This window comes from Hermetia illucens, chromosome 1 (genome assembly GCF_905115235.1).
Source record: "Hermetia illucens chromosome 1, iHerIll2.2.curated.20191125, whole genome shotgun sequence".
Taxonomy (NCBI): domain Eukaryota; kingdom Metazoa; phylum Arthropoda; class Insecta; order Diptera; family Stratiomyidae; genus Hermetia; species Hermetia illucens.
In genome coordinates, this window is record NC_051849.1 from 138,675,881 (window position 1) to 138,919,541 (window position 243,661).

The 243,661-nt window shown below is 40.4% G+C and overlaps 3 protein-coding genes and 1 long non-coding RNA gene across 11 annotated transcripts; 1 reads left to right on the forward strand and 3 right to left on the reverse strand.

Moving 5' to 3' along the window:
- The first annotated feature begins 6,434 nt into the window (after positions 1–6,434).
- On the forward strand, positions 6,435–16,409 carry LOC119660985 (N-alpha-acetyltransferase 15, NatA auxiliary subunit). Its single transcript, XM_038070073.1, has 8 exons — positions 6,435–6,777; positions 13,304–13,792; positions 13,851–14,156; positions 14,238–14,719; positions 14,776–15,139; positions 15,201–15,264; positions 15,317–15,966; positions 16,024–16,409. The coding sequence occupies exons 1-8, from the start codon at positions 6,721–6,723 to the stop codon at positions 16,201–16,203; spliced, it is 2,592 nt and encodes an 863-aa protein (XP_037926001.1). The 5' UTR covers positions 6,435–6,720; the 3' UTR covers positions 16,204–16,409.
- Positions 16,410–34,871: 18,462 nt separating this feature from the next.
- Positions 34,872–35,322, reverse strand: LOC119647255. Its single transcript, XR_005248826.1, has 3 exons — positions 35,196–35,322; positions 35,022–35,132; positions 34,872–34,959 (listed from the first exon to the last, which is right to left on the reverse strand). It is a non-coding gene; the product is annotated as an uncharacterized LOC119647255 (long non-coding RNA).
- Positions 35,323–38,289: 2,967 nt separating this feature from the next.
- Positions 38,290–227,672, reverse strand: LOC119646569 (GTPase-activating protein skywalker). 8 transcript variants are annotated; one of them, XM_038047055.1, is made up of 12 exons: positions 227,198–227,672; positions 162,025–162,484; positions 82,113–82,315; positions 65,179–65,383; positions 59,254–59,378; positions 58,818–59,149; positions 58,582–58,750; positions 53,447–53,476; positions 52,397–52,483; positions 44,858–45,016; positions 44,575–44,795; positions 38,290–39,489 (listed from the first exon to the last, which is right to left on the reverse strand). In XM_038047055.1, the coding sequence occupies exons 2-12, from the start codon at positions 162,155–162,157 to the stop codon at positions 39,348–39,350; spliced, it is 1,806 nt and encodes a 601-aa protein (XP_037902983.1). In that variant the 5' UTR covers positions 162,158–162,484; positions 227,198–227,672; the 3' UTR covers positions 38,290–39,347. The 8 variants fall into 8 exon arrangements, with proteins under 8 accessions (XP_037902983.1, XP_037902984.1, XP_037902982.1 ...); XM_038047056.1 differs by having other exon boundaries at positions 226,762–227,672; XM_038047054.1 differs by lacking the exons at positions 162,025–162,484; positions 227,198–227,672 and adding exons at positions 101,540–101,791; positions 122,551–122,805.
- On the reverse strand, positions 216,940–230,190 carry LOC119646130 (vicilin-like seed storage protein At2g18540). The gene is made up of 2 exons (XM_038046483.1): positions 229,539–230,190; positions 216,940–217,058 (listed from the first exon to the last, which is right to left on the reverse strand). The coding sequence occupies exons 1-2, from the start codon at positions 230,188–230,190 to the stop codon at positions 216,940–216,942; spliced, it is 771 nt and encodes a 256-aa protein (XP_037902411.1).
- Between the last annotated feature and the right edge of the window lie 13,471 nt (positions 230,191–243,661).

Sequence of the window (243,661 nt, forward strand, 5' to 3'; positions counted from 1 at the left end):
AAATAAGCCTAATTCAGATCATATTATTTACAATATTTAAATATTGACTTATTTTTATCTGTTTGCAGGTATTTCCATCCTTAAAGAAGAGTATAAAATTCCCCATTATATTCACGTCGACGGAGTTTGTGAGATTGTGTGTAGCATACCCTTCTTTGATTTCTAATGAAAATTAATACATTCGCGTTCTAAATTGTAAATTTGCCATTTCGGACATACATATCTAATTTGCTCATATGGTAAAACACTTATTAAAAAATCGTAATTTTCATCATTTCTATGTTTAATATCTTCCTTGTCAAGGAATCTTCAATTTCTCTTTTTCAAATTCGAAAAAGACGGTTCCGTTATCCTGTTTGCTTTTCCTTTTATTGCGATTTTTATTCAAATTAATTAGAAATTAGAGGGGCGCAAAGCATCATCTTAGTAGCCAATGTGATGCCTTATCACTTCTTGAAAAAGGTGATATTACAAAGTAATATCACAAATATCAACTTTCATTATCTTCGTGGTACAAATGATGTTGTATCATCAGCGGCAGCCCATAGTGTCAAATATTACTTATTACTAGAATAATTTGGCCTCTATTTATTACATTTAAAATGCAAAGTACATGAAAGTGCCAAATAACTATCAATGGTGAAGAAATGAATGCAAGAAAAGAAAAAAAAACGAAACATCCCATACGGATATAAGATAATAGATAGTGCAATATTTTCACATGCAGAGGACAGGGGATCATGATGTTTGCGAACGAGCATTCTTTCACTTAGGTGTTATCTTTAAAGTTTGTCTATCACGCACGAAATCACCGTTTAACATCAAAGTCGGCTGAGAGAACAGATTCGAAACCAAAAGTCGGAATCAGCATTTGATAGTCCGCCTCGGTTGCTTTTATTATCAACGGCGCAACAACCGTTCTAGGCCTGCCTTGATAAGGAACTCCAGACATCCCGGTTTTATACCGAGGTCCATCAATTCGATATCCCTAAAAGCTGTCTGGCGTCCTGACCTACGCCATCGCTCCATCTCAGGCAGGGTCTGCCTCGTCTTCTTTTTCTACCAAAGATATTGCCCTTATAGACTTCCCGGGGTGGATCATCCTCATCCATACTGATCACGTGACTCGCCCACTGTAACCTATTGAGTCGGATTTTATCCACAACCTGACCGTCATGATATCGCTCGTTATGTAGGCTACGGAAACGTCTATCCTCATGTAGGGGGCAAACAATTCTTCGGAGGGTTCTTCTTTCAAACGCGGCCAAAAGTTCGCAATTTTAATTGCTAAGAACCCAAGTCTCTGAGGAGTACATGAGGATAGCCAAGATCATTGTCTTGTACAGTAAGAGCTTTGACCCTATGGTGAGACGTTTCGAGCGGAACAGTTTTTTTTTAAACTGAAATAGGCTCTATTGGCTGTCAACAATTGTCGCAGCTGTTATCGGTTGTGATTTTCTATCCTAGATAGGAGAAATTATCAACGGTCCCAAAGTTGTAGTCTCCTATCTTGATTCTTCCCGTTTGACCAGTGCGGTTTGATGTTGTTGGTTGGTTGGGTTTTGATGCTGACGTTGCCACCATATACTTTGTTTTGCCTTCATTGATGTGCAGCCCAAGATCTCGAGCCGTGTGCTCGATTTGGATGAAGGCAGTTTGTAGGTCTCGGGTCGTTCTTCCCATGATGTTTATGTTGTCAGCATAGGCCAGTAGTTGGGTGGACTTAAGGAGGATCGTACATCTTGCATTTACCTCAGCATCACGGATCATTTTCTCGAGGGCCAGGTTAAAGAGGACGCATGATAGGGCACCCCCTCCCCTTAGACCGTTGTTGATGTCGATTGGTCTTAAGAGTGATCCTGCTGCTTTTATCTGGCCTCGCACATTGGCGAGGAATTCTCTAATGGCCGTGTACAGTTTTACCCTGGCTATGCTATCATAGGCGGCTTTAAAGTCGATGAAGAGATAGTGCAACTGATGTCCGTATTCCAACAGTTTTTCCATCGCTTGCCGCAGAGAGAAAATCTGATCTGTTGCTGATTTGCCTGGAGTGAAGCCTCTTTGGTATGGGCCAATGGTGTTCTGGGCGTATGGGGCTATCCGGCCTAGCAAGATAGCGGAGAAAATCTTATAGATGGTACTCAGCAACGTGATACCTCTATAATTGCTGCACTGTGTGATATCTCCCTTTTTGTGTATGAGACAGATAATGTCTCTTTGCCAGCCGTCAGGCATTGATTCGCTGTCCCACACCTTGAGGACCAATTGATGAACCACTTGGTGTAATTGTTCGCCTCCATATGTAATCAATTCGGCTATAGTTCCATCGGCTCCTGGCGACTTATGATTTTTAAGCCGATGAATTGCACGGACTGTTCCTCCTATACTTGGTGGTGGCAGTATTTGTCCGTCGTCTTCAGTTTACGGGACCTCCAACTCGCCGGTTGTTGAGTAGTTCATCAAAATAATCAACCCATCGTTCCAATATGCCCATTCTGTCGGAAATCAGATTTCCCTCTTTGTCTCGGCAGGATGAGCATCGAGGTGTATAAGACTTCATCCTGCTGACTTGTTGGTAAAACTTCCGCACCTGGTTACTCCCTGTACTTTTCGAGTTCACAGACCTGTTGGTTCTCCTCGGCTTCCTTTTTCCGTCTGTCAAGTCACTTCTCCGCTCGCCGGAGTTCATGATAAGTCTCCGCGCGTGCCCGCGTCCTTTGAGAATGCAACATTACTCGGTATGCGGCATTCTTGCGTTCCGTTGCTAGCTTACATTCATCATCAAACCAGCGGTTCCGACTCTTTTTGCGGCTGGGGCCAATTATGTTTGTGGCCGTATTTATAATAACATTCTTCAGGTGATTGTGAAGATCATTTGTTGATGCTTCATCTCCAGGGTCTCTGTTAACTGCGGTTATTGCGCATCCATTTCCCTCTTATAGGTGTTGTGAATGGATTCAGTGTTGACTCTAAGTGTTATTGTTATTCAAGCTCGGAGCAACATGCCAACGAGATAGTGGTCTGAGCCTAAATTGAGCCCCCTATATGTTCTGACATTCAGCAAGGCTGAGAGGTGGCGGCGTTCGATCAACACGTGGTCAATTTGGTTGAATGTGGTCTCGTCTGGAGAGGCCCAAGTATGTTTGTGGACCGCTTTCCGCGCAAACCAGGTATTTCCAACAACCATTTCGTTGGACACTGCTAATTGAATAAACCGCAGTCCGTTATAATTTGTATTTTGATGTAAGCTATGGGTTCAAATCTCGCTGGCGGCAGTGGGATTTGTATAGTGATTTGACGTCGAATACTAGTCGACTCAGTTGTGAATGAGTACCTGAGTCAAATCAGGGTAATAATCTCGGGCGAGCGTAATGCTGACCAAATTGCCTCCTACAGTGTTCTGTAGTGTAATGTGATATCTCACCCTAAGGTGATATCACTTTCGTAATAATATACACATCACCTACCAATCTTTACTAGAAATATTCTTTGATGTGCTGTCTTGAATATATTCACCTCGGCAACATTGGAGTTTTGTGCAAAACATGCTGTAGCAAAAGTCCAGCACATACAAATTCACATAATGTATTACTGATTTCAGGGAGTCTTTACTTTAATTATTAACACATTTTTGTAGTGTTGCAGGGAGTAGCGAATGCGCATATCGCAGTAGGATAGAAAAGAAAGAATTGATAGAACACTCTCACTAAAAGTTGAAGATACGGACTCTGAAAATGTACAATCTGCAGAAGTGTTTCAAACAATCCTACCTGCATAAGAAATGTTTCTGAAGAATACTTTTTGTCGCAATGCAAATTAAAATGTACTAAAAATAAAAATATTAATTTTTAGTATCAGTGCTCATTGGTGTAGAGACATCATCCCAGGTCCCGTTTGCTACACTTATTTTGGAATCACAAGGCATGGAAAATGCATATCTGCTCATGCGTCTCATCCGAAACAATTCATACCACACGGTACTTGTTTCTACACCATATTCCACGAACGCGAAGAAGTACATAGTCTTAACCGCGCCCTACCATAAATTGAGTGGAAACCTTTTAAGTTCATCCTAGAACCATACAATTTTAATATATTATAGGCTAAAGCATGATAGCACCAAGTTTGGTGACATTCTAAATGTATTTATATTACGAACTACGTGCAAAATATTCATATACACTCGCTAGAAAAAATGTGCGTACACTAAGCAGTTCCTGGTTATTCGTTAGTAAAACACACGAATAAATTAGTTTTTTAAAAACATTTTATTGTTTGCATATTGCTTGTGGTCTTGTTGCTTTGATAAGGCCACTTTTACGAAATTAGAATTCAAGGAAACTGAAATAAAAAAGGGAAATAAGAAAAGTCACAAATGTTCAGTAGAAAAAGTCTGCGTACAGCCACATAATTATGTAGGTGATTCCCCGAAATATAAATCCTTGCCATTTGGAGTAAATTGATTGTGAGTTATTGGTTTATGGCTGTGTTTGAAGTGTGAAAAATAAGGACGTTTTTTCGTTATTTTGTGTGTATAATTGTTATTATGGAATTGAAGCGAAAAGAGATTTGTGTAAGTGAAAGAAAAGTTATAATAAAATTATGGGAAGAAGGAAAAAGTTTCCGCGAAATAGCCATGATAGTAGGAAGGCGACTTTCATCTGTTCAAAGGGTAGTTAACAACTTTAAATCGACGGGAATAATAACATCGAAGCCACGATTTGGTCGCCCATCGAAGTTGTCGATTAGGGAAAGGCGAAGTATTATAGGTTCGGTGAAAAAGAATCCACGAATAACTGCACCACAAATCGCGAAAGATATTGAACTTAAGTTCAACAAAAAAATTTGTGCTGATACTGCACGGAAAATACTCAAGAGAGCTGGTTACCATGGGCGAGTTGCACGTAAAAAACGATTTATTTCATTAACTAATAGGCGAAAACGAATAAAATTTGCGAATAAGTACGTAAACCAATCAAATGAATTCTGGGAAAATGTGCTTTTCTCAGATGAAAGTAAATACTGCATTTTTGGAATAAAAGGAAGAAAAATAGTATGGAGAAAAGCATGTACAGCATTGAATAAAGAAAATTTGATGCCAACGGTAAAGCATGGTGGTGGCGGAATAATGATTTGGGGGTGTATGGCAAGTGGCGGCGTAGGAAATCTGCAATTTATAGAGTCTACCATGGACAAATATGACTACCTAAATATTTTAAAACGTAATTTAAAACAAAGTGCTGAAAATTTACGCCTGGGTGACGAATTTTATTTTATGCATGACAACGACCCTAAGCATACGGCTGAGGTTAATAAGCTGTGGCTATTATATAATGTTCCCAAACAGTTACATACACCCCCACAATCGCCAGATTTAAATCCCATAGAACATCTGTGGGATTTATTAGAACGCAGAATTCGCCAATACGATATAACTTCAAAGGATATGCTGAAAAATGTATTACAAGAAGAATGGAATAAAATAAGTGTTGAAGAAACATCTAAACTTGTATCTTCTATGCCGAAAAGATTAAAAGAGGTCATAAAAAGAAAAGGGTATCCTACAAGCTACTGATTTGCTTTTCATATTTACTCAAATATAATTTTTTTTAAATATTTGTTTACTGTACGCAGACTTTTTCTACTGAATTATTGCGATTCTTTTAATTTTTGGCTTTATAACCTGGTTTTTGTAAGACTTATAACTTAGTGAATTAAATACACTAAAACTACGGAACTATTTGTAATGTTTGGATAATAAATTCGCCACAAAAATTAGCTTAATTTTTTTGTTTTACTAAGGAAAAGTATCATACTACTGAGTGTACGCACACTTTTTCTACCTAGTGTATATAAGAAATACACAAAGCCGTTCATACCTGAAGCGTGGAGCTTCCGATTTTCGACTAGTTTAGGTTGTGCTAATACTTCGTGCGATTCCTGTTATATTTTCGTTCTGTTGTGAGAAATTCACAGATTCTCCTCTGCGATTTTATTTTACTTTCAAGATTATTGTTTCCAAATTCTCTCTGATCTCTTCAGTGAAATCTAAATGCAGATTTCCCGGAAGGAAACTGTTGAAAAGATCGTTTTGTTTCGTACTTCCCATGAACATAAACCTTACGAAAAAAAAGACAATTATTTTTAGGCAGATATGTATTTCTTGCCACTTACGTTAATTGTACGAGAGACCATAATTTCAGTGGATTCGTAGATCATCTGAAATTTTCAAATTGCGGCTCTTTTCACACGCACTGATCTCACTGTAAAACTAGACACCTCGGGACATGTGGTTTGCATCCTAGATATCCTCCGTAATTCAGTTCTTCGATGACGTTTGCACACTTTTAGATGCTCTGATTGATTCTGTACTAGATTCCACACACCTTTCGCCTAGATGGAATAATTTCAGTTCATAGGAAAAAACACAATGACAGCGATTGTCACGCTGTGTCCCTTACGAGAAAACTTCAAGTTGTTTGCTCGTGGTCGATTTTCCGGCGAATTAAATTAGACTTTTTGTCTTGAAATCAATTCCGGCCGGTATTCATAACATAGGGAAAGCTGAGGTCCGTTCGTTCTGCCTCAATCAATACAATTGGTCAAGTTTTACTGACCAAAAGTTGGGATCTACTTGGGGTGCAGTGTGAAATTTCCGGGTGTACGTGCGCTATTTTATTATTTTAATCATATTGTGATTCTGACGGAAAAATCGACAAGATGCCTTCCAGCGAGCGTTTGCCACCGAAGGAGAGTGCCCTGTTTCGAAAGTTATTGGTATGTTATCTAACTTAATAATTTTTATAGGTTAAGCACCAAGCAGACAACTTGCAGATTTTCGTTACCGGGCAGTATCGGCGGCTCGGCAAGCGGGCACAGGCCGCGCTGCAGTGCAAGGGGTTGTGTACGTGTCGATGCATTAGTTCGGACGCTTGTATGAACTCGTTGCTGTTATCAATTGAATCTAATTGCCTCAGGCCCGAAGCGTAAGAAAATCTGGCCCTAGCTATTGGTTATGGGGCAGATCGTTATCATCGCGCCAACGCCTGGAGTAGAATCACCCGAAGGCTTCCTAATTCTTATGTATGCTTAATTAGAGCACCATGACTGTTAACTACGGCGGTGCAAGAAAGGCGAAAGTGCCACTGAAGGGATAATAATTGTTTTCCAGCTTCAGAACTGTTTGGGTAATGCATGACCCCCGTCCTTTTCAGTAAACGCCTCCTCGTCATCATATCTTAAAGAGAAAGAATTCCTCCTTTATTTTGAATTGAACCTCAACTGAACACATTGACTCGTAGATAGGATTTACGTGAAGATTATCCTTCGAGTTAGGTGCATGATTAATTTGGAAGCTTCTACATGGGGCGGTGCTTAATCCCCTCTTTAACTGCTGAGATGATCGTAGCTGTTTCTGTTGCGGAGATTCACCACAATTTATAGACCCAATTCACACCGCCGAAACTCCCAAGATTCTTTTTTCCTCGAAAGAGCAGAAATGTTAGATATCGTTTTGAGTTTTTTGTCAACTTCTAGTGAAAGGCCAGCCTCTTTAAGAGTTCAGTGTAGTCATTTGAAACTTGAAGTATTCACAATTCCCATCGTTTCGTCGGCGCAAACCGCAAGCAACATTTCGATACACTTGCAATAAGGAATTAAATCCTTGTTATCGATAATGGCTTGGAGGGGAGCGACATGAATTTCTTAGTGCTATGAGGATGGCATTTCATGTTATGTAGGTATTTGGAACCGGTATGAATTAAGGCAAGGTTGCAACACAGATCGAAGAGCAACTTTCGTTTATGGAAGCAACATTTTTAATAAGCCCAGCATTGTGGAAACTTTGTCCTTGTATTTTTGGGAACAGAAGGAAGCCTGCCGCGGCCGGATGTGGTGAGGGGAGTGGAGCAGGGATCTCTAGGGAATCACTGTTATGGTTTTTCTGGTAAAAATCGCGAATGAGAGGCGAAGATTTATACCTGGATTTCTACTGGTCGCAGAAAGGTGCGAGTGGGTCATTGTGGTGACTAGAAATTCCTTGCAGGTTGTGTCCATATCTCCACGCTTCATCTCCAGTAATAACGGTATTCAAGAAGTTTTCATTGTGGTTTTCACTTCCACTTTGAAGTTTCCCAATGCCTGTACAGTTCTTCTTTTGCATTTTGCTACATTCCTCTGCCATTCTCCGAATAGTAAGTCAATGATTAGAACGCACGAAGTCATTTACTGGGCCAAAGTCATTATCGTCCGTCGAATCTAATGTGCTTCCTGAACAAAGGTCGTCATCATTAACGGCGTAACAACGGGCATCTGGTCTAGGCCTGACTTAGTAAAGAACTACAGACATTCCAGTTTTACAGTTATCATTTGACCAATGGTATTTGGTCATTTTGCTTCTTTGGTTTTTGGTGCTGACGTTGCCACCATGAGCTTCGTCTTGCTTTCGTTAATGCTCAGCCCAATATCTGGATGACGGACGATTGTACATCTACATCTTCTTCCCACAATGCCAATATCGTCAGCACAGGCTAGTAGTTGGGTGGACTTGAAGAGGATAGTGCCCTTCGCGCTAACATAAAAATCGCGGATCATCTTTTCCAGGGCCAGGGTAAAAAGGATGCATGATAGAGCATCCCAATGTCCTACACCGTTGTCGACGATCATTGGTCTGGAGAGTGATTTTACTGCCGATTTGGCTTTGCACACGATATGTAAAAAGGTGAAAATCAGACTCCAAGTTTGTGGAGGAAGGGTGATAACATCTGACCCAACTAATAACCGATCAATAGATCTGTAGAACATTATGCAACTGCAATCAATCTCCTAACTTAAGAAACAGGATGAAAAGATGATCTGTGAATCTGTGAATGCGGTGTTGAAGAAATTATTGTTCATTCAGATGTTTGCTGGTCAGAGAGCCAAAAATCAAGTCATTAGCGTAGTCGATGAATTTTATTACTTCAAGGGATGTAGGAGGCTTCGGAGGCCACCCTATTTGATCCTTCTTCTACACTACATAAAATATTGTGGGTTAGCCAGAATATTGGCGATCAAACTGATTATTTTAATTTGGGAATTATAACAACGGGTAAACTATGCAAGGTGACCCAAATAACCAATCAAGTCCTCGCTCACAGCAAAAAAACCGCTTGTCAGTGCTGCAGGGAAACTAAATGGTGCTATATCCCAGCAATACCTTTAAGCCAACTTCAGACGCTATTTTCAAGTCCACTAAACGTGCTTAGCTCCAAGCAGAAACTGAATCATACTTGATTGTATTGGAAATGGGAGTAAACGCGGTAATTGAAGTGAACACATGGTAAAGGAAAAATGATCCTGAAGAAACTCAAAGTCTGATTGAAGGGAATTGGAAGTCAGATCAGCATAATGTTATATTATTTAAAGGAAGAATTAATGATGATCGACAATCGCGAACTCATGTCGTTTCAGTGAACCTTTTTTTTCAGTGGGAATAGCGATATCTAATGAAATTTTTATCGCGAGCCTATGGGCGAGATCTTCAACACAAGCAGCGATCGCCAAAATGATGAGTATCGCCAAAATCATGCGCATACGTAACTTTGAAGAAAACAAAATCCGTCCGGGCTCATGTCTTTCGTCTGCTTGAAGCATGAAAGAATAAGCGGATAAGGAGATACTACAGCTCTCAAAGCATTAAAAAGAGTTTGGGAGGAACAGTAACCCGCAAAAAATGCACACGTAAAAATCAGTGAAGACATGATAGTTCGGATGACGAAGACGGCAGATTCTAAGAATTTTGGGGTTTAATTTTTTTTTGTGTCAGGTGGAGGCTATTCAATAAAATAACGAGTTTTATAGAAATATTCTCTTTATAGTTTTGTATGTTACGGTCGGCTGGTTTGCGCCGACTTAAGCCATACTATAGGTGGCCGGTACCTTTCTTCAGAAAAATCGCATAAGAAGAAGGCAGCAGATGGCTTCCGAAGAACGTATAGAGTTATAAATTGTCCAGCAAGCAAGACTATCGTGTTGTTGAATTTCGTCTTCTGGATGGATCCAATGTCTGTCCACGAAGATTGCAATTTAATAAAAGCGAGGTTACATGGAGGTTGACTATGGTAGGTTTTGATGTGAGAATATGCTTCATCGGGACACTCTGTTGGGCCTCATTATTGGTTATAGGTGGACGTATCTAACTTACTGTTGCTTCACTGTTTGTCTGTGGAAACTAGCTTTCACTATTTATAGTACCTGATGCCAAGAACTTTCAAGGTTGAGTTCAGTGTCGCCGTGAGTCCTCACCCGCCCGGACCTTAATAATAGTTTTCCGTTTCTTTTGTTCCCTTTCGTAAAGTTAATGTAGTCTTTTTCTATTTCGCGGGCATCTTCCATTGGTCCCAAACGTATGCTTGCCCTTTCTTGTGTTACTTTTGCGGGTTGTAGAAAAGTCGAACAAAGGAAGCTGAGTACTTCAGATATGAAAGATTTTACGTTTCCTAATCATAAAACTTTCGATGTACTTTCTCCTCCTTTGCATATGTTTGCATTGTAAAATAAATTTGTCTTAGGTTTCATCGTTTCACCTGCAGCAGTTTTCGAATAGTGCAAGTTGAAAGTGGAATAAGCTTTGTCCTTTTTAGTCACGTAACGAAATGTTATCGGGGAATAGAAAAAGCGTCCTGTTCTTTGGAGGGTAGACGCATTGTTTATTGGACCATATGGTGCCAGCAAATACAAGTCGTTTTGTTGCATTTAATGTTCTGGATAAGTTAGCAGCAATAATTTAGTGGCGCTGTGAGTGTATCGATCTGAAAATTGGACCCCCGTACATTTTCACTTTGATTTTTTTCACGCTTTTGTTCTTCTAGTAGGCCTGTCTTTAAAGATATTTGGATTTAGAATCACACACCTACTATAGTTTGATTCCACACATTGCTGATTTCGATGGAATGTATTGCGTCCTGCCACAATATGTAAACAATCTGCCCATCAACAGTGACATTTTCATAAGAATTTCAATTTTGTCCAAAATGTTCATTCAAAAACATCAATCCCTCGTGAATTGGTTTATGAAATGCCTTAGTTGAGTAAGAAATTCCTTATGAGACGCAGCTGCTCGAAATATTGGGAAGGGCATGAAACTCCAGTAGGCCGAAAGTATACCATCAGATGGGTCTAATTCAGGGCTAGTAAGCTCTTACAAAACTCAGTGTTTGTTTAACAGCAAAACACCGGCCGTGGAGGTATTACTCGTCGGTTAATCACTTACTCTTGTCGAGGTTTGTCGGGCGCCGCCAGTGGGAGCGTCCGCACGTCGCTGCTTGAAGCCCGCTTGAATGACACAAGCATTTGATGGAACAATTAGGAACCAAGAGCCTCAAAGTAAATATTAAGAACAGGTAAATGGATTTGCCACTTGTACAAGGAGTAAAAAATGTAAATAAAGTAATAATAATATATATTGAGATAAAAGTAAACCTTACAGCAAAAATACAATGATTAGAAGAACTTTTCCTACCAGAATTAAGAATCGAACAAAGTGCTTTGGTGAAAATTGGCTCCAGTGATCGTTTTGGTTTTCGCTTTGTATCTGTTTATAGGTAGTGGTCATGAGCAGCCTAGAGGAGTTTTATACTATTCTTATATATTTTCTAACACGACAAATAATATATAAATGTACATACAAGTAAGGTAGCATTTAAGCTATTTAATGAGTTCATCAGTTGAGTTTGTTTAGATGACAGCCTTGGTGACGCAACGCCTTACTCTCATCTTAACAAAGGTTGAAAATATATCAGATTTCGTATATTCCCATATGAAAAATATGTAGGGGCCTAGCCAGATCACATGCGCTGAACCAAAGTATATGAAAAACAGATGTGCATGTAACTACCTTGTATGGCAGACATCCTTCTAATTTTTTGTAGATTGAAAGCGGAAAAATTTTAGAAAAAATCGAGGAGTTTTAAGTATTTATTTCAATCTAAAGTATATATATAAAAAATACAGTTTAAATCGCAAAAGGTCTAGCTGTATTAAAGCGTCAAACGGAGGGTTAAGATCCTTTTGATCATTGTGGAATAGTGTGCGGAGTCTAGACCTCTGTTTGACTTACTAGCCAGGGGAAGAAACTAATTGTTGTAATCACAGAAAAATGTTTGCATCGAGGTAGAGTCTGTATTGTTGTATAAAGTTGACATTGCTGCCAGATGCGGAAACAACAAAACAACAAAGTGGTAATTTACTAATCAATCAGACAGCATAAGAATATTTTGTTTTTGTAACCTTGTTTGTGGAGGACGTGCCAATTTACTTTATAGAATGTCTTGTTTCTAAAATATCGAACACTCCAACTTCTCAAGCTCTCTATCTTTTTTATCACTTTTCCCTATAATTCGAAATATCCCCTGTTGTAATTGATGACCTTCTGAGGGATTGTTGAATAGTAAAATAGTAGATAACGATTATGAATTGTTTCTTATCGGTCAGTTTTTGCACATTTGTTTAACTATATTGGATTCTTGTCTTTTGATGTCAATTTAAATATTTTAGCCTTATATTTGCTTTAACTATAATATGTGTTTGGATGCTATCAATATGTGTAAAAAATGTCCAAATCCATAAGTTAATATGTATGTTAACTAGATTCATATTACTACTAGTTGCCCCGGTGAAATTCGTATCGCCTTAAATCCGCCGAATTAAATTCTGTTTGTAGCTTTTATACTTAGTGGGAAAATCCTTCTGGCTGGTGAGGTAGTACAAAAACAATGTGAACAGTTGGGCCGTACGCTCAAGGTCACCCTCCTCTGTGTTCTCGGTTATTGGAACATAAAGAGGAGGGGCCGGGCTGCCAGATTGGGCAGGCGGGTGTTTGCTCGTGGAAGTCCCTCAGTGGGCATATGTGTCCCGCTGACGACTCGCACTATTTACCAGCTGGGGACTTCAGATGGCGAAGGCTCACCACCTGAGCCAAGTCAAGGATGATCTGGGTCGCCAACAACAAGACCTGATTACAAAAGCTCTCGTTTCAGACCCGTACAAATGCATACAAGATTACTGCGGCATATGGGGATCATTTCGCCAGATACGGAATATCCTAGAATTAGCATTGCCAACACTGCACAGAAGAGAGAGAGACTGAAGGCGGGGTGCCCTCATCCATTGTGGAATTGAATAAGAACGAATTATTATCCAAAGTCAATCTGCTTTAATTAAATTGCCCCTAATCAGCAATAATTTCCACGAGTTCTCCTTATTCTTTGTGAGGTTTTCTCAGTTAAAAGATTCAGTAAAATGCAAATAATGATTTTTTTTTCAGAAATGCTACGAAATGAAACAATACAAGAACGGCTTGAAATTAGCAAAACAAATCCTGTCGAATCCGAAATTCACAGAGCATGGGGAGACACTAGCGATGAAAGGACTCACATTGAACGGACTAGGTCGTCGCGAAGAGGCATATCAATATGTTCGACGTGGGTTAAGAAATGACCTCAAGTCGCATGTGTGTTGGCATGTCTACGGTCTTTTACAAAGATCAGATAAAAAATATGACGAGGCCATAAAGTGCTATCGAAACGCATTAAAATGGGAAAAGGATAACTTGCAAATCCTAAAGGACTTGTCCCTATTGCAAATACAGATGCGCGATTTGGAAGGTTATCGTGAAACTCGTCATCAACTATTCAAACTACGACCATCGCAGCAAGCTTCCTGGATAGGATTTACAATGAGTTACCACTTGTTGGGTGACTATGAAACGGCCAATATTATTTTGGAGACTTTCAGACAATCGCAAGCTTTAGTTGTAAGTGGTTGGAAGACTACTCCCGAAGGTGTTGCTACTAATCTCTGGTATTTCACAGGAAAACTACGATTACAGAAACAGCGAATTGCTGCTTTATCAAAATCAGATTCTCATAGAATCGGGAAATTACGAAAAAGCGCTTGAACATTTGACAAAATTTTCAGCGCAGATATTTGATAAATTATCGCTTAAGGAGGCCATGGGAGACTTGCACATAAAGTTGGGCCAGCAGAGTTTAGCGGTGCCTATATACGAACAGCTGATAAAAAGGAACCCCGAGAACGTGCTGTACTACGCTAAGTACTTCGAAGCGAAGGGAATTACGGATAATGGGTCCAAATTGGCTGAATATAAGAAATTTCAGGTGAGTGCAGCATTTAGAAGAAGCTCTTCCCATTTGTTGCTAGCAACGCTTATCCAGATAATCGAATAATGGCTTTTCTAGGAATCATATCCGTATGCAATGTGTCCCAAGCGCCTGCCGTTAGATATTGCATTTGGCGATGAATTCCGAGAAATTATCGACGGATACTTGCGCCGTGGCCTACGAAAAGGTGTCCCGCCTCTGTTCGTTAACGTTCGTTCTCTTTATAAAGATCCTGAGAAAACTAGCATTATATCACAACTTGTCCATGAATATCATCAAAATTTGAATGAGAGCGGTCATTTCTCGAAGGATGATTGTGAACAAAAGAAGCCTGTGGAGCCGGCTTCCGCGCTTCTTTGGACGCTACTGTTTTTGTCGCAGCACTACGACTTTTTGCGTGACACAGATAAAGCGCTGAAATATATCAACCTAGCAATAGATCATACACCGACGTTAATAGAATTATTTGTGACGAAAGGACGCATTTACAAACACGCCGGGAATCCAGTGGAGGCGTATAAATGGCTGGACGAAGCGCAGAGCTTAGATACAGCCGATAGGTATAGTATAATGAAACGTAACGTGGGAAGTCTTGAGAATAAATTGTTGTTTGTAGATACATTAACTCAAAGTGTGCGAAATACATGCTACAGGCGAACTTGATTACGGAGGCAGAGGAGATTTGCGCTAAATTCACCAGAGAGGGCATTTCAGCGATGGAGAATTTGAATGAAATGCAGTGCATGTGGTTCCAAACGGAATGCGCTCTCGCATATCAACGTCTTGGCAAATGGGGAGACGCTCTGAAGAAATGCCACGAAGTCGATCGACATTTCGCGGAAATCATTGAGGACCAATTTGATTTTCACACGTATTGCATGCGAAAAATGACATTACGTTCTTACGTCGGACTTTTACGGCTTGAAGACGTGCTCAGAGCTCATCCGTTCTACTTTAAGGCCGCCAAATGTGCCATCGAGGTAAGTCTGTTTGCATGTGATCGATGAATAGATATAAAATAGTTGGTGGGTCTCGTTTTAGGTGTATATTAGGCTTTTTGATAAGCCTCTGGAGAGTGAAAAAACGGTTGAGGAAATCGATACAGGTAACATTGACGTTATCAAATAAAACGTATAATTTGATTTTTTGGTTCTCAGAAAACTTGCCCCCCGCGGAATTGAAAAAGTTGCGCAACAAGCAAAGAAAGGCCAAGAAAAAGGCGGAAATAGAAAGCGCGCAGGCAGCTCAGGCAGCATCCAAAAAAGAACAACATCAAAAATCAAAGCAACAAAATCCTCAGGAAGCTGATCCTGAAGCTCCGCAACTCGACGAGTTGATTCCTGAGAAGCTCGAAAGACCAGAAGATGCACTGGAGAAGGCAATAGATTTCTTGAAACCGCTGCAGACCCTGGCCAAAGATAGAATCGAAACGCATTTACTAGCATTCGAAGTGTATTCGCGAAAGAACAAAATCCTTCTCATGATCCAATCAGTGAAACGAGCGCGTAAGCTAGATTCGACAAACCCCGTGCTGCATGCGTGCATTGTGAAGTTACTCATAGCTTTAACCGAAGAAAACGTAAACAATTTTCATCCTAGCGTAAAATCAGTTGTGGAAAAGGTTCGCACCGAGCTGAGTGGGGGAAAGACAGCGAGCGCCTTGAATGACGACTTCATTCGGAAATATGAAAAGTCAGTTCCTCATTTACTCGAGGGAGCTAAGATGATGTACATATTGGACCGGAGTAAAAAGGAAGAAGCTATCAAACTGGCAACTTCGTTCGACATGGAAAACGCTTGCATTGAGGTAAGTAAACATTTAAGAGACTGCGATCGAGAGGTCACCGACACGACATCTTTGCAGGATTGTACGAAAGTGTTTGAATGTCTTCGTTGTGGGGAGTTTGGCGAGTGCGAGGAACAACTGAAAACGTTCAAGGAACGTTGCCACAAACGTTTCAAATACGCTTGTTTATTCAGTGAAGCCAAATCCGAGGAGAATCACGGGGACGAGGTTCCCGACACACAAACTGCAAACTCATAAGAATTTAAGTGTTTAGGGGAGAAAGTTGAGCGAAGGCAAATGCAAATTACAGCGACATTACTATAGAAACGAACTAACTCCTATCTACGGTTACAATTACAACGTCAAAAGGAAATTTGGATAACTTTGGAAACTAATAGACATGAAATTTTGAAAATCTTCGTATTGTATTCTCAAGTGATCGTTTAAATAGAAAGTCAAAATGTGATTGTTTTGTTTATATGTTCAGGGATAGAAAAATTGCAATCGGACGTTGCGGAAAAAGAGAATTGCAGAGCGTACGAAGCATTAGGTTAAATTTCAAGATTGGTTTTGCTCTTTTTGCAGCGAAAAGGACAAACCCGAACACGAAGTTTGTATTTATCTTGACGTTTGAGTAAAATGATTATACATAAATTGTGTTCTGTCTCATTATTTGTGTGGTTAGATATCGTCATTATTGAAAAGAGACATTTTAGGGAAGTTTTCCTCATCATCGTAGTAAGGGGCGAAGTTTTTCATGGATGGAAAATAAACCAAATGCACCAAAACACCAGGATCACTTAAGAAATCTTAGTGAATGGTAGTTTTACGAAGATAATGTCCAGGTAAACTTTTTTTACTTTATCTAATTTTTTATGGATTAGATCTTTCTTTGGGTAGCATGTTTTCCTCTAGGCCCGGTGGAGCTGTTGCGTTTAAAACTACCGCCAGAGAAACTGTCGAATGTTCTTAGCGAAACTTTTTCCTCTCCGTTGCGTGTCATACATCTGCTGGAACACAAAGTATCTATTCAGCAGAGCCTTACAGACGTTGGTATGCAGTTCAAATGCTTTTTCGACTACGATATTGTATGCAATGCAATTCAAACTGAATTTTCCTTCCAGTACAACGATTCTGCGCTGTTGATGTTGCTAAACTGGAAATTATCCAAAGCTTTAATATTTTTTGCAACGTCTGCGGGCGACTAAATATTTATGAATAATGGACGATAACAATTAACCAATTGACAATATTTAATGACGATAGAAGTATTTCAGATCTGTGTCCGAGAAATTGGAAAAATTACTGGCGAATCGATATTAAAGGGCGAATATTAGATAAATGTGAACTTTTGAACTTGCTTAAAGAATCTGCAACTATAAAACGAAGCCTTTTTGGTCTAGACTTGCAGGTATTCCATTGCACCTTATTTTTTCTTTTGGGAAGACCAAACCATTAGTGCATCTTATTAGTTAAGAAATTGAACCACAACTAGCGCCATTCTGGATGCCGCAAAGTTGGGGTAAGTAGAAATATAATTTAACTATATGCACCTTCATTCTTTGAGACAAACCTATGGAGCTGGTTAAATTTAACACGTAAGAAAGCATTCAAGACCAAGGACATGCAGATAGTTTTGTTGAAATCTGGTACAATATAATAGTTGAAGAAAGATAGCCGCTCGAAAATAATAAAAAAAAGTGAATCAATGAAGGTCAAGGTTTCTTAACAGAAGTCATTTTTGGAAAGGTACAGATTCACGAGCAAAATATATGAGCAATGGTAGTAGATCTTTCAGTATATTTGAAAGATTTTCATTCTAAAAGTTCACATACCTATTACCTATTCTACGAACCTATTGGTTCTTAATTTAAGTTCTTTTGGGAGTAGGGTAGGTACATTTGTTTACGCACATAGTGTTGGACTTCCGCAACAGTACGCTGCCGGACTACTAACTAAACACCCCCTGTCATCCGAGAACTAGCCTGGAACCGTTTGACACATTACTTCGGGCCAGCAGCCCAACCCCCCCCCCCCCCCCCCCCCCCCTCTCCCGGCTTTGGGAGCGTTCAAGTCAGGGAATCACTTTCACCAACGGAAGGGGAGGAAGGGAGTTGTTAATTCAGGGAATCCCTTATCATCCGCTCCTTCCGCCGATCGAGTTCAATCTTCTTCGCAATAAGTAGAGCCCGAACGTAATGCGCAACACGATTCCAGCTGCCAGCGCTTTTCAGTATCTCTCTGACATTGTTGTCTGGAGAGAGCTTCCCTGTGTCTGCATAATGCTGCTGATGAAACCCGTCTCACCTCCCGGAAGGTGTGTTCAACATCAGAGATCTTGCCCTCCCAATCCTGTGCAGGTAAAACTGAAAACCTCCATGCCCGATTAGAAGTTCGGTAAGGAAGTAATCAATCGCATCGTGCATTCGGTTCAGTCACGGGTCTAAATTGTCGATGAGCCGCGCAGTCCATCTGCTCCTTGGCTCATTTTGCCAAGAGAGTTGCGTTGCCAAGTAAGGGTGCGTTGACGTTCTTCACGGGCAACCAAGCCTCTTAATTTTTCGTCCTTACGGCGGTAGATAGCTTTGCGCACCCTGGCAAGGAGGGCAACGCGGATCAATCCCGCAATCGCCATCACGGCCCGTTCAGAGACAGTGCGATAAGCAGACGCCACTTGCGAAAATTCAGGCCATCAGCACATACCTCCGCGCCATAGAGCAGAAATGACTATGTTGCTCCCATAAGGAGACGTCTCCTAGTAGATATAGGGCCCCCAACATTCGCCATTAGTTGACTCCAGCTGCACCCTCTCCGCTGCTGCTTTGATTGGCTCGAAAAAGCTCATCTTCGAATCAAGCAGCAAGTAGGGAGCGTTCCAGAGGTCTGTCTGGCCCTAGAATAGATGCCTGTGCTACTCGTGACGTGACTTCCATCCTCCTCTGGCCCTCTAGCGTCTCATAGAGCAGGGAGCGGTTTTTCAGATAATCCCTCAATATCCGCTAGAGATAGCTTGGCACGTTGAATGAGTTTTCTAATGTGCCTAGCATATCGGTCCATTTTACGGAATAGAAGGTATTTTTGATATCAAGCGTTATGAGGAGCGCTGTCCGTCGAGATCGGCGGCTGTGTGACCCGGCTCGATTAAACGCATCTACGACCTCCATAACAGCATCCAATGTAAATTTCCCTGTTCTGAACCCGAACTGCCTTGGGGATAAGTCCCCGGCAGCACGGACCGCTTCAGCGAGTCTACCCCTGATGGGTTTCTCGAGCACTTTTCCGGCCGTGTCAAGCATACACAGCGGTCGGTATGCAGACGGGAGCTCCGGGTTTCTTTTACCCTTGCTGATCAAAAAGCCCTCCTTCTAGCAAGCGTTGAACACCTCAAGCAGCAAATCTGGCAGTTGGCGGAACACCAGTTTGTAAACTTCCGCCGGGATACCATCAGGACCTAGCGCCTTCTTGTTTTTCATAGTGAGAACCGCTTCTTTGAGCTCTCTCATTGTGAAAACGGGACAATCCTCGACGCTTTCCGCGCTATTGACATCAACCCGTACAAGATGTTTGGAAAACAATGGTCGGTACTTAGTATGCAGGGCCCCGATTTTTCGGATGACAAACTTATTGAGCCCACGGGTCCTCATTCATCTAGTTGACAAGATTCTGCCAGCCGCGTGCTTTGTTTTTATTTATAGCGTTGCGGATTCCCCGGAGCGTCCACCAGCACGACTCTGCCTGCTTCAAGAGTTTCGACAAACTTCCCGATGTTCACCCTCGCGACATTCCACAGGAAGGGGAAGCGTCGCGTTGGTGCCCGTCGGCAAATAGCGTCAATCATTTCCAACGTGATGTATTGGTGATCACTTACCGAGAAGCCTTCTAGAACTCGTCACCCGTCCACCGATGATGCCAGAAATTCCGACGCAAAAGTGATATCAAGAATGCTTCCTTCACAGCCTGGGCGCCGAAACGTTGGCGTGGATCCGGTGTTTAAAACTACGATCCCGGTTCTCGTCGCCATTTCCAGAATCCGTCTCCCTCTGGAGTCTGACTGAGGTATGCCCCATTCAAGGGTCGTAGCATTAAAATCACCACCTATCAGGATTCGTCCCTCCGTGCTCGAAACGGCATCCTCCAGAGCATTAAGCCGGTGCCGAAAGTCCGGCATCGTCTTCTTTGGCGTCAGGTAAACGCTAAAAAACTAAATACCGGATCCAGACAAACCCATTTCCTCGACCTTCGGCAATAACACGAAGTCGAACGTCGTCCCGAACCCAGATGACAGCGGTGCTCGATAAGTGGAGATGCCATGAGGCCGGGTCCCTGTTTCGGTATTGCTTGCTAATTAGTACTAGATTAACATTTACTTCCGCAGCGAACTGTTCTAGCCGTTGGTCTCCGGTGCATGTCAATTTATAAAATATGCCATTCGCACCCTAGCCCTATCAAATTCGGCCCTGAAGATTGGATTGGAGCCCGCAGTGTGTGCGACGCTCTCACTAGACGCACCACGATCCCTGCAGAGAACGCAACTTTTGCAAGTCTTCGCTTGATGACCTACATGGTCGTATCTTCGGCATGCTGTCCTCCTGTCCGACCCTTTGCAAGTGGCCGACGTGTGTCCATAGTCCATACACCTGTAGCACTTGATGGCGACGAATTCACACTCTGCATAATATCCATCCATATTGCTCGGGGACTTCCACCACGACGAGTTTCTGGTTTCGAGCTTTACATTTATTTAGAAGTGATACCTCTCCTGTAGCGGATTTCACTAAGGACTTCCGTAAATGTCTTACCTTCCGTCGGCTTAATGAGCAGAGCCGTTTGTGTCCGAATCCATCTGCTTAGGACTAGCGATTCTGACTGGGCTTTTTTTCGGAACAGGGGCACCACCGGGTATTGGAGTATCTTCGCACGGTCAGTCGCGCCACTTGATAACGCTTTCTCTTTATTTGGGCGCCCCAGGGTCACATCGGGTAATTCAGCCCTCGCTGCCTCTTTCGCTGATCGCTGTGGTGAACGAAGCATTTTTGTGTTGCACCCGAACGCACTCAGCTCTTCCTCCTTCCCTGTTATTTCGTCGATTTTTTTTGTTGGTTTATGTGTATTCTCCATGGAAAACTCATCAGCACATCGTGTGCAACGGAGCGGGCCGCAATAGTTAGGAACGGGTCTACACTTGGAGACACAGCCCCTACCCCAGTTCCCTGAGGCCTGACCTACGTTTAGCTGATTCTGGAATTCACGGACGAATCAGCGCTCGCTCGGGGCAACGCGGTCTACTAACACCGGTTCAATGCACACTACCCGACCAGGGTCCCTAAGGGGCTGTCTGGCTGGGGCTGATATACGTGACAACTACCACCTTGGCAGAACTGGGCTCACATCACGACATCAACATCGACAGAGAGCGTGGAATTTAGTATAGCTTTAGTTTCTACACAGTATGCAACTCTTCATAAGTTAGAGAAGTGCTGCTGATGACCTCCTTCAGATGATGTTTCCCGATTTTAGTTCACCGAAATCTCGGGATCTGAGTGGGACGAAATGCTACTCGATACTTTCCTCTGAATAGTAGTGATAATGGCTTGTTTTTCTGAGCTTGACAACGGTTATTGTAGTTCTCTTAATTCATTTTTGTCTCAAGTCGTAAACTTTTACTAATTTTTTCACCTGACGGTTGTTGATGGAAAATACCTGCCTATGGTGCTGTTACTCATGAATCATTTCTTTCAAACACCTTCAGAAGAAGTGGTCTAATGGATTTAAATCGGCCGATCTTACAGGATACCGCACTGGCCCATCATGGTCTATTCACTGTTCACGATATTTTTCATTAAGGATATAACCTCCCTGAAATTATGTGGTGGTGAACCAACGTATTGAATCTACATCTTCCTCTTTCTGTTACGTGACAGATTTTCTAATAAATCGAACAAAAACCTTTCAATCGGTTTTGGGGAATATAAAGTCGTGTAAGTTGGCCGCCAATGATTCCTGCCCAAGCGTTTAAACGTCATCAGTTTGGTGATATGCTTCACAAATCAATTCACCAGTGACTATTGTGGTAATTAAAAGTCCCTTCTTGGCTTAAAAGACATTTGTCGGTAAATGCAATTTATTGGTAAGTTTTTTTCTACTAATTTAACTCTTTCTTATGAACCCCTAATAATTAAAAACCATTTCGAATGTTGTTAACCCCGCTACGCCAGGCAGGTCGTTTTAATTTAGAAGAAAAACAGAAAATGTTCATTTTGTCTATTGAAAAATAATCAAAAAATTTGAATTCGTATTCATATTCGTATCTAAAACTAAAACAATAATTATAAATACAAATCATTCAACTTATCGCGAGTTTTATCCAGGACCTGACGGTTATGGTATCGCTCATAGATTTCATCGTTATGTAGGCTACGGAATCGTCCATCCTCCTGTAGGGAGCCAAAAATTCTTCGGAGGATTCTTCTCTCGCACGCGGCCAAGAGTTCGCAATTCTTGCATGAGGACTCAATAGGTTACGGTGAGCGGGTCACTTAACTTGTATGGATGAGGATGATCCAGCCCGAAAAGTCTATAAGAGCAATATCTATGGTAGAAAAAGAAGACGAGGCAGATTCTGCCTGAGATGGAGCGATGGCGTAGGTCAGGACGCCAGGCAGCTTTTAGGGATATCCAATTGGTGGACCTCTGCGCAAAACCGGGATGTCTGGAGTTCCTTATTAAGACAGGCCTAGACCGGATACTGGTTGTTGCGTCGTTGATGATGATGATGATAGGTACAATCAAGGAATATTTCGAATAGGTGAATAGGGAATTTCTCACACAAGATGAACACAAAACCTTTATACCCGAAGCGTCCAGCTTCCGGTATTCCAACTTGTTTACAAGAAAGTTAATACATTGTGTATATCAAAGTTCGAAAAAATTGATTTAAACAGCAAAATTTTGAAACAACTTACTTTCTTTTTACAGATAAACTTTTTTCTTTTAGAGTGATGTCTTGGCAATGATTCAACTAGACTTGCGCTTCCATCCAGTGCAGAGGCAACTCATCAGACGCTGCCTCACCTCTGCCCTGGTTGCAGCGTGACCAAAGTTGCTACAAAGTAATATTTGCTCCCTTGTATAAACACGACATGTATATGAATTATATTGAGGACAAAACCGCCGAACAAAAATTCTGGCCTAAAGCCGGCCGAGGCTAAACTAAATTTTTGTTTAGGAATTGAGGGAACCCTAAGTTCGCCACCCACTTGATGGTGGGCCGGACCAGTTTGTGAAGCAAATTACTTCCATGGTTGTGCCGGACCGGACTTGTGGAAGTAAGTTGCTCTCCAGCTGGTCCCATTCGCTAACAAGTAGACGATGGACTGCATCAAATTCCTAAACAAAATCTAGTTTAGCTTCGGTCGGCTTAGGCCTGGATTTTTTTATCCGATTTTGTTGCAATTCATACACATGTCACGTTTTTGGATTTACATAAGGGAGCATATACCCAGGGTTGAGGTGAGGCAGCGTCTGATGAGTCGCCTCTGCCCTGGGCGAAACCGCAAGACTAATTTTTGCATCTTGGGTGCTTGTTCAAGACTGAGGCATCCGCGGATCACAACCGTGGAAGTAAGTTCCTCAATTTCTAAATAAGATTTATGATTCAAAGTTTTTTTAACTGCTCTAGCCATTGTAGTTTTTTGAGTTATTACACTTTCAGTGTAGTAAAGGTGTAGAAATTAAAATGCATGTCATCAAAAGGTATTTGCTTAGAATTACTTGAAGGTGAGCCTGGCAAAAGCTTACTCGATAGTTTTGAAACATTTTATTTTCCATTTAATAGCTTTTTTTAAATAAAAAGATCAAGTCAAATTTGTTCGTCAATAATTCCAATTTATTTTGTAAGTTTCGCCATTCTGCGAACGAGAATTTTAAAATTATATCCTGTGTATTTTACTAGCTAAACTCATGTGGTTCATGCTTCCAGATGGTGATCCAAAGGAGCTTTACTGTTCGCCACGGAGGAACTTTAAAAAGTCTTGTAGTGCTTATACGGTCTTACAGTCACTATTTGGTAAAAAAGTTTAATAATCAGTTTTTTCTTACTCCTAAAGAGTTGCTCAATCGTTTGGTATATTGGTTGTGGATTTTTTATAACCCCTTAATCTTAGGCTAATGCATCATCCAGTTTTATGGAGGTTTTTATGGGATAAAATTTGGATCGTGCCACGATGTTTATATCGTCTTAACAGGCTACTATTTGGAATGTTTTGTTGAGGAGGGAGCTTTTCAGCAAGCTACGTACCTCAGCAAGTTTGAACAACTTTGGGCGTTTCCATCGCTTTGTTTGACTCCTCCCCCTCTTCCTTAATATTCACCAATTGTGTTTCTGGTATAAATGATTAAATTATTTTTAACACCGCCCTGCAAGTGTGAATCAAAACTTTATTAAAATCGATTCAATATCTGTCTGTTCGTCTGTAACACGAGATTTGCCACGAAATTGCTGACGATATCGTCACAAAATTATTTTTGCTTTGGGTTTAATTTTGTTTACTTGGTACTTTTCGGGGGGAAACCCAGGGACGTGAGGACTCAAAATGTGTGCCAAACAAGTGAAACAGGTCTCGTTCTACAAGTGATAATATTAGACTTAATTCCAAAAGGTTTGAAGGCAATCCAACTATTATTAACAAAGTTATAGGAGGTTGAAGTTTGCTATTTCACGTGAATTTATTGCATTCTAAGACCTGTATGATATTATCATCATGTAGCGGTGAGGCGATTATGAACATTAAACAGTTTTTAGTTTTCCAGAGAGACATATGTATATGTATACGCTAATGAAGCTTGCGGGCAGTGTCCAAGTAAGATAGATATGTGTGATGTTGCCACCTTATGTGATGTTGCCAGTCCACTTGATAATTCGTCTTTAACTTACTTTTCTTTTTAAATGCAATGAGTTTATGGATAGTCGGAGCAGCTAAATGCCAAACTCCAGACTAACCAGCTTTGGGAGCAGCAATTGCCTGAACTCCACAGAATAAAACACGTTGTGATTATGTTTGATAGTTCTAACGAACTATATATTTTCAATTCATATTTCCTATTTTATACAAATTTTACCTATACTTAGTAGGCCTGTACATATGAATTTACAGTATTTTAGAGAAAATGTTACATAGTAGGCAATGATAAGTTATATATTATAAGCTATTGTTATTATTATTCTGTTAAGGAAAAGTCGCACCACGTCCTTGAAGAACTATTGTGCCCTTTTTAGTGGTTATAGTGTACCTTTTGATCATAGTATCTCAAGCAGGCCTATAGCCGTTAGGAACTTTAGCATGTTTCCTACTTCCAGATCTTTCAGCTTTGCATCTGGTATTAAGTGTTCCCCCAGATGCCTCGACCTACTTTGCATAAGTGTCGGACACTTGTGTTTCGTCTTCCTCCCCATAAAACCTGCAGGCAGTGTCCGTAGATATCCCTAGGTGATAGTACTACCGAAAATGACCAGTGAGAATTCCCACTATGATTCGGAGGTTCTTTTTGGTGAGGTTTAAGCAATCCTTTGTGCGTATGGGTTCGTATCCCCCAATAAGCACCCTGGACTGCTCCATCCCTGGTAGACTCGCCCAGTGTAGTTCCCTCAACCGTTCCTCTTCATTTCTTAGATTCATAGCCATGAAAGCGTTTTCGATTGCACAGAAGGCTTCTGGCCGGTGTAAAGGCATCCCTGCTCCCTTCTTGGCTAGTTCATCCACTGCCTCGTTGCCTTCCAACTCAGCATGGCCTGGAACCTAAAGTATCCAGATCTTGTTGGACGAGCCGAGTGTATTCAGTCTCTCAAGGCATTCACATACCAGTTTAGAGTTCACCTGGTTGGACGTAAGTGCCTTGATCGCTGCTTGGGTATGGGCGAGAATAGCTATGTTCTGCCCCCTATAGTTCCTTTGCAGATTAAAGGAGGCACATTTGTCTATGGCTTATATTTTCGCCTGGAATATGCTAATGTACCTGCCCATTGGCTTAAAGTACATTTTCCTTGGACCAATGACACCGGCACCCGCTCCCTCTGCTATGAGGGATCCGTCAGTGTACCAAATAATCAGTTGCTGGTTTAAGCCGTATGTCGCAGCCACGCTCTCCCAGTTTGCCTTGTTACTCCAACGTGTTTCAAATTTCTTATCGAAGTGAAACCTTGTTGTTATGTTATCCCTTGATATTAGTAATTCGGGATACCGCCTAGAAAGAAGATCAATCTTCCTTCGATTTAGGCAGTTCCCCGCCTCACTCATACTACCGGCCATCCTGAATATTGATCTCCTTGCCTGCATCTGTATGTGCAGATGGAGAGGGGTTAATCCCAGAAGGACCTCCAGGCATGCCGTTGGACATGTCCTCATTGCCCCCCTGATACACATGCAAGCCAGCCTATGGAGCTTATGTAATTTTCTGGCTTGTGTGCTGAGTTCGATTCTTTCTGCCCAGATTACCGTTCCATATTTAATCATTGGCCCTACTATTGCAGTATATATCCAAAGTAGTATCTTTGGACTGCAACCCCATTTTTTCCTGCTATGGATTTGCAAGTCATCAGAGCCCTCTCTTCCAGAGTAGTTTTTGGTCTAGCGTAATTCCCAAATATTTGACCTCTGTTTATCGTTTCACCACCATATCATGTAATATTATGGCTCTCAGCTGATCAAGCTTACGCCTCCTAGTGAATGGTACTATGGTGGTTTTTTGGCTGGGTTGATCCGCAGTCCCACCTTCCTGCACCAGGCACTAGTAATCCTTAGTCCAGTTTGGATTCTATAACATAGGGTTCTTCATATTTGCCCCTACAGATTAAAACAATGTCGTCCGCGTAACCCTGGACTTGTATTCCAGTATTTGTTAACACGTCCAGCGGCGATAGTACCCCACCCTGTGGACAGCCTTGAGTGGTGTTCATGACAATAGAATTTGTACCTGTGGGTACTTCTATCTGCCTGCTTTCTAGCATTTTGCCCATCCAGAATGCCAGGGTGTTTCCTACTCCTTTGTGGCTCAGGGCATCTTGTATCTCTGTGTGCGATGTGTTCTCGAATGCTCCTTCGATATGCAAAAACGCGCACAGTGCAATTTCTTTTGTTTCTATGGGATCCCGTAGTACCTCTGTCAGGTGACCGTCCTGCCCGGTAAGCGTGCTGACAGTGATGTAAGGGATTACGCTTTAGAACGTTAGTTCTAATATAGTTGTCTATGACCTTCTCCACCGTTTTGAGTACGAACGATGTTAGGCAAATTGGTCTGAAAGATTTAGGGTGAAAAGGATCCTTTTTACCCGCCTTCGGAATAAAGACCACTTTTGCCCGTCTCCATGCCCTTGGTATGTATCCCAGAGCTATGCTCCCTCTTACCACCCTCAGAAGAGACTCTAAGATAATTCCTGGATAAGTGCTGCTAAAATGCCATCCACTCCGGGAGATTTCAGTGGTTTAAAAGTTCCCACTGCCCATCTTAGCCTAGCTTCTGAGCATACCTCTTTTGCTAGTTTCCAGTTCTCCTTCCTTCCCCCGTTATTCGTTGTTGGGGTGTCAGGCAGAATCTTGTCGCCTGCCACCCCGGGAAGTGAGTTCTGAGAAGCAGGTGTACCCTGTCCTCCTCATTCTCGGTAAATGTCCCATCTTCCTTCTTCAAACAGACAGAGGATATTCCTCCGTCTTTGGCTATAGCCTTGTACAGCCTGGTTGCTTCTGTGATCTGTTCGATCCCTTCACAGAATTCCCTAAAGCTGTTCCGTTTCGCTTTCCTGATCGCGTTGCTATACGCAATAAGTGCATTTTTATACCTCTGCCAGCTCCCGGTTGGTTTTGCCCGGTTGAAGAGTTTTCAAGCCTCTGTTCTCATTTTGGCCAGGTGCTTGTTCCACCGCTATTATTACTTTTAGCAAACACACTGGAATTTCTTTCTTTTCAGGTGACTTATAGTTTCTCAGCACTTATAATGTCTCCTCGACTGCTTCTAGTGTGTGCTTGGGGACAGTCCCCTGTTGAGTAACTTCAAAGTTGAGAATTGTTGTTGCAGTGTTGAGTCCATCTATAATTTACTTTCTCTACGTCCGGTCTTCCGGTCTTCCTGCTGCCTTTTTACACTAAGTAGCTCCAAGTTAAATTCTTGTCGTCATACGTTTGGTGATCTGATAGGCATCAAAATTTACTACTTTTACAGTCGGTATTTGTTATAGGTGGTTGTTGAATTGTTTGCGTTTTCTCCTTCTGCATATATTGTTGCGTTTTTCCCTTGTTTGTATTTGTCACATGTGGTCCTCATTGGGCACTCTTTATATTGCTCAAAGGCTGAATTTTTTGGCAGTCTGCTTCGAACCATTCATTTCTTCTGCGACGGGTTTCGCACCCGATTCCAGTGCATTTTTCAAGTGCCTCACTTCGCGTCCATGCTGTCGATTCGTTCGTGCGCAGTATGTACTTGTGAAACTTATTGATCTAGGTCTCCGGCGTTGTTATGTGTGGCCATTCATTCACTGTGAAGCTTCTTAACATCGAATTTAGCCATTGGGAGGAGCTGCTCTGTCCTTTTGATGCAATTCTGCATCCAATGAGATACTCATCGCTCTTGGCATTTCATAGCTCGAGGATGGTAGAAGCTGCCAATTTTTCAATGAGAACGTGGCTGATTTGATTATTAGTCCTTCCATTTGGGAAAGCATAATCATAGTGGACTATCGAATTTGCGCTGCAATCAAATTTTATACGCCTCTATCGGTACGAAATCCAGGAAAATTCAATGTAGTGTGCGTAGCTAGAAAAGGGAATTTGTTGTTGACTGGTCAGGGAAGCGGAAGCTACTACAGATCGTACTAATTTCATAAGTGTATACCGCATCACGAAAGAACTTGCATGTGGTCGCAACCCGTTCGATGATCCTGTGGGAGACATCAACCCCTCGACTCATCCACGATGATGAGCAGCTGAAGAGGAGAAAGCAACATTTCTCAACGGTTCTTAACCGCATCACATCCAGTGAAGTTGCGCCTCTTATGAATGAAATGGCTAACCACCGCAACATGCGGATATGAATTACTCCTTCACATAGGAAACAAATCAATTCAATTCAGTAAAAATACTGCGCTTGACATTTTTCTCGCAGAGTTATTCATCGTTGCACCTGCAGTTTCTGTAGATTTGAGAATTCGAGACTTTTTCTCGTGAGTCGAAGATAACAACTAAAATAAATCTGGGAATGCGTCAAAGAACATTTCGATAGCTTGTTCGACAGAGAGCAGGCTGCTTCCCCCCCATGCTCTTGCATTCACCACATCAACACTCTACGCATTACTTTGAAACCGTGCCTTGGATTTCATAACAATTATCAGAGTGACATATGATCTGTGCGACACGCTTCGTGCTGGTTTGTCCGGAGGATGTTATGGAATTTTATAAACTATGGAAAGTTTCCTCAAACACCTCGACTACACTGATTGCATCTGTTTGCTCTCTTGCTGCGTCATGGACTTTGGCCAAATGGCTCTTGGTTTGGAAAGAAAAGAAAGTAGGATCGGCCTGAAGTTAAACACCAACAAAATCAAGGTTCCCATCACATGGAAAGTGACCCCCCCTGTTGCTCAAAAACTCCCAACCTGTGACCATAAGTTGGAATTGGGAATGAATAGGTCATACATTAAAGAAAGGCAAAAATTTCATTGTTGGGTAGGTCGCCCCTGTCATTAATTCTCTGTAGGTGGAAAAATTGGGACGAGTAAAATTTTGCGAGCTCCATTCCATAGGTGGTACTGTTGCTGATTGCAGTCAAGCTTTCACCACTTTTGCCTTGGATCATTATCATTCATAAACTCCCAAGGCCGTAGAGAGAAATTTCACCCCGAGGTAAAAATTATACGAGAACATGGGGTTCGAGGTGAAAATTATACGAATCTGAGTTGAGAATTATAGTGACGTATTAAGTTCTTGGTTTATTATTGTTTTAGGCCGCAATACTCTGTTGATATGACGCAGACATGAGTTGATGAAAACTTGGAGTTATCGAGTAACAGCAGTACAGAGAGAATATAGAGATTGGCAGCCTCAACTTAATATTAGTGTTGAGATAATTACATTCCCAGACTTCGAACAAAATGCCGAAAGCACTAACATAAAGTTCACCCTTTGCAGAAACAATGTTACCTATGTTAGATAACCGTTTGATGGTTTGCCCATAGTGTTTATTATAAATCGCAACGATGATAATTGGTTCATAATTTCTTCACTGTTTGGCACATGCAAAAGGCTCAACCTATTGTCATAAGTTGTGGTGGTGTGACAAGTTCGCGTGTAGGAAATAGGATGATATTGGATAGAGTTAAGGTAGAATGTGCGCAAACGCTTCTTAAAACAATCGTATGCATTTTTCTTTAAATGGACAATAATTCTGTTGGAGGCCATTCCACTTCAGTCGTCTTTGATTTTGGTATGGCTCCTATAATGACTATGATATTTAGCGATGAGCAAAAATGACCATCATAAAGGGAAAGCTATTCTATGAAGATTTCCATCGATACACACTTACGCAGCCCTATCTGACCTTGCGTAATCGAGTCGCGCTCGAGGCACGGATTTTGGAGGCCTGGAACACACGGATAAATTTGTGGAAGACAGCAATTTCTATAATTGGGGTCTGGAAGTTCGATTACGGCCGGTCTGTCCATGGCACTGTTGGATAAAATTTTTCAGAAAACGGAAGAGGAACGCTTGATAGAAGGAAACTTCAGCCACAAAGGAGAGAGGACTACAGGCTGAATTTTCCCTTTCAGAACTTTCTCTTCCGCCTCTACCAGGAAAAGCGGAAGAAATGTTGATGGGAACGCAACTTGTCTAATACTGGTCTGGAAAAGTTGCCAGTCAATGGCAGGGGAAGGTTTTTAGGAATGAGAACATAAGCGAAAAGTCGGATGACAAGAAGCAAAACTGAACAGACCAGAAGGTGGGGACAAGCTGATAATCCCGGTAAGACTTTTCTATTAACCAGAACGCAAAACTGCCTTTATCTTTTTGGTACAATATCCATGAGTTCGGTTTAACAAAATCTATGGTGATGATGAACCATTAAAGGGGCAGGAACTTAAGGTAGTCCTCAAACTGAAGTCTGGGAAAGATGACTATTTAAATCTAAAGAATTTCAGATAAATCAGCTTTAAATCATTGTTGCTAAAATATCTGAAAAGACTGATTGAGCATCACATTCACGAGAAAGCGTTAAGGTCGCTCCAGTCAAGGTTTGCTCTCCATTTCTTGGCTTCCAATATAGAGGATGTAGATCTGAAGGAGGAGTACGCGATATCGGTGTTCGTGGACATTGAAGGGAGTTTTGGCTTTTATTATTAAATTAATTATTTTATGCCACTAGAGAGCATTGTAATGATTGAATAAATTTGGCGTTGGTCATCATGTCGATGATATTTTGGTTAAGTGGAGTTATGCTGCGCTAACCTAGAGATTGCTATGTGCTGAAGTAGATACTTTCTTTTTGATTTTTGATACTTGACAGCAAAATCAACGAACGGCTGCCCACAAGGAGGTGTGCTGCCGCCAATTCTTTAGAGTATGTTGTTCAACTCATTGTTAATGCGGACGATGTAACTATACTTGATGTTAATCGAGTCCTCGGAACGGTATCTAGAATCATACAATGCGCCGTTAATTTGATTGCAACTCAACCGTCTTTGTTTTCCAGAGATGAAGGGAATGATCCTTCGGCTTTCCGAGAAAATGAAATATCTGGCAACAATCTTCGATCAGAGGTTTCTTTGGAACAAACATGTAGAGGCAAAGATGAAACGAGTTCTCTTCTCTCAAGGTAGTACAGAAGCACCTTATCTCGGCATTTGTACCTTTCCTTAACCTTTGAACTTAGACCTCATGTGAAAATGTGGATATACGTGGCTATCATTAAGGCGGTGTTCGGAAATTAAGGTGAAACAGAAGAGTTTTCGCTGTAAGCTGACTTCACTGCAAAGAACTGTATGGCTGGGTATTACCGATGGCATGGGCACGGCATCCGGCACAGCTGAAGGTGCGCTGGTCAATTTGCAGCGGTTGAATATATTCATATTTAAATATTTAAAGCAGCAATTCGGGGCTGAAATTCTCTCCAAAACCCGTCGGCACCAGTAGCGTACATGTTTTTCTGAATGCCGCGAAATGATGGAAAATCAGAGTTACGATTACAGTGGTGTTTCTTCAGTGGGTCACAGGACTGTACATTCCATCAGTAGAGAGGAAATTAGATCTTCAAAGATCTCAGCATGATGGGTTCCTCGGCTTCTTTCTTTTGACAAAAAAAACCGATCGTTTGGAAATTTGTCACAGGCTATTGGCCTGTTACGCTTAAGAACGAGAAGGTTCTCTTGGTCGTATAGGCACTTGTGATCTGTTTGGTTCATTGAAGGAAGCTCCTGGAGGTCATAGATTCAATCTCGATGAAGTCGATGAACTCTTTGTGCGCAATCAGTTAACGGCTCAGCTTTCAACTTCTTATGACGACGGAATCAGGAAACTTCCAAAATGTTCTGAAATTGTTTCGAACCCGGAAAAATCATTAAAAAAATTCCACTTTGTATTTGATTGACCCTCGTCTATTGGTGATATGTTGAAACAGGTGTTGACGAAGGCTTGTAGCTTTCGAGTAACACTGACGTTCAATTCCCATATCGTCGGTCTAATTTGCAAAACGGCTACCTCCGTTTCAACAAAATGTAAAGGAGTGACAAAAAACATAGCATTTCCGGTTAAAGTTGTCTATAAGGAACCATTCTGCTATGCTTTGTAAAGTATACTTTTCGATTTTTTTTAATAAGTTATTTATTTATTTTTTCTTTAATAGACAAATTTGCCAATATTAATACGAATATACGAAGTTAATTTAATTTTTCCAACGATTGAAAAAAAAATAAAGTATAGGTACACGCACAAATTCAGTTCAAAATTGCAGTAAATATCCAAGTAATTCAGGTCGTCTCGTCTTCATAAATTCTACTTTCACTTCCAATTTTACTTCTACTTCCAACTTTAGAAAAAAATAAATCTAAAGTTGGAAACATGGTACGGTTGGGACTCTCGTGCGTATTTACAGATATCACAGCTCAATTATAATATTTTGAGTCATGGAAAGATTTAAAAATGCATTCGCCAAAGTGACATTCCTATTTTGAGCTATACAACCATCACTGATTTTCAAGTGAAGAGACCGAAAGGATTTTGGTAATCAAAAAGTTGACTAAAGTGCTAGCGAAGCATTCAATACAGTTTGCAGATCAACCCAGAAAACAATATTATTCTCTGATTTGGCTTTGCTCTGGATGAGCCTCCTCTTTCCTTTGGATACGAGCTTATAAATTGTTATCCATATATCCAAGCTAATGAGAATGACGAAGATTACATTTATCCTTTTTCGGTCGAAATAACGCGAGGTTTTCGTTATTCATGGTATTATCGAATGTAGCTGTTAAGAATGGGGACAAATTTTGCGTTGAGCACCAATCAGAAACGTAAAATCTTTATAGAGCAACCTTAGATTCCCATTCAGGATAAAGATATTCCTTCGAGGTAGTCTGGTGACTATGGTTTGAAGGCATTTTCGGAAGAGAATATAAGAAGTGTAGTGAATACCTTTTAACTTCCTGAAAATTACTTTTACGTTTTTTTGATTCCCAGAAACCAACTGAATTTTCCGTTTCTCTTTTAATTGCGAAATTTTGTTTTGCAGCTGGCTTCCAACTTAGCATGGGTGATATTCCAAGGTATTCAGGAACATAGTTTTACATACCCGCAGCATCTTCTTATCTGCTTGGAGGTGATAGTATAAGGAACATTCTCTTCTAGACTTACCACGAGGTCGTTTTATAGGCAGCCCAGTAACTAGACTGTCAATATAAACTCGTTCTTCGGGCAGCTTCTTGGTTTTATTCTTTCTTTTTCCCTAGAAATTTTTGGCCATTGCTCTCCCACTTTCTTTTTTCCAAAATATCGCTTTTTTTAAACAATTTGCAACATTTTTTAATTGTCCCAAGCACTTCTGCCAACGTATAACATCGCTTTTGTTTCTTTGGTTTATTAGTTATATTTTTATCAATCCCATTCAAAGCAGATATATTTTCGCATACTTCTTCCTTTGAATCAGAATGATGGAAACAGGACACCATTGCACCTTTGCGGCGTCAGTGATTTGGTTAAGCGTATTTATATAATTCCATTTGATCCGCATTTTCATTAGTAGACGCTTGTTCGGAGCTTAGTGGTAGGAATGAATCAATGCGCTTACAAAAGTTGGTAGCTCGTTTGTGGGCTTCCTTCACACTAGCTTCATCATTCTCTGAGCTCGAGACGACTTATTTATCTAGAAAGAGTTGGGTGGCCTTAATCGACCTAAACGCTCAAAGTCAATCTGAAAACAGCATCTACAGGAAAAAAAAAGTTTGTACGTAATTAAAAGACATCCCTCTTTTGGAGAATAATTATATATAAATTTGACCACTAAACACTACACTACACACACACTAAATTCGCTGAGACACTATGAAAATCTAAATAAAATCGCATTAGGGAGTTAGCTCCTTTGCGTATGAATAATTGTATCGATAGCTGAATTTTGTGAGGCCGTTTAAACAGTATTTTGATAGTTATTTATCAGGTGTTTGTTGATGGTTCAATGCGTCTTTGAATTTTCTTCCATAATCATATAAAAAAGTAGAGTTAACCGGTCTGCAACTTAGGGCGACGATACGCTGGTCCCATATAACAGTACAGAGAGGAGATACGCCCGGAGCAACCTTAATTTGATGCTGGTATCAAAAAATCTATATTTCCATAATTTAGGCAACGTACGGTTCGCTATTAGGACCCTTTCCATTTTCTTATTCGGTAGGGTCAAAAAGACCTTTTCCATTCAGGCCTTTACCGCTCTTACCGTCTCTGCTGCGTAAACCTCCACACCCTGTGGTTGCTTTGCTGCAAAAACTATCTAGTGGGGAAATAAATACTGATACAACATTGAACACATCCATAATAATAGAAGAATTGAACCATTTCGTTATCACTTGGCTTATGAAATATAACCTGTAAAGGAAATGTAAGTCTGAATCGGAAATCATAAATTCTGAGTGTAATTATGAGGTGTTTCCAACGATTAATTATCTAAAATAATAAAAAACTTGTTGTCTCTTTTTCGTTGGTGTGGATATTTATTCTTGCAAATACCGATATTTCGGGAACCACTTGTTCCCTTCATCAGTGCTAACAAGTTTTTAGCTTTCACCACAGAGTGGTCAGATAACGAGAAACGTATCGTGATATTTTCAAAATATTCTGCCCGTTCGGGATCAATGTGGTAATTTTTTCCTTTACTACACTATGTTATTAATTTTGAAATTATTTTCATTTAAAATAAAATTTTATAATTATTCAATTGAACATCTCACATAAAACTTTTCCTTACGTCAAAACGATCAGGCAAGGCCTTCTTCACCTAATTTTTGACTGTGAACTAGAGCCAGTAATTTTAACCCGCCCTTTCCGGTCGATGTCACGCCTCATATTAGCCTATCCGCCCCAGTTGAAAGCTAAGGGTTTTGGCGTGAGAACCCTAGAAGAAAGACTTCAGCCTGTCCAAGGAGATCCTTTTGGGCTTACCATCGACCCGTATTCTCGAAGACCTTATAGGGCCCCTCGTATCGTGGTTGCAGCGGCTTCCGAAGGGCATCAGTTCTCACCAAACTTCGAGTTCCCTGGGGCGTGGACCGCCGACTACGTGTGACGAGATAGCACAGGTGGCTTTAATCTGGGGACGGCCTCTCGTAGTAGACGCAACAATCCGGTCTTTCCAAGGTCGTCTCTCTTGTCGAGGACCAAATCGCCCACAAGTCGAAGGTTCTCCCCGTACACCAGCTCGGCAGGGCTGCAACAAAGTCCACAGCCATAGCGATTTCCGAAAAATCAACTGCTGCTGCAATTTTGATCTCGGATCTCAACACATGTTAAATGTCCGAGTTGGCGAGGGGACGCTTTGTCAATCTTTTGCCATAGGGTATCCAATTCGACAGACGGACACTGAATCTGCTTGAGATTGGGCATGCGAGGAGCGCACAACTCGATCGTTATAAAGCAACCGAACAAAGAAGGTGAGTAATCGTGTTTTCCGCACAGTACACACTGGAACATTGGGGCACACACTCGAAACGTAGAACTTTACGCAAGCCACAGGAGCCAAGTGGGCGGAATTAAGTAAAACATTCGTTTGCGATCGTGCAAAATCTACAAGAATCGAGCGAGCCGCACTGCGAATGCGTGTTCAAGGAAACCGTCGAGTTTTCATTGGACTGAATAGATAAAATCACAATGCTTTTCGTACATAATATATAACATTCATTATTTTTAATTTTATATGCTATAAAAAAATACGTGTTAGTTCACACTAGTGTACAGCCAGGCCATTGAAAAAATTGCCCATCGTAACCTTCTCTGTGGTAAGAAGCACAAACATTCCATTATACATGACACTCCACGCAGAATCGAGCTCTGCCTTATCCCCACTATGATAATGTACTCTTTGGGACCTCATCCATACTGCATCAGAAAGTTCTCTCTGGAAGGCAACTCTTGACGTAGGCTGACCACCGTGTTTACTGCATCCAACGTCGAGTGGGCACCTCAAAATCCATACTGGCGTTGCGACAGGCTATTGTCGCTTCCGACAATGGGTATCCAACAGGCATATCCGACGACATGATACTAGATTTCCAGGTGACTTATTGGGTTTGGGGAGCAACATCAACTTATGCTTTTTTCATTGGACAAGGGAATATTTCTTCTCTTAGGCTCGCCTCGAAGGTGTTGGCGAAAAGGACGGGCCTAGCTTCCACTGCTAATTTCTAAGCTCTATTAGGAATGCCTTGGTACCACCGATCATACCACATATTTCCCAGAGCTCTTCTTCAGTATCTCCTTCAGAAGTGTCACACCCTCTTTGGCCTGGTCCACCGTTTGTCTTCTTTTCAGAACGCACGGTCAACTGTGGTGATCTTCGTAACCTTTTCATTACTACTTTGTTTCCCATACCACAAGGGTTTATATTGGCATCTCCGCACAATTGTCGCCTCCTTTAAGCGCCCCGCAGTTGTCGGCGTGCCTCCTCTCGATCGTCGCTATCGGGTTTTCGCCTAAGCCTCTAGTGAAGCCTCCTTGTTCGGCAGCATGCGGCACGCAAACTTGCGAGTTTTTTGTTTCAACAGTAGTTGAGTTGCGTATTGGGGAGCAGTCACTTTCTGGGCATAGTAGCATCGCATCCTATCACCACCTATTGGGCCCTCGAAAGCTTTGACACCCAATCTGGCAACTCAACTGGCACTCTGTGAAAGCTCCTTTTGGAGCTCGGTTCGCCCTTGATCTCCGTGCAGACTACCTGGTGCTAACTGTGGTAACTTGCCAGGCAACTCTGGTCCTCTTGCATCCTTATGTGGATGTGGCATAGATTTGGTCCATGTTAAGAATCAGGATAAACCAATCTGATCCGGAAGGTAGCTATTTAGACAGAGCTGTGAGGAATGGCATGATCTCTCTGAGCAGGGTGAAGGTGGTGACGCATACCGATGGCTTTATGGTGTTAGTGTGAAGGTTATTTCCTTTGGTTACGAGTGAAATTATGGAGAACACGTTTGGAAATATGTGCCTGTGGATTGTAAGATACGGATTTGACATCAATCCAACATCAATGGAGCTATTTACCACAAAGACAAGGGTACTCGCGATCCACGACGCGACTAAATAGATATAGGTTATCACTTTCGTCTTCCCGCAAATGTAAAGTATCTGGGTATTTATCTTGGATTCTATCTTAAAGAAGAAGAGGGCGCTTTTGCGTCTGTAAGAAGACATTCGTAAGGAAAAGGGGTCTTCGGCCGAAAATGGTTCTTTGGACATACACACTTGCGGTTCGTCTCATCCTAAAGTACGGTTCTATAGTGTGGCGGCCGCTGAGAAAGAAATGCAATAGAATTAAGCCTAGTAGGATCCAAAGAATCACATGTTCAGGTGTTCCTGGGGCTATGGAGTCCTGCCCGGCTAATGCCTTCAATGTACCTTTGACCTTCATATTAAATTAATATTAATTGGGCTCCTCGGAGCGACCACAGAAACATACAACTTCTCTACAAGGTTGCGGGTAGTACAATTTCTGATTACTGCCTTATTTTCTAGGCTCCCATCTCCGCAGAGCTTATAATGTCAGCAATTACGTGTTTTACTCTCTGCAAAAATCAAAATTCCTTACACAATTTTCAAAAAGAAACACATTCCATAACTGTTATCAATTTAGTTTTATTTATAACAAAATTTAACACAATTCAAATAAATACTGACTGCTTCATGGATTTTCGATGTTAAATATTGGAAAACTTACAATAGTGATGAAAATTCACTGTCTTCATTATAAACACTACGCGTTAATATTCATTCATCTTTGAACAATAATTATGGCATTATTTTTGGTGCTTACAGTTCGGTTATTAAACTCTCCATTCTAAGTTTACGTTTTAACCTTACATCGTTTGTTACAAGAAAACATTTCTTAATACATAATATATATAACGAATATTGTGTTTATGTATAAATGTAATTTTGGTATAACGTTATGTCACATATTCTTTATATTTACTCAACTATTTTAGGGATGAACAATACATAGAGCAACAAAGGATACTTACATCGTTAAAGGCGAACATTGCGAATCTCATCTAAGCGAAGGGTACGGTTTCACGCTAGCTACGAACATCTATTTTACGTTTGTGTTTAGACTTTCTCCGAATGAGCAACTTATGGGTGAAAAGAGTCTGTCACGTGATATCCCAAGTCGTCTCGCGCGAAACAAGTATTAATAACTTCCAATTTCGTGTCACTAATAAAAACAGCGAAGTCGGCATAAAGATTGCACATTTCGATGATTACAAATGTGAGAATAGCTTAATACAGGGTTCAAGAGGTTTATAATACATATTATAAATACAATACAATACAATATATCCAAGGATTTTGGCTGTCCGATCAGTACGGGACTTGTCAGGGGGCCTCCGTCCGATCGGCAGCTCAAGCTAATCTGTCAGAAAAACAACGTAAATACAACAAGTTCAAAGAAGTGTAACAATGGCTTACAAACGCTAAATAATACTAGATATAACGACATATTACAGACAGAAAATAGCGACTCAATTATATTTCTCTTATATATTGCGATTATTCCAAGAATATGAATTTGGTTTCGTGCATTATTTCAATCTTAATTTTGTTTGGTGCTTTGTTCAGTTTTCGTTAATGTTTCAATCTCAACTCCATTCCACTCCAATCCAAATCAGTTTAGTTTTAGGCACCAACAAACCCGTAGACTTCCAAAACTCTAATTTCGAAATCTCCCGATCGACACAACGGTGGATTGTTAAATGTTTTACAGTGGTCCGTTTTGCCATATCGTATGTTCTCGTCCATCCAAATCGCTTGCCCCTCCCTGAAACGAAACCAATGTAAGTTTGCTTCGTATTGAGGGACGCTGTTTCGATTCTCAACTTTTTTAAGCAGAAAGCATTAAACAATTCAAAAATAGGAATATATTTTAGATATAGATAAGGGTGGACTAGTTTCTATTAGGAATAGAGACGAACTCATTATAGGAGCTGCCTAATCCTCCATCAGGTGACAAGAAAACGCTCGGCGGATGCATTTCGGGTATGCACATGTACGCATCAGGAGAGCTCATGCGGAGGCCGGGAAGGTGGGAGCACTCGTAGATAAAAATTGGTCAAAGAAAGGATACCCAAAGAGCAACCCAAATATGGAGGACAAAGAACGCAGTTTTTTACGATGCAAGGCTTCGGAAACCCAGTACCGGCGGTTTTTGGCAGTGAACACGCGGGCCTCCTGCCATCGAAATCCACCAACCACAGTGTTTAGTACGATGGAACTTGGCTACTTTGGCATCTAATGCTGCAAGAAATAATAGTGGAGTGGAAATTAGGTCCACACCGGTCTTCCTAAGATCTCGAAGAAGGTCACTACCGAGAGCAACGAATTGGAATAATATTAATGGACATTACTCGGTTGTAAAAGGCGAACGTAGAAGGTAGCAAACTGGAACAGCGTTTTTTTTTTCACTGGAAAAACACATAAATGAATTCTCCAAGTCCATCAAGAAGGGGCGAAATATTCACCAAAATATCGGGGCACTAATACAGGGTATTAAGTTGTCCTACATTGATAACGTCCCAACATAAGATGGGTAAGAAAGCGGGAAAACGGAGTAGGGACGAAATTAGTAAACCCGTTGATATTCAGCAAGCGGCCAAGAAGAAAAAGGCAGACCCGCGAAAATTCCGAAGAAAGTTGGTAGTTTCTCGATGACAGTCTCATTGTTGACAAAAGGGGAATAATCAGCAGTTCGTAAGACTGAGCAATCGACAAAGGTGGACAGCAAGAAGCGGCAAAAGGAGGAAGAGAAGATCCATCTTGAAATAACCATTATATTTAAGAAAGGAGATATGTCTTAACCGATTTCTTTCAAAAAATGAAAACGAATCCAAAATTGACAGATTTGAGCCGTAGTGTGAGGCGCATCAGGCGAACGCCGAAAGGGGATCTGAGGTTGGAGCTAAATAAATATAGCGAGGAGCTAGCAGGCAACCAGGTGGAAAAAGTGCTAGATAAGCAAACAGAAGTGAAAACCACCTAAATGAGATTACATCAGGGGGGGGGGGGGGGTATCCAAGCTAAGGGAACCGTTTAATTTTATTGGAATAGAAGAAAATGTAATAAAGATGACATAAGCGGCATACAGACCGCTATTATTACCTTGCCGGTGGAATCAACGATTAAACTGATTACCGTGAGCAAGTTAAGAATAGGTTGGGTCGTGTGCCGACTTAGGCAGGAAGTATCTCTCAAGAGACCTGTTCTCGCAAACCATTCGGAAGTTGAATGCGGACGTGGCGGTAATCTGCGAACCTTATCGAAATCACGGTAGTGCTACATGGGTGAAAGGCTTATCTGGAATCGTAGCGATATGGGCATGCATTCCAGTTAGCCGACTTTGTAATGACAAAAATCAACGGGGTCCACATCTACCGCAACCACGCCTCCTTCTGATGAAAACAATAACGCAATATGGCAGGTTTTAGTCAGCTTGGTATCGTTCTATAATGATTGTGTGCGATTTCAACACGTGGGCCGAGTGACTAACATCAGGGGCCAAATCCTACTTGGAACCTTCGCGGAGGAGACATTCCTGACGGCAATAGAAGAGTAGTAGTAATAGAGGGAACGGCGAAACCATCTACTGGTGGAGCCAGGAAACTTCGTTGTTGAGATTATCGTGTCTATAAGCGCGGAGGTTTTGCCAAAGGACAAGATAGAAACCTGGGGTAATGGACAAGGAAATATTATACGAGACATCTGTGGACGAATTGCAGATAATAAGACTTCGGGATTGGAGAGATTCTGAATAAAGTCCTGAAGTTGGCTGCTAGAATCAGATCCACGTGGTTCATAAATACATTTGAATTGTGAAAGGAAAAATGATCTCTCAGTGATGTAAATGGTAAACATATTTCTTGGGTTGGTAACAAATACAATCCTACCTGAGAGAAGTTATTTTAGCGGGGGAACAAATGGGTTCAGTTATACAAGGTAAGATTCTCGGTAACCTTTAATAATAATCGTTGGCGCAACAATCCATATTGGATCAGAGCCTTGAAGTGTGTTAGAGCACTTCATTCAAGACCGTAGCGGTACACGACAGTAGACTGTAGGAGGCAATTCTAGCAGCATTGCGCTCGCCCGAGATTATTACCCTGAATTTGACTCAGGTACTCATTCACAGCTGAGTCAACTGGTATCCGACGTCAAATCACGATACAAATTCCACTGCCACCAGTGAGATTTGAACCGCGACCTTCCGTACGACAGCCTTGTGCTCTAACCACTCACCTATCCGGACACACCGGTAACCTTTAACTCGATAAAAACCAATAACCATTCTTGTCCATATCTGGATTAAGTTTTATGACACCTCCCATTGATTGTGCTAGATAGCTGGACAACCGATGTGTAGTGGACAAACGTGAGTGGCGTCACTCTAATACAAACACGGCTGAATCTGGCAACAGGTAAAATTGCATTCTCCCATATGCAATGAAACAAAACAATGGATAAAATATCCCCGATGGCAGACTAATTGAGCTGGAAAATCCACCCTCTCAGGAGGGATTCTGGGAAGGACTTTATATTGAATTTGATCAACCCGTTAGTAGGAATTCGAGCGTCACAAAGTCACCTCCATTGATTAAAAATGAATCACAAAGTACAGAAAATATCACGATTCTACTGAAAAAAGATGTTTTTTAACGAAATGGGAAAAACAATAATCAGTATCTCATTGTTTATGCTTGCGTTCGATAAATGCGAAGATCCAAACAAAATTCTCAATTTAAGAGCAATCCTTAATACGAAGGTAAAAATTTCGAAAGATGCCAGGAATTCAACCAGACAAAAAGGTATTATATTAGACATCCAAACTGTGCTCGTAACCATGAATCATTGTGAATTGTAAGGGGCAACACCCGGTTAGTTAGAGAAGCTGTAAAGCACCGATAGAACTACAGAGCTAACATGTACAAACCAATCTCGCCGATGCGGCCAGCGGGCACCTATTATTAGACCCGGAAAATTGAACGCAACGGCAAGATGCACTTACCAAAAATAATGATGATGGTAACCAAATACTGAAAACTATTTTAGATAGACTTGACATTTAAAAAAAAATACTTGACGAAAAACACTGATGCGACAAAAACACGTAACTAAGAGAATCTCAGAAGAATATATCCATGTTATCAATAATGAAAAGGTAATATCCGATCCCGGCCTGTTATGATGCTGGTCAGTGAGAAAGTGAGTCATCGATAACTAGTAATTAATTTATAGCAGATCCTAAAGCCCATATATAGCAAAGCCAACCAAAGTGGTGGAAGGTCGAGCTGGAGGTCCCGCCAACTGAAGACGACAAATCATAAGAATAAGAAGTCGCCAGGAGCCGATGGACTTTCAGCTGAACTGGTTCAATATGGAGGCGACCAACTACACTAATGACTCACGAGCCATTATCTGTCCCATACATAAAAACGAGGATACCATGCAGTACAGCAATTATAAAAGTATAAGTTGCTGAGTAACGTCTATAAAATATTCTCCGTTATTTTGCCGAAGCATTATTCTCCACAAGCCCACCGAACTGTTAGCCTATGTTGGCATGATGAAGAACAACTTGAGATGGCCAAACTGTCAGATCGGCAAGACGGTTATCGGGGCCAGATTTTAGTGGCAACCTCTGCACCAAAACCGATAACGGTTGTGATAACGAAATCCGCCGACGGTTGTTGGCAGTCAACAGTACTTATTCCAGCTTACAAAGATTGTCTCACTCGAAACGTCTCACCATAGGGTTAAAGCTCTTATTGTAATGATCTTTCCAGTCCTCCTATATGTCTTAGAAACTTAGGTTTTTAGCAAGAAAAATTGCGAAATCTTAATCGCGTTCGAGAGAAGAATCCTTTGAAGAAGTTTCGAATTAGTGAAGCTCTGCGCAAAATTGGCTTTGCGGACCCCAGTTCTTGAGCCGTTGATGTTGATAACGATGGATTGTAAATGTAGCGTGTCAAGGTTCGATTGGATACAGCTGCAACTCTATTTAATAGGCAGATCAACAGTAGAAAACAACAACCCGGGAAACCGCGTCGGGTATCAAAAGTTTTGTGTATTTCTTATATAAAAATATTGAGTGGACATTTCTACTGTCATTCAAATCTTAGAATTTGCACTGAAACGACAACTTTGACCTATCATAACTTTGTTAGCAATAGCACCATTTTTACCAAACAGGCAAGATTATGCTTTATATTGCAGTCTATGTTACTGCAAAATTTCATGATTCTAAGATGAACTTAAGGGGAGTTCTGCAGACAATTATTAAAAATCATAGTAATATACTATTATTAACTTTATTTGAACAGATATCGGTACGGAGGGTATCTCGAGGCCCAGGCACCATATATCGTCAGAGAAAAGAATCTCCAGTGGAGAAGAAACTACCACGCGTTGCATATCTGGGATTTTTTTCAATCGAAAGTACCATTTAAAAGCCCAAGCTCCAACCTGTTCGACCAATCGAAGTTTTACCGTGTTCCTCACGTGCCATTTAGGTGATCATCATTCGCCGCATTCACAACAACACACATTGGTTGGCCATAAGGTGAATTTAACAATTAAATTTGAGTTATGTGAAGATCAATTGTGCTCCCGGGGTCAAGTTTGGTGGAATCCAGTAGCGTAAAGAAGAAGCTTATTTAATGCGAATCAAAAGGAAAACATGTCGATTGGCATCCCAGGCATAATTGAAATCAGAACTTTAATCACACAAGAAAAAGGGAAGGAAGGATGCAGTCTTCCAAAGGAGAAGATTACTATATAATGATTAGGGATAATCTAAGCAACCAAATCGAATTTCAAAATTGGACGTAAGTGTAATTTTCTATTCTATGCTTACCCTCCACCAATTGTGATCATTTTCGAATCAGCAGCCATGAATAATTCGCACGCATGACCCAACTCCTTGTCACCTTCAATGCCTACCCACGGGTACTTGGCACGATCTGGATACAAAGAAAACAAAAACGTTTCTCCTGTTCCAAAATACGCTTGCCGTTGTCCTTTGTCATCTTTTAGATTCCGTTCAAACCATCGCGAAGAGCAATATGCTCCAAAGACCTGAAGGCAAAAGGTAAAGTTCAGTTGAAATCAAAAGACCAGATCAGAAACAGTTAACTTACCTCGTTGTTGCAAGTTTTAATCATCATCAACGTTGGTTCATGTTGCTCGACGCGCACATAGAAAGTTGTCAATGAGCAACCATGCTCTTCCGTCGTGTAGAGCAAAATGGGCTGATACATTGTGATTCTAACTGGCAGCCAAGACCAGAGAGTGAAAAGCTAGAAATTAAGAAATGTGAAATCGTTAACATTCAACGAACGTAGGAACCGTTTAAAATGTGAGCTCGGGTAATTTCTAGCAGGAAAAAAACTATTTATCACAAATGAGATTAGAAAAACACTAATGAAACTGCAAAAGAATGAACTCTAGACTAATTGACCACATAGGAAAACATAAGTATTCGGTAAATAAAACGTGTGATTGCGACTAAATCATTCATGTATGTACATTTATCATAGATAGTGAATATGCAAAGTGCTCCTGTTCAAGAGTTTTCAGCCCGCACAGAACGTGCTCTACGATAATACGCTGGTTGTGCCTGTCATTAGCGTCATGCTTCCAGATCAGTTAATCCTGACAAAGAAGTCAGGAAAGGTAAAAAGTGAATTTATTAAAATACAAATTGATATTCCATAAGCGTAAAATCGTGCAACAGGAATCATATTTCTGGAGAAAGAATATCAGTAAAGTACTATAAAAGGAAAAAAGAGAACATGCATAGAACAAGTCGGTTTTTTGAAAAATTGATGAATGGAAGATGCATGTAGTTATTAAAACATGCAAGGAAGCCTACTCTTTTAGCAATAAAACCTGAAAGTTAATTTTATTCTAATTTTGACTATGAAACATCTTTATTTGGTTAGAAATAAAAATTCTGTTAAATTCTAATTCTAAATAATGTTGAACAATGGATTACAATTGAGAGGATTATTTTCATTGCCAGGAGATACCAGCGCAAACCCTTCTTTCATTTTCATTTTTCTCTGACGATTGTAAGTCAATAAGTTCTCGTGTTTAAAAAGATGTTGGCTCACTATGTTTGATACTTAGCAACACGAAGAAAAAGAGACAGTTAAAACAGTAGTGAAACCTACTATACGGCAGCGGTCAAGTGAGAATAAAACAAGTCGGGAATGATTCTAGTATAAACTTAATGGGGATTACTAGTCAAGTTCTAAAAAATAAACTTAAAATAAATATGGTAATATAATTTTATTTAAACAGATATCGGTATGGATATTTCTTGACATCAGTTGCACCATCTTCTTTCGATATTTGGAATGGGTAGTTTCTGAGGACGGGTGCTGGAAGTAACTAACAATTTCCAGATTTCTCCCCACTCCTCCACTTTGCAGCATATGTCAAAACTAATGCCGGATTCGAAAAGCACTAATCGAGACTTTTAATTTGATACCCCACTTGCCTATATTCGGTGGAAAAAAATTACACCCCCTCTTTGTATGTATGGGGAACCCGGCAGCACTGAAAAGCACTAATTGAGATTTTTCATTGGATACCCCAAAGCACTAATTGAGATTTTTCATTGGATACCCCAGATTGCTACATTTGCCAGAAAAAAATTTAGTCCCCCCCACCCATGTATGGAGACCGCTCCCCTTAGGTTCCCGATAGAACGATGCAACCCACTGTACGTCCATCCAATTCGGTATCAATTGGTGCAATCGTATCTGAGAAAAATGCGTGTGACAGATAGACAGCCAAACAGACAGACGGACTATTTAGAATATTTTACAACGTCGCATGTCATTTCCATATAATGAATTCAGTTGACTGCTACGATTTTTCAGTTTTGGTTTATATCCACCTGTTAAAATGTCAAAACATGCAGTCGTTTACAATAGGCTGCCGCGCTAGTGCGGTATAGGCATGCCGCGGCGCACCAGTTGTGCTGAATGTAGGGTCGTGTCGCGTAGCGTAAATGGTAATGGTATCAGAAAAAGGTAAAAGTTTTTTTGAAAGTAAGTCGTATTTTATGATTGTTGTGTGTATGCTGAAGTACAAATTACATAATTTTATTTTAGCCTGTTCTTAGAACTTCGTTCTGGGATGGCAAGTGGTCGTTAACCTATCATAACCTTGCATTGGCTAGGAAAATGCAACTGCCAGATAGCGCAGGAGCTTGGCATTGCTCCTTCATTTAACAATTTAAATAGCTTGGTAATGAAGGCGATGGTCCTGGTAGAGAAAGAAAACACACTGTAAACACTTCTAACAACCAAAAAATCATCAAAAAGAGAGGAGAGGGAAATTCTGTGGTCTCCATGAGGAAATTTGCTCGGAAGATAGGTATCAATGGTGAATCAGTGCATCTCATAGCAAAAAATGAACTTAAGCTCAAGTCCAATAAGCTAGAAAAATGCCAGCTAATCATAGATGGAAACAAAAAAAAATCAGACTTAAAAGATGTCGCTTGCTTCAAAGGCTGCAAATATGGGTTGAACCAAAATCGTCTTCACGGATGAGAAACTTTTTACTGTTGAACAAGCTCGCAATCGTCAACACGAAGGAAATTTATCAACAGAAGCTCCAGGAACATCGTTCGTCATTGAACATCTTCAAAATCCGCAATTTATTATGGTTTGGGATGGAATTTGTAAAATATCCCTGATTTTCATAGAAAGGGGAATCAAAATTGATGAAGACTTTTGCTGCCGGGATATTATAGAACCTGTTGGTGCACTTTGGCTATGGAAATCGGACGTTTCAACAGGATTCGGTGCCGGCCCACAGAGGAAAAACTACATAACAGTGGTGCAAAGCAAATTTTATAAATTTCATAACATCACGCCCTACTTTCCCCATCTGTATCCGACGGATTACAGTGTATCGCCGATTTTGGAGTCCAAGGCCTGTGTAACACGCCCCGAAAGTTTGGAGTCCCTGAAGCGAGCGTTGCTTCGAGAGTGGGATAAAATAACCATGGAGTAACTGCGGCCCATAGCCCAGAATTTCGTAAACCGTTTGACCTTATATAATTGTGCTAAGGGCGGCCATTTTGAAATCGCCTGAATATATTAAACTTTGATATTATATAACAATTTTTTATGGTTTATTTTAAACTTATGCTAATAATAAATTTTTTTACTGGAAAATGTTGTATACACTTATGTTTTGTCACGCTGTATTATATACTTATTTGTTGAAGAACTCCACTAGACATAAGCTCATTCAACGCAAGATTGAAATCTGGGGGGGGGGGGGATGGATGGAAAGATACCGCTGTCTGTTGGCTATCGAGCCTGTCTTCTGAACCATATTAAATTGGGGCCTTGCCCTGAAGACATTTTATCCCGGTAGAAATATTGGGTTTGATCACCCCATAGCTTTTTTATTATGCTATGCAAAGCTGGCATGTTCTTGAGTTTCATTAGTAGGTAAAAGACCGAAGGAAGCAAATCGAGTGGTCGATTACATGCGGAACAATTCGAAAGTGAATATATTAAAGTATTGTCCGGGATGAATATCTAAGTATCTCGCGGTGCCTATTTTTTGCCAGGGTTGTTTTTCCTCCTTCCAAAGTAATCCTTCTGAAATATGGTGGCAAGCCACGTTTTTCGGAGCTAATTTATCGTGTTCACTCCTCATTGAACCACAAGGCCTGGATGGATTGGGGTTCAATTTCCTTGCGCTTAATTTATGACTGAAGACTGACCACCTCATAAAACCCATTGCTCTGCTGAAAAGAAGTTCAATCATGCAGCAATAGATTTACATACATTTTTACTGACACTTTGGTATCTAAATAAACAAAATGGTTAACCGTGCGGAAATTACGCTGTCTTTTTTAATAATAATATACAATATCAGATATGAAGGAAATGGTTTATGGTTTAAATTGCATGCTTTTTCAAAACAACCAAATCCATAAGCAGATGGAAGTGTAGAATTAACTACATACATGATTAAGTCTACTTGATAATGGCATAGAAATTTTGCAGCCGGTGCAGTATAAATCGATGAAAATCAATAAAAAAGCAAAAAGTGAAATTAAAATGTATCCCGGAATAAAGCTGAAGGAAAAATCGATCAAAACAATTGAAAAAATAGAATAGAATATGTTGGGGTTTAATTTGAATGAGGCTGTCTATTTCCATGTGAAATTGAAATGTGTTTATGGCTATAAAGATACGTTAATAAGTCGTGTGTGTGTGTTGGTATGCGTTAGTATATGTTAACCTTTTCCTCAAAAGTAAAAAAATTTTTTTTAAAGTTAAAATGTATCAGGCTCAAACCCTGCCTCAATTACAGGGCCCACATACGATTTGATGTAGAATCGAGATTCACGTTGATATATTTTTATAAAATTTCAAAATTTTTATCATTCTTTCACACAATAATTGCATTTCCTTTTCAATCGCTGATTGTACTGTTGAACATTGTTTTTGTCGCAAGATTTGTATGATTTTGCTTGATATTCGTATTCCTTGTACATAGTCAGGGTATTTTGTTCGAATTGCAGCCAGTTTTTTTTTATTCATTTACATATTTTTGTGTGAATAATTTAGTTTTGGCGACCATACCTCCCCTTTTGAGGTTTTCTATATGATGATTTCAATGAAATCATAAATTCACTGAACAAAATTTTCTTCGTGTATAAAATAACTTTGAAACTCTGATGAACTAATCAAAGGGTTGCATGAGAGATTATCAAAAAACGAGCTGAGTTTTTTAGGGTCTAGGCTAGATGGCCGGAATTTATTTCCCCCTGATCTTAGAATTTCTTATTTTTGACATCGTATTTGGCAGAATTATGCGACAAAAGCTTCGCTTCAGGTCTTTTTAGGAATTAAATTTATTGTGATGCAAAGGAAACACTATGAACTAGAAACTTTGACTCATGCATTTTCATTTCTATAAGTTTATGTTTTTATTTTAAAAAAAATGAAGATAAATATGAAAATGTTGAGACAGGAAGCGAAAAGTTTCACTACTTTTCGACGACATACAACTGGTAACTCAATATACAGCAAGCATAACTCAAGAAAGAGCTGATGCTGCTAGAATCTTCTATAGCAGTAGCGATGTTGAATTACAGATGACTTTAGTCACGATTTCAATATACGAGGTGTCAACGTTGTGCCCCATGATCTCCGTCGGAAATCTACAATGATTACTGAGGCAAATAAAAACGAGTCGTAACTTTAGTTACAATAAATAACAACAATGTATTTGCGATGTTGAGACAATGACCATCGATCGAAGTCTTTTTGTGCCACCGAACAAAAACGCAAAGCATTAAGCTTTGTGAACTATACTAGGAAAACGAATAATCCCAGGAAGAAAATATTTGATAAGTTGTAAAAATAGTAAAAACTAACACAAATAGCAAATTGATTCGTGCCAAGATGGAAGAAATGTTTACTTGATATTTAAAATGAAAAGACAAAAGATATCTGAAATCAAAACATTGTAATAAAGTGGATTGAACGTTTGCAGCAAGAATTCCGTGAAGTAAAGCTTTGTGGGCTAAAATACTTCTGCTGCGTTAAGTGGCAATTGTATACCAAAATTCGAAGCCCCTGCTTGACACTCTTTACTGTCTTCCAAATTCAATTTGAAACAGTTGCTGCCTTGAAAGAGTAGAATACTCAAAGGTACGACAGCAAAACTTCGTTTAAAGCAAACGTCATGTAGCGCTTAGGAAAAACATGGAAATGATTACGAGAAACAAATATTTCGGAGCAGAGCAGAATGTAAAGACATAGACTGATGTAGTTAGAATTTGCCGCGAAAGTCAAGATAGAACGTCAGGATAGCACAACAGAATTTACATGAAATACTCTGAAAAAAATTTGTTGTTGATTCTTGATTCGAAAAACAAGTACTGAAAATCACGCGATAGCATAATAAGCAGAAATGGTAAGACGTTAGCTAGCATATAAATAAAATACGCTTTGCACAAAGTTCCTTGTAAAAAATGTTGAATTGTGATGTGGAAGTCACTGCGACGCCTGGACTCTTAAAAATTATTCATTTAGAAGTTCCAAAGAAATTGTGAGAACCCTTGTCAAAAAATGACACCACTAGAAGGGATCTAAGAAAGAAAAAGCAAAGGTTGTAATTTCGAAAATAAATGTCTTACCGGCAGTCAACACGAAAATTAATCGCAATAAATGAATGAATGGTTTAAAAAGTCAAGAGTGTGCGCAAGCCGTTTCAAATCATCGATGTCTATCCGTTGAAAGTTACATTAGTAAAAAGTTGACATTGCAGAAGATATGAACGAACCAGAAAAATAGCTCAGTTTTGATGGAGCTAATAAATTCCAGGAGCAGGTAATGCAAGGGAAATTAAATTAAATAATGAAATTTTATTGGCTTGTAAACATAATCTTGGGAATTGGATTCCAGCACACTACCAGAAGCTATCATCGAATGGTTATTTTACTGGGTTACTACAAAAAAAACATACACTAAGGAACATACAATATGTTCGTTCGCTTATACACTTTATTAACTGTAAGAATAATATTATTTATTTTTCGGAATACATCTACCTTATTACTGACATCAAACAGACTTCTCTTGTCTGATATGGAAACAATATTTTGAAACTGTCACTGCCACTCTAAAGCTCCGATCTGTTTACAACTCTTGCTTTTCACAGCGTCAACCATAGAAGTACGGTCAGAAAACAGATGGATATCTCAGTTTTGTAAACTGTTTAGAAAGAAATGGCAGTTGATGGAACACAAAGGAACGACAACCTGCTGAACAATATGCTATGCTCTCCAAAAGTGTGACTCACATTCAAAATACGCGCAAAATTATTGGGGAAGATCAAGGGAAAGTTAAAATTCAAAGCCAAGGAGAGACAATAACGGTGTGTAGGCATGTTGATGCATTATACCTCACTTAGCAATCATATAAAAGGCGTCAAAAAAATCAATAAAACAAATTCTGATAGTCATGAAATTTATCCATGATTTTTTGCAATGTCCTTTGAAATCCCTGTACCTTTCCAGGTTAAATCCTATAACTCCCAAAAGCCATGTGCCATTAATATGCACAGGGCGCAGGGGAAGTATGAAAGTGATACCGGTTGTGACGCCCATTAACCCAAAGAGCTGCAAAGTAGGTAAGTAGCACTTATTTGTGCACCACTCACCAGAACGACAAGAAGATCTAGCCCTCTCTTAATTATCAACATCGGTGTAAATTGGGAGAATGTTCTCTTTTAACACTAAACAGGGAAGTTTATTAGCTGCGAGGAATGAATCTCAATGGAATTGGTTTAATTTGTACATTATTCTTCTCACGAACTAAAGAGGTTTGTACCAAAGTTGTTGAAAAATAATGAAACTAAAAAAAATTTCAGTGTTCAGCTTATAAAGGGATCAGTATATCAAGAAGCGACCATTTTCACGAAATTCTTTAAGCAAGTGAATAGCAATGTGAAACAAATAAAAACCAAGCTTCAAAAATCTAATCTTCTCGCAATATTCGAATATGGAAATCAAAAATTTTACGCGAAAGTGAAACAAAAAAAATATAGAGAGCGTGGAGAAAATCATACTAAAATTTCAAATCTATTAAAAGTGGTGCCTTATCTAAAGCAAAATTGGTTCTGGGACTTACATCATCCTGATTAGCAATAAGACTCTCTATTGCTTGGATTGGGAAAACTCCCATTGACAAAACCCTATGACCGGGCGACTGTGCTCCCTGGTATGGATTATGAGTTTGTTGTTTTCAAGCAATGGATGTGGATGTTTTAGTAAAGGCGAATTTTTATCGCATTAGTACCCGATTTAAATATGATGATGTATCGTAAGTATTAGGATGTAGATATAAAGACGATCAAATGGTACACACATCGGATGCAGGAAGCAGCAGAATAGATAAAGGGAAAGAAATTGAATTAGTCGTTATATTGGGTTAAAGTTTTAGAGGGTTTAACATGTATGGATAATACGATTCCAAGTAACGAAAAATGCATCTGTGCTTCGGTGGGATAATGGGAAAGAGTTTCGTAGAGACAATGCCATGTGCAGAGGAGAACAATATAGATTTTCATTTAAACGTGATAATATAATTAGAAAACAAAAATGATACACCTGAAATCACAAAGGAGCTGGTTAGTTGTGGACATATGTACAAAGTTATAGTTTCCCAGAAGATGAAACTATGATAATTACAAAGAGCATGTGAGAAAAGAAATCAAATTCCAGATTGGTGAAATCATAACAATTTGTACCTATCGATAATTGAACAGTAATTTGCATAAACATCCTTCATGAAAGTGTGACATTCGCACAATTCATGTCCTTCAATAGCAGTTTTACCTACAATACTCCAACGCCCCTCATAATTACCATTTAACATCACGTTTTCCAAGGGTCTTCACACAACACGAACTACTTAATAACTAATGTTATAGAACGCAAAGCCAATAGAAGCACAACCTTCCATTTGATATTGATATTAGACAAACTTTTCCTAGCATTCCAATTAAATATAATATTTTTAATTAAATTTTGATATTTGAGCGAAAAATAAAAGTTATTGAAGCGTTTATGTTTTAGTTCCGGGTACATGATATCAGTTAACTTAAAGACGTAAAAACGTAAGACAAAATCAATAAAACGGCTGACATGTCAGAAAAAAAAAACAAAAACAGCCTCATACCAGATTTCGACAGGTCTCAGATGCCACCCGCTGAAATACCATTCAATTTCTTTAAATTGTCTCGACTTTTATTGAATTACTTAATTTCGCTAAATATACGAATGTCGTGCATATGATAATCGTCGAGGCAAGAACTATGATCTTCCAAACTAAATCAGTTGTTAGAAGTTAAAGCTCGAGGTAGGACCGTGTCGTTTAATAGAGGCATTATTTTTTGGGGGAAAATGAAGCCTCAATTATGTGTAGGATTATTGGATCAGGGAAGATAGCTTTGGCAATCATTCCTAAACTAGGTATTTTCGTCCAATCAGAACCAACATCACTTCAGAAAACCAGAGCACAGATCACAGTTCTTGTTCGACGTCTAATTCCAACGGAAATAACCTGTTTTTTCTTTTATTTATTTCATTAAATGTCCCTTCAATTTCAAAAAGGAAACAATGGCAGTAGCACTCAGTTGGGACTCCTTTGTCTGAAAGTTTGTATTTGGAGAACGCATTTATAATCAAATAAGTTGAATTTTATTGGGTTGACGCAGGTTGATGCGCTTGCTGGCAACGGTAACCCAACGATGATCGTATCATTTAAAAATCAAATGTAATTAAAATTTGATTAAGTTTGATTTATTCAAATTATACACGGACACTGATTTATTCCTCCACTATCCTCTCTTCTTCCTGCATAAATAATTCTTTATCGAGCTTTGAACGAATTCACACGTTATCCATTTCATCATATCATATTGATCTATATCGCAAAAGAAGGTTGTCCTAAGAAGATTGCAAGAGGGTATAGTGTATTTATAAATGGAAGAACGAATACAATGTTTTTTCAATAATTGTGTGTAAGATAATCACTGTTGGAAGCAATCAAATCAATTGAAACTGTTTGTGGCAATACTTATATAGATAATGAATCCACTGGTGAGGGGGATGGCTTGGCAAGTGAGTGAGCACTACACCCACAGTGACCACCAGGCCATCTTCCTCCACATTGGGAACCGGGGAAGCAGTCAACGACGCTCTGGAGGTGGAAAGGCTAAGACGGTTGGCTGGTCTATCGGAGCTTTCGACGAGGAGACATTCCTAGCCGCATTGGAGGGAGCCCATGATCCGGATGGAACAGCGTTGGAAAGGGTCACACAGCTGTCTCAGCGTGTAACCGAAGCATGCGACGCTACGATGCCACGACGACGTTTGCACCACGGCAAGAGGCCAAACTACTGGTGGAACACGGAGATCGCTGCCTTGAGATCCTCTTGTCTCCGAGCGAGGAGACTTTCCCACAGGACAAGAGGAAGACCGGAGCACCAGGAGCGTGAGGAGGAATACAGGGATATGCGAAGAAACCTTAAGAAGGCCATTCGGAGAAGCAAGCGGGAATGCTACCAGAAGCTCTGCATGGAGGCTAATACGAATCCGTGGGGTACAGCCTACCAAGTTGTAATGAAAAAGATCCGCGGGCGAAAATCACTCTGGTGACATGCCCACGGCTCTTGTTGCAAATAATTACAACTCTTTTCCCGCAGCAGGAGCAGGACGAAAGAGAACCCCAACTGGCAGCTCAGCAGGACGTCTTCTCGATCCCTGATGTTACCGAAGAGGAACTTTGGGAAATCTGCAGACGTATCGGGGACAGCAAGTCTCCGGGATTGGACGGAATTCCGAACAGGGCTCTGAAGGTGGCGGTCAAGGCCAGACCAAGGTGGTTCGCAAGCACATTCGAATCGTGCATGGCGGAAGGAGTGTTTTCCGCCCAGTGGAAGAGGCAGAAACTGGTCTTGCTACCGAAGCCTCGAAAACCACCCGGCGTGCCCTCTTCATATCGCCCTATTTGTCTCTTAGACACCATGGGGAAGATGTTGGAGAGGGTGATATACAACAGGCTGCCCCCGTTCATCGAGCTTGCGGGTGGTCTTTCAGAGCGGCAATATGGGTTTCGGCGAGCCCGTTCTACGGTCGATGCAGTAGCAAAGGTCGTGGAATTGGCTCGAAATGCGATGGCAATGGGCAAATGCTGTGCTCTGGTGACGCTGGACGTCAAAAATGCTTTTAACTCAGCCAACTGGGGCTGGATTAAGGGCGTTTTGGCCAAACTGGGTGTTCCTAGCTACTTGGCTCGGCTCATCGAGAGTTACTTTTCGGATAGACTTCTCTGGTACGAGACGGACGACGGGCCGAAGGAGTACATTGTGACAGCAGGTGTGCCTCAAGGTTCTGTATTGGGACCGCTGCTGTGGAACATAATGTACAACGGAGTGTTTGGCCTTCGCGTGCCGGAGGAGACAACGCTGATTGGTTTTGCGGACGACTTGGCGGTAGTTGCAATTGCAAAGCATCCCGAGGACGTGGAGCTTTATGCAAATGAAGCCATTCATACCATCAAGTCATGGTTACGAATGGCCAAGCTGGACCTGGCGGACGAAAAGACGGAGGCGGTCCTCATTACCAACCGTAGGAAGAACAACACGGTTACCATCCGGGTTGGTAATCGTGAGGTCGTCTCAAAATCGGTTGTCAAATACCTGGGGGTGATGATCGATGCCAAGCTGAGTTTCAAGGGACACTTGGATTATGCGCGAGAAAAGGCAGCAAATGCCAGCTCATCCCTTGCAAGGATGATGCCTAACGTGGGAGGGCCGAAGTATAGTCGCAGGCTACTCATCGCGGGAGTGGTGAGGTCGATCCTGCTATACGCGGCCCCTGTCTGAGCGGGAGCGTTGAACCACGCTGTCAACCGGAGGAAGATATGTTCGGCATACCGGCCAATTGCGCTAAGGGTGTGCAGCGCATTTAGGACGGCATCGACGGAGGCAGCGTGTGTTATCGCAGGAATGATCCCTATAGATCTTCTAGCGAGCGAGGCACACTGGCTCTACGAAAAACGGAAGGCAAATCCAGCCGAGGTGAATGCGGATTTCCGAAAAGCCATCAGGAGAGAGTTGTGTGACAAGTGGCAACAACGATGGGATAACTCCGACAAGGGCAGATGGACCCATACATTGATCCCGTGCATCGAGAAATGGGTCAACCGAAAGCACGGAGAATTGAATTACCACCTGACACAGTTCCTTACGGGACACGGTGGCTATAGGAAGTACTTGCATCGCTTCGAGTTGGACGAGTCTCCCAACTGTCCTGAATGCGGTGCTACACTCGAGGACACGGAGCACGTTATGTTCTATTGTCCCAGATTTCTGCAGCAGAAAAGGAGGTTGAACAGCATCTTAGGGGCGGACATCGGGCCCTCCAACCTAGTGGAAGAGATGTTGAAGTCGGAGGAAAACTGGATGGCGGTAAATGAGGCAGTAGCCGTGGTGCAGACAAAACTCCTGGAGTGGGATCGAGCTCGGAAGGCGACGCGACGCAGACGTGACATGGACGAGCTGGTATAGCGAACCAGAGCCTCCCCCGCGAAGTAATACTTCACGGTGGTCCCGCGGGGAGGGGCGGAAGAGTGGGGGTAGTTTTAGTGGGTGTGAATCCCACACACTGCTGCAACCTGGCGCAGCAGCGTCTTTCTAAGATTTCCGCCTCCATCCATAAAAAAAAAGATAATGAATCCAGCCTGGGAAAATTGGTTAATCGTATCACAAGCGGTATTCATTCTCAAAAATGATAGAACTATTTAACTTGTTTTTAATATTTATTAAGTATTGACCATGACCATGATTTTAACATTGAATTGACTTTCCGATTTTTGAGAATTTAATACTGTGTTTTTTTCGTTTCTGAACGATGTAACAAATAACGTCAGTCAGACAAAACGCGACTGTGATTTTGAACAAGTCGTCAGTTTTGTGTACTTAGGAACAACTCTCAAAAAAGGACAACAACAAAGTGATCCAGTGAGCAGGCTGTGTAGAGCGTGTGGACGTCAGACGTCTACTGAAAGGCAACTTGAAAGGGTAACGAGCACATGGAATATCCCAAAAATATGAGAGAATTCAGTGAACATTTTATAACATCCTTTTTCTTCTGTGGAAAGAAGCAATTTTATCTTATTTGTTAATCCCTAGGGTAACCTGAATATTTTTGCATTAAATCATTTAGACAAATCAGTTCATTAACTATTAATGTTAAGTGTTATTTTATTGGATTCCTGTTCTATTCCCAGATTAACACTACTGTCTACTAGATGCGTTAGCGATCGAATCACTCCATTTCTTTCAATTGGTTTCTGGATATGTGCTTTGAAGCCAGAGGTATGGTTAAACAATAATCAGGAGAATAATCAGATAATAAGAAGTACCATAAAGGAAGCTGTATCAGAAACTGTGAAAACTCTTTGTGCGCGTTTATAACAGCACTGTAGTGGTTGAATTCTTTACGAAAAGAAGTAGGGATGGCGACAGAAAATTAGTTAGTCTAGCAGTGTTACTAGTTTTACTGCGATCATACGGAAATGATGTGGATTAAATGAATAATGCCAATGATAAATAACCACATAAGTATCCCAGCGGTTAGATTACGACCGACTGAATTTAGAAGGCAGGAAGATAGACTTTGTACATCACTTGAAAAATGAGATCAGCAGTAATACAATGAGAAAAGTGAAAACGCGAGAATCAGCTGAAAAGTAATTATGAATACAATGATTTCACTGAATCTGTAAAGGGTCAATATTTCCATGGAAAGTGTGAAGAGGTCAATATCTTTTCATGTTTGTTATAGTTCCCAAAATAGATGCTCTCAATACTATATTAATTTAGCAAAATTCGATGCGCGACTGCCCCATATAACGTTAATATAATCTTATTTTTACATATAGCAAAGTATTTACCCAAAGATACAGTAAACAAATACAACTTACAAGTTGAATGATTCGAAGAATAAACCCTGAGTGCGAATACAGTGAGAATGATGTTGTAGAATAACAACTTGTGCGTCATCATTGCCTAAAAAAATTCTCACATACCGGCATAATGCTAGATAATACGTACAACAAAAAAGTCCCAACTGCGCTTCTTCCAAAACCCTAATCTTCAAATCCTGTTGATTTATGCAAATATTACTTGGTTTCGGAAAAAATAAATTCTTATCCTTTTGCTCGTTGTTTTCAATACAACGGAGCTAAGTTTATAATTGAAATTGAATCCTTACTGGATAAATCAGTGAATAAATTAGAATTCTTACCTCTCGTATTGTTAATGTGTGTGACATCATTTGTATATTGACTTGGGATTGGCTTGTTGGCAAATTATCGCTAGAACGCGATTTAACTAATTGTTTAGTCCCACTTAAAACCGATCTACTTTTTAATAACATTTCAGTCTTAATAAATATCCTAGATATATATGTCGAACTGTAAATAAAGTAAAAAAATGAATCACATTCAAGTAACTTTGATTTAACGCAAGTAGTCAAGTCACCTGAGTCCCCTTATACTGAAGGCAGTTCTTAATAATTTTGCCGGTGATACTGGCATACGCTTGCAGAATTTCGTTAATGCATTGTCAATGTCGTTTTTCATATTGTCGACACTCCAATCGGAGCTGTTCGTTGTTGTATGCTTGTGAAATAATATAAGAATCGCCAATGCGACACGGTAAAAGACTTTTATGCCCTCATGAAAGTAGCAATCCATAACACGTACTAAGTACTGAAAAGGAAGTCCTCCTAATATCCACCAGCACCAATCCATGAAAACTGGTTCCAGTTTTTGTCCAGGACATAATCGTTGGAGATGTGCTACAGCCGATTTCTGAAAAAATCGTTGAATGAATTTTAATTTGACTTATACATCTTAAAGTGATACCAATAAAAATGGCGCTAATTGACACAATTAATTAATATAGGAAAAATTACCGCATATTTCTTGGAAATTTGCAGAACGGTTTTCCATGTCACTTCATACAAAAGTTTTGTTTGTGTTATGAACACTTTTTCCTTGGCAGCAACTAGATTCGCAAGACAGTGATAGCATTCTTCCTCTGAAAGTGAAAACACAAGACGATTAGATATATATATTTCTGACATATTGAATTACTTGAAAAAACTATGTCCCGTTCGATCCAATGAGTAACTATTATTGCAAAGGTTATATTCATATTAACGGTCGTCTCTAGTGATAATTGGGGCTCGCAGAAATCCCGCTGGTATTGAGGGATTCTGCAACTATATATTACTGTTGAAATATTGATTACAATAGTAAAGGAATTAATTGAAATATCTCTAGAATTTCAAGTGGAGGGTTGAATTTTCATTGCGGCATTTGGAATGTCGATGCCTTCTAAAACCTTCTGTTCAAATTGGTCCGGCCTGGCTAAACATTTGTATGTATTCCAATTGATACTTTTTTTATCAGCGCCTTGAAAATAGACTTCTTTTAAGCCTATACAAATATGCTACCTCCTTCTTCTTCTTAAGCAATCGTCCCGTTCAGTAGCGAGATGAGGTTGTCGGGTGTGATCGTGGCGTGTTACGCCACTAATTGAACACATCTTCGTTTCCACTATCGCGAGGCACCGTTCATTGCCCTTTGTAGTCGGCCAACAGAACCATAGAGACAGGCCGATAGGGCGAAGGGGGCGATTTTGGATTTGAAACATTCGTTTATATGTCTACCATAAAGAACTTCAGCGCTGATGCATGAAGCATTTCATAATGTAGTTTAAGGAGGTAGTGTGTTTGCCTCAAAAAGGTAGTTTTAGGAATTTTTAAAAAAGCTAATGGATCGAATTTTTTGATCTTTTTAGAATATATTTTTGGATAAATAATATGTACATGGTGAAATATACGCGATCTCCGGAGCCTAAAAAAAATTCTCCATTGCTGCAGCGATTGTGACTTTCACAGTGCATGAAATAAAAAAAAAATAAAAAAGTTCGTTGAACTAGAAGAATTGGTTTATACTGAGTGATTGTTTGAGTTGTGTTATGAAAAAAAAATTTAATAATTTAAAAAAAAAATTAAAATTTTGCACAAAAATTTGATGGTTTGTGGCATGGAAAATGTACATTTTTGATTCGATCAAAAAACTGGAGGATCTTTGTACGGAGAAAAATATACCAAATACGCTAAAATAAGCAAGCCGATCGGGCAAAATATTATCGAGTTAGAAATGCAGCAAATTTGAAAAACGCAGTGGTTTCATTGTCGATAAATATAATGTAAATAACATGCGAAAATTCCTCGCATTATTACAAACCACACATACCTCTTCATGTGATCCCTAATACTATTATGATTACTTTTATCGCCTCAGCTCCTCAGGTAACGAACGTTTATAACCGGCTAGAAGGCTGTATTCTTGAAAATTTTATATGTTACTGCAAGTTACTGCCATTGACAGTGATAAAGCCTGTTTCATTGGGATATGATTCGTACAATTAATTTAATTGTACGTAAACTTCTTATAGATCTCGGCTGAAATGGCTTTGAGTTATTTTAGCGAATTTCTTTTTATGGGATCAATCGACCAATGGGACGCTCCTCGGCGCAGATATTTAAGTTTCGAGCGATAACTTTTGTTTTGTTTTGCCAAAAATTCGATCACAATCAAACTGGAATGTGCCGACGCCTTATCGTGGAAAAATTCATTATGAGTCTAATTCCACCATATTATTTACACAGCATGCTGGTTCAAGCCCAGGTAAAGGAGGATGGTTTGAGGCAACGTATTTTGTACTATCCCCAGCAAAACAAAAATAAACTGCTGAGATCAGGAAAAGAGATAAATAGAGTTGGAGTTATTTCGCTATGTTAATTCCTATTAAATGATCATGTTGAAAGATCCTAAGCTTCGAAGAAACGCTACGGCATTCACCTCGACGTTCGTCGACGTAGCAGAACGGGCCACGGCCTTGTCGAGAAATGGCACAATGACACAAAACATAAAACACATACGTACGCTAAATAGTGGATTTTTTACTAGAAAGACCGAGGAACTCGCAATGATGCGTCTTATACCCAATCCACCAACCACATTGCATTGAGTTGATCCCAAAAAAAATATTAAGAGCCTTTGCTAGTTTTCCAATGCTAACACGACGATTTTCACTTTTTTTATATTTAAATCCTTAAAACCCCATCTACGTACAGTTCGGCCTGTAAGTTACGTTGAAAGAGGCCTTAAGACGACAATTTGACATATTTTCGTGTGTTAGCATTTATCACCAGCGGTAATGATGCCCATAAAATTCTCACTCCCAGACTAAACATGAAATCCTCACTCACACAGCCTGAACAGACATGTCTTGCCAGTTGGCCGAATCATTTTTCATTCGATCACCGACCGCCTGAACAGTCAAAACTGTATCCTACCCATGTTACGGCCGCCGATCAAATGAGAAATCCTCAGACATAACTGGAGGGTTTAAGAATCGTCAGACAAACATTGAGCGCCATAAACCACAGTAATGGACCTATCCCCCTTTTAGTTTTATGACCGCAGAAATCGCGAAAATTCAGGCCTTTATATCAGGCATTCTTATTGGCAGACGAAAATTTTCGTGAAAAAAATCTCCTGCAAATCCGTTGGCATCCAACGTAAAAATTTCTATAAAAGAATTAAATTTATTTTTTACTTTAGTATTATAGAAATTATAAAATTGAATGTACAGATATTATTATTTTTATATTGAATTCGAATTTCCAGAAATTGAGTTTTGATTGTTTTCAATAATTGTATGAATTAAAACGTGCGTGTTGATATTCATCGACTACCGAGAAAAGGCAATCCGTTATTTCAGGTATACTCATGATATACTGGTAATTAAACTTAAATGCAAGAGAATTTCTTTGTTTAAGCAATCGACATTTCAGCTAACATTGCAGATGACATTGATTATTCTTCCATGGGGCAGAATATAGCCCCTTGTGTGAAAAATTTCAATTTTTTTCCTCCTCTTTTTCTCCGGAACATTCCCAAGAATGAGCACGAACTTTAAAAACAATTACAGTTCGAGTAATTTAAGGGAATTTCGATCAACAAAATAATTTCGGTGACGTTTTATTCTAAATTTGGTGGATCTGAACGACACGACCGGTTAAAGCTAACGATGGGGTGCTGCCCAATGAATTGACGCTTAAGAATACACTCAAAGTACTCATTGTTTTTTATGACAAACAAGGCGACTAAAAGGGATAGAAACTTATGGCCTAGCAATATGGAAATTTTGAAATTTTCCAACAACACTTTGGATAGCGACCAACTTTATGCTATTGAAAATGGACTATGATCATTTCTGAAAGGAAGGCATGCTCCTCGACTATGGTACCAAAGGTCCCGAGGATGCTTGTTTTCTCCAACACGAATCAGAATTCTGAATCTGAATTTTCTCGGTCTTAGCGAAGTGAAATGGTGAGATTCTGGAAAATACTCCACTCCCTTTTGCGGCAATGTGTTTTTGTACTCTAGAAAGCCAAGTGGTAGCAAACGCGAATCTGGTGTTGGATTTTTACCGACGGCTATCGCAAATCGCGATCTCTTGGTTTGGGAGTCGGTTTTGTCATGTCGACAAGACTCCGGTACAGGTTCAAGAGCATTACAACTGTACAGTCCTATGTACTCACAACGATTTCCGACATAGTAGACCTTTCTATCAGCAATTACGCGCAATTCAGGAGAGGCTTCCTAAAGGTGACATTGTGATCGATCGATGAATCGCAAGTTGTCTGAATGCTGAAGTCGACTCTGACTCTCGCCTCAGAAGAATAAGGTTGCGAATGTAATCCGTCATGGACTCTCAAGAAGGAAAAATCAGCGCAAAGGAGAGGGGACTACAGGCTAACTCTTCCCTGTCGGATCCTTCTCTTTCGACTTTACCATGAAAGGTGGTTATGTAGACGCAACTAGTCTGTGGTTTGTGAAAATGGACCCATGCAAAGAACGGCAAGCTCCTTGGGAATGAGGAGATAGGCTTTTTCACAAAATCAAATAATATTCAGAGATATCCGACGCAAAGAAGCAGAACCTTCGACGGAAAGTAGAGGCATGCTGATTAACCCAGTAAGGCCTACACTGGACGCAGCAGACTTTTCAGTCATTGTCCATTACAAATGCGACGGCACTCATGTCTAAGAACTTGCAATCTTATATCAGGAAAAGGAGGCTATGATCTTCTATGATGAAATATCCACGAAACCAAGAACCAATGCTCTGATATCGAGTTTGTTAACAGCAGTTGCGGTTATCTTACAATACCTAACTTTGTAAGAGGAAAATCGTTATATTTGTCACCTTATGATTCCCTGTGAACTAAGGTAGCATATACTGAGTCACCCTTAACAGGTTGTCATGCGAACGCTCAACATATTTGTGTGGAAGTAGCAAATGGAACCTAGAGGAAACAAACCCTTTGATACGATCCCTGCAGCTCGTCTCAACAGTGAATGTAGGGTGTGCCATAAAAAGATGTGGCACGGCAGGATTCGCGGCATTCGAAATTTCGAATGTGGCGAATACCAGCGGACAGATGACATCACCGGTGCTCCACTCAGTTCAGACCTCGCTACAAGAGTGAAGAAGAGAGTAGGTGACGAGAAACGTCAGATGTAAAGAAAAGACAGTTGGCAGTCATTGTGAAAAGAACGAGTTTTGTGTAGAAAGAAAATAGTTACGGTGGAAATTAGTATAATTTCTAATATCCCGAATTTATAATAGGAGTACTTTTTTGAAATTGTGTATCGAACTTTGTTAAATACGAGAACTTTGTAAGATACAAAAAACATGCCAGAAAACTATTTCAAACGTACCTGGTTTGTTAATTTTACCTGGAATTCCGGACGAATTGTCTAGATATTATTAAGTTTTCATTAAAGTGAAGGGATAAACATCGGTTCAACTTGGAAAAGAATACAAGCTCCTAAAAAGAAGTGAATTGACTTAAAAATTTCTACGAAGTCTCACTGCTCACTGCGTACTTAGAATTCAGTTCAATTATTACGGGCGAAGAGATTGTAATATCCTATAAAAAGAGATTGGAGGAAGTCTAATGAACCGTTTGGCAATAAAATGCAGCTTCCTAGACAACTATGAACTCCTTTTGCGATCGAAAATCTATTGAAAACTTTGAATGCAAATTTAGCTGGAGTCTCTTGCAAAATCACATTTAAATTTCATAAACATCAGAGGTGAGACATTGCAGACTCTTTTGAAAATACATCATCCAGGAAAACACAAGAGAAACTGGAAAATTGCAAGAGCGGTTTTTACCAGTGAAATAGCAAGAGCTACTACACTGCCATTGGAAGCATTGACATTAACAAATGCTGCTTCTAAAACAGAGAACAGGCTTCCCATAAGGGCAAGCGACAAAGCCTAAATTACATCTGACACCTCGAAATTTTCATTCACAAACATGCTCACTTCACTTTCATGCTCCAAAAAAGAGAGACATGCAGAAGTGTTTTAGACATTTTTATTAACGTTGCATTTTGTGCGCTCCATCGCTGATGGACCTGAATTGCATGCTGCAGCTTCCGATAGAACTTAGAAATAAGGGGGACGAGTAAAGTTTACTGCTTTTCGTGATAGAAGCCCTAACCTTATTTGAAAATCTAAACGGCTTTACAAATAAATTAAAATCTCTATCATTATCAACTTAGATGCCTTGTGTTCACCCCGCTATAAAATTAGAAAAGCCAGGCAGTCTCCTCTTTCTTACTTTTCTCAGTTTCTGTTTTTTTAATTTTCAATGAACCCATGATGCGCAACCGAAAGGACAGCGCTCAGCCAATCTCGCCAATGCACCGGCGATTGTATAAATCTGCTCGGAAATATCTACTCACCTGACATGAAGTGTAATAAAACTGCTGTGATCGGATATATCGTCGGGCTGTACGTAATATCAGGACATGCATATCCTAGGACGTTGACAATGCGATCAGCGACTGCCCGTCCTTTACGAGTTAAATGATATGGCAAGCAATGTGATGAATCGACGAATGGTGGTAACATAATAGGTTTCTCGGGTAGTTCGGTGGTTCCAAAAACCTGTAAGGGAAAATTTGAAATGTGACTAATATGTTCTAGATATTTATGAAGTATATAATGTTAATGAATGCATTTGGGTTGGATGAATTCATTTTTGTAGCAAACTCCCCCAGGTTATTTACATAGCATGCTGGTTCCAAATAAAGGAGGAGGGTTTGAGGCAACGTACTTTGTACTATCCTCAGTAAAACAAAAATAAAATGCTGAGATGTTAAAATAAAGGTCCGTCAAAAGAAATGTCCTAACACAAGTTCCTCAACCATAAAATTTTGGCCAATTGGAAAATTTACAAGAATGCCAATCGGGAAGCAAAGAAAGCGATCGATGTCACCCAAGCAGTTCATTACAAAGATCTATGCGATAAAATGGACAATTGGGGTGGCGAGAGAGATTTGTATCGACACGAACGCACACAGGATATCGAACACTTCTATTGCGTTAATAACAAGAAAAGTACTTTCAATACCGACCGACGAGCCGCGGCGTATAGATGGTGAACATATTTCGAACAGATTTCAACGGAAAAATTTGTTCATCCTCCACTTCCACAATCATCGCCAATATTTGGAGCAATTCCCCTTGTCAAAACCACTGTAGTCGAGGAGGCAATAAAACGAATGAAACTAGCGAAAGCAACATGACCTCACGACATCACATCTGAGCTGGGACCCAACACTCTGGCTCAGTAAATTTTTTAATCGGGTTATTCAGGAAGTACTATAGCTCAAATATGGAAAAAGAAAGGTAATTCAGCAGAATGTTCAAATTATAGTTCGATCCAGTTGCCGACCCATACCATGAAGATTTTTTAACGCATTCTTGACAATAGTATTCGCGATATCATTCAAATAACTGTGAATAAAGCCGCAATACACGCTGCGCTTTTACCCATGGAGAAGCATCGTCCTCTTTACATTGCATTTCTCGATCTGCAGGAAGTGTTTGACCGTGTGCAACATGAGCTCATCTGGTATGTTCTACGACAACACCTAGTACCAGACACTCGTGTGCTGGGTTCAATTGCTCTACCACAATCCGAAAAGTAAAGTTCGAAGTGTGGTGAGTGTATGGAAACCACTTCTTGTCTCTGCCGGTGTTCATCAAGAAAGTGCCCTCTCACCACTTCTTTTTGTTCTTATTACGGACACTGTCACATGGGATATTTAACGTCCAACGCCCTATACACTACATAATGCAGATCATGTTTAATGGCACCTAATAGCAGAAATAATCTCGTGCAACTAATCCAAAAATGGAATGATCGTCTCATGCAACACGGTCTCAGTTAAATCTGAATAAAACTAAATTGTTGACGACCGATCCCCATGAAACAGGCACTATCACTGTCAATGGCAGTGACTTGCCCAGAACTGAGTCAATGTTATCAGTCAATGGAGAACTGTGTTATGATATTGCTTCACATATTAGCGCAACCTGGATGAAGTGGCGTTCCACAACTGGTGTTCTTTGTGATCGACGTATCAACGAACGTCTCCAATCTAAAGTTTATCGCAATTTAGTCCGCCCCAGCATCCTCTATAGTTCTGAGTGTTGGCCGAATATAAAAGACAATGAACGACACCGTGAGGGTAATGGAGACGAAGATATTGCGTTGGATTAGTAGCGTGACATGCATTGATCACAACTGACATGAGGATATCCGCGGTCGATATGGGGTTGTACCGATCGTGGATAAATTGTGAAGGATGCGTCTTCGATGGTATAGTTATGTACTTCGAGGTAAGGAGAATTCACTTGTCAAGATTAGTCTGAACATCGAAGTCGATGGTAAGCGACCAAAAGGCCGGCCGAAACTACAATGGTTTGATACGCTGAGTGGTGATCTGAAGGCCTCACGATTGCATCCAGATCAGGCCTTTGATAAAATAAAATGGCGCAACTGATCAAGACGAGTCGACACCGCTTGTGAACGGGACAAAGGCTACAAAAAAAGAAGAATTCATTTTTGTAGAAAATTTTGGCATTTGAAATGTGTTTTTTTTTTATATCGGTAAAGAAACAAGCTCCTTTTTCCACTTCGCCGAAATGAAAGTTTTTGCATTAGATAATCATCCATCATCATTCAATTTATCGGCAGTCAAGTGACTCGGAGCGAAATACATGAGCCCATAAAAATTCGATTGTAGCTAACAGGGAAACCTCAGAAAGCAGTTCTAACTATGGAACATTGCTTCGAAATGGATTAGCAAATGGCTGTATTCAATCGGTCAATTATTTAAAATCCATATTATTTTCCAACGTAACCTTTCCAATCTTTAGCTTGCCTTTTTACGGTTCAACAACCATGAATATAGATAACCCAGATGCAAGAACCTAAGATTAAACAAATTTTCCGCTTAATGACTATAATATTTCAACAAATTAATGCAAAAGAGAAAGAGTGGTTTCTTCACAATCTATCAACGTCATGATTAAAATGAAACTTAAACATTGTAGAAGATGTTCAGGTCGGATGTCAACGATAGTGAAGAATAGGAATTCATAATACAAAACACTTTTTGCAAGCGATTAAAAAAGCTTGATCGATGTAAATTTACCCTAACTTTTATAATTTTTATAATTTTACAATTCTATGCTCGGCAATCTAAGGAGTTAATACACAATATTAAAAATATTCTTAAATACATTTTTTTCATCATTCATTTGCTCCTTTTTCTCATATTAACGATTTTTCCGCGCCGTGTTCACAAACAATTGGCTTTAAATATTACTGGTTCTGAAATTACAAGATCGTCACTATCAACTGATATTTATAATAACAGATTCATACTTGTCCAAGAAGCCACACAAATACTAATTTTCGACCTTAGATAGGAGAAATTTTCAACGGTTTCAAAGTTGTAGTCTTCTATTTTCATTGTTTTCGTTTGACCAGTGCGACTCGATGTTGTTCGTTCTTTCGGTTTGGTTTTGTCGCTGACGTTGTCACCATGTACTTCGTCTTGCCTTCATTAATGTGATCTGGATGAAGGTAGACTGCCCATCTTGGATTGTTCTTTCCATAATGTCAATACCGTCAGCGTAGGCAAGTAGTTGGGCGGACTTCAAATCGAATCACTTTCTCCAGAGCCAAGTTGAAGGGGACGCATTATCGAACATTCTCGTTTTAGACCGCTGTTGATGTTGAATGGTCTCGAGAGTGATCCTGCTGCTTTTATCTAGCTTCGCATACTGGTCAGGGTCAACCTAGCCTCAGTCTTGTCAATTTCGTTGGGATACCGAATTCTCCCATTGCCACATTTTTATCCTGGCTATGCTGTCATAGGCGGCCTTAAAGTCGATCAAAAGATGGTGCAACTGATGGCTATATTCCAACAGTTTTCCATCGATTGCCGCAGAGAGCAAATCTGATCTACTGCTGATTTGCCTGGAGTGAAGCCTCATTAGTATGGGCCAATGATGTTCTGGGCGTATGGAACCTAATCGTCCCGCCAACTGAACACGACGGACAAATACTGGCACCACCAAGCACAGAAGAAACAGTCCGTGCAATCCACCGGCTTAAAAACCATAAGTTACCGGGAACCGGTGGAATTACAGCCGAAGGGGTTAAATATGGAGGCGGCCAACAACAAACGGTTCATCAACTGATGATCAAGGTGTTGGACAGCGAACCAATGCCTGACGACTGGCAAAGAAGCATTATCTGTCCCATACATAAAGAGGGAGATATCACGCGGTGCAGAAATTATAGAGGTATCACGTTGCTGAGTACCATCTATAAGATATTCTCCGCTATCTTGCTAGGCCGGAGAACCCCATACTCCCAGGACATTATTGGCCCATACCAAAGAGGCTTCACTCCAGGCAAATCAGCAACAGATCAGATTTTCTCTCTGCGGCAAGCGATTTTCTATCGTTGTTGGAATGAGAAATCAGTTGCACCATCTCTTCATCAACTTTAAAGCCGTCTATGATAGCATAGCCAAGGTAAAACTGTACACGGCCATGAGAGAATTCGATATCCAGACGAAATTAATAAGACTGACTAGGATGACCTTGACCAATGTGCAAGATCAGATAAAAGCAGCAAGATCACTGTCAAGACTATTCGACATTAACAACGGTCTACGACAAGGGGATGCCCTATCATGCGTTCTCTTTAACCTGGCTCTGCAGAAAGTGATCCGTGATTCCGTACGATCCCCTTTAAGTCCACCCAACTACTGGCCTATTTTGACGAGATGGACATCATGAGAAGAACGACCCGAGACGTACAAACTGCCTTTATCCAGATCGAGCAGGCGGCGATTAGCGCAAGATCTTGGGCTGCACATCAATGAAGGCAAGACAAAATATATAGTGGCGATTTCGGCACCGAAAACCAACCAACCAACATCAAACCGCACTGGTCAAACAGGAAGAATAAAGATAGAGGAATACAACTTTGAGACCGTTAATAATTTCTTCTATCTAGGGTCGAAAACCACAACTGATAACAGCTACGATGATGAGAACCGCGCACGATTTTTGGTAGCCAACAGAGCCTATTTCAGCTTACAAAAACTGTTCTGCTCGAAATGTCTCACCATAGAGTCAAAGCTCTTATTGTACAAGACAATGATCTTACCAGTCCTCATGTATTTCTCGGAGACTTGGGTTCTTAGCAAGAAAAATTGCGAACTCTTGGCCGCGTTCGAGAGAAGAATACTCCGAAGAATTTTTGGCCCGCTACATGAGGATGGACGATTCCGTAGCCTACATGAGTGATACCGTGACTGTCAGGTTGTGATTAAAATCCGGCTCGATAGTTCACGGTGGGCGGGTCATTTAATCCGTATGGATGAGGATGATCCCACCCGGAAAGTCTATAAGGGCAATATCTATGGTAGAAAAAGAAGACGAGGCAGAAACTGCCTGATATGGAGCAGTGGCCAACACGTCAGGCAGCTTTTAAGGATATCAATTTGGTGGACCTCGGCGCTAAACCGGGATGTGTGGAGATCCTTATGAAGGGATGCCTAGACCGGATATGAGTTGTTGCGCCATTGATGATGATGATGAATGCTCTATAAATGAAACGTGACCGACTTTAAGAGTAGCTGTATATGTACGTAAATTGATACTGCTGCTGAGGACATTGATATATATCTATCTGAATTATACACTGCACGCAAATTCCATTAGCATATACATATACCTTTCTGAAAAAAATCATAGTGGTGCATCTCTACGAATTCTGGGCCCCAAAATACATCCGGTTCCGATACCTGCACAAATAAAGTTAATAATAGTATATTTCAACATTTTACAAATTTATCCGGCAACCTCCCTTATGTCTATCCCAGATGTACAAAATTTGGCATGGGTGTAAGGGATAATGCACAATTTTGTCAAGTTTGAAGAAAATCCAACTATTATTAACAAAGTTATAGGGGGTGAAACTTTGCCATTTTTTGTGAATTTCGTGCATTCTATAACCTGTGTGACGTCATCATCACATATCAATTCGTCAATACCGCAATGAAATCGGTTCTTATGAATGGGGGCGCAAAGAATTATTTTGTTTTAGTTTTTAGTCATTTGTATATGAATATCAATTACTCCAAACAGAGATGTGTGTCTGTAGGTATATGCTAATGAAGTTTGCAGGTAGTGTCTAATTCAGATAGATATATAATATTTGTACATTAAATCAGCCATATTTAATTTACGTGTTATATATGTAGGTATGTATGCTTTTGTGCACGGAGTAAATCGGAAATAAATACACAAAACCTTTATACCCGAAGCGCCAGCTTCCTGCATTTCGACTTGTTTTCTGATTTGTTTTGTTTCTTTTATTTTGTGTAAAACAAAGCCTTATTAAAATCGATTCACTGCCTCTCTGTCTGTCTGTCGAACGAAATTTGGTGGACAGATGGGAACTATGAAATCCCACGCATACAGTGAGTGACATAAATTTAGGTAGAATTTAAAAGGAGCATACAAGCAAAAAGGGGATTTAAAGATTTTTTTCACCAGATATAGTCGTGTAAGGTATCAAATGAAAGGTCTCCATTAGCACTTTCCAAAACTGATATTAGTTTTGGCGTTCCTGTGAGTAAGGAATCAAAATGTACGCACTTAAAGCGAGACAGGACTCATTTTCGGAAACCACCCAACCCAAAGATCCGAAAAAAATCCGGAAAGTGCGTTTAGATGAAATCTAGGCCTCAAAATATGTCCCATTCCGATATCCGAAAGGATATCTTACGGATAGTATATTACCAACTTTTAGAAATTTATTGACATTCGAATGAAATATTAAAATTCCATTCATGAAGAATCTACTTCTCCCCAGCTTGGCTGGATAGGTTCTGAGAACGTTTCACTTTTCAGGGCTCACATTTTGGGCTTTTCCTCCCCTATGTTTCACCCAATATAAAAAATAATATCAGTTTCGAAAAGTACTAATTGAGTTCTCTTATTTGATAGCCCCCATCATGTCTTTTAAAGTTTCGTTAGAAATTCAAAACAATAGGTAATAAAGATTTAGTGATCACAATATTTGTACCGAAAGAAAACCTTATTAGATCCCCCTCCCTCCTAAATAGATCGCTAAGCAGGATACTTATTTACTAAGAACAAATGTTTATTCAATAAATTTACTGTCAGGAGATCGAAGTATCCATTGTGTGAAAATGTAATCTACCGAAAATAAACAAATATATTAGAATTTAGAGTTAATTAATTATAGTCCCTCATTGGCATTTATAATGACTTGGGGAGAAAAAAATGCTGAGAAATATAGTGGTCGTTTGTTGGTATAGAAAATTTGTACAAACAACTATGAGTTAGAATTTGGTGCTTATTTGATCAAGCTATCCAAATATATGTTTCTTCAGCAGCCTCCAACGATTGCTGAATAACAGATTCCATCTGGCGACAATCAGTAGCACCGACGAATAATAATCCTGACAGGGAAAACAAATTGCAGCAATTGGAAGACAAAAAGTGCCCGATAACATTTATCAATTTTTCAACAGGACCGAATGTAAATGAATAAAATTTTTAAACTTTGCCGGAAATTGGTTGAATTAGAAAAGATGAATTTTGTATATGATAGCGACTGGTGAGCGCGCAGAATTAGATAGTAACGCCAGATAGGATGATAAAGTTTTCATCGTTAGATAAATAACGTCATATTTGTAAGAGGCATTCTGTTCGTTTCTTTTAAATTAAGTGGATTTTTTTACAGCGGCAATCGCACAGTAGAATGATTGTATAATATGTAGTAAATGTCCACTTTTCTCCCAAATTTTTGAAACAAATATATTTCCCCGGATTTTTATTGTGTCTAAAAAGTTTTGAAGAATAAGGTTAAAAATATTAGGTTGTTGCACATGAAATGGCCGATTTGGCAAACAAGTGAAGTTAGTTGCGATTTTGCTGTATCAAACCACCACCAGTTGGCGCTGTTGGTGTCGGATAATTAAGTATAAATACTCCTACATTTAATCAAGGAGTCATTTCAGTTTTGACCATCGTTGTGATAACAGTAAATAGAAAGGAAACAAGTCAGGAACCCGGAAGCTTGCCGCTTCAGGTATAAAAGGTTTTGTCTTTCCCTATGTGAGAAGCATAACGTAGTTCTCCATTGGCTGATAGCATTGACCCGAGATATTTAAATCTCTCAGTTCTGGGCAGGTTACTACAATTGCCAGAACTCAGCAATTTAAATATCTCGAGTCAATGCTATCAGCCAATGCATGCATGATGAAATTGCTTCACGCATTAACGCAACCTGGATGAAGTGGAATTCCATAACCGGTGTTCTTTGTCGTCCGTCTGCCGCTCTCTATAGTCCCGAGTGTTGGCCGACTATAAAAGACAATGAACGGCGTCTTGCGGTAATGGGGACGAAGATGTTGCATTGCACTGGTGGCGTGACATATTTTCATCACGTCTAAAATGAATATCTACGATCGATATGGATTTGTACCGATCGTAGAAAAACTGCGAGAGAAACGTTTTCGATTGTGTGGTCACGTAATTCACGCTAACGAGAATTCATTTACCAATATTGATCTGAACATCAACGTCAATGGTAAGCAATGGTAAAGGCCTCACGATTATATCCTGATCAGGTATTTGATAAAATAAAATGACGAAACCGATCACGGCGAGCCAACCCTGCTTGTGAACGGGACAAAGGCTGAAGGAAAAGAAATAGATGTCAGGAGCGACGAGTGCACGACAGCTCCGTGTCACATAGTTAAAAATTCCATTGCCCTCTATTTTTTAGAAAGCGATTTAAATAAATCATTCGATGGAAACCCCTGTATTGATGATAGTCTACCGCATACGCTTCACACTCTGAATTTAATATTATTAGCAAATGCCAAGAATGTAACCTACATCAAATATAAAAAAAGGCTGGGGAGAATTAGTTTCTTCTTGAACGGAATTTTAATATTTCATTCGATTGTCAATTATTCTCGTTATGACGTCAGCATCTTATTTGTATGGCTTAGGATGCTGTTATTTCTAATAACTTTGGCGTTAATGGACAGATTTCCATGAAATTTAGCACGGATACACAAAATATTGTCCTCTATGCTGGCACAAAATCCGTAAGTCTTAGGATGAATTTAAGGGGGGTTTTCAGTAAATTTCTAAAAGTTAGTAATATACTACTAGTAAGTTTATTTGAGCAGATATCAGAATGGGATATATTTTGAGGCCTAGATTTCATCTAAGCGCACCACCCTGATTATTTACGGATTCTTAGGTTGGGTAGTTTCCGAAAATGAGTCCTGTTTCACTTTAAGTGTTTACATTTTGACTCCTTACTCACGCACTTTGCAAGTCACGTCAAAGCTAATGGAAGTTTCGGAAACTACAAATCGAGACGAGTACATCCGGTGAAAAAATTTTTTTAATCCACCCTATGCATGTATGGGGAGCCCCCTTTAAACTTCATCTAAATTTATGCCACTCACTGTATGCGTGGGATTTCATAGTTCTCATCTGTCCACCAAATTTCGTTCCGATCGATTTAGCCGTTTTGGAGAAAAGTGCGTGGGACAGACAGACAGACATTGAATCGATTTTAATAAGGTTTTGTTTTACATAAAACCTTAAAAAGGATGGAAAAAAACCAAGAACGTATACTTTTTCTGTATGAGTTCAAACTCGGTCATAAAGCAGCGGAGGCGACTAAGAACATTAACAGCGCATTTGGAGCTGATACGGTAAGCGAACGAACCAGATGGCGGTGGTTCGAAAAATTACGGTCAGGTGACGTAAACCTTCAAAGGGAGCCACGTGGACATCCAGCACCATCGATTGACAACGACGAGCTGCGTTGGCTAGGCGAATCCGAAACACGTCAGTCTGTGAGAGACATTGCAGAGATACTGGGCGTACACTATTCGACAGTTTCCCGGCACTTGCAATAACTTGGAAAGGTGAGAAAGCTCGACAAATGGGTTGCAATGAAATGAAATTATACACTATAAATGCACAGAAATACTATGCCCAAATCGAGGAAATGCACCAAAAATTTAGTATTCAACGGCCGAGATTGGTCAACAGAGATGGTGTGATACTCCTTTACGACAATGCACGACCGCATGTATCGAGGACAACGATTCAAAAGGTGAACGAATTGCAGTAAGAGACTCATCCACCATATTCACCAGACCTTTCGTCAACCGACTACCACTTTTTTAAGCATTTGAATCATTTTTTGGCGGAAAAACAATTTAGGAATGAAGAGGCCATCAAAATTTCCTCCGACGAGTTTATCAACACCCGACAGTTGGACTTCTACGAAACTGGCATACATGCTCTTGAATCTCGCTGGGAGAAGTGTTTTGAATGGACTGGCGCCTATTTTGATTAAATAAATCAATTTTTGTAAGCTTTACAGTCGTTTCAAATTTTACTACCAAAACGGCCATTTCATTTGCAACAACCTAATAAAAAATGGATAGTAGGCTGACATTTGTAGAGAACGGACGTGTCTACAAATTGATATTATTAATAAAAATAATTTAAAATTGAAATTAAATTAACTTTTATCAAGAATATAAAAAGATATTTATATTACTTAATTAATAATACATAATTTAAAACTTAATCGAAACTAATTTACTTTTGAGTTATTATCTAAGTTACTTTTCCTTAAAAAGTTTTGAGAAAACATTCGTTTTTTTGGCTTGGCGGGAATGAGCGGTGAGCCGCCGGCGGGTGGCGGACCAGACCGGCCCCCCACTATAAGGTCTAGGGGCACTCGGATCGGTCGTGGAGTCCGCAACGAGGAGGATCCAGACTTGAAAATAGCCAAAGTGAGGATAGCCAATCTTGAAAGGAGAAATGGCGAGCTGGCGAAGACGCTCGAAGATTTCAAAAAGCAAATGGCAACATTGATAAAAAAAAATGAAAAGCTGACAGAGCAGCTAATGGCTGGGGAGGCGGGCCCGCCGTCTCCAAAGGTAGCCAGAAAAAAGGTTAAGCTATCTTCGACTACTTTTGCAATCATGGAAGAACCGGGCTGCCTTGAGGGCGAACAAGTTCTCGACGGCGAATCTGTCCGTATGGAGGACATAGAAAGCAGTAAAGCAGACGATACGAGAGTCGGCGACAACGGTGGCGAGGGAAATGTCCCAGAAGAGGATGCTAACCAGGCAAGTTACAATAGTGAAGATGGAAAATTGGGTGAGTTTTTGGTCTATGTTTCCAAAAAATTAAAGAAAAAAAACAAAACTCAAGAAAAAATGTTAAATAATGTTAAAAATAATGCAAGTACCAGTGAAAATTTAAAAAATAATGCAAGTACGAGTGAAAATTTAAAAAATGGTCCGACTGGGGATACAATTAGCACCCGAAATAAAGAAAAGGGGGAAAGGGTGCCCCCCATTAATGTTTATAAATTAGGTGGTAGAGATTTAGCCACTCTACTTAATAGGAGCGCGGGGCTCTCAAATTTTGTTATTAAAAAGACGGGGGCCGAGAGAGCCCAAGTCAAATGCAATAAAATTGCAGATTATAAAAAAGCACGGGAGATCCTCGAGCGAGTGAAGGCTCCTCACTTCACCTACACTCCAAAGGAAGAGAAGGTGCAAACCTTCCTTCTGAAAGGCTTGGATGCGGAGGAAGAGCCCGACGAGGTGCTCAAAATGCTCCGGGAGACGGGAACTGAGGTTAAGTTCCTCTCAGTGTCACGGTTTAGTACGAGGAGGTCCGTTTTGGAAAAACAAATCCTGCCGCACTTCCTCGTGCAGATAAGCCCGGAGAGCCGGGGAAGCGATCTGATCGGCATCAGGTCGCTTAATTACCAGGCCATTCGTTTTGAGCGCCTGCTAAGGAGCGAAATAGTCCAGTGTCGAAGATGCCAGCGCTATGGTCACTCGGCAGTGAACTGTCAAATGACCTTACGATGTGTAAAGTGCGGGAAAGACCATACCGCAGCTGAATGTTCGCTGACTGAAGCAGATGGCAAGGAAAAAACTTTCTGTGTTAACTGCGGAAGCGGAGGGCATCCGGCTTCGTACCGTGGATGTCCTGTATACCGCAATGTTAAGGTCACAAGGCAGCAAGCACCGAGATCGGCCCAAAAAACGAAGGTGTCAGCGGCGTTGGATGGTACCGTCCCTTCGGCACCAATCGTCTCGGGGATCCCATTTGCAGAAGTAGTTCGACAAGGGGGAGCTAAGAAGCCCCAACAAGATGCAAGTGGCGGGATGAACACTATCCTCAATAAAATACTAACCATGTGTGAAAACATGCAGCATACGCTACACGTACACAATACAAAAATAAATAGCATAACAGAATATTTACACAAACAGCATGCCCGCTGCTAGGTCTGCAGTCACAGCGGTACCACTGGATGGTCTCCGGATCATCGCGATTAATGTGAATTCCATCGTAGGAATCCATCGAAGAGCGGAGCTCCTTGATTTCGCTGCCAGACAACAGCCTGACATAGTCTTGATTTCAGAAACCCACCTCAATCCGAGGCATTCGATAACATTCAAGGATTTTGAATTCGTGAGGAACGATAGACGAAATTGTGATGGGGGAGGTGGTACCGGAATACTTGTGGGTCGCCATTATCGTTTCAGGCATATTAATAGGCCTGAATTTGAAACCTTTGAGTGTATCGAAGTCTCATGTATTCTTTTTTCACTGCCTAGAGGAGGGAATTTATACATTCTGTCAGTCTATGCAGTGGGAAACAACCGAGCCAAGTTCAGGGAGGAATTCCATTCTCTGTTTACGATACTCGAACTGAATAGGCTGCATAATTACTATATTATAGCTGGCGACTTGAATGCTAAGCATACCTCGTGGCTAAACGCCACAAACAATCCCAGAGGGGTATTCCTCAAATCTTGGATAGAGCAATACCAGATAGAGTATAAATGCGAATTATATGGGTCAGAGAGTCCAACCTGGCCCAGGGCAAATTCCTATCTGGATTTGTGCATTGCTGACGCGCGCTTGAACTTTAATTTTAGGAATCCTCAACGGAAACTACAGACTCTTCCTTACGATAGCGATCATAACGCTATTCTTATTGAAGTTCTGTTTGATGGACGAAGAGTTCGCCTTCTGCCGATGGACAGTGGTGTCCACAGGCTGAACTTTAAACAAACAAATTGGAAGAAATTCCAAGAGAGGTTTATTCGGGGATATCGAGAGGAATGCCCACCTCTTGATGGGGAAAACGATAGTACAATTGCACCAGGTGACAGGAACTTGAGCAACGAGGAAATACTTCAGTATCTTCTCAAGCTGGAGAACTTAACGCTGGAAACAATTGAACAAGTCGTCCCTAAAATTAAACCTCGCAATAATATGGAAGGATGTGAAACTGCAGCCATAAAACGGTTGAAAAAAGTGAAAAGCCTTCTGCTCACTCGCGTCAACAAAATCTATCGGAGATATGGGGACTATCATCATCCCATATTGGTTGAGTTCAAATCACTTCTAAAGATCGCGCGGGATCTTATCCGTCAACATTACGTAAATGAAGTGAACTCCCAGTGGCGGGAGAAGTTAAAGGGTATTTCACCAAGCGATCCAGATTCCATGTTTACTAAGATAAATACGTTATTCCGGAAGAAGTCACGAATAACTGTGCCGAGAATTAAAGTCGGTGGCAGCGAGATACAACACCTCATTGACTCAGGTATAGACACGAATAGTGTAACTGCTGATGCGCAAGGCAATTACATCGTGATGGATGATGCTCTGAAACTCGAACTTATAGGGGAGCACTTTGAATCGGTGCATCGGCCCAGAACGGACTTAGAGCCAACGCAACTTTCGGAAATTGTAGAACGAGATGTCCACAATTTCAAATATAGCCTGAACGGCACCACAGTTCTCCAATTTAGCTCTGCGTTGCAGGCTGATCTCATACCGAGTGATAATCTGCTTGATTACTTTGTCTCATGTGTTGAGTTAACTTCCATATTCAGAAGAGTGAACAATAAGAGATCATCCGGTATGGATGGCATTCCCAACGTGGTCCTCAGGCATTTACCAGACATTGCCATTCGTAATTATTGCATTTTGTTCAATAATTTATTGAACAATTCCTTCTTTCCAGGACAATGGAAGAAAGCCCGAGTATTCCCGATTTTAAAGAGAGGGAAGGATTCATCCAGCCCTCAAAGCTACCGCCCAATCAGTTTGCTGCCTAACATCAGCAAGGTGTTTGAGGTTTTGGTATTGAAAGCCTTGAACGGGCATATCAAGAAGAAGGAATTATTGCCGAACGCGCAATTCGGATTTCGATCTGGACATTCGACAATACATGTAATAACGAAGGTAACGTCTGATATTTGCTGGCGGATTAACAATAGTGAGTGCGTAGGCGCTTGCCTTATAGACATGGAGAAAGCCTTTGATACCGTCTGGTTGGATGGACTGATTTTCAGGCTCCTGAAGAATGAGTTTCCCAGTCACCTCGTAGCGATGATGTGTAGTATGCTGTATGGCAAGTGCTTTGTTATTACGGACGGAAATCTCACTACTAACAGAGAATTTCATGTTCTGAATGGATTACAGCAAGGGACAGTGACTGCGCCTACACTTTTTGCGGTATTTGCCGGCGAATTGCTCAATTCTTTCGATTTTAATAAATCTCCTAAAAGGTCGTTGGTTGCCTTTGCTGACGATCTGATAGCCTACACGGCGCACAAGAAGGTAACTGAGGTGCAAGTTGAACTTCAGAAGATGTTCAATGATATTAAGTTCTTCACGAACAGTTGGCGGATGAAAATCAATGGGCAAAAGTGTGAAACGATTCTGTTTCGAAATTCCTTGGCGTATGCCAGTAGGAACTTGAAAAGGAATTGGAGAGATTTCCACATTGTCGCGAACGAGGATAGTTCAGAGCGCATTCCTCATAAGAAGTGCGTTAGATACCTGGGTGTGCGTCTTGACGAGCGTCTCCAATTTAACGAGCACGTTAAAGTCGCGCTAGAAAGCGCTCGCAAGGCATTCATGTCTCTTCGAAGACTCTTTTATGCTCCACATCTTAGCCGGAAGGTTAAGATTATTTGCTATCTTACTTTGGTTAGACCGGTGCTTACCTACGGGTGTGCTATCTGGTTTAATTTGAGTGCTAGCCAAATGGAGAAAATAAGGATCTTTGAACGGAAATGTCTGCGTGCTTGCACGGGGCTTAATAGGACTGCTTCGTCAAACTATGAGCACTATGTAACTAATGAAGTGATGTATGCAGCTGCTGCTGTGCCAAGAATCGATACAGTTATCGTCAGATTGATTCGGAATCATATAGTGCGATCTGCTTCGCATGGTGAAAACCCTTGGGTTTCGCAGCCGTTCTACCCAAATGATTGGTATTTCGAGAAAACTCTCACGACAGGCTTCATTCCTCCCGAAGCGTTCGTGTATCTTGACAGGAATGGTCTAATTCTTGATTCTGCCGGTGATCCGGTTATGTATCATATACATAGGCGGGCCACGGACAAAAGGATAGAATACCCCCCGAATTTGACAGTGGGGGCTCCGGGATTCGACTGAAGATACTCCAGAGCGAGAGCAATTGACATTAAGCGGGATGAAAAAGAGAAATCTTGGTACTGGTGGCTACGGGATGCCGGTTAGCGGTGGCCGTGCTCAGTCCTGCCATTTGTTTCTTGGTGGGGCTTTGTAAATATGTATACATTGAACGGGTGCTGATTTTGTCTCCAGTTGTAACTTATAAATACATACGTTATTATTCTTTGTTTTGTTTGTTTTTTTTTGTATGGATGTTATTTTAAAAAAAAAAGAAAAAATGTGTAATATAAAATCTATAATTATGATAGTTTTAAGAACAATAATTTAAGTTAAAAGTGTCTTTTGAAGCGATCAAATATTTATTATTACTTTTTATATTTCTTTATTTGCCACTAAGGCCAAGTGAATTCTGTCGGGTTTTTGACCATTTCCCGACAACTTATTGTAAAATTAGATTTTCATTTCTTACTGTTTCTCTTCTCTGTCTGTAAATCGTTATTCAAAAATTTTGAGAGCCCACAGTGGCCATTAGATTTAAGTTATTTTTGTTATTTTAAAAGATTGTTTTTTATTGTTCATTTTTCCAATCCATATACTATTGTTACCTATTTCTTAAAAATAAAAATGATTTTAAAAACAAAAACAAAAACAAAAACAACCTAATAAAAATATTCTATATATACCTTTGCCAGAAAAAAACAAGTTGGAAACTGAAAGCTCCGCCTTCAGGTATGAAAGATTTTGTTAATTTTTTATGGGAGAATATTTGGTTCCACTTATATATATAGTAGCTTGTAGTGTATATACGTTGTTATATACTGGATATTCAATTCGATGTGCTACTGACATTTTATCTCTTAGGCTAACCTTAGACGATCGGTATTTCATGTGAATGACCAAATTATGGCAAACTGATTGTCTGATTAAAATTTTTAAATAAAATCTGTTAGACTGGTTGGATTGATAGTAAGATGACTGTAGTGCAGTTGTCATCCTGTTGTTAACTGAATGTGTGGTTTTTGTCGTCTTGTTTATACTAAACACGTCGGTCTATCAGTCCATTTTTGATGGATTTATGAAATGGCAGACTGATGAAATATTGATCATGTTAGGTCAGCCTTAGGGATTAGTAATTCGAAATTGCTCCGACCTACTATAACTTTGTCAATAATAATATTTCCAATATGATTTTTCTAATTAAAACCTATATTACTGCATTTTACGGGTCTAGGATGAACTTAATTAGTAAATTTGCAAAATATAATAATATACTATTGTTACTTTACTTCAACAGATACCACAACGGGAAGAGTTTGAGGCCTAGATACCATGTGCACAGACCACCATAAATATTTCTATTGGGTAGTTTCTGAGAAAACGGATTTAACCGTTTCATTTTCACCAAACCTTTAAACAGGATTGGGGGAAAGTAGCTTCCTCATATATGGGACTTTAGTTTTGGTTTACAAAAAACTTTAAAAATGAAATCGATGTTCGATGTCAAACTTGAGGCTACCTAGTCTATTAATTGCCCATTTGTTGATGAATTCTTCCGAATTTCTCGAGGGTGATATTCGAGAATTGCATCGGACTGATACAGCGCTAATTTGACCACGATACCCCCACATCTTGTCTCATCTCTCATGTCACATACAAAATGTTTTCCTTTCTTAACTAAGAATATTTGAAACCTGCCCTTGATTGGCACAAATGACATGATTCCTTTTCCAAAATTACTCACCTGATTAACCATATCCCAGTAGAATCCTTCCAGCATTCCCTTTCCCACTTGATGTTGAGCACATAACGCAGGCCATAGTTGTGAACGAATTGGAGAATTGACAGGCCATGCATTCTCACGGATTGCCAATTTAACTTCACGTTTTCGTCCTTGTTGTATGAGTGGACTAATTTCCGAGAAGGACTTTAGAGCAGCTTTTTTTCCTACAAAAAAAGAAATGATTTTTAATTATCTGATTTCATACATTCTCTTTTTAATTTTTATACTACTTTTATTCCACTTTTTAATAATGGAGCGCCATGTAGCTGAGTAAAAATTTGTTGTTTATTTTCTTGTCAGAATTGAGGGAAATGTTTTAGTATATTCCTAGCATTCTCTCTACATTGATGGGCACAGTGTTGAAGGTTTGGAATCAAGTGTCATTACTCCTGTCGATGATAGTATCTATTTGGAGCCACTTGGCCCAATAACAATGCTAAATTCGCATTCGTTTTTTTATCCAGAATCTATAAATTCAAATACTTCCATTAATGAGAATGAATGAATGAAAACGCAGTTAAGGTTTTATCCCTCATAGCTCAATTGCGATTACATTACCAATTTTTATTGAGAGAGATGAGCTTTGTCATTAAATAAAGGGTCTTGCATTGAATAAACTTTTTAATTCGGTTCACTTCCAATACAATTGGAACATTGCTAAATTAATTTTTAATGCAGAGATATTTCGTCAATCGGGAAGCAAAGAAAGCCATTGTTGTTACCTGAGCTATCCGTTGCAAAGATATTAACGATAAACTGAAAACTCGGGACGGCAACTTCTATCCACTTGTCAAGTCGAATCCAATTCAAAGGATATTGGACAATACTGTTGTGCTAATGACAAGAACGGAACTTTGCTTACCAAACCGCGACGGATAGGTGGTAAGAATATTTCGAGAAGATTTCAACGGATGAATTTGTTCATCCTCCAGCAATTCCACCTGTAGGCAGCAATGAAGTCTAGGAAGCAGTAAAACGAATGAAATCAGGGAAAGCAACAGGACCTGACGACATCGTATCTGGAAAGCGAAAAGTTGGGACTAACACTGTGGCTCAGTGGGTTCCTCAATTGAGTTATTCAGGAAGTTAGAACAGCATCTAACAATAAAGATTTTTGAAAGCATTCTAAACAACCGTATTCGCGAAATCGTTCAAAAAATCATAAATCAAGCCGGGTTTGTCAAGAACTGCGGAGCTACGAAATACATACGTGAAAACCCTGAGAGGAACACCGTGAGAAGCATGGCCTTCTTTACATTGCATTTTTGCTTCTAGCGAAGGAGCTTGACTGTATGCCACACGAACTCATCTGGTACGCTCTGCGGCAACAACAATGCGTTGGGTTCAAGTGCTCTATCACGATCCGAAAAGTCAAGTTCAAAGTATGACGAGTGTATCAAAACCATTTCGTGTCTCTGTCGGTGTTTATCGGGGAAGTGTCCTCTCACCTCCCCTCTTTGTTCTTTTTATGGACACTCCCACACGGGAGATCACTGTCAGTGGCAGTGACGTGCCCAGAACTGAGCGATTTAAATATCTCGGGTCACCTCTATCAGCCAATGGGGGCCTATGCTATAAGGTTGCTTCACGCATTAGTGCAACCTGGATGAAGCGGCGTTCCACAACTGGTGTTCTTTGTGATTGACGTATCAACGAACGTCTCAAATCTAAAATTTGCCGCAATGTCGTCCGTTTTGTCGCTCTCTTGATCACATCAGAAATGAGGATATCCGCGATTCATATGGGGTTCCATCGATCGTGGAAAAATTGCGAGAGAGTCGTCTTCGATGGTATGGTAACGTAATTCGCAGTAATGAGAATTCACTTATCAAGATTGGTCTGAACATCGAGGTCGATGGTAAGCGACCAAAAGGCCGGCCGAAACGAAACGACGGTGGCTTGTTGCGTTGGATGGTGATTTGAAGGAATCGCGACTACATCCAGATCAGGCCTTTGATAGAATAAGATAAAAGCCGATCACGACAAGCCGATTTCGCTTGTGAACGGGACAAAGGGTAAAGGAAAAAGATGGTATCTCGGCGTGTCTATTGCGTGTGTACATTGTGACATTTGGCTTAATTATATTTGCTGTAATACGTGCTTGCAACTACGTAAAAATCAATGCTTTTACATATGCATAAAAATTCAGAAATTGTATCTCCTTCTAAAGCCTTGCCCTGAGGCCTAGATTTTTTACAACGGCATCATCATTATTTTTCCAGATTTATAATTGTCTTATTTTATATTTGCTCTTTTTAAGATTTTATGTAAAACAAAACCTTATTAAAATCGGTTTACTGTCTGTCTGCCACACGCATTTTTCTCGGAGACGATTATAGCGATTGACACCAAATTTGGCGGAAAGATGGGAACTGTGAGCACTCGCGCATAGAGTCATTCTATGTCAAATTTAAGGAGGGGTCTTTATACATGCAAAAGGAGGTTGTAAATTTTCTTCATCAAATATAGTCATGTGGGGTATCAAATGAAAGGTCTCGATTAGTGCTTTTCGAAACCGGTCTTAATTTTGGAAAGGTGGGGAATGAGGGGGGTCGAAAGTGATCTTTTTTTTAACGGACCCATTCTCTGAAACTACCCAACCGAAAAATCTGAAAAAAAAATCAAGATGCTCCCATTATATCTGTTCAAATAAAGTTAATAATATTATATTACTATAATTTTCAGTAATTGGGCAGTCAAAAACCCCCCTTAAGTTCTTCCTAGCATCACGAAAATTTGCAACAATGTAGGCTATAATATAGAGCAAGTTTTGTGGAAATCGCAGCATAGGTCAAAGTTCACTACCTTGCAAATTCAAGACTTTGAATGTCAATATCACCCGAAAGTGGATATTCTCACATAATATATGCATATATTACGTTCTAGCTACTAATGGAAGAATTGCACACTCAAACGTCTTCATAAAAGAAATATACAAAACATTTCATACCTGAAGCGTCCAGCTTCCGGTTTCCCGACTTGTTATAGTTTAACCACACTTTCTCTTCTGGAATATAGAAAGCAAGTTTTCGGTGTTCACAAAAAGCACCAACAACCAACATATATGAAAGCTGCATTTTCTACTGGGTACAAGGAAATTAAATCTATCTATGCAATTACTTTGATAGATAACGTGGTTAGGCCAGCTGGAGGGCATAATGATTAATTCAGACAAATTCCTCATAATAGGGGTTGGGGGAAATATACTTATTCGGCAGATCGTTTCCTCGTGCTAGATCACTTCTTGCAGAGGTTAACGGGCTTTAGTGTATGATATCTTAGAAGACAAAGGGGAATCAATGTCGCATAGAAGATGCGCTTTAATCAAATCCTTTCTAATTTCACAATTTTTTCACATAAATATGAGAGAAACTCTTGAAGTTTAGCACATTAATTTTACAAGTGGGAAAAGTTTCATTGTTTTTTACGCGTCATTTAGATACAATCTCAATTTTTTGCCATAAGGAATTCTGAGTGTACCAAATGCATATTTCGTAAAAGCAAGCGAGCTCATTCAGTCTTTGGATATAAACATGTTTTCTTTTCCTCAATTTGAAGTCCTCAATTCGTTAAGTTTATTTACTAAACACAAAATTAGGCATTTTCCCCTTACCTTACCTGTTGCTGGCGCGTCTCGCTCCCTCAGCAATATTTATCATTGCATCATTTTGAATTCACTCGGGTTCTGCCTTTAAGTTCTAATTACATTCTCAACTTTTGAATTTCTAATAAATGTAAGCACGAAGAAAATATTGGCGCTGTGAACCTATGAATATATAAATACGTCAAGGGCAATTCTGTTGTTCCTCAACACAAAAATGTGGCTGCTTTCAATTGCAATACCTGAAAGGGGCTAAAAATAGCCATATGTGTCTATTGGGAGTAGGTTTTGATTGTGAACTTCTGTTTACTACATCCTAATGTATCGCTGGCTGAACAGAAACGCTATTTATTGCGTTGTAGACTATTCATTTTTAGGGAACAACCTTCCGGGACTACCTGAAGTCGTTTCTAGACTATTGTTATCATATAATTTTGAATATTTTTAAGATACTTATTGAATGATAATGGCTCCATTCATTCTAGTTACTAAATTGTAAATTATGTAGTTTTTCAAAGGCATTCCTAAGCCATTTCTAAAACACGTTCACGTAGCTTTGGCGGATGCAACTTCAGGGCTGGAAATTGCTATTCTACAAACAACTCGCTCTTGATCAGTACTGGAACTTATAAGAAAACGTTGACATATATGTGTATGTCTTGAGTCTGTAAATATTGAGTCTATCGGCTGATCTCTTTCTTGACTAACTTTTTTTTCATCATATATTTTCATCGCACATAAACATATGATTGAATATATATACTAATCTTCAAAATTATATCGATGCACGATGGAATATCAATTTGTCAACAGAAAATTATAAACTAATCAAACTACTTTATAGTAGCAGTTGAACAATCGAGAAGCAAAAAGAGAGAGATACGGAAAGACTCCATTCAAAGTATCACTCCCGTGATAGGCTTGCTTTTTTCTTGCATCAAGTATATGCTCAACTATTATCTATAGTGCACCCTGCGTAGCAGACCCCTTCGTCTATCATATATAATTATTTACCTAAGTTTCCCCATTCGACATTTTCATTATTTCGCATATACAATTGTTATGATGACTTCCAATTACCTGACCAGACAACTAGAAGACTATGACTTTCAACGGCCAAGTGATATGAAGTGACAATGGAACGTAGTGAAGTGTGTTGATAAGAGAACAATTCTTCTGAATTCGATAAAAGTGAATTTATCTATGCCACATTATTTTTATAATTGATTTATGCCAAAATTTCAGAACAGGAAATGACAATAAACAGAAATTTTACGTTGTATTTGGGTTCAATATCGAAAATAGTATGTTGGTCTTTGAATAGAAAGATACGAGATATTCAGAACAAACACTCAGAAGACTTTATAGACTAATACACGAATGAAATCATATATATAAGGGGTACCTGTATCTACGTGCGCCAGGTGGCGTACGAGATTATAATTTGCCTGAAAGCTTTGGAGTGTGCAGATGTAAGTAGTGGTAAAGTTAATAATTTTCAGTAATTGGCTGCAAAACCCCCCTTAAGCTCACTCTAGTAACTCGAAATTTAGGCTATAATATAGACCTTGATCCTACCAATTTTCTTGCAAATCGCAATATTACTAACAAAGTTATTATAGGTCAAAGTTGTCACTTTGCTGAAAATTCAAGATTTTGAATGTCAATATCACCCGAAACTGGATATTCTCACATAATATATACATATATTACGTGCTGCGTACTAATGAGATCAATGCACACGCAAAGAAATACACAAAACCTTTCATACCTGAAGCGTCCAGCTTCCGGTTTCCCGACTTGTTTAAAATGTGATCTATTCACTGCCAGTTCAGTTCTTTGATTAACTGTCCACGAAATTAATTCATCAGTAATATACTCGTATACATGATCTGGGCAAGAATTTGTATCCAAAAAAACCATGCAGGTAATCAGCATCTTCGAGGCAATAGAACTACTTTAGAAGAAGGGTTAAGGGGAGATATACAATAAAAGGAAAAAAGAAAATTGGTTTCTCAATTTTTTTAAGGTTTTGTTGACAACAAAAAAGTACTTTTAAAACCTCGACTGGCCTAACGATTGTTTTAAAAGGGTCTCTCGCTCAATGCGATAGTTGAGGTGCATATGGCTGTAACTTTTATAATTTTCGGAATTTCACTTTAAAATTTTGGAAATATTCTTCGGGTATAAAACTATCGATTAAAAAAGGAAAGCTCTAAATATATATTTACCTAGGATTTTGCATTTTTAACCTTTAAGACAGGCCTGGATCCGCAGATGCAACACAAAATACAGAACATTTGGGGAAGCCTAACATATTCGGATTTCAAACAACCCATAGAGAGAGGTGGACAAATTTGGAATTTCCCTCTTCTCGGAGAAAAAGCTACGACTGACGGAATGTAAAGACTAGAATTTGAAAAATCATGCTTTATGGTCATTAAAAAGTTTAGAGGAATGGGTGCAAAGCAATTAAAAAAGGCTCATGGTGGGTTCGAGAGAAGCCGAGTCATACAAATGAATTTCATAAGAAAGTGGTCAGCATGGAAGGGAAAATGGTGTAAAGTACTTTTCTGTAATGAAAAAAACTTTTATGAGAGAGAGAGATGAAGTTAGAATGGGTCGGGATCAGGTGGGGTGTAGTGTTATAATTTGGGTTGGATTTACGGCTAATGGCAAAAGTGAGATTGGTTGGGTTCCAACAAAAATGAATTCGAAAATGTATTGCGAACTTCTGAAAACTTTAACGAATGAATGCGCAGAGGAATTATCCGGCGACGAATTTATTTTTCAACAAAACAGGGCGGCAATCCGCATTTCGAAGAAAGTAATGGTCTTTTGAAGAAAAAAGATACAAATCCTTGGGTCACCAATATGTAGCCCAGATCTCCACCCCACACAGAATTTGTTGGGAATCCTTGCTTGTCCGGTATACGCAAATAGAAAGCATGTCCAGGAAGCGCAATAAAAGAGGCATAGAATCTCATATCGCAAAACGAACTCAAAAAGTTCATTAACTCCATGCCCAAAGGTATATTCGAAGTAACCTTTAATTGCCCAGGCTCTAAAGTATTGAATTACTTCTAAAAAATAATTGCGCTTTTTTTTCTTCTATTTGTTTAGTTATTGTTAATGAAATAATGCGAATTTATATTTTATTTTCCTACTTTTTAAATAAATTTAAATTTCAAACATTTAAGAACAGTTGGAATATTTAATTGGCAACTAATTTAAAATTTCAATTTATCGTAAGAGTCATAATATACAACCAGTTGTAAAAATTAAAAAAAAAAACAGCGAAAAATGTTTACAATTCAATAAAAAGTTTGACTGATTTTATGTGAATTTCCACCTCTATATGTATGGCGGCGAAGTGAAAACGACCTTTATTTGATCAAGTCAACTATGTCGAACTTTGGCATGCTAAATAGAGTAATAGCGTAAGTAGTCAGTAATATGTAAGTAATCACATACTTTATCCAGAAAGCGACTAATAACTGAACACAGGATTCTTACCGAGCCTTACAGCGACGATACTCGGTTTTCTGCTGGGAACGATATACAGAAATTTGTTTGGTAAAATTAATGATTTCGATGGTGGCGGGAAAGGTTTGGGGACGACAAATAGGTGGAATTTCTTATAATGATTTATGTCATCCATAGAAAAGAAATTCCTTCTCCCTTAAGCATGGAAGATCGTGGAATACCACCCTACGATCAAAAGGTACTAATTTGATTTTGCTAGATGACCGCGATGTTATAAATGGCCTATAACACAACCGTGAAAACTTTCTTGGGACGCTTAAACAGGAGGTTGGCTATTTTTGATCGAAAAAAATCGAACCATTAATTGCTACATTTTCATGTATTGAATAAGCCTGCCAAATTTCAACAAGATCGGTTGGGTAATTTTCGAGTAATTTTGGTCACCGGCTTTAAATCTGTCACTCGGATAAAAAGGCATTTCAAATTTCTTTGTTCAATTTCTTTCAGTCAATTTTATTTGGTTTGCCTTTTAACGACTTATTCTTAGATCGCAAAAATCCAATCGGATCAGAGCCTTGAAGTGTATTAGAGCACTTCATTCAAGACCGTAACGGTACACTACAGGATTACAGTACCCTATAGGAGATAATGTGGTCAGCATTGCGCTCGTCCGAGATTATTACTCTGATTTGACTGAGATACTCATTCATAGTTGGGTCAACTGGTATTATTTATTATTATCATTATTATCAACGGTTCAACAACCGGTATCCGATCTAGGCCTTAATAAGGAACTCCAGATTCCCCGGTTTTACGTCGAAGTGCACCAATTCGATTTCCCCAAAAGCTATCTGGCGTTCTGATCTACGCCATTGCTCAATCCCAGGTAGATTCTGCCTCGTCTTCTTTTTCTACCATAGACCCTTATAGACTTTCCGGATGGGATCATCCTCATCCATACGTATTAGGTGACCCGCCCATCGCAACCTGTTGAGCCGGATTTTATCCACAACCAGACGGTCGTGGTATCGCTCAAAGATTTCGTCGTTATGTAGGCTATGGAATGGTCCATCCTCATGTAGGGGGAAAAAATTCTTCAGGGGATTCTTCTCTCCAACGCGGCCAAGAGTTCGCAATCTTTTTTGCTAAGAATCGGGGTCTCCCAAGAATACATAAGGACTATCATGATCATTGTTTGAACAGTTAGAGGTTTGACCATATGGTGAGACGTTTCGAGCTAAACAGTTTTTGCAAGCTGAAATAGGCTCTGTGAGTAGTCAACAACCGTGCGCGGATTTGATCGTCATAGCTGTTATCGATTGTGATTTTCGAACTTAGATAGAAGAAATTTTCAACGATCTCAAAGTTGTAGTCTCCTATCTTCATTTGACCAGTGCGATTCGATGATGTTCCTTCGTTCAGTTTTGGCGCAGACGTTGGCACCATCTATTTCATCTTGCCTTCGATAATGTGCAGCTCGAGATGTCGCGCCGCCTGGTCCCCATAATGTCAATATCGTGAGCGTAGGCCAGTTAAAGGTGAATTTGAAGAGGATGGTGCCTCTCACATTTACATCGCACATCAAGGTGATAGGGCATCCTCTTGTTTGTTGTCGTTGATGTCGGTCTCGAGAGTGATCCTGATGCTTTTATCTGGCCTCGCACATTGGTCAGTCAGTCTTATCAATTTCGCCGAGATACCGAATTCTCTCATGGCCGTGTACTGGTTTCCCTTGGCGACGCTGCCTGCGACGAATCAGAATCTTTAAAGTTCCTTGCTAAGGTAGTTCAAGGTTGAACACCGGTTGTGGCGCCGTTGACAACGGTGATAAGAAGAGTATGAAAAAACATTTCCAGGAGGTTTCCCGAATTATAAAGAGACTTTTACAACATATCGATGAGCCATGAGGAAAAAGGTCTTGAAAAATCCCTTAGGCGAATGCTTTCCATATTATGAGAAGAAACATACGCCTTCACTTCACCTCTTGTAATAGTTATCACCGGCTCAACGTTCACCCGATATCTAAAGGTATGCAGCACCATACAAGTAGATTTCATTGCCAGATCATATTGGAAGCAACTACTTATGAGACTCCTCACTTGTTGGAGAGAGTATTCCTTCCAATAAGTTACTATCTGACCACTTGTATTGTTCGTCCAGATAGCTCAGTGTGTAGACCGCTAGACTGTTGTAGCGAAAGGTCGCGATTCAAATCTTACTTTCAAAATAGACTTGAAAAACATTCCCATTTTTGGACATTCCCACAGTAAAGCCTCTTCGCAGGCTTTACTGTGGGAATGTCCAAAAATTTACTCAGTTTTCAGAAGAATGACATCATGGTCTAGTCGAACAACTCAATAAGCCGAATCTACTGACCGAGATTTTTTTTCGTGCAACTATATGAATTTTTCTTCATATAGGGATCAAGTGAATTCTAAAATTGCGTTACACCAGAACGTCATAATCAAGCATATATGAGTGTTATGCTACTACTGAACTGGAAATATTCATTATGGAAGATTTGTCCTTTCTGAAGAGTTTAATATATTTTTTGAGAATCAGAATCAGCGTGACACATTATTGTCTCAATCATAGTGAAATTGCAAAAATTTCGTTTTCTGCAATCAACATTAAAAACAAATCTAAGTGCTTAGTATGAGTTGAACTGATCACAAACATTAAATATTCCATTGCCAGAACAAATTAATTTCACGTAATTTGTCAAGCTTGCTTATGAATGAATCGTTTGTAAACTCACAAATCTGCCATTTATTGCAAATTCAATTCCGAGCTTATCAGTGAATGGGCTTTTGAAAAATACTTTTCGTTTTCCCTTTCTGTGATGCTTATACATGGTTGCTATCAACTCCGATAGTGCATCAACCACGATTACGCGCTTTTTCTGTCCATTTCTAGTGGAGAATTTCAATTCTCCCTAGAAATTGGTAAGTGCATAGAAAAGGGTAAAAATCCCGTGCATAGAAAAGGGTAAAAAACGAGTTCCAATATTAACAAAGTCAGGATGGAATCGTAGCCGTTTCTTAATAACCTGCCTACGTACTACTTTCCCTCATATGCCCCCATTACATATGATATATTAGAGGATTGGAAAACTCAGAACGAAGTTTTAGAGCAATTTGAGGCCGATAATAATGACTCCTCTATTGGCCTCAAACGAAATTATGATCGACGTCCTTTGTTAGGGCGATCCAAGTGACAGATATTGTTGATGTTTTAAAATAACAATACATCACTAGGCATAATGGGCAGTTGCACTAGCCACCAGTGAGCTTTAGCATATCAATGTGATATCAATATGAACAACATATGAGGATGTTGGGGATTTATAATGGTGAGAGGTTTTAGAAAGCGATTTTTAAAAACTATTTGCAGTTGATCTGCAAGAATGAAGCAAGAAACAAATGAAAGTCAATCATTTTATAAATGAATAGTGCCGGAAAACAAACCACTTTTATCATATTAATCTTGAAGAGTTCTAAACATGTGATTACAATATATGTACTTAAATTTCGAAAAATTAAGCCAACTAGAATTACGTTTGTTCGGACCTTGTCTGCTAGCGAATATAGACTTGATGGGGTTCTTAGCACGTTTATATTAAAAGTTATCATGCTTTTACTTTGATAACATATCAAAATTCTATTTAATTCCAGGGAATATGAAACACACCCCAACAAATAAATTCTTTACGCAATGGGAAAGAAAATAACGAATTCATATAAACTGACATAATCCTGAGATCGTAAAACAAATTCGAGTGGATGAAGATTTTTAAAAGCCTTCATACGCTGGCAATGAGAATGGGATCAATGCATGACGAAATGCTTTTCTGTTGTATTGATATAGGTCACTGCTTAAAATGCCGGAATCTCTACAATGAGTGGAATCGGTAGAATTTTCATTTTATTTTTTTTTTGGGGCAAAAAACTTCGAGGAAAAACTCCTCAATTAAACCATGAAAATGATCGAAATGGAAGAAGCTTGCAAATAGGAGATTACGCACGTCATGAATACTTGTATAGCCAAATGATGGAAGCGAAAATGAAACTCGAAGATAATTTCAATAAATTTTTATTTATGAACCTTTTGTCAATATACTAGTGGAACTGTCTGTCCCGTTGTGGAAAAAAAAATAAAAACCGCAGATAAGGTAGAGATCAACTCAGCGATAGACCAAGGAAGTTGGAGTGAACGGAATAAAAATGTGGATTATTCCCAGAATTTATCGGTAATTTTATAAATTAGTTAGATCATTCTTAGGGAAAGGGTCTGTTCAACCTTCTTCAATGGTCAGTCTAAGTCGAACTTTGGTCTTCCTTATCGATTCAGAGTTCCAATTTTCCAATTCCAATTTTGAAATTTTAGGACCGGTCGCTGCCCGTCACTATTGAATTGGATGCTCAGTAATCTCACGAATCCTAGAATCTTCGTTGCAAAGGGTTCCTTAGTTTCTTTAATTTTTTATCAAGAGTCCATATTTCACTGCCATTCATTAGCACATTTTTTTTTTCGTCCTGCACAGTGTTAGCTCAGTTTTCCTGTGTACATTTTTATTTCTTACATATTATTGGAAGTGATGTTTTATTCACAAATGCAACACCTCTTTTGGTTTCGTTCTTTTTGCTGCCGTCTTTGGACACGTTTCATCCCAAATATAGGAAGTTGCAATCTTTTTCTTGTTTGCATCAAAGTTTCTGCTTTGTTTTCGTGAATACTTAGAACTACGACTTTTGCAGTTGAATCACATTTGGCAAACATTTATTTGGCTCTCTTCAGAGATCGGGCAAGTATAGGTATATTGCTGTGGTCCCTGTAGACTACTTTCTTGATGAGTAGCGTTCCACATATTCCAGTGTAAAGTTGAAGAGTATTAGGACAAGTACATTGTCTTACTGGAGGCCAGTATCCGCCTGATGTTATCAGTTAGCTCGTTTTGTACTGTTACTTGTGATTCAAAGAAGACTTTTCCTACACGGGCAAGTTTCGATAGTACTCCAAACTTCATACGGTACTTTTCCACCAATACTGTCATATATCCGTTTGTAGTACAGGACTAACTTCTATACGCCTACCTTGTATTTCGATTGCCAGTTTTAGAGTGAATTGTTGGTTTGTAGTCAATTGATCAATTTTAAATCCACCTTGCTATTCTCCCATTACTTTGCCAGCATACGAGTTGATTTCTTTTCTTTTATTTTGATATCCCTTGATTGTTTTTGCGTCAAAGCTTGCCTCCCTTTTTATAGATCAGAAATATGATAATTTTGAATCAATCGGAAGGAAGTATTTCATGCTTCCATATGACTATAATCACTTGCTGTAGGAAAAGTTCGATCAGTCAGTTGGAATCTGGTCCACTTCCGGGGCTTTGCTACTCTTTTGGTTCTCTGGGGCTGTTTTCACACCTTGCAGACTTGAGGATATTCTTTATCGGTTGCCTAGGATATTTTGTTTATTGACCCAATCTGTTAGTGCATTTTCCAAAGTATGCAGTATTATCTCACTCATGGCTGCATGGTTTGGTCTTCAAGTGCTCAACATTACTACATCCGCATAGTACTTGTCTTTCACTCTTCCTAGGAAAAAAAATCCAACGAATTTAAATAGTATCTTCGCCGTAGCCATTATGTGGCATGTCGCAATGTCTTGCCGGAACCACATATCATTCAAGTCTTCTTCATTGGCTTGCGGAAAGAAATAGTCAGTGAGCATGCTCCGAGAGTGCACACCATTGATTGTGATAGTGCGTCCTTCGTTATCTTCGAAAAACATGGGCATATAATGCCACGAGACCACTAGATAATTTAATTTAGCTGCAATTTTACTTATTAATGTAGCCGCGAAAATGCAAATGGGTCTTCGTCCAGGACGGCAGGCTAGTTGCCTTGAGCTGTTGCACCAATTCTTATGTAAAATGTGATGCGATATTTTACAATAAGATTGCCGGACAAAAGCGGGTTTGCCAACTGCTCATTTATGCTAAAAAGCTGGTTGGCTGATAACGTACAAGAGTCTTAGGTTTGTTGGTATAAACTTGTAATTTAACATGACCTCACCAAAAAAAAATCCTATGCTGCTAAATCATAGGATCTAGGGTCGTTTCTTGAAATTTTGGGTGCGAGAAATCCATTGTTACGATCATATTGTAAAAAGTTGCTTCTTGTTAAAAACAAATACCATCCATATCAACCACCTTATTCCGGGGAAACAAGCCGAAATACCGGAAGCTGGTGCTTCGGGTATAACGTTTTTGTGTTCATTTAAATGAAAAACTTTCTACGCACACGCTTCGGTCACTTTGCTCTCAGGGCAGAGGTGAGGCAGCGTCTGATGAGTTGCCTCTGGCCTGGACGAAACCGCAAGTCATATACTTTTTGCAATGTGGGTGCTTGCCCAAGAATGAGAGTTTCGTAGACTCTAACCTTGGAAGTATGTTGCTTTGCAACTGGTTTGGTCCGCCATCAGGTAGATATTATGTTCATCCTAAACAAACATTGCCTATTACCGAATTCTATACTTATACATGCAGATTTTCTTTTAGACAAAACTTTAAAAATTGGTCAACATCGAACAATCGTGCTCCCCATTCTCAATTGCAGGTTATTCGCCTTCATCTTTGAAGCAGCATGATGCCACCATACCATAAACCGCACCATATAATAAGTTTCTCCAGATGTAATGAGGGTTCATGAACCAAGATGATTTTGGATGAAAACTTTGATCGGTTTCCATCATCTTTAGAAGCCAAACTACGAATTTACGTGGAAAACGATTGCCACTTGGCTTGAGTTCTTCTACCATCTTACAGTAAAACTTCTCGAATTTAGGTAGAATAATTGGACAATTTGCAAACTTTGTGGGCTATTCATGGTAAAATAGCAAACTTTACTCAATACAACTGACACCAGATTTTAAAAATCCATCAATAAACATGCCAGCTATGAATTGTCAAAATTATATCATCCCTAATCGTAAGTCCTTTAGTAGTTGGCTGCTCGCGTAGTAATATTCATCATTGCGAGCATATATCACGCTTTCATTCCTTTCCCATCAAACGCATGGCAAAGCAAAAGTTCCCAATGAAATTGCTGAGCCTAACAGCTTGTCTCTCTTACTATAATATAATGTCAATAAGAGGTGGAGATATTATCAGCCGAATGCATCACTCATATTGTGCATGGGCCATAATACTTTGAGATTGTCAGGACCTTTGGCCAACGGCGGCTACTTCTCGGCACAAAATGTGAACTGGATTCAAAAGGAAACGTGGTCCTGCTGGCACCAATAAACTCACTGACATTCAATTGCTCCGAAATGTTTTCTGATGGTTGGAAAATTTTGGAAATTAAAAAAGATATTTTTTCGATTAATAATTGAGGGGTTGTGAGTCCGCATCAACTTGATGTTGGGTCGCACCAACTGGAAAGCAACGTACTTTCGCTTTTTATGCCACGAAGACCTATTTTTGGACGAAGCATCCTAGTTTCACAAGAAAAGAAGGGGCCATTGTGGTTCTGTTCAGAATAGAGGCAACTCAACAGACGCTGTCTCATCTCTTCTTTAGGATCAGCATGAGGTACCACTAATCATTTTAATATTTTCTTTTTTTAATCGTTTTCTTCAATTCAAGTCCACCATTTTAGTAGTTTCTAAGATGGAAGATATATTCAGAAAAAAGTGTATATTCAATATAAAATTGTACATTACACACGCATACAGACATTATGTTTACATACATATATCTACCAATTTTGTGCAAAATATAATCGTTTTTAAGAAATGCGCTGACAGCAGCTGATTTTATTAAGGTTTTGTGTTACAGGCAAGCCTATGGTGAATGAACATACATTCAATGTTGGATCAATGGCAATGACTTCTACGCGGCATGCCCTAAGACCGGAATCAACCAACATCCCATATTGAAAATGAGGTTTTCTATGAGTGACTGAATACAGTTCAGAAAGGACTTTACGAAAAGGACATTCGGATGTTAATAAGAAATATGGACAGAAGATAGATTTTGAACGGTTTGTATATTTCTTCAATTTTCATTATCCCATCATTTTTGACCCAGGAAGTGCCTATCATAAGGCCAGTTAGTTCCATTTTATCAGCGGGAAACGTTGCATCAGTTGCGAAAATTGATAGATTTAGGAATCTGCTATCAATTCATGGTACCCTATTGCGTATCTACTGACAACTATCTTGCTATGTGGAAGACAAATAATTTGAGCAATCCACCAGGCAGTACTTTATTTTGATATTAAGAGTGTTTTTATTTTATTTATTATTTTGGACGTAAATCAAATTATCGGCTACATCCTACAAAGTAGGGAGGAGTTCTAGCCCATTACAGAAACGACGAAATGAATCGACGAATACAAAATGCTTAGGGCTCTAATGGTGACTAGGATTTCATAAGAAAGCCTTTCAAGCTCATCATAGAGCGAATAGCGTTAAAAAAAGAAATCTACTATAGTATGTCAGGGAAACAGAATTTTCCGCTTGACGAAACGGTTAAGTATACTACACCATGAAGACTTTAGTTTGTCATAAGAATTTCGATGACTTCATGAAAGAAGCTTAAGCTGTTATCCTTTTTAAAACGTAATAAGTTTATCTGGGTGTGTGTTGCTTTTCTTTTGTGCCACGGGCTTACGATGACTCCCCCTGCCAATGATGCCAGCGATAATTCGAAAAAAAATAGTTGATCAAGCATGAATATATTTCCTTAAGTTTTGTCGTAAACTAAATGACGTCCAAACAAAAACCAAACCATCAATGCTCTCAGCCCGACGAAAATTTCCTAAGCAACTGTTCTTTGCAACCTCTGTAATGTGTGCAGAGCTGCTGAGCTCACTTATGACAAACTGTCGGGAAATAGGAGAAATAGGATGTTTGTGAAAATTGTTGACCCACTATATCCCATGAAGAGCCACATAAAACTCCTTGGCAACAACAGAACAAACAGGATCAACAGCAAAAGCTTTTGACTCTATTGATTTGACCTTTAGCAAACTGATGGAAAATAATTTATTATAATTGTTGTTACTTCAAATAAAACATTTAAAAATAGAGAATGCAAATAAACCTCCAGAGTATGATACGTTTTTTTATGGTTTCGGGTAGGCAATATCTCCTTCTAATGGGTCAATAATAATGTTCGGATTGACTGTTTGTCTACAAGGAGGGAGTACAAATTTCTAAATCAGATGACATCTAACGTATGAAACAAAACTGGTAAATACGGATGATGTTGACAGTCTCTGGAATACAAGGGTACGACACCTCAAATGAAATAAGTGGTGGAAAACAACACTTAAAAAAACGATCCTGAAGCGACAGTTTACCGCAGAACTATTTCAAGCCACTTGGATTCTTTTTCAGGTATTATGAAATGTTAGTTAACTAGATATTGCAGTATAAACGAAGAATTAGCTGAGAAGTCACATTGCCAAGGAGCGAGCTGTGTTTAATTAAAGTGAATTCTGACGGCGGCCTAAAATACTATGAACAGAATATCAGGCAAAAAACCTTTAATTCAACATTTCACTGAAGTTTTTCCCCATATAAAAAGCAGCTAAAGATTAAACAGCCGCACCCATTTTAAATGTTCCAAGTTATATCAGCTGGCTGACGTGTTATCGGCTAGTTCCAGGCCGGTATCACAGAATGAGCAATTACATGATTTTTTTCTATTTTTTCTTCAGCCTTTGTCCCGTTCACAAGCGGGGTCGACTCGTGGTGATCGGTTTCGCCATTTTATTTTATCAAATGCCTGATCTGGATGCAACCGCCAGGCTTTTAAATCGCCATTCAGCGTATCAAGCCACTGTTGTTTCAGCCGGCCTTTTGGTCGCTTACCATCGACTTCGATGTTCAGACCAATCTTGACAAGTGAATTCCCGTTAGCGCGAACTACATGACCATACCATCGAAGACGCGTCCCTGGCAGTTTTTCCACGATCCCTGCAACCTCGAATCGATCGCAAATATCCTCATTTCGGATGTGATCAAAACGTCTCACGCCACTAGCGCCATTACCGCAAGACGTCATTTTTGGACTTGTTCGAGATTATTTTTGCTATTAACCGCTAGGAAAACATCATCTGCATAAAGCAGTATATAGGGCGCTGAACATTGGATGTCCCGTGTGACGGTGTCCAGAGCAAGGGCGCTTCCTTGATGGACATCAACAGAGACACGACGCGGTTTTGATATACCCACCACATTTAGAGCTTTACTTTTCGGATTGTGGTAGAGCGCAGGGCATACCAGATTAGTTCGTGTGGCACACGGTCAAACGTTTTCTCCAGATCCAGAAATGCAATGTAAAGAGGGTGATGCTTCTCACGTCGTTTCTCCATAGGTAACCGCGCAGCGTGTATTGCGTCAATAGTTCTGCAGTTCTTGACAAATCCGGCTTGATTCATGGTTATTTCAACGATTTCGCGAATATGGTTGTAAAGAATGCGTTCAAAAATCTTCATGGTATGGAGGAGTAATCGGATCGGACGGTATTTGAACTTTCTGCGGGACTGCAATGCTGACCACATTGCTTCCTACGGTGTACTTTAGTGTACCGTTACGGTCTTGACTGAAGCGCTCTAACATACTTCAAGGCTCTGATTCAATATGGATTATTCCGCCAACGATTATTAAAAGCAGCATCGAATGACCGTGACAGGAGACTCTTTGGAACAAGTGGAAAACGATCCCACGCTGCTTGATCGATATGATATGTCCCCTGTGACTTTTTTCTGTTCCCTAGAACAAAATCGGGGGTCAAAGAAACCCACGAGGGTACTCGCGGACATCCCAGTCGAAGCTTTCCAGAAATGTTACGAAAAGTGGAAAACGCGTTGGAATCGCTGTATAGTTGCCTAAGGGGACTACTTTGAAGGGGATGGGGGAGTTATATGTAGAATAATTTTTAAATATACGGTTTTTATGGAATCAGTCTCATTACTTAATTGTCTAATCTCGTAAGAGATGATATTATGCAATGAAATCGATTTTCCCACCACAGCTCGAGTGGGTTGCGCCAGAAGGCTTGACTTAGAATTACAAAGAAGGCGTAGTTAGCGCATTTCACATAGGAACATGTAATAAGTAATGTAGCAAAAGCAACAGCTGGCTGGCGATTAAGCTTCATTTTATTCATTAATTATTCATATTGTATCTCATATTAGAATGCATCACTTAACTACGCTTTACGTTGCACATAGAACCTCAACGCTATTATTTGTGAGAACGCGGACGTTAAAAACCGCACATCACAGAATTTTGCATACAAACGTATACGAATTCCACAAATCTCACTGATGTGCGACATCAAGCTCTAATATAAAACACAATAATAACACGATCAGTTAAACCATGATTAGGTGGTGGATATATGAAGATCACTTTGACCTTGGAGGGTGCTAATTAGTTGCATTTCTATTGAATCTTGGCGCGGAATATATTCTCGCTATTATTTATAGTGGAAGATATCATTTTAAGCTCACTAGGAAAACATCGTGATTTTTATTAAGAGGTTTCTAATTTTACTCATTTTCACTAGGTCAGATTGATATAGTGCGTGACCTACCAATGGGAAAGTGCTTCCAACGCTGTATAATATCATATCTTAGACTTAAATCTCAATGCAGTTGGAAGGGTGAAAACCATGGTTGCTTTGGATACTCCTTGCCGGCAACTTTGGCAATCACGGGTTGCGTGCGTCAGACTATCAACCTAGGGATGTTATTACATAGCAGGGTTCCTGTCCGCCCATGGCTCTTCAACCTCCCCTGGTTTTCTGCTAAAAATAAAAGACACTAGGGGGTAGCACGTAATGAGTTGCCCGTGTTACCGGACGAAACCGTCCACCCAAAAATCAGTTTCTCAACTTTCAAATAAGGATGCAATTAGCGTTATTTTCTGACATGGTTTCAATTCGCAAATCGAACAGAGCTTCAAACATTGAGTGTGCGACTGACGTGTGGAATGATATTTGCAAAAAATATAATATTGGAAAAAATATTCCAGTCCAATTTTAGACTGCGCAAAAATTGTTAACAGGTACACCGGCTCATACATATGTATGGACACTCGCATAAACATGAAGTTCAAACACTGGACGCAGCAAATTCGCAAGCTCCCCGGAAAATAAAAATTGAGATTTCACCGATAGAACACATTCTATGTAGATCAATACTCTGGAATCAAATGTTATTGACGAACTCATGCTAATTGGCTTGTTTAAAGATTCAATTCGCTCTCCACACAAAATTACCTGAAAGCTGGAAGCATCCACATGTCGTTGAAACGTTATTCGTGCTGGTTAGGATTATGTGCGGTAGTTCGAAGAAATTATCACATTCTGGATTCACGTATGTACTAGGGCGCCGACTAAAAGCTTCCCGTTCACGTAGTTGTAAGACTCTACCGACCATTTTTCACGAACGGCACTTGGAACCTTTTTTTGCAATATCTTTAGTGTTTGTTGAAGAATTACACATATGAGTACTTTTTCCAGGGGCAGAAACTAGGGGAGAAAACAATTGAACAAGACTGATACGGCCACTTATCAGGTTATTCGTAATAAGACAATTGGTTGTAATTCCAGATGTTTACGATGCTTGTGATGTGAGTTGCCAACTTTGCAAAGTCATTATCTAAATTAATTTAAATCACAAGACCAAAGGTTCAATTTAATTAAAATTGTCTGTTCGGTAATATAATGCTGTTTGAACGTAATTATAAACGTTCTTTAGATGCATACATAAATATAAATACAAGTTTGGTTAGCCCCGAATGGTCACACTGACAACAAATAGAAGTTAACAACTTATCGAGGGCATGTTAACTTTGTGGGATCAATGGGTAACTAGGGTTGTCAGATGGTATCCAAAAGAGAGGCATGTCCTTTATTTTCATACTTTGTCGTCCCTTTCATTGTGATCCTAAGTGACCAAATGTCAAGTGGACGTGAATGCCAGCCGGAATCCACACTACATCAACCCCGAGGAAAATTCGAGGCGGGCGCCCTCCCCTTTCCGTACAAAATGATGGTGCTTCAAATATTCCGGACAGGGGGATGAATAGGGTATGTGAGAGGAAGGTCTCCTCTTCCTAACACCGTTGAAGAATTGTAGCGGTCATCCCCCGTTAAAAGTTCATGGCGCCCAGAAAAGGGAATATTTTCGTATTGTTAATAAGCTTATTGGTAGCGCAATCATCATCGCAATGGGCAAGGGACGCTATAGAAGGGCGCCGGTCCTTCTCCCTCCACCCCCCCCCCCCTCAAGGTGCAGTTACAGATGCAAATAAATAACGTTCTTTCATTTCTAGAAATTAACTACCGAGAGCCATCAATTGCTCGTAGAAGCTTATGGCGTGAAGGTTTCGACGCTTTAAATAACTCATACCCCGGAAGCTCAGCGCATCCTGTATAAAAAGTTTTGTGCGTTTAATGCACGACCATTCCATCTACACTCCTATGTAGTAAGTTTGCACGAACGCAACAACTTTTCTCTACTATAATGTTTTGAATAATAGTAGAACTTTTATCGAAATTTGTAGTATTGTTAAGAATTTATTTGGAAACGGAGGTACTTGGTTTTCACCGTCCCCAATGCAGGGCTCACTCGATAATTCGACTGGCTTTATAGTTCGGATAAATTTAAAGATGAACACGCATGCATGTTTTGTTCTTGACTTTTGTGCGTGAAAAGCCTGAAGTTATTAATTATAAGTCGGGAAACCGGAAGGTGGACGTTTCAGGTATGAAACGTTTTGAGTATTTCTTATATAAAGACATTTCAGTGTGCATTTGCTCCAGTAATACGTAGCACGTAATATATGCATATATTATGTGAGAGTATCCGCTTTCGGGTGATATTAACATTCATAGTCTTGAATTTGCAAGGAGGCGACAACTTTGATCTATTATAACTTTGTTAGTAATAGTGCCAAAAATCGACCAAACTTGGTAGGATCATGCTCCATGTTATAGCCCACTGCAAAATTTCATGGTGCTAAGATGAACTTAAGAGGGGTTTTGCAGCCAATTACTAAAAATTATAGTAATATACTATTATTAAATTTATTTGAACAGATATCAGTATGGAAGGTATTTCTGAGACCAGGCACCATATAGTGGAAGCCTCCTGATTTTTTTCAGATTTTTCCGTTGGATAATTTCTGAGAATGGGTCCGTTAAAGAAATGGTCACTTTCGACCCCCCGCACTCCCTACTTTTCCAACAAATGTCAAAACTAAGACCAGCTTCGGAAAGTACTAAAGCACTAACCGAGACCTTTCATTTGATACCCCACATGACTATATTTGGTGAAAAAAAATACGAAATATACCCGTTTGCATGTATGGGGACCTCCCCTTAAATTCGACGTATGCGTGTGCGTTTGCAGTTCCCACCATTCTACCAAATTTGGTGTCAATCGCTAAAACCGTCTCCGAGAAAAATGCGTGTGACGGACAGGCAGACAGTAAACTGATTTTAATAAGATTTTGTGTTTACACAAAACCTTAAAAATCGACCAAAATGAGAGATTAGGTGAGTGTCAACTGAATACAGCATATGACGCTCAATAATATATGATATCGTACGAAACCGTAGTAGTGGACCGTAGTGGAAAAATTTCTCATTAAGGCTAATAATGTACCAGGTTGGAGGAAAACAAGAGGGAATACATTAAAGCTGAAGAAGCTCTATACTCGTCGTTTGTGCAACAACGAATTCGCACTGCTCGCAAGGCAAGGTACTTTTACAAGAGATTTACCAACAAAGAAGAATTTCGTTTAAATGCCACTTCGGTATACTATTGTTGAAAGTTTTGAAAACAACCCATAGAATCATTTACTAAATATTTTGAGCAAAAAATAGTGGAAAAGTATACGCCTGGAACAAGTTTCCAATGTATATGAAACTGGTCGACTAATTTGGTGACTGTTATTCCTTACAAACGTACAGTCAGCAGGGAGAAATCTCCGTACAAGAACGCAAGTTAGCTAAGGAACGGCTAACTTTTGTACCCTACTCAGACGTCATATGGATGGATGATGCTGGTACAGTGACTTTATCAATATAGGGCTTTCCTCTAACAACACGACAACTCTCCTCCGATAGATTAAATTATAAAAGTTCAAAAGGCAAGTTAAAAACCTAGGCTCATATTTGATGCCATCAATAAGCCTGGAACCATAGGGAATAGTCTTAAGAAGTACAATATAAGTTACTTTTTAAGAGAAATCAAACTACGCACGTACTGGACAAAATCGTTGCTGTCCAAACTCGCTACACGAAAATAGCCAAGATGACAAGGATTATAGAGAAGACTGTTTCGAAATTGGTGACTAAATTATCGATGTTTCACTACCAAAGCATAGTCCTCAGACGTAACCGATCAAGCTTATTCTGGAAAGGATATCGCTTAGAAATATCTTCTTGATGACGAAGCAAACGTTGAAAATTTTCGATAGGAAATTAGCAAAGAAATTAGACAAAGACAAGAATGCGATGAGACTTCCAACAATAACGATGCAGTGTCAGACAGACAGACAGACAAATAGTAAATATGAAAACTTGTTCAGTTTAAAGACAAGCTCAAAGGCAAGTCCAGAGAATTAAACAAAAAAGTATCCAGCAAATTGAATAATAAATGGATAAGCAATCTCGAAAAGGATCCGCCAATGGAAAGGAGATGTGAATCATGAAAATACGATTATAGAAGAAATGACCTGTTTAGAAACGGTTGCCGCAATTGAGGCAATCATCAACAATGAACTGTTCTAGCTAAGCGAAATGATTTCCACTGATTTAAACTATAAGCAACTTACTCACTGACTCAAGCAATAAAAAATAAACGTTCAAAATTGAAGAAATGTTAGTGTCAGCTCCTTGCGGGAGCCATGTTTATGATATAACATGCAACACAATACTGAAAACTTTGGTAGAAATTCTACTATTATTACCATGCAAACTGAGATGGTATAAAACGTCAGTATAACATTAAAGTGAATGTTATGATATAATTACATATGTACGCTACGAGGTATAAGTTGCCTAGGAATGCTTAGTTGTGGAGACAAGTATTGACGGTGCGATGGTCGAGATGTTTGGAACGTCTGTTTCATGATCTCGACGTCGTGCCTCGAGTTTGAATCCCAGCTATAGTCATGGATGTTTGTGCTTGTCTAAAAGGATCAGTACAATGGGCCTACTAAAAGCTGAGTGCTGGAACTATTGTTCCACGTTTATTAAAGGCACAAGACAAGACCCAAGTATTTCTATCTTAAAGATCTGCAAAAACATTCTTATCTGAAATGCAGTGTGGTCACCGACTAGCTTTCATGTTACTTTCCGCAGTCGAGTAGAAGTTCCATACAATATTTTTTAACGTAACAGAGAATTAAAAGAAAAAGGGAAGAGGATTTGTTTTATAATTTGTTAAAAGTATATAGATATAAGAATCTATAGGGGATCAAATGCACGATATTGTTAGGATGAATGTTCCATTCCATTTCATGATATAAAACTGGATAGAGATAACATTGATCACAGAACAACATCCCCATCTAATTTTGCTTTCAATCATCGATTGCAAAATATTAAGATAGTGAGTGAATTCACTTTAGCCAGATACGCAAGGTTCCCACACCAGTTCCCCTTCAAATAACAGATTAAAGATAATTTACTCTAAGAGCGACTTGTTGAGCAAATTTAAAATTGCAAAAATTACCGTTCAATGCATTTCATTTAGGGCAAATCTGCAATTCTGTCCGCAATTTATTTGTATTAAAAAAATCGCCTTCAGGTTAAATGATTCACCAAAAGAATGATCGATAGCAAATATGTAGAAAGAAATTCAGTGAATATGTAAAAAGCGACTTATGAAGAATTGACCCATTTAATGTCATTATATTCCCGGCTTTCTATACAAATGCGATTGTACGACGGTGTGCAGCGTACTATTGAATTTTTATAGGAATATTTTTTGAATTGCTCAATGAATGATTAGATTTATTTGAAAACGCGGATATTATCAGCAAATTCAACTGGATGATTAAGATAAATGCGCACACATAGATATAGATACAAATATTTGTTTGATTTTTTTTAAGTAAATTCTGATAGCGAAGAATAATTAATTTATAACTTTTGAGATGGTTCAAGCATTTTAAAATTTTCGAAGCAAAATTAACTTTTGAATAAGCTTCTATTGTTGTTCTATTATTTCACATAAAATTATTTTCAGATGTTACAATAAGAACTAAGAAGAAACTATTCTATTCTGAAATGGGTCATAAAAGAACTTCGTCTGTGAAATTTACAGTGAAAGGAATATTTCCGCGGCCTTTTACCCTTGCTCAAATTAAGCAACCAATTCTAGCTCCATCGATAATCTTTTGGGTCAGTCCTGATAGATCTCAAAATTTAGGCCTTACTGTCGTCTCCCATGAATTGTCAAATTCTGTGACAATAATAATCATGGGCTCGACAGTCCAATTTGATCTGGGCCTTGAATTGTATTAGAGCACTTCTGAGTCGACTAGTATCCCACATCCAGTCATGATACAAATCCTTCTACTAGTAGTCAGATTTGAACTGCGATCTTCCGTTGCAACAGCATATTGAAATAGCTGGACATAACGCAGTATAATGAAACGAATGCTTTAGCACGCACAATCACCAACGTTACTAACGTCAGTCATCGAGCTCGCACGTTTTATTTTCTGCAGAAATGGTCATGGCTCCCTAAGGTTCATGACGGAAGTACCGCACTACAGCAACTACAGGCGGACACCGAACTAATTATTGCGAATGCACACCCAACGAAGAGGTGGTAGTTAGGAGGAAAAATGACAAACCTAGAAAAACAAACGAACTTGTTCGAGTCAAGCAAGCGGTAGCAGAACTGTATAGAGCTTGATCAGCCCCTGCGTCTCTTACGTCCAAGTTGCCAAGAAGGCACCTCCTACTACCACGGTCCAGACTGTCCTCATCCCAACCTCTACGGCGCTCAAACTGCTAGTTGAAACTCTTAATCCCTGGTCTCACATACGCAATGTGCCCTGTCTAACAATGGGTATAATCATAAGGGAAGAAATACTTGTAACCGGTTCAGGAATTTTTTTCCATCTATATATGTTGGTAATTTTACGTGTAATGAACACCGAAAATTTCAAATTGAAATTCTAAATAATTTTGAAATTATAACCCTCGAAGTATCTGTGCTTCGTGCCTGAAGAGAGAGTGCCACACTTCTCATAATCTTTCACATTTAAACGATTAAAACTATTATATACAGACATATATGTATACGCAATGATTGTACTGGTATATACCGACCTTTGCAAGAAAACTAAGGATTATTTTATGCAAAGGAGTTGCGAAATTGCTGTAAATCCTTATCGATTTTTCGTTATCGCAACTTTAAACATGTTTTTCTCAAAACATTGTTTTTTAAGTTCGTGTGGACGTTAACTTAAAAAGTACTTTTTGATCTTGCTAAAATTTCATACACACATTTTATACACTAGTATCTTTTAGTTGAACCTAACAATGTGAAATATTTGTGAAATAAAAGGCTTTTTTAAAGGAAAACGTCTCAATTTTCACTAAACATTTGTAATCTGTTTCTTTTTTTCTAAAATTTTCAAAATGCAAATATTACCGCCATTTTGTTTTATTTAGGAATAAAATACAAATGAAATATTTCATTTAGATATACCCAATGAAGACCGAAATATTTAAAACATGACATTTTTATAAAAAAACTCCTGAAAATTGCCTTGATATTGCAGTTTACAGGTATCTTTCCCCTTAAGTTCACTAAATATAACCTTTTCCGGAATGACAAGAAACTCATTTTCGATGACGACGTCAACTCGAAACACATTTCTTGGAGCTATATGGCAAATGATCGAAATGAGGTTACCCTGTTCAAGTGGATCCGAACCAGCATTCATCTTATTCAATACCAGAATTGACCCTCCACTGGGCAGTTCAGGTTAAATAGCAAACTAGAGTAGTTAAAACAATGAGATTCTTCACTCATACTAACTAAGCAAATTCAAGCTAGATTTGGCCGCAAAGAAAAATCTGAAAACCTGAAAAAGGTCGCCACTATCCATAACCGAAGTGGGGACAAAGAAATTTGGGTACTAATGCCAACAACAAGCAAAAACACAGAGATGATAAAAGCCGGTAAAATGCTGCGAAAGAAATTCCTGTACAAAATCTTCATACATCTGAAAGCCAGACAAATTTTTTGTAGAAATATCAAGCGAAACTTCCATAAATAAGGAAATAAAGCCAATATGAAGCGCTCCTGAATGCAAGATATTAATTCCTGAATTCACTGCCTGATTTTATTCCAGGAAATGCTTATAAAATTCCGCGATGAAGAATGCCAAATTCGCTCTGGCGTATAAATAGCCTGACGGATAGAAACTAATCCCGCAACATCATTTTTAGCAAGAACAGAGAACCTATCTGAAATGCAAGAAAAGCGCAAGCTCAACACGTCACCGCTTTGCAACAACACTGCTAGCGTGCCATCAATTATTGATTCAATAATTAAAGCCTCCGCTTCTGAATCATCATCATCATCATCAACGGTGCAACAACCGGTATCCGGTCTAGGCCTGCCTTAATTAGGAACTCTAAACATCCCGTTTTTGCGCCGAGGTCCACCAATTCGATATCCCTAAAAGCTATCTGGCGTCCTGACCTACGCCATCGCTCCATCTTAGGCAGGGTCTGCCTCGTCTTCTTTTTCTACCATAGATATTGCCCTTATAGACTTTCCGGGTGGGATCATCCTCAACCGTACGGATTAAGTGTTGAACCGGACGGTCATGGTATCGCTCATAGATTTCGTCATTGTGTAGGCTATGGAATCGTCCATCCTCATGTAGGGGGCCAAAAATTCTTTGGAGGATTCTTCTCTCGAACGCGGCCAAGAGTTCGCAATTTTTCTTGCTAAGAACCCAAGTTTCCGAGGAATACATGAGGACTGGCAAGATCATAGTCTTGTACAGTAAGAGCTTTGACCCTATGGTGAGACCTTTCGTGCGAAACAGTTTTTATAAGGTGGAATAGGGTCTGTTGGCTGCCAACAACCGTGCGCGGATTTTATCGTCGTGCGCTGTTATCGGTTATGATTTTCGACCCTAGATAGGAGAAATTATCAACGGTCTCAAAGTTGTAGTCTCTTATCTTTATTCTTCCCGTTTGACCAGAGCGCTTTGATGTTGGTTGGTTGTCGGTGCTGATGTTGTCACCATATATTTTGTCTTGCCTTCATTGATGTGCAGTCCAAGATCTCGCGCTAATCGCCGCCTGCTCGATCTGGATAAAGGCAGTTTGTATTATACATCTCGGGTGGTTCTCCCATGATGTCGATATCGTCAGCATAGGCCAGTAGTTGGGTGGACTTGAAGAGGATCGTACCTCTTGCATTTACCTCATCATCACGGATCACTTTCTCGAGGGCCAGGTTAAAGAGGATGCATGATAGCGCATCCCCTTGTCGTAGGCCGTTGTTGATGTCGAATGGTCTTGAGAGTGATCCTGCTGCTTTTATCTGGCCTCGCACATTGGTCAGGGTCAGCCTAGTCAGCATTATTAATTTCGTCAGGATACCGAATTCTCTCATGGCCGTGTACAGTTTTACCCTGCCTATGCTATCATAGGCGGCTTTAAAGTCGATGAATAGATGGTGCAACTGTTGTCCATATTCCAACAGTTTTTCCATCGCTTGCCGCAGAGAGAAAATCTGATCTGTTGCTGATTTGCCTGGAGTGAAGCCTCTTTGGTATGGACCAATGATGTTCTGAGCGTATGGGCTATCCGGCCTAGCAAGATAGTGGACAATATCTTATAGATGGTACTCAGCAACGTGATACCTCTATAATTGCTGCACTGTGTGATATCTCCCTTTTTATGTATGAGACAGATAATGACTCGTTGCCAATCGTCAGGCATTGATTCGCTGTCCCATTCGTTTCTGAATATAATAATAAATTAGAACCAACTCTATTTCGAACCGTCTGACACGACAAGCTTTCCTAGATTATGTCAACTCACGGAACTTATCATCATCAAATGAGATGGGTCAAACAAAACTCCTTACTTCGTCACCCAAGGTTTCAATGGAATCCTTAATAACTACCTTAACAATGGCTATTTCCCCAGCACCTAGAAGACAGCGAAGATAGTTGTCATAAGGAAACAAGTCAGGAAACCGAAAGCTAGACGCTTCAGGTATGAAAGGTTTTGTGTATTTCTTTTATAAAGAGATTTGAGTGTGCATTTGTCCTCTTAGCATGTAGCACGTAAAATGTGCAGATATTATGTGAAAATTTCCACTTTCAAGTGATCTTGGCATTCATAGTCTTGAATTTGCAGAGAAGCGACAGTTTTGACCTAGTATAACTTTGTTACTAATAGTGCCATTTTCACCAAATTTGCAGGATCATGCTTTATGCTGTAGCCTACATTGCACATTGATGTACATTATGATTCTGGGGTGAACTTAAGGTGAGTTTCCCTGTCAATTACTAAAAATTATACGTACTATTATTAACTTTATTTGAAGGTATATCGGTATGGAGGGTATTTCGGAGCCTAGGCACCATATAGTGGCAGCCCCATATTTTTTTTAGATTTTTCGGTTGGGTAATTTCTGAGAATGGGTTTGTTAAAAATGATCACTTTCAACCTCCCGCACCTCCCCCCTTCTCAACAAATGTCAAAACTAAGACCGGCTTCGAAAAATACTAATCTAGACCTTTAATTTGATACCTCACATGATTATATTTGATGAAAAAAAATTTACACCCCCCTTTTGCATGTATGGGGACCCCCTCCCCTTAAATTCGACATAAAAGGATGTAACTCACTATATGCGTGAGCGTTCACAGTTCCCACCTTTCTACCGAATTTGGTGTCAATCGCTATAACCGTCTCCGAGAAAAATGCGTGTGACGGACAGACAAACAGACGGACAGACAGACAGACAGACAGTAAACCGATTTTAATAAGGTTTTGTGTTTACGCATGTACACCAGATTTAGAAAAGGCTTTTAATTCTGTATGGACAAACAGATGGATCACTCCTTTGAGAGTGCGGGAAATGAATACCCCCCATCTAGTGTCGGTTACAGGGGAATACCGCAGGGATCGATTTTAGGACGGAGATTTTACAATATCTTCACTAAAAACTGTACGGATCGAATTTATTATCGGCACGTTTATCTTCGAGCCTTCAGCCTGTCAAAGCAGCTAAAGCGATGGTAGTTTTTGCCAAGTATTACTACAGCTAAGGTATAAAAATTAATGGGTCTAGATGCAGATGTTCTAGATCTACTCACATAATCTCACACTTTACAAACCCTTTATAAGGCCGGGGATCAGTTGCTCCACAAAAATCATGGGAAAATATGAGGAACGCAGAATATTACATCAATGTATCAAGTCCTAAAATTGGAGGACAAAAAGAAAACCCTCGGAAAAGTATTAATGTAAAATCTGTCAGACTATCCCTTTTTGATACTCCTTGTCATGTTGGTGCACAGAGGTTAAGCACAGTAAATCCTAATTATTCAATAAACAAGCCCCACTCTTTTATCGGATATAGATCATCCACACGATCTCCTTTACGCATTGTTTTTTTACTATTGATGTTTAATGAGAGTGTGCAGCAGTTTCATTATCATCAAACTAAATATTGTGCAAGTGACAAACTTGCCACATGCCGAGAAGCTCGAAACGTTCATAAACATTGAAGTACCAAGATTCCATCCGAATCTCCGAATGAGATCGAGAGGCTGACGTCCAAGCAGCTGGACAACCGCTCGATAAAGAGGATAATATAGTCTCTATAGTTACCTTGCAAACAACAGGATGAAAACGCGCCTTTGCCCATAGTTAAGAATAAAAGAAGATTGAAGAGGGACATCGCTGCGCTACCTGTAGTAAGTAGTTTATTTTACTAAATAGTCTGTAAATTTTCAATTTGGTCTTTGGCTTCGACACGTTTTGAAGGCTCTCCTCGTAATGCATTTTACATAGATGTATACAATCCGTTATTCACCAGAAGTATGGGTAAGAGGGTAGGGCTATTCCAGAAAACTGAAGAAATGGAAAAATTGACCTGACATAAGTAGACCATAAAAATTCCTGACATCAATAGACCATAAAAATGCAGGATGCCCCCAATAAGGGTGGAAACCCCAAAGTCCTAATAAAAATCTGAGGCAAAAAAAGCACAGAGACAGCGCGTGTCGACGGGACACTCCAGTAAAGCAAAGCTGCAATATTTGCAGGCGGACCTTTACGGTTAATTTAACCACTTCTGTAGATTTTTTTGTCACCCACATAAGTCGTTATATCATTTAAATCGCTCATGTCATTCTAGACCGCATTGCATTTCCTAGGGAATAATAAACCTTAGAAGGGGGCTTGGCAAAGTCGAACATGATTATTGGTTGGACGTAAAATGGAGCCAAACAACCGAATCTACGCAAATTACCTACCCAATCATTCATGTCCTCAACAGAATGAGGATAACAAGAAACAAAGGATTTTCTACAAAAACAAATCAGAATTAAATTAACAAGTGTCATATCTTTAATATTTCCCCCCTCCACTCCCTTTATTGATATTAAAAAATCCAGAAGCAAATATTATTTTTCTATTAAATGCCACCTTCCTTTCAGTCTTATTCAGTGTAGTCGATAAAAATGATTTACGCACAAAACAAAACAAGGCGTGTCAATGCGATTTTATTGTTCTCTATCCGGTCAATAGACAACACACAAATACAATTGATAATCACTGGCTTCGAAAAGTGTAGAATAAAAGATAAAGATGTACAAATGGAATTGGAAATAGGACAACGCTGTTAATATTCTCAACGTTGGAGTAATCTAAAATGCGATTCTCCCTTCGCACATTATCTTTCTAAGATGCTGACAATAACAAAAATGAAATATTTTCGCAATAACATTTCCACTGATCGCTAGGAAAGCCATTCTGCATTTTTATAAAACGAGTTGAAGGCGACAAGATATTCATATTAAAAATGCACTCTGAAAGATGAAAATAACGATGCATATATGGATGAAAACATTAAGGTCAATTCATTGACTACATACATACAACAGGATATCAAATGCTCCATAGAAGCTGATCTGAATGAGAAATGATTTCGTTATCAAAATGAAATTTGAATATTGTTGTAGAAATTCCCTGATGCAAGCTACTATAAGTTCGGTAGAATTTTAGGACATTTCAAACTCAAATGCCTTGTTGATGCTGGAGCATTTAATTTTAACTATAAACAAGTCGGGAAACCGGCAGCTAGGCGCGTCAGGTACAAAATGGTGTCTGTTTCCCTAGGAGTGCGTGCATGACAGTTTCGTGTGTACATGGCTGAAAATTCCATTATCCTCAATTTTTTAAAAAGCCATTGACACAAGCAATTTGATCTGGAAAGCACTGTATTGATAATAGTCAACCTCATACGCTTCACACTAGGAGTTCAATCTTATTAGCAAATGTGAAGAAGTTAATCTACAACAGATACAAACAAGTCGGAATACCGGAACCTCGGTACTTCAGGTATAAAGGTTTTGTGTTCATCTTATGTGAGCTAGCTAAGAATGCAAAATATTCTGTCATATATTGCCAAACAAAATATGCATTTGTATGTACATATTATTATGTCCGGATAGCTGGGTGGTTAGAGCACGAAGCTGTCAAGGTTGCGGTTCAAATCTCACTGGTAGCAGTGGGATTTGTATCATGATTTCACACGTCGGATACCAGTCGACTCAGCTGTGATTGAGTACCTGCGTCAAATCAGGGTAATAATCTCCCGCAATGGTGACCACACTGCCTCCTATGGGGTCCTGTAATCCTATAGTATACCGTTACGGTCTTGAACGAAGTGCTCTAACACACTTCAAGACCCTGATTTAATTGGATTGTTGCACTAACGTTTATTATTATATCCATATTAAAGACATAAAAATTGTGCCCAAAATTGATCTAACGGATCTTCACGCACTTTACTCTGTTCACGAAAGCTTACATAACACACGTACACACATGTCCATTTAATTGAACACTACTTGCACCTTGTCTCCAGTAATTGACACTGATATTCAAAAACCTAAAAAGGAAAAGCGAAAGCATCTCCATGGACCCCGCCGTTCATATAAGTTTACTATATATATAATGATAACACACGTTTATGTAAAATCCAGAAATTTGACTTTTAGTAACCTTGTAAATAATAGTTGGATTACGTTCATGATTTTTTTCAGATTTTTCGGTTGGAAGAGTTCGGAGAACGAGACCTGTTTCGCCTTTTGGTGCACACATTTTGAACCCTCACTCCCCTATGTTTCACCTCATATCAGAAATAAGATCAGTTTCGGAAAGTACTAATCGAGCCCTTTCATTTGATACACCACATGACTCTATTCTGTAAAATAAAAGTTTATACCCCCCTTTGGCAGCCCCCCTTCAAACTCAACACTAAATGGCGCTACTTGCTGCATGTAGAGGAACGCACAGACCACATATTCTCACCAAATTTCGTGGCAATCGGTTTAGCCGTTTGTGAGTAAATCAGATGTGACAGACAGACAGATATTGAATCGATTTTAATAAGGTTTTGTTTTATACAATTTTTCTTTCACTCGAATGTCAATTATTCTCGTTAATTATGACGTTAGCATCTTATTTGCATGACTTAGGATGCAGTAAATTCGCATGAAATTGATAAGTTTAAGCTACAACTTTGATAGTAATAGCGGGATTTCCATTATACGCGATGCTGTCCTCTACGCTTTTGCAACGCAACCATATATTTGTGCGCATCTCAATTCGCAATTTCTGAGCTGGATTATTTTTCATTTAGAAACATAAATATTTATATATGCGTATTTCGTTAGATATTCTCCGCAAAGTATATGGTGGCAACGTTAGCACCAAAAACCAACCAACCAACAACATCAAACCGCACTGGTCAAACGGGAAGAATAAAGATAGGAGACTACAACTTTGAGATCGTTGATAATTTCTCCTATCTAGGGTGGAAAATCACAACCGATGACAGCTACGATAATGAAATCCGCGCACGGTTGTTGGCAGCCAACAGAGCCTATTTCAGCTCACAAAAACTGTTCCGCTCGAAACGCCTCACCACAGCTCCAAAGCTCCTACTGTACAAGACTATGATCTTGCCCGTCCTCATTCCTCGGAGACTTGGGTTCTTAGCAAGAAAAATTGCAAACTCTTGGCCGCGTTTGAGAGAAGAATCCTCCGAAGAATTTTTGGCCCCTTACATGAGAATGGAGGATTCCGTAGTCTACATAACATAACGACGAAATCTAGTAGTCGGCCCAACACTGGCCCCTTCTATAACTCTGCTAATAATAGTACGATTTCGACCGAACTTTCCAATATGGTGCCTTATGTTATGGTCTATATTATTGTAAAACTTTGCACTTTTTGAGTAAACTTAAAAGTATCGGCAGTAAATTTATAAAGTATAATCGTATGTCTCAGTTCACTCCTTAGTGGAGTTTATGCCTCCACATTGTATCTGAGTTGTTGTCGTTATTTTTTCCAATTTATGTTCAATTAGACTGTGCTTCAGGTTTATTATCATCATGTTTAATGATATGCAAATGAAGAGCTTATAGCAGAGAGAAGCATAAAGTGATCCCTCCTCTCTCTTGCACTACTATCAAAAGTGCAACCTGCTCGGAACGCTATCGAAACCAATCATTTGATACCTTACATGAGTATATTGGAGAAAAATTATATAACTCCTTCTGAACGTTAAAGAATCCCCCTTAAAAGCAGCATAAAATGATGTCATTCACTGCATGCGTATGAGCAGTTTGATGCAGCGTGTTTGGTCACAATGTCGTTATCAAGGAAGATGACGCTTGTTGCATGATAATGCAAATCAGTCGAAATTTGTGACTGATTTTTGTTTTTTATGAAAAATCAACCAAAGGTCATCACATTCAAAGTGACTTTGCTATTGAACGAAGTACAGCAGTTCAAAAGCTCTTAAAAGTGCCCAACATTCGATGATGATACAAAACACAGTTAACACCTGCGTGTAGTTGTAGTACAGGTCTCCAGAAAATGGAAATATATTTCCCTAAAATGTCACAAATCAGTGAAGTTCATATCACCTACTTTCTTAAATGTAGTCTTCTAATTTCCAGTGATTTTTTTTCATTTCTCATAATGATTTTAATGTTCAACTCAAGTTTGGTAAATATTTCTACCTAATTGTACCAATCCTGTATGCATAATTGGGTCTTTTCCGTTTCACCTCAATGTGAAATGAAGCAGATTGAGGATGATGACGAGTGATGCGAAAGGCGTAGCCCTCAACGCTCAAGTAATGCCAAGATTCCGACCAAAACTTTTGGATTTTTTATAGTAATTTCTTACAGCTAGCAACCCCCTGCTAAGAAAGACGTCCGTTCTGCCAGTGAAGCCTTATCAAGACGTCTTCATGGTGGCAACCTCATTCGTAAGATTCAAACTCTTTAAAGAAGCAAACAAATAAAGCCTGCTGTCATTATTTTTAATAAAATAAATGAAAGGCTGTGCAATTCGAGTGCGAGGTAAATTTTGTTATATAGCCTCATCAATCCTTCAATTTAATGCGGAAGAAAGTACCCCTGATAACAAGGAGCCCTTTTGGCGGAAGAATGAACCCGTGATACCTGCCTCAGGTATGACAGCAAAAATTATGTTTCAACAGCAAAATGGGGAATGAGCCTATACGAGTAACATCAATAATAGATTAACAGGGTCGCGAAAAACGATCGTTGGGAGTAGTCGGTTTGTGTAAAAAAGTATCCACAAGATTACCTGCTTATCTAAAGACATGGTTACTTCCAATTAAATTGACTATGTGTTAATCGAACGCCTGGACGTCTTGAACATGACGAACCTGAGTACAAAATGGACAGCCAAGGATAACAGTCGCATATATCGGGTTAAAATAAAGGAAGATATATTACCATACAAATGAAGCTATTACAATAAACGAAATCTTTAAATACTTCGAAGACTAACATTATTAAGGCAGTGAACAACTCTGGGACCAATCGGAAAAGACGATCGAAATGACTGTTTTGATAATGATTACCAGATAGCTAGGATAGGAGGATAAAACTTTGTACCCTGCCATGAGACCAATCTACGAGGCCAGTTCAATACCCCCAATAAAACATAACCTACTTTAGCCTATCAAAATGTCTCTCCATCAGTTCTTACTGTACAAGACCATGATATTATCTACGTGGACTGTGAAGAAGAGGAAATTTGTTAGGACAAACTGGACTACTTTAACACGATACCGGTTGTCCGCCCTTGTGTCGACGATGAATCTATAAGGGGTTTATTTTATTGGGCCAATCGGCTAACACATTCTCTCATCTTGGTATTTTGAAGCGTTCTGTAAGGCAATGAGCGTCCAATCAGGCCACCTTATCGTGATGTAATACATTTCACAATTGCCCTCTAAATATAGGTAACAAATGGAACGCTAGATCGACCCGAAAGTGATCACCATTTAATGGTAGCGCGCCTTCGCTTCTGTAAAGCCGCACTATAGCATTAATTTCATTGCAGGCTACGCCATGCCATTGAAAATACTATCCCAACCCTGAAGCGTTTTTACTCTATATATATTCAATCTTATATATAAAAATGAATTGCTGTTCGTTAGTCTCGCTAAAACTCGAGAACGGCTGAACGGATTTATCTTATCTTGGTTTTGAAATGTCCGTGAAGGTCTAGGGAAGGTTTAAAAGGTGAGAAAAATTCGAATAATTGCCAGTAAAACCCTAAAAACAGCACTTTTCTTCTTCCCATATAAACATTTTCTTCTAAATAAAATTTAGAGTCAATTTGAACTTTATTAATATTCAATAGAGTTCAATCACTCACTCATATTACAGCTATGAAACGGACAAATTTTTTAACGCAACTAGAAATATTTGACAACCAAGTGACAATCTTTATTTCTAAAAAGACAAAAGATATCAAATGTTTCACAGCTCCGAACATGTTGTATTGGAAAATAGAATTTCTGTTTTTAGTATTTTTGTTTCTCACTGTTTAAAACTTCTCTGAATTTCCATAAATATTTCAAGACCAAACTAGACTACCTAGACCTCAACTAGTTTTGTTACAAATTAAATTTCTGAACGCAACGATAATATTTGACATTAGATTTGACAACCAACTAATATGTCAATCCATCCTGTTGCACTTTAGAACACGGAAAGAAGTATTACGATATTGCGTTACGCGAGTGCGCGAGAACTTTCTTTACTTTGGGGATCCTTTGCGATAGTGACATTCCAGGTAATGTGCTCTTTTTTTTTATATTTTGTGATTGTGACACTTTACTGCTAAGCGAGCGAAAAATTTTCTCACTTTCATTATTTACAATTTACGATGCCGAGGAGAAGACGAGCTGACTTAGGTCGCCGCAGTCAATCAAATGTGCGAAGAGCTACCTCACGTGCTAACCGCACTGATGACTAGAGAGAGACAGATCAAGAAAATAGTCGTATTGCTATGTCAGAATTGCGTTATTTAGTGAGTGATAATGTAGTAGATAGGGTTAGAATGCAACGAGTTCGTGCACATCAAAAACAACAACAGCAATCACGACATAATGAAATTGATCGAATCCGCAGACGGAATGCTTCACAATATGCTTTTTTATTAAATACGGATTCGTTTATTTTTAAAATTATTTTATACAAAAGTTTAGGTCTTTTATTTATCGGTTGAGGCAGTACGAAGTCTGTCAGGTCAGCTAGTATGGAATAATTATTTTGGATATCTGGTCACTGTGACGTAAAGGAAAATTTCGGATGCCTTCGAACCTGGAACCAGCAATTGGAGTGCTAATAGCGGTGGCAGACGCTGTTATCAAAAACTGAGAATAGACTGTTCATAAGGACAAGTTATAAAGACTGAATGCTCCAAGACACATCAAGACTTTCCTATCAGAACGAAAGAAACGTACTGCAAAATTTATTTTGTTGGAAAGCTTGAGGATGTGTAAAAGTATTACGGACATTTTGACTGACAATAAGCCGAGTTGGATATATGTTCAGAATAGGATTATTATAACACGGAACACCCCCGGTTTATGGACAGTTCACACGACAGATCTTTGATGCCGATGTACTTTAGCTGCAGCGGGCAACATCATGTTCACTAACGGATAGGCAAACGAATTTGGAATTTTCCACAGTACAATGAACTACAGTGGCAGTGGCTATGGGCTATGCGTCTCCCTCGACTCCAGATGGATGGTAGCTAAGGATTACACGACGGTTTTCGGGGATAATATGTCGACAGGAAGTGGCGGAAAAAATATGTTACTTCCTTGTGGTGTCTCCAAAAACGCATGTTTACACGGTTTGCTCACCATAATAAATGGGCGAAAATTTTACCGCGTAAATACAAACTTCATCATGGAATACTGAATTATGCTAAACATAATGTTGATATCACACTACATATAACTTTGAACACCCCTAGAATGGTAATTTTCTAGCTAGGGTCCATACCCGTGGGGGAGCAAAATATTGGGTTGGGGAAAAGAAATGTCGTATTTGTCATCGAAATTTGACGCTTTATTTAACATACTTAGAATTATCCGATTTGAATCAAATATGCACCGTTTTGTTCGCAAACTTGTTGCCATTTAGAAGACAACTTTATTATCCCCCTCTTATAAAACCCCCCTCCTTATTCACAAGAAACTCAGACAGCCAGTTTTCGCAAGCCTCTTTTGAGGCCAACTTAGTAGCACCAAGAGCGTTTTGCATGGACCCGAAAAGATGGTAATCACTTGATGCCAGGTCCAGACTATATGGTAGGTGCGATAGGAGATCCCATCCGAGCTCCCGTAGCTGCTGGGAGTCATCAAAGATGTGTGAGGCCGACCGTTATCCTGGTGGAACACAACATCATTCTTATTGACCGATTCTGCCCGCTTCTGGTCAATCGCCTGCTTCAAATGGTCGAGTTGCTCACAGTAGAGGATCGAATTGAGGGTCTGGCCATAGTTGAGCAGCCCACAGTGGATGATTCCCTTCCAATCCCACCAAACACACAGCGAAATCTCCCTGGCCCTCAATCCGAACCTGGCCAATCGAGCGAATGCTCACATGCCGGTCTACTTGGATGATTTCGAGGATTTTATCGGTTTCTATGATGATTGGCCTACCAGTACGGGGTGTATCTTCGAAATCCACCCATCCATTTTTACCTTTCAGGTAGTAAAAACATAAAATATGACGAATTTCTTCCTTTCTTCCAACTTTGACGCGCTATAACTTGAGACTGAAAGGTACGATCACAACACTGTCAAAGAGACACTTGTACCGTAGATTGTTGTCTTTAAATCGCCGTATAGTATGACCCGATGCGATAAGTACAACACAAGGCATGGTTAAGTATCGCCATCTACTGACAAAATACGACATTTCTTTTCCCCCAACCCAGTATTATAAATGGGGTGGTGTGCTAGGTAGAAAGATGTCACATTTGGTTTGTTTCGACTGATTCCTAGCAAGCTGGTGGAAAATGCCATCCCTACATTTTTGATTTGATGTACCACGATTAGGTAGATAGATCACACTCTACAAGTAGCATCCTTTGTAATCCGCGCATTAATAAACATCTAGAGTCCATCCTCTCATGCTCTATGGTTCCGAGTGTTGGCCGGATACCAAAGGCAATGAACGCCGCTTCGTGATAATGGAAGCGAAAATGTTGCATTGGATCAATAACATAACATGCTATGATCACATTCGAAATGAGGACATCGGTGATCAATATAGTGTTGCAACCATAGTGAAGAAGTCGTAAAAGAGGCATTGCCGATGCAATTTGCGTGAAAGAAACGGCCCAAAGGCCGACCGAAACAAATGATGAGCCTACCTAGATGATGATTTAAGAACGAGGCTAAGGAAAAGGTTTGGATCAAATAATAATGCGATCGCCGCCACTCTATTAGAAAAGTGTGGAAATGTTAAAGATTTTGGTATCTTGTATCACTTTCCAAGAAAACCAACGGAACGAACGGAAGATTTGTACAGAGATTGTCTTTGATTTTTATGAACAATGAAAGCCTCTCATATGTAAAGTGTAAGTATCTCGGTGGAATTGATCGAGGTTCAAAGGGAAAGGAGATAGAAATTGAAGAGAAAAACTTCAGCTTTCAAGATGTGACAAGGTAGTAGTAACCCTAAATGCTGTCCTTATAAAAAGCTCATTAACATTTTCATCGTGAGGCTCAACGTAACAGAGTCCAAACTGTTTGACGTATGCATGGCAATATCCTTAACGAACTATTTTCACAAAGTAAAGGTTCTTTCCCAGCAAAATTACACTTAGAGACTACAATAAATAACGAGATCTTCTGATAAATTTAATTTGACTGGAAAATCAAAAGGTTCGACTCCACTCATTGGGAGGTAGCTCTGCGACAAAATATAGAACAAATGTTCGTTTTACTTTTCGGCAATCTTGCTTCCTTTTGGAATTCTACTTTCAACAAGGAAAGCGAACTATGGCCAACAACACCAGGAAGTACGTCATATCCCATAACTTCATGAAACTTTAAGAGTTTTGTAGTTTTAAAAATTGTATTGTCTGCACGGTTCCCACTACATCGGCTAACTTGCAAGTGAATGTTGATTTTGATCCGGTTCGATGGACTATTATTTGCTTTAAATTGATCAAAAGGCATTACATGTCACCTTTTTTAATCGCAAAATATAGCGTCAATTGAGTGTCAGAAACTGTCTCGTTGCTTCAAAATACCAATCTATTTTTAATGGATTGGCATGCCAATGTAGCTCCCCTGCTGAATGCAGTTGTGGGAAATAAAATGAAATATCAATGAATGTTTCTACTGTTCGGAGTTCCCCATATCTGATAGCGATCGTTCGAACTGTCCATCACTTGATACCGTCGGGTCTGCAACAAGCATATACCATAAAATAGATGTCGATCTTGCGATTATATAAATTTTCACCGATTCCACTAGTTTATAGACAAAATTGTGGCAACTATCACGTGCATACATAAACAACTTTGCATTTGCTATATCAGTTACACTAGCGATCATGTGAACGATATTCACTTGTAATTTCCACCACTTCTATTGGATATATTACACTATCCGCTTCAAAACATACGTCACTCTCCTAATTCCTCGGCAAAATTAACTCTGCTACTTTCCTCAGCAGGGGGTAGCGTAAGCATAGTTCTAGCCGCAGGAAACTCGAAACCGATACTACACTATCCCCTGTATTGCAAGCGGATCTTGGGCGCGCAAAAAGAACCTAACGACCGACTTCAGATAAACTTCGATAAGTGATTGGACAGCGACCAAGGGAGTTTGGATATTTGAAATGTATCTTACGGCCGTAATGCTAGAACTGGGTACTTTTTTTCGCGGTTGGACTATAACAGGTTATCATTGGAGCGAGATAGTCCATAAATTTTAGAACACGCTAAGGTGCCGATCTAGTTGGAAAGCGATAGGCTAGGAGCTTACGATTCAAGTTTTTAGTCAAGTTTATCGGAATAAAGCTCACACTCTGCTATGGGGCGAATGCAAGCAGGGGTTGCAATGTGTAATGACAACATACATTAGGGGTGTTGGCACAGAATATCGGAAGTCAATTTATCTAATCAATTTTCGAGGTTGTATTTATGGAACTTGTGAATTACTAGATCAGATCAATTGATTTGTATTATCGGTTATCACGTGAGTTTTGGAAGCGCTGGAGGCATGGAAATTGGCACGAAGATCAAAGCTGATCCTCAGCAATATCAACTGAGCGAAAAAATCAAATTTATTTTTATCCATACGCTGTGAGGTACATATGTGTGTGTAATGAGGTCAGCACAGCCTGCATATAAGAGCAGGGAAACAATATGGAGGCGCGCGATGGAAACATTTCCAAAAACAAATAACTAAATTGTAAATCATCCAAGTGGTTACATATTCGGCTTCAATATTGATACAATACGTTATACACGCATACATAGTTGCTGTAAGGATTTAAAGGTTCCATGGCGGCCCAATTACATGAGGTCCATCCGTGTTGATTGAAATTGTCAGGACTTTGCAATAAGTTTACATGTCTCCTCAACTGTCACATGGTCCAGCTCATCATTAACATCATGTCACTCCTTGCAAATATATCTTCTTAGACCTGCAAAAATGTGGTAAAGGTAATCAATTACACGTTTATATCTCGACTATTGGCCAGCAACCTGATCCATGTCGAACGAAAATGATGTACTCATAAATCATAAGCGAATCAGAACAACATCAAACCGCACTGGTCAAACACAAACACGAACAAGAATAAGGATAGGAGAATACAACTTTGAGACCGTTGACAATTTCTCCTATCTAGGGTCGAAAATCACAACCGATAACAACTACGATGATGAAATCCGCGCACGGTTGTTGTCAGCTAACAGAGCCTATTTCAGCTTACAAAGACTGTTCCGCTCGAAACGTCTCACCATAGGGTCAAAGCTCTTACTGTACAAGACTATGATCTTGCCAGTCCTCATGTATTCCTCGGAAACTTGGGTTCTTATCAAGAAAAATTGCGAACTCTTGGCCGCGTTCGAGAGAAGAATCCTCCGAAGAATTTTTGGCCCCCCTACATGAGGATGGACGATTCCGTAGCCTACACAATGACGAAATCTATGAGCGATACCATGACCGTCCGGTTGTGGATAAAATCCGGCTCAATAGGTTACGGTGGGCGGGTCACTTAATCCGTATGGATGAAGATGATCCCACCCGGAAAGTCTATAAGGGCAATATCTATGGTAGGAAAAGAGGACGAGGCAGACCCTGCCTAAGATGGAGCGATGGCGTGGGCCAGGACGCCAGACAGCTTTTAGGGATATCGAATTGGAGGACCTCGGCGCAAAACCGGAATGTCTGGAGTTCCTTATTAAGGCAGGCCTAGACCGGATACCGGTTGTTGCGCCGTTGATGATGATGATGAATCAGTTAAACATTTCACGTTGAATTTGAAGGGTGCATTTTTTGATTCCGGTGTCAGTATCTTTAAGCATTATATCGCCGACAGGAAAGCGATTCACTGTTATTGATGTGGCCACCAAGTCCAAGAAACCAAGTCTCCCAGTACTATAATTTCACCGATAAGAAGCCTCTTCTTTTTTTGTTACAACTGGTTGCCAGAAGTTTTTCATGAAGGAATAGATTCTTAATACGGGCCCAACACAATTATACTTAGAATTTAAATAATATAACTTTAATTCTAGTGGGAGCATGTTGGACTGTCACTACATCGGCCTATTTTGACTAGAAATTGATTCGATCCATACCCAAAACAGTTGAGTTGGGTTTCAACCATATTCATCATCATCATCAACGGCGCAACAACCGGTATCCGGTCTAGGCCTGCCTTAATAAGGAACTCCAGACATCCCGGTTTTGCGCCTAGGTCCACCAATTCTATATCCGCAAAAGCTGTCTGGCGTCCCGGCCTACGCCATCGCTCCATCTTAGGCAGGGTCTGCCTCGTCTTCTTTTTCTACCATAGATATTGCCCTTATAGACTTTCCTAATTGCGGTCAGTAATACATAGATTTGGAAGCAGTCTTCTGCATGGGTACCTTATCTTCTTCGCATCTACTCGCATGAGTAGAGAGCCTTGACCCGACTTCGTTATGCGACTGTCGTTTGGCGCTGGAAGAATTACCTTTTTAATTGCAGAAGAGAGAGAATATTAATGGGCATTGGGCTGCCAGTGCTCTTTTCATTGGTATAAGTGAAGCTGCCAGCTCGTCCTGACGAAACGCCCTAAGATCTCTACAAATATGTGGGAGCAAATCAACGAGCATAAGTACTGACGCCTCGACAAACGTCGGGAAGTGCCGCGTGTGCACCACGACTGAAGTCAATTTTCAAGGATCTGGTCTAAAGAAAATAATTGTCTGAAAGTAAGTTTAGGACTTTAAGTCGGATCACTGGAATGGACTCTAATCAGTTGATGGATAAACGATCCTGTTTTAACCTCAAAATCTCAAAATTAATATATCGATGACGCTACCTCTGCCTCTGCCCGGGGAGCAGCGTGACCGAAGTGGTTACTGGGTGTTATTTGCTTTCTTTTGTACATATATGATAATTCATAGTAGAGTAGAATTATATTGATGTTTAAAATCGCCTAGTAATTTCAGGCCTAAGCCGCCAAGGCTGATCTAAATTTTCTTTTAGGAATATAGGGGCCCTAAGCCTGCCATGCACTTGATGGCCGATCGGACCAATTGGAGAGAAACTTTCTTTCTCGGTTTTTGGTTCACGGATTTATATAACCATGGCGAGTTCAGATTGTTTGAACAACGTTCTGTAACTCGTTTCTTAGTCTCTGAAGCAGAAAAACTACCAGAAATATGCTCTAAAATGGCTAAAGTATACGGTATAAGCTATATAAATCATGGAGTGTGGGTAAAACGGCTCAAAAGTTGTCTGGCAAACATCGTTCTAGTCGGCAATTGAAGTTTCAACTCCCTCACTCGAGATTAGAATTGCTGACAGTGTTTTTGCTGGCCGCCATGTAACAATCAAAATGATTGAATGGAAAGTTCAAGTTAGTATTGGTACAGCTCACCACATTATCATTAACAAGGTTAAGTATCAAATAAAGTGTGTAAAGGATCCCCAACGATTTGACGATCTTCAATGGACCGTGGCATTTTTGTTAAACAGATGATGAATGTCAACAAAACCAAGGTTCTCAGTCTGACAGGTTATCACACAGTTTTAATAACCAGATTATAGAAGATGCTTCTCTATTTATGATATATATCTAGGAACCGTTGTTTGTGCATATGACGGGACTGAACACCATGTTTTGTATAAAGTCCGAAAATGCATCCGTGCCAGTGTTCTGCACTGCTATTTGCAAACTAAATGATTTCGCCAACACTTGCCTGCGGGCATTCGGGATACTCTGGCCCAACACAATCTAGAATGAAGGACTTCGTCGGTTTAGAGACCAGATATTTGTTGATATGCTTCTAATAAGCAGTCACATTTTAAGAAAGTGTAAACTCTTCTCTTTCTCTGGCTATGCTATGTAGAGGAACTCACTACCGCAGGATTGCTGACTTGTGCGTCGCCTTAGAGCGGACACTAGATGATGGCAGGCGTCTAGAAAAATCCTCGAGGGAGTTGACATCCATTTCAGTGAATCACGTAGGCGTCACAAATAATTCCTGGAAGGACTAGAAGCGGGAAAATAATTGAAACAGACACTTCGTCCACATCCACGCGGAGAAACGCGCTTAATCGGTAATTAATGTTTGATCGTCGTGGAAATTGATCCCAAAACTGCTGATAGATAATTTTCATGTTTTCTGTATAGATGTCCAAAATTAATATACCGCAGAGGTAGTCAGACACTCCCCCTATGTTTTATCTTCCTTAGCACTTGACTTTTCGAATGTCCAGATCCGTACTGTATCGACAAAAAAATATCGATAAAAAATCTACACTTCGCATTCGTCTATAAAAGTTCCAATTAAAAAGCTGGCTATCGGCATCAACAATCATTTAGATTGACACATATTTCGATCATAAATCATAAAAGCCTGCAATATTTTCCACGGTTTTACTGATGCATTGGAACTTTTTACCAAGCAAAGGCGACAATGGAACACTATAAGGATAACCCGATTTAAGATTTTTTAATGTAAGTCTTCTCACTTTACAATGCTTGAAAAATTAACGAACACTTATAAACCATCATATATTTGTATTGATAAAGCTACCGTTTAACCCGAAAAACTTACCAATTTCAAGTGTAATCTCTTAAGAAAAAGTGATGAGTTTGCTCAGTGGTATCAAAAGTGACAACAGAGCCTTCGAATTTACTGTGAAACTAGTTTCAAACATGATTTAAAAATGGACAAGTAGTTGGACCTGATTATGAAGAAACAGCAAAATTTCCTAATGCACTTAAAGATGATTATAACCAAAAATGTTTTTAACGTCGATGAGAGAGCGAGAAACATTCACTTTGACGGATATTTATTTCCAGGGAGGGAGCTCCAAAGCCCCTAACCATAGGTTTATATTTGTTTTGGGTCTTATCAAAACTCAAGTTTCGTGTACAATTCATAAAGTCCAGAAGCCTTGCAGACTTTTCCAAATCAATTTCGAAATATTCCATTTCAAATTCAGCATTTTTTTTACTATAAAGTTTAAGTTTTTACCACTGAATAAAGATTGAGCTGGAGTTCTTTGAAAAAAATCTCAACTGACCATCAATTTTATATCAGTGGTTGATCGTCTTCTTGAATTTCCTCCAATTCTTGATCAAAGCGATAAAAATATAAACAAGTCGGAATACCGGAAGCTGGCGCTTCATTTTTCCATTCATATTTGGCTAAAAACCTAAAATAATCCTTCATATTTTTTTCAAACTACAAGATATACGTACATATACCCTAAACAAACAAACATTGCCTACTACCGAATATTATACTTATACATGCATGTATATATCATAAATAGATTGTACAAAAATTTTCGATTTACTTCGTGGATAAAAGTATACATATGTACATATAAAGTACGTATATTGAATACCGCTTGTATATCTACCTGAATTAGGCACTAACCTAAAGCTTGATTCACATATAGATATAAATACATACCTATGTCTGTCTCGAGTAATTGATATTGATATGTAAATGATTAAAAAACTAAAACGAAATGTTTCCCTGCGACCTCCCATTCATCTGAGCTCACTTTGCCGTGGTATTGGCGAATTGATATGTTATGATGACGTCATACACGTTTTAGAATGCATGAAATTCACATAAAATGTAAAAGTTCCACCCCCTCTTTGTTAATAAAAGTTGGATGTCTTACAAGCTTCATGCCTTATGTTATCCCTTATATCACTGTTAAATCTTGTACTTCCAGCAAACCCCTTTCCGGTAAAATTTCTGAAATATGATCATATACTATTGCTAACTTTGTCTGTTGTTTTGTGCAGATTTCTGAACCGCAAAATACGGACTGGATTCAGTCTAGATACATCACGGTAATTTTCGGTTGAATAGGTTCTGAGAAAGAAACCTGTTACACTTTCTGGGGGTCATATTATGAGCCCTCACTGCCCTACATTTCACCAGACCCGCCCCAGACTCAACACAAAATGCCGCCACTTTCTATAAGTATAGAGATTCACAAACCACACGTTTTTACCAAATTTCGTGACAAGCAGTCTTGCCATTTCGGATTTAATAGGATATGACAGACAGACAGACATTTGTTTCACACAAAACCTTAAAAATCTATCCATAAGATCGTCGTGAGGTTCCGTAATTAAATTCGAGGAAGCCTCAAGTTCAACTTATAACATACATACATAAAGCGATTTGGCGGTGCCCGACGTTATTGATATTGTTTATAATTTGTTTAACAGCTGTACTGCCTTGAAGGACCTCACCTTGCCTTTGCCTGGTTTTCTTCAATAAATCAATCAATTTATAGAACTATAAATCATATGCATATTACCAATTGGGTATAATATCAAAATATTAGAGTACCTACAGAGAGGGAAATTGATCACCGTGATTTTGCTGGTAATTATATGCTGTTCAATCAATCTCTATAATCATATCAGAGAGCAAAAAGCTCTCGTTTAGCAAAGGATTGAGAAAATAACGCATTTTTTCTAAAATATAAAATATGATAATATTGATAGTAGTAAAACATACTCAAATTAGACAAATTCTCCTAAACATTTCATCTTAATAAGTCAAAATAATTAAATTCAGGATGAAAACTGAAAAACAAAAATTTTCCAAACACGGAACAATGCTTTCCCCGGTCCCACGAGGAATGTTTGCGGTAGGCTTTTCTGCGAAAATGAAGATTAACTGAAGACATGGAAGCAATAATTCATTACGACTCGTACCATCAAATAAAGTTTCAATTCTTTTCACATCAAGGGTAAGTCACAATAACATGCGCATGGGGGCTGCTTGTCCAAACAGAAGCGAAATTATCTATGCTATAAACGCACTCAAGCCGAGAAAAGCCACCGGCCTTGATGATCTCCCTGCGGAACTGTTCGGTTCAGTTCCTGCAGTCTCTGCAGAATCGTTGCTTCGACTCATTCGTAAATTGCGGGAATCTGAGATCTTTATCAATTAATGGAAGGAGTTGGGGAAGGCCACCTGCCTTGAATGCGAGTGTATCTGGAATTCTCTACCCGGAATGGGCACTTCAGAGAAGAATAGTTGGTATTCGAGCAACATATGACGGCGCAAAATATCACATGATACATCGAGATAAAATCTCAGAGGAATATGAAGCCGTAAGCGGAGTCGGAGGATCGATCTTGTCAACGAGACTTTTTCTCATTATCGGTGACGTTCTTCATGTTACCCTGACTGCAGGTTGTGAAGCATTTCAATGAATGATGTCCACTTTCCTTTTCCCTCTACTTACGATTTTATCGAGTCATAGAGCTTGATCAAAGCTATCTTATTAATCACATCCTCACATCCCAGTGAATTAAAAAGTGGTGATATCCTTCCTGCAAATGTCACTAGCCTAATACAGCCTCTCGACCAGGGCGTTACAGAAACTTTTAAACAACACTATCGGGGACTGTTTTTGCAAATCATTCTGCAGGATTGCGAAACACGAGATATGAATGAAGCGCCAAAGTTAGTTAACATGAAGCATGGTGTGCAGGAGCTTGGGAAAAAGTTCAGAATTAAATCCTGCAAAAACACTGGAGAAAACTACACGACGGGCTGAAAGAAGGAGAAACAGAAAGTTTTGAAAACTTGACAGACATGGTTCATGCAATTCCTGAATGCGAAGTCTTGAATAAAAATGTCGTGAAGGATAGGATTGTTGGGCATGGGTCCGAAGAACTTACAGACCAAGATATTGTAGGGGCACACTGCCTCCTACAGGATTCTGTAATCCTGTAGTGTACCATTACAGTCTTGATTGAAGTGCTTTAACACACTTCTAGGCCCTGATCCAATTGGATTGTTGCGCCAACGGTTATTTATGATATTTATTTTCCTAACAGCACTTACGTACGCCGTTTTTAAACAGTCATGGGTTAACCAAAAACGTTGTTATCCGAAGCAGCTGTCTCCCTCTCCTCCTGTCTGTATTTATAATAATTAACACAATAGGAGGCATTGATATAGGAAATCTAAGATAAAGTAGATTGCTGCGCTATGAAGAAGAGTCTCCAGAAATGTTACTTACGATCGAGGTCACACAGAAAGCGCACTCTCAACAACTACGATGTAATAAGGGAGAAATTTACTTTGGAGGAGTGGTGGGTTCTATTTTTCAAAAGAATCATCAAGATATGTTTCGAAAAGATTAGAGTATGCAAACTTATTGAATCATTAGAGTATGCAAACTTATTGAATCATTAATATGTTTAGACTGAATGCATTTGACAACCGCGTAATCAATGTTAGTAAAAACAACACAATATCAAAAGGTTTACTTTTATTATCAATCATATTCACTTTATCGACATCCCTTGTTGCTTGCAAAAACACTGCAAGCACAAAGCTTCTGAATTCAGATAATACGTTTTATTAGCCTGTGGAGCTTCTTTGAAATATGCAGGAAAGTGACGATTTCTATCGTTTTATTACTATACCGCGCTTATCACTTTATTCATTCCGAATTATAAAATGCTTTCTGAATATAACAGATAAGGGAGTATGGAATAATAGTGCTTTATAATGGAAGCTTTTCGTAGTTCAATTTCCCATTGAAAATTAAACCAGAATATTTGAACCCCTGTAATATGCTGAATCAAATTCGGTCTACTTTCAAGATTTTCATAAAAAAATATATAAAATTAACTTAGAGGCAATCAAATATGCGGCTCAAGGTTCCGTCGAGAAAGCGACGATGTAGAAACGCCGGTCATGGAATCAACAAAAAGAATATATTTCCTTCAAGGACACTTCATATCTATGAAATTTAGCCCCTTGATTGAAATTGAAATTTTTTCCTTTGGAAATAAGGTAATGCCTAATCAAGGGAATAAATGGTCAAAGTGTAAAAACCTTAAAAGTTATCCAAATTTGAACGTTTATGAATCCCCTGTAGACGTAGCCATTGAAAGAAAGGTACATTTTTAATAGAGTAAAGAATAGACAGTCAAACTGGGCGATTAGGCCATATTGGTAAAGATACAGCAAGACAAATTTATGTTTTAGTTACGTTCGTATGTTCTAGCTCGCTTCACTTCAGACAATATGAGCAGGAATTCACGCTAAATATAAGACGATATGCATGAACATTAGGTGACAACCCTAAAACCCTAAAATTACTACCGTGCGTGAAATTTGTTTAGCTGCACACATTTTTTATCAGTATAAAGTAAAACGGAAATGCATTGAAAAAGTAAATACACAAGTTTTTAAATTGATTAAAAAATATACAAATACTTAAAAATTTCATGCTCCAACTCGGAGCAGAACAGAAATAATAGCAATTTTCGAAAATATGGAGGCCCATTTGCTTGGTCGCACTACAATTAATTGTCAAAATATCGAAATGTAATCGATAATTTTGATAATTTTGAGTCTCTAGTAAGTATTTGGGCCACCAATTTTGTTAATTTTTTCAAAAATTTTGTTTCGCAGTAAATTAATTAACTTTCGAAGTGTCTCAATGTCCAAACCCAAACATCAAGTCCGCTGCTGCTGAATGCCGCTGATCAGCTCTTACTAAAATGCCTCAAACACTTTCGATTGGATTAAGATCTGGACTTCTGGCTTTCTAGTCAAAAAATAGTAGTGAACGAAACGTTTTTGCTTCATCAATACTGTTATTATCTTTCTGAATTATGATTTCTATGATATTATTTATCTTTTGAATAGCTATTAGGTTGTTGCACATGATATGGTCGATTTGGCAACCAAGTGAAGTTAGTTGCGATTTTGCTGTATCAAACCACCACCAGTTGGCGCTGTTGGTGTTGAATGTGGCAGCCCTGAATTGCATTCTAACGAATACAGCGCCGTGAGAGTCAGTGCTTGATATTGGAAGTAATGCAAGGAATAAATAACCGGCGATCGCGATACAAAGCACACTCATACGAAGAGAGTTGTTACGACAAGAGTGAACTTAGTTTTACAAATGTAATCGTATTAAAGCTAATAAACAAGTAAGATCCCGAGCCGTTCTAGTTTTAATATATATTGTAGTAGACACTACAAATTGGTGACCCCGCATAAAAGACAATTATTCAGTGAGTGCAATGGCTACAAGTGATAAAGTGAGTGAGGAGGATATACAAACTCCGAAGATAGATACGCGTAGAAGACTGGAAGAATTTTTACCTCCGCGTTCAGACGTGCGTGTAGACTCTATTCGCGACGTGAAACTTCCGCCATTTTGGGCACCGAGGCCTACATTGTGGTTCGCGCAAGTGGAAGCACAATTTGCTTCAAATCGCATTACAACAGACAATGCTAAGTTCAACGCAGTGATTTCCTGTCTAGATTTTGCGATACTAGAGCAAATCGCTGATGTGGTAGAAAAACCTCCATTAGTGAATAAATACGACGAATTAAAGCGTCAGCTCATTCAACGATTTACTGATACACCGGAAACGAGTCTAACAAAAGTTCTAACAGAATTGGAGTTAGGGGATAAACGACCATCTCAATTTTATCGGGAAATTAAGTCAATGGCTGGTGATCAATTGCCTGAAGATGCGGTGAGAGCGTTATGGTTGAGATGGTTACCCTCTCGCGTACGTGCGATTTTAACTGTGTCAACCGATACAAAAATGAGCGTTCTCTCAGAAATGGCCGACCGTATAATGGACGAATTTAGTGCGACATCGTCTGTGTCAAGTGTAAGCCGAAACGTGGAATTTACTCAGATTCCAAAAGAGGAACCTGCAAAGAAAAACGTGTTGGACGAAATTCTGGAACGTTTGAAGAAATTGGAAATGGGTGCACGACGAGAGCGAAGCCGTTCGAACAACCGACAACGTTCACGATCACGATTCCGACAATATGGTAACAGCGATTGGTGTTATTATCACCGTACTTTCGGAAATAAAGCCAACAAGTGTCGAGAACCGTGCTCTTTCGTTCAATCGAAGCCGGCGGAAAACTAATTCTGCCATCGTCAATACGTACGGTCAGCGATGGCGTAACGAAGAACCGTCTTTTGGTATCGGATAAGTCAAACGGGATTACATTTCTCGTCGACACAGGTGCCGATATTTCAGTTATTCCGCATACTAACAACAAGGATGTGGCTTCTTCTTTTTGCCTTTACGCCGCAAACGGTTCAATCATACAAACTTTCGGAAAAAAAAACACTGAAACTTGATTTTGGACTTCGCAGAAAATTTCAATGGACATTTAGTGTTGCAAAGGTGTCGAGACCAATAATTGGGGCCGATTTTCCCAATTTTTATAATTTATTGGTCGATTTGCGTCGAAAACGACTTGTTGACGGTGAAACATCATTAGAAGCAGCTACAACAACTACAATCGATTCTGCACCAACATTGTCAACTATTCGAAGAGGAGACGAGTTTCATGAACTCCTTGCAAAATTCCCGTCAATAACGAATCCGAGTATTAAGACCGCAATTCGAGAACATGTCGTCAAACATCACATTACGACTCGAGGCACACCAGTAGCAGAACGACCAAGACGTCTACCACCGGACAAATACGCAGCAGCCAAACAGGAATTTCAACGAATGGTGGAGGATGGAATCTGTCGTCCTTCCAGTAGTCAATGGGCTAGTCCATTACACCTGGTAGCAAAAAAGTCACAGGAATGGCGGCCTTGTGGGGACTACCGTCGACTAAATGCGATAACGATTCCCGATCGTTATCCTATTGCGAATGTTGAAGATTTTACCTACAACCTCGAAAATAAAAAAGTGTTTACAACGATTGATTTAGTTCGAGCATACCATCAGGTACCAGTTGCCGAAGAAGACGTTGCCAAAACAGCAGTAATCACACCATTTGGATTGTTTGAATTTATTTATATGCCATTTGGTTTACGAAATGCCGCTCAAACTTTTCAACGGTATATAGATATTGTTTTGAGAGGCCTCGACTTTTGCTTTGGATATTTGGACGATATCCTTGTCGCTTCGAACAGCCTGGAACAACACAAGCAACATTTAGAAGTTCTTTTTAAGAGACTGAGCGAATACGGCATCAAAGTCAACCCGAGTAAATGCCATTTTGCCAAAGAAAGTGTACAATATTTGGGTTATACGGTCAACAGCGAAGGGATTCAACCTTTGTCCACGGAAGTCGATGCGATACGAAACGCGAAACGCCCAGAAACTATTATGGAGCTTCGAAGGTATTTGGGACTTCTAAATTTTTATCGTCGCTTCATGAAGAATGCAGCTGAAGTACTGTTACCATTGAATAAATTGATTGGTAATAGTAAGAAAAACGATCGAACACGAATACAATGGACACAACAAAGTGAAGACGCATTTGAGAAAAGCAAAGGCTTGCTCGAAAGTACCGCATTGCTTTCTCATCCGATTTTAAATGCACCAATAGCGTTATGTACCGATGCGTCGAACTTTGCGATGGGAGCTGTACTGGAGCAGCAGCAAAATGCGACATGGAAGCCTTTAGGTTTCTTTTCAAAGAAATTCAGCAACGCACAAAGAAATTATAGTACTTATGACAAAGAACTTCAAGCGATTTATTCTGCTATTAAATATTTTCAGAGCCGACTTGAAGGAAGGCAATTTCTTATCAAAACGGATCATCTTCCATTAACACATGCGTTTTTACAGAAATTATCGAAGGCTACTCCACGACAGGCACGACAACTTGCATATATTTCGCAATTCAATGCTGAAATTATGTATGTTAAAGGAAGCTTGAATATTGTCCCAGATGCTTTATCACGGTTAGAAGGAATTGAAACAACTGCGCTGGATCCGGAAGAAATTGCAGTTGAACAACAACGGGACGAAGAGTTAAAAAATCTTTTGGATTCGACTACATCATCACTTCAACTGAAAGAATTTCCTGTAGATAATAATCACATTTTATATTGTGATGTTTCAACAGGCACCGTAAGACCGTTTATTCCTAAACAACTTCGACGAAGAGCATTCGACTCAATTCATCGATTATCGCATCCAGGAGTAAAAGCGAGTAAGAAGTTGATTCGCAAACGATATGTGTGGCCGCAAATGGATAAGGACATAGCAATATGGACTAAAAATTGCATTAATTGTCAGCGATCGAAAGTACATCGACATACCGTACAATCACCAATGCATTTTCCGTCGACAGACAAACGATTCGAACATGTACATATTGATATTGTCGGACCACTGCCAGCTTCTCAGAATTTTCGATATCTATTTACAATGATCGACAGGTTTTCGAGATGGACTGAAGCTGTTCCTACAACTGACACGCTTGCTGACACAATTGCAACTGCATTCTATACATCATGGATTGCCAGGTTTGGAACACCTCGAATTATAACTAGTGACAGAGGAAGTCAATTCGAATCTTCGCTATTTCGATCGTTAACGAAGTTAATCGGTTCAAAGAACATCAAGACAACAGCATATCATCCTGCTTCGAACGAAATGATCGAGCGATGGCATCGAACATTGAAAACAGCTTTAATGTGCCACGAAACGATGAATTGGATTGATACGTTACCTACCGTTTTGTTAGGACTACGCACCGTGTACAAGGAAGAAATGAAGTGTTCTCCTGCCGAAATGATTTACGGGACATCGTTGCGACTGCCTGGAGATTTTTTTGTGGAAAACAATGCTCCAAATGATCCATCAATCTTTCTTGAAAAATTCAAACGAGACATTCGTCGATTGAAGCCTACACCAGCGTCACATCATCGAACAGACAGCATTTTTGTACATAAAGATTTGCCGAAATGCAGTCATGTTTTTTAAGAGTGGATTCGTGTAAAAAACCACTGCAACAACCGTACACTGGCCCGCACGAAGTAATCAAGAGAATATCGGATCGCGTGTACACAATAAAAAAAGACGAAAAGGAAATTAACGTTTCAACAGAAAGACTGAAACCAGCATTTATCTTGAATGAAAATTTGGATTTTTTGCCAGACAACGCAAAATTAATAGCACCACGACCACTGGTTCGAAAAACATATTCTGGACCCAAAACAAAAAAAGTACGATTCGAGACAAATGCTTAGGGGGGAAGTACTGTGGCAGCCCTGAATTGCATTCTAACGAATACAGCGCCGTGAGAGTCAGTGCTTGATATTGGAAGTAATGCAAGGAATAAATAACCGGCGATCGCGATACAAAGCACACTCATACGAAGAGAGTTGTTACGACAAGAGTGAACTTAGTTTTACAAATGTAATCGTATTAAAGCTAATAAACAAGTAAGATCCCGAGCCGTTCTAGTTTTAATATATATTGTAGTAGACACTACATGAATATTGGAGTATTTCAATTTTGACCATCGTTGGGATAACAGGCAATAGAAAGGAAAAAAAGGATGGAAAAGAGCCAAGAACGTATACTTTTTCTGTATGAGTTCAAACTCGGTCATAAAGCACCGGAGGCGACCAAGAACATTAACAGCACGGCGGTGGGTCGAAAAATTCCAGTCAGGCGACGTAAACCTTCAAAGTGAGCCACGTGGACATCCAGGATCATTGATTGACAACGACGAGCTGCGTTTGCTAGTCGAATCCGACACACGTCAGCCTATGAGAGACATTGCAGAGAAACTGGGCGTATACTATTCAACAGTTTACCGGCACTTGCAACAATTTCGAAAGTTGAAAAATTTGACAAATAGGTTCCGCATACCCTTACAGAGCAAAACATGGCGCTTCGAATGGAAATTTGCAGTTTTTTACTACCCTGCAACAGAAGCGATCCCTTTTTGCACAGAATAGTGACATGCGATGAAAAATGCATATTATACGACAATCGTCGCCGATCAATGGAAATGGAAATGTATTTTCACCCAAGTTAAAGGAATTTGTATCACTTTATCCGATTTATTAATTGGGTGACAAATTTCACAAAGTTCAGTGATTTGATGTCTTCACTTTAATATTTTGTTTTTTTCCAATTGAAATAATTAGCCTGTGAAGGGAGCTGACATAGAAGTGTATTTCCTTAGAAAATATTTGTTTCTTAATATCAGATAACGGCTGTAAGATGCTTTGACACCAGATAAAACATTTTTAAGTCATACGGCTTTTCCTCAAATGGCATTTGTTATCTGGGTTCGTGTAGCTTAAGCCACTCACATTCCCCGAGACGGTTGAGGAGTAGAGCGTCAACTTCTCAATCGCTACTTTGAATTCGAATCCTAGTCGTCATGGGTGCCTGTGTTCGCCTTGGTTTTGTCTCGTAGCTGTGAGATTATCACATGCATAGCAGCCAGCTATTCACAGATGTTTGTGTGTTTGTAGTCTCTCTAAGAACTCAAACCGTAGTGGTATATTGTACTCAACTCCCCCCCCCCCCCCGCCCCCCCCCCCCCCCCCCCGTCTGACGAAACATCCAAGTTCCGATTATGTGAAAAAAAAAATAAAAAACCTGTTTCTTTTTCGTTGGTATAGATATTTATTTTTGCAAATACCGATATTTCGGGAACCACTTGTTCCCTTCATCAGTGCTAACAAGTCTGCTCATCAGTAGGCTTATTAGTTGTATTTATACTATTCTAAATCTATACTATATACTATAATATTATAATTATGGCTAAGTTAGAATTTGAAAGCGAAATGACATGATAATCTAAGACTATAAATTTACAACAGAGCTACAATAACACTGAACAACATACTGAGATTGACTTCTGGATCATACCATAACAACCGCGAACTAGTCATACGAAAAAGAAACTGATGGATGATGTAATAGACTCAGTTTAAGCATCGCATGCGGTGCTTTTAGTGGATAAAAACCCTACACTCTGTGGAAGAAACTTCATTAAAAAAAATATAACAAATGATTACTTTGGAGCAAAGTCACTATGAATCTAGGAGCAGAACTGATATAAATATGAAAGTTGACATTTCAGATATAAAGTTGTGCGTATGAGTGAATATCTCCATAACTAAATATATAAGCAAAAATTATAGGCACATATTTTAAAGAGTTTTTTTAATCTATAGATTGGGGCTATCTTTCTTTCAATGTCAGATCTAGATGACTCTGTATCCTTCTATAAAGTAGTCCTCAATGACACTTGTAATATGATGATGAGATCTATGTTAGCAGAGTTTAGACTTTTGAATCACTACTTAACTGGATTCAGTCCTTCATTCTTAATCAAAAAGCGAATCTGTGTCTTTTGGGGTGCTACTCATTGAGGTCCTTGAGCTACGATAGATTTGAGTCTATTTAAAAACAATTTACGCTTTCAGTTTTCAGAAACCATCACGTCCCGTTATATTCTCTTAAGCCTTCATCTTACAAATAAAGGTTGGGTCTTTCATCATTATGTGGGGCATACCGCATCCAACATGTCTATGCACTAATGTTGTTGATTAATGGAAATATACTTCAGCTTCTCCCACGTTTTTCCGAGAAGCTTGAGCTCAGCCTCAACTTGGTTTTTCTGTTGGGATAGTTCCAGACCCAGATTTTGGAAAGAACAGCGGAAGTGGATTTAGCGTTATAAATTTGTTGATCGATATCAAGTCGGCAGAAACAACGCTATTTAGGGATACAAATTGTTCCACACCTACAATAATCTGCCAAGTAATGCAAATCGGAAGAGGGCGAAAAGAGAACATTAATCCGCTTCTGCTTGCCAAATGCAGAGCCATTTGGCCAAGGTCTTTGACTCGATGAGAGACCAAGCAGATATCATTCGCATAATCTGAAGGTAGGTGGTCAAAGGGTAGTATAGGTCCCGGGGCGAAACGTGGATTGGTACCCACGATGGAGCATAAAACCTGGGAAATGCCTGCTGAACCAACACCAACAGCTCTACTACCAAACCCTATCTCCACCTCCACGTGGTGATCGCTGGGAGCTCTTTCTTGACGAAAAGCTGCAGACGGAGAAGGATGAAGGCGAGTCTCCCGCGCCTAAAAACGGGACAAATTGTACCACTTGTTACGAAGCCACAACAGGAGCCTCGGATAGGACGGATTTTAAAACGACGGACCCGGCATCGACAAAGGAACAACGATTTGCTCATTTTCTCATGGAACGTGCGCTCCCTGTACAGAGATGAAGCTGATAAGCAGCTAGCCGATACCCTGTCCCAATATAGGGCTGATGTAACAGCGTTGCAAGAGATGCGATGGACAGGGACCGGTTTCCTGGAGAAGAGCCACTACACCATATATTATAGCGGTCATCCAGTAAACCATGTGCTCGGAGTAGGTTTCTTAGTCAGCCAAAAAGTGAAACCTGCTGTTATCGGTTTTGAAAGCATAAGCGAACGGCTATGCACTCTGCGCTTGCGAGGCACTTTTAGAAATATAAGCCTCATAAACGTTCACGCCCCTACAGAGGAGACTGCAGAGTCGGAGAAGGATACCTTCTACGAGGCAGTAGAAAGAACCCTCGAAGCCTGTCCCAGATATGATATCAAAATCATACTTGGGGATTTTAACAGCCAAGTAGGGAAGGAGCCCGTATTCAGGCAATACGTTGGCTCCCATAGCTTACACGAAAAAACAAATGATAACGGACTGCGGACTATTCAATTAGCAGGGTCACACGAAATGGTTGTTGGAAGTACCTGGTTTGCGCAGAAAGCCGTCCACAAACATACGTGGGCCTCTCCAGACCGGACCACTTTCAACCAAATTGACCACGTGTTGATCGAACGCCGTCACCTCTCAGCCTTGATGAATGTCAGAACATATAGGGGGGCCAATATAGACTCGGATCACTATCTCGTTGGCATGGTGCTCCGAGCTCGAATAACAATACCACCTAGAATCCCCTCTGACAATCAGGTGAGAGTGAACACTGAAGCCATCCACAACACAACCCTCCGCGACACCTATAAGAGGAATATGGATGCCGCAATAACCGCAGTCAACAGAGGACCTGGAGATGAAGCATCAACTAATGATCTTCACAATCACCTGAAGAACGTTATCATGGATACGGCCACAAGTATACTTGGCCCCAGCCGCAAAAGGAGTCGGAACGGCTGGTTTGACGATGAATGTAAGCTGGCAACGGAACGGAAGAATGCCGCATACCGAGTAATGTTGCATTCTCAAAGAACGCGGGCACGCGCAGAGACTTATCACGAACACCGTCGAGCGGAGAAGCGACTTCACAGACGGAAAAAGGAAACCTGGGAGAACCAACAAGTCTGTGAACTAGAAAAGTACAGGGAGCAACCGCACCAGGCGCGGAAGTTTTACTTGTTAGTCAGCAGGATGAAGCCTTATACACTTCGATGCTCATCGTGCCGAGACAAAGAGGGAAATCTGATTTCCGACAGAATGGGCATATTAGAGCGATGGGTTGAGTACTTTGATGAGCTACTGAACAACCAGAACATCGGCGAGTTGGAGGTCCCGCCAACTGAAGACGACGGACAAATACTGTCACCACCAAGTTTAGGAGAAACAGTCCGTGCAATTCATCGGCTAAAAAATCATAAGTCGCCAGGAGCCGATGGAATTACAGCCGAATTGGTTAAATATGGAGGCGACCAGTTACACCAAGTGGTTCATCAACTTGTGCTCAAGGTATGGGACAGCGAATCAATGCCTGACGATTGGCAACGCGGCATAATCTGTCTCATACATAAAAAGGGAGATATCACACAGTGCAGCAATTATAGAGGTATCACGTTGCTGAGTACCATCTATAAGATATTCTCCACTATCTTGCTAGGATAGCCCCATACGCCCAGAACATCATTGGTCCATACCAAAGAGGCTTCACTCCAGGCAAATCAGCAACAGATCAGATTTTCTCTCTGCGGCAGGCGATGGAAAAACTGTTGGAATATGGACAACAGTTGCACCATCTGTTCATCGACTTTAAAGCCGCCTATGATAGCATAGCCAGGGTAAAACTGTACACGGCCATGAGAGAATTCGGTATCCCGACGAAATTAATAAGACTGACTAGGCTGACCCTGACCAATGTGCGAAGCCAGATAAAAGCAGCAGGATCACTCTCAAGACCATTCGACATCAACAATGGTCTGCGATAAGGGGATGCGCTATCATGCGTCCTCTTTAACCTGGCCCTCGAGAAAGTGATCCGTGATACTGAGGTGAATGCAAGAGGTACGATCCTCTTCAAGTCCACCCAACTACTGGCCTATGCTGACGATATCGACATCATGGGAAGAACCACCCGAGACGTACAAACTGCCTTCATCCAGATCGAGCAGGCGGCGCGAGATCTTGGGCTGCACATCAATGAAGGCAAGACAAAATATATGGTGGCAACGTCAGCACCGAAGACGAATCAACCAACAACATCAAACCGCACTGGTCAAACACAAACACGAAGAAGAATAAGGATAGGAGAATACAACTTTGAGACCGTTGACAATTTCTCCTATCTAGGGTCGAAAATCACAACCGATAACAACTACAATGATGAAATCCGCGCACGGTTGTTGTCAGCCAACAGAGCCTATTTCAGCTTACAAAGACTGTTCCGCTCGAAACGTCTCACCATAGGGTCAAAGCTCTTACTGTACAAGACTATGATCTTGCCAGTGTTCATGTATTCCTCGGAAACCTGGGTTCTTAGCAAGAAAAATTGCGAACTGTTGGCCGCGTTCGAGAGAAGAATCCTCCGAAAAATTTCTGGCCCCCTACATGAGGATGGACGATTCCGTAGCCTACACAATGACGAAATCTGTGAGCGATACCATGACCGTCCGGTTGTGGATAAAATCCGGTTCAATAGGTTACGGTGGGCGGGTCACTTAATCCGTATGGATGAAGATGATCCCACCCGGAAAGTCTATAAGGGCAATATCTATGGTAGGAAAAGAAGACGAGGCAGACCCTGCCTAAGATGGAGCGATGGCGTGGGCCAAGACGCCAGGCATCTTTGAGGGATATCGAATTAGTGGACCTCGGCGCAAAACCGGGATGTCTGGAGTTCCTTATTAAGGCAGGCCTAGACCGGATATCGGTTGTTGCGCCGTTGATGATGATGATGATGATAATCTGAACGGTGACGTCGAATACTAGTCGACTCAATTGTACCTGAGTCAAAAATCAGAGTAATAATTTCGGGCTCGCGTACTTTGCTCCACAATGATCCAAAAGGCTTTAACGTTGTCGGTAAAGTTGGTTCGAAACTCGAAGCCTATTCTCTATCGACAAAACTTTTAAGATTTTCGTTGATGCGTTTGAGGATGCCTTTGGCCAGTATCTTTGCGGGGGCAGAAAGTCCACATAAAAGCTTTGGGTTTGTAGCACTAAAGATTGATACCATTCTTTGAAACTGCAATGATCACTCTTTGCGTCAGGAGGTAAATAAATTAGAACGAGCAAAAAAAGCAAAAATGGAGTAACTCGCAAGAGTCCTTCGGAAGAAGCGCATTGATATTTGCGCTCTACAAGAAACTCGAACATGTGGTGTCAAAGTTGTGTCATAAAATTCGAACGCGGTAAAATTGACTATAAAATTCTCTATTTTTGTAGTCCACACATTGTTGTGTCATTATAAAGGTCGAGCGATTTGATGATCGGCTGATGAAGCTCACTATTAAATCAGCTGATCGTACGATTCACTTCTTCGCCGTATATGCACCAAAGACACTTGCCAACCATTACAAATGCGGAAGAATCGTGGAATCAAGCGGCCTATGCAGTTCTCGAGGTCACCAAGCCAGGTAAGCGGTTCATCAACCGAGATACTTGGCTTTGAAAGGACGATGTCCAAATGAAAGTCCGTGAAAAGAAACGCTTCTACCATTAGTTTCTCGAAGACAAAACGTTGGCAAGTTAACAAGGATGCCAATCGGGAAGCAAAGGAAGTCGTCGCTGTTAATCGAGCGGTCCATTGCAAAGATCTTTACGATAAACTGGACACCCGGTTTGGCACAGGGTTAAGAAAAATGTTATGTTAATGAGAAAAACGGTATTTTACTTACCGATCGACGAACCGCGACGAATAGATGGCGGGAACGGGAATATTTCGAGTAGATTTCAACAGAAGTTCATCTTCCACTTCCACAAGCATTGCCGACATTTCGAGCAATTCCACCTGTCATCGCAACTGAAGTCGAGAAAGCAATAAAACAAATGACATTGGGAATAGTAACATCCGAGCTCTGAAAAGTGAAGAGTTGGGGCTCAACACGGTGACATATTCCAGGGGAATGGTTAAATTGTCGTCCGATCCGACTGTTGTCATACCATGAAGATTTTTGAACGCATTCTTGATAACTGGATTCGCGACATCGTTAAAATAATCGTGAATCAACACAGGCTTGTTAAGAACCGCAGAACTATTGACGCAATACACGCTGCACGGTTACTCATGGCGAAACACCGTGAGAAGCATCGCCCTCTTTACGGTGCATTTTTGGATCTAGGGAAGGTGTCTCACCATATGCCACACGAACTAATTTTTAGTGCTCTGCAGCAACCAGGATTCGAAAAATAAGGTTCGAAGTTTAACGGGTGTATCAAAACCGCGTCATGTCTCTGCCAGTGTTCATCAAGGAAACGCACTCTCACTACTCCTCTTTGTTCTTGCTATCGATACTATCACACAGGAAATCCAATATCCAGCTCCTTATGCAAATTATATTTTCCCAGCGCCGCATAGCAAAGCGGATCTCAAGCAACTTGTTCAAAAATGGAATGATCGCCTCACGAATAAAACAGAATTTTTGACGGAAGATCCTAATGAAACAGACACTATCACTTCATGGGCTGCCTAGAACTGAGCGATTTAAATATTCCGGGGTAATCTTACCAGCCAATGGTGAGCTGCGTTAAGAAATTGCTTCACGTATTAGCCCAAACTGGATGAAGTGGCGTTCCAAAACTGTGTTCTTTGAAATCAACGTATGGTTCTGAGGATTGACTGACTATAAAAGATAATGAACGGCGTCTTGCGATAATAGAGGCGAAGATTTTCCGTAAGATCCGTGGCGTAACACGCCATGGTCACATCTGAAATGAGGATATCCGTGATCCATATGGGGTTGTCCCGATCGTGGAAAAATTGCCAGAAAGGCAATTCTTCGAGGACTTGACCACGTAATTCTGGTAATTGGTCTGAACATCGAAGACGGTGGAAAACGACCAAAAGGCCGGCCGAAACAACGATGACTTGACACGCCAGATGGTGATTTGAAAGCCCCCCAAATGTATCCAAATCAAGGCTTTGCACTCAAGAAGAAAAGGAAGTAAATAGTGATTTGCAACATCATTCCAAATAGATACAACTTCATGGGATGCTATGCTTACCGTTAATGATCCTCACAGGGCCATTGAAAGGTTTGCGACTACCTATAAGCTCTTTCGCAGTATACGGGGGCGAGATATTTGCTATTTCTGGCACCTTCTGTTTCCCTCACCAACGAAATGTTGCAATCCCTTTTGCCATGAGATACTTTTTTATCGTAACGAAGCCCAGCTCATCAGACTCACCACCGCTCGCAACCATCAAGCAGAAATCTCGACTTCTTACGTTGACTGACCCGCTCCCAAAGCCAGGGGTTATGACGTCCTTTTGAGACATAAATAAAGACATTTTTCCGGGGCAATTAAGCCAGACTTTTAACTAGGATACACTAAGCATACAACTATACCTAGGGATTGCCAAAATTCAACTCAACGATTGTTTACAATTTCCCAGGCCTATCTAAATTTTCCTTGAAGCGTTACTTGACAAAGGTTCTCTTGACATCTTAATGTACTTGGTTTGGCAAATAGATAAGGCATATGACACTGGTCTCTCTCTTTCGCTGTTTCAACTAGAAATTTCTAGACGTGGCCACTAACTTTATCTGCAAAATACGAGAAACCTGAGGGAATACTTAATCAATTGACTTTCGTTGAATTAAAATGTTGGACCAAAGGTTCCTTGATATGGAGGTGAAACGAGAAACAGAGGTCAAATATTTGGGAATTACGCTAGACCAAAAACTACTCTGGAAGACACATGTCGGAAAGCCACGAGGGCTCTGATGACTTGTAGATCCATAGCAGGAAAAAAATGGGGTTGGAGCCCGAAGATACTACTTTGGATATATACTGCAATAGTAAGGCCAATGATTACCTATGGAGCGGTAATCTGGGCAGAGAGAATCGAACTCAGCACACAAGCCAGGGAATTACATAAGCTCCAAAGGCTGGCTTGCGTGTGTATCAGTGGGGCAATGAGGACATGCCCAACGACATGCCTGGAGGTCCTTCTGGGATTGACCCCTCTCCATCTGCACATACAGATGCAGGCAAGGAGATCAATATTCAGGATGGCCGGTAGTATGAGTGAGGCGGGGAGCTGCCTAAATCGCAGGAAGATTGATATTTTTTCTAGGCGGTATCCCGAATTACTGATACCGAGGGACAATATGACAACGAGGTTTCACTTCGATAAGAAGTTTGAAACACGTTGGAGTAACAAGGCAAACTGAGAGAGCGTGGCTGCGACATACGGCTTAAACCAGCAACTGATTACTTGGTACACTGACGGATCCCTCACAGCAGAGGGAGCGGGTGCCGGTGTCATTGGTCCAAGGAAAATGTACTTTGAGCCAATGGGCAGGTACACTAGCATATTCCAGGCGGAAATTTACGCCATAGACAAATGTGCCTCCTTTAATCTGCAAAGGAACTACAGCGGGCAGAACATAGCTATTTTCACCGATAGCCAAGCAGCGATCAAGGCACTTAGGTTCAACCAGGTGAACTCTAAACTGGTATGGGAATGCCTTGAGAGATTGAATACACTCGGCTCGTTCAACAAGGTCTGGATACTTTGGGTTCCAGGCCATGCTGGGTTGGAAGGCAATGAGGCAGCGGATGAACTAGCCAAGAAGGGAGCAGGGATGCCTTTACACGGGCCAGAACCCTTCTGTGGAATCGGAAACGGTTTCATGACTATGAATCTAAGAAACGAAGAGTAACGGTTGAGGGAACTATATTGGGCGGGCCTACCAGGGATGGAGCAGTCCAGGATGCTTATTGGGGGATACGTACCCATGCGTACAAAGGATTGCTTAAACCTCACCAAAAAGAACCTCCGAATCATAGTGGGAATTCTCACTGGTCATTGTCGGCTGAACTATCACCTAGGGAAGCTAGGGATATCTACGGACACTGCCTGCAGGTTCTGTGAGGAGGAGGACGAAACGTCTATGCACATCCTGGGACAGTGTCCGGCACTTGTGCAAAGTAGGTCGATACATCTGGGAGAACACTTAATACCAGATGCAAAGCTGAAACTTCTGGAAGTGGGGAACATACTAAAGTTCCTAACGGTTACAGGCCTGCTTGAGATACTATGATCAACAGGTACACTATAACCAGTAAAAGGGGCACAATAGTTCTTCAAGGACGCGGTGCGACTTTCCCTTAGCAGAATAATAATAATAAAGGTTCCTTGTCTTATGATTCCTGCGAACTCTGGTAATATTTCTGGCTACCAACTCGTTATTACGGCATATCGATCGCCCTGAAAGCCAAGTTATCAGAATGGCCATTTATCTATTCTTGGGAATGTGGTTTCATCAGTATCTGGTTGCTACTTTTCATAGTCTATAATTTTAATATCAAAACATCAAACCTCAAAACTGTTATGAAAACTAGAAAAACAGCACGTGACAGGCGCATTTATAGACTCGACCCATTGAAAAAAATAATAAAGCTTCAAGTTTTCACGTTACCTCATTAAATGTTTGCTTCTCGCCTCCAAAATGGAAACGTTTGGATTCGCTCGAGCCAAGCCTCGCTATTTTTGGAACGCTATTTTACGGCTCTCCACCGGGCCAAGAAAGCTGATAAAGATAATTAATTTGAAGTTGGAAAAATGCTTCTGTAGCAATCTGATTTTTTTTGTTCAACTTTCGCATGTTTCTGACCCGCGGAAAAGTATACTGCAGAGCCCCAGCGGCCATAATTGCGATCTGCTGTACACAACATCGTTGATCTTGGCCGGTCAATTAACATACCAGCCGCGTTTCTTAATGGTACCTAAATTTATTTCAGTGCACCCAACACGGCTCGATTTTTCTAAACTCACAGAATATGAAAGCTCAGCTCGCATAAGCTCTGGATCTAGTCCAAGATTATGCTTCGCAGCGGACCTAGTGGCCGAAGTAGAAGCTGATGTGGACTGGCTTTACGCGGTGTCTTGATTGCAGTGATTGAATGTAAACAGAGGGGCTGCCAATTTGGTGTTTTCAATGCCAGATTTAGTGTGAGCACATGACCACGCAGTCGGAAAAGCTTTTTACATAATTTTAGCTGTTCTGAGGTATTTCGGCATTTTTACGTTTATCAGAATTGATTAGATTTGTCCGATGTGTTTCTGCGCCCAGGGGTCACATAGTTGGAACAGGTATTCTGGGTTTCTTGCGTTCCACTTAATAAATTTTGCTTCTATTGGGAAATATGGACTTACCGACGTCATAGCAGAATTAGAGCACTCCTGCCAACTAAGAGAAAAAATATCTAACTTTGGTGGTACTGAAAAGTACTCTGAATTGCTCAGTATTTTCACAAGAAATAAGGGAGTCAATTTTCTTAAATAAATGATGATAAATTAAAAAAAATGTCAACGACGTTGATTTCCCACCTTAACTTGAAGAAATTAATTGAAACTAAGCTTTCGACCCTGATATGAATAAGTTTGGTCACAGATGGCTCGTTTGTCAACGCGTCAACAGCATCAAATCCATCAACGATATAGAAAATAAAATGAAATCGGGAAGAACATCTTGACCAGTGATTTTACCAGAAACTATTAGGATATGCACGAATGAATTGTGAATCAATTGTATTATAGTATGGCCTTAAAAATTAGAAAAACAGGCCGAGACCGGAAACCTGGATGATATTGTTGCCCTTTTTCAAAGAGCATTTTTCGGGCATGTAGACAATCACAAATCAATTGCAAGATTTAGAATTTTCAGAAAATTCAGTTTTTGATAACCTGCCAATAATGTATCTTTAATTTCAAAACCGTTCCCAACAGTCATTAATCATGTGTGAGTTTTTCTGAGCATATTTCAAACATTTCCTATTATTCCTATTCAAAAGATAATTTTTCGAATTTCCAATCATACATGCCTTTGTTATAAGGAACGGTTAATTGCATTGTTTCAGCCCAATAATAAAGGGAAAGTGTCGGGAACCTGCAAAAGCACGGTGAGACCAAGACCATACATACAGTATATCCCTGAACAGCATGTCAAGGCCCTTAGATTTAGAAAAATTTCTTAAAGAAAAGCCTGTAGACAAAATGTGATGGTACCCGTTTTTCCAGCGGAAATGAAGCTAATGTTGTGATGCTTGATTAATTCTTAAAACGATTGCGTGTAGTATTAGGAACCGTAATGAAAGTCGATTTTATCTGGATTGGTCATAGTTAAAGATTCGGACAGCCGTGGGATGCTGTATTTGTGGTCTGGGTGTAAGCTACGCTCTCAGCGTACTTTTCCCTGGCGTCACCAACGGCCGTATTCCACGATTTTTCGTAGTGCGCAACGGGCAAATTGGGGTGCCAGCTGCACACATGCAGAGCAGAAGCAATCCTTCTACTGACATCTCTGCCGTAGTTCCAGCAACTCGATATGTGAACCGTCCAACGGCCAGAATTGCTGCTTGAGGCATTCAACGCCTGTTTGAAGGAAGGCATTTTCCTTGTCGCTGGAAAGTGGCCAGACTCGCGCTGATCAGCAAAGGTAAAGGAGACCTGGAGCTCCCGTCTGCATACCGACTTCTGTGTATGCTTGACATGGCCGGGAAAATGCTCGAGAAGCTCATCAGGAGTAGACTTACTGAAGCGATCCGCACTGCCGGGGACTTATCCCCAAGGCAGTTCGGGTTCAGAACAGGGAGATCCACAGTGGATGCTATTATGGAGGTGGTAGATGCAGTACATCGAGCCGAAGCACACAGTCGCCGCTCTCGCCGGATAGCACTCCTCATAACGCTTGATGTCAGAAATGCCTTCAATTCCGTAAGATGGACAGATATGCTAGGCACATTAGAGAGTTCATTCAACGTGCTAAGCTATCTCTTGCTGGTATTGAGTAATTATCTGAAAGATAGCTCCCTGCTCTAGAAGGGCAAAGGAGAATGGAAATCACTTCAGGAGTAGCACAGGGATCCATTCTAGGGCCAGACCTCTGGAACGCTTCCTATGATAGTCTGCTAAGACTCGATATGCTCGAAGATTTGCGCCTGGTCGGTTATGCAGACGACGTCGCAGCGTTTGTTGCTGGGCGCACTGTTGAACAGACGCAAAGCAGACTTAGCATATGGATGCGACGAGTAAGCAGATGGATGACTGCTCACGGTCTCAGCCTTGTGCTGGAAAAAACCGTAGTAGTTATCTTGACCAAAAGAGAATCCTGACCCTGCGTCCCATATCGATCGGAGAGTTTACTATAGAGTCAAAACTAGCGGTTTAATATCTTTGTTTAATACTCGACTTGAAGATGAGCTTCTTCGAGCAAATCAAAACAGCAGCGGACAGGGCTGCAGCTGGAGTCGCGGCCTTGAGTCGGTTAATGGCGAATGTCGGGGGTCTTATATCTACTAGGAGACGTCTCCTTATGGGAGCAACGCAGTCGGTTCTGCTCTATGGCGCGGAGGTATGGGCTGATACCCTTGACAATGAGGTGCATCGTAAGCGCCTTGTTCAAGTGCAGAGGCGGTGAGCTTTGTGAGTGGCGTCTGCTTATCGCACTGTCTCCGGCTGTGATGGTGATCGCGGGAGTGATCCCCCCCCCCTCCCTCCTCCCCGTTGCCCTCCTTGCCAGCTATCTACCATCGTAAGAGCGAGAACTTAAGAGAGGTTTTCGTGAAGAACGTCAACGCACCCTTACCGAGTGGCAATTTTCTTGGCAAAATGAGTCAAGGGGCAGATGGACTGCGCAGCTCATCGACATTTTAGACCCGTGGGTGAACCGAACACACGGTGAGATTGATTACTTCCTTACACAACTTTTAAGCGAGCATGGAGGTTTTCAGTCTTACCTGCACAGGATTGGGAAAGCTCGATTTTCTGATTGTGTGTTCTGCAATGGAGGGGCGAATAACACACCTTTTTCTCTTGCGAGAAAGCCGTTGGGCGGCTTTCGTCAACAGCTTTATGCAGACCTAGGGGAGTTCTCTCCAGGCAACATTGTCAGAGGGATGCTGAAGAGCGCTAACATCTGGAATCGTATTGCGCATTATGTTCAGGCTCTTCTTATTACGAAGAAGATTGAACTCGACTGGCGGAGGGATCGGATGGTAAGAGGTTCCCTGAACTGACAACTCCTTTCCTCCCCTCTTCTCCCGTTGGTGAAAAGAATTCCTTGACATGAAGGCTTCCAAAGCCAGGAGAGTGGGAGGGCTAGCCCGGAGTAATGTGTCAAACGATTCCAGGCTAGTTCTTTGATGACAGGCAGGTGTTTAGTTGGTAATGCTACAGCGTACTGTTGCGGGGGTCCAACATTCTGTGAATAAACTCATTCACCTACCCAACTCCAAAAAAGAAGGATCACCCGCAACGTACCTGCGAGCTCCATCTCTCCAGGTGGATGTTCTAAACGTTTTACAATTTCCTGAACTCCGTTATAAAACTCTTTGAAGTCCCTTGTTTTCTACGACAATATATCTCTTGCTATCCGAAATTGGATCTTGGAGAGGCGCCTGCAGATTTGCCTCCAACGGGTAGGGTAATTACTCACAGACCGGAATTATCACCAATACCAGTCCAGTTTATATACTCCCAGTGTTGAAGGAGCTAGTTCTCCACCTGAAGGAGGAATCTCTCCATGGAAATAGCGTCTGGCTGGTCGGAGAATTTCACATTCTAATGTTTCCGCGTGTGGTAGGCGTACCGGTTCCGACTGAGGTCGCAAATGATTGATATTAAAATTACAACTTCCACCTCCCATCTAATTGCAAATATAACTACGAGAGTCAAACGAGATAAGAAAAACCAAAATAAGGTTTATTGAGGAGTCTTCTCACCGAGATTTTCAACTCCGGATTCTTCAGGAAATCCTAATTGATGTTAAAATTAAATAGCCATCCCAATTGCAAAATTGTTGGCACGGGATGCCTTGAAAGTGGCATGCATCGTACTTCAGTTAAAGAAGTATATGACCCCGGCTCTGTCAAGAAATAACCAAGGGTTGTTGACGCATGGACGGGGTCAGGGAGTAAGTAAATTAGTTCGAGCAAAACAAATGAGTGTCTGTACGCTAAAGATTGGCACTCTCAATGCAAAGACGAAGTAACTTGAAAGAGACTTTCGGAAAAGGCGCATTGATATTTGCGCCCTACAAGAAACTCGATAGTGGTGTACTAAACGCAGTGACATAGAATGCAAACGCGATAAAAATGGCTATAAACCTCTCTATTTCCGTAGCCTATACACTCAATATAATGTTGACATTGCGATTTCTGAGGGTTTCCATAATCCCGTTAAAGAATTCGAGCAATTTGATGACTGGCAGATGAAGCTCACCATTATATCAGCTAGTCGCACGATTCAGCTTTTCACTGATTGCAAAGCCATTCCCTATAAGAACTTCGCACTTTAAAATCTACCGTTGATTCCGGTGTTGCGGGCCAAGCAATCGATAAAAACACGATTACCAAAAATTACGAATATCAAGAATCGTGGAACCAAGTGAAAACGCAATCCACAAACCGGTCTATGCAACGTTCAGAGATCACCAAGTCAGGTAAATGGTTTATCAACCGATATACTTGGCTTTCGAATGACGATATCCAAATGATGGTCCGTGAAAAGAAACGCCTGTACCATAAGTTTCTCTATCAGAAAATGTTGGCCTGTGGGTAAATTTATTGGAATACCATTCGGGAAGCAATAAAGATCTTTACTATAAATTGGACACTCAGGATGGCGAGAGAGATTTTATGGACTTGCTAAAAGCCGACGCTAAGTCACACAGGATATCCGAAAAGTTCTGTTGCATTAATTATAAGAACGGTAGTAAGCATACATCGACGAGCTGCGAAGGCTAGATGACGGGAATATTTCAAACAGAATTCAACGGAAGAATTTGTTCATCCTCTATTTACACAAGCACTGGCCACATTTGGAGCAATTCCACCTGTCAACGCCACTCAAGTCGAGGAAGCAATAAACCCAATGAAATCGAGGGAAGCGACAGGACCTGACGACATTGCATCTGAACTCTGGAAAACTTAGAGCTGGGACCCAACATTGTGGATTGGTGAGTTCTTCAATCGGGCTATATTGGAGAACACCATCTGACTAGCAAGATGGCACCACCGACAAAGGCTAAAGAAGAAGACGATTTTTTTATTAATAAATCGCACCAAGAAGATCAGTGCATTAAGTGAATTAAATATTAATCCTGCTTCATTCTCTCGTTACGCGTCCTAAAAGTTGAAGGGCTCAGCAAAAACAAGCTAAATAATGCAAATTAATTCGATATTACAATGTGTTGGATATTACAAGCTAATTCTCGATTTTTCAACTAGACCACGTCACGACGATCGCGCGGTAAAACTTTACTAAACTAATCGGTCCCATGAAACTCAAGGCCTGCACGAAGGATAGTTATGACAGTTGGAGAATGCAAGCGGAGGCTGTTCTTATAGGAAATAAAATTTGCAGATATATCAGGGGGAAACTGGGGCCCCAAGGATTGAAGGTGGAAATGATGCATCTTGTGCGAAACCAAATGACTTATGAAATGTGGACGACTCAGGACTGTAAGGTAAAACTGAGCTGATTTTACCGATTTGCCCAGCCAAACTAAGAAAAATACAAAAAAGCAGTTCAGAAGGAATTCGAATCCAGCACAAGCTAAAAAAAAATTAGCTACGTCGAAAACAAACTCGAAGTGGTTTCTGCATGTCGCATTTATGAAAGGATCAGATCGAAATAACACAGCCACCGTTTGACAACGCGGCTGGAGAAAACATCTAGAATCTGCGATCGGAGGATGGCATTGAAGAAGCTATTTTAGACGGATACAATGCGCGCAGGCCGGTTGCGAAAATATGCATAGGGAAAAAAGACCGCTCTGCCAAGATCTACAATAAAGTGAACGGGAAACCGGAAGCTAAACGCTTCAGGTATGAGAGATTTTATGTATTGTTTATATGCGACTTCCACCAAATTTGGTAGTATCGTCCTCTATAGCATAGACTTGATTCCTTAATAATTCTAGGATAAATTTCAGAGGGACGGGTTCTCAGGCAATTTCTCCAAAATATATTTATAGAGAATATGGTAATATATTATCTTTATTTGAACAGGTATCGGTATGGAGAGTATTTTGAGACCTAGATATCGTTGCATGGACCATTATATTCTTTGTCAGATATTCGAGTTGAGTAGTTTCCGATAACGGTTCCTTGAAGTAACTGAATCTTTTCGGACCCCAGCACTCCCCCCTCCCATTTACAGCCAATGCCAAAACTAATATCGATTCCGGAAAGTACTTATCGAGACTTTTCATTTGATACCCACATGACTACACTCGATGAAAAAAATATTACAATCCCCCTTAAACTGAAAGTCGAAATATATTACTCACTGCATGCAGAAAGACAGACAGTAAACCGATTTTAATCAGGTTTTGTTTTACACAAAATCCTAAAAATGGAGAAAAAGATGTTCAACAACAACGAGGGAGGACAACGATATGTCCTCCCTCGGGGAGAGTGGAATAGAAGATAGATAGGAAATAGAGATTCGAGGCCATGTTGTGAATGGCACTTGGAAACTTGTCGACCGTCCCGATATCACAACGATCATTGGAACCTGAGTCATTCCTAGAAATAAATACAATGATAAGCGGAATATCGAACGCCAAAAAAATCCGACTGCTCGTAGAATGCAGAAGAAGTCAGACTACGCTTCGGAATCGAGACTTCTCTCAGCAGGATGACTACAGATGGGCTCCGTCTGAGATCTATTGAGTAAATTGGAAAAGAGCAACTGCGGACCATCCCACACAACTTTTGGCCCCCAACTTTGTGGAAGAGAGCGATAGAGGTCACAACACGGAAAGAGCGAGTGTCTCGTACCACTACCTTGTAGGATTTTTATATATTTGGTCTAAGCCGCAAGGCCAGACATTGAGCGCGCTATGCTTATTTAAGGGAACAGCAACTACAAGAAGATAACATCATCGTTCTATATAAAGCAACCTTCTCTTGGGAATTGCGGTAATAACGAACGGTTGCTCGTGTTAGACAGAGAAATAATTTGAGGTATATCGAGGTGACTTTCGGAATTGTATATACTAGTATATACTATTGATATACTGGTATATACTATTTCGCCTAATTAATGCAACCTGAAATATTTCCTCATTGTGGACTCTTAACCATTACTCTTTTCTTGCTTATTTATGTCAAGGCAAAGCCTCTAAGCAGTCAACCCACTGTACTCGATGCCGAATATCCCGGATTTCCGTTAGTGGATATGTTGCCACCCGCTGCAGTTGGAGTATATTGGTACCAAAAATCGGATGCCTGATGCGTCCCCAGAAGGGGTATTCACATAGAAAATGTTCGGTGGATTCCGCTTCCTCATTACAGTATGGACATATATCATCTTGGGGAATTATGTCTAGCTATTATGGCCAGACAGCATGCCTACAATACTTCTGCAAGTCTTCCTGCTTTTCGACATATTTGTTTGGTTCTGACATGAAAAGTTTGGTGTGTTTAGCAGTATTAAAGCTATGCCACCTGCTATTATCGAAAGCTTGTTTCCACTTTTTAATAGCAGCATTAGCCAATGCTGACACCCCAATTTTAGGTTCCAGTCTCGGTATGGAGGAAATTGAACCCTCTTTTGCTAAAATATCCGAGGTATCATTTTCCTCCATACCACAATGAAGCAGAGTTAAATCGATTTCTACATTTCTGAACGATTTTGAAATTATCAAGTGATCAGGACTGCTCAACGCCCTCAATGCAGCTTGACTACAGGTACAGTTTGCAATACGCCTGCCTTTCAACCGCTCGTTAACCATATACCGTTGTCGCCCTTATGATCGCATAAACTTCAGCCTAAAAGGCGGCTATATATATGGTCCCAAGGGAAAAGTCCACTTCTGTTTTTCGATAGGTAAACTCCTGCTCCAGAATCTTGTTCTGTTTTTGAGCCATCATTATAGACGACTTCAATATATCCTGACACGAGTTCTTCTGGTTCGTCCCAATTTTCTCTTGTTTCAAGATAACTTCATATCTTCTACCACACATATGTATGGGGATCCGAGAATCAGAAGATATTGCGAAACCTGGATGCAGTTCTCCCAATAACTCTTTCAATGCTCCGTTCCCAGTGTCCATTGTTTCCCCATCGATCTAATCGAATTAGTCTATAAGCTGGTCTCATTGCAGTGTACTGAATAAACAAATCCAAAAGCTGCAAATTGACACACAGTCCTTTGCAGTGTGACCAAATTGCGGATGTACAAGTGAACATCAGCTTAATGATAGCAACTTATAGCCACATTACTACCTGAGGCCTAAGTCCATATGTCGAGGCACAACCCCTCATCTCTACCTCTACATGCTTGTTCCAAAGAAGCTTCTTGCCCAGAATAACCCCCAGAGATTTTACTTCTTCGGAACGTTGGAGGGTGTGCATGGCAAAGATTATTCATTATTTTCTCCTTTTTGTAAATAATTCCAGCGTGGTTAGTCCAGGCATAACTGTCAATTGAATCAACAGCGCATTGTGTATTTTTACACATTTTTCCGAACTATTGACCAACGGCTACGTCATTCGCATAAGCTTGAGAATGTATTGGCACATTTTGCAGTTCGCAGTCGATCAGCGTACTACACAAAAGCGACGATAGAATACCTCCTTGTGGGCAGCCTTTCGTCACTTCCATTGTTAGGTAGCAATCAACACTCACTTCAGCACATAACAATCTCTGTGTTAGCAAAGCATAGATCCACTTTTTAAAGTTTCATCGACACATGCTCTCTGGTGGCATTACAGAGCTTTTGGTAGGATGCACAGCCAAACGCCCCTTCAAATGTCCACGAATACCCCCAACGCGTACTCGTTTTTCAGGATTCCGTCGTCCATTTTTGATACAAAATAGTAAAGAGCAAGACTTTCTACGCTGAGTCGACTGGTATCCGACGTCAAATCACGATATAAATCCCACTCCCACAACACGACCTTAGTTATGACAGCCTTGTGTTCGAACCACTCAGCTATCCAGACACTAGATAGAGGAATAGTAGATGTTAAATCGAGGAACAATGTAGGCATTTTAGGTGCGCAATTTGAATGTGTACAGTCGACAGCAGGCGAGAAAAGATTTGATACCGGTCAAATGGAATAAAGGCACTTCTTGAATCTATCCTTATTTCTAGAAATTGGTTCTCTACTTTCTACTGAGCTTACTTAGCTTGTAGAATTACAAAGGTTAACATTTACACGCAGCACCAAATGGTATAATTACTCTTCGCAATACTGCATGTTTTGCAAATAGAATAGAAAAGATACTTTTTAACGCTACATCAAAAAACCAAGACCCAAGCGAATCTAATTGAAGTTTTTAGTAGGAAAACTTTGATTCGATCCTCGGCAAAATGCCTACAAAAAGGTATGATTATGGGGACGAGAATGCCACAAATTGTTGCCGCAGTGGTGAAAGTATTTGTTACGGTCCTTCTTTCTCGGGAAATGTTGATTTAGAAAAACATATACATAACATAAACAAGTCGGGAAACCGGAAGCTCCGCGCTTCAGGTATGAAAGGTTTTGTTTGCTTCTTCTGTGAGTATATTTGAGTGTAGAACTTTCCCATTTGTACGTAACCCGTTATGTATATGCATTTAGTATGTCTGACTACCCATTATAGTGTGATGTTGATATTTAGTTGCCATAAATTTACAGGTTAAAGTGAACGCTACTGTAACTTTGTTAGTAATAGTACGATTTTGATCAAACTTGGGGATAATGTGATTCATATTATATTTTATACTACTACCAACTTTTATAACTCTGGGATAAACTATGATAATATACCAGTATTAAATAAATTTGAACAGATATCGATATGGAGTGTATTTTGAGGCCTGGGCAGCTTCATGAATTTTTTCGGATTTTTGGGTTGGGTAGTTTCTGAGAGTGGGCCCGTTAGAGAAATCATCACTTTCCACCGCTCCCATTCGCCGCCTCTTTAACAAATCTCAAAACTAAGACGGCTTCGAAAAATACTAATTGAAGCCCACATGACTATATTCGGTGAAAAAAATGTTTACACCCCCCCCCCCCTAAATCTCAACATAGGAGGATACCACTCACTGCATGTCTTGGCGTTAACAGTTCCTACCTTTTCACCAAATTTTGTGTCAATCAGTATAGCTGTTCCTGAGAAAAGTGCGTGTGACAGACTGACAGACGGACAGACAGATATTGAAGCCATTTTAATAAGGGTTTGTTTTGCAAACAAAACCATCATACCAAACGACATGCGGACCACTCTTGTGGATTATTATGTATAACTGGGTACTGACCCTAGACCTTCCAACTGGTGTGGCCTCCATTGGTTTCGCAGATGATATTGGTGTGACGGTTGTTGCACGCCTTCTCAAAGAAGTCGAGCTTTATGCAAATGAAGCAGTCTAAGAGATTAAACCCTGGTTAGAGAATGCGGGTTTACAGCTCGCATAGCATAAGACGGAAGTAGTACTTAATACCAAGCGGAGAAAGTGCACTTCCATGAAGATCAAAGTTGGAACGCAAACAACTCATTCCAAGCCTGCACTTAAGTGCTTAGGTGTAATGATTGACCAGAGGTTAAATTTCAGATCGCATGTGGAGGGTGTAGCAATCAAGGCATATAACATCGGAGCGCTGGTTGCGAGAATCCTACCAAATATAGATGGCCCAAGGTCGAGTCGTCGACTCCTTATTTCGAAGGTGGTAAGTTCGATCCTACTGTATGCAGCCTTAGTATGGGCAGATGCACTGAAAAATATAGCAAATAAGAGAAAGGTTGGAGCTGCGTATCCCATAAGGGTACTCCGAACATGTTGCGCTTACAGAACAATATCCAATGAAGCAGTTTGTGTGAACGTACCTCACCGGAGAATCTCCTGCCCGTCGATGACAGTTCGCACGAACTGAAACTGTCGCGGAATGGCAAGAGAAGTGGCCCGAGTCAGACGGAAATGGATCGAGCGACCACACGGCGAAGTAGGTTCCGACCTAACTCAATTCTTGAGCGGACACGAAGGCTATCGAGCATATCTGTATCGATTTGGGCGTGATGATTCGCCATATTGCCCAAAGTGCCCAAATAATGCAGAGGACGCAGAATACGTCTTTTTTCATTGCCCCAGATTCGAAGCCCATAGGGCTAAATTAGAAGCTACTACCAGGGAGCACTTTACACCCCAAAATATAATGGAACTTATGGTGAAAGCAAAGGGGATATGGACCGAAGTCGAAAAAGTGATTGCAGCCATCGGAAAGAAGCTTAGGCAGGAAGAAGTCATCCGAAAGAATGAACGCGAGAGGAACACGAATATTAACATGAGCACAGAATAAATTCTGATCCAGCCCCGCGACGTAATACCAAATGGGAGTCCCGCAGGGAGAGTGGAAAGAGACGGAGGTCGTTTTAGTGGGTAAGAGTTCGACATAACCGTGTGACAGGAGCCTGCGGTAGCTTCTGAAGCTTTCCACCCTTCATCGAAAAAAACAGACAGACAGACAGACATTGAATCCATTTAAATAAGGCTTTGTTTTGCAAAAAAGATCTAGATATCATACAGGGAATTAATTGCAACTTTTATCAGATTTTTCGGTGAGGTAGTTTCTGAGAATGGAATGGATGGATTCAGACCCTAATAACATACAATAAGAAGTAAACCTTATGGAATATAAAACGTACCCTTCTGCTTGCTGCTTGACTAAGTGGCTCTAGATTTGGAGGAAGAGGCAAGCAGGTCCGGTTTTACGTTGAATCACAACAAAAGCAATGTTCTCAGCCCAATAAGTCATTCCACTCTTCCTATCTGTATTAATATGGAGAACATTGGAGGGATCGATCAATTTGTCTACATCAGTAACGTTGTTTCTGCTAATAGCGGCACCGAACTCGATGTAACCCCAAGCATCAATAGCGTTTTTGATTATAATCTGGAAACGCAAATACCTCAACACTAAAATAATTTTATTATTGTTTCACATCACTTTTCACTCTGATTTGCGATATGGGCGCAGCACTTGGAAAGTCTGCGGGTCCAGCACCAGTAAATGTAGTGATTAGAAGGCGGTTCTTTAACACACTCCTGGGGATGCTATGCAATAGAATTCACAACACCAGAGACGTCGATAGGTGGGAGTCACCATGAAAACGTTTAGCGCAGAGCAGGAGAATATATTGGGTTAGGGAAAAAGAAATGTATTTGTGATAGAAATTTGACGCTTCATTTAACATACTTAGAATTATCCGATCTAAGTCAAATATGCTCCGTTTTGTTCGCAAACGTGTTGCCATTTAGAAGACAACTTCATTATCCCCCCTTTATAAATCCCCCTCCTTATTTGCAAGAAACTCAGCCAGTTTTCGCAAGCCTCTTTTGAGGCCAACTTAGTAGCACCAAGAGCATTTTGCATGGACCGGAAGAGATGGTAATCACTTGGTGCCAGGTCCAGACTATACGTTGGGTGCGATAGGACATCCCATCCGAGCTCCCGTAGCTTCTGACGGGTCATCAAAGATTTGTGAGGCCGAGCGTTGTCCTGGTGGAATACAACATCATTCCTATTGACCAATTCTGGGCGTTTCTGGTCAATTAATAATAATAATAATAATCGTTGGTGCAACAATCCATGTTGGATCAGGGCCTTGAAGTGTGTTAGAGCACTTCATTCAAGACCGTAACGGTACACTAAGAGGCAATGTGGTCAGCATTGCGCTCACCCGAGATTATTACCCTGATTTGACTCAGGTACTCATTCACAGCTGAGTCGACTGGTATCCGACGTCAAATCACGATACAAATTCCACTGCCACCAGTGAGATTTGAACCGCGACCTTCCGTACGACAGCCTTGCGCTCTAACCACTCAGCTATCCGGACACTTTCTGGTCAATTGCCTGCTTCAAACGATCGAGTTGCTCACAGTAGAATTAAGTGTCTGGCCACAGTTGAGCAGCTCATAGTGGATGATTTACTTCCAATCCCACCAAACACACAGCAAAACTTTCCTGGCTGTCAATCCGGGTTTGGCAATGGTTTGGCCCGGCTCGCCGCGCTTCGACAACGATCTTTTTTGCTTGAGGTTGTCGTACGTGATCCACATTTTATCACCAGTCACCAGCTTCAAAAATGGGTCGAATTCGTTCCGTTTCAGCAGTACATCGCAGGCGTTGTTTTTTTTCCGTCAGCTCGTGTGGCACCCAAACATCCAGCTTTTTTTGGAATCCCATCTTCTGCAAATGGTTCCAAACGGTTTTATGGTCCTTACCCAGTTTCTGGCCAATGAAGCGGATGCTCACATGATGGTCTACTTGGATGATTTCGACGATTTTGTCTGTTACTACGATGATTTGCCTACCAGTACGGGGTGTATCTTCGACATCCACTGTACCAGAACGAAATCGATCGAACCAACGTTGTACTGTGCGAATCATTACAGTATCGGGCCCATAAACTTCACAAATTCTCAGGTAGTAAAAACGTAAAATATGACGAATTTCTTGCTTGATGGACTGCATCTTTGACGCGCTATAACTTGAGATTGAAACGTACGATCACAACACTGTCAAAGAGACAGTTGTAGCACAGATTGGCGTCTTTAAATCGCCGTATAGTATCACAAGATATGTTTAAGTGTCGCCATCTATTGAGAAAATACGACATTTCCTCTTCCCCAACCCTATAAAAGCTTTTTGGGAAGAGTTGGAGGGTGTTAAAATATATTTCAGCACACCATCAGTGATGGGATGTAGGCGCGGATGCCATTAAGAGGATAAAAGGATATATAAGTTACAGCAATCAAACAATAGTAGAACCAGAAACATGGAATGCTTCCGAACAATTTCTAGTCATTATCAAAACGATGATTTCATAGTAATTCGTAAACATCCTGAGTGCGTGGTAAGCATTTAGAGAACGGCTTAACTATAAAAGCCAATTTACAAAAACCACGCACTAAAGAGTCATTCAACTAATTAACTTCCATGCAGAGCTGTTGAGCTGTCTATCAATTAATATTTCCTTTACTGTCTCTAATAAAATTTCGGCTCTTTGAATGTTCTAGGTTGTCTTCAAATTAACGATAAATTACAATTCACCTCAATCCATGGCAATTAAATAGATATTATACGCCTATGGTTGCCGTAGTCGTCAGATATAAACGATATCATAATGTGCAGCTTAATTCATCGTAAAATCAGAACCCACTGAAACTGACTTACCTGGCGGAGTTACTGGTACAGTAGTGATCTGGGAAGTGTCCACATGTGGTGCAAAGGCTTCGTACAAATCGATTTCTTCTTCAATTGCACCAAATTTCTCGGCATTTGTCGACGTTGTTCCGGTGATTGGCATTTTGTCCACGTTATATTCAACTTTGTGTCAATTGTTTTATATTTCAGTCAATGAAACCAATTTTCCTTTCGTTCGAATGAATTGCAACTGCCAAATACGATTTAACGTTTACAACACAAACATATTTATTGGTTATTTCGTATTCCAACTTTACTTTAAAATGACTAGAGTGAGATAAGATGCAAAGAATTGTGCATTCTTCATTTTATTTTATGTGAGAATGACGTGAAATGCATTCAAGTGAACTTGTGGCTGCGAAAATATCGGCAATATTCGCGTTATAAAATCCGGCAAACTGTATAATATGAGAGCACATCATTTTTGCACCTGAAAAGGAAAGAAAACACAAAAGTTAGAAAGTCGTTTGGGGTTTCATCCAGGGTGGGGCAAAGCAAATGCAAGTAGCGATGCTAGTCCAAATCCAGATATCGTAACTTCAATCAAGAAACGCATTTAAAAAAATGAAATGTTTTGCTGCAGGCATGGCTTTGAACACACTTTGATAAGCCAATTCGCCAATTGAAAGGAAGGAAGAATTTGAAGTTTCGGAAAATGTACTTCAATCGCAATGAGAGCCGCTGTTCATATGACTTTTCTCTTTAAATTGAATTCACTTAAGCTGCGTTTCATATTAAACTAATTTTGCTCACAACTACTCTTAGCGTATGAAATTGTTAATGCTCGCGAGCCCATTCTCGCCTGATGTTTTCAAAGCGAATTGACATCACGTGGGAGGCAAACTCGTACCTTTCATACTATGCAAGTCCGAATTAACGAATTCATGCTACTTCGGGGGATAAAAACAGCTATTTCGTCAGAGCAATATGCAGAGGGCACTTAAGTCTTATTTATCTCTAAAATATTCCATAACTGCTGATGGAGTTGAATGCAAAATCTATCAGAGTCATGATATGGGTTAAAACAACGAAATGAAAGGGCTCTGATTAGGAATTAGCTATTGCAAATTGAATTTACACAATGGAATGGAGTACAAATACTTGGAAAATATTCGAGCTTCAAAGAATTTTTACTTTTTTAATATGTGAATATATTATAATTACAATGGCTCTAGGTTTTTAGACTGTAAAGAATAATTCAAAAATACAATTCATCTCGCCACATAAGCTTTCGCCTACTGTCACATGATATAATGTTTTGCAAAAAGACCAGATTCGGGTCCAATGCGGCATCAATACAAAAAGTATGGTGACATCAAGCAACCTTCATCGGCGGAAACAACACCACAAACATAGTAAAATTGATTGGCGCACTCTATGTTCCGGTCGCTAATGCAGATAGGAAGGGTGCGACGACCAGTCAGACTGATAACCTTGGTGCTAAATTCAGGCCCATTTCGCTTAGGTGAGAGAGCAAAAAGATGTCGTAACCGCAGTCAAGGGGTTGGGGAAAGTTGCTATGGTCCACAGGGGTTCCCTCCGTATGAAGATCGTCATTGAAAACCTTGCCGGACTCCACTTTTGGCTTCAAATTACTCAAAAATTTTACCTCGATGCACGTGACATTCTGATGACAGCTGTTAGTTCCTTCAGAATGTTCCTCCTGTGTAAAACATTTCAGATACAGTGCTTGCTTTTATGATGAGGCGGAAATGTGAGCTTCGGGCACTGTTCCAAATTTATCCAAAGGGTGTTAATATGGTCAGTGCAGGAGCATCCACAGCTGAAACTAACCTGTTCTCCGCAAACTAAGCTCTCAAGGTGCTTTTTGGTGTGTTCCAAAACAATTTCAGGGTATTATGTTTGACACAATAGGAGCACACAAATCCCCCTTCAAATTTAATACTCAAAACGGATACCTTCTTTCGGAATCTTGCCTCGAACCAATGAGCCGGAAGGAATAAAAATTTATTGATTAGTGACTTACAAACCTGGCCAAAGGGTAGTATAGGTCCCAGGGCGAAACATGAATTGGTAGTACGTGGTGACCGCTAGGAGCTCTTTCTTAACGAAAAGCTACAGACGGAGAGAAGGATGAAGGCGAGTCTCCCGCCCCTAAAAACGGGACAAACTGTACCAACTGGTCCTCCAGGTTCGAGGTTGGATAGAGCCGACAACCCTACACGCAAAACAACTCTTTACGAAGCCACAACAGGAGTCTCGGACTGGGCGGATTATACAACGAAGAACCCGGCAACGAGAAAGGAATAATGATCTGCGTATTTTCTCATGGAACGTGCGCTCCCTGCACAGAAATGAAGCTGCTGAGCAGCTAGTCGATACCCTGTCCCAATATAGGGCTGATGTAACAGCATTATAGGAGATGCGTTGGACAGGGACCGGTTTCCTGGAGAACAGTCACTACACCATCCAGTACACCATGTGCTCGGAGTAGGTTTCTTAGTCAGCCAAAAAATTAAACCTGCTTTTATCAGCTTTGAAAACATAAGCGAACGGCTACGCACTCTGCGCTTACGAGGCAAGTTTAGAAATATAAGCCTCGTTAACGTTCACACCCCTACAGAGGAGACTGCAGAGTCGGAGAAGTCGGCATGGTGCTCCGAGCTCGAATAACAACACCACCCAGAATCCCCTCTGACAATCAGGTGAGAGTTAACACTGAAGCCATCCGCAACACAGCCCTCGGCGACACCTATAAGAGGGAAATTGATGACGCAATAACCGCAGTCAACAAAGGACCTGGAGATGAAGCATCAACAAACGATCTTCACAACCACCTGAAGAACGTTATCATTGATACGGCCACAAATATACTTGACCCCAACCGCAAAAAAGCCGGAACGGCTGGTTTGACGATGAATGTAAGCTAGCAACGGAACGAAAGAGTACTGCATACCGACTAATGTTGCATTCTCAAAGAACGCGGGCACGCGCAGAGACTTATCACGAACTCCGTCGAGCAGAGAAACGACTTCACACACGGAAAAAGGAAGCCTGGGGGAACCAATAGGTCTGTGAACTCGAAAAGTACAGGGAGCAACCGCATCATACGCAAGTTTTACCAACAAGTCAGCAGGATGAAGCCATATACACTTCGATGCTCATCCTGCCGAGACAAAGAGGGAAATCTGATTTCCGACAGAATGGGTATTTTGGAGCGATGGGTTGAGTACTTTGATGAGCTACTGAACAACCAGAACATCGGTGAGTTGGAGGTCCCGTCAACTGAAGACGATGGACAAATACTGTCACCACCAAGTATAGGAGAAACAGTCCGTGCAATTCATCTGCTTAAAAATCATAAGTCGCCAGGAGCCGATGGAATTACAGTCGAATTGGGTAAATCTGGAGGCGACCAATTACACTAAGTGGTTCATCAACTTGTGCTCAAGGTGTGGGACAGCGAATCAATGCCTGACGATTGGCAACGAGACATTATCTGTCTCATACATAAAAAGGGAGATATCATACAGTGCAGCATTTATAGAGGTATCACGTTGCTGAGTACCTATAAGATATTCTCCGCTATCTTGCTAGGCCGGATAACCCCATACGCCCAGAACATCATTGGCCCATACCAAAGATGTTTCACTCCAGGCAAATCAACAACAGATCAGATTTTCTCTCTGTGGCAATCGATGGAAAAATTGTTGGAATATGGACATTATTTGCACTATCTTTTCATGGACTTTAAAGCTGCCTATGATAGCATAGCCAGGGTTAAACTGTACACGGCCATGAGAGAATTTGGTATCCCGACGAAATTGATAACACTGACTAAGCTAACCCTGACCAATGTGCGAGACCAGATAAAAGCCTCAACAACGGTCTACGACAAGGGGATGCACTATCATGCGTTCTCTTTAAGCTAGCCCTCGAGAAAGTGATCCGTGATGCTGAGGTAAATGCAAGAGGTACGATCCTCCACCCAACTACTGGCCTATGCTGACGATATCGACATCGTGGGAAGAACCACTCGAGACGTACAAACTGCCTTCATCCAGATCGAGCAGGCAGCGCGAGATCTTGGGCTGCATATCAATGAAGGCAAGACAAAGTATATGGTGGCAACGTCAGCACCAAAGACCAACCAATCAACAACATCAAACCACACTGGTCAAACGGGAAGAATAAAGATAGAAGAATATAACATTGAAACCGTTGATAATTTCCCCTATCTAGGGTCGAAAATCACAACCGATAAAGCTACGATGATGCAATTCGCGCAAGGTTGTTGGCTGCCAACAGAGCCTATTTCAGTTTACAAAAACTGTTCCGCTCGAAATGTCTCACCATAGGGTCAAAGCTTTTACTGGACAAGACAATGATCTTGCCAGTCCTCATTTAATCCTCGAAGCTTTGGGTTCTTAGCAAGAAGAATTGCGAACTCTTGGCCGCGTTCGAGAGCCTGCATGAGGATGGACGATTCCGTAGTCTACATAACGACGAAATCTATGAGCGATACCATGACCATCAGGTTGTGAATAAAATACGGTTACGGTGGGCGGGTCACTTAATCTGTATGGATGAGGATGATATCACCCGAAAAGTCTATAAGGGCAATATATATTGTAGGAATAGAAGACGAGGCAGACCCTGCCTGAGATGGAGGGATGGCGTAGGTCAGGACGAGCGAATAGTTCTGATCTTCTAGCTGCGTCCTAGATAGTGGCCTCGAGAAAGCTTCTCGGTGAAGAGCGAACTGCTAATGTCCCATACACCTCGGGGCACACTGGGAGTCCTCATAGCCGTCGATAACTCTTTGTCGAGATCTATGGGCTGATGTGAGGCTAGCTTTGTGTGCACTTTCGGGATCCTGATCAGGTAGTGTGCCTTGAATAGATCGCGAATGAAGAAAGAGTTGCGTTTGTGACCGAAAATGCGTCGCTCCCCACATCGCACAGCGAAACATTCAGCAAAGGCTTAAATATCCGACGAGACACCGAGACAACTGGCTGTGCGAAAACTGCAATTGTCATGCATTGCTGATGTTTCGAAAAGAGGCACAAAGGAAATCGCTAAAATTGGGCAGATCGAATATAAGCCGATTGCGAGCGCAGCCGACTACCTTTACGCAAGGCGAAGAGGAAGGGCTTATCAGGAGTTATGATGCGCATGGGGTACGCAAAGTTCCTCCAGAAAAACGTCAGCAAAGTCATGAAACACGGGCTTATGGAGCTGAAGGAACTCCTGGATGACATTCCCTTCTACAAGCGGCTATGGAGAGCAACAGAAGACGCACGAAAAGCAGAAGCAACCGTGCCCCCTCCCCCCTTTGCCTTTGATTTCTAGTCTAGAATCTACATGCTCTCTGGGAATCCGAGATCTTCACTGCCTCACAAAAAATTTCAAAGTAGAAGATGTCATCAAGCGTGAATGGCAGAAAACAACCAATGCTCGGATTGGTAACACCTCTGTGAATTCTGGAAGTTGCCGAGCAATACGCCAGCAAACTTCTTAACGAAGAAAAAAGCATAACTGGTTGGGTAGTATTTAAGATACATATTAGGGCTGCTTCATCGAATGCTGCCGGAGATCTGACAGGAGGCAGCATGGCGGAAATAAAAGCTGAGGACTAAAGTAAGGACCCAGCTTTATGGTACCCAAATTTATCAGGTAGTACCGGGCTTTCGATGCCGGTTCGACGCTCTGGCGAACGCTGTATTGGACGCGGAGGGGCGGATCCTGATTAGGGGTAACTTCAATGCCAAGTCACTTGAATGGGACATGAGAATACGGTTCGTAGTTTTTAACACTGAATCCACTCGATTTGTCGCAGTTCTTGGAGCAAGTCAAGCCGTGCTGGGGGACACTCCGGGGTGGTTGCACTGAAGCTGACACTGTTGTAAATCCAGTTTGCAATCTGACGATAGTCCGCGGAACTTCTATGTCCAGAGGGCATTAAGACGTGGCAACCCTTTTATATATTGTTGGACGGTTGATCTCCGAAAGGAGGCAAGTAGCACAGTGACAAAGTAGCCAAAAGGAGACTCTGCAACACGATAAATCGAAGCAAAGCCAGCTGGTGACTGGATCTAGTCGACAAGATAAATAAGATTCGGTTATAAATTGGTAACCCGAAAAATTGGTGTTCTGCAGTAATTTAACTTAATGCCAAGTATTTGGACCGTATTGTACGCGAATTATTCCCTGAACGACCCGAATGACAGCAGCGGAAACGCGTCGAGAATTGCTCACTTTTCTCTATAAAAGAGTTGGAAGAGGTAGTCTCTCTATGAAAAAGAAGATGGTGACAGAACTGGCACGCTTGTCTGAAATAGCGGATTATTTCCGAGCTGAGGCACTCAGCCGCTGAACGCGACGAATTGTGCTCATCGTAACGGTTGATGTCAGAAATGTCTAATTCCGCAAGATGGAATGCACACTAGACAATTCATTCCACATAACGGGTCATCTTCAGCAGTTATTGAGGGATTATCTAAGAAACCGTTCCACGAGACGTTAGAGAGTCAAAGGAGGATGAAGATCACGTCGGGGGTTACGCAGGGATCCATCCTGCGAACATGAAGAACTATAGCTACTCACGACAAGGAAAACGTTATGTAAACATTTGAGTGATGCCACAGGATGTATGAAAAGGAGCCTACGTAAGACAACTTGGAGGTGAAATATCCATGATGATACGAGAGAAGCAGCTTAGAAGAACGATAAAAAGAAGAACGGAAAAATTTTCTAAACTCCCTAAATTTCTGAAGAAATATATGTTTTCATCATACTGCTCGCAATGGTTCGGTTAAGGGTAGAACTTTTATCCACAATGTTTAGCAATCTAACAGACTTCTCAGGACTACTTTATAACGCTTTTAGATCGTATTACATCAGGTGGAGTTGGAGTACTTCAACCGTCAATGCTCTCAAGGTACCCTGTCTCGCAGTAGGATTAATTCGCTCAGCCTCTGTAGTTTTAATAGATCTGCCCACCAACCCATTCTGAAATCTTAAGAAAGTAGGATTTGTACCAAAGAGTGGGCAAAACAGAAATAGTTGATATAACCCTAAAGAAGAGCATTCACCTAAGTGAAATACCTGGAGAAATATTTGCGTTAGTTAGTTAGTTTAGTTAAATGGGGGGAGCCGCAGCTCCGAGCACTCAGGCCTTTTATTAGGCCCATTGTACTATCCCCGTAAGTTGCCTATTCAATGGCTTCCCGCCTACGGTGTTCGCAGGCTTTAGCGAATCTGAGAACATTCTCAAGAGGCAGAGAGTGTGCAGATTCTTCATTGAAGAAAACCTTGCCAAGGTGTCTTCGTCTGATATCTGAGGATGCCGGGCAGCTGCATAAAAAGTGCAGGGCAGTTTCCTCCTCCTCCTCACATTGGCTGCACACAGCCGAAACCACTACCCCAATCTTTTCCATATGGTAGTTTAAGGGGCAGTGTCCCGTCAAAAGCCCTACTAGGGTTTTCATGTCCCACTTCTTAAGGGACAACAAAAATGCCGCTCTAGTGGCCCTAGGCTCCTTCACAAGGATTTTCGCTTGCCGGCAAGAGTCCAAATTTCTCCACTCGGTTGCGTGAATCCTTGCAATTTCACCTTTCAGAGTAGACTTGACAGTAGATGGTCGGATTCCAAGAGCTGGTTCTGGGCCCACCATTGTGGATCCAGACCCTCGGCGAGCCAGTCTATCAGCCCCCTCATTACCGGCGATGTTAGAGTGCCCCGGCACCCACATTAGGAATGTTTCGTTCAGTCGGCCAAGTTTCAGCAGCACCTGATGACAACTCCACACCAACTGGCTTGATATGTTGTTGCCATCCAGTGCCGATAATGCCGCCCGACTGTCGGAACAGATTCGAATGGTGCGACCCCTCCATTTTTGTCGCAGACATTCTTCTGCTGCCAATGAAATGGCATATATCTCCGCCTGGAATATGGTCATCATTTTTCCGAGGGGTCGGGCCAGTTCTATAGTCGGATTCTCCGAGAACACGCCTGCACCCGATCCATCCTCCGTGACTGACCCGTCGGTGAAGATTATTAGGTCTGTAATCTGAAAAGACTCATGGCCACTTGTCGACCATTCTTCTCTTTCGGTGATTACGACAGTGTATGTCTTTTCAAAGACGAATCTGGAAACCATATGATCGGTCGGCATCAGGGCTACCGGATGTTTTTCAAGGAATTTCCATATAGACGCATGCCCGTTGGATTGGCCGCCTTTCCACGCCCCAATGGTATCGAGCCTATATGCGTCGTTGGCTGCTTTCCGTTTCACCTCCAAGTGGATGGGGGGTAAATTTATTTTTACCCCCTAATATTTGCGTTACTCCTGTAGTCGCTCTAAGACTGCCTTAATAAGGAACTCCAGGCATCCCGGTTTTGCGCCGAGGTCCACCGATATTGATATCCATAAAACTGCCTGGCGTCCTGGCCTACACCACCGCTCCATCTTAGGCAGGATCTGCCTCGTCTTCTTTTTCTACCATAGACGTTGCCCTTATATACTTTTCGGGTGGGATCATACGGATTTAGTGACCCGCCCAATGCAACCTATTGGCCTGGATTTTATCTACAACCGGTCGGTCATAGTATCGCTCATAGATTTCGTCGTTATGTAGGCTACGGAATCGTCCATCCTCGTGTAGGGGGCCTAAAAATCTTCGGAGGATTCTTCTCTCAAACGCGACCAAGAGTTCGCAGTTTTTCTTGCTAAGAACCCAAGTCTCAGAGGAATATATGAGGACTGTACAGTAAGAGCGTTTTGAGCGGAATAGTTTTTGTAAACTGAAGTAGGCTCTGTTGGCTGACAACAACCGTGCGCGGATGTCATCATCATAGCTGTCATCGGTTGTGATTTTCGACCCTAGATAGGAGAAATTATCAACGGTCACAAAGTTTTATTCTCCTATCCTTCTTCCTGTTTGACCAGTGCGGTTTGATGTTGTTGGTTGATCCGTCTTCGGTGCTGACGTTGCCACCATACATTTTGTCTTGCCTTCATTGATGTGCAGCCCAAGATCTCGCGCTAATCGTCGCCTGCTCGATCTGGATGAAGGCAGTTTGTACGTCTCGGGTCGTTCTTCCCACGATGTCGATATCGTCAGCATAGGCCAGTAGTTGGGTGGAATTAAAGAGGATCGTACTCCTCGCATTTACCTCAGCATCAAGGATCACTTTCTCCAGGGCCAGGCTAAAGAGGACGCATGATAGGGCATCCCTTTGTCGTAGACCGTTGTTGATGTCGAATGGTCTTGAGAGTGATCCTGCTGGTTTTATCTGGCCTTGGACATTGGTTAGGGCCAGCCTAGTCACCAATTCTTGAGCGCAAAACGCACCTTCTAGGAAGTGGAAATAGGGGATAGGTCACACATTTAGAGAAGGTGAAAATTATATTTCTGGTGTGGACGTGGTCGACGTACGGAGAGTTTGTAACCATACCCATATATATGGATTTCAAATACATTTGAATTCGAAAAATTCCAAGTTTTACAATCTTAGATGGTAAGAAATGAATCATCGAAGCATTATATCAAAATGTTTCTATAGGTACGTCTCGATAATTTTCCAGATTAAAATTTTTTATATTTACAAGAAGCCATAGAATCTGCCTATGAAATAGGATACTTCTTAAGATTGCATGATATTATCGGTCTATACATTTTCGACGTTTTTCTTGGCTTTCTTTAGTAACGGAGGATCTCTAATGTATTTCATTAAAACATTTTTGATATACTAAGCTACATCATTCGCCTGCAATACGATAATAAAATTAACAAACTCAATTAAAATTAAATTTAGCAATTACTCACACGCAATTGAGAGTCTAGCGCTATCGCTTAAGATATGCTATCAAATTCTACTGGACAATCTGGAATAAATATTAATTTGAAGAAATCGTATCTGCAGCAGACGAAAATTAAATAGTCAAAAGACTCCACGAGAGAGCAACTACTCAGGTCGAAGGTAGAATTCTACTTTCCATGCAGCCAACTTGCGCATATTTGTGAAGTAATCAAGGAGTGAGCTCCCGGCCGAGATAACTTCAATATAACGAGAGAGTAAGTGGATGTCTCCGCCCACATGAACCAATTTCATACAAGTACAATGTTAAGACTAATGAATATATTTTGCTTCTCTTGTCGAATAAATTACTGTGGATTAATGATTTCAACGAAGATATCATTCAGCCTCATTTGGAAAATGTGTTTCCCCTCCAAAAGTTCTAGAAACACAAACTGTCCGGGCTGTTTTGTTCTGTTAAGCGATCACGAGCAAATAACCATTAAAACCACTAATTTGCTGTATTATAGCGATGACATTGGGATCATATTGCACTTTTCTCTAATTCGAATTGAAAACTGCAAAACGAATCCGCTTTTATCCGCGAAAAAACGTTCTTTCAGAATATCTCATATCACAAATGGCGGACAAGCGCATCACTAACATTTACGGCACGGATTCAATTATGGTTACGATATCTACTGGGCCATTATTCAAATCGGGACTGTGCGTACACAATGAGGAAGTAATTATTTAATCAAGACGAGTTCATAACAATCACTTATACAACCTACAGAAAGCCACGAAATACATTTCGTCTGAGTGATAATCGCAAGTGGTGGCTTAGCAATTGTAGCAATGGCAATTCTTCTACGTGCGGGGAAAATATGTAGCAAAGATAATTCTCTTGTTGTTTGAGATACAATCGGGTTTGACAGAGAATGAGGTGGATCTCCGAAAATAATCTGGAAATAGGACCCACGAATCCTAGTGTTCAATAGAAAAATATCTTTTTATATGCGCACGAAGAGTCTCACTTCTCTACTCATAACTTTTGAATGAACATTTTCCTGGTTTCCTCTTTGAATCGTTAACCTATTTTCGTTTATGACCAACAGATCCACAAAAAATGTTATTATGGGGCCGCAATGACTGAGTGAAATCACTACAACTATCTTTTCAAAACAACAAAACTCTTATCATTTTCTCCCAGCACACTTATGGCACTGTTACTAATTTTTTTAGCATATGTTAATCAACTGTTTATTTCCCCATCATTTTGGTTTGTGTCCTTGAATTCAGCGTATAACATGTTTGTGTTCGATAAGTTTCAAAAAGTGGAAGCATAAATATCATCAGTGACTATCTTTTGACCAATTAAAAAGGAAGTGGTTGAGAGACACCTTGTCGCCCCAAATACAAGAGGATGACGTGAATGATTAAATTAAATTTTTTGCAAATCCGCTTGTTTCGGCGACTACTTATCGGCTTTAGCACTGATGCAGATTGAAAAAAATTAGTGAAGCTAAAGAAAAAAATTCTGATTTTAATTTAATTTATTACTTTACTAAGACGCTTACAGGTCTTATTAAATAGGTGCGAATAAGTTTAAATCCACAGTGAAGATTTAAGTGATAATCATTCATTTGATCGTCGCTGATAAAACCCGTCTAGTGCATCAAAATGAGAAACCAGAGGGGCCATATTCCAGTATTTTCAGGTGCGAGAAATCACCTGAAACAATTAAGAATACTCAGAAAAAGCCAAGGATACTCTGCCAAAGATAGAAAGAAATTGGAAAACTAAAATTACTCGCCTCATTTATGAAAAGTTTTGTGATTTTTTTATATGAAAGCCATCATAAGCCCTTTTCGAAGCCGAAGGTCAGTTCCTGTCTGAAGCGTTGTTGACGTTTTTCTACAAATTTCCTTTGAGTGTGTGAATTCAATCGTGGTGGTTAAAGCACTAAGCTGTCGTTATCGAAGGTCGCGAAACGAACCTCAATGATGGCAGAGAGCTTTGTGTCGTAACTGAATGTCGGATGCCAGTTGGCTCATCTGTGAATGACTACCTTAGCCAAATCGGTGGACGAGACCACATTACCTCTTAATACAAGTCGGAATACCGGAAGCTCGCGCTTCGAGTATAAAGGTTTTGTGTTCATCTTATGTAAGAGACGCACATTTCTCTGTCCGTATATAGCTACAAATCCAACATAATCCTTCATATTTTTCCAAACTACGAGACATACGTACATATTAGAGCCATAGATATCACGCTCACCCTAAACAAACAAACTGCCTATTACCTGCTGTACACATATATGCACGTATCTAAATTTATACTACCCATGTTTCCGATTTACGTCTTATATCTATCTGAATTAGGCACTACCTGCAAAGTTCATTAGCACGCATATATTATATACCTACATACACACATGTCTGGTTGACAAATAACTAAAAAACTAAAACAAAATAATTGTCTGCGACCCAATTCATAAGAATTCATTTCGTTGTGGTATTGACGAATTGATATGTGATGATGACGTCATGCGGGTTGTAGAGTGCACGAAATTCACAAAAAATTGTAAAGTTTCACCCCCAATAACTTTGTTAATAATAGTTGGATTTTCTTCAAACTTGACCAAACTGTGCATTATATTCTTCATTACACTCATGCCAAATTTTGTATTTCTGGGATGAACATAAGGGGGGGTGCCGGGTAAATTTCTAAAATGTGGAAATATACTATTATTAACTTTATTTGTGCAGATATCGGAACCGGATATATTTTGAGACCTAGATTTCGTAGAGATGCACCACTGTGATTTTTTCCAGATTTTTCGGTTGGATAGGTTCTGAGAACGAGACCTGTTACACTTTTTGTGGGTCATATTTTCAACCCTTACTCCCCTATGTTTCATCTAATATCAAATATTGAACCAGATTCGAAAAGTACTAATTGAGACCTTTCATTTGATACCCTACTTGGCTACATTCTGTGAAAAAAAAATTTGCACCCTCCATTCACATGTACGGAGAGCCCCCCCTTAAACTTAACGCAAGATGGCGCCACTTACTGCATGTAAAGGGATCACCAGATTACATACTCTCACCAATTTTCGTGACAATCGGTCTAGCCGTTTCCGAATAAATCGGGTGTGACAGACAGACAGACAGACAGACAGACAGACAGACAGACAGACAGACAGACAGACAGACGGACAGACAGACACCGTCACCATTCTAATAAGGTTTTGTTTCACACAAAACCTTAATAACATTACGGTACTGAATAAAAAGTATTCTAACACGCTTCAAGACTAGACCCAATTGGATTGTTGCGGCAACGATTATTACTATATTTTATGAGGATCCTTGTGTGCACAATTGTTCTTGTGCAGACAGATAAAAACTCAATAGTAGACTTTTTCAAGACCCTGTCTATGGTGCGAATTGTCTTGTTAGAAATTAGAAAAAATAGTGAAAAGAAAATTTTCCAATTTGGTTTCCCATCTAAGCACCAGCCACCAGCCCCAACGCTTAATCTAGGTGATCGAACTACCACTACTTTCCTCTTTCAGCCACGATTCATGTAAGGAGTTTTCATGTAATTGTCAGCGTTATAAAATGTTATATAAATAAATTTTATTTCGAGTATAATTGCGCAGTGTTCCTAGCGATTATTTATTTGAAATAATAAAACTTGTTTTTTCTATTCGCTAGAGGAGAACTTTATTTTGCAAATCCCGATATTTCGGGAACCACTTCTTCCCTTCATCAGTGCTAACAAGTCCTTGTTGGATCCCGAAATATCGGTATTTGCAAAATAAAATTCTCCACTAGTGAATAGAAAAAACAAGTTTTATTATTTCAAATAAATAAACTTTACTTTAGCAGGATCTTAAAAGTGATCGCTCAATACTTTACAGACAAAAGAAATACGCTCGTTTTATATGTCGGACATACGCATGTCATAGGGTGTATGCATGAAACAATCAGCTTCACCTAACGGAAGAAAATACAGAGGTGGCCTTGATTTTCAACCGTAGTAGAAGGAATGCAATTTGTATTTCTGTTGGACATACCATCACTTCAAAGCCAATTATTAATTAAGTGGATGACAATAGGCGCGAAAGTCAGTTTCAACGAACATGATTAAGCCTTCGAGAAGAGCGTAAATACAAAGCATATCGCTAGCGCTAACGATCTATAACATCTGGCGCCCGAGGTGCAGCTGAAGGCTAATCATGGCTGAAGTGGCGCCTGTCTGATCACTAGCCAGTGAGCAACCAAAAGAAGTTAAATATATATAATTTACCACCTAGTTGTACTAAGGGTTTGCAACGCCTTCAGGAATACCTTAGGTGAGGCAGGGTATGGCATAAAAGAATGAGAGCGCATGGATCATATGGGAAATTAGGGGCATTATCGATACGAGAAAAGAAAAATGACATGTCCTGCTATTTGTGAATTTGCTCAGGGACGCTCTGAAGGCCGACATAACCGGAAGATGTAGGGAAACTGACGCACAGTGGACTCCGTAATAACGAAAAGTCAATTTGTTGTAAGGAAAAGGCTTTGAGTGGAAAACATGATCGCTTAAGGGATCTTCTATCGTCGTGGTTTCAGAAAATCCTCTTTTAAGGTTTTGTTTTGCAACAAATGAAAATCGGTTCAACGTCTGTCTGTCTTTCACAGGCACTTTTCTTAGAAACAGCTGTACCGATTGACACGAAATTTGGTGAGAAAGTGGGAACTGTGGATCCCCAGACATGTAATGAGTGATATCCTTCCATGTTGAGATTAAGAGATTTTTTCACCAAATATAGTCATGTGGGGTATCAAATGAAAGGTCTTAATTAGTACTTTTCGAAGCCTTGTTTTGAGATTTGTTAAAAAGGCGGGGAGTGGGAGGGGTGGAAAGTGATGATTTCTTTAACGGACCCATTCTCAGAAACTACCCAACCGAAAAATCTGAAAAAATTATGAAGCTGCCTGTATATGATGCCCAGGCCTCAAAATACTCTCCATATCGATATCTGTTCAAATTAAGTTAATAATAGTATATTAACATATTTTTGGAGAAATGGGGAAAAACCCCTTTAAGTTTATCCCAGAGTTATAGAAATTGGTAGTAGTATAAAATATAATAGGAAGCATATAGCCCAAGTTTGATCAAAATCATACTATTACTAGTAAAGTTACAGTAGCTCAAAATTGACTCTCCCCTGTAAATTTACTGCAACTAAATATCAATATCACATTGAAGTGGGTAGTCAGACATGCTAAATGCAAATACATAACGAACTACGTACAAATAGTTCTACACTCAAATATACTCACAGAAGAAGCAAACAAAACCTTTCATACCTGAAGCGCCCAGCTTCCGGATTCCCGACTTGTTTATTTCTCAAATTCAAAGGAGGAGATCTATCAGCAATTGACAACATCGATCAGGATGGTCAAGTCGGTGTACATATAAATTGATCTCGGTCTTTAAGTAATAATTCCAAAAATAAGCATGGGTAGATCAATTAGAATCCCTCTGTCAAGACATTGGAGGGTTAGTGATAATCTCTCTTTCTCAGGGCATGTTGAATACGACGAGTACGTCTACCCGGTTTAAACTGAATATTTCACGTAACTGTCCAAGCCGTGATAGATTCTCGGGCGACCTGATGCATGTATGATACTTCCCCACATTCGAGGATTATCCGGGAAATGAGAAATCTACAATCTTACAAGAGCTGCCAATGTAAAAAAGAAAGATTCACTCCGTGATGTAAACCCTTGTGATAGTTTCACGGAAAAGAGGATGGTTTTAGTGGTAGAAATTCTGCTCACTGTTTTCTGGACCACGGTTTCCAATTCTGAAAAAACGCTCGTGTACCAACATACTACCTGCAATATTTTATCTTCTCCTTAACAAATTCACCAAAACTTACTCAAAAATGATAAAGACGATCCCAAGCCTGTTAGAAAAAGAGGAGAGGAGGATGACACACAAATAGTCATGTTTTGTCTTCTGGTAAGCAAATTTGGATATTGGATTGATGCTGAGCATTCCCGTTTGTCATGTCCTGAAAAACGATTTCAGAAAGCAGATGTTGACCGATCCAGGTTAAAGAACGTCGCAATAGTGCAGCGCTGTGTACCAATGGGAGGTTCCGGTGTAGAGAATAGTTTTAGGAGGGATAACGTTGAAAGACTGCTGGAGTAACAGTCTATGCCGCAAGCAGCTACGCTACACTTAAAATCGAAGCCAACGTAAACCTCAAACCATGTCCTGGTATCGAGGCCATGCAATTGGATTTGCTCGATTGGAACTCAAATACAGCACCGAAAAGCGCTAGCTAGATTCTATGTAGAGCGTAGATGAACTACCTGGCAGTGGATGGTACTACAGATTACATTTGAAGCCAACGAATTGTCGATATTGAAATGAGGGAACGGAGCATCTCAGTTTTATACGAGGAATTGGCCTAATCAAAGTAAACCCTGCATTTGCTGATGAACATGGCAGAGTTCAGGTATAACACTAGCAACACTAGCAAGAGCATTGTTCGATCAATGTTTCTACTTTTTGAATGTCAACATTATAATAATAACAATCAATAAGGCAACGATCCAATTTAAAGAGAGTTGAAGCGCGGTTATATCGACGCAGAAGCAGCGTTACTATTTCTGTGAAAAAAAAATAAGAAATTTTTCTTAATTAGGTCCAGTTGTTTAAAAGACATGCTATGTATACCCTATGATGACTGGCTAGAAAAAAAGAACTAAAGTTTGAGTTGATTTCCTTGTATGCTTATTTTGTCCAAGATACAAGAGGACATTGTGTTTGGATGGTTGGCAAACGAAATTGCACCGAAAGTACATGCCAAATTTATTATTTTCCTTAAAACAAAAATTAATTCTATTTCAGTGGTGTTAATAAAATCGATTATTGAGCCTCAAAGAAGACGTTTGAAATATGCAATATGCACGAAGATTTCTCTGAAAATTTAATGCTAAATTTAGCCGATGAACATTGCAAGACTAACTGAAATTAATAAATGAAATATTTTTTTCATTTTTCAATGACGAATCAATTTGTTTTAATAATGAATTTTCAACACTTGCTTATTGAGGCGGAGAAGTCGAACTATCCGTACTCAACAATGTAAAAGTAGGACCTACTCCAAAAGGAGTCGAAGTAAGACAAACCTCTATTGAAAATACTTCGATCATATTAAGTTAATAGTCAGTCGCTCTCACAGCTGTCTCTCTATGCGATGGCGGAGTAAGAGACAGACAACTTTACCGTAACCCCTGGCAACGATCTAATGTGGGTGTTTGACAAAACTCAAATCCGGGGAGGTAATTTGCTCGCGTTCTCCAGTCTTTTTATTTTTTATGGTAAATTGTAATAAACTCCGTTTTGCAACTCAAAATTCGGGGCAAACTGTTTGTTCAATAATTTCACCCATTATGAAGATCGTGATGCACTACTAAAGTTGACTGATTCAAACGACAACAGATAATAAAGTGCTTGACGTACGAGAATAAAAATAGTTTTGGAATATTTTAGATTAGAAGTTTGGGAGACCTTTTTTGGTTCAGCAGGTTCTAAATCACGAAGTCCCGTTTTTATAGGATGGGTCTAATTTCGATGTTATAATGATTAAGGAAACAGTGGGAGAAGAAATTTAAGCCTTGATATACATAATGGCCCAATGAAGCTCATTTGCATGATTAGAACTCTCAAAGAGACAATAGGATACCAGTAGTGGTTATTGAGATGTTCTGGCGATGGCTTCAACTAGTTTGCAAACCACCTGGTAAAGTGACTAACAAAATAAATAGTTTTAACACAGATAACTGCTTCGAAATCATAAACCGATGTTTGTCGAACGTTTACCACAGGATGCGCCAACGAATTCCAAATAAATATCACTTTACCAATTTTGGTTGTTACCAGGGAATAGAGAACGTATGCGAAACGAAACCATTCCGGAACTTGAGACCTCTTAGGAACAATATACATACATCCAATGTTCATCCAGGTAGGACAAATGTCGATTCAGCACCGTTTACAATGAGAATCATAGGACGTTCAGGCTGTTTATGTTCTGGCGGCGGAAATACACTGACATTGACTTTGAGACGTGGCCCATGGTTAATAATTAACAATAAAGGTATTAAGAGGTAAAAACCGGACCACTTTACCCAACATATCCCGATAGATCCCGTTACTTATTTCCATTCCTTTTTCACAGAGATATAGACTTCTCTAGCTCCGTCGTAGCTACCAGTCCATCACTAAAGGGGGTGATAACCCTTAGAGAGCCTCACAACATGAAGAACATCTTTTCATCCGAAGAGACAATTCACAGATGTCTATTTTTTGTAAGTTATTTTAAGGGAGTGTTGCATCGCTTCAAACATTGTTTTTTAAGTCTATTGATGAAGAAGTGACTAAGATAAATCACTAAACGTAAATTATAGTGTATTTCATTCTACAACTTGTGTTTATTCACAGCGCGTTAATTTCATCGCTATACGTTTTAGTTCGCTAATAGGTCTGGGACGAACGCATCCACGAATTTCGGCATGCGCACCGAGCGCAATTAACTCCCGGTCGGTGACGCAGATGTCTAATGACTGATTTAGGGGAAAAAAGTTCAAGTTAAAAATTAATTATTATTATTCCGAGCTGTCACAATCTCGGCAGATGGCGGATTTTATCTAACACTGGTAATAAGTGCCACGCATTTAGGCGAAGGACGATCTTATTTAATTGAAATAGAGGAGGATTAGGTACAATACCTGTAGCTGACAATATTATAGCAACTACAACCACCCTCTCGAGACAATAAATTTCTTTGATTTCCCGAGCCACTGGATTAAAGTTCAGCTTCATTTTCTACGTATTTCCGGACTGTGTTGCTATAACGGGGGATAACATCTACAATATACGCGGAGCGAACCGTCTTCTAAACGAACAGCAAATCAGGCTTGTTGCGCGGTATATGGCGATCTATTAAAACTTGTCGGTCATAATAGAGGGTGTAAGCAGAACCATCAAAGACTCTCTGCGGCTCATACCGGTAAACCGGACATATTCTCATGATCAGCCCATGCTTGCATGCAAGCTTTTGGCGAAACACCTTACATACAGCATTGTGCCTGTCCATGTATTGCACGGGTGCCGTAACAGTGCAGCCAGAAATGAGATGGTCCAACATCTCTAACGCCGAACCATACATTCTGTACATCGTTCTCAACCCAATCTTTCATTATGAGCTTTTTTTAAGACCGACACGAGGTGGTCGCCACTCGTCCTGAATGGTACATATAAGTCCCTCCTTCTCAGCAAAAAATGCAAAAGCTTTAAAACAGACAATTGACATGTTTCCCTTGAAGTACCTTGAGGGTTCCTTGCATAGTTAACAGGTAATTTTAGAAGTCTGTTTCGGTCACAGCTTCGATGCGGAGGTCACCAATGCTATGTCCGGCATGGTGCTCGTGATGACCTTTACGGATGGCTTGGATTCGGCACTTTTCTGAACCAAGTTTCTTTCGAAAATCACGGCTAAACATGTCTACTATTCGCAACCAACTCTTAAGATCATCAGTACCAGCATACAACTTCTGTCATTTAAGTACATCAAGTGTATCAGCTCCTAAACACATAAACCATATTTTATTATCTTTTCGCATGCAAACTCTGAGGTGTTGAACGCACTGACAAATTTTATTAGTTTAGGATCAATGTGGTACAAACGTAGGACATCAATTAATCAAATGTCCAAGATGCTGTCAAAAGCCTTGGCGTAATCAATACAGCAATTAAAGAGATTTTTTTGCCGCAACTACGAGTGGATTATGAGTTGCTCTTTGCAACCCCTTGATCCACTCGGCAGCCCTGCTGCCCTTCGGACAGAATGTTGTTGGTCTCCCACTTCTTAAGGATAAGGTAGATAATCTCCGTACCAGAAATTCTGCACCCGGTCCAAACCAGCTCCCCACCCTCCCCTTAACTTATTTGCGCAAAATTCATGCCCAGTATAGTGCCATGGTGTGTGCCTACCATAATTTTCTTTTGCTCCCGTTACCGAAAACTATCTCGACGCCTTGTGAGGATTCGTTGAATGATCCGAAAAGGTTCCGCTGGTTTCTCGCTAACGTAGCATTCTGAACACGTCTGGAGTGACTTTTGTCATACATGCATATCCCATAGACCAAATTTCGAACTGTAGCGCAAATGTAAAGATATGGGCTCGAGTGTGTCTCTTCACTGGAAAGCTTGATAAATGATTCAGCACAAAAGCTGGAAGGAAAACTTGGGTTCATTTTTTTCAAAATCAAGCGCAAGGGAAAGAATTTAACACAGAGAAGGCATTTTTCTTAAAAAGAAACTCTGAATAATTAAATGGTTTTTCCGCATTTCCGTATACATGTTGGGGTTAAACCTCGCTTGATCTAGTTGGTAATTTCCCCTGTAAAAAAATTTGTAGATTGCTATTACAAATAAACAAAATGAAGTGTCTGTCCTCCTTGCGAACAGAAGCCCAAAGAGTTGATATTTGTCGCTGAAGCTGCCGCTATGGGTTCTGAGAAACGGGACGCTACCTATATCACTAGAATAGTAGAAAATTTTTCTGTGGAGGCTAGATTTTATGTAGGTGCATCATTGTGATAAATTTCAAATTTTTTGGTTGGGTAAGGTCTGATAGCTCACTCATCTTCAATCTGATATCAAAATTATGCCCTTTCATTCGATACCTCACATGGCCATATTCTGAGAAAAAAAAATCTACAACCCCCTAAACTTAAGACATCATACCAGTCATCGAATGGCATTTACAGGCTGCACATTTTTACCGAATTTCGTGACAATAGATTTAGCCGTTTTCGAGTAAATTGAATTAATTTTAATGAGGTTTTGTACTACAATAATCAAAACAAGTCAGAATACCAGAAACTGGCGCTTCGGTTTTGTGTTCATTTTATGTGAGAAACTTCACATTTTTCCATTCGTATATGGCTAAAAACCCAAAATATTCCTTCATATTTTTTTCAAACTATAAGATATACGTACATATCACAGACGTAGATATTATGTTTACCCTAAACAAGCAAACATTGCCCATTACCGAATACTGTATGCTATATGCATGTATATAAATTGAACGAACACCTATTTCCGATTTACTTCGTGCATAAAAGAACAAATATGTACACGTAAAGTACGTACATATTTTCAATACCGCTTGTTCAACGTGCAAATATATCTATCTCAATTAGACAATGCCCCAAAGCTTCATTTACATATACATATAAATACATACATATGTCTCTCTGGAGTAACTGACATTGATATATAAATGATTAAAAAACAAAAGCGAAATTTTTCCCTGCGACATCCCATTCACGTAGCTCACTTTGTTGTGGCATTGACGAACACGTTTTAGATTGCACGAAATTCACACAAAATGTAAAAGTTTGACCTTCTATAACTTTGTTAATAATAGTTGAATTTTCTGCAAACTTTCTAAAGTTGTGCCTTATGTTATCCCTTATGTAAGTGCTAAATTTTATAATTCTAGGGGGGTTTCCGGCAAAATTTTTAAAATATGCCAATATACTATTATTAACTTTATTTTGAGGCCTAGATTTCGGTTCGGATATCACTGTGACTTTTTTTCAGATTTTTCGGTTGAATTTGTTCTCGGCACGAAACCCTGTTACACTTTCACCTATTTGATATAAAATATGGAACCAGTTTCGAAAAGTACTAATTGAACCCTTTCATTGGATACCCTACAGGGGAGCCCCCTCTTAAATTTAACACAAAATGACACCACTTACTGTATGTAAAGTGAATAACAGACCACATGCTCTCACCAATTTTCCTGACGATCGGTCTAGCCGTTTCCGAATAAATCGGGTGTGACAGACAAACAGACCGGATTTCAGTTCCACCAATGACGGTAGCGTAATGCTGACCACATTGCCTCCTACAGTGTTCTGTAGTGTACCGTCACGGTCTTGAATGAAGTGCTCTAACACACTTCAAGGCCCTGATCCAATATGGATTGTTGTGCCAACGATTATTATTATTATAATGACGGTAATAATGGATAATGGAATAGATAACGACTTATTGGAACGTTTTTACATTTTGTTTAGCACTCTTTCGTCTGGGTATGATATTAATTCAGAAATTCGTTGATTATAGTAGAAATTGACACCCGAAATTTTTTTTACATGCTGGTGACAGTACTTGAGCCGCTAATGTATTATATATTGTTGCCAACATCTTTCAAATTGGAATGCAGTCCCAAGAGCCACAGAGACAAGGAATAAGAATTTAAAAAGATGTGGTATCATTAGATTCTCTTATTGATTCGTTGAGGGCTAAACCGCAAAAAGCAATGAGCAAAGAGTTAATAGTGCTCTTCAAAGCCTCTGATATTGAACAAAATATTGATAACAATATTTCTGAAACAAGTGTCTCAATGAGTGATATGAGCAATAATAACAGTGACAGTAATTTAATATGAATATTACGCTTTTTTGATTGCTCTGCCTTTATTTGACGATATTATTGTATTCAAATTGATAAAATAAAATTTGGTCATGTAGGATTACCAATTTCACGATGATATAACACATTGTTAAGTGAATTGCTCATGAAAGCAAAAATAAGATATAACATTGTTATATTATATTAACAGAAATTTCAAAATATAATAATTATGTATTTGTATTTTGCTTCCTATCAATTTTTTTTTTGTGGTTTATCTATCTTTTGTTTAGATTATATGGGGTATATTCGTGATCGGCACAAAACTATAGCAACATTACTACTTTTGCGGTATCGTTTAGGTGTATAGAAAATTAATCGCTCCTTTACATACAACGATTAAGCGTTATTTGGCCTGTCATGTTGACTCTTTCCCAGCGCCATTTTGGAGCAATTACGCGCACAGTTCAAGGATCTAAGTGGCCAGTATGAAATGGAGGACGAGCGGCGGTCAAAGCCAAGACGAGATTGTCAGCTAGTAAGGTAATGGCAACTGTTTTTTTGATGGGGAACGTGTTATTTATTTTGATTTTTTCAATGATGGACGCACTACTAATGCACAGTACTAGTGTGAAATGCTGGATGTCGCGAAATTGACATTTCCGCCAAAAAGGAAAGCGAAGCCCGTCAGAAGCGTGATTCTTCTTCATGAGAATGTAAGACCTCACGTAGCCAACGCAACGAAACAACATTTGGGACTCCTTTGGCTAGGAAACCTTAGGACATCCTCCCTGCAATCCGGACTTGTCTCCTATCTAGAAATATCTAGAAAAATAAAAGACTTTTGCAAATGACATATAATCTTTAAAAAATCAGTCCCGTTTATATTTGTAACGCCTAAGTATGTATGTGGCATCCAGTTTTGCTTTTTATTTAATTCAATCTGCTTCAAGAAAGTTTGTTTTCGCCAAACAGTCTCCGGCAGTGTCGTTCGCTGAAATACGACTCGAGAATTTTATGGGTATATGTAGATTCATAGCTTCTTCGTGATTTTGTAGATGAGGCTTTCAAGCAAAATCTTGTTAAATTGCCTGTGTAACGTCAACGTACTTTCTACTTTCCAAAGCACAGCTTATCTCGGTAACTAACCGAAGAATTTGTCCGACAGTTCTGTTTTCTTTTGAATCAAAACTGATAAGAAAGAATCATTTCTTTTTCATCCAAATGTTGTTATAGCTTGGATAGTAGGAGTTTCACGAATAGCTTTGATAGCAAAGGAAGCAGGCCTATCCCTCTATAGGACGGGACAAGCGTGAGACCTTTACCTTCGTTCAAGATTATGGTTATTTGTGACAATTTCGAAGATCGAAGGGAAAATTTCGGAAATTATGACACAAATCCAATGCCGTTAGATTATGTGAAATGCCTCTCAACTGTTAAGTAAAGATTGGACCTATCAGCATCACTCCTCGCCCAGCGGCTGATCAACAATCGAATTAGTGATTCGGCAAGAATTGGCCTATTGAGCGTTATCGCTCCGCAGGGGAATAGTTCGTGGTTTGAGATGTTCGATTTTAAAGGAAGCAGATCTTGACAACAGACATCTCCTGCAATCGGCAGTGTGGATATTATCGCAGTTACCCCTTTTTGTATAGAGGGATCTTCCTTATCTACTGGGCATTTGGTGGTGGCCGCATACAATTGGATCTGCACAGTAAAATTTCTCATAATAATTAAGACATTGTATAAATCCTTTTCGTTTCTTCGATTCTTCAACCGTTATACTAGGATATAATGGCGTCGCAAGTAACAAATGGGATGCGTTTCACCTTTGCTGAGTTTCCTTGGATCCGGTTCTAGTCTCTCCACAAATCGGTTCTTAGTATTATATACCGACTTAATCTTGAAGCCCTCTTTTGAGAGTTTCGAGCTCTAACCCTGTCTGAACTTTTTTCGAATGGTGTCCGCCAGATGCAATACTGATCTGATTATTGAATTTTCGGTGGTAATCGGAGCTGAATATCGGAATTCGGCTATCCAAGCATTGACTTTACAGCCGCCAATGATAGCATAGCCAGGGTAAAACTGTACACGGCCATGAGAGAATTCGGTATCCCGACGAAATTAATAAGACTGACTAGGCTGACCCTGACTAATGTGGGAGGCCAGATAAAAGCAGCAGGATCACTCTCAAGGCCATCCGACATCAATAATGGTCTACGACAAGGGGATGCCCTATCATGCGTCCTTTTTAACCTGGCCCTCGAGAAAGTGATCCGTGATGCTGAGGTAAATGCAAGAGGTACGATCCTCTTTAAGTCCACCCAACTACTGGCCTATGCTGACGATATCAACATCATGGGAAGAACCACCCGAGACGTACAAACTGCCTTCATCCAGATCGAGCAGGCGATCCCGGCGAGATCTTGGGGTGCAATGCTATCAATGAAGATAAGACAAAATATATGGTGGCAACGTCAGCACCGAAGACAACATCAAACCGCACTGGTCAAACAGGAAGAATAAGGATAGGAGAATACATCTTTGAGACCGTTGACAATGTCTCCTATCTAGGGTCGAAAATCACAACCGATAACAGCTACGATGATGAAATCCGCGCACGGTTGTTTTCAGCCAACAGAGCCTATTTCAGCTTACAAAAGCTGCTCCGCTCGAAACGTCTCACCATAGGGTCAAAGCTCTTACTGTACAAGACAATGATCTTGCCAGTCCTCATGTATTCCTCGGAGACTTGGGTTCTTAGCAAGAAAAATTGCGAATTCTTGGCCGCGTTCGAGAGAAAAATCCTCCGAAGAATTTTTGGCACCCTACATGAGCCTACACAATGACGAAACCTATGAGCGATACTATGACCGTCCGGTTGTGGATAAAATTCGGCTGAATAGGTTAAGGTGGGCGGGTCACTTAATCCGTATGGATGAGGATGATATCACCCGAAAAGTCTATAAGGGCAATCACTATGGTAGAAAAAGAAGACGAGGCAGACCCTGCCTAAATTGGAGCGATGACGTAGGCCAGGACGCCAGACAGCTTTTAGGGATATCGAATTGGTTGACCTCGGCACAAAACCGGGATATCTGGAGTTCCTTATTAAGACAGGCCTAGACCGGATACCGGTTGTTGCGTCGTTGATGATGATGAAGCATGTTTCTTGGGCAATTTGAATATGGAGCTGGTCGAGACTAAATTACTTGCAGTTAGATACGTGACAGATATTGTAGCATTATACAACGCAACGATGTCTCCTGGATGCTCCAAATGAAGTGGTGATATTGGTATTATCTTTGAGCATTGGATAGAAAGTGCCGTGATTCTGATATTTCACCACGAAGCAATAAATGGTTTAGATGGCAAAGGCAACAATGGTAATTTAACCTCGACAATGGAGCAGCACAATCCAGAACTTTGCCCAGCAAATCACAATCGAAAATAGAATTCCACACAAGAATGATTGGCCGTGATGAAAAATTAAATGACGAACGGATGTGCTTGGAAAACACTTAGTTGGATACTTTTTGATCATAGGGTATAACCTGACTTTGTTTTATATAAGTATATATAAATAAGTAAGTCTTAGCCACTACATATTGATAACAAAAGAAATTTTTGCATATCTTGCGCTTTTCTATTTCTTTCATTGAAAATGTGCTATAACTTGATTATCACCACTCTCAATGCTGTGCATATGATAAGCCTACAACTGTGGCAGAATCACAAAGATAAATACAAACATTAATGATGCAACCGAGTTTCGAACCCAGAGCACGAGTTCAAGAAACTACATTGTCTTACTTGATAAGATTTTCCGAAATATTAGTTACCAGGCTGAAAAGTTCGTAGGCTAATATAAAAAAAAAATTTTTTTATTATTCAATATAGTCGCTTTTGAGGGCGATACAACGATACAATTTTTCGATACCATTTTCATAGTACGATTTGTCTTTAGCCTGAAAATAGGCCTCAGTTTCGGCAATTACTTCTTCATCGGTGGTAAATTTCTTCCCACTGAGCATTCTCTTAAGGTCTCAGAACAGAAACAGGGCCAGATCTGGAGAATACGATGGATGCGGAAGCAATTCCAAGACCAACTCATGCAATTTTGCCATCGTTTTTATTGATTTATGACATGGTACATTGTCTTGATGAAACAGCACTTTCTTTTTCTTCGAATGGGACCCTTTTTCCACCATTTCATCCTTCAAACGCTCCAATAACGCTATGTGATAGTGGCTGTTCATGGCTTTTCGCTTTTCAAGATAAATATTCTCGATGAATATTATACCACGCGGATCTCAAAATACTGATGTCACGACCTTGCAAGCCGGCCATGTTGCGTCGTTGCATGCTTTGGAGCCGGTTCACCAAATGCAGTCCACTCAGATGACGTTCGTTTTGATTCTGGTGTGAAATAATGGAGCCATATTTTACCCATTGACGCATAAATTCCGCTTATTTATGGAGGAAGAGCTCACTCAAGTCAACTTGTTGTCGCGCGGCACCCACTTTAAACAGAGCTTCTGCATGTGTCCGTATAGCTGAGTGATTAGAGCACAAGGCTGTCGTACGGAAGGTCGCGGCTTAGATCTCATTGGTAGCAGTGGGATTTGTATCGTGATTTGACGTCGGATATCAGTCGACTCAGCTGTGAATGAGTACCTGAGTTAAATCAGGGTAATAATCCCGGCGAACGCAATGCTGACCACATTGCCTCCTACATTATACTGTAGTATACCGTTACGGTATTGAAGGAAGTGCTCTAACACACTTCAAGGACCTGATCCAATATGGATTGTTATTTCGCATACCCAAACCTTCATGCATATGTCCAACACGGCCCTTTGATATCTTTAAGCTCTCCATCCACGTACAAGAGCTAACGTGCTAAGAGCTCGCAATGCACCCGCCCACCAGTTGAACTGAGTGCACCATATATGTACCGGCAAGTCGCAACATCATTAATTCAACTCTGGACGTGGAAAGCGTTGAAATGCAATTTTGAGATAATTTTGTGCATATTTATCAAAAATGTTCGTTAGCGGTTTGCCGAATCACTGAATGGTCAAAACGGACAGATCAAATGCATCCCATCTATGTTACGGCCACCGGTTAAATGCAGACTTTTCAGGCGTAACTGCACGTGGTTGGCAGGCTTTAGAGCCTCAGCTATTCTGATCAACTTCACTTTGCGGTGATCCAAAATTATTTTGTGCACTTTTTTGGAGTTTTCGTAGGTGACTCTTTGGGGCGTCCACTGCGTATATCGTCCGAGGTGCTCTTTTCGCCTCGTTTAAACTTAACAAACCACTTCTCAACGGTTGATTTTCCTGAGGCAAAGTCCGAATAATGTTTATCAAGCCTAGCGTTGGCTTGAGCAGTATTTTGTTTTCACCAAAAAGCAATGCTTTATTAACACACGAAATTCCTTTTCATCGATTTTTTTCAAACTGTGTGTTAGCCTACGAACTTTTCAGCCCACCTTTTATATAAAGCTCTGTGGTATAACGCAGAAAATTGAGAGAAACGTATCTTCATTTGTAATCATCACAGTTAAGAGAGTATTGGAAGCTCCGTATAACTATTTGTTATTATCGCCTAAATAAATACAGCATTCGCTTTCGCTTGATATACTTCGCCATGCTATTATATTGACGCATAGGCGGCGTCAGGATGTAAGTTAGTCCGAGCTAAACAAATCCGTGTCTGATGTCGAAAGCTGCGACTTAGAACGCGAAGGCAGTAAAAATGGCTATAAACTTCTCTATTTTGGTAGCCCACGCACTCAATACGGTGTTGGCATTGTCATCTCAGAGGGTTCCCGTGATGCTATTACAGAAGTTGAAACATTTGATGACCGGCTGACGAGGCTCACCATTATCTCTGCTGATTGCACTATTTACTTCTTCATTGTGTGTGCACCACAGACAAGTCGACCCGATGATGACTATATCATCATTGCAGGCGATCTTAATGGTCATGTGAGTGAAAAGGCAGACAGTAACACGTACCATGGGGGAACAGGATTTAGCGCGTCCAATGAGGGTGGCGAGCGTATAGTCGATTTGCAGACCAGATAATCGCACCTCAACATCAGCCGTTGATCAAGAAGAAGAAAGAAAAAATGATCGCACTTACACGATTACCAACAGTTATGAATGTGGCAGAATCGTGGAACCAAATTAGAGACACGATCCACAAAGTGGCATATCAACCCTCGGGGTTACCAAGCCAGATAAGCGGTTCATCAACCGAAATCCTTGGCTTTGTAATGACGATGTTGAAATGAAGATCCATGAAAAGAAACGCCTCTCTCACAAGTTTCTCGACGATAAAACGCTCGCTAATTTGCAAATTTATAAGAATGCCAATAGAAAAGCAAGGAAAGCGATCGCTGTAACCCGACCAGTCCATTACAAAGATTTTTACGATAAACTGGACACTCGGGATGGCGGGGACATCTACATCAAGTTGCCAGGTGCTGACACGAACGCATACAAGATATTGAACACTTCTGTTGCGTAGATGACAAGAATGATACTTTGCTTATCGACCATCGAGCCGCGACGGATAGATGGCAAGAATATTTCGAGCAAATTTCAACTAAAGAATTTGTTCATCCTCCACTTCCAATCATCCAATTCAATCATTGCCGACATTTGGAGCAGTTCCACCTGTCACTGCAACTGAAGTCGAGGAAGCAATAAAACGAATGAATTCGGTGGAAGCAACAGGACCTGACGACATCGCATCTGAGCTCTGGAAAGCGAAGAGCTGGGACCCAAAACTGTGACTCAGTGAATGCTTTAATCGGGTTATTCAGGAAGGTAGAACACCATCTGACTGGCGAGAAAGTATCTCAGTACCACAACATGGAAAGTAAGTCCAGCAGAATGTTCAAATTACCGTCCAATCGGGTTACTTTCCCCTAACATGAAGATTTTTGAACGCATTCGTGAATCAAGTCGGATTTGTCAAAAACTGCGGAGCTACTAACACAATACATCCTGCGCGGTTGCTCATGGAGAAACACCGTGAGAAGCATCGCCCTATTTACATTGCAACATACAAAACGGAAAGATCGTCTCATACCTCTAAGATTGAATCTGAATAAAACTAAACAATCACTGTCAGTGACAGTGACGTGCCCAGAACTGAGCTACTTAAATATCTCGAGTCAATGATATCAGCCAATGGAGAACTATGAGGTTGCTTCACGCATTAGCGCAACCTGGATGAAGTGGCGTTCCACAACTGGTGTTTTTGTGATCGTCGTATCAACGAACGTCTCAAATCTTAAGTTTACCATGTCGTCCGCCCTGTCGCTCTCTATGGTTCTGAGTGTTGGCTGACTATAAAAGGCAATAAACGGTATCTTGCAGTAATGGAGACGAAGATGTTGCGTTTGACTAGTGGCGTGACACATTGTGATCACATCCGAAATGAGGATATCCGCGACCCATATGGGATTCCATCGATCGTGGAAAAATTGCGAGAGGCGTCTTCGATGGTATGGTCATATAATTCGCGGTAAAGAGAATTCACTAGCCAAGATTGGTCTGAACATCGAAGTCGATGGTAAGCGACCAAACAGCTGGTCGAAACAACGGTGGCTTGACAGGCTGGATGGGGATTTGAAAGCCTCGCGATTGCTTCCAGATCAGGCTTTTGATAGAAGGAAATAGCGAAACCGATCACGACGAGTCGATCCCGCTTGTGAACGCCACAAAAGCTGAAGAAAAATAATAATTTCTAAATCATCTCCAAATGGCATATGAAGTGCAATTAACTGATGCTGACTGTATGATCATTTAATTAACCAATGCGTGACTCTACATCACAACTCTCAATAATGTGATACCTCCGGTTAAGGTTGTATTCTCAACCCCATCTGCAGAAGGGGTGGGGAGTTTACGAATGGACAGGGAAGAGATCCTTCCTCTTCAAACCCGATGAAAACTCGGGCGTTCACGGCCCACTCCTTAACAAGGCATGGCCCTTCAAAGTGGGTTATTTTTACGTCTTCATTTTAAATTTTCAATCAACCCTCTCGCGTTAAGGACAGAGAATAGAGAGGGTATATAATGAGATGAATAAAGTCCTCCCTTTCGAACTCTCAAAAAACTTGCAGTGGCCATCCCCCTTTAAAAAGTTATGGCACTCCAAATTGACACTATTTTCATGTCAAAACGGTACGGTTGAACCCCATCCCCGCAAGCTGAAAGAAGAGTATGGAGGAAGAAGCGAGAGATCCTCTCTCTCAAACCTGGTTGGAAAATCACGACAGCCACCCCCTTTAAAAATGAATGGTCTTACCAATGGGTATTTTGATATCATCATGGTAAGATTTGATTTGTTAGCGTCATCCTCGTAGAGGGACAAGATAAAAAGGGTATGCAGGAGGAAGAAGAGCCAGCCCCTTAAAGCACTCTAGACTAGCTTGTGAAACTCCCGCTTCCTTACTAAAGTGGTGGATGTTTAATTTTTCTAACTATGATGGGCATAAGTGTATGTGCCAAAGGTTCTTCGTCAGCATCCTTACTCTAAACCCATAAAGTCATCATTCTATGACGTTCTCTGATGTTTCTGATGCAATCAAACTTTCAAGCTAAACTTCCACACGAATTATACTCAAATACATTAACACCAAATACCCGGTAATATTCAGTTTAAAGTAAAATTATGCCATTTATCGAGTTCACCTCCCAATTTCAAAACACGCCGTTAATTTTAAATTTCTTGTTAGCATGTGAAAAGCCTATTTAGATGTTAATTAGCACCTGGACCAGATTCAGTCATGCGAGATACACCTAAAAATGCTCTATTATAGACTTGCGTCGGGTAGGGTCCACGAGCGAGTTTACAATAAAAAGCAAATCAAGAATTTATGTCCGATTGCAGACACTTCACTTTTCAAATGATATCGTTATCGACCATTGCAAATGCACCATAAATTGCATGGCGGGTAAATATCTGGACATATTCACACAAACAGTTTTCTTGGCGCTAAATTTGGTTCTTATGATTGCATAACAAGTTTTCAAGTGATTTTTTGCAATATTTTAAACGATGACTGTTCATTTAGAGGCATTTCACAGCATTTTCACAGAGTATTCCTCGAATTTATGGCTTGGATAATAACCCGGGTTTTGTAATTTCAATATGCTTAGCCTTTCAGGTGCGATGTCCCGAGAAAATTTGCCTCGATTTTCTTTGAACTTGACGATATTAACATAATTTCAATTAATCGCACTCTTTCGAATGCGTTTTAAAAGAACCCCATGATTTCCACCAAAAACCAGAAAATTCCAGGTTGCAGAAATACTAAGCCGTTAATCAACTGATTGTTTAGAAAATCGCTTTTAGGCAGACGAATTATTATAGATTTAATATTATCTTTATCAATGTATACAGGAAGAGTCCGACGTCCGGCAGGCTGAGAATTTCTGTTTTATTGATACTTGCCTTTCGTAAGATTCTCGTTGCCTGGTTTTCCAGATCCCGGACACGCACTTTCTATAATTTTACCTTTTGATATATATTTTGCGCCCTAACATTTTACTTTATTACTTCAGCTGAATTTAACTTGGACACAGAGCATTCATTTTACGCACGTTGCCGAAAGCTAGAGATGAATGAAAATTTACCTGTTCTGTATCGATCAAGCATTTTTTCAAAAATTATCTGATACGAAGATTTGATACTTTACATTTGTGATATTACAGGAAGAAATGATAAACGATCCCAATTGCTGTATTCAAAGCAGTTGTACAGCAGTATTTACGATCTTCACAATCGTTACTTGCATAGATATATGTATGGTTGCGGTATTTATGTAAGGCATAGCGCCTAAAAGACACCTAAACGCACTGATGGGATTTTACAAAATTGTTTCCCCAATAATCTCACTTAAGTTCCAATTCTTCCGAAGAAAATCAACCTCCTCTGAATAATCGTCCCTAAAAGTTGTTTAACTTTTAGTGACCGGAAAATTTTCCCATCTCTTAGGCATCGGGCGCACACATGGCGCAAGGAACTGTTAGGCATATATGCTCAGGTTCACTTTCTCAACCGAAGCTAAGTATTCCTGTATCTCATAATAACATTTATTATGTTGGGTTGGGGAAAAAGTAATGCCGTATTTGTGATCGAATTTTAACGCTTTATTTAACATACTTAGAATTATCCGATTTAAGTCAAATATGCGCCGTTTTGTTCGCAAACTTGTTGTCATTTAGAAGGCAACTCCATTATCTCCCTCTTATAACCCCCCCCCCCCCCTTATTTGCAAAAAACTCAGACAGACAGTTTTCGCAAGCCTCTTTTGAGGCGGACTTAGTAGCACCAAGAGCATTTTGCATGGACCGGAGGAGATGGTAATCACTTGGTGCCAGGTTCGGACTATACGGTGGGTGCGATAGGACATCCCATCCGAGCTCCCGTAGCTTCTGGCGGGTCATCAAAGATGTGTGAGGCCGGGCGTTGTCCTGGTGGAACACAACACCATTCCTATTGACCAATCCTGCCCGCTTCTGGTCAATCGCCTGCTTCAAACGATCGAGTTGCTCACAGTAGAGGACCGAATTGAGGGTCTGGCCACAGCTGAGCAGCTCATAGTGAATGACTCCCTTCCAATCACACCAAACACACAGCAAAACCTTCCTGGCCGTCAATCCGAGCTTGGCGATGGTTCGGGTCGGTTCGCCGCGCTTCGTCCACGATCTTTTTCGCTTCCGATTTTCGTACGTGATCCACTTTTCATCACCAGTCACCATCCGCTTCAAAAATGGGTCGAATTCGTTCCGTTTCAGCAGTGGATCGCAGGCGTTGATTCGGTCCAAGAGATTTTTTCCGTCAACTCGTGTAGCACCCAAACATCCAGCTTTTTTGGAATCCAATCTTCTGCAAATGATTCCAAACGGTTTTATGGTCCTTACCCAGTTTCTGGCCAATCGAGCGAATGCTCACATGCCGGTCTACTTGGATGATTTCGAGGATTTTATCGGTTTCTACGACGATTGGCCTACCAGTACGGGGTGTATTTTCGACATCCACTACACCAGAACCAAATCGATCGAACCAACGCTGTGCTGTGCGAATCGTTACAGTATCGAACCTATTAACTTCACAACTTTTTTTGGCCGCCTTCGTTGCATTTTTACCTCTCAGGTAGTAAAAATGTAAAATATGACGAATTTCTTCCTTGGTGGACTCCATTTTTGACGCGCTATAACTTGAGACTGAAATATACGATCATAAAACTGTCGAAGAGACACCTGTAGCCCAGATTGTCGTCTTCAAATCGCCGTATAATATGACCCGATGGGATAAGTACAACACAAGATATGTTTAAGTGTCGCCATCTATTGACAAAATACGACATTACTTTTTTCCCAACCTAATATATCATTTTCTTAATTTAAGATGTGAGTGATTAGTTTTGCCGCAAAACAAATCACTTATCAGGCGACGAAGGAAAAGTGTCACTCATCGTTGCCCAAACTCATCGTGCCCCAAACGATGGCATGACAAAAGAATTGCCGTGCACGAAACAGAGTCCAACGGGAGCTAATAGCGAAAATGCTCAGATCGGTTAGCGAATTAAGGCGAAATCCCTAGAAAACAAGCTTGAGGTATACCTTGTATGTGCAGCAAACTAGCTGCACGGCAACAGCCTGTCCCTCCTGATAAATAAAGTGAAAATCCCGATAACAGTTGGATATAAGCTAAATGTTCCATCATTTCTGAGAATCCTTAAAAATAAAGGTCTCACCGCTTCAATAAGCACTCCAGAAGTCTTCACCGGAGGATATCGTTTCGAATCTTAACATGGAATCCCCTCAGTTAAAATTGAGTTCGGTCGCTCATTTTGTGACAAAGAATGACAAAGCTCTCCACAAGGAGAATCCTGCGCTCCCAATGAGGTTCCAATTGGGGTACTTTCGAGCTCAATAAGGTCAAGAGTATTGATGATGTACAGAACTACAGCCATATTGCGCAGAACTGTCATACATAGGTGCGTTAAGTGTACAAAAAGCTACCCTCGTGGAGAATGTACAGAACCAAAAACACAAACATTACCCTTCTGCAACTGCGATCAAAAGGGACATCCCGTCAGGAACCGTGGATGTTTGGTATATAAAGAAATGGTTGCCAGAAGTGAGGGAAAATTTAAAAAAAAATGTGGAGTGATACAAGCCAAACAATTAGGGGCACAGATGTCACAGTTTGGCAAAACCAGGTGTTTCTTACGTCCAAGTCGCTAAAGGTCCTCTTTCTAAAATTACGGTCCAACCTATTTCTAATCCTTCTCCGTCTTCCAAAATTTGCTCGAAATCCTTGTTTCAACCCAAAATATTGAGCAGCGTCAATTCGTTCAATTAATTTCACATGCCCAAGTGGTGGTTGATTCCTTGAAAACAACTTCTACTGAATTTGAAAGATTCATTTGAAGTGCAGGCATAATGTCAACTTCACCGAATATAACACTATCCGGAATGACTCCAACATCGGCGCTGCCCTTTAAATCAGGAAAGACCATGATTTTGAGGAAGTTTCCATCAAAAATCTGCTCACCTCTTCCCCTGCGGCCCAATAGTTGAAATCACTGATAATATACGAATTTTGATAGTTTCCGTCTATGTCAAATTTAGATTTCCAATTGCGAAACTGGTCGTAATTTGAAAGTTTTGGGAAAGCTCCAGTTAAAATCCAAATCCCTCGCCTTCGGTGGCGAATTCAATTTAAGGCATACCTCTTGGGTCGATACGGCAGTTAACCAGAATGGGGAAACCCTGCTTAAATGGATCCACGACCCTTACACGCCAGCCTAACTTCAAACTATCATTGACTACTTCCTGCTGTCTGATGAAACCAGACAACCCTTTCAGGTGAAATATTTAAATTCTCCTCATCTAACTAACTGCAAAAGCGAGTAATGACCACAATGACATCTTCCGCCTACACTAACTAGGATAAATTGAAATCAAAATTGGCACCAAAGAATAGACATCACTGGCTTATTGGACAAAGAAATTGACGAAGCTATTATTTTGGCCAATGATGCCATTGATACTGCTTCACGTAACAATGATTTTCAATATAACTCAGTCCCCAATGATATGTTACACTCGGGATTGGTCTGAACATCGAGGTCGATAGTAAGCGACCAAAAAGTCGGCCGAAACAACGGTGGCTTGACACGCTGGATGAAGATTTGAAAGCCTCGCGATTGCATCCAGATCAAGCTTTCGATAGAACAAAATGGTGTAACCGATTACGACGAGCCCCGCTTGTGAACGGGACAAAGGCTAAAGAGAAAAGAAAGTCAGGCAGATTCGGAGCAGGATCTCAAGTGGAATTTCTATAAAACCGGAAAAATAAAATTAACGCTGATTATAAAGCGTTTCCCTCACAGATAAATTGTCCGAGTATATTAACCCAAGATATTCCGTAATAAAGAATTCACCCGCAAACTAGCAGATGTTAAACACAGGCCAAATAAATAAGTAGACGAAATAAGTGGCGAAATGCTGAAAAGCGGGGGTTCTTCCAGAATCATTTAAACGGTATCTCAACGCACCACCTCCGCGAAACAACCAGGCTATAACTTCGATTGTATCAAAAGAGGGACGAAGGCGGCGACGGTTTCGTATCAGGGCAGAGGCAACTCATCAGACGCTTCCTCACCTCTGGCCTGGAAGCAGCGTGACCAAAGCGGCTCATAGGTGTTATAGGCGCCCTTTTATGATTCCAAAAAACGACAAGAGTGCGAAATATATTCAACCCAAATCCGCCCACAGTTCGCACCAAAGTTTGGCCGGAGCTAGACGATTTTTGTTAAAAAATTTCGATTTAGAAAAGACCTTCGATTCGGTACGAATGGACAAATAAGCTCGTCTATCCAATAGATAGATATACAATTAATAGAAAATGATCCCAATGATAACATTTGCAAGTTTCTTTGAAGATCGGCACTTCTTTGTCAGCGTGAAATGAAATTTCCAATCCATTGCTGGTAACCTCGGGAGTAACGCAAGGATCATTCTGGTCCAACCCTATATCATATTTTCATGTCTGACGTTTGGACTTCTGAAATGCTTGCCTTCTCTTCAAATTTAAATCCCAACAACGCAGTTAAAGCCATCGAGAAATATTTGATAGATCTCTGCAAATACTACCACGGTGATAAAAAACGCAAGTCTGCACTCTTCGGAGAAAATCTAGGTACTTTGCTTCTAGATCATCAGGAAAACTGTCCTAACCTCAATATTAGACGACTACACCAGGAGGATGAAACATCCCCATTCAATATTCTGCCCATTAATGCAGGGAGTAACAAGCAATGGAATTTTGATTCTCTGTGACCTATCCACTGTTACTTCGTTCTTTTGATAAATACGCCTAGGGACATCTGACTTGCACGCAGACGTAGTGCTTTGATATAGGCTCAGGCTAGAACACTCCATGTGGCACCAAATTGTGCAAATTGCGTTTGTTACATATTATATCGACACCCGTGGAAATTTGTGAAGGTAAGTAACGATACGTAGATATAGACATAGTAGCCGTGAATAAACTGATCGCTTTTGGATTCGATAACTCCGAAGAGTGGATGGGAGCAATTCTGCTACCAGGGCTTACAGGAAGATGTACATATACCGTTCATCATGGTTCGAAGCTTCAGACGGCAAAATCAATTCAGTTACTTTCATAACTAGGTTGATGGACTCACAACTAACGAAAGTAACCCGAGGATGGAGGCTCTGATCGGAAGAAGAAGTTTCCGAAAAGAAAATGCTTCGACTATGAACCAGCAAAGCGTCTCAAATACAAGTGTGATAAACCCTTGAAAAACAATGGGAACATAACAGCACAAAATGAATTTTCCAACCACATTACATCAATATTTACAGGATAAGGAAAAAAACCTAGTTCTCTTTTTTCAACTTATATACCAACTGTAAGAAAAAACATGGACAGTAATTTCAACCAAAACATCGTTCAATTTGAAACCAACGGATAGGCTAGTCAAGTGAAAAAAAACCCAGACTGCCCCGTACACAGTATGACATACTGTAAAAAAAGTGGATCATTTGCTTTTTGATTCCCCTTCATGATGTACAAATATCATCAAAACAGTCAACTACGAAGGGGAATCAAAAAGTTTACCTACAACACCGTTTGTGTGAAGCAGTTCGGAAAAAGTGGCTGTATTTGTGAGTTTTGCATCACGATTATGTACCGATTCAAGCTTTTTGTTTCTTCGGTAATTGTTAGGCTCCATATTCGCCAGACATGTGAATTTTGTCCGTTCCAAAAAATACCTAATTCAACTTTAAAACCCTGTCGTTTTACAGATTTAGGTTTGCCTAAAAACGCATTGCTGAATGCTAAAAGCTATCCTAAAGATCGAGTTATTCTGAATTAAAATAAGTCCTGGCTTAAGTGCATAATATCTCATGGTGACTATTTTGAAGCGGATAACTATCATTAGTTTAAGAACGCTGTTTGCACATACGAGATTAGAGTACATTTCTATCAAACTATGCCTTCCTGAATCAAATGGACGCGTAATCTTCTCTGGTAAATACAAAACAACAACAACAAATTTGCCGCCGAAGGATATCAAGGAATCTTTCACGAACAAATATGAAGAAACAACTCACTGACAAACATGAATCGACTCATTTACAAACATGAATCGACTCATCACGCCAAACACTTTATCAAAAGAATAAAATAAACCATCAAATCAATAGGTCAAGCCATGGCCGACTTGTTTTCGATTCTCTTGAGACGGACTTGAGGACATTACGAGTCTGTGATCGCTCAAAGCCCAAGGACATAGCGGAAGTTGCAGCACTACTTTTGCGACGATCAAAAACTAAAGATATATATTCCACTTATTTTTTTTGTGTGAATATTTTAAATTTTACGTCCCATCCTAAAAAAAGGCGTTGAGGTGTGTTTAATTCAAAATAATCTCAGAAGGCCTTGGAACCTCGGGTTTAAAAATTCTGTTAAACCAAGAAAAATGTATCTAAGACCAAAGCCGAAAAACTGACTCCAGGAGGTAGAACATCACGATATAAAAATACAAAATCGAGCAGGACCGCAGGTTCGTCCACCTAGGGCCATACCCGCAAAGATGACAATAATCGTTACGCAGCGATGAACCGTGGTTGCTCATAGAACATTTGATGGGATCTTTCCTATTGTAAAATTAAGAAATATATATATATATATATATGGTTGCCATAAATGGACGGCTGTCGTTGGTTTGTTGAAATGGTTTTTCCTCCACTGTCCTGTATCATGTGTTTCTGGTGCGACGATGCATTCGTCGGCCATTCTGTGATAGTGGAATTGCGCCCTTTCTCAAACTATGACCTAGACACTGTCATTTTTGCCTTCCCATTAAAACGAGCGCGGGTATTTTTCTCGTGCATCCTGTTCCACTATCTGGATGCGAAACATTGGCGCTAATGTAATTGTCGGGGATACACAAGTTTCAATCCCGAAAGGGGTAGAGCACAAAGAAACCGATGTCCTAGAAAGCTACAGAAAAGATGGAAGGACTGAATCGTCACAAATTTTCAACTGCGTAATGAGTTTGCTTCACGCATTAATGCGACCTGGATGAAGTGGTATTCCTCAACTGGTGTTCTTTTTGATCGACGTATCAGCAAACGTCTCAAACCTAAAATTTGATAATAGTTTCCTCTCCTCCTTTTACGCTTCACACTCTGAGTTTAATATTATTGGCAAATGTCAAGAATGTAACCTACATCAAATATAAAAAAAAAAGGCTGGGGAGAATTAGATTCTTCTTGAATGGAATTTTAATATTTCACTCGAATGTCAATTATTCTCGTTAATTATGACGTCAGCTTCCTATTTGTATGGCTTAGGATGCGTTTAATTCGCACGAAATTGATAAGTTTGAACTGCTATAACATTTAGCTATAACACTAATAGTTGGATTTTCATGAAACTTGGCATGTGTATGCACGAGGCTGTCCTCTATGCCGGTGCAATTTAGCACACCTAGGATGAACTTAAGGGGAGTTTTTTAATCAATTTCTAATTGATAATATACTATTAGTAAATTTATTTGAGCAGATACCGGAATGGGACATCTCACGAAGATTAGATTTCACATAGGTGTTTTAAACAAAACCTTAAGAGTGCTGCAAAGAAGTAGATTCTTCATAAATGCGACTTTAATATTTCAGGCGAGTGTCAATTATTCCGGTTAATTATGACGTCAAAGAAGACGAGGCAGACCCTGCCTAAGATGGAGCGATGGCGTAGGTCAGGACGCCAGACAGCTTTTAGGGATATCGAATTGGTGGACCTCGGCGCAAAACCGGATGTCTGGAGTTCCTCATTAAGGCAGGCTTAGACCGGATACCGGTTGTTGCGCCGTTGATGATGATGATGAATTATGACGTCAGCATCTTATTTGCATGGCTTTGGAAGTAGTTAATTCACGCGAAATCGCTAAGTTTGAACTGCTATAACTTTGGTGTTAATGGCCAGATTTCCATGAAATTTTGCACGTATATACGAAATATTCTCCTCTATGCTGGAAGTCCGAGGATGAATTTAAGGGGGGTTGTTCAGTAAATTTGTGATTTACTATTAGTAAGTTTATTTGAGCAGATATCGGGATAGGACATATTTTGAGGCCTAGATTTCATCTAAGCGCATCACCCTTGTTTTTTTTCGGGTTTTTAGGTTGGGTAGTTTCCGCAAATGAGTCCTATCTCACTTCACGTACATTTTGACTCCTTATTCACGCACTTCGAAATTCACGCCAAAACCAATGCCAGTTTCTGAAAGTGCAAATCGTGACCTTTCATTTGATAAACGACTATATCCGATGAAAAAAATTGTTGAACCCCCCTTTGCATATATGGGTAGCCCTCCTTTAAACACCACCCAAACTTATGCCACTGGGGGATTTCATAGTTCCCATCTGTCCACCAAATTTCGTTCGGATCGGTTTAGCCGTTCTGGAGAAAAGTACGTATGACAGACAGACAGACAGACATTGAATCGATTTTAATAAGGTTTTGTTTTACACAAAACCTTAAAAACCGATCTATGCATGCACAAAAAGAATTGATGTGCAAGAAGTAAGCCTCCAGTAGAGGGACAAACACAAACGTCCTTGATTAAAACTAGGCTTTAAATTACCATTGCCTATACTTTTAGAAATTTCGTGCGTATAGATTAAACCATCCCCCGCAAGTAATGAACAGGACAGAACAGATTATGAATTCATGTTGAAAGGTTTTCGTTCTCAATAACACTCTTCCAAACATTGTCCTGCATAAAGTACGCCATGTGATAAGTTCGTCTGTATGACTCTTGCTCAATCAATAAAATAATGCACAAACATCTAAATGCTCTACACGGAGTACAAGTTCCCAATTTCAAAACTAGCAGCTCTTACGAAAATATCGATCCCTGGACAGTAATAATAATTCATAAAGCCACATCCAAGCACCACTAGGCATTGCTTGTTCACATGCATTACCGAGACGCATTTCGAGTCGTCATCGTCTTAAATCCGCTTCAATTAACGCTTCTGTGAAGCCTTCTAAATTTAGGTAATTAATAAGAGCGTTGAAAATTATTTGCATTTCACTCCAATTGAGCACGTGGATCAAAAGTTCAAGTTTAATGTCAGTTCCACATTTAGATAACGAAGGAATGAGCTATGATGAGCCATGACGTGACCTCCCAATTAGTCTATGAAAATTTACGTGTCGAGTTTGATCTTTATGGAAAAATTATGTGAACCTCGTGGAATTTTTAATCTGACACCTTTTCAGTTATCCTTCCGCAGAGAGCAATTATTTTGTTCATTAGACATCGCTTCAAGAGCTACTCCATTAGATTCTCTTTAAAAACGAAACTCGCCACTAATTAATTACAGCCAGGTCCCGGGATACCCTCCTTTAAAAACGTCATGTGCTTGTTACTCCAATTTTCACCAATTCGAGTTCGTCATTCAGAAAACTGTTCGTCAATTCCGCATCAGAGGGAATACTTTTATAGAAAAATTCAAGGCAAATCAGCACTATTGGGATTAGACATTTGATGAGGTGGTGCGAATTACGAAACCACGGAAGGTGATGTTATATTAAAGTGAAATCGGTCCCATAATCCTCCCCAATTAAATGAAAAACTATTAGGAATTCTGTAGAAGGAGGTTCAACGACATTTAAAAAAAATGTTATCATGCTTGTATGTAGTCACTCCTAACTCCGAACGGAGGCGTTAAGTCAGAAAGGACTCTCGTGTGGAGTGGGTGCACTTAGCAATTTATATACTTGCGTAATCAAATCTAGTGGGCTGGTCACATCAAATCCGTAGACAATTCGCGAATATCAGGAAATTATTCAGAGGAAAACATTTCAGGAGCATCCGACGACGCCAACCATGCGGGATGGGATGTCTGGTTCCTGCAATGGCGGTTTCAATCGAAGTAGCACGAGGAAAAGAAAAATTTCACTATTTCCAATATAACTTCAGAGAGGAACTTCTTGTTCTTTAAATATTACGCTAAGGGTAGAATCAAATGAACATGAACATGGGCTGATTATGCTTGCACTTCAGGATTGAGTTTATGAAATAGAACTTAAGGTCACGCAAATCTTTAAGTGATAAACCACAGGGGAGCTTGGAGATTAGAGTGGCTTTCATTGTAGACATGGCGCACAGATCCTATGAGGCCAGCAGCAAACTCATTATCAAGGAGTTGAATGCTGTCCCAATAAACATAAAATTCTTGAATTCCACATATACTCTCACAAAAACTAAGTGTGACATCGCATCAGAACGATTTTTCTATAGCCACGCAATATCTGCATTAGTCTTCAATAAAAATTCTGCAGCGTAACGATTTTCAAATTTTTCAACAGAAAATAATCCCAACCCTTTGGCTTTCTATGTAACAGAATACACTCGGAAAAGACGACAAAACTCACTCGGTTAACATATTAACGGCGAAAATTTATTTGCGAATTCACTGTTTGGTGTGGAATAACAATTTTATTGAAGGAGACAAAACGACAAATTCTATCGCGAGGCAGGAACTTTACTGACTAACTCGCACAAGGTCGGAGGACCTGCTAACAAAAAAGGACGGAAAAGGAAGGAAACTAGGTAACGTCAACTCTGCAATACACACTCCGATGGGGTTGGATTTTATATTTAGTGTATGAGCTATTATTCGATGTTACTTGTTTTGTATTCTCTAGAACTGGGAGTTTTTTTCTTCTGATAATCCAAAATCTCGCCTGATAAACCAATAAACAGAAGCGCAAACGCATTTAATACCGTTATTTACCAAAGCCTTATATTTTTTTCTGGGAGTTGCATCAAATCCATGATTCGATCCTGTACTTCAAGGTGGAAAATGAAGAGAAAAAAATTTAGGGGAATTAACATGACTTCCTGTCGTGTAGAGCTGGTCACACGGTTCATACGAATTGAATTTGTGAGCAGAATCTGAGCATCATGATTGCTAGTGATACGGGTCCTTACTGAACCCAGCAGGCTCAATTTTCGTACCAGTAGATGCGAAACCAAATATCTCTACAGCAATTTAGAAGTGGTCTCCGAAATTGGACCCCCTTTTTGCTTGAAGAAGTCAGTGGAGTAGGTCGTCTCGTCTCTTCAAGGAGAATTAACTGGAGATCGAGCAATCTTTGCTTAACTTTTAGCAACCGCCTCTTTCTCATTCGGCGCAGACACAACACGGGGCACTATGGGCACACATGTCTAGGTTCCGTTTCTTAACAAAAAACGCCAAGTATCTCTGTGTTCTATAATAAAGTTTTTATATTTGACGAAACCGGTTTATATTTAAGAAATCAATGATTCATTTTGCGGTTAGAAAGGCCGCAAGGTAAGGAGATCGATAATGCCCAGAGGATGGCTTAATATGCGATGCCTGATAATGACTAGGGCTCCGATTTCCTGAACTAGAATATCAAGCTCCATACACAGAATGATGCCCATCCTGCCGAGACAAAAAGGGGAAATCTCATTTCCGACAGAATGAGCATAGTGGAACGATGGGTTGAGTACTTTGATGAGCTACTGAACAACCAGAACATCGGGGAGTTGGAGGTCCCGCCAACTGAAGACGAAGGACAAACACTGCCACCACCAAGTTTAGCAGAAATAGTCCGTGCAATTCATCGGCTAAAAAATCATAAATCGCCAGGAGCCGATGGAATTACAGCCGAATTGGATAAATATGGAGGTGACCAGTTACACTAAGTGATTCATCAACTTGTGCTCAAGGTATGGGACAGCGAATCAATGCCTGACGATTGGCAACGAGGCATTATTTGCCTCATACATAGAAAGGGAGATATCACACAGTGCAACAATTATAGAGGTATCACGTTGCTGAGTACCATCTATAAGATATTCTCCACTATTTCGCTAGGCCGGGTAGCCCCATACGCCCAGAACATCATTGGCCCATACCAAAGAGGTTTCACTTCAGGCAAATCAGCAACAGATTTTCCCTCTACGGCAAGTGATGGAAAAACTGTTGGAATATGGACAACCGTTTCACCATCTATTCATCGACTTTAAAGCCGCATATGATAGCATAGCCAGGGTAAAACTGTACACGGCCATGAGGGAATTCGGTATCCAAACAAAATTGATAAGACTGACTAGGCTGACCCTGATCAATGTGCGAGGCCAGTTAAAAGCAGCAGGATCACTCTCATCAACAACGGTCTACGACAAGGGGGTGCCCTATCATGCGTCCTTTTTAACCTGGCCCTGGAGAAAGTGATCCGTGATGCTGATGTAAATGCAAGAGGTACGATCCTCTTTAAGTCCACCCAACTACTGACCTATGCTGACGATATCGACATCATGGGAAGGACCACCCGAGACGTATAAACTACCTGCAGATCGAACAGGCGGCGATTAACACGAGATCTTGGGCTGCACATCAATGAAGGCAAGACAAAATATATGGTGAAGTCGAATCAACCAACAACATCAAACCGCACTGGTCAAACAGGAAGAATAAGGATAGGAGAATAAAACTTTGAGACCGTTGATAATTTCATCTATCTAGGGTCGAAAATGACAACCGATGACAGCTATGATGATGAAATCTGCGCACGGTTGTTGTCAGCCGACAGAGCCTATTTCAGCTTACAAAAACAGTTCCGCTCGAAACGTCTCACCATAGGGTCAAAGCTCTTACTGTACAACACTGCGATCTGGCCTGTCCTCATGTATTCCTCGGAAACTTGGGTTCTTAGCAAGAAAAATTGCGAACTCTTGGCCGTGTTCGAGAGAAGAATCCTCCGAACAGTTTTTGGACCCCTACATGAGGATGGACGATTCCGTAGCCTACACAATGACGAAATCTATGAACGATACCATGACCGTCCGGTTGTGGATAAAATCCGGCTCAATAGGTTACGGTGGGCGGGTCACTTAATCCGTATGGATGAGGATGATCCCACCCGGAAAGTCTATAAGGGCAATATCTATGGTAGGAAAAGAAGACGAGGCAGACCCTGCCTAAGATGGAGCGATGGCGTGGGCCAGGACGCCAGACAGCTTTTAGGGATATCGAATTGGTGGACCTCGGCTCCAAATCGGGATGTCTGGAGTTCCTTATTAAGGCAGGCCTAGACCGGATACCGGTTGTTGCGCCGTTGATGATGATGATACACGGAATGAAACTCACCAGGAGCAAATGGTGGAGTTGATCAGTGAATTAAGGGATGGATTCCTGGAATTCGAGCTTCATATAGCGACATTTGTTACATGTGCCTAGTTACTTACATTTTAACAATCGGCGTCCCCAACGCGAGAAAGAAAGGAAACGACGGTATGTGACGATGAAAAACAAGTCGGAAACCGGAAGCTGGACGCTTCAGATATAAAAGATTGTGTGTATTTCCTTTATAAAGATTTTTAAGTGTGCTTTTGTTCCATTTGTACCTAGCACTTAATATATGCATATATTATGTGAGAATATCCACTTTCGGGCGATATTGACATTCAAAGTCTTGAGATTGCAAAGAATCGACAATTTTGACCTCCTATAACTTTGCTAGTAATTGTGCGATTTCCACTAAATTTGGTGGGTTATGCTCCATCGCCCTACGTTGTTGCTTCGTGATGCCAGAATGAACTTAAGGGGGATTTTGCAGATACAACGGCAGATAGGACCATTATTTTTGCTGAGTCCATTGAAAACCATGTTAAAACTTTTCCCTTTATGAGATCACTCCGGACAGAGTCAAGAACTTGATGATGTGCAGTGTTTTAAATATCAGAACTTCGGACAGTTGCCTAGAATTGTTCTATAGTACATAGTTGCGTTTAATGTCCACGAAGCGATCCTGATAAAGAATGCCAAGAATCAAAATAGAAACACCAAACTATTGCAACTTGAAAACAGTGAGAAAGGTGATAACGTTTGGCCAATTCACGTATTTTCTACGACCAAGCCACTAGGGGATCCCTTCCTAAAATCGCGACCGAACTTACTACTTCGGCAATAGTTAAAACCACTGATAATAGACGGATTTGGATAGTTTCCGCTTATATAAAATCTATCGGGGTACAACTTAGTTCGATCCATATCCCAAACATTAATTCGATCCGTTTTTGTTTTACACAAAACCTTATTAAAATGAACTTACAAAAAAATCAGGGTGATGTGCTTATATAAAATCTAGATCTCGTCCCATTGCAATATCTGCTTAAATAAACTTACTAATAGTATATTATCAACTTTTAGGAATTGACTGGAAAAGCCCCCATAAGTTCATCCTGGGAGTACTAAGTTTTGAACCAGCATAAAGGACATTGTCGTGCATCAGATTGCCATGGAAATCCGAGTATCACTATCAAAGTTATAGCAGTTTAAATTTATTAATTTCGCACGAATTTACTGCATCTTAAGCCATGCAATTAACGAGAATAATTGACATACGAGTGAAATTCTAAAGTCTCATATATACAGAAGGTTTTGTATGAAACAAAACCTTATTAAAATCGATTCAATGCCTATTTCTCTCTCACATTGAACTTTCTCGGAAACAGTAGTTCACGAAATTTGGTGAGGAGGTTTGGCCAGTGAATCCCTTCATAATATGGCGCCACTTTGCTTTGAGTTTGAAAGGGGCTCTCCATACATGCGAAAGGAGGGTGTACATTTTCTATTCACAGAATATGGTCATGTGGAGTTTCAAATGAAAGAGCTCGATTAGTACTTTTATAATAAGATCATCAAAGGGTTCTTTCATTTGATATTGAGTGGAACGTCCAGTAGTGCGGGGTTAAAATGTGTACACTAAAAAATGAAACAGATCTCGTTCTCAGTCGCACCTTTCCAGCTAAAACATCTGAAAAAATGACAATTGACATTCTGGTATCCGATAAATGCTCAAATAAAGTTAATAATCGCATATTACCATATTTTGGAAATGTACCCGACCGAACACCCCTTAATTTCATCCAGAAAATATAAGATTCGCCGATTATAAGGGATAATATCAATGAAATCCAACTACTAATTACAAAGTTATAGATCGTCAACATTTTGCATTTCACGTAAATTTATTGCACTCTGAGACGTGTATGACGTCATCATCATAACATTTTAGTTTTCCTTTCTTAGCTGGCTTTAAGTATGAATTACTCGAGGCAGCCATATGCATGTATATATATGTGTGTTCAATAGAATAGGCATATGCATACGTTAGCACCAGTGGTATTTACTTCAAGTACATACATATATGTATGTATATATGTTCTTGTGCATGGAGGAAAGTCTAAATGCGTAAAGATGCGTTAGATCAATTGCATTTTTAGCTATGTACGAAAGGAAAATCGTACATAGAAAGTTCCTCACATAAGATAACTGCAAAGCCTTTACTTTCGACGCGCCCAGCTTCCGGTATCCCGACTTGTTTGAATGTGCTTTCAGTGAACAGTGCAGACAGTATAAAATTGACTATTTTCATGGCTCTTTAAAAAGCAGGGCATAATTGAATTTTTAACTATGTACATGGGGAACTGTCATGCATTCAAAGTTCCTCACATAAGGAAACACAAAACCTTTCCTACCAGAAATGTTGAGCTTCTGTCGTGGAAAAAGATTTGATCTTTTGAAGGCAAGAATGAATCGAGCCAATTTCTGACCCCCTTAGTGAAGTGCATCGTGTTCCAGTCAAAGCGTTTTGCATAGATCGCTATCAGTCGCTATTTTCCAAATAGTTTTTAACCCGAACAGCAACATGAGAAGGAGCTTTGTCATAATGAACAGTGTTGACATTTTAGTACTTAAGGGGGTCATCCCGTGTGAAGGTTGTTTTTTTTTGGCTTTTTTAAGAATTTTTTTGTGAAGAACTGGATGAAGATACAAATACGAATTTTTCATCATAGATTTATTGATATCTTGACCGTGCATGGTATTTTTTCCAGGCCGATCGCATAGTTCGTTATTGAAATACAGAGCAATTTATACACCCATCTCCAAAAAAAGGTGTTTTTCTGCTGCCACGCTAGAGGGCGCTACGATCATCTTAAAGAAAAAAAGTAAACGGCATTTTAACGTCAAGACTTAACTACAGTCCGCAAACTAGGATTATTAAAAAATATTAAAAGGTAAATTTTTGGTGACGTGTTAAATTTTTTCTGTGAATTTTGGTGTTTTTTAAGGCTTCTTTAATGAATAAAAAAAACTACTGAGTGAATCGCAATTATCCTAGTTTGCGGACCGTAGAAATATGTTCTGAATAAGTCGTGAAAATTTCAAAGAATTTCGTTGGATAGATTTTCGGCTATGGTGGCAGCTGTTTTTCAACATCCGGTTTTGAGAAAAACGCATTTAAAAAGTAGAATGCGATTTTTAGCCTTAAAACCTTAACTGACTATTAGTCTGCTATACCTAATCCACAAATCTTACGTTTCTTGAAGAAACACATGTTCAGCGTTGGCTTCAATTCTTGTCCTTTTAGCGAGGTCATTCGGACCGACAAATACGAGCTTCATTACGACTTATCACGTGTTCAACACTATAATTTCCAAACAACTCCGAATATCAAAAAATCAGTTTACCCATATATTCTACACTATATCTAGATATAATTGATGTCAAAAAAAGAAAACCGATTCCGCCGATCCGACACACGGGATGACCCCCTTAAGGTGCTTTAAGACGTTTTGAAGTCAGTCAGTACCTTACTATATTTTCTTGTTTTTTAGTACTTTTCAACAGAAACCGAGACAGAGTTAATATTTGACAATATCACGTTTTGGTAAATGACAAAATAATCGAAAAGTTGGACTGGTAACGTTTCGCTGCCTGTCGTCACATCGTGAAATAACATAGGTCAAAATTGGACAAAGAGTGGAACATCCCACTGCGGAAAAGTTCGAAAACAGCGCGATGTCATTGGCATTAAAGTCGGTTCAAAACTGCCGCGACATCGGAAGATGTTGCAACATGCATAGGGGAATAGGTTCACTTCTGAAAGAACAAAAGAAAGAAAACCGTTTATCTCTGAAAAAAGCCCATCTTTGTGAAACCTTTGAATTTTAACATAGGTATTCAGTTCTGTGATTTGGCAAAGTAAAATTAGCATCAGTATTTATTGACTATAGAAACACCCGTAGCATTTGCTCGAACTCCAGGTCCATAAACGGCAAAAAAATAGCGAGCCCCTCTAACTTATCGGACAGAGTAATTTACGAGGCTATTATTTTGATCACCAATGCCATCAGTATTGCTACACACATGATAACTAAACTTGTTGTAGATATGAACTCACTCCCACATAACGTCATATTATAGCTAAAGAGAAGATAGATTTAGAGTAGAAGTTTCAAGCGGAATCCCCATAAAAGTCGAAGTAAATCTAGTGCTAATTACAAAGAATTTTTCTCTGGGATAAATTTTATGTGTATAATAATCTGGGACACATAGCAGACCACATAGCAGAGAATATTCCGCAAACTAGCAGATGGGTCAAACAGCCCCACATAAATAGTCTAAAGCGGAAACCCAAATCCCGCAACTTCGTCCTTACTACGAACAAGAAATCAATCTGCAGGGATACTACGAAAGTGAAAGGTTTTGCGGAATATCATTTCTTTACGTAAAGTCCCATAGGCTCGCTACTTTTTACCAAAGAATGCTTTAACGGAAACCCCAGACTGGCAATTTTTTTGAATTTATCACAACTCACAGCTTTAAGAGCACTCAGCTGGCATAACGAAATTCTTAACTTCGTCATAAAGAAGTTTCCCACAACTTCGCTATGTTCAAATCACTATCAAGTTGCAGTTTTTAATAACTGAGTCAACAATGGCTATAAAAAGTAGTAAAAATGATTGCATCTAGGAAAAAATTATCTTTCACCAAAAAGAAACCTTTAAACCCATTTTTCTTATATAAAAGTTGGGTCTGAGTGAAATTATGCGGTGTTTCCAACGATTAATTAATTGAAATAATAAAAACTTGTTGTTTCTTTTTCGTTGCTATGGATATTTATTCTTGCAAATACCGATATTTCGGGAACCACTTGTTCCCTTCATCAGTGCTAAGTTTTCTTGTTAGCAACGAAAAAGAAACAAGTTTTTATTATTTCAAAAATTGGGTGCATTTTTGAGACAGTATGGACGTCCGGGTAATTCCAGAACTGCGGCTTCAAAAATATTGCTCTTAACCGTCAGTTTGTTTGCTTTGGTTGCCATCAATTCCTATGTAGCGCGCCATCGTTTTCGCTTCCTCGTAAGGCCCTTCCACTGTCTCCACGATTTTCTGAGAGCTCATCCACTATTCTACTCCATATAGTTTTAGGTAGTGTTCTACTTTCCATTGCATGGCTTAATCCGCAGTGGAGTTGCCGCCATTTTTTAATGTGTGACCTATCCATTGCCTTCTCATCAACACGGCCACGGATAGCTAATCCGTACGTTGACCAAGCATTGATGCAAGGATCTTTTGAGTAACAGCGGCGATCACTTTCCATGTACTACTCCCACATAATACCACAAAGAGAGCATTGGTGCGGAACAGTCTCAACTTGATGTTACGGTTAAGATTAGTAAATTTATAGATTAAGCGCTATTAATGCGATGAGCGACATCAAATTTGGTACGCCGTCTGCAAAAGCAACACTTCTTAGATTTACAAATTTATCAAAACCGTCGATATTCTGCCCATTAATACAATTAGGACGAGTTCGGTGACAAGTCAGACTGAAATCCTTGGGTTTGTTGGTGTTTATGTTTATCTTCAGTCCAACTCTTTTTCAAATGTGAAGTCATTTGACCAAAGTCTGTTACTCTGTGAAAGAATAAGCATATACCATCAGCAACACATTCAATAGTCAAGACGCATAGAGAACGCCACTGATAATGAGAAGAAAAATTATCGATGACAAGATGCAGCCCTTATGGATTCCGTCGTCCTTCATATAAACGCCCCGATGATTAATGGTAGCGTCGGGAACGAGATTTCCAATTTATAGTTGTAACCTCGGGATTACCGTAAGGACCCGTTTTCGGTCCAATCCTCTACAACATTTTCACTACGTCTGACAACTAAAGATATTGCAGTTCAGCTTCAAGGGAAATCTCGAGCTTGCACGAGGCAGTGGGCTGGCTCCAAAAGTGTTCACCTTCAGCTTGAAGTACGTAGAGCGGAAAACGCTAGAAGTTATAAAACACCCTACTTAATAAAACCTCCTAAATGCTGGTAACACGCAAAAGATAGAAACATTATAAGACGATGCAAATTTTACGACGACAATTGGACAGCGAGAAGAGGGCGCAAGAATAAGTAAGAAGAGAAGAAAATTAGAACCAGAATGAAGAAATGGAAATGGAAACATGACACTGGACGACTTCAACCTTGAATAAGGGAACCTTTTGTCTACCTAGAGTCACTAATAATAAACAACAACAATGATATGAACGAAATTCACCCAAGGAACCATTCCTTCGGATAAAACCTATTAGTTCAAATAATTCATAGCTAAAAAGGCTGACTTCACCAATCTAAAGTTATGTTACGTAATAAATGGGTGTCTCATCCACAATTTTATATGAATTTTGCTTATGGGAAAAAATTAACTTAAGAACGCTCTCGTAGTGATGTTACGTACTCTGATTGCAGATAGTGCTAACATCCTCAAGGTATGGAATTTATCCAGATTAAACAGATACAGTATACAGTAGCAGATTGTATACTAAATGTCCGGGCAAAATGTTGGCAGTTGATTTCCCTCAACAAAATGAATTCTTAAAAAAAATGGCGATTCAGTTACGGACTAAATAGATAACGACTGTGAGGCAAGACCGAAACCCTTTCGTTTTATGCATGACGTAAACTCGTACAGGATGTCCCGTCAAGCGTGTCCATTCGTACAAATAAAGAGATAAGGTAACGTTCGATACATGCATTTGTAGGAATCTCAAGATGTGGCTATGGGAAGGATACCCGTAGCAACAAAACAAATATGCAAGAGGAGGTGCCTAAGATTACGGTTCGCGGTTCAGGCAGAAAAAATATCATTGTGATTCAGTAATACAAACTGTAACTCTAATTTTAGAAAAGATTGTCATGAGGTCTCAACCGATAAAAGCGGTGCGTTTCGTCAGTCAAGGTTTGCTACAGGAGTTAGAAAAGAACATGGGGAAACTAGTGCAAAGGAAGAAGAAATCAAACAGAGGACTCTCGAACACAGAATCAAGCGGGAATGCAGTCTACAAGGCTATTAAGGACAAGGTACCTGAAGTAGCTTGTTCATGGCTATAGATTGACGGAATGCGATATCCATGTCTTCAGCTACAGATGAGTAAATATTGGAAACTACTTGGTATTGGATAGTATTTCGAACAGAGCTTCAACTGGCGCATTCGATTCACGAATTTTGCGCTCAGCCTTCTCGACCGCCGCAACCATCATAGGGACAGTCTAAATTATTGTAGAATTATCTTTACAAAATAATACTACGTGGTAATCCGCGAAAATAGGCGTCATTTTTGGTGGGAGTGAGTTTCACGTTTTACAAACTGAGATGGTAACGTCCTCTAAGATTTACACCTCGATCCATTAAAGAAACTGGAAACCGGAAGCTTGGCGACTTAGGTAGGAAAGGATCTGTGTATTTCCTATGTAAAAATAAATAGACGGACAAGCAACAGGACCTGGCGACATCGCATCTAAGCTCTGGAAAGCGCCATACCATGAACATTATTGAACGCATTTTTGACATTCTTGGCCAAAATCATAACCATGATTATGATTACCATTATGATGATTCTAAGTGGAAGTGGAAATGGACACGATTAGATGATTACGCCATTTCATAATCCCAGGCCATGATTACGGTTGCAATCATGTAATCGTGCAATAATTATCACCGTAATCATAATCCTGCAATTATATGAAATCATCATGAAATTATGAGCACTGTCGTTTGTGCTTCACGAATTAGCTTAGCTTGGTTAGTTCACCTTTTAACTAAACAAATTTGTGGATTGGTTGTCATGAGCAGAGAAAATAGCATTGGTTTCGTTGTTAGTTGAAATTATTTTTCAACAGAAAAACAAATATCTGTACTCATCTAAGACATCAGACAGACAAAAGTCGGTATCTGCTTCGGACAATAGACAGACAGCTTTGATAAAATGGCGCAACCAGCCACGACGAGCCGACCCCGCTGGTGAACAAGACAAAGGCTAAAGAAAAAGGAGACAACGATTCTATTTGTAAGTAGCTCGCTTATATGCTTTAAGTAAATGTGTCGCTTGTCCTTTTTCGTCGTTTCCCATACACTTCGATACTCAGACCATTCTTAGCTGCTAAGTTCTCATTAGCGCGAATCCCTTCATCTCGGATGAAATTGTCGTGTTATGTGACTGGTCCAGTGCAATATCTTTCCTCTCCATTACCACAAGGCGCTGCTCATTTTCTTTGATAGTCGGGCAGCACCCAGAAGGGCACAATAGTTCTTCAAGGACGCGGTGCGAGTTTCCCTTAACAGCACTCAGAACAATAGAGGCGACGACAAGGCAGGGGCAAGTGAACGTTATCATAAATAGAATTGACATCCTTCCCAGAAAAACAGACCTTACCAGTGTCTACAAGTCCGTCAAATGCAAACTGCTCATCTTCGTCCGCAAAATATGGAAGGCGCCTATTACTCCTGATGGTGTTTCATTCCTTGAATGAAATAGCGATCACTGCAATATGCGGACACGTATTATAATGCGAATTTTAACAGCCCTCATCATCGTCATCATCGGCGCAACAACCGGAGAGCTGGATTTTATACACAACCAGACGGACTTGTTATCGCTCAAAGATTTCGGCCTTGTGTAAGCTACGGAATCGTGTGTCCTTATGTAAGGAGCCAACAATGCTTCGGAGGATTCTGCTCTCGAACGCGACCAAGAGTTCGGAATTTTTCTTGATAAGAACTCAGGTTTCCAAAAAATACATAAGAAGTGGCAAGATCAGAGTCTTGTACAGTAAGAACTTCGACCCTATGGTGAGATCTTTCGAGCAAAACAGTTTTTGTAAGCTGAGATAAGCTCTGTTGGCTGACAACAACCGTGCGCGGATTTCACCGTCATAACTGTTATCGGTTGTGATTTTCGATGCTAGATAGGATAAATTTTCAAAGATCTCAAAGGTGTAGTCTCCTATCTTCATTCTTACCGTGTGAACAATGTGATTCAATGTTGTTGGTTTTTTGGTTTTTGGCGCTGATGTTGTCACTATGTACTTCGTCTTGCCTTCCTTAGTTTGCACCACAAGATCTCGCGCCGCTTGCTCGATCTGGATGAAGGTATACTGCACATCTCGGGTTGTTCTTCCATAATGTTAATATCGTCAGCATAAGCCAGTAGTTGAGGTGACTTGAAGAGGATGGTGCCTCTCGCATTTACATATGCATCGCGAATCACTTTCTCCAGGGCCAGGTTAAAGAGGATGCATGATATGTAATCCCTTTGTCTTAGACCCTTGTTGATGTTTAATGGTCTCGATGGTAATCCTGTTGCTTTTATCTGGCCTCAGGAATTGGTCAGGGTCGGCCTAATCAGTCATCAATTCCGTCGGGATACCGAATTAATTAACAACCCTCGTTGCTCCCAAATGTAGTGAGACAGTATCTATAAATACCCAAGTATGTTTGTAGAAAAAGTTCTTTGTTTGACATGCTAATCGATAATACACGCGTATCCCAGTGGGACGGGCTATATACTTTGAGCGCTAAGTCCAATAATCCTTCACTCGTCCGTCTTGTGTGTTGATGGATCACTTCCAAGTGAATCACAGAAGTATCCGAAATGCAACGACTTTCTCTACATAATTGCAGTATTTTCACTAAAACTAAAGATCAACTTTTCCGGTTATAATTCCAAAGAAATCTTACTGACGGCCCACCCTCTGAATCGTCTATTCTTCCTGAAGTTGAAATTAATTATATCGATAAACGCAGGTAAATGATCCATCAGATTGATAGATTACCTGTGTACAACAAGAAAACCTGAGCATTTTAATTCAATGCTCGCTGATAGAATGTTTGAATTGAGGTTTTCTGTGAATTTTGCAGCGATAAGTGTGCCAATATCTTATGTTGACTTTGATTATTTTTCGTTCGCTCGATATGTAGAGCTGTTTCGAACAATATGGAATTTGATTTAATCTTAATTAAGCAACATTTTGGAGTAATAAAAGTGCAAATGCTGTTTTTACCCCGGGGTTTTGGTATAGGATTTTTTAGCAATTATTCGTGGCTTTCTTTCCAGTAGATATGTAGACAAAGGATAACATGACGGATTTCGAGGCACCTCCGATAACACATGAAAAAACAATGGCCAAAGAATACAGCCTAGTGGGGTCACTAGAAACGCCTCTCCATATGTTATGCTTTTCAGGATTGAGGGACTTAACACCATATTTGGTGTGGTATGTCATCGAAGCGCAGATTGGTGGTGTTGAGAGAACTAGTGCTAGATGCTTCATTTCCAGCACACTGATGAGAAGTGTCACCAGCAAGTTAGTGTATTGTTGAACTAATCGACTCTACCGAGCTGTGATCATTGGAGGGGTAAATATCATACAATGTACAACGAGCTGCCATTTAGTTTCTTTGCGATCTATGTCTTCTCTCCACGTGAGAGAAAGTAGCAAGAATGATGCCTAATATCACAAGGTTTAAATATAATCGTGGGTGTAATGAAAGCTACCCTTTGTACATGACTACAGATTGGAAGGGTGCAATGGACAACTATGTGAGTTCAGCATGCCGGTGGCCACTGAGGGGGTGCAACGCATATAGGATAGCATCGGGTGAGGTAGTGCTTGTAATCGCGGGAATGATACCCTTTTTAGTAAATGAGGTACACTACCTCAACCAGAGAAAAGAATCTCTCTGAAGTGACTGCGAATTTCTGAAAAGTCGCAAGAAAGGAGGACTGTCACGAACGCTATAATAGTTGTGATTCAAAAGAAGCATAGGTTTGGATCGAGCTGGAAAAACGGGAAGGACGTGCGACTTGAAGGTATCCAAAGACCAAAGCTCTGAACGAGACGGGAGGAGACCATGAGTCCCAACGCAGAAGAGCTTCAAACTTCGATGAGGGATGCCAGACGTCATGAACCCAATAAATTCTATATATGAACCATAAACAGCGGCAAAGTTATACAGAAGAAAAAACCACAAGCTCTCCAGGTTTTACAAATAAATATTTAAGATACCCTATCAGATCATCATATTTCAACCTCCAACAACATTTACACATCGGATAAGTAATAGATGGGCTGATTACTTCGAGGGACTTTTAAACACAATTCGAATCTCCGACCTTGAAGTGGCTGAGGCAAAGCATTTGCCTCTCACCAACACTAGGAGATGTCAAGGGTGCGTTACAAACGGTTAGAAAGGAACCACTGCCGGAATTAAATAGGATTCGAGAGAAGTTGTTAAAGCAAAAAGTAACAATACTCCATGGGGTCTTCAATGACATCTGAACGTAGGATATTATGCCAGCATACTTTGTCCCGGCCCGATCTTGGCTCCGTTCGAGAGAAGAATCCTTCAAAGAATTTTTGGCCCCCTACATGAGGATGGACGATTCCGTAGCCTATATAACGACGAAATCTATGAGCGATACCATGACCGTCAGGTTGTGGATCAAATCCGGCTCAATAGGTTGCGGTGGGCGATCCAGCTCGGAAAGTCTATAAGGGCAATATTTATGGTAGAAAAAGAAGACGAGGCAGATCCTGCCTGAGATGGAGCGATGACATAGGTCAGGACGCCAGACAGCTTTTAGGGATATGGAATTGGTGGACCTCGGCACAAAACCGGGATGTCTGAAGTTCCTTATTAAGGCAGACCTAGACCGGATACCTGTTGTTACGCCGTTGATGATGATAATACTTTGTCCTGCTACGAAAATTATAGAAGCATTTCATTGTTGTGAACAATTTATAATGTTCTGTCTAAAATTATTGAAAGGAGGATAAGGCTTACACCGCAGACATAATTAGTGAATACTTGAAGAGATTTGCAAATAGACAAACCAATGATCAGCCAATTGCTAATACAACGAGGATGGACTAAAATTCTTTAATCTCAATCTGGCATAGTACAGAAAATATTAAACGATCTGGGAAGCACTCAACTCAACAGAAAAATAATAACTTACGCAGACGATTTTAACATTCTAGCAGGATCCAAATCCTATTCTGAGGAGCATTGAAGAAACTAGGCAAACCGTGAGAGCAGTCTTCCTGAGAATAAGCAAGATGAAAGCGATGACACAGTCTAGAAAAAGCAGAGCAAAAACATAACACTGGAAAACTACACCTTGGAACAGGTGAACAGTGTTATCTACATAAATTTACTGATAACGGACAACAACATGCCTACGAACAAAGTCTATTGCTTTACGTTGGCGCAAAAAACCATAAGACATTAATTTGGAATATCCTATGTTCCAATGTGCGATATGTGTATTACGAAACAAGCTTTAGTGAAGACAAACGAATTGTGGGCTAAGCGAAGCTAGTCAAAGAGGGCGCTGTTGTACTCCATATATGATAAACTGAATGCCTCCACCTTTTTCTGTTAGTCCAAACGATCCAACAAAGTGGCAAGTATAAACGAATCAAAAATAACTTATGAAGGTAAAAGTACAAAGAGAACGATGACTTCCAGGGATGCCATGAACTAGATAAATTGGTTTGATAAGACTAGTTAAGATTTGCTAGGTTTCTTAAATTAGAGGACGAAGTAGCACCACCGGCTAATTGTTTGGGAGACCAAGAACTGGCATCGATCTGTTATGTTGTAGGAGAAGAAGAAACAGAGAAAATACGATAAAAATAATATTTAATTCATTCATTGCGAAGTTAGGAAATACTACTCTCCCTGTTCACCCCCTCTCCCTCCCGTCTCAATCGCAAAACGCGACTAAATGGGATATAAATTTGTGAACTAGTAACCTGCAAATTTTGAAACAGCTTTCATTGTGTCACTATAGAAGTCGAGATTTGATGACCGGTTGATGGAGCGCACCTCAACTGCCCGCATAATTCATTTTCTTGCCACCTACGCACCACACACAAGTCATCTCGATGTCGACAAAGGCGCCTTCTGGTAACTACTCGATACACCTATAAAGCGCCTGCCAACGACTATAGCGTCTTCATGAAGATTCAAACACAATCTTGACAGTCGCACTCATGATATCCCGCAACTACGGAACTACCACAATCCGAAGAGTAAAGTTCGAAGTAATGCTTCGTCTCCACCAGGATTCATCAAGGAAGTGGCCTCTCGCTTTCAGGCAGTTGGGTTATGAAATCGCTTGACACATCAGTACTACTGTACATGAAGTGGCACTCCCTAACTGGCGCAGTTTCGTTTGTCCTGCTGCCATCTATCGTTATCTCTACAAAAAAAACAATAAGTGGCGCCTCACGAAACGAAGTAGTAGTACATCAGTATCAAAACATGCTAGGATCACGTCAGGAATGAGAACATCCGCGATCGATGAGGCTGCACCCTTCGTAGAAAAATTGCCGGAAAAGGATCTTCGATGGTGCCATCATGTAGAGAGAACCCACCGATTAAGATTGGGCAAAAAGACAATTTTGACCTGCCATAACAAGGGAGAATTTGCTATTGCTGCGCTGGTCAGGGAAGCTGAAGATAACACAGATGCGCTGTATACCGCATTACGAAAGAGCTTGCATGTGGTAGCAAATCTTTCAATGGTCCTGTGAAGGGCAACTGAAAGAATAGATAGAACACTTCACCATGGTTCTTAACCTTATCACCACTGGTGAGGTTCTTCCTCTTGTGGATAAAACATGCGGATACGGACTATTCTTCTAAGCAGAAGAGAAGCCATCAATGTACTCAAACCGCAAAGCTTGGCGGCAGATCTGTTGCTTCCACTAGTACGAAAATCTTGAGAATCCGAGACCTTGCCCAGAGAGTGATAGGGGATGATCGTCAATATCGCAAAGAGGAGCCGCTCTGAGTGTGACAATTTAAGTTTAAACGACAGAGAGCAGGCTGGTTTTCGCTTCGGATCATCCCGCATTTACCACATCAACACCTTACGGATCATTTTGAAACAGTGCGCGGAATTTAGATCTTCGCTTCACTTGCACACGTAGGAGAGGCATTCCGGAGCAACCAATAGCTATTATCAGAGCGGGCGCGGGATTTGCTTGCTGGAGGGCATTTTAGATAACCGCGAACGATGGCACATATGTGAGGTGAATGCACTATACCACACCAAGGGGTGAAGGGTAACCATATACACTCATAGACATAATTAACCGCTTACCTAGAGAATTCGTCGCTCTGTTTGTTTATCAATTGTTATATTTTGTCAAATGAGTACTTTTGCAATTAATTAAACATTAATATCGCTAATTCGTTTCCTAAATTTGTGTCACCGACGGGTTTTTTATATTTAGTCGTTATTTGACATTGTTACAGTTTTGTTACTTTATTAAGCCTCCCTAGCTATAGTGTGCAAATATTGCTTAATTTGAGTTTGTAGTGTTTGCTTATTGTTTGTGATTGTAAAAAATGACACACATGCAGCTAGTGCTGCTAGGGTAGTGGTTTTAGCTGACCCTGCGAACAGATAAGGTCGCATCGCTCGTACATTCGGTATACCTCGTACAACGATACGGGCTGCCATCAGACGAGGAGATAAATGTCAGTGTGAGTGAGCGTACCATTAGAAAAAGCCTAGCAGAACAAAATCTGAGCGCTTTTCACGCAGCTCGCGTCTTCTCACAACAGCTCCCATAACACCGTAGAATTAGACTCTCTTTTGTGAGAGAAGGATTGTGAAGAAATGGAAGGACGTCCTGTTGTCGGATGAAAGCAGAATAGCCTTAAAGAGATGCAGATGGACGTCAGCGTGTCTACGTACGCCAAAATGAAAGATTTATTCTGTTTCAGATTACCAGGGATTCCACATAATAGTTTAAGGAAATATCTCTTACGAAGCTCGTAATGATCTTGTGTTCGATGTGGCCGCTCAAAGATACATAGAAGATGTTCTTAAAGACCATGACATATCAATCATTTTCGACAACTTTAGATTCATGCTTGACAACGCATGTCGCCATACCGCAAGATCCGACACTAAGTATCTTAATGTGGTCCGAATTCAAGTTTGACCGAGGCCGGCACACCTCAAAGGTAGTTTTCGACGTATCTCTCATAAATTATCCCCTGCATTTGATGATTTCAGCCAATTGAAAGAAATAAAAGGTGGGCGGTCAATTGTGCCTATGAGTGTTGGTAATGGTATGATGCTGCTCCATATTACAGCCTACATTACTGTAGTTTTATTGTTCTAGAATGAACTGAAGGGAGGTTTCCTGTCAGTTTTCGAAAAAATAGAAATATACTATTATTAACTTTATTTTAGCAGACATCAGAATAGATAATATTATAGATGCCACACACATGGATAACCATGATTGTTTTCAAATTTTTTGGCTGAGTGATTTCTGGGCCCCTAATGTATGTAACTAATCCCGCTCAAACTTTCCCCCTCCCCTCAATGGAGAACTGACCTCAAAATTGAGTCTTGGCTTGGAAAGTATTAATTCAAACCTTTCATTTGATATGTCTGCATTCTCTTCTCTGTCATTCCCTATATGCGTGTCTGTTCCCAGTCCCCACTTTTCCACCAAATGTCGTGTTAATAGGTACAACCATTCCTGGCAAAGTGTATGTGACAGACAGGCAAAAAAACAAACAGTAAACCGATTTGAATAAAGCTTTGTTTTCCACAAAATCTTAAAAATGAGAAGTGTTTAGCGTTTACATTGTAACGGAGCTATCACCTAAAGTCAAGCAAATTTATGTAGTACTTAAGCTAATTATTAACAATCGCTACGAATATGGAACAAGTCGGAATACAGGAAACTTGACGCTTCGGATATAAAGGTTTTGTATTCAACTTGTGTGAGAGCAGCTAAAAATTCACAATATTCCCTGGTATATCTCCAAACTATTACACTGTTGTGCATGTTAGTTCACTTTATATGATGATGATATCATACACGCCTTAGTGCAAAAATCTGTCTGGCGTCCTGACCTACGTCATCGCTCCATCTTAGGCAGCCTCCCTTGTCTTTTTTTCTACCATAGATATTGCCCTTATAGACATTCCGGGCTGGATCATCCTCATCCATACGGATTAAGTAGCCCGCCCAGCGTAACCTATTCAGCCGGATTTTATCATGGTATCGCTCATAGATTTCGTCGTTATATAGGCTACGGAATCGTCCATACTCATGTAGGGGGTCTTCGAAGGATTCTTCTCTCGAACGCGGCCAAGAGTTCGCAATTCTTCTTGCTAAGAACCCAAGTCTCCGAGGAATACATGTGGACTGGCAAGATCATTGTCTTATTCACGTAGAAGGCAAAAATTTGACTTTTTATAACTTTCTTGGTAATAATTGGATTGTCTTCACACTTTTCAGAATTAATATTATCACTTATCCTGATGCTTCTAGAATGAACTTAGGGTGGTTGTTCTCGTGCAACCTTCGAAAATATGGTAATATACCATTAACAACTTTATTTACGCAGATATCGCAATGGGATATATTTTGTGGCCTAGATTTCATATAGATGCATCATCAGTGTGATTTCTTTCAGATGTCTGGATCGGATAGTTTGTGAGAATAAGACTTGTTCCATTTTTTGTGGCTCATATTTGGAACCCTCACTCTCCCTAGAAAAGAACTAGTAGAGCCCTTTTATTTAATACCCCACACGGCAACATTCCGTAAAAAAATTGTAATGAAGCCCCCTTTAAACTCAACTCAAAGGCAGACCACAACTTCGCACCGAATCTAGTGACAATAGGTTCTGTCTTTTCCGAGTAAATCGGGCGTGACAGACAGACATTGAATCGACTTTAACAAGGCTTTGTTTCACACTAAACCTTAAAAATGCGAAGTATTTAGCGATCTACATCGAAACGGAACTATCACTTGAAGTCGAACAAACTTATGTAGTTAATTATTTACACATTCGCTACAAATATGTGTGACCGAGAGACTGTTTATTTATTTCCCAGAGAAATCGTTAAAGTATTGTTTTTATGATTATACACTTTGATTGCACAAAGTGGAAGTGATATGTAGAAGAATCAAGTAAAATCTGGCTGGGGAAGAACCAATGAAAGTCTAGCCAAAAAAGGAACTAATTGAATTATGGTTTTTCGAAACCGATGTGAATGTTATGCACATAATTTCGAAGATTGCTACCGGCAAACTGAACCTAAGCAAGTTTAGCGTAGGCTCCTCCAAAAAGGACACATCACGAGAATGACAAGGCAGTGAACTTGCAGAAATCTACAATGCTCTCAACTAGGTAATTACGATTAAATCACCCACAGTAGACTGTATCCAATCATAGCAATACCTAATTTTCAATGGAACTTATCCTGCTTTCAAAGCCTCACAAACTAGCCTCTGCAATACGGGCGCCATAAGGAATACATCCATCCTTGAGATGGAAGCACTTTTGCAACTTGCAGCATAGGGAATACTAGTAAATGGCACATAGACACAATGCAGAAGTATCTGCACACAACCACCATCATCAACAGTTCCAACAATTGGTAACCCGCCTACTAGACCTGCATTAATCGCAGGCGTTCCGGTTTTCGCCGAGGTCCACCAATTCGATAACTCTAAAAGTTTTCTGGCGTCCTGGCCTGCGACATCATTCCATCTAAGGCAAAGACTGCCCCAAATTTTCTTCTCCTACCATAGATAATTATCCTTGCAGACCTTCCGGGCTGAATCATCCTCACCGTCCACCACAGCCTATCGAGCTGGATTTTATTCATAGCCAGATGGTGAAGTAAAATCGCTCACAAATTTTGTCGGTATATGGGGTGTCAATACTCATTGCAGACTGCATTGATATTACCCTAGAGTGACGCGCTGGATGTATACAATATAATCTAATGATTAGCGAACTCTGACCTACACCGAACTGAAAATCTACGCGTAGGGGACAGGGGACGTGACTAATCACCTTAGTGAACTTTGATAGGACATATATAAAAAAAGCGAAAGCCTACACTCCAGTCATTCTTTTAATTTCAAAGGTTCTCGTTTGCGCTTTGGCAAAAAATATGGCTCTCACCATTTGTACTGCCACGAAGAGCCCCTTTCAAATCAAACTTGGATGCAGATTTATTCACTTTATTTTCACACAATCCAAGATTTTTGCTTGGGACCTGTTGCCTGACACATCTATAGAACTGCACCCAATTGCAACAAAGTTTTCATTGCACTTGTTAGAAAATTCAAGCAATGGCGACTGCTTCTGCTATCACTCAATGGTATCACCGGGTAGTTTTGAGATGGTGGGTAAAGATAATGGTATGATTTGTATGCGCAAAACCCCCGAAACCAACATTCCGCACTTGTTATAGGAACAATGACAGTCGAAATTGATTTCATTCCACATGATCTCTACTATTGTAAAGAAACTCAAATTAGACTTTATCCAAGCTTTTGATTCCTTTCGTCCTTTTCCTCACGGACGAATCATTTAAATTTCCAGACTAAACATGATGCAATCCGCCCTACATAAACGAACATTTTTCCTCATTTGGTCTAACAGTCGCGTTTAAATGAAATTTTGCATTGGTTTTTTGGCTTTGAATTTCCTTATTTGAATATGACAGACTCCTGCTGCCAACAAATATCCGAGCAAGAAGAGAATCACAACCCAACCACCTACATTCGCTCCCCGCACCACTCCACGCAGCCAATGAATCATTCCCTCATTCTCGCTGGCCCCACAACGGCTGATTGGTTTCAGATACTTTCACTCTCCGCCTCCAATAAAATCCCTGGGAGTCATGCAGCCACGCCGAATTGTTGCATTTCGCTGATCCGCTAGAAAAACCAGCAAAAATGACAAATGACATTGAAATGTTGATTCTGGGGAAGCAGCTGATCGGTGGCATTGGGAATGAGCTGGTCCCTGTCGGATGTCACGAGACTTTCGTCCCCACCGCAAAGGCGACTCGGGGATTGCACTCGGAAAATAGCCTCTGGCTAGCGTCCCTCGATTGATAGCCACTTCAATGAGCCTTTCGATGACTGCCCATTTTACGCTCCACTTAGAAACTGCAGAACAATTCCAAAAGTGAAGAACAGAAAAAACCGCTTGGAAACGAATACTCCACGTCGATAATCACAAAATGATAAAATTTGACGAATTCCTCTCTCTTTGCGCGCTGCGCTGTTCTCGCCAGGGTCGTTTCGCGTCTGGTTGTACTTGAACGCCTTTAGTGACCCTTTTACAGCGGAACGATGCCCACTGGTCGGGATGATGGCATCGTGGGAAGGGACCCCATCTCCGCGGATTTTTAGGAATTCTTCGAGGAATCCGAGCCTGTCTCCACGCTGCCCTGGCGACTTCGGCAGTGACTCACGCTTTCATCGTCGCCAAGAAATAATTTTGTGCTAAGTGCAAATTTGGGAGAAGCATTCCCATCAATTTATAGATAAAAACGGAAAACGAACAGGCATCCGATCTGCCCGTTCGTAGCATATTTAAGTTTTTCGCAAGCTTGGGAACCATTCGCGGACAGATATGAGACGTCCACTACTATCAGCCGTGAATAATCGGAATTTCTGGGCCATTCTCGCTCTCTGGGCAGCAAGCTGGGTGGCCGAGGAGCCGTGCCGTCGAGCACATCCTTCGGGGCGAAGGCCCAGGACACTCAGCGAGGCCTTCAGGCGCGGGAGGAGGGGCACGGGACACATCTTTGGGGCTACATGGACTACATACCGGCAAATATGTTGCGCAATTTGAGTATCAGCGCCGCTCGGAACGTCGCCCAGAGTTCAAAGCGAATATTACAGGAAATTTCACTGACGACCGAAAATAACTCCTTGCCGTCGTCGCGCACCGTACAAGTTTTCAAATCGATTTACAAACAAACACGAAATTTATTCACATCACAAGGCAGCGCACGGGCGGGGTGGCGGTCCGCAGAGTTTATCACACTTGAAAATTGGCTTCGGACTATTTTGCTTGGGTCACTTGTGACAGGCGAGCAGCAGAGCCTGCAGCTGGGGAGTGGGTCTCGGGCGCGGGATCGTGAAATTATTTCTGGTTGGACTGACACATATTCACGTACGGCGACTGCGGAGCGTGACCACTCTCCTGGCCCGCGGGCAACTCGCGCTTGGCTCACTGGCCGGGCAAAGGGGTTTCTACTCACCGTGCGATGGGCAAATGCTCGTAAAATGACAACTGGCAACGTAAAATTGCGCGCGAAAGGGTCCAGGCCACCTAGAAAACCGACACCTCCCGCGAGTCCGCAGCCAGGTCTGGACCAACCTCAACACTACCAGCACTCGGCACTGTATCTTCACGCAACCAAATACTTCACTCTAATCGGAAAATACGTCTCGACACCACCTTCCCGAGCTGACCGAAAAATCGACATGGAACATATGACCGTGCGCGACTGTCACCGAAAATATTCCCAGGGGTTATTACCCCCGTCGCTCAGACAGCAGCCTCTGTCATGAATCCACCCTTTCGCGAAACTCGCGTGACACCTATCACTTGCGTATTCCGAGACTAGTTGCTCTTCCCGCAGGTATTTCCACAACGACAGGCCTCGAAAAAGCTCCCCGACATCACCAGGAAGCGAACACTACGGCAAGCGTGAAAACACTGTCAATTGGCAATGTTTCCCGAGCAATTTTGGGAATCAACATTGGCGGCCGTCGAACTAACAACCGAGGGACCGGTCGTGCCGAAAGTCACGGAGTACTTGGGAGTGGAGTGTGCAGTGGGGGAACACCTGCAATTGGATGGAAGTTCACGGGTTTTTAATATTCCTCCAGATTTCTGGAAATTCCACACCAAAATACTGCCATTGCCACAAATAAGTGCGTGACGAGAAGCAACTAAGCCCCTTTTCCATTTCCACAAAGAAAGTGACTCGAATTTGAATAATACTTTTCCGTTATTAACGGAAATCGAAAATAAATGAAAAAAATGTAGAATTATCGAATTATTTAGATCGATACAGGTTGCTAGTAGATATTTTAGAACATTAGAAATTAATTCATTGAGCTTATGTCGAAAAGGCGGAAGTTTCGGCTGAATTCCTCCTCAGGAGGATGAGAAAACGAATCAACATCAAACTTAATTCAATGCCCACCTGTACACCTGCTTCGCTAATCGCTAGTTCGTAGGATAATTATAAAGAGGATATAATTCCGCTTGAAATATCCTTAAAAGTGCGAAACTTTTTTGAATATGATAACCATTTGAATATGTCAACCACCCTCGGGTCCTACCTGTTCCGCAATATTTTGGTTATTCTGCTAAGGGGGAGTCGCATCGCGTCCTTAAAGAACAATTGTGCCCCAATATTTTGGTTAAAACGTATTTTTGTTCCAGCGTCCAACGCCACATGCCAGCTAAGCTACTTGTTCTTTATGGCGCAGTAAAACAACCGCATTAATTCAATGGGTGGATTGTATATATAATAGGAAGCAAAAGTGAAATCCGGACACTGTCATCCGAACCACACGAGTGCTCAGAAATGGAATTAAAGAAGCTGTAATCTTTTGTTTTTTTTACAAGAACGTTACGTACCGTCTGTTGGATAGAATGCAAAAAGAATCAAGGAAAAAGGATAAAATAAACCCTTGTTGAGGGCAAGAAACAAAAGAAACTTTATTTTCGTATGCAAAGTTGAAATTCGGACAATGCCAAAAAATCGTAATAACGACAGGCTCAAACAACAGCTCAAAAAATGACTAATTAATACTCCGTATGCAGACACAACTAGTCATTTTCAAGGTTTTGTGTGAAATGAAATCTTATTAGAATCGAGTTATGTCTGTCTGCCACACCCGATTTATTTGGTTTGTAGATCCCTTTACATGCAGCAAGTGTGTTGTGTTAAATTTAAAAGGGGGCTTCCCATACATGCGAAAGGAGGGTGCATTTTTTTTTTACTTTTGGTACTTTTCGAAAATGGCCCCATATTTGATCTCGAGCGAAACGTAGGGAAGTGAGGACTCAGAAATTTGGCCGGTTGGTTCATGCTAGAAGTACACTTGCATAAGGAATACCTTTGGGAAGTTTGAAGGAAGTCCAGCTATTATTAACAAAGTTATAGAAAGTGAAACTTTTACATTTTATATGAATTCCATGCATTCTAAAACGTATATGAATGATAGCCATCATAACATATAAATTCGTCAATACCACACAAAGTAAGCTCATATGAATGGGAGGTACATTCCTACCTCTGCTCCAGTCATGCACTCGCTTCTAAAAGTGCGCATAAGTGTTAGGCTCATCAATTTTACAACTCGGCGAACCATTGCCTTCAAGTCACTAAGCGAGTTCGTAAATTGTTGCTAGATTTCTTTCCATCCAGCATATGTCTGTTGCCACCTCTATCCTGAATGGGCTCAAGATCTTTTTGTCAATCGCTTCTCGCTTCACACTTTCCATCTGCCGACGTATCACTTCTCGAATAGTCATCCCCTCCGGCTTTGCACTGTCCTGCCAGGTATGCTCACTCTGCTTACAAATTTCATCCTCCTGTTTCGTACCTTCTCGCACGGCCTCCTGCCATTTTACACCTTCACTTATGACCTTTCCATGGTCTACTGCTTCTCGGCAGTTTCGCTGCTCCTCTTTAGTCACCTCTTGACTGATCACTTCTTGTGATTTTCGAATAACCTGACTGGACTGCAACTTGCCAACTTCCTCCTGCCGTTTTTCAACTTCTTGCACCATCTCTTCCATCGGCTTTGGAATCTCATTGGCGTTCCCATGCTGCAGCACTTCCTTCTGTATACTCCCTTGCTGATTACTTACTTTTTGAAGCACTAGCTTCATGTTCTGACACACTACAGGTCCCTCTTTTCTTTCCTGAGGTTCTTCAGGGAAATCTCGCAATTGCTTTGTAGTTTCTGCTATTTGCTCTACTATTTCTGGAGTACCTTCATATTGCGATTTTTCATTCTCTCGGCACGCTACCTCCTGAGTGCTTTCCTTTTGTTCTTCGTTCACCTCCTTTCCATTAATTATTTCTTCCAACCGTTGATTGAATATTTCCATAAATTTTGCCTGTCTTTCGTCTGGTCGTGCTTGCTTCTCTTCTTGCCGTCTTTCAAATTCTTCTAGTTGCTTCCTAGACTCTTCTTGTTGTCTTTTCACCTCTTCCATGAATTTCATTTGTTTTTCCTCTTGTCGTGCCCCCTTCTCATCTTGCCGTCCTTACAGGACGGCAGGAACGCATTTACAATGCGTGAGAATATCCACCTTCAAGTGATATTGACATTCAAATTCTTGCAAAGAAGGGACAGTTTTGACCTATTATAATTTTGTTAGTAATAGTGCGATTTTCACTAAATTTGGTGATTCTAGAAGGAACTTAAGGGGGGTTTTCCTGCCAATTACTAAAAATTGTAGTAATGTACTATTATTAACTTTATTTGAACACGTATCGGTATGGAGGGTATTTTGAAGCCTAGGCACTATACAGCGGCAGTCTCTTGACTTTTTTCAGAATTTTCGGTTGAGTAGTTTCTGAGAATGGGTCCGTTAAAAAAATGATCACTTTCAACCCCCCGCACTCCTCACCTTTCCTACAAATGTCAAAACTAAGACCGGATTCGAAAAGTGCTAGCCGAGACCTTTAATTTGATATCCCACATGACTATATTAGATGAAAAAAAGGTTCGAAAGAAAAACTTTAACAAAACCAGGTTGACTGTGCAGTTTCAGGGGCTCACATTCCATCACTTTTACGATTTGAGTAATTTGTGTTAGCAATTTAAACCTTTTCAAGGCTAATGATTCTTGCATTGTTGTTCATTAAAGACCTTTTTCCCGGTGTAATATCCAACGCAAATTTATTCTGATTGTGATTATGAAGGTCGCGTGCATCAAGTTCAGAACCAAACAGCCGGACCCAGCTGAACGTTAAGTAAAACAGGTGTAAATGTCAGCTCCGCGAAGTGTAGTAAAATTAGCGCCTTCTTGCCACAACTCTTAAAATCATGCCTATTATGGGGAGGTAGGGAAATAGAAGTAAGTTATGTATTTTGGATCCAGTCTTGTTCATGCTATGGTATAAGAATACTTCCCAGGCGACGACATACAAATTTCAGCGGAATTAGTGGTTAGACTGAAGAAGTTCTACGATAGGAAGGTGCTGCTACTTCTCATTGGTTGCAATGTCAACGTCGAACATGGGATCTAGGCAAGCAGCGACACCAATCGAATTCAATTCATCCTTAGCAATAAAATAGAAATACATAACGTAGGGAACACGCCAACATTCAAGACCACTACCAAACAGGGGTATTAGAGATAACTCGAGGGAACACTCTGATGAGCGTCCTAATCAAGAATGGGAGGGTGTTGGATGAGCCTTCTATTTGGGATCTCAGAATAATCAGATTCGACATAAGGACAATTCGGAAGCAGATAGAATAATAAGGTACTAACCACTGAAACCAGTGAAGCGTCCACTCTATATAAAGCTAAAAGGCAAATCATCTGCCTTAAGAAAGAAGATGGGACATTTACCGAGAATGAGGAGGGCATCTGCTTCTCAGAACTCATTTCCCGGGATCCTACCACACGGCGGAAGACAACCCAGCAACAGACAGAAGGCGAGAAAAGGTGAATTGGAAAGTAGCAAAACAAGTATACTTGGAAGCTAGAATAAAATGAGCATAAAACCTTCAAACCAGTGAAATCACCCGGAGAAGATGCTATTTTGCCAGCACCACTCCACAGAGGTTTACAAATCATCCTAGAATCTCTCCTAAAAGTTGTAAGGGCAGCATAGGCTCGGGATTTATACCAAGAGCTTAGAGGTGGGCAAGAATGGTCTTTATTCGGAAAGCAGATAGTAAGGATCCTTTTCACCCTAAATCTTTCAGACCAACCTGGTGTTCGTATTTAAAACAATGGCAAAGGTCATAGACAGCTATATTAGAACCAACACGTTTATCGGGTAGGACGGCTAACCTAAACGGCCCCGTATCAGCTGACGGATGTATTACGGGGTTCCATAAAAACAAACCAAAGAAATAGCGCTGTGTGATTTTCTGGACATCGAAGGAGTTTTCGAAAACATATGGATACGGGATGCCTTGATCCGAAAGGCACTGGGAAACACCCTGATCTTCTGGATGGGCAGATTGCTAGAGAGTAGGCAAATAGATGTACCGACAGGTATGAATTCTTATGTCATGAATACTACTCAAGGTTGTTCACAGGATGAGATATTATCGCCGTTAGTGTGGAGTATGGTGGTTGATGAACTTCTAGGAGAACTAACAAACACTGCAACGCAGGGTCAGGGTTATGCTGATGACATTGTTTTAATCTGTAGAAATATCTCCATGTACTCTATGTGACAGAATCCAAACTAAACTACGAATCATCATCAGGAAGGCGGGGCTATGCATATGGTAAATCCAGCCATGGTCAATATCACGCACTAGGAAGCGAAAGTTTGATCACCTGGGAGCCATTAGGTTATATGTCACGTAGGTGAAATGAGTGACAATGATCAAATATTTCGGGAGAGATATGTTGAAAATATATGTCGAAAAGCTACAAGCGCTCTGATAGCTGACAGATCCATAGCAGGGAAAATGGGGATGCACCCCGACCATACTGTACTGGATATACACTGTAATCATAAGGATAATGGTTACTTATGGGGCGGTAACCTTGGAAGACAAAATTGAACTCAATACAATAACCAGGATGTTACACAAACATCAAAAACTGCCTTGCGTGTGTATCTGTGGGGCAATGAGGATATGTCCGACGGCATCCCTAGAGGTCCTTCTGTAATTGATTCCTCTCCTGCATATACATGTGCAAGGAAGAAAAGCGATCTTGTGAATGTCAGGGAGTACTATTGAAGTCAGAAGTTGCCTAAATCAAAAGAAGATTGATATTCTTTCTGGGCGGTACCCCAAACTACTGATAATATGACGACCAGGTTTCATTTCGATACGAAGTTTGAATTACGTTGGAGCAACAGGACAAACTGGGATAGTGTGGCAGTGACATATGGCTTAAGTCAGCAACTGATTATCTGTTATACTGACGCATCCCTTACAACAGAAGGAGAGGGCGCCGGAGTCTTTAGGGCAAGACACTTAAATTCTAGCAGGTGAACTCCAAACTGAACACGCTCGACTTGCTCAATAAGGTCTGAATACTCTGGGTTCCAAGCCACAACGGGTTTCTTCTGGTTGACTCTAAGGCTTCGTTGGCGGCTTGAGTATTAGTCAAAATAACTGTATTTCGCTTGGGCGGGATTTGATTTCATTTGCAAAGAAGTCTCCCGTATCGCCAATAATTCTGCCTGAAACTGTACGACTCGGATATGATGTATCTTTCAGTTCATTTTTAGTTCGTTGATAGAAAATACAGTGGTGTAAACTTGCATCAAATCATCGGCATTACACTTCATCCAAGTTGAGAATTTCGTATACAAATTTCTTTTGGACCTTAGACTACGCGCAGCTTTAAGCCCCTCTGACAGCAAAACCAAAATATCGCTATGACCCTAGGTCCTTGTTGTCCACCATTCTGCCTGATAGCCATGTTCCATTCCATGTTTTTTGAATATGAAGGTCGAGGGCAATGAATGCCGTAATATGTTGAATAAGTCCACTAAAGTGGCCCATATAGCTTCAGTTGTGCCCACAACTGCGGTTCTTTGAATCCTTTTAAGCTTGACCCTACTAACTTTATTTTATTAAGCCGCTAACGAGTGCTTCCTTTTTTTTGCTGGCTCCGCTAAATTTTTGACGAATTCTTGTGAAATCGTCCCCCATTCTTCTTTAATGGCTTTTTACAGCTCTTGTATGTTCATCAGAGTGGCGTTTCTATTCCGTATTCTTTTTTTAATTAATCATATGAATGCCCGATTAGATTAAGGTCTGGGTTTCCAGCTGGCTATGGCATTACCAGTACATTCACTTCCTTCAAATACCAGCGTAATAGCAGGGGTGTGCGATGAATCCCGGAAAAAGCATGATGTGGATGCAAGACCTCTTCGAGATAGTGTTGCGTAGTAAGTCTACGTAATTTGCGGTCGCTACTTGGTCCTGTGATGAAGACAAGATCCGTTTTCGTTCCTAATGGCATGCCTCCCCAGAAGATACAGGATCTGCCGCCGAACCGATTAACGACTTAAATTCAGATTTTTACCAGATTCAATAAGTACAACGATTTGAGCAGCTTGATGGCATGCCATATCCATTCTCCGGTTTCTACTGATGATGAAGTCAATACACTAATGTGAAGGCCTAGTACTAATATGCAAATGACAACTCTAAACCTGAAAAATACCATTTTTACCTCAGTAACACGTGAATTGAGTGATTAAAGGGCGTGGTCTTTGCTGGATGTTATTGTGCGGCTTTTGAAGCTCAAATGCCGATGTTTATAAATCCCATAAAATCAGAAAGATAAGGGCAAAACAACAAAATTTATATTTTCATCACTAGCCAAAATGATTAAAAAAGCTAACCTTGTTACTACCGGAACTGTGTAGTTGCTACCTGAGAAATCTAAGCCAAACCTCATCATCATCATCAACGGCTCAACAACCGGTATCCGGTCTAGTCTAGCTAAACCTAATAACCCAAATTATTATATAAATGAATATTCATTTCTATTTTGATCCATTGCTTGCAAATTTGTTGCTGTAAAAAGATCAATCCTTAAAATCATTTAAATTGAACAGTTAACTAAAGAAGTCAGAGTAAAAACCTATAACAGATTAAAAAGACGAGACATCATATTTGAGGTAGACAAAACTACCAACTACCAGGTGGTCAAAGGGCGAAGCGTGGATTAGTACCCATAATGGAGCATAAAACCTGGGAAACGTCTGCTGAACCAAACCCTATTACCACCTCCATGTGGGTAACGCGGGGAGAAGGATGGAGGCGAGTCTCCCGCGCCTACAATCGGGACAAATTGTACCAACTGGTCCTTCAGGTTGGGGTTTGGGTAGGGCTGACAACCCTACATGGAAAACAACTTGTTACGAAGCCACAACAGGAGCCTCGGACTGGACTGATAACACAACGACGAGCTCGACAGCGACAACGGAATAACGATTTGCGTATTTTCTCATGAAATGTGCGCTCCCTGTAGCTGCCAAGCAGCGAGCCGATACCCTGTCCCAATATAGCGCTGATGTAACATCGTTGCAGAAGATGCGTTGGGCAGGGGCCGGTTTCCTGGAGAAGAGTCGCATCATATATTAAGTGACCATCCAGTAAAATATGTGCTCGGAGTAGGTTTCTTAGTTAGCCAAAAAATGAAACCTGCTGTTGTCGGCTTAGAAAACATAAGGGAACGGCTATGCACTCTGCGCTTGCGAGGCAAATTTAGAAATACAATATAAGCCTCATTAACGTTCACGCCCCTACAGAGTCGGAGAAGGCTATTTTCAACGAGGCAGTAGAACGAACCCTCGAAGCCTGTCCCAGATATGACATCAAAATCATACTTGGGATTTTAACAGCCAAATAGGAACGGAGCCCGGATTCTGCCGATACTTTGGCTCCCATAGCTTACATCAAAATACAATTAGCAGTGTTACACGAAATGGTTGTTGGAGGTATCTGGTTTGCGCGGAAAACGGTCCAGAAACCTACGTGGGCTTCTTCACACGGGACCGCTTTCAACTAAATTGACCACGTGCTGATCGAACTCCGCCGCTTTTCAGCCTTGATGAAGGTCAGAACATATAGAGGGGCTAATATAGACTCGGATCACTATCTCGTTGACATGGTGCTCCAGATTCGAATAACAACACCGCCCACCATCCCCTCTTATTATCAGGTGAGAATTAACACTGAAGCTATCCACAACAGAGCCCTCCGCAAACACCATTAAGAGGGAAATGGATGCCGCAATAATCGCAGTCAACAGATGTCCTGGAGATGAAGCATCAACAAATGATCTTCACAATTACCTGAAGAACATTATCATAAATACGGCCACAAGCCTACTTGGCCCCAGCCGCAGAAAAGTGACCGTCGAGAGTCGGAGCGGCTGGTTTGACGATGAATGTAAACTAGCAACGGAAAGGAAGAATGCTGCATATCGAGTAATGTTGCATTCTCAAAGGACGCGGGCACGAGCGGAGACTTATCACGAACTCCGTCGAGCGGAAAAGCGACTTTACAGACGGAAAAAAGAAGCCTGGGAGAACCAACAGGTCTGTGAACTCGAAAAGTACAGGGAGCAACCGCATCATGCGCGGAAGTTTTACTAACAAGTCAGCAGGATGAAGCCTTACACACTTCGATGCTCATCCTGCCGATACAAAAAGGGAAATCTGATTTCCGACAGAATGGGCTTATTGGAGCAATGGGTTGAGTACTCTGATGAACTACTGAGCAACCAGAACATGGGCGAGTTGGAGGTCCCGCCAACTGAAGACGACGGACAAATTCTGCCACCACCAAGTTTAGGAGAAACAGTCCGTGCAATTCATCGGCTTAAAAATTCGAAGTCGCCAGGAACCGATGGAATTACAGCCGAATTGGTTAAATATGGAGGAGACCAGTTACACCAAGTGGTTCATCAACTTGTGCTCAAGGCGTGGGACAGCGAATCAATGCCTCACGACTGGCAAAGAGGCATTATTTGTTCCACACATAAAAAGGGAGATATCACGCAGTGCAGCAATTATTAGAGGTATCACATTGCTTAGTACCACCTATAAGATATTCTCCGGTATCTTGCAAGGTCGGATAGCCCTATAATTCCAGAATATCATTGGCCCATACCAAAGAGGTTTCATTCCAGGCAAATCAGCAACAGGTCAGATTTTTTCTCTGTAGCAAGCGATGGAAAAGCCGTTGGAATATGGACATCAGTTACACCATCTTTTCATCGACTTTGAAGCCACCTATGATAGCATAGCCAGGGTAAAACTGTACACGGCCATGAGAGAATTCGGTATCCCGACGAAATTGATAGACTGACTAGGCTGACCCTGACAAATGTGCGAGGCCAGATAAAAACAGCAGGATCACTCTCAAGACCATTCGGCATCAACAACGGTCTACGACAAGGGAACGCCCTAACATGGGTCCTCTTTAACCTGACCCAGGAGAAAGTGATCCGTGATGCTGAGGTAAATGCGAGGGGTACGATCTTTAATTTCTTAATCTCTTTAATTTTTGGCCCCCTACCTGAGAATGGACGATTCCGTAGCCTACATAACGACGAAATCTATGAGTGATATCATGACCCTCAGGTTGTGGATCCAATCCGTGTCAATAGGTTACGGTGGGCGGGTCACTTAATCCGTATGGATTAGAATGATAGCCTATAAGGGCAATATCTATGGTAGAAAAAGAAGACGAGGCAGACCCTGCTGGGATGGAGCGATGGCGTAGGCCAGGACGCCAGATAGCTTTAGGGATATCGAATTGGTGGACCGCAGTGCAAAACCGGGATGTCTGGAGTTCCCTATTAAGGCAGGCCTAGACGGGATACCGGTTGTTGCGCTGTTGATGATGAAAACTCCGCTCTCCGTACTCTCTATTCAAGATTAACAATGAGAGGAATTCGAACGAAGCAAGTGGACAACACTGGAGAAATCGTCTTTTCGGTAGCTGGGAAACTGTTTGACATCGAAACCTTCAACATTTAAAAATCTTTGGTAGGATATTTCCTGTTTCATCAAGCCTATAAGGATCATTAAATTCGCTTAATAAAGAAATACTCCAACAACTTGCGCAACGATCACTGAAACGTCGTCAACTTAATGAGAATATCAATTCCAAAATCCAGTTTTTAAGGCCTAAGAGTTGAACTATATATTAGATAGAAATAAGTGTTGAATCTGTAAGAGCTACAATAAATCCTTGCACATGCATTTACAGGGAAGGTAGGACAAATACTGTGGGATGAGAGGTTTCTATATTGTAAGCTTAAGAGAGAGAGAGATTAAGAAATAATCGAATTTTTATAATGATTATTTATATTTGGAGTGGAAAGGTGAAGATAGGTAGTGTATATTTTGGATTTAAGGGAAGTAAAATGTTGGGACTTTGATGTATAACCCTTTCCCCCATGCGGTAATTGTGCTTCTGCACGCTAGCAGGACGTACAGAATTGAAGAAAGGGACAAACGGTTCTCGAACTATCGGTGTAGAGTATTGACGAAAAGTAAAACAATTTTCGCTTTACTTACTTATTTTTCTAAAATGTATTTATTCCTATAAATTTTGTTTTAAATTCATATAAACCATCACTGCACAAGGGTGTGAGCGGAGAATAACGTACGAGCAAGACTTTCGTAATAGAAGGGGAAAAAATTGCGATGTATACCAAAAGTCGTGCGCTAGATATACACTGCCATAGTAAGGCCAAGGGGACTACGTATGGGGCGGTAATCTGAGCAGACAACGCTGAGCTCAGGCTTTCTTGTGTATCAGTTGGGTAATGAGAACAGACTACATGTTCTGCTGGAATTGATTCCTCTCCATTTGAACATACCGATCCAGACAAGGAAGGCGATCTTCAGAATGCCCGGAAGCATCAGCGAGGTGGCGAGCTGCCTAAACCGAAAGAACCTTGAGATTCTTTCTAGACTCTAAAAAGAACTACTGATACCAAGGGATAGCGTAACAGCGAGGTTTCATTTTGATAAGATGTTTGAAACATGTTGAAGAAACAAAGTAAACTGGGAGACCGTGGCGGTGACCTACGGCTTAACCCAGCAACTGATTATCTGGTACGCTAACGGATCACTCACAGCGATGAAAGTGGACGTCGGGGTGATTGGTCCAAGGAAAACGTATTTTTAGCTAACGGGTATGCACACTACTATATTCCAGACGGAAATATACGCCATAGAAAAATGTCCCTTTTTCAACCTTCAAAGGAACAATATGGGGCAGAACATTGTTTTTTTTCATTCCAAGGGGGATACGAACCCAAGCACTGATACGATTGTTTAAACCTTACCAAGGGGAACCTCCGGGTCATAGTGTGAATATCATCAAATCATTGCAAACTAAGCTAGGGACATCTACGGTCACTGTCCGCAGATTCTGTGCGGAGGATGATGAAGCCTCCATACATGTTCTGGGACAGTGCCAGGCATTTGTATAAAATACCTTGGCGAATACTTAATATCTGAAGCCATGTTGAAATATTTGGATGTAAGGAACATGTTAAAATTCCCTTAGCACTATTTTTATTCGTAATAGAGAATAGGTTGTCCAGAAAAAGAGCACAATGGCTTTAATGGCATCGTGCTCCAGTAAATGATGGCGTTAGATTCGGGAATCGCTTCGTGGATGAGACAATAAGAGAAGTATTTACATCGACTTCTGAAGAGGTTGGTTGTTCGCATTTGTTTGTATTTATGTTGCATTCACCTTTAGATTTCTGATCTAAAAAAAGCAGTTCCATGATTCAGTCCTGGGAAAATTTTCCTACTAGTTATATGATAGGGATTTCGAACGTTCCTTCAGAATATGAAACAGTTATCATTTCTGATGCTTGTAGTCTTGTTTCAATAATAAGAACCAGGAGCTCCTTCGGCTATAAAAATGTTTATTTCATGTGCGTATTTCGGAAGTTTCTTAGTCTCTCCTTCAGAACTTTAACCGATGGGAAGGGACAGATTTTGATTTTCAGCCAGATCATGTAAATGAGGCAGCGTATAATGGAAATTCAAAACTTATAATATAAAGCCTGGTTGAGTACAAAAATATGGAAGTTAATTTATATAGACAAGGAACTGATGGTCACTAAGTTGCTAAAAGAACGACTTGGTAGTCCAATCAAGGATGTTAACGTTACATCATCCACCATGATGACGAAATAACGGAGTAGAAAGAATAGAAGTACAGGCCCCAGGGCAAAAGTGTAGATTGGTACCCACGATGGAGCGTAAAACCTGAGAAACGCTTGCTAAATCAACACCAACAGCTCTGCAACCAAATCCTATTTCCACTTCCGCGTGGTGATCGTCGGGAGATTTTTTCTTAACGAACAATCACATATGAAGAACTGGTTTTCCAAGTTGTGTGTTTGGGCTGACACCTCTAAAATGAAACGATTGTTACGAATCCACCTGGATTGACTTTACGACGACGGACCCGGTTTCTTGGAGAAGAGAAATTATACTTTGTATTATAGTGGCCAACTTGTCGCAGATTTCCTAATCTGACAAAAAATGAAACCTGTTGTTATCGGCTTTAAAAACATAAGCAAACGGCTATCCATTCTGCGCTTGTAAGGTAAATTTCGAAACATAAGCCTTATTAACTGCAGAGTCGAAGAAGGACACTCTCTCTGCTTCGAGGCAGTGGCATGAAGCCTCGAAACCTGGCTCAGATAAGATATCAAAATCATGTTTGGAGATTTTAACAGCTAAGTAGGGATGAAGCCCGTATTCAGGCAATTTTTCGGCTTCTGCAAAATTAACAATGCCTACGGACCGCGGATTATTTAACTAGCAGTTTCTCTCAAAATTGTTGTTTGAAATATCTGGTTTGCGTGGATCTAGAAGTAAATAAACGGGCGCATTTTCAACCAAATGCAGCAAAGTCCGTCTGACAATCAGGTGAGAGTGAACACAAAGTCTTCCATAATAACTATAAGAGGAAAATAGATATCGCAATAACCGCAACAAGCAGACGTCCTGCTGATGAAGCATCGAGAAATGAGCTTCACAAATACCTGAAGAACTTAATCATTGGTATGCCCATATTTGGGCCCAATCACAAAAAAAAAATCGGAACGAAGGGTGATGGTAAGCTAGCAACGGAACGGAAGAACGCTCTATACAGGGTAATCCAGCAATCTCGAAAAAACGGGCATGCGCAGCGATTTATCATGAACTGCGTCGAGCCGCGGACAGGAAAGAAACAAGTCGGGAAACCGGAAGCTTGACGCTTCAGGTATAAAAGGTTTTGTGTTTCCCTATGTGAGAAGCATAACTTAGTTATCCATTGGCTTATAGCATTGACCCGAGATATTGAAATCGTTGAGTTTTGGGCAGGTTACTGCCATTGCCAGAACTGAGCGATTTAAATACCTCGAAGGGCAGGTTACCGACATTGCCAAAACTCTGCGATTTCAATATCTCGAGGGGCAGGTTACTGCCATGGACAGAACTCAGCGATTTAAATATCTCGAGTCAATGCTATCTGCCAATGGAGAACTGCGTAATGAAATTATTTCACACATTAACTCAACCTGGATGAAGTGTCATTTCCCAACTGGTGTTCTTTGTGATCGACGTATCAAATCTAAAATTTACTGCAATGTCGTCCGTCTGCCGCTCTCTATATTTCTGAGTATTGGCCGACTATAAACGTCAATGAACGGCGTCTTGCGGTAATGCAATGGTGGCGTGACACGTTTTGATTACGTCTGAAATGAGAATATCCGCGATCGAACGGGTTTGCACCGTAACTGTAAGAGAGGCGTTTTCGATGGTGTGGTCACGTAATTCACACTAACGAGAATTCAACAACCAGTATTGGTCAGAACATCGAAAGCAATGGTAAGCAACCAAAAAGCCGGCAAAAAAAATGGTGGCTTGATACGCTGGATGGGGATTTAAAGGTCTCGCGATTACATCCTGATCAGGCATTTGATAAAATAAAATGACGAAACCGATCACCACGAGCTGACCCCACTTATGAACTGAAGGCCGAAGAAAAAGAAAAAGATGTGAGGGGCGACGAGTGCACGACAGCTCCGTGTAATATAGTTAAAAATTCCATTGCCCTCTATTTTCTAGAAAGCGATTTAAATAAATCATTTGATGGAAAGCCCTGTGTTGATAATGGTCAACCTCATACGCCTCACACCCTGAGTTTAATATTATTAGCAAATGCCAACAATTTAACCAACATCAAATATAAACAAGTCGGAATACCGGAAGCTCGCGCTTCGGGTATAAAGGTTTTGTGTTCATCTTATGTAAGAAATTTCAACGCACTTTTTCTATCCCAACATATTCTTTCATATTTTTCCAAACTACGAGACATACGTACACATTACAGCCATAGATATTACGCTCACCCTAAAGAAACAAACTGCCTATTTCCGAATACCGTACACATACACTAGGCAGAAAAAGTGTGCGTACACTCAGTAGTATGATACTTTTCCTTAGTAAAACAAAAAAATTAAGCTAATTTTTGTGGCGAATTTATTATCCAAACATTACAATTAGTTCCGTAGTTTTAGTGTATTTAATTCACTAAGTTATAAGTCTTACAAAAACCAGGTTATAAAGCCTAAAATTAAAAGAATCGCAATAATTCAGTAGAAAAAGTCTGCGTACAGTAAACAAATATTTAAAAAAAATTATATTTGAGTAAATATGAAAAGCAAATCAGTAGCTTGTAGGATACCCTTTTCTTTTTATGACCTCTTTTAATCTTTTCGGCATAGAAGATACAAGTTTAGATGTTTCTTCAACACTTATTTTATTCCATTCTTCTTGTAATACATTTTTCAGCATATCCTTTGAAGTTATATCGTATTGGCGAATTCTGCGTTCTAATAAATCCCACAGATGTTCTATGGGATTTAAATCTGGCGATTGTGGGGGTGTATGTAACTGTTTGGGAACATTATATAATAGCCACAGCTTATTAACCTCAGCCGTATGCTTAGGGTCGTTGTCATGCATAAAATAAAATTCGTCACCCAGGCGTAAATTTTCAGCACTTTGTTTTAAATGACGTTTTAAAATATTTAGGTAGTCATATTTGTCCATGGTAGACTCTATAAATTGCAGATTTCCTACGCCACCACTTGCCATACACCCCCAAATCATTATTCCGCCACCACTATGCTTTACCGTTGGCATCAAATTTTCTTTATTCAATGCTGTACATGCTTTTCTCCATACTATTTTTCTTCCTTTTTTTCCAAAAATGCAGTATTTACTTTCATCTGAGAAAAGCACATTTTCCCAGAATTCATTTGATTGGTTTACGTACTTATTCGCAAATTTTATTCGTTTTCGCCTATTAGTTAATGAAATAAATGGTTTCTTACGTGCAACTCGCCCATGGTAACCAGCTCTTTTGAGTATTTTCCGTGCAGTATCAGCACAAATTTTTTTGTTGAACTTAAGTTCAATATCTTTCGCGATTTGTGGTGCAGTTATTCGTGGATTCTTTTTCACCGAACCTATAATACTTCGCCTTTCCCTAATCGACAACTTCGATGGGCGACCAAATCGTGGCTTCGATGTTATTATTCCCGTCGATTTAAAGTTGTTAACTACCCTTTGAACAGATGAATGTCGCCTTCCTACCATCCTGGCTATTTCGCGGAAACTTTTTCCTTCTTCCCATAATTTTATTATAACTTTTCTTTCACTTACACAAATCTCTTTTCGCTTCAATTCCATAATAACAATTATACACACAAAATAACGAAAAAACGTCCTTATTTTTCACACTTCAAACACAGCCATAAACCAATAACTCACAATCAATTTACTCCAAATGGCAAGGATTTATATTTCGGGGAATCACCTACATAATTATGTGGCTGTACGCAGACTTTTTCTACTGAACATTTGTGACTTTTCTTATTTCCCTTTTTTTATTTCAGTTTCCTTGAATTCTAATTTCGTAAAAGTGGCCTTATC

Excerpts from the sequence above, each read along its gene's own strand:
- LOC119646130 (XM_038046483.1), bottom strand. The coding sequence starts at position 230,190 with ATGAAATTCATGGAAGAGGTGAAAAGACAACAAGAAGAGTCTAGGAAG. Across the intron at positions 217,059-229,538 it reads GAAACAGGAGGATGAAATTT|CTCTACATATCGAGCGAACG; the intron begins GTAAGCAGAGTG and ends TGTTCGAAACAG.
- LOC119646569 (XM_038047054.1), bottom strand. The coding sequence starts at position 101,699 with ATGGTCGGTAGAGTCTTACAACTACGTGAACGGGAAGCTTTTAGTCGG. Across the intron at positions 52,484-53,446 it reads CTGAGACCTGTCGAAATCTG|GGAGCACAGTCGCCCGGTCA; the intron begins GTATGAGGCTGT and ends AATCCATACCAG. Across the intron at positions 39,490-44,574 it reads ATGATCACAATTGGTGGAGG|GGAGGGGCAAGCGATTTGGA; the intron begins GTAAGCATAGAA and ends GTTTCGTTTCAG.
- LOC119660985 (XM_038070073.1), top strand. The coding sequence starts at position 6,721 with ATGCCTTCCAGCGAGCGTTTGCCACCGAAGGAGAGTGCCCTGTTTCGA. Across the intron at positions 6,778-13,303 it reads CCCTGTTTCGAAAGTTATTG|AAATGCTACGAAATGAAACA; the intron begins GTATGTTATCTA and ends TTTTTTTTTCAG. Across the intron at positions 15,140-15,200 it reads CCGCCAAATGTGCCATCGAG|GTGTATATTAGGCTTTTTGA; the intron begins GTAAGTCTGTTT and ends GTCTCGTTTTAG.